The sequence below is a fragment of the Nycticebus coucang genome, chromosome 18 (genome assembly GCF_027406575.1).
Source record: "Nycticebus coucang isolate mNycCou1 chromosome 18, mNycCou1.pri, whole genome shotgun sequence".
Taxonomy (NCBI): domain Eukaryota; kingdom Metazoa; phylum Chordata; class Mammalia; order Primates; family Lorisidae; genus Nycticebus; species Nycticebus coucang.
In genome coordinates this window covers 77,683,340-77,928,411 of record NC_069797.1, presented here as the reverse complement: position 1 = coordinate 77,928,411, position 245,072 = coordinate 77,683,340, and the positions used below count along the sequence as shown (strand labels likewise).

The window sequence follows — 245,072 nt, the reverse complement described above, 5'->3', positions numbered from 1 at the left end:
TTTGATGCCCAGGAGCCAGTAAAAGTGCATAGTGCAACTGCTGAACTCCAGGTCACAGGCAAGGGGCTGTTGGGGAAACAACTTTCTAATTCCCCTTGGCTCCAGAAAGGAGCCAAAGGCAATGATAGAAGTCTTTTGAAAACTGTTCTGGATTCACTCCTTTTCTCTGATTGAGAGCTGAGCAAAGAAGTAGCACCCAGAGGTCCTGGGGTCCCCAGCAATTGTTCTGACCCCAGGACATTGCAGGGCCTTCTGAAAAAACCTGTTCTCCCAGCTCTTTTACTATCTTCTCTTCTTTTCCATGGTCCTAAACTTTTTCTACTTATCTTTATAGATCTCTGCTGCTTTTCTTTCTCTCTCTCCTTGTAGTTTACGTGCTTTGTTTGAATGTTGGTAAAGGATTCCTTTATGTGTTTAATTTTGTACTATTCTGGTATTTTTCAGATGTTCTAAGTGTGCTTCTAATATTGTAGGTGTGTTGTAAGGTCCCTTTTGTTGCTTTTCATTTTATTGCAAAATTAAATTCAATTGGTTTTTTTGTGTTGAAAAAAACCCACTGAACAATGTTAACTAGAAGTCAGCTCAAAAAAAAATGGGGGATAAAATGACTCCCTTACATGGCTTTTCGGGGTAACCAGGAGCCTGTGAAGAGAAGCCCAGGGCAACTTCCCAAGGCAAGAATGGTCCTAAACCCTTGCTACAGTGCCTTCTAAAAATGAAGAAAGGCAATGAAAATGACTCTGAGTATTTGATTTCTTCTGGTTTATGGGTGTAAATGGGAAAGTTTAAAATAATTCCAGGTTTCTCTAAGACTTTGGCTAATTGTAACTAATTGTGATACAAAAGTTTCAAAGTGCCTCTCAGCCCTGATTTGTTAATGAGTTTAATTATTATCGCCTTGCTAACTTTTGGGAAAGAAAAGGGAGGTTGGAAAGCATAGCATTTAAGACCTGCTCATGACAGAAAGCCTATTTTCCTTTGTTACTGGGGATTAAAAAAAAAAAAAAAGCTTGTAGAAATTATAAAAGGTTAAATGTGCAAGCACTGCACAGCCATTTTCTCCAGGGCGGGGGTCTTCCCCACTTTGATTGATACTCAGGGGCAGGCGCAGAAAGGGGCGGAACTTGCATTAGATGGGACGAGGCTCCCTGACACCTCATGTCTCAGGCTGTGCTGCTGGCAAGTAATAAGCACAGGAGAGCCCAGGAATACAAAGCGCTACACTGGTCAGGGGCTAAATCCAGACAAGCGCAGGGGGAGGAGGCCACCCTCCTCAGGGTTTCTTCCCCAAGCATTGGAAGGACCCTTTCTTTTGTTTGGCCGGAAGCCTTCTTGGGTTGGTCAGAGGACACTTTGACAACCCAGGAATACAGAGTGGGATTAAGACCCCAGACGTTTGCTCTTTCCCACAGATGAGTAACGTTCTCTCTTTATGAGAACATCCAGGTAATGGTCTCTTGTCAAGAGAACTGTCATCAGGTGGGACCAGGCTGCCGGATACCTGATTTTTCGGCCTGTGCTGCCAGAACAACCCGCTGGCTATGTTGGGACATGTTTGATCCCCAGATGCTGAAAAAAGAATATATGGTTTTCTTTTTTTTTTGTAGAGACAGTCTCACTGTACCGCCCTCGGGTAGAGTGCCATGGCGTCACACGGCTCACAGCAACCTCTAACTCTTGGGCTTACACGATTCTCTTGCCTCAGCCTAGCAGCTGGGACTACAGGCGCCCGCCACAACGCCCGGCTATTTTTTTTTTTTTTGTTGTTGTTGTTGCAGTTTGGCCGGGGCTGAGTTTGAACCCGCCACCCTTGGCATATGGGGCCGGTGCCCTACTCACTGAGCCACAGGCGCCTCCTGAATATATGGTTTTCTTCTGCACTTGGCCTGGCCTGACTATCGACTCTCCAATGGTGAACGATAACTACCAGAAGGTACTCCAAATTATGGTAAACAAGAAAAGAAACAGTCTGATTTACCTATGTGCGAGCTTTCTTTTTCCTCAGGGACAACCTCCAACTGTGTAAGACCTGTCAGATTTAGCTTTCCTGGCTGTAATAATTTCCCCAAATGACCAGAGATTCCTGAGAGACTGTCACCACCTAGTTCAAACCTGCCATCTACTTCTCCCGCACCTTCCTCTGTGTATTTAGAAACCCCAGGAGGGAGGCTAGTCCAAGAGTTTTTTTCTGGTTCTACTGGGGCCCCCCAGAAGGCAACCATATCCTTCTTTAGGTCCCTTGGTGGAGACTGCTGGTGGTGAGAGGGGAAGTGCGTGACTATTCACTCCGTTTTCTCTGGCAGATTTAAAACAAATGAAGGTTGATTTAGGAAAATTTTCTGATGACCTGATAGGTACACAGATGTTCTCCAAGAGTTAGGACAAAGCTTTGACCTCTCTTGGAGAGATGTAATGCTACTACTAGATCAAACTTTAACTTTTAGCGAGAAAAGTGAAGTCTTAGATGAAGCTAGAAAGTGGGATGATTTGTGGTTCATGTCCAACACTGATGGCAGTATGTCTCCTGAGGACAGGGACAGATACCCCACAGGAAGACAGGCAGTTCCCTTTGAGGATCCCAAATGGGACCCTGAGAAACAAGGTGACTGGTGGCGTAAACATTTTCTCACATGTATCCTGGAAGGTTTACGTCGATACAAGAAAAAGCCTATGAACTATTCTAATTTGTTTACTATTTACCAGGAACAAAATGAGAGTCCCTCAGCCTTTCTTGAGCGGCTTAGGGAAGCGATGAGAAAACACATTCAGTTAACAAACTCGACTCCTAGGGCAGCACCTGTGGCTTAGTGAGCAGGGCGCTGGCCCCATATGCCGAGGGCGGCGGGTTCAAACCCAGCCCCGGCCAAAACTGCAACAACAACAACAACAAAAAATAGCCGGGCGTTATGGCGGGTGCCTGTAGTCCCAGCTACTCGGGAGGCTGAGGCAGGAGAATCGCCTAAGCCCAGGAGTTGGAGGTTGCTGTGAGCTGTGTGATGCCACGGCGCTCTACCGAGGGCCATAAAGTGAAACTCTCTCTACCAAAAAAAAAAAAACAAACTCGACTCCTTAGAGGGTCAAGTTATTTTCAAAGGTAAATTTATCACTCAGGTGGCCCCAGACATTTGAAAAAAATCTCCAGAAATTGGCTCTAGGCCCAGAACATGGCCTAGAGAATCTTCTTAAAATGGCCACTGTGGTCTTTTATAACGAAGATCAGGAGAAAGAAGAGGAAAAAGAGAGAAGGGATAGAAAAAAAATGACAGCTCCATTAATGGCACTCCAACAAACGAGCACCATTTAGGAGCAGAGGGAAGTTGGAGGAGCTAAGGGCAAGTGCTTCCAATGTGGTCAAACTGGCCACTGCAGGAGAGATTGCCTCCAGAAGCACCACTGGCTGGGTAAGCCATTGGGCCCCTGTCCAGAGGGTAAGGATGACCACTGGAGAGTGGCCTGTCCTCAGAGGCGAAGGCCTCCTGGGACAGTGACCCCCACCAGCCCCCAAACCGGAGTAAGGGTGCCTGGGGCAGATTCTCATGGCTCCAGCTTGTGTCATCACCCCTCAAGAACCCTGGGTTTGCCTCATGGTGGAGGGCCAGGAGACAGAATTTCTCCTGGACACTGAAGCAACTTTTTCTATACTCTCTAACCCTGGTCTTCTATCCCCCAAATCTCTAACTATACAGGGGGTGTCTGGAAAGCCAGTTACCAATTTTTTCTCTCAGCCTTTAACCTACAATTGGGGTGACTGGCTGTTCTCTCTCACTTCTTAATCATGCCTGAAAGTCTGTGCCCCTTCTAGGGAGGGACATATTAACTAAAGTGGGAACAACCATTTATATGAATATGGGACAGGAACCTAGTCTATGCCTTCCCTTATTAAAGAAGGGAATTAACCCAGAAGTGAGGGACAGGTGGAAAGAGGAAGACCCAATCCAGACATGTTTTTTTTATACAGATGGAATTTCTTTCATAGAACAATGGACTCACAAAGCAGGCTATGCTGTAGTTACTCAGCATGCTATAATTCCGACTGGGTCTCTCCCTTCAGGAACCAATGCACAATTAGGCTGAGCTAATAGCTTTAACTGGTACTTTAGAAATTGGGAGAAACAAACGAGTCAACATATACGCTGACTCAAAATCTGCCTTCCTCATTTTACATGCCCATGCTGCTATTTGGAAGGAAAGACAATATCTAATCCGATGGCTCGCCCATAAAACACCATCATGAAATCGACAGGTTGGTACAAGCCGTTCATGCTCCACAAGAAGCAGCAGTTATTCATTATAAGGGACACCAAAAGACCTTCAATGAGATTTCTGAAGGTGACCAACTTGCTGATAAAGAGGCTAGAATGGCAGCACAGAAGGGAAAAATTCCCCTTGTGGCACCCCTTACTTGGGAGGGATCACTTGAGAATTATGCACCTCAATATACACAAAAAGAAAAGAAATGGGCTTGATCCAGAGACTATTCACTACTTCCATCAGGCTGGCTACAGAATAGAAGTGGTCTTTTGGTATTATCTGCCACAAGCCAATGGAAAATACTTAAAACTTTACATCAGTGTTTTCATTTTGGCAGTGAAAATACCTATCAAATGGCTAAAACTCTCTTCAACAGGAAAAACTTGCTTAAAACCATAAAACAGATAACAAGGACTTGTGATGGATATCAGAGAAACAATCCTTTAATTTACCATCTAGATCCCCCAGGTATACAGAAACAAGGTAAAATCCATCTGAAGATTGGCAAATGGATTTCACTCACCTCCCTGAAGTACATGGCATACAATATTTCCTGGTATTTGTGGGTACTTTTACTGATTGGGTTGAGGCATTCCCTGTAGGACAGAAAAGGCCCGGGAAGTTGTAAAGACTTTAGTACATGAGGTTATCCCCAGGTTTGGACTCCCTTGGAGTTTGCAAAGTGATAAAGGGCCGGCCTTCAAGACAGCTGTTACACAGGGACTATCTAAAGCCCTGGGCATAACATGTGATCTGCACTGCTCTTGGGGCCCCAATCCTCTGGGAAAAAATGAAGGATAAAATCAAAGGACAGTTACGAAAGCTAACTCAAGAGACTCATCTCCCTTGGACTAAATTGCTTTCCATTGCTCTCCTTAGAGTAAGAAATTTACCTCAGAAACTTGGTTGTAGCTCATTCGTATTATATGGAAGACCCGTTTTAACTAACAATTTATTATTAGATCAAGAAACTACAGAATTAGTAAAACATATTACTTCTTTAGCAAATTTCAACAAATGCTTAAAAACCTCCCAACTACATTTTCACATTCAACACTGAAGGAGCTTTTCTCTCCTGGAGATCTAGTCATGATCAAAACTCTTCCCTCTAATTCACCTTCCCTAGCCCTGACTTGGGAAGGTCTCTTTTTTCTGTTATGTCGTCGTCTTCTACAGCTGTTAAAGTTATGAGAATAGATTCTTGAATACATCATTCACGAGTAAAATCCTGGAACCCTCCACCTTCTACAGAAGCAGACCATGAAGAGAATCAACCACAGTCCACCTACGCTTGTGAGCCTAAAGAAAATTTAAAGTTATTGTTTAGGAAACAGCAAGGAAAATGTTAATATAGTTTTCTTTTAATATCACTGACCTTGTTCTTCCAGTCTGACACTGTAATTCACCCCCTCCTCTCACTGTTCTGCCCTTGCCTTTTAATGTGCTGATCAGATTTGCGTCTTCCAAAAATGTCATCAGGGCACAGACAGTAAAGATGGTTCCAGTACAAGACCTGATTCTATTGCAGACCCCTGGATTGCTCTCCCTCCAAAAAAAACCCTAACTGCCCCTTCTATCATTGCCCAATTCAGCAGGAAGCAGTTAGATGGAGTCTTCCTCCTTTTTCCCTAACAGCAGTTAGAGTCTATACTCAGGGAAGGAGAATTGATACAGGACAGGTGGCTCCTCAGCCAGCTCGGTGGAGCTGAGGGGAAGACCTGCTGCCTCCACCCTGGCAGGGTTGGTGTGGTGGCAGCTGGCAGAGGAACCAGCAGGCTGGAGGGTGGAAGGGGTGGGAAGCCCAGCAGGAGGCTGCAGTAGCCAGAGGGGCCAGACAGCTGCTGGGGAGACACCTGCAGCTTAGTGTCTCCCTCCTCTGGCACTTGCAGCTGAGCAGGTAACCCCCATTTCCCAGGCCTGGTCAATTTCATGCAGGTTTTTTAGGCCTGGGAACCAAAGGGATCATATCCATTCATTTGCTACAGAGTTCACTCTAAATGTAACTACAGAGGACCTATGAAACCATATATATATATACACCCCTGGACAAAGAGCCCGGAGAGAGAGACAGAGAGAGAGCTTTCTTCCCCCCGACTTGGGTTGTTTCTCTCTGCCAGGAGCTCTGGTGTTTTTGTATTCTTTTCTGTAAAACAAATCCTGTCTTACCACTGATCTGTGGTCCCTGGATTCATTCTTCAAATCACTGACGTCAAGAACCTACTGAAGATGAAATTCCTCTATCCGTGGCACCTGCTGGCACGCTCCTACCGGTCCGTCCCACAGCTGTTAAGACTTCCTAAGAGGTGGCACACCGGGTGTGCAGTAGTTGGGTCTTGCAAATCCAACCTGGAGGATGTCTTCGGAAAGGCATACAAAGGTGCTCAGCATGGAGGGGTTAAAAACAGCCAAAATTTGGAAGCCCCTTAAATTTGCTCCATGATTTGCACTTACTTCATAAAGGGATAATCAAAACATCGTGATACGCTGTAAAACCAACGATTGTGAAAACGTGGACACATAGCATGAGAAAATGCTTGCTTTAAGATGGTCACGCTTTTAGGATGAGACACACAAACTGAACAAAGTATCTTGCCAAATGTACGCTCAGAAAAAGTACCGGGGTGTGCGGCAAACAAGGAGTGTGGCTGCCTCTGGGCGGGCACTGAGACCTCCCTGTGCCCCTCGCTGTAGGATGTGTGTTTCTGCAACATTTTAGAAGAAATTCGCCTTACTCCCACATTCAGAAAGATTTTATTCTGCTGAAAGGTTTGAGGGTGAAATTATTTTATGTAACATTCTTCCTTTAAACTGCAAAGAAACCACAGGTGATTAGTACTCTGAAATTTAGGGGATGGGAGAAAGAGTACCTGAGGTTAATAGTGAAAAATGGCGTGCTGGGCGGTCACACCTGTAGTCCCAGCTACTTGGAAGGTGGAGGTGAGAGGATCCCTTGAACCCAGGATTTTAGACCAGTGTGGACAACACAGCCAGACCCCGTCTCAAAAATAAGAGATAGGTCAGCAGACAGGGGTATGGTCTCTTAGTATTTACCTGCCAGTCTGTTCTTATTTTGGTGGTCACCTGCTTCCATAATTGGGCTTTGACTTTCTCCAGCAAGCTGTGAATGTGAATTTAACTCAAACTGGAGGTGAGGGTAGAAGGGACCTGAGTTTTCATGGGGGGAGAGCAGTGATGGCAAAACCGTGGAAAAGTTGGTGGGTTTCAGGTGCTCCTGGTAGAGGGAGACACTTAGGGGTAAAGTGCCTCCTAGGATGGGCTGGCTGGGTGCATGTGGCTTTTGGCTTTTGTACACACCTGCCTGGGTCTGTGTGTGTTGTGGGGAACTGATGTGGATCCCAGGCTTCACAAACTGGAGGGTCACTTGGAAGGCTGAGGCCCAGCAGGAGAGGGTGGGCTGCACCAGCACCGCCTTGGCCACGGGAAGGCTCCCAGGGAGCAGCTGGTGGGAATATCAGCATTTTGCTTGCTTTAAACTGCTGAGTGGCTGGCTGCTCTGCTACTCCATACTGAGGACGCACACAGTTCATAGGAACGAAAAAGATTCTAAGCCCCTCCTAATGAACGAAATTTTGCATCTCCTCCTTGGGGGAGCAGCCTAGGAAGGTGGGGTTCAGGCTGTTCCCTGGGAAGGCCCCGGAGACTGGAGCTTGATGGCCACCTGCTGGTTGACCTTGCACAGGGCCTCCTGGAACTGGGGGTACTCATCCTGCACTTGGCGGAGGATGGTAGCGATGAGGGCCAGCCGGCTGTCCAGGCGCCTGTGCTCCACCTGCAGAGCCTCCTCAGAGCGGAACAGGAACACGTAGCGCCCCTCCCTCACTGCCTGCAGGTGCTTCACGCGGGTCTGCAGGGCCACGATCTCCGCCAGGTTCTGAGCAGGAAAACAGACCCTGTGTCAGGCCATGCAAATCAGAAGGACGACACCTGTCCCCCCTCCCCCACCTCCACATCAGCTCCAACTGGAGATGTAGACAGAGGGGTTGCCTGGGAAGGCATCAAGCCACCTGACACCCAATGGGTGGGTTGGAGCCACCGTCTAGAAGACATTCCTGCCATCTGCCATGCACACAGCTCTGTTATTCTCTCCCCCTGCCTCTGCCAACCAGCCTGGGACCTTGGAATCGTGCTCACCTACTCTCTGGTCACACCACGTCCTGTCCAGCAGGAACCCCCCCCCCCACGGTGGCTTCTAAATTATGTACATGCAGAATCTCAGCGGCTTCTCATCAGCTACCCAGACCCTCCTGGGTCCACCTTTGACCCCTCCTACCACACCCAACCTCAGGGCTAGAGCTGTCCTCCCAGCAAAGCCCTCCCCTCAAAGAAAAGCCCAGAGTCATGACCATATGCCATCACAGTCTGGTGGGACCGCCTGTGCCCCACCCCGGCCTGCCCCCCTGGCCTTGGATTGGCCCTGCCTTTGCTGGGCCGGCCCCTCTGCCTGAAACAACCCCCATCTTGCAGACAGCAAATCTTTTTTTTTTTTGAGACAGAGTGCCACTATGTGGCCCTTGGTAGAGTGCCGTACAGCAACCTCAAAATCTTGGGCTAAGTGATTCTCTTGCCTTAGACTCCTGAGTAGCTGAGACTACAGGCACCAGCCACAAGGCCCAGGTATTTTTTTTTTTTTGTTGTCGTTGTCACTGTTGTTTGGTTGGCCTGGGCTGGGTTCGAACTCACCAGTCCCGGTGTCTGTGGCCTGCGCTCTACCCAGTGAACTACAGGCACCGAGCCATCCTACGAGTCTTGACTGAAATGTTGGTGGCCGTGTGGCTTTCCTGGACCACCCTACTCAAAGCCCCAGTCCCTCCTCCCACGCCGTGCCCTGGATGCTCCTTTCTCTGCTGCATGTTTTTCCAAAGCGTTTATCACTGCAGAACACACCATCTCTTTCTTACTTATTTTATTGCCCGTCCTCCTGCCGCTGGAATGCAGCCTCCAGCTGGACAGGGAGTTCTGTCTGCTTTGCTCTGTTCTGTAATCCGAGCACCCAGGGCAGGTCCTGGCCCAGAGTGGACATGTGGTCAGTGGTGATCCAAGGAGGATGTGAGTTGCTGGCGCTGACCCTGTTGTCCTGGGCCTCACTGGATCCTGAGGCACAGGACTGTGCCATGAGCAGCGCAGCCCCCTTGTGACCTACCAGGACTCACTTACCTGTCGCTTGAGGGCTGTGAGCCGGTCCAGGTCGGCTTCCAGCACGTCCAAGTCTGCCTGCAGGGCTGACAGCTGCTGCTGCTGCTTCAGGAGTGAGCTGCTCACGCTCTTCTGAGTCCCCTCCAGCTCCAGGACGGTCTTGGTGCACTCCTCAGTGGCCTGGGAGGTAACAGCCCACATTGTGCCCTGCACTGTGGCTGCTTGGCATGTGGAGCAGGGGCAGGCTGTGTGGACCTGCCGGCTGCCTTCAATGCCTGCAGTCCAGGCGAACCCCAAGGAGGACCTGGACTTGCTGCCCCTCAGGAATGGGCTACCTTGGGTAGGTGGATACCCACGAGGCCCCAAGGCCTGATGAAGCCCACGTCACAGACTGCTCTCCCAAGGCAGGGGAAGCTCAGAGAGAGGCTGGGGCTTGAGTGGTCCCGGGGTCCTCCCCCTGCAGTGGGTTTGACTGGGGACAGCTCAACAGCTGTATGCTACGAGCAGGGCCAGGGCCACAGGGCAAGGGTGGGAAGGAGGGGCCGGACTTCTCTGCACAGGTCATGGCAGTTTAGGGGCATCTGTGGCAGCCAGTGCGGGTCCCACAGCCAGGGGAAGCAGCACAGTCAGAAGAAAAAGAACCTGGCAGCTGACAGGCCCAGCACGGTGAGGGAGAAGAAATACCTGTGGTGCTCAGGGCGGGTGGGGACACCTCGGGCAGGACTGCAGAGTCCAGAGAAGGGACCCGTCTGCACGTCTGGGCATGGCTGGGGGGCAGGACTCGGCATTGTGTGGAGTGGATGTGGGGTCAGGGCGGGTGTGGAGGACAGAGAGGGCACCCAGGGCAGTGAGGAGAGGACAGGAAGCATGGCGGCAGAGGTGGACATTAGGAATTGCCAGTGTGGCTAATGAAGACTAAGAGGCTGCTCTTCTGTCTCTCTCCAGAAACTTCTGGAAGCTTCCAGTAACTTCCAAATGAGCTGGTCAAGCATGTCTGTCATTTTCCACTGACCTTCCCCCTATATGGGACTTGCCCTACAGGAGCTATTTTACTGCTGTCTGTGGAATTCTCTGGGTAGAACATCAGCATTCTGACAGGTAGATGCTCATTTCTTGGATCTGTAAATCCAGGTCAGTCTGCCCCAGCCTGAGGGGAACAGGGGGTTCTGGGGCCATGCTCTCAGCTGTCTCTGGTGCCACACGGCCAGGCCAAGGGGGCCGTGGGACCCACCCAAGGGATCTGAGCCCTGAGCCCTGGCCTGACGGTGGTGGCAGGGGGTAGGCACGGGGTGGCACTGACTCGGCCCTTCCCAGGGCAGGTCACACACCACCTACCTGGTGGATGCTGCCTGGGGGACATGGACACAGCTCTCAGGGGGGCCACTGCGTTCTCACTAGCATGTCCCCGGCACCCTCTCGGGTCCTGGAGTATGGCTGTCCCTCCACCAACACTTTATCTCTCTGGTGCCACTTAGTTTAGAAAGGGACAGAAATACTGCTGTGTCCGGCCCTGTGTGGTACCTCCGGGGGCGGGCATTCTGCTAATCTCAAGACTGACTCCCAAAGACAGGAGTGGAGACAGCAGCAGGTAGCAGTGCCGGAGCACCTGCTGAGCACACTGCCCCTCCCACAGCCACGCACCTTCACCTCCGACCCAGCACTTGGTCACCGTCAGGGCCCAGAGGGTGTGGCAACTCCATCACGAGCACTGAGTGGGGCTCCCTCCCCCCACTGCACCTGCAGGCACCCCCTCATGGTCACAGCAGCAGCTGGAAGGAGGGAGGACAGCCTGGGGCAAGGTGGGCGGTGCAGGGACACCAGTGGATGCAACACCCCACCTCCAGCAATGGACATAGCTCCTGAGCAGGAATGCCTTTCTGGAATATTCCTTGGGTCACAGAGGGAGAAGCAGGTGGCTTCTGCTTCCTCTCCGGCGTCACAGTGCTCCCCACCTTGTAAATGTCCCTGATTTTCCGTCGCAGCTCTATCTGCTTGTGGTGGAAATCGGTCCGGGTGATTGCCTTCTTGTCCAGCTTGCTCTGGCCTTCAGCCCGAATTACGACGGTCTCTCTGCGGGCAACGGCCTGTTCCATGCTGCGAATCATCTTCTCCTGCTGCTTCAGCAGCTGCTCGTACCTCACCTGGTGCACAGGACGGAGGGGCTGGGGGCACTGCTAGGCAGCAGGGGCCTGGAAGCACCATTAGAAAAAGCACAGGGAACTGGGATGTCTGCCCAGAGCCTGCAGCTTGGTGCAGCCGTGTGCCCAGGCTAATCTCCTAGTTGTGACAGATACTCCCTGGTTTCATGAGCTGGAGCTCAGGTTAGGGGGAGGACTGGCTGGGGGGACCGTGGGGGACTTTCGGAACCACAGAAATATTACATGTCGTGTTTGTGGAGGTGATAACGTAGATGTACGCACCTGTCAGAACCCTTCAAACTTCATCTGAAATAAGCACATTTTTTTATCATTTGTAAGTTATGTTTAAACATAATTTAAACAAATATAGCACTCCCCAAGTTAAGAAAGGTGGAGGAAGATAGAACTTATCCAGGTTTAAAAATTTATCACGAGGCGACAATAATGAAACGCTCTGCCTAACGTTGGTGCAGGCCTTGTCAAAGTGAGTGCGGCCCAGACCAGAGAGGGCGTGAAACAAGGACGGTCTGGAGGGAAGAGGATATACACTCCAGTGTGTACATCCAGTGTGAGAGATGCAGCCATCCAGAGAGACAGCACAGGGGACGCAATGCAGGCTGCTGACCCACTCTGCAGCTGGGAGGAAATAGAGAGGGACCCAGTTTCACACTGTAAATTCCAGGTGGATCTAAACTCCAAGTATGTGTCAATAATCCACAGACCGTGGGCATGAAAGGGCGCATCTGCAGGCTAACCCAGAAGCCACAGAGAGAAAGACCGACACGTTACACAACCTAAACGTTGGAAACCTGTGTAGGGGCTGGGCACGTGGCTTGCCAGCGCCCACCTGGGAGGCCGGGGCAGCAGGACCACTTGAGCCCAGGAGTTTGAGGTTACTATGAGGTGGGCTGACGCCACGGCACTCTATGAGAGAGGGAAACTGTCTCAAAAAAAAAAAAAAAAAAAAAAAAAGAAATAAAGCATCCCACAGGGGGAAAAAAAAAAAAAAGGAAGAAGAAAGCAAGAAAGCACCTCACTAGAAAAATTAGCCAGAGATGTGAAGGACAACCGCAGGTGTGCAGATGCAGACATCAGCACGCACTGGCTGGCCGCGCCCCTGCTCCTGGACCAGCAGTACAGGGGCCTCTCTCCACACTCCGGAGCGGCCAAACATCATGAACATGATGACTGACTAGTGAGTTCAGCAGAGCCACAGAAAAGAGGCAATATACAAAAATTGATTGTATTTCTATACACTAGCAATGAGCACTTGCAAATTGGAATTTCACAAAAGGTATTTAGAATAGCGTCAACACAACGTGTGCAGCTGGATGCCGAAAACCACAAGCATGACAGTGAGCTGAGTGAACAGGGAGCCAAGCCCTGCGCCTGTGTGGAGAGCCGGCACTGCTGAGAGGCCGCCCTTCTCTTCCTTGAGGTCCCACCTTCCCTCCACTCTCTTCCCTCACAGGGCTCCTCAAACTGCGGCCCGCAGGCCACATGAGGCCGTGCGATTGTATTTGTTCCTGTTTTGTTTTTTTACTTCAAAGTAAGGTATGTGCAGTGTGCATAGGAATTTGTTCATAGTTTATTTTTTAAATTACAGTCCGGCCCTCCAACAGTCTGAGGGACAGTGAACTGGCCCCCTGTTTAAAAAGTTTGAGGACCCCTGCAAGATGTCAATTCTTCCTCCACTGATCTCAGCCAGGGCTTTTGTTGAAATTGATAAGCTGATTCTCGAATTTTTATTTTGCCTCAAAAGACAAAATATGGGTGTCCCAAAGGTCGCCATTCAGACATACATAGCGAAAGTGGGAAGTTACAGCTCAATGTACCTTGACTTACAAAACACTCACTGCAAAGTCTTACAAAATACTTATAAACTATTTCTCTGTGTTGATATACAAATATAAAATATATCTTTGTTAATTTTTACTATGTATAGTGACCTTTGGGACACATAATTTTGAAAAAGAAGAATAAAGTTGGAGGGATTTCCTAAGTATAGAGTTGCAGAAACCAAGGCGGGGGTGTTGGTGAAGGACAGACACAGAAGTCAGGGGCCCAGATGGCCCAGAAGCAGAGCCGTGCGGTGGTGTGTCAGCCGATCTCAGCAGCACTGGACACAGTTTGGTGAAGGGCAGTTTTTTCAATCAGTGGGGGTAGAACGCAAAAAATTAACCCAAAGCACAACTTGTACCGTATATAAAAATTAACTCAAAATAGGCCATCGACATAAATGTAAAACCTAAAGGTATGACGCTTCTGGAGAAAATATAAGAGAAGATCTATGTGGCCTTAGGCTAGGCACAGATGTTTTCATAAGCTACAAAAACCATCCAGAAAACAACATGTGGAGCGATTGGACTTTGCCGTGGAGAAATCTCACATGCATGCTGCTGAGCAGGGAGCCAGGCTCAGTAAGCGCCCCCTTTTCTGATCCGTTTATGTTCCAGAAAAGCCAAAATCACAGGCACAGTAACAGGTTGCTGGTTGTGAGTGGCTGGGGTGTGCGTCAGGCTGACTACAGCAAGGAGCAGAAAGGAGGCCAAGTGGGGGTGATGGAAATATTTCATGTCACAGTGTGGTGATGGCTGCACAACTGCATGCCACCGTTGTCAAAACTCATGGTGTGAACAATTACTCAGTTTAAATACCTCAATTAAACCAGACTAATAGATGACACCCACACCGTCTGGGTGGTGGGACCTAGCCACTGGCATGTACCTTTTGGAAAAGTTATCTGTCAGGCCCTATCATGGTTGAGGATTTCCATACTCTTTGACCGAGGAATCCCACTTTTGGGGAATCTAGTCTAGAGGAAGGGGAAAAAAAAAAAAAAAGAACTGGTAAGTGGGCAGCGCCTGTGGCTCAGTGAGTAGGGCACCAACCCCATATACCAAGGGTGGTGGGTTCAAACCCGGCCCCAGCCAAACTGCAACAAAAAATAGCCGGGCGTTGTGGTGGGCGCCTGTGGTCCCAGCTACTGGGGAGGCTGAGGCAAGAGAATTGCGTAAGCCCAAGCGCTGGAGGTTGCTGTGAGCTGTGATGGCACAGCACTCTACCAAGGGCAATAAAGTAAGACTCTGTCTCTACAAAAAAAAAAAAAAAAAGAACTGGTGAGTAAGGATGTTATTATAACATATTATAACATATTGCAACATCATGTGATGGCCTGTTTTCACCTGTCAACTTGACTGGGCTAAGGGATGCCCATGTGGCTGATGCACATTATTTCTGGGGGTCTGGGAGGTGTTTCCAGAGGACATCAGTAGAGACTACGCTTCCTCACTAGGTGGACGGGACCACCCAACCGCGAGGGGGAGAACAGAACAGAAAGGCAGAGGGTGAATTTGCTCTCATCAGGAGCTGGGACATTGGCTCCCCTTCTCAGGTCTGTGGATGTGGACTAAGTCACGGCCCAGCTACCCTGGGCCCGTGGCCTGCAGCTTCTCGGCCCCCACGACTGCCTGAGCCGATCCCCATGGTAGAACTCTGGCTCTTCCTCTGTGTACACACACCCCGCTGGTTCTGTTTTGCCGGAGGATCCTAACTGATTCATGTTTTCATAGTGACAAAACAAAAACAACAAGAACATGGGAACAATCTGACTTATCATCAAACTGGGAATATTTCAATGAATTGTGATATGTGCACAGTATATTCTGCAACTGTTGAAGACAGGGTTGATGCCCACAGAGTTAGAGAGTCACACAGAAGCTGTTCGTACTATGGAAAAGAAAATTGGGAAGCAGGCAGGGAGGCCAGCCTTGTCTGTGCGTGTCTGTGTGAGATCTGGGGAGGGGTGAGGCCCTGACTGAGGAGGGATTGGGGGGCCAGGAGCAGGGGCGGGGGGGTTCAGTGTGGGCAGCTCTCTGGAACCAGTGGGGGTGCCCGCCACGCCCGCCTGTGCCGTCCCCTCCCACCTTCATCCTGTGGATCTCTGCCTTCATGGCTCGGATCTCTGTCTGGCCAACCTCAGAATCCACCGAGGAGCGCATCTCTTTTGCCAGTTGGATTTTCTTTTCCCAAAGCATAATCTGGTGTCTTTGGGGGTAGAACAGGCAGTGTAAGAGCTGGACAAGTGAGGCGTTTTCTTCTGATGATTCACCCCCTAAGGCCTCACCCAGCTCTCAAGCTACAATTACTTGGACTCGCTGTGACAGAGACCAGGGGGCTCATGAAGCCCGGGATGTCTGCAGGGACCATCTGGCTCCTTACAGAAGTGTCTGCCAGCCCGTCCTCCCTCCCTCCCTCTCTTCCTCCTTCCTCCTTCCTTTCCATGGAGTTTCACTCTCTTGCCCTCGGTAGAGTGCCTCAGCATCACAGCTCACAGCAACCTCAGATTCCAGGGCTCAAGAGATCCTCCTGCCTCCTGAGTAGCTGGCAGTACAGGTGCCCACCATCACAACTGGCTAATTTTTCTATTTTTAGTACAGACTGCAGTCTCATCTTGCTAAGCTGGTCTTGAACTCCAGGGCTCAAGCAATCCTCCTGCCTCAGACTGTCACATAGCTGGGACTACAGGCACCTGTCACAACACCCGGTTAATTTTTCTATTTTTAGTAGAGATGGGGTCTCACTCTTGCTCAGGCTGGTCTTGGACTCCTGAGCTCAGGTGATTCACCCGCCTTGGCCTCCCAGAGTGCTGGGATTATAGTCATGAGCCACCTCGCCTGGCCCAACCCTTGGTATTGACAAACCTCTAGTATATGAGGGAGACAGGGAAAGGGAGGGAAGGAGAGAACATGAATATATAACTTCAGAAGCTGAGAAAGTAAACAATTGATAAAAGTTGACTTAAGGAGAAGTAAAAAGCCTGAATAGACCAGTAATCTAAAAACTATCAAAATGTCATCAAAAAGGCTGGGTGCGGCAGCTTAGACCTGTAACTCCAGCAGCCTCGGAGGCTGAGGCAGGAGGATCCCTTGAGCTCAGGAGTTCAAGACCAGCCTAAGCAAGAGCAAGACCCCAGCTCTACTAAAAATAGAAAAAATTAACTGGGTATTGTGGCAAGCACCTGTAGTCCCAGCTACTTGGGAAGCTGAGGCATGAAAATTGCTCGAGCCCAAGAGTTTGAGGTTGCTGTGAGCTGTGAAGATGCCACGGCCCTCCACTTAGGGTGAGAGAGAAAGACTCTGTCTCAAAAGAAGAAGAGTCACCAAAGACTCATGTCCCCCAAAGCTTTGGTCCAAAATGGATTTATCCCTAGATTCTACTAAATCACAAAGGGCAGGTTGTCTCTCTGCTGTCTGCGCCCTTCCTGAGGCCTTGGACAAATCTCTGGGCCTCTGCAGCAGTCGGCTGGGCTGGAGCTGCAGGGCTGAGGGCAGGGCTTGCAGAAACACAGAAGTGCACAGCTGCTCCAAAGGGGAACACACAGGACAAGCCCAATTTCATCAAAAGCAGACCAAAGCAAGCAAGAAATATGCCCTGCACAATGCATTTTTGGTAAAGAAACAGTTGGAATTAAATGTGTTTCCCTCGCTACTGTGCATGTGTTATGGTTTAAAATTCTTAGAGTTGGATGTGTTAGTACTTTCAGACACTATAAAAAATAATACTTTTTTTCTTTTTTTTTCGAGACAGAGTCTCACTTTGTCGCCCTTGGTAGAGTGCTGTGCAATCATAGCTCACAGCAACCTCAAACTTTTGGGCTTAAGCGATTCTCTTGCCTCAGCCTCCCGAGTAGCTGAGACTACAGGCGCCCGCCGCAACGCCCGACTATTTTTTTTCGAGACGGGGTTCTTGCTCTTGCTCAGGCTGGTCTTGAACCTGTGGGCTCAGGCAATCCACCTGCCTTGTCCTCCCAAGTGCTGGGATTACAGGCATGAACCACCTTGCCCTGCCAAAAACAATAAGTATTTTTAAAAAGTTTGTCCCAAAGAAATACACTCAGTTTCCAGGGACATCTGGTTTGCTGGAGAGTGGTGAACCAGCTAGACCAGTGGTTAGTGTCCTCAGTGGTTCTTCTGGGACCTGTCGGGGTAGGGTCCCAGAGCCTCTCCCTGGTGGCTCTAAATGAAGGACAGACATGCCCGAAGACGCCCTGCAGGTGCAGCTACATGCCACAGTTGTGTGGCCAAGATGGAGACTTACTCGGCCTCCACCAGGTTGCTCAGGGTGGCCGCCTTCTCCTCGCCCAGCTGGTCCAGCTTCTCCTGCATCTCAATGGTCTCTCTCTCGGCGTCCTGCATGGTGGGGGACGGGACAGTGGAGGGAGGGCTGGGGCGTCCCTGGCACCAGGGTTGGGGCCCCTATAACCATCGCAGGTGGCAGGGCTGCAGGAAGCTTTGTGAACCCCTGCGAGCATCTCCAAGGAAGATGGGCGCTGCGCCTGGGGCAGACATCGGCATTGAGGACACGTGTGCGCATGTGGGCGCTGGTGCTGGCCACGGGCCTACCTTCAGCGTGCGCACGAACTCGTGCTCCGTCACCAGGTTGCTCTGCCGCAGCTCCTCCGAGCTGCTCCGGCTCTGGCTCATCAGCAGGTTGAGCTTCATCAGGTCTTTGTCCAGCTCCCTCATGTGGCGGTCCGTCTCCTTCTGCTCCTTCTTCTCCTGGTCGATCTTTTCTGTGGCAGAGAACAGAGGCCGCGATACCACGACAAGGGCTGGGTTTGCTTCCCCCTGGAGCTCCCTGTGCCGCCCCACCTGCAACTCATCCCTGGCGCTAAGGACCTGAACAGAACCCTGAGTGGGGACGGCCAGGAGGGCCAGGCCCCCTCAACACCGGCAGCTCCTTGGACAGTGGGGACGTAGCTTATGCTCAGACACTTGAGTCTCCAGGAAAAGGGGGCCTATTGCCTCCGCCCCAGCCGCAGTGTTAAGCTGGGAAGGGGATGTCAGAAGTGCACTGTTTGGTCAACTGGCCGCTTCTCCCCAGGCTGCCCCTGGCTCCTCTTTCTTGGGGCTGCGTCATCTGAGCCCTCCTCCCTGCCCACATCCCAGTTGGCCTCGCCCCACCTCCTGGCCTGTGTTTCAGCCAGATCTTGCTCTAGGATGCTTCTGTCTAACTAGCAGCTCTAGGCCGGTGTTGGTGCTCTCCGCTTTCTGGCAGATGCGACCCGAAGGCAGGCCAAGAAGACAGCAAGGCCTCAGAGGAACTGGCACCCATGTGCCCCACCAACATTGCCCGTGGGGGCCTCGTTGTGGCAGCCCTGACCCACGTGTACCCTGATCCAAACCTAGGTGGGACCAAGATGTCCCAGTAGGTGGCCACATGGGTGGGCTGGGCCCTGGAAGACACCCTCACGCCCCATTCCAGGCACCTGGCACTGTGTCAGACCCTCAGGTATTAGGTACTGCCTGGACCAAGCAGGCAGTGGAGGAGCCCCCACAAGATAGTTGTCTAAGCACAGCTGGAGGTGATGCCTGGATTATACCCTGGTGGATGTGGGCAGGACCCCAGGTGACTCCAGGAGCAGCACCTCCCCGCAAGCTTCCTGGCTCTGGCAGGGAGGTGACCTCCAGGATAGCCTTCAATCTGTGAACACAGACAAATTCAGTAAATCTCAACCCTGTGGCTGCAAGTGGGCAGCCGGGCAGCAATGGTCTGTGTTCACAAACCAACAATGACGTGGTGCTTTTCTTGTTTGCGAGGCGAGATGTGCCCCAGTGGGACCCCTGCCTGTGCTCCCCCCCGAGCCTCAGGCTCCGGAGTGGCTCATACTCTCTATTCGCAGCTTCTTCTGCTCCAGGATGTGCATCTCCTTCTGGACCATGGAGGTGGACTGCAGCTGCTCCTCCCGCTCCTGCGAGGCCTTGACCAGCTCCTGCTGTAGGCGCAGCCAGGTCACCTGGGCCTGCGTCACACTGGTGCTCTGCTCATCCAGCAGCTTGCTCAGCCTTTTGATCTCAAGCTCGAGGGGCCCGACCTCTTCACCCTGGGGGAGATGTTCATCAGGAGGCACAGTGAGACCCTGGGGTTCCTGTGGGGCTCGGGGGTTCCCTGCGGGTTTAGGCCGTGAGCCCTGCTGTGAGAAATGTGGTGTTGTGGGGCTCTGGTTCAGGGCCCTGCCTGGGAGCTCCCCTGCTGGCACTGACCACCTTTCCCATGCCACAGCCTTGGGGGTACACTGATGGTGGGGGCTGTTACCAAAGGGGCTTTGAAAGTTGCCCCTGCACAGCAGGCCGGCAGGGCAGGGGTTTCACCCCCTTAGCATCCATTTGGTCTTGCAGCTTTGAGAGCACAAAGGGGGCTCTGCTGTGTACGGGGCCCACTGAATTTCTTCCCCCAGCTGCCATGCTACTCAGGAACTAGAGGCCTAAGGGGATGTCCTGAGGTTAATCTACCCGGATGTTGTGCAGGGTGTCAAGCCTCAAGTGCATGAGACCACTTCTCTTAGAGCTGTGGCCAGATCCAGCCTATCTTTGGGCACAGGCTGGCAGAGAATCAAAAGACTACTTCATGCCAGGTGAAAACAAGATGGCATATAAATTTCAGTGGCTGCGCATAGCACCTCCTGGGACATAGGCCTCCCTTCCTCTGCGTGCTGCCAGAGGCTCTGTCCTGGCTACAAGGCGGAACCCAGGGCTTGTGAGAGACTCTGATTCACGAAGCTGAAATCTGCACTCTGTGGTCCTCGCAGGAAAAAGCATGTGGCCGTGCCCGGGCCACCCTGCTGGTTATGGGCAGGGGAAGACAGGCATTGCTACCAGTCCTGAGGTGCCGTCTCCGGCCCCAGGCAGCTCTGAGAGGGGACGGGTCCCCTGCCCGGGGTCTCACCCCCAGCTGGGAGACCATCTGCTCCAGCTGCTTGTTGAGGAAGTTGATGAGGCTCTGCTTCCTCTCGATCAGGATGGTGCGCCGGGAGATCTCGTTCTCGCTGTTGGTGATGAGCTCGTTGACTTTCCTCACTTCCTTGTCCAGCTCGGCCAGCGTCTTCTGATGCATGTCCAGTCTGCAGGTGGTGTTGGTCATGTCCAGGGTGGCCTGGGCAATGTCGCCGTCAAGTTTGGAGAGATGTGTCACCTGAATTAGTCAAAGGAGACAAGAGTGAAGATATTTTTTTCCCAGAAAGGCACATGAACTTGTGGCTCTGCCCTTTCCTGACCACCTGGACGTCTGCCAGGAGAATTTCTGAATGTACAACCAGGGGAGGAGGACTCTGGAGCCACCTGCTTGTGGGAACCCTGGTGGTGACCTCTTACAAAAAAGATAGATGACATTATTGGTTTTTCTTTTTCTTTTTTTTTTGAGACAGAGTCTCAAACTTTCACCCTGTGTAGAGTGCTGTAGCGTCACAGCTCACAGCAACCTCAAACTCTTGGGCTCAAGCGATTCTCTTGCCTCAGCCTCTGGAGTAGCTGGGATTACAGGCGCCCACCATGTCAAGCTAGTTTTTCTATTTTGGTAGAGACTGGGTCTCACTTTTGTTCAGGTCTTAAACTCCTCAGCTCAGGGAATCCACCTGCCTCAGACTCCCAGAGGCTGGCATTCCATGTGTGAGCCTTCACGCCCAACCCTCACGTCTCACATTCTTACGTCATGTAGTTCTTAATGGCTGTGCCACACTCTATCATATTTGCAGCACGGTTTATGAAGCAATTCGCACCTGTGAACCCCTCATTCCCTGGTGAGCCCTGAGCGCCTTCCTAGCGTCCTGCAAGCCTGGACACCCCCACTCTCCTCCCTGGTGGGCCCTTTGGGGGACAGAAGACAGATTCTCTAGGACCCCTTCCTGCCACTGAGGGTTTGTTGTGAGTATACTTGTGAGAATTAGAGGGAAATGATGGGAATGGGGTTGTTCTCAGCATGGAATGGGGTCCTCTTCCCCAGACGGGGTGGCCCTACCCGTCTCTGCCCTGACCCCCTGTCCAGCCTCATCAGTGCCATCTCAGCTCTTCTTCCTGGTCACCCACAGCATCCCCAGCTCACTCTGACACATAGGTGACTCCTGAGGGTGCCCACCGGGGTCAGAAGCTTGCAGTGCCTGGAGACCCTTGGCAACGTCACCTAGCTGCCTCCTCCCAGCCTGGCCACCCTGTCTGGACTGCTGTCCCTCTGTCCCTTCCAGCCCCTCCCTCTGTCACTAGCCAGAGCATGCCTGCTCACTCCAGCTCTAGGCCTGGCTGTCCAGGCTCCTTGTGGGCCCACCCTGACTACCCCCCAGGGCATCTGCTCTGTCCCTGCATTAACCATCCAGATCCCTCCGACTCTGCTTGGGATCCTGGCTCCCGAAGGATGGTCTGTCCATCCACACTCTACTCTACCTTCCACCAGGCCAGGGGGCTCTTTGGCAGTTCAAAAACAGTATTACCTTCTCAAGAGTTTGACTGGCATCTGTTGGGAAATTGCCATAATAGAGGAATCTGTTGGTCTGACACTCTTTGCTGTCCTCTGCTGGTCACTTGAGGTAGTACATGCAAGGCCTGTGCAGCTGCCAGGGAGGGGCAGGGACTGGGTGACTGGAGGTTGGGGGCGGGGAACGGGGCCAAGCAGGCCGCTTCACCAGGCCCCTTGCCTTCTCTATCGCACCTCTGCTGCTGCTTTAGCTGCCCGGGGGTCTTGCCTCCACCTCCCAGGGAAAGGAGAGGTGAAACTTCACCATATCACTGGGACATCCAGAGGACAGCCAGCATGTGCACATGACTAGCTGGTGCCAGCCGAGTAGCCCTTCAATTCTCCCAGGGCATCTGGGAGGGGTGGGACTGCCAGCCAGTGGCCCCATGAAATCCGCCATGTGTGTGGATGGTCAGCTTGGCTCAGAGGGGCCCACTCCTGACTGGTAACCCCTATGCCATGAGAACACTGCCTGCCATCTGGCACGCACTGCTCTGGCCCTCCCTAGGGCTCTGTTCAAGTTCTCAGAGCACATGGTCACTTGTAATTTTCCAACAGCTGGACACCTGCCAGGTAAAACAGCTGTGCCCCTGTGGCCCAGGGTCACACGCATGGGGCTCATGTTCTGACCACCCGGGCACCTCGGCCCAAGGCCTGGAGGGGCCCAGCCGCCCTCATCTCCTGCCCCTCGGAGGGGGAGAGCAGAAGAGCTGCAGGGGCTGGGGGGCAACTGAGGGGACTGTGTTCGGAGCTGCAGAAGCAGGGTGTTGTTTGCCGGCCGCAGCAGACAGCACCTCTTCTTCAAGACTAACGTGGGGGCACCTGGCAGGCCTCTGGCTGGGATTTGCACTCAGCCTGGCAGCCCAAGGCAGGGGGTCCCCGGTGGGAGTCACACTGGGAGAACCAGTGGGAAGGAACAGTTTAAATGAGGAATTGTTTTTGAAGGACATGGGCCCCCTAAGCAGAGCTGAGGGTAAAATGAGACCCCTGACAAAGGAAAAATGAGCTCACAGTTGGGGGGTCTTGAAGGCTGGGAAGCCCAAGTCTCACTTCAGGGCCCCTGGGGTGATCACACCCTGTGACCAGGGTGTCCACATCAGCAATTTATCCTCAGAAATGTGGACAGAGATTTAAGAATAAGGATGTTCCGGGCTGAGCTATTTATAATATGGGAGAACACTCCAGGAACAGCCTGGAGTATCTAGCATGAAAGTCGTAAAACAAAATATGTGAATTCTTATGATGGAATGTTATGTAGAAATGAAAATGTAGGGTTTTTTTTTTTTTTTTTTGAGACAGAGTCTCACTATGTCCCCCACAGTAGAGCACTGTGGCGTCACAGCTCACTGCAACCTCACACTCTTGGGCTTAAGTGATTCTCTTGCTTCAGCCTCCCTAGTAGCTGGGACTACAGGCGCCTGCTACAACACCCGGCTATTTTTTTTTTTTGTGGTTTTTTGGCCAGGGCTGGGTTTGAACCTGCCACCTCCGGCATATGGGACCGGCGCCCTACTCCTTGAGCCACAGGCGCCGCCCACCCGGCTATTTTTTGTTGTAGTTGTCATTGTTGGTTGGCGGGCCTGGGCTGGGTTCCAATCCACCAGCCCCAGTGTACATGGCTGGCACCCTAGCTGCTGAGCTATAGGTGCCAAGCCAGTTTTGTTTTTTGTTTTTCTGAGACAGTCTTGCTCTGTCACCCTGGGTAGAGTGCTATGGCGTCACAGCTCACAGCAATCCCAAATTCTTAGGCTCAAGTGATCCTTCTGCCTCAGCCTCCTCAGTAGCTGGGACTACAGGCACCCGCCACAACACTTGGCTAGTTTTTCTATTTTTAATAGAGACAGGGTCTTGCTCTTGCTCAGGCTGATAAAATTTAGGATTTCAAAGAATATTTAAGGCACGGGAAAATGCTATGTTTAATGTGGTCAACAAACTAAATGAAAAACTACACAGATAGTGAAAAATTCATTGAACTCTACTCTTGTATACTTTTCTGTGTCATTGTTCTGTGAGGGTAAATTAAAAGTGGATTGAACATGGAATCCCACACAGGCATAAATGTATTCATTCATTCATCTGGGTATATATGACTTAATAAAAGGAAAAAAAAAGTGGGTTAAAATGGACCTACAAGCTGACATCTTTTTTTTTTGGTAGAGACAGAGTTTCACTTTATCGCGGTTGGTAGAGTGCTGTGGCCTCACACAGCTCACAGCAACCTCCAACTCCTGGGCTTAGGCGATTCTCCTGCCTCAGCCTCCAGAGTAGCTGGGACTACAGGCGCCCGCCACAATGCCCGGCTATTTTTTGGTTGCAGTTCAGCAGGGGCTGGGTTTGAACCCACCACCCTCGGTACATGGGGCCGGCGCCCTACTCACTGAGCCACAGGCGCCGCCCTACAAGCTGACATCTTAATGAATTGTCGTTTGAGGTATATGTGTTTGCAGGAGGGAGGGTGTGTGTGGACGTGTGTGTACTGGATGGTGTGTTCATGGGGACATGTGCATGTGTGTGTGTGCATATGTATATGTGTATGGAAACTTCCAGAAGGAAGTTTACTGAAATTATAAAAAGGCTGTCTCTGGGTGATGGGATTCTCTCTGTTTTACTTTCTTCTTTACACCTTTCTGCGCCTCCTGGCTTCCTACAATCAAAATCTTGCCCCTTGGTCCCAAGGACACCTGTCCCACACACTGTGGCTGAGGGGAGGCGAGGGCTGGCCTACCATGTTGGTCTTCTCCTTCTGAAGCCTCAGGATGAGCTTGTTGAAGAATTTGGTCATCTTGTTGGAGGTCATGTGCTCCTGCAGCTTCTCTCGGATGTCATTGTCCATCTTCCTCTTCAGCTCCAGCTCCTGGAGGATGGCTTGCTGAACGGCCTGCAGCTCGCTGGTCACCATCGCACGCTCCTGGAAAGCCAGAGCCACAGGGCGGGCATTGTTGAAGGGGCCGATGTGGCCCAGGCGGGAATTGTGGGGGAGCGGGGAGCCCCACCTGGTGGCCCTTGTTCAGGGCGGCCTCTGACTCCTGCAGGGACAGGCTGTAGGTGTTGAACTCGCTCTGCAGGGCCTCCTGCTTGGCCAGGCACTGGGTGGTCAGCTTCTTCATCAGGCTGGCCTCCGTCTCGGCCCGGTTCAGGATGCTGGCCAGCTTCTCGTTCTTCTCCTCCTCCTTCGTGATTGATTTCTTATAGGCCTCAATCTCGTTGTCAATGGACTTGACCTGATGCTGGCACTCTCTGCAGAAACGGAGAGGGCACAGCCAGGTGTCTGCTGGGCACCAGAGAGCCAGCACACCGGGCTGCACCCCATGGAGGGGGGCTCGCTAAATGGAATCTAGCATGGAGAGAAACAGATTTTAATAGTAGGCACATCTTTTAAACATAGTTTTTGTTTTTTATTTACGTATTTTTTTTTTTAAGAGACAGAGTCTCACTATGTTGCCCTGGGTAGAGTGCCATGGTGCCACAGCTCACAGCAACCTCCAACTCCTAGGCTTAAGCGATTCTCTTGCCTCAGCCTCCCGAGTAGCTGGACCACAGGCGCCCACCACAACGCCTGGCTATTTTTTTTTTTTTTCGGTTGCAGTTTGGCCAGCGAACCTGCCACCCTTGGTATATGGGGCATTGTCTTTGTGTACACACATGTTTTTTCCTCCACTTAAAAAATTACAAGTGAGGCTAGGCACAGTGGCTCACAGCTATAATCCCAGTACTCTAAGAGGTTGAGGCAGGAGGTTTCCTTGAGCTCAGGAGTTTGAGACCAGCCTTGGCAAGGGCAGCATCCCATCTCTACAAAATATAGAAAAATTAGCTGGGCCTGAGCACCTGTGATCCCAGCTATGTGGGAAACTGAGGCAGGTGGACCCCTTGAGCCCAGAAGTTTGAGGCTGCAGTGAGCTAGGCTGATGCCATGGTACTTTAGCCTGGCCATGGTACTCTAGCCTGTTTTTAAAAACAGAGTGAGACTGTTTTTAAAAACATTATAAGTGGGCTCGATGCCCATAGCATAGTAGTTACAGCACCAGCCACATCCACTGAGTCTGGTGTGTTCGAGCCCAGCCTGGGCCAGCTAAACAGCAATGACAACTAAAACAAAAAAACAGCCAGGCGGGCGCCTGTAGTCTACCCAGAGTGACATAGTGAGACTCTGCCTCAAAACAAACAAACAAAAAAATTACAAGTTGGTTGCCTGTATATTCTATTCTGCATGGTAACTTTTCTCGTGCTATGTCTGAGAGATATTCCATATTAGTATACACAGAAATCGCCTAATTTTTTTCAATCCTCTTCATGTTGTAATCTGAACGATGAATATGTCCCAATTTTAAAATCCTCACTGGTACACAATTAGGCTTTGCTCGCTTCCTGGTCTTTTTCTAATTTCACTATTGTATCAAAAAAGACGCACACACTTAGAAAATGGATACTTAAAAGATATGCCATGGTCACTGGCCAGAAGATTTAACATTAAGGCATCAATTTTTCCCAAACTGATCTACAGACTCAACGTAATTTCTTTATTTTTTATTTATTTTTTTATTTTTTGAGACAGAGTCTCACTTTATGGCCCTCGGTAGAGTGCCGTGGCCTCACACAGCTCACAGCAACCTCCAACTCCTGGGCTTAAGCGATTCTCTTGCCTCAGCCTCCCGAGTAGCTGGGACTACAGGCGCCCGCCACAACGCCCGGCTATTTTTTGGTTGCAGTTTGGCCGGGGCCGGGTTTGAACCCGCCACCCTCGGTATATGGGGCCGGCATCCTACCGACTGAGCCACAGGCGCCGCCCTGACTCAACGTAATTTCAATCACATCCTAGTAGGTGCCATTTCTCCCAGAAATTGACAAGCAAATTCTAAAATTTAAATGGAACTCTGTAGGGCCTTCGAACAACTAAAATAATTTGGTAAAAGAACAACAAAGACTCACGCTATGTGATTTCAAGACTTTCTATAAAGCTGTAGCTGTCAAGACGAGTATTTGTGAAAGAGTAAACAGATCAGTGGCACAGAGAGCGAGTCCAGGAACACACACACACAAGCTGACCGCTGGCAACAGGGCCAGAGGGCCTCAGTGGAGAAAGGACAGTGCCCGGACAACTGCAAACAGACAACAGAACTGAACGTGGACTTGTCACCAAGTTAAGGTGACAAGGCTCACACGCCCAACTGCGGAAGCTAGAAGACTTTGGCAGAAGACATGAGAGAAAGGGCTGGAGGTGGGAAGAGAGTGGCCTTGGGGCTGAAGGAAACGTCCGGCATTCATTTGCTAGAACTCACTGAACTGAGTGCTGAAGAAAGGATGCACCCTGAACATCATAATTTTGTGCATAAATTATCCTCAATAATCCCAACTTCGAATAAATAAGTTACTCATTTTCTTTTTTAGGAAGGAGCAATCTTATAAATGTCTAAATTTGACAATAAGTAAGATGTCTAATTTTAAAAGACACAATTACCAACGGCATGACAGAACTCTTGAGGCCGAAAAGGACGGGTGTGGAAGAGCAGTGGCAGCCAAGTGTTCTGACATGTTGATGAGCTTCGCTGTCACAAAAGGAGAAAGACGAGATTTTTTTTTTTTTTTTTTGTAGAGACAGAGTCTCACTTCATGGCCCTTGGTAGAGTGCCGTGGCCTCACACAGCTCACAGCAACCTCCAACTCCTGGGCTTAAGCGATTCTCTTGCCTCAGCCTCCCGAGTAGCTGGGACTACAGGTGCCCGCCACAACGCCCGGCTATTTTTTTGTTGCAGTTTGGCCGAGGCCGGGTTTGAACCCGCCACCCTCGGTATATGGGGCCGGCGCCCTACCGACTGAGCCACAGGCACCACCCAAGACGAGATATTTTTAAATCCCTTTCTTTGTTTTTTAAATTTTCTGTAATGTGATCACTTATCCTTGATAAGAATTATTTTTCAAAAATCACACTTTAGGGGCGGCGTCTGTGGCTCAAAGGAGTAGGGCACTGGTTCCATATGCTGGAGGTGGCAGGTTCAAACCCAGCTCCGGCCAAAAAAATACCAAAATCATACTTTAGGCTTATGCCTACTTGTAATCTCAGCATTCTGGGAGGCCTGAGCAAGAGTAAGACCCTGTCTCTACAAAAAAACAGAAAAATCAACCAGGCGTGGTGAATACCTGTAGTCCTGGTTACTTGGGAGGCTAAGGCAGAAGGACTGCCTAGGAGTTTGAAGCTGCAGTGAGCATTTTTGCTCCACTGTACACCAGCCTGGGTGAGAGTGAGATCTCATCTCTTTAAAGAAAAAAATTCCTAGGTTAGTGGATACTGAGGGAAGTACAGATGCATCTTGATTAACGATGGGGCCACAGCCCGATAAACCCATCAGAAGTTATCATAAGCAAAAACGCACCTCCTGCACCTACCCTACCCAGCACCTGAGTTCAGCCTCACTGACCTTGAATGTGCACAGAGCACTGGCATTAACCTACAGTTGGACAAGAGCATCTAATACGAAGCCTATTTTAATAAAATGTTGAATATCTCATGTAATTTATTGAATGTGTCCTGAAAGTACGGTTTCTACTGGATGCCTCTCATTTTCATACCATGGTGAAGTCAAAAAATCCCAAACTGAACCATCACGAGGTGGGACCATCTGTAAATGGAACAAAGAGAGCTGGTGGAATCTAGAACATGGTCCACATGCTGGGGCCTGGCACCTTTGAGGATAAGGGAGACACCGGAGGTGTCTGGTGGTCTGTGATCTGGGACTTACCCCTTACAGAGCCCCCAGCTGGCTGTGGTGGCCACACAGAGGGCCTGTGGTCAGGGTGCTGGGCAGTGAGGCTGATCCTGGCATCTGGGGGCAAGACCTGTCTGTTGTGTGTTTCCTGCCAGGAAGCCAGACAAAGGCAGCTACAGGACACGGCGGGTGGGGGTGGGGGCGTTTGCGGCTCTACCCCCAGAAGAGTGAAAATTCAAGTGAAAATACAGTACAGGCTTTGTTCTCTGACAGTGAAAACAACCAGTTCCCTCTAAATGGGTGATTTTAAGGGGCTTATGGTTGTCGAAATCTTGCTCCTTCACTTATCCTTCGGACTTTGTTGATAACTTCATGCAGATTCCTTGGGTGGCTGGGGGCTTTGAAGGTCTGGTCTCAAGGCTCACACTCTGGCCCCCCAGCGTGTCCAGGTCAACAGGAGACATGCCCATAGCTGGGGTCATTCCCCAAGAGGGAAGGGGATGCGGATATAGTGAGCTGGGGCAATGCCCCCATTCAGCCCACCCATGCGGCCTCCCAGTGTCTACTGGGGCAATGACAGTGCTCCCTCCAGGGGTCTGCAGAGCCCACAGCAGACCATGCTGAGCACGGGGCCCATCACACCGGCAATGCTTAGTTCAGTGCTGTGCGGGCTCCTGCTGCTAACGTCCAAGGCTGAGAGCACAGAGTGACTGAGGCCCTCTCATGGGATCCGGGACCCCCATCCTGCACCCCTGCTTGGGTAGGCTCCCATGCTCCATGACAGGGGAACAGCCATCAGAGAGAGGACCTGTCTCTGCCATTTAGGGAATAGGCATGTAGGGGGTCAGGGCCAACCCTTCTGCTTTCTTGGGTCAATTTAGCAGGAAAAGGCATCACTGTATCTTGTGTTCCCTCTGCATTTTTATGACAGTACAGAATCCCTGCAAAGCAGCAAAGATGGCAAGAAAAAGCAGGCAGGAAATGGTACAAACCGCGCTATGTACAGAGGCATGTGGACGTCAGTATAAGGGCAGGAAATCAGAATGATATTGCAGATGCTGGGAAAGGTGCACGCGCACGCAAAGGCATTGGAAACAGTGCACGATTTGGCGGTCGCCTAACAGAGGGAATTAGCTTATCTGAGGGTGTCAGGAGGGAGGGGGCGGGTAGTCGAAGAAAGAGGCCGCTGAGGTCCCCTGTGAGGGCTGGCGGGGGGCCACCACAGCGGGTGAAGCAGCAGGGTCGGCCCCGGGGCCCCCGTGCAGCATCCGGTGGTCTGTTCCTGTCCTCCCGCAGGCTGAGATGAGCTAGTCTGAGGATGCAGCGTTTGGGGCTTTGGCCCTTGTAACTCCTAATGCACAGGGACCGGCGTTTCTCAGCTACGAGTCAGTGGGGTGAGCCCAGCTCATGCACACTACCCCTGGCTCCCTGGGGTGCTGGCCATCAGCCAGATGTCACCATTTCCATCAGGGTCTGGTGTTCAGCCAGGTTGCTGCGCTCCCAGCCGGGGGTCCTGAGCCTGCCGTCACTTGTTGTGTCCTGACTCTGTGAAGCTCATCTCAGATGTCCTTCCTCAAACCCATCTGGCTCCATAACATTCAGCCCCGCAGCCTGTGCTTCGTAAGGATGGACCTCGCGCCCTCCTGATGACTGCTGTGTCCAGCTGCAGGTGGAGCCACGTGCTCCTGTGCTTGTCAGGTGTTGGTGGCATATGCATTTTGCTAAGATAGCCCTTCAGCACATTCGAAAACCAGACATCTCTTTTTTCATAAGTCAGACGGGCACGATCATGCTGAGATGGCAGGGGACTTTGAACCTGGTGGGGGTGTGGCTGTCACAGTCTTGTTTAGCAGTGCGCCAGACCCAGACGTTCCAGGCTTGATGGGTAACATAAGAATGTTCTATGGCACCACATAAAACATAACAATCCTGGACTCGACCATGCACCATAACACTGCAGTAAAAAAGGAGTGTGAACAGCCTCAGTGCGCTGGGCAGGAAGCTTCCATCCAGAAGCATCTCAAAGGAAAGCCTCAGCAGAAAGGAAAGGGCAGAGTTCATGTTTGATTTGGGAAGCACTCCAGGATATGCGGTTAAATGTGAAAAGTGGGGTGTAGAGCAGCATGCCTCCCAGCGTGCTCCCGCGGTGCAGTAAAGGACTGGGGCACACGTAGAAAGCTAGTGGTCACGGCGTGGGGAGGAGGAGACCCGTTTGTATGATTTTGCCGTGTTTGTAGCCAAGCAGAGGCCATGTCTCCAAGGATGTGTAGGGATGGCGAGGGGGACAGATTTGCAGAGAGGGCACTCTGGGTTAGTCCTGGAGGTAGGGTAGAGCTGAATAACACGGGTGTCGAGGCAGTGGCACCTTCCTCTGGGTACCCTTTAGGGGACAGAGGACTTGAGCTTTGGAGAGCTGGGCCAGGCACTGGACCCTGTGGGAGAACTTCAGCCTTGGCTTTCCTCAAGGTTCACGGCCAGCTGACCCATGTAACTAAGCGGTCAAGTATTAAGCGCCACGATCAGGTGGAAGCAGCAGCTGCCCATGCTGGCCGGAGGCCAAGTCCTCTTCTGCCCTGAGCCCACTCTCTCCGGGAGTGTGGAGAGAGCGCCCAGGTCCACCTGAGGCCTTCACTCCTCCACCTCCACGCTTAGAAGGAAAACAAGACTTTCAGCCAAAATTTGCCAGGATGTTAAATACCACAATGCTCTCTTTGACTTCATATTGCTGATTCAAGCAAGTGATGGACCTCAGTGTTTTTAAGCCAGCATTACCTTCTGAAAATGTCTTCGTTTAAAAACATTGAAAAACAAAAGTTTTGTTTTGCTTTGTTTTAATCATACGACCAAGAAGCAGCAGCATCTCATAGACGTGCAACTGCCACCAGCTCTGCTGACGAGCCACGGGACGGGCAGAGGGGGGGCCTCCTCTCATGGCTTCCTCCAGCAAGCCTTCCTTGAGTGCCTGCTGTATGCAGGCTCTGGGTTGGGCACCAGAGGACCACAATGGGTAGGAAAAGTTAAGGCGCAGCATAGGTGGCTGCACCCCCAGGGAGAGCGATTGTTCTCAGGATTCCCTTGGGGCGGTTTGGGGAATTAAGGTAGCACCCACCTCCAAGGACAGAGTGGACTGCAGGAGGGGGCCTCCCCACCCCTTTCATTTGGAGATGGAGACAAAGGGTTCTGTTGGACTCAGCTCTCAGGCAGAGCAATTGGTGTGGGGTTTCCCAGGCAGGTGGTGAAACTGCAATTCAAAGGAACACCTTATCTCCCAAAGGCATTCTGTTTCCTCCTCTCACGGTTTCACCTAATCCCGCCAGGAAATCTGAGCATAAAAGCTTTGGCACTCCTAGGGCCAAAAGAGTTTGAAAGGATTTGAGAAAAACACTGAAATCCTGTCAAACAATAGGGGAGCCTGAGCGCGGGGCTGCAGGTGCGCCCTCTGTCCAGGTCGGGGCAGGGCTGCAGGTGCACCCTCTGTCCAGGTCGGGCAGGCCTGGACAGGGCAGCCTGAGCGGCCCCTCGGCGCCTGCGTACCTGAGCGCATCCAGGATGGCCGTGTGCGCCTCGTTGCGGCTCTTCATGCCCAGCAGGCTGGTGGCCCACTGCTGCAGGATGTGCTTCTTCTCCATGCCGATAGCGTCTATCTCCGTGCAGGCCTGTGGCCAGGAGCAGAGGGGACATGAGCACCTGCCTCACAGCACTGTCATCGAAGCCCCCAAAGAATGCCAGAGACAACCAAGGCACGGCCAAGATAAACGTATCACTGCTGAATGTAGTCCCTCCTCCTTTAAAAAGGAAATCTGCTCATCCTGTCCTCAGAATGGGCAAATAAGCAAAAGGAAAATAAAAATGCCAATGACCCTGCCACTTAGAGATGACCGTTTCTGACCTTCTTCACCCATTATCTTCACGCCTGTGTGCAGGGAATCAGATCCCACATGTTGTCTAGAAAGGCCCTACTAAAAATTAATACGCTGTGAATAGGATTCGCTGTCAGTAAGTCTTTAGTTTCCTGCAGCACAGTGCTCTCTGCACAGGTGTATAAAATTCCTTTCTCCAGTGCCCTCATGCTGGGATCTTCCTTTCCTGCCACACAGGCATAGTGGTGAGCACCAGCTTCCCGCTGAGCCCCTACCCATTCTGCTTAATGTGCTTTTAACGTAGGAAAACGTTACTTGCACGCATCTATGGTAGTTTCCTTGGAACAAAGTCCAGGAAGGGACATGGGGGGGTAAAGGAGGGAGTTCGCTACGTGTCCTGATGCTGCCTTGTGATAACCTCAACCCGGACGGAGCCAGGCCTCGCCCAGCAGCGTGGGGCCCGTCCCCCTGCTCTTCTCCTCTCTGCGCAGCTGCTGCTCCCCGCCTGTGGTTTGCTTGCCTGTCACTTCATTCCAGGAGGGTCAGGGCTGCTCCCAGTGATGGGAATGAAGTGATTGAGTGGGGGCGGCTCTGCCTGGTGCAGGCACCCAAAGACAGGGGTGTTCCAATATCTCTTCACACCCCGAACTTACTAACGGTTGTAAGTCTGTCTCCTCCTGTGGTGTCTTCCCTCTGCGTTTTCTTTGTGGTGCTTTTAACCTACACAAGTCTTGCCACTGGTGTGGTTTGCACCCCCCTCATCTTTTGCCAGCTTTCTGCTTAGAATAGCCTCTCCAACCCAGGATTACATAAATATTTTCATTTGTTTTCTTCTGCTACATTTCCTCCCATTTAAATACTTGATTCTATCTGGAATTTATTTTAGTGTCTGGTATGAGGAAAACATTTAATTTTTCCCCCAAATGATTAACCAAATGTCTGGGCGCCACTGAATGCATAATTCCTTGGTTCTTGGCTAATTATAATCTACTACGTGTTTACATAAACCTTGGCTGTGTTTCGGCTCTCTTGCAGTCCTGGCCTTGTCACCTTAGAGCTTTACGGTACATTTTAGTGCTTGGGGGAGACCCACCATCCTGTTTGGCCAGGACTTCCCAGGTTTAGCACAGAAAGTTTGAAATCCTGGGAAAGCCTTCAGTGCCAAACGCGGATGGATGGTCGCCCTCTGTGAACATCCCCGCTGAAGCATTTCTTGGCTAGCTCTCCCAATTTATTTTCAGATGACCTCAAGAACCACTTTAAGCATTGCTTCCCCTCCGGAATTCTGGCTGACTCACTCCCGTGGTAATCACAGCCCCAGGTGCAGAGGACGGGCATCTGGACAACATCAGGCCCCGTCCCCTCTTTCACCTGGGACCCCGGGGTGTCTGTGCATCCATTCCAGGCCTTTCTCTTTCAGTAAAAGTTTTTTTGTCTCCTTCCTGTGGTTCCTGCACACGTGCAGAGCGTGACTCACAGATTAAAAAAAAGTCATGGTAACTCTGGCTTTTGGTGTTGGCCACTGCAGAGCTCAATCCGGTGCCTGGAGGGAGCAACTAGCACACTTTGGGTCACCTCCATTCACTCCACAAGGAGCAGGGACGTGGCCCCGCCCAGGAACCCTGGCTGTCCATAGGACTGACAATCCTCAGGAAGACTTCAGTGAGCCGGGAAGAGGCCCCTGCTGGCTAAGGACTTGATAAGGGTCCCCCAGCAAGTGGGCACCGGGGTGTAAGAAAAAACTAGAACAACTGAATTTCCGCCAGATGCTACAGTTACCCACTGGCTGGGACAAAGGGATGAAAATGCCCGCCATCAGTCTGTCTGTATCTGCTGTGCTCGCCATGGGAGGGTGGGTGTTCTTTTCTTAAATTATTATTTCGAAAAATCTTATTTCAAAATATTAAGGGAGTACATATGTTTTTGATACGTGGCTTGAGTTCAGGCTATAAAAACGCCCATCCCCTGCATAGTGTTCACTGTATCCGTTAGGTGGGCTTTTGCCTTCCCCTCCTCCCCCAGATGTTTTTTGATGCTTACGGAGACCTGCAGACATGCAAGGCCTGGCTTTTAACCTCAAGGAGCTTGCTGACGAGCTGGGGCATGGTTGCAGTTGTTCATTCAACAGACATCTGCTGGGCGCCGCCCAGGCAAATCACTAGCGCCACGTGGGGTGAGTTGCTAACAGGCGCTTGGGCCAGTGAGAGCCTCAGGGACTGCTCTTACCTCGCTCACTGCTTTCCTTATAGTCCGGGTGTCCTCAGCTTGGGCCATGTACTGTGCTTCAAACAGGGCGATGTTGTCTTCCAGCTGTTTGGCTTGAGTGGTGAGCTGGTCCACAAACAGGTCCTGGGACACAGGAAGGACATGTCTGTGCCTGAAGGGCAAATCCCCACCAGACCCGACCCAGGGCAGTGCCACTGCCCAGGTGGCCACCCCCTCTCCAGGTATCCAGCAAAGCAGCAAGACTGGGCACCTGCAGGCAGATCAAAGGTCCCGTGAGCATTAAGTGGAACTGCGTCTGCAGATACCTGCCGTTTCTTCTCGACTTCTGCCCGCGTCCTCTCCACCTCAGCCTTCTTCACCACCTGCTTCATCACGCGGATGTCATCTCGCACATCCTGGTCGATGTTTTGCATGTAGAAGAGGTTCAGAGCCAAGTTTTCCATCTCCGTCTGCAGAGCTGCCACTGTGGGGGCAAGTGGGAGGCTGGGCCAGCATGGCCTCACTACAACCCAGCTCGGGGCTCCCTCCTGCAGCACCCGGGCGGGATGGGGAAATAGCTTTGAGACTACAAGGACCCAGACTTTGCCATCAAAGAGTTTCCAGCCCCACTGAAGGGACGAGGATATGGTAGAACCTCTGTAAGGTGACCACTCAAGGGACCATCACAAACTGGGCAACACGTGGAGGTGGCCACCATAAGGAATTAGGCCTACGTGTCCAGTCTGTGAGAATGAGGTTAACTTAAGGAGGTGGTCAGTGCAGGGGTGGGAAGCTATGGAGAGTCTCCCATACCTACGTCCGCAGATGCCCAGCAGGTACCAGAGCTCCCCCCAACAGTACAGGACACACAGGAATAGTGTTGGATGGTGAGGCCTCATGTGTACTGTACAGATTTCTTACTACTGAAAGGTCAGTGAGCCAGGCAGAGTCCCAAGTCCCTAGGAGTCCCAAGTCCCCAGGCAGAGCATGGCAAGCAGGCTTGTTCCCCTGAAGTCCCTCTGTGCCAGGTCTGTGCAGCAGCACCAGCTGGAAAGGGCCAGGGGTGTCCTCCCAGCCCAGGGTCCAGGCGTAGCACCTCCCATCCCACTCAGAGTCAGATAACAGCTTTATGTTAGCACCTTTAGAAGAGACCACACCCTGGGGAATTGATTCCTTTAACAACACTCATGTGAGACTGATTTATAGGGCCAATTGATTTAGGGAGCTACACCCCCATCAGTGATGGCTCACTGGTTCCTCTTCCAGTGAACTGGTCCAAGTGGAAAATTGAATTTAGGCTGAAAGGTTGCTGGGTGAACATCAGAGTGGAGCCCAGTGTTCTCAATGAATGTAGCTTAAAAGACAATTGTTTAAAATACAAGATGATTATAACACTTCTAACTCTGGCTCCCGTATGGGTAAGAATTATGGGGTGGCGCAAGCAGGGTCAGCAGAGAAATCAGGTGAGGGGTTTCGCAGAAAGACAGACCACATGGTGCTGGAGAGGAGGGACGCCCCCTGTAAACAATGCAACCTTTGTCCCTGCAGCACCTGTAAGAGTGTCTCTTTATCACTGGTTTTGACCAATTTGATTCCGATGTGCTTGGTGTCCACCTGGTGGCTTGGGGTTTGTGCAGCCTCTTCGATCTGTGGGTTTATAGTTTTCACAAAATTTGGAATTTTTTTTTTTTTTTTTTTGCCTAGGCTGGAGTGCAGTTGCCTGATCATAGTTCACTGCAGCCTCTGCCTCCTGGCTCGGGCCATCATGCACAGCTAATTTTGTTTTTTAAAGTTTCTATAAAGACACAGGGTGTTACTATGCTGTCCAGGCTGGTCTGGAACTCTTGGCCTCAAGTGATCCTCCCACTGTGGCCTCCCAAAGTGCTGGGATTACAGGTGTGAGCCACTGCACTTGGTCCAAATTTGGGGATTTTCATCCATGATTTTTTTTTTTTTAAGTGTGGAACACTTCACGAATTTGCGTGTCATCCTTGTGCAGGGGCATGCTAATCTTCTCTGTATCGTTCCAATTTTAGTGTATGTGCTACCGAAGCGAGCCCCATCCATGACTTCTTTAAATATTTTTCTGCCTTCTTCCTTCTTGTCCCCTAACACACATATATACAAGGCCCCTTGAGGCAGGACTCAGATCACTGACCTTCTGATTTTTTCTCCGCCTTCTTCGCTCTTTGTTCCTCTCTGCGGATCCCTTTGGGTAGTTCCTGACTCTTAGCCACCACTCCCAAGGCGTATCTTCCCGACTTTTAACTGCTATTTTCTTGAGTTAATTCTGTCAAGTGAGAATGTTGTACGAAAGTGTGTGTGCGCTTTATTTGGAAGAAGGCACTGCCCAGCTGCCCTCCAAGGAGACTGTTCCAATTTATCCTTTGTTATGAGCCAAGGGTGCCCCCCAAATCCATTCACTGAAGCCCTGACCCTCAGCACCTCCGATTATGCCTCTATGTGGGGACAGGGTCTTTAAAGAGGTGATTGAAGCAATTAAATGAGGTCACTAGGGTGCACCCTGATCCCACAGGACTGCTGTCTTTATAAGGAGAGATGAGGGCACAGACATGACAGAGGGGCGACCACACGAGGACACAGGACAAAGACGCGGGCCTGCCAGCCAGGGAGAGGGGCGGGGGACAGGGGGAGCCTGCCCCCACCTGCACTTTGGACTCCCAGTCTCCAGAGCTGCGGGTCCCCCTCTGCAGAGCATCCTCTGGCATCCCAGTGGACTCATTGCCTCTACCCAAGCGTGCGTTTCCACGTTCCCTTAAGAGCACAAGCTCAACCCCTCTCCTCTTCGCAGTCTGGGTAACTAAAAGCCAGTATTTCAACTATGCTTTTCAACTTTCCTTCCAGTGGAGGTGAACCTACTAGCCACTTCACTGGCCGGGTGTCTTTTTCCCCTCCCTGAATTGCCTGTCTGTGTCCGGGCCATTCTTCTGCTGGGATAGACAATAAAAGATGGCGGGTGGAACCTTCCAGTAGCTCTCCTGACCTTTGCCCCTGGAGTTACTCCCATGATTCTGTTATGTCAGATGGCAAGGAGGTGATCACCAGTGGGTCTGAAATAAGTGGGGAGCCTTTCCTCCAGCCGGTGGCAAACGGGAAATCAGGCACATTTGAAGGGTGAGAGGGATTGAACCAGGGAGAAATCCTCCACTGGTGGCTTGGAGATGAATGGGGCGGGGGTGGGGACTTCAGCCCTACAGGGACGAGGAACCTGATTCTCTCAAAACCTGAGTGAGCTTGGACGGGAATTGTCCCCAGAACTTGCCCATGAGAACTCAGTCAGCCCACACCTGATGTCAGCCTCGTGATGTCCTGAGCAGAGACCCTGGATATGCCACACTGGACTTCTGACCCACAGAGCTATGAGATAATCTTTAAATGTCAGCTGTTTAAGCCCCTAAGTTTGTGGCAGTTTGCTATGAAGGAATGGAAATCTGGTACAGAAGATAAGGGTATTGTTAAGGATTTAGCAAACATTTTCCCCAATTTGCATTTGTCTTTTAACTTTATTGTGCTTTTTTGGTAAATACATTCTATGCTTTCATATAATCAAACCTGTTGCGGCGCCTGTGGCTCAGTGAGTAGGGCACCGGCCCCATATACCGAGGGTGGCAGATTCAAACCCTGCCTCAGCCAAACTGCAACAAAAATAACCGGGTGTTATGGCGGGCGCCTGTAGTCCCAGCTACTCGGGAGGCTGAGGCAAGAGAATTGACTAAGCCCAAGAGCTGGAGGTTGCTGTGAGCTATGACGCCACAGCACTCTAACGAGGGTGACAAAGCGAAACTCTGTCTCTTAAAAAAAAAAAAGGAAAAAAGAAATCAAACCTGTTAAACTCTGTCCTCCCCATCATGCTTGCAAAGACCTTCACTCCAAGATGATGTGATCTTGCCTGTTGTCCTAATGCCCTGCCATGTTCTTACTGTACCTGATTTTTTTTTTTTGAGATAGAGTCTCACTTTATCACCCTCTGTAGAGTGTTGTGGCAGCACAGCTCACAGCAACCTCCAATTCCTGGGCTCAGGTGATTCTCTTGCCTCAGCCTCCCAAGGAGCTGGGACTACAGGCGCCCGCCACAACACCCGGCTATTTTTTTGTTTTGCGGTTTGGCCGGGGCCAGGTTTGAACCCACCACCCTCGGTATATGGGGCCGGCACCCTACCCACTGAGCCACAGGCTCCGTCCTGAAAAAATTTTTTTATACGGAGTTACATAGAGATCTAGGTACATTTTTTTCAGGTAGCCAAGTGACCAAAAAGAGATTTGGTGATTTAAAAATGCAACTTGCACATTTATGTAGTTTGCAGGAGCCTGGTGGAAGTCAATTTCCTTAAAGCTCTCTGAGAACTTCCATTCTTGGACCTGCTAGTCTGTCTTCCTCCTATTTTTCACTTTGTTTTTATTATAGATTTATACTGTGTTTTGAAACATGACCCCAAAAATTTCTTTCATTATCCTTCCTTTTCAAAATTTTCTTGGATATACCTGCACATTTCATTTTACAAGTGAACTTTAAAATCAATTCATTGAAAGCAGAAAACATTTTATGTACCGATGTGAAACCATCTTCAGCATAAACTGTTAAGTGCCAAAAAGCAAGAAACAGACGGGGTATGATATGCGGCTATTTACATTTTAAAAAGGAGAGAAAATATGTACTATACACACACCCTTGTGACTTTGCTTATATGTAGATGCAAAAATAACTTTAAAGACTACTCAAAAATTGATGACACCCATTGCCTCCGGGTAGCTGGAGGATAGAGACAGGAAGGAGACTTTTCACTGTAGAGATTGTGAATTTTGAATCATTGCTTTTCCAAAATGTTATATAAATTCAAGTTCATCTTATTGTGGATTTTAATTGGAATTTCATTGACTCTACTATTAATTTGGAAAGATCTGACATTTTTATATTATGCGTCTTCCCATCTAAGTAACATGGGTGCTCCATTTATTTAAAATTTATTTTATGCCCTTTAGTAAAATTTTATTATTATCCTTCAGATAGGCTCACTCATCCCTTGCTAGACTTATTTCTGAATATTCTGTAGTTATTACAGCTATAATGAGTGAGATTTTTAAAAAATTATAATTCCTGGGCGGCGCCTGTGGCTCAGTGAGTAGGGCGCCGGCCCCATATGCCGAGGGTGGCGGGTTCAAACCCAGCCCTGGCCAAACTGCAACAAAAAAGTAGCCGGGTGTTGTGGTGGGTGCCTGTAGTCCCAGCTGCTCGGGAGGCTGAGGCAAGAGAATCGTGTAAGCCCAAGAGTTAGAGGTTGCTGTGAGCCGTGTGATGCCACGGCACTCTACCCGAGGATGGTACAGTGAGACTGTCTCTACAAAAAAAAAATTATAATTCCTAACAGGATACTACTCGTAAAGAAGAAAACCAGAACCAGGTACTTTACTGATTTCTTACTGTTTCTATTGGCTTTTTTTTCATTAGTAGAGGATGAAAATTTCAGCATTTCATTTCCAAAATCTTGATCTCGTTTATTTTCCCTGCTTTCTTGCATTGCTGAAACTTCCACAGCGGTGTGGGGCAGTGTGCTGGCAGGCACGCTCAGCTGGCTCCCGGCTGTAACTGTGGCACCCAGGGCTCCCCACTAATACCAATCTTGTTAGCTTCAGATAGAAACTCACAAAGAATTCCCCTTCTATCCTAGTCTGGGATGCATGATGAGTTTTATCAGACTCCCATGTGGCATCCACCCACCAAGTCTTCTTCCTTCTGCTTTGATTGATGAACATAATGCATTGAATTCATCAATTCCCTAATCGCAACTTATTCCTGAATTCCAGAAGTAATCCTACTCGGCTATGGTTTATTTCTCTTTTAATACCTTGCTGAATTTAATTTGCTGATTTATTTTAGGATTTTCACACCTCCTAAGTGGGACAGCGTCCTGGCTCTGCTTCACCTGTTGTCCGCCTTTGCACTAGGCAGCATCACACTAAGCTTTGCAGAACAAGCCTGGCAAGAGCTTCCCAAATTTTCCTCCCAGTCGGGGGTCAATAACACAGGATGGTTTGTTCCTTAAGGGGTTACTAAGAGTCATCTATAAAATCTTCAAATATTCGTTCTTTTAGGGAAAACAGATATTTGACACCATTTTTGATTTCTTCACTGATCAAACCAGTACATGGTTTAGCATTCTTGAAATTAAATTAAAAAAAAAAAAAACCCAAATCACCCTCATTCCCAACATTGCCACTTACATTATCTCCTTTTTGTTCCTTGTCGGATATGCCAGAAGGTTAAGTTTATTGGTAATTCAAAAAATAACTAGTTTTATTTTTCAAATCAGTTTATTTTCCTTTTTTTACTTTACCAGCTTCTGATTTTGAACTTTATTTCTTTTGCCTTATTTGTTCCTTTTTAGCCCATGGGTTTTACCCAGAAGACTTCAAGGGCAGAGGTCTCTTCGTCAGTGAGTCCCATGGCGTCGGACCCTCACACTGAGGACCCAGGAAGCACTAACGCAGTGCCATTTATAATTAAGATCTGTGATTCTCAGTCCTGACTGCACATTAGAATAATCTGGAAGGCTTTAAAAAAGTAAACAAGAAACGGATGCTGTCTGATCCTTCTCAGAACAAATCCATCAGGAACCTGGGCTGGGCTGGGCTGCATGACTTTGAGCTCTCCCTGGGTTCTGCCCAGGGCCAGCCAGTGGAGCCCTCGACTGAAGGGCACCCAGGCTCAGTCCTTGACGGGCCATCCCGGTTAGTCCTGCTTAGACACCTGTAGCATTTTTTCCCCTTTATCTTTAGAATTTGAAAATTCTACTGGCTATGTTCGGGCTTGTTCATTCTTCCCTCCAGCTGCCCGGCCCTCCACACGTTCTGGCCTGAGACTTTGTCTTGCTGTTCTGGGCGATGCTGGCTCTTGCCTCTCATCTCCTCAAGGCTGGATCTTACCGACAGGGTTTCCTCATCTATCTTCAAAGTGTCCACCATCTTGGGTTTTGTTCTGTATTTGGGGAAGATTTCTTGACTCGGCCTTTTGGCTTACAATTCAGTTTTCAAGGCTCTCTGTCTGTCTAGTCAGTGCCTTTTTTGGTGATGGTGATGATGTGTTTTGATTTTGAATATGCGTCTAGCACTTTGTTCTCATCTGCTGATGCAGCGTCCTCTGAAGTCTTATGCAGAAACGGCTGGACGTGCTCCCGCAATCTGTTTCTGGAATCAGGGCTGGGTGAGAGCTGTGTGCCAGCCTGTCTCCTCCCATCTCTGGGGTCGCCCCACACTTTGATGTGAAGGTTTAGGCGTTGATGGGCTTCCCAGAGGAGGCAGGCCTTGTGGGTCTTCTTCAGGACCCATGTTTCCCTTAGGGGACATGGCTGTGGTGGCAGCCCTTAGGTCACCATACTGTCTGATGCAACCCTCACCTGGCCCCCTGCTGCACTCCCCTGACCGCTGGACAGCACACAAGGTCCATGAGTGTGTTTGGGTCTTTCTAGAAGCCCATCCATTCTTCACACCCCCTGGAGGGGAGCCGCCAGGCAATCTGCTCTGCCTCCACTGCCAGCCTCGCGTAGGCGTGAAGGTGGCAGGGCAGGCAGTGTTACTGCCGTGCTCTTCCCTTTTTGGTGTTTTCTGTTAATTTGGTGGTGGTGGAGAGAGGTGTTTTTTTTTTTATTGTTGGGGATTCATTGAGGGTACAAGAAACCAGGTTACACTGGTTGCATTTGTTAGGTAAAGTCCCTCTTACAATCGTGTCTTGCCCCCAAAAGGTGTGGCACACACCAAGGTCCCACCCGCCTCCCTCCTTCCCTCTCTCTGCTCTCCCCTTCCCCCACCCCCATGGTGTCCTTAATTGTCCTTATATCAAAAGAGAGGTTTTTGATGAATGCCCACTTACCCTAACTCTGAAGATTCCAGAAAACCTTCCTGTGTATCCCAGGGTTCAAAATGTTTCTTTGCAGAACAGTTGGGGTATTATTCTGTCTCCTTCCAGGTTCTGTAATCTCACTTCCCCATTATACAAGCCACACGGAGTTGATAGAGAAATTTGGAATGATCCACAGCATAAAAACGGAAACCATCGGTAGCCCCAGGAGGAAGCCGCTGCTCGCGGTCACCTGCACCCAGGGCTGCGTAGTAGCCACGTGGCAGGGAGCATGCCATAACCTCTACCGTCCCATCTTTCTCCTGACGCCTGCCCGATTTCCCCTTAATCTGCTCTCAGACCCTCCGGCTGCCCGACACCAGGCGGGGGCTCTGCCGTCATTTCGGCCGTTGCACCCTTGGGGTTTCACCTGCACGTCCCCACCGCCCAGACCCCAGCCCTCCCCTGCTGGGCTCACCCCATCACTGCGGTTTTTGAGTCTCTGTCCCCAACTGCTGTCTGTTTCCCCAGTTAGGTGTCTTTTAAAATATGTAAGGGTCTCCCCTTCCCAAAAGGGTGGGAACCTCTCAGGGACGCGCACAGGTTTTGCTTTGCTCGATGCCCTGCAATGGCAGGTGGTGACGACCCTCGAGGACTCAAGGGCAGGTGGAGAGCCCTGCGGGCACGCAATGGCGCTCAAGGACTAAATGACGCGTGGGGACGCGGTAACGCAATGACGCACGGGGACGCGGGGCCCCTTACGCTTTCTGCGCTCCTCGTCGGCGGCCTCGCTGGTCTTGGCGTAGAGCCTGCGCGCCCTCTCCAGTTCGTCCTCCACCTGCCGCCTCTCACACGCGGCCGCCGAGTGGTGGTCGTGGCTCCTCTCCAGCTGCATCTGCAGCTGGGCCAGGTGCTGCTGGACCCCGTAGAGGTTCACCCCTAGTTCCTGCCGCTGGGCTCGGCTCTGCTTGGTGGCTACACCCTGGACGGCAGAGAGAGTCAGGGTCACCGGGACGTGGGGGCCCAGCCTCATGGAAGACGGGACAGGTACGCACCAGCTCTTGAAGTTCCAGTTTCACCTTCTCTATCTGTCGGGTGAGGTAGTTCTTCAGGGCGGCCTGGAATCTCACCATCAGGGGCTAAAACCATGGAAAACAACTGCGGTTACCTTCCCTCCTGCCCAAGGCCTAGCGGGGGTCCCCGCAGCCATCCTTCGGTGGGGCAGGGGTGCCTCCTGGCATCTACCTGCAATTCTTACTCTGGAAGCCACAAATTAAAAGTGCTCATCCCAGGCCTGCAGAACTGTGTGCAGATTTTAGCAAAATGATATTAAGATGGATGGTCACCCCAGTTTTGCCAGGGGCCAGTGGGTGGGAACGGCCCGGGATGCCAGTCTCCAGTAAGTGCTCCGAGAATTTTCCCTGCAGACCCTGGCTCTCTCTGGCTTCTGCCCGGACACAGCCTTCCAATGAGCTAAACGAGTCACAGTTTTCCTTTGCTGTTTGCCAGAGGCTGGGTGGGGGAGCTGGCATGAGACAGGTACACTGGGGCGTGGCCCTCAGGTGGGGGAGGGGTGGGTGGAATTTTGCTCTTGTCCCTATCATCCAACATTGGGAGACACTTGTGGTTGTTGCATTAAGGGAGGGGTGTTCCCCGCATTTGGTGGGTGAAGGACAGGGGTGCTCAGCGTCCTACGATGCCCAGGACAAGCCCCACCTCTCCCCAAAGAGAGATCAGGGCGGGAGTGGCCGTGGTGCTGGCGCTTAGTGGCACAGACTTTAGGTAATGAGTCTGCAAGGAGCATGCAGAGCACGGTCCCCAAACAGTGCAGGTAAACGGTGCTGCGAACAGGCGAGGTCTGGCGTGTGATCTGGGAGCTTAGGAGCAGAGGGCGTTGGAGGCCTAAGTTAGCTACATGTGGGGGCAGCACAGCCTTATGATGTCTCCTTACATGGTCTGGGTCTAAAACCACCAGGTGGGATCCTTCATCCTCTGCCTCATCGCTCCCCTCCGACTCCGTCCTGTCTTCCAGGGCCCTGCCCTCAAGGCTTAACTGCTGGATCCGGTCCAGGAACGCAGGCTGGGTGGGTTGGGCATCGGGCTGCTCCAGGGACACTCCTGGGGAGGGACAGTAAACACCACTGGAGAGCTGGCGGAGAGTACTTAGCAGGCCTCTTCTGGGGTAGTCATCACCCTCATGGGGCAGGATAGAAAGAGAAAGAAGCAGCACCCCGATGGCACAGGGCTCAGAAATGTTATTTACGGCTCTTCTGTTCCTTGGTTCTATGTAGTCCCTAGAAAGGTACACTTTAGAGGTAGACAAGAAGGACATTTATTTTGCAGCAACTCCTTTATAGATAAATTAACTAAAAAGGAGGTCACTCACTGATGGACCAAATTTGATTTTTTTAAAAAGTGGGAAACTTGGGTAGGGTGTGAGCCCCATATACTGAGGGTGGCGAGTTCAAACCCGGTCCCAGCCAAACTGCAAAAAAAAAAAGCCGGGAGTTGTGGCACCTGTAGTCCCAGCTACTTAGGAGGCTGAGGCAAGAGAATCTCCTAAGCCCAAGAGCTGGAGGTTGCTGTGAGCTGTGACGCCACAGCACTCTACCGAGGGCAACAAAGTGAGACTCTGTTTCTGAAAAAAAAAAAAAAAAAAAAGTAAATAAATAAAAAATAAAAGTGGGAAACAAGGCTGGGCGTGGTAGCTCATATCTGTAATCCCAGCATTTTGGGAGGCTGAAGAGAGTCAATTGCCTGAGATCAGGGCTTTGTGACCAGCCTGAGCAAGAGCAAGACCCCACTCTATTAAAAATAGAAAAACTAGGGCGGCGCCTGTGACTCAGCGGGTAGGGCGCCGGTCCCATATGCCGGAGGTGGCGGGTTCAAACCCAGCCCCGGCCAAATTAAAAAAAAAAAAAAAAAAAAAAAAAGAAAAATAGAAAAACTAGCTGGGCATTGTGGTGGGCACCTGTAGTCCCAGCGACTTGGGAGGCTGAGGCAGGAGGATTGCTGAAACCCAGAAGTTTGAGGTTGCTGTGAGCTACTATGCCACGGCGCTCTACCAAGGGTGACAGAATGAGACTTTGTCTCAAAAAGAAAGAAAGAAAGAAAGAAAAGGAAAAAAAGAAAAGAGGAACAGCTGATGAGATTGAAAAATAAATTAAATTATAAATAAAACTCTAGTTTCAACTTTTCTTTTTTTTGAGACAGAGTCTCACTTTGTCATCCTCGGTAGAGTGCCATGGTGTCACAGCTTACAGCTTAATCGATTCTCTTGCCTCAGCCTCCCAAGTAACTGGGGCTATAGGCGCCCGCCACAATGCTTGGCTATTTTTTTGTTGCAGTTGCTTAGCTGGCCTGGGCTGGGTTTGAACCCACCACCCTCGGTGTATGTGGCTGGTGCTGTAGTAATTACTGTGCTATGGGTGCCAAGCCTAGTTTCAGCTTTTCTACCCCTCTGACCTGGTCTCTGTTCTTTGTAACTAGTTAGTGCCATTTTCATGTCACTAATGAATAATGCAAGGTTTGGGCCATCCATGTACTGTACCATTGGGGACTAAGTAATCTCCCAATCTGCTCTCATGTGCACACAAAACTGGAGTACCAGAGCCAAGTACAAAGACGGGGTCCCAGGAGAGCCTTTGAAACTCAGCAGACAGATGAGTGCTCAGGGGACTGCTGTCACAGAGCACCTCTTTCTGAGCCCAGAAAGCAGTGAGAAATGGCCATCGGGGGCTGGAGGTGGGCATCAGTGTGTCTCAGGTAAGGCCTTGTGTGACACTTACTCAGCACCTCTCTGTAAAATGGAGAATGGTTCCTGCTTATGGTTAGGTTAGAGGAAGGATTGAATGAAATAAAACAGTGAATGGGCTCAGCACCCATAGCTCAGTGGTTAGGGTGCCAGCCACATACAAGGGGGCTGGCGGGTTTGAACCCCGCCCGAGCCTGCTAAACAACAGTAACAACAAAAATAGCCAGGCATTGTGGTGAGCACGTGTGGTCCCAGCTACTGGGAGGCTGGGAGTTTGAGGTTGCTGTGAGCTGTGACGCCAAGGCACTGTACCTAAGGGTGATGTAGTGAGACTGTCTCAGAAAACAAAACAAAACAGTAAATGCTCAATAAATGATATCTATATCTGTTAATTACACACACACATATTTTTTGAGACAGGATCTTGCTTTCCTGCCCAGGTTGGACTGTAGTGGTGCCATCCTAGCTGATTGCAACCTCAAACCCCTGGGTTCAAACTGCCTCAGCCTCTGAAGTAGCTGGGACTATAGGCGTGCATCACCACACTGGGCTAATTTTTGATAGACAAGAGGTTTTGCTGTGTTATCCAGCTGGTCTCAAATTCCTGGGCTCAAATGATCCTCCTGTCTTGGTCTCCCAAATTCCTGAGATTACGGGTGTGAGCTACTGTGCCCAGCTAAATAATACTTTTATCCTTAGGCTCACAGCCATTTGGGCAACATTTAGGAAACAGGTGGGTGGCATCACTTGCACAGAGGGCATGGCAGGACCACCCGTGGGTCCCCGCACCTGGCTCTTGCTCCTCCCTGCTCAGCAAGAGATCTTCCATCTCCGACAGGTTGCTTCCTTCGCTCAGCCTGAAGCGGTGTCGCAACCCCATGGGAAAGAAGACCTTCTCCACCACCTCTTCTTGGGATTTTGTCTATGGCAAGAACAACCAAAACTAAATCAACGAGGGCTTACTCACTGCTGAGAAGTTGTTTGGTTTTGATTCATCACATTTGTGAAAGTTGTCAGAACCAAAATGGAGTCACTTACATTGAAAAAAACCCAAAACATGAAAAACAGAGCCAGGGAAGGCTCTGTTTTCTTATAACAAAAACTGTCACAGGGGACTCTGCAGAAACCATAACCTCCCCCAGCAGGCCCACACAACCTCACTTCCGCCAGGAACGTCTGCCTAGCAGCTGCCTGTCCAGCCTTGACTGGCGCCACCCTTGTTATTGATCCTTGTAGCCAACGATAGTTATCTCAGAACAATTATGTCATCCTCCTCATTTGTCCTTTAAAAACCTTCATCTTTCTTTAGCTTCCTGGCCGTGAAGATAGTTTACTATGGCAAGGTATTCCCATCGCTATGACCTGTCCCTGAGTAAATATCATTTTCTTTTCTTTCTATTCGTTATTTAAGTCAATACATTGTTCAAAATTCAACATAACTGTTAAAGTAATAGAAAATTGTTTGGATATAAAGACTATTTGGCTTTTGCACACGGTCAAAGCGGAAAACAACTGCACAGGGGTGAGGAACCTGTGGCCATCGGGCCACGTGTAGGCCTCCTGATGTCCACCTGCAGCCCCTGGACTGGATTCAAACTTTATTAAAAGGGATTTGTTCTGTAAAATTTGGATTCAGTCAAAAAGCCACACTCAGGGATCCAGAAGGCCACAAGTCCCCCACCCTTGTAACCCTTCCTCCAGGGAATCCAGGAGTGGTGTCTGCCTGTCTTGATCTGCAGCTAAATGTGCCTACTGAGGCACAGGTGTAAATGGGGTACTTAGTGCTCGACTCCTGAGGATGGGAAACAATGTCTCTGAGCTCCTCTTGCAAAAGCATCCTGGAAAGCCTTAGCTCTGGGCCAGGGTCTCCCGAGAAGACTGTTTCTTCTCTTCTTTTAAACCATCCCCCTTTAAGGAAATTTCAGTGAGAAAATATCTTCCCTTGTAAAGATACCTGACTCCATTTTAGCTTTAAATGAAGCTCTTGCTATTATTATTATTGATTATGATTATTGCCCACTAAGAACTGGTGAGTATTAGTAGCAACAGACGAAGTGCTTCACCATTCACTGAGAAACTCTTGCAACCACCATCTCATGCCGCCCTCCCCCTCACCTTGCCAGTCCGCTATTAGTCAATTCTGTTACCTGTAGGGGGACAGCCTCACAGGGGTGGAAGGGGCAGTCAGCCGGGGTAGGCTTGATGCCAGGCTGCCTTAGTCTCCAGCCTACACTTTTTCTAATTGTCCTTCCTCAGATCATGTGGACTCTAGAAATTACTTCTGAGGCATCCAGAATCATAGTGACATGAGCGGAAGACCCACAGGCATAGCTCCTTCCAAGTATCCAGGGAAGGCTTCTCCCAGCGGGAAGCTGGGAGGTGTCAACACTCTGCTGGAACAACAGTCCCCACGCTCACCGTCCCTCTCTCTGATAAAGACTGAGACCTGGCGGGGAGAAGGGAAGGCAGGATCTCTCTGGGTTTGTCCCTGCCCTCTGGTTGATCATATTTGGAAACTGCTTCCTGGTGAATTTTCCAGAAACTAGACACAAGCTCAAGTGACCTACATTTCACCTAAACCAAAGTGGAGATGCTGTCAGGTCTGGTGGTGGTTTTCCTTGTAATCATCAAGTTTAATTGGGGCTCATCAAATCCCAAGTTATGCTATTCTCCAAATGGATTAACTCTTGTGGGTTCCACAGGGCAGAGGAGGAGGCAGGATCGTTGTTTCGTGTTCAGAACGGTGGCTTCGAAGCAAGAGCTGCCATTTGCCATGATGGCTGCATGGCCCTGCAGTGACCCTTCACCTCTCAGCTTCCTCATCTGTACAGTGAGGATAACAATGGCTCCTACATCTCAGCAAGGTTGTCAGGATTCCCCGGGGCAACACATACCTGGGTTGTAGACAGGGCCCAGCTGGAAGTCAATGCTCAGAAATGCCATTGTCCTCTTTCCTTGTCTCCCTTGCCCTCCCTCCCCTTCCAGAACAGTTCAGACCTAATCTAGGCTGGGGTGGGGAGGATGCAGTGGAGGTGGGAGACTGGCTGCATCCAGGGGTGCTCAGCACATGAGTAAATAGAGAGTGGATACTGGGGCAGGGCTTACCTTTGTTGGAGAGAAGAGCCATATGTTGTGGAGAAGACCAGGAGGAAACCCCAATGGAGGTGGGTGGAATTGGAGGTGCCGCTGAGTACTCTGTGTGTGGGTGCTCCATTAAACACAGACACAGGGCACGTCTGTGCGTGCTGCTCTGCACACAGGGTGGGTGTGGCTGTGTGTACTCTCAGCCCCTCTGTCCTGCTGCTGAGAGGGCCTGGACCCTGACTTCCCAGTGGCAACCAAGACCCTAGCATCCAAGTCTTGACATCTGAATTCTATTTCTCATGAACAGAAATGGAGCTCCTGGGGAAATGTCTGATTTGAGGGCTGGACAGTCTGTGCCAGAAAACAAGCACGTTCAGTACTCTAAGAATAACAGGGGCGTCAAAGGACACCAATGCCAGTTCAGATGGACTCCTACTGACAAATTAGGGACAAACTGAGCATCAAAATATATAATGATACTAACGGATCATAACCCAGTGAATAAAACAGGGACTCATGAGCCTATGCAGATACAAATAAGTAAATGAATAAATAAGTTGAAAGTTTAATGAGGAATAGGACATTTGCATACTTCTAAAGCAGGTGTATCTCAGCATGCAAGTTGTTTTAACATTTGCAAATTAACATACTGAATTAACACAATAAAGAAAAAAATAGGGTAGTCTCAGTAGACAGGAAAAGATATGACAAAATCAGGCGGCGCCTGTGGCTCAGTGAGTAGGGTGCTGGCCCCACATGCCAAGGGTGGTGGGTTCAAACCCAGCCCTGGCCAAAATGCAACAAAAAAATAGCTGGGTGTTGTGGTGGGCAACTGTGATCCCAGCTACTCGAGAGACTGAGGCAGGAGAATCGTCTAAGAGCTGGAGGTTGCTGTGAGCTGTGTTGCCCTACCGAGGGCGACAAAGTGATATTCTGTCTCTCTCTCTCTTTTTTTTTTTTTTGTAGAGACAGAGTCTCACTGTACCACCCTCGGGTAGAGTGCCGTGGCGTCACACGGCTCACAGCAACTGCAACTCTTGGGCTTACGCGATTCTCTTGCCTCAGCCTCCCGAGTAGCTGGGACTACAGGCGCCTGCCACAACGCCCGGCTATTTTTTTGTTGCAGTTTGGCCGGGGATGGGTTTGAACCCACCACCCTCTGCATATGGGGCCGGCGCCCTACTCACTGAGCCACAGGCGCTGCCCGATATTCTGTCTCTTAAAAAAAAAAAAAAATCTGACAAAATCTGACAGCATTTTAGGATTAAAAACACCCCCAATACCCCCCAAACACCAACACTCAACAAACTAAGAGTAGAAAGGAATTTCCTCAGCCTGATAAAGGCCACCCGCAAAAGTCCCAGAGGGAACAATCAAGAGCTTCCTCCTACAATCAGGAGTGGGAGAAGGATGTCTGCTCCCACCAACCACCTCCATTCAGCGTTGTGGTGGAGCTTCCAGTCAATGTAATCAGGCAAGAAAAGAAATAAAAGGCAGCCAAATCAGAAAAGAAGACATTAATTGATTAATGCCAGCTATCATCAGATGACATGATTGTCTTTATGAAACAGCCTATGGATTCTACAAACAAGCTACTCTAATAAGGGTATTTATCAACATTGCAGAGTATGTCTGCAACAGTCAATTGTATTTCTGTATTCTAGCAACAAACAATTGGAAACCATTTACAGTGGTATCCAAAAATGTGAAGTACTGGACACCTGCACACACTGGTGAGGGAAGTAAGTAGTGCTAAATCACTGGTGGTGATCTGTTGTAATTTCTTCTCATTCTCAGTAATATTCACTCTCCTATCTTGAACCAAAAAAAAAGCACCTTTATTAAATACAAAGGCGTGGAAAGGAACTTTGCTGTGAGCAAAAACCAAAACCACGCAGCCACCCGGCTCCATCTCTCCTCTGTGGTAACTTCTGCCAGGAACCACAGCCGGAACCTCACTGTGGGGAGATACCAGGCTTGTCCACACGGAGGGGCATTCTACAAAAAGGCTGGTTACAGCCTTTGCAAGACACAAGGTCCTCAAAGCCAAGGCAAGACCAGGAGACTAAAAACAGGTGAGAGTGAGCCACGACAAGCGGCTGGGAACCAAATGTCCTTGCTGTAAAAGGCATTTCTGGGACACTGGTTTGGGGGGCTGTGAGTGAGGCCCGAGTGTTCCGGGTAAGGCAGCAAGGCCGTGTCTGGGCTTCCATGGCTGTGCTGCAGCCGTGTGTAGGAAACACACGTGGAGGCAATGCACCAGATCTAAACTCTCCAACGTTTAAGAAAATTAACATTCTTTTTTATTGTACTTCATCTTTTCTTTAAGTTTGTGATAGTTAAAACCAATTTTTTTTGGAAACAGATTCTTACCCTGTCTCCTGGACTGAAGTGTGATAGCATCATCACAGCTCACTACAACCTCAGATTCCTGGGCTTAAGCGATCATCTTGTCTCAGGCCCCAGAGTAGCTGGGACTACAGGCACCTGCCAGCACCCCTGGATAGTTTTTCTATTTTAGGTAGAGACAGGGTCTCCCTCTTGCTTAGGTTGGTCTTGAACTCTTGGCCTCGAGAGATCCTCCTACATCAGTCTCCCAAAGTGCCAGGATCATAGGTCTGAGCCACCATGGCCAGCCTCCCCCAATTTTTTAAGATGGGGTCTCACTATATTACCCAGACTGGTCTCAAACTTCTGGGCTCAAGTGATCCTTCTGTTTCTGCGTTCCTACCCTGTTTCCCCAAAAATAAGACATCCTCCGAAAATAAGACCCGCTTACAGGAGAGCTAAGACGTCCCCTGAAAATAAGACCTAGCGCATCTTTGGGAGCACACCTTAAAATAAGACACTGTCTTATTTTCGGGAAAACAGGGTAGTAGCTGGGACGACAGGCATGTGCAGCTAAAAGTATTTTGAAAATAAAAAATATATGTAAGAATGTAACTATTGTCATTGTTATTATCTGGAACTACAGGGTCCAATACAGTAGCCACCAGCAACAGGTGGCCGTCTAAGTATAAATTCATTAGGATCTTAATCAATGGAAAGCACGGCACCTCACTAGCCACCTTTCAAGTGTGCTGTAGCTGCAAGCGACAAATGCACCGTATCGGACCACGCTGCTCTGGAGGACCAGGAACCTGGATGCGGGTACCTGGATGGTGGCTTTGGAATGTCACCAAACTTGGGTTTGAGAACACTGAAGAGGACTGTGGGGTCTCTTGGCATCTGGTGGTGGACCCTGAGACCCAAGGTGAAGACATCTGTGACAGGGATCACAGCTTATATGCATAGTGTGTCCCCAGGTTCCTCACCAGGTGACAAACCACAGGGGCAGTGAGACACTTGCATCAAACAGAACTCAGGGCTACTCACCAGTCTGCTGACTGTGGACTCAGAAGCATCCTGGCCTAAGTGCTCAGATGAGCCCAGGATTTCCTGGGACAGCTCTGTCGTGGGAGGCACTTGTCCTCTTGATTCCGACGTGCTGAGTGTCTCTCTGCGGGAGCCTTCCACGTCTTCTTCCCTGCCGCCTCTTTCAGGCAGGTGTTCGGGGCCACCTTCCCCTGCAGGTAGTTCCCAAGGACCGATTTCTGAATAGGTCAGACCCAGGGAACTGAGTTGCCCTTGAGGGGATGCAGTTTCTAAATCGGATTCAAATTCCTCTTCATACCAAACTTCCTCTTCATATTTGGTATCCTCTTCAGATTTGGGAACATCTTCATATATGGAGTCGGCTTCATGGTGGGAGTCCCCTTCGTATATGGGATAGCCTTCAAACATGGGGTCCCCTTCATATGTGGGGTGGCCTTCAAGTGCAACTTCTTCACCAGCGCCTTCCTTCTCAGGATTTTCCGTAGCACCAGCAGCTTCTTCACTTTCCTGGTCTTCATCCTTTAGTGGTGACACCTGTGACGGTATGACAGAGAAAAAAATCAGGGAACACCGTATAAAGGGCCACAGGAGGTGTTGTCCTTTCTGGTGGGATTATACTGACTGAAAAACCGCATTCACATATGAGATCATGTTTCTTACTTTAGTTTATCTGTTCTGATTTTCATAAAGGTGCATCCTCATTACCAGAAATGAGTTCTGAAAAACTCAGGCCAACCCAAGTTGGATGGATATCTTTGGCGTTTCTGACCATTCACTGACACTTGGAGTGGGGTAGAAGGAAAATGGGCTTCTCTGCAACCGAGTTGTTTCAGTGCAAGGTAAGAGTTCTCATACAATTTACTTGACCAAGTCCTAATTCCTTTTAATTTCTACCAAATGTAACCCCAGAATAACTTCCCACAGGGAGCATTACCGGGCTGCCTTCTTTGTCCTGCTCTTCTGCCTTGGAAGCCGACCCGCCTTCCATCTCGCCTTCGGTCCTGCCTTCAGTCCTGTGTTCTGTCCTGCCTTCCATCTGGTTTTCTGTCCCATCTTCCGTCTGGTCTTCTGTCCTGCCTTCCGTCTGGGCTTCCATCCTGGCTTCCGTCTGGGCTTCCATCCTGGCTTCCGTCCCACCTTCCATTCTGCCTTGTGTCCCACCTTCCTTCTTGTCTTCCGACCCACGTTCCGGGAAAGACCTGATTTCAGAGAAACAAGTGAACAGTTTCAGGACAGTTTTCTTTCTCTTGGCATTGATCAGCCCCTGAATCCTGCCCATCAGTTTATGTCCCTGCTGCTTCTCTGTTCTGTACCTGTTATGTACTTCTCAATTTAGGTGCTTGTCACCCACCCTCCACCCTCCCACCATGTGCCATGACTTCGTCCTGTTTGTCACTCACCATAGGACCATATATCACCTGTGGGGGGCGGGGGCAGGTGCCACAAAAGAGGCACTGCATGAACAAATGAGAAAGTCAATTGGAAAAATGTTACAGGAACAGCAGCATTAGATCATCCCAGAAAAGTCGCCTCAAATATACTGTGTCTGGGACAAAACCAGGGAAATGAAATACTAAGTAGAGAAAGTTGGGCAACTGGGACAAGTGCTCTTGAATCACATTTAAAAATAATTTTAAAAAATTAAAGATGCAAGCTAATTTTTTCTGTCAAACTATTACAAATGTGTGGTCGTGGACGATGACAGCCCGCATGACCTTCGTTTCCTCGCCAGTGGTAGTAGCGAGATTTAGGGCTACCTGTATTCTCTCCACTTTTTCTTATGTATTTAAACACACATGAAGTCTAAATTAGCGATCACACTGTTTTACATTTAGTCTTTGCATTTCATGTGACCTGGATACTTTCTACCTTTTTTGTTTTTTTTTTTTTTTGAGACAGAGAATCTTTTTTTTTTTTTTTTTTTTTGTAGAGACAGAGTCTCACTGTACCGCCCTCGGGTAGAGTGCCGTGGCGTCACACGGCTCACAGCAACCTCTAACTCTTGGGCTTACGCGATTCTCTTGCCTCAGCCTCCAGAGCAGCTGGGACTACAGGCACCCACCACAACACCCGGCTACTTTTTTGTTGCAGTTTGGCCGGGGCTGGGTTTGAACCCACCACTCTCGGCATATGGGGCCGGCGCCCTACTCACTGAGCCACAGGCACTGCCCGAGACAGAGAATCTTTGTGTTGCCCTGGGTAGAGTGCTGTGATGTCACAGCTCACAGCAACCTCAAAGTCTTGGGCTTAAGTGATTCTCTTGCCTCTGCCTCCCAAGTAGCTGGGACTACAGGCACCTGCCACAACGCAGGCTATTTCCTTGTTGTAGTTGTCAATGTTGTTTAGCAGGCCTGGGCTGGAACCCCCCCAGCGTCCGTGCGTGTGGCCGGTGCTCTAACCACTGAGCACCCCCCCTTTTTTTTTTTTGGCCGGGGATGGGTTTGAACCCGCCACCTCCGGCATATGGGACCGGCGCCCTACTCCTTGAGCCACAGGAGCCGACCTCCCCCCCCCTTTTTAATGAAACAATGTCTGAGGTAAATAGGTCAAATTCTTCAAAATCGTTTCTATCCTTTTAAACCAAGCATAAGCAAGCAGAGCTTGCTTACTAACCACCCCCTCTGACCACAGAGGCCCCTGCCCCTGTCCCTGCCAAGCCTTGCAGGAGTGAGGCACAGAGCCGGGCTGGTGTCAGGTCACCGCGAGTGGCCCGACAGGTGGCCCAGTAGGTGGGTCGCACAGACAGAAGCTGCACCCTGCAGCCCGCAGCTCGCAGCTGGGACGCTGGGCCTAGCGGTTGCCATGGTTACTGCAGGGCAGGCAAGACCGGGTTTTAGAGGGAGGGGTGCGCTTGGAGTTGAGGAAGGGAGGTGAACGGAGGACAAAGGGGCAGGAGACGAGAAGAGACGGGGCACGCGGGCTTAGAGGCGAGTGAACTGGGCGGACGAGGAAAGGCCCAGAAAACGGGGAGAAAAAGGACAGAGGCGGGAGGAAGGGGCGCGGAGGCGAGGGTTGTCGAGAGGGGCTACGAATGGGGGCGACGCGGGGGCCATCAGGCGTGGACCGAGGAGCACTGCCCGGCCGCTCGGAGACCCGCGTCCGCTCTTCCCCGCTTACCCGCCTACTGGGTCGCCCGGCTCCGCCATCGCTCGTTGCTAAGCGACACCGTCAACATCCGGCAGGGCCCGGGCGCGCGCAGGGAAAGGGGGCGGCCGGGGCCTGGCGCGGGACTTGTGGCCATTGTGCCATTTAAATACATGGGCATGGAAGCACGGTCATCTAGTATGTAACTGTATTAAAACATACACATGTATTTTCTTTAATCGCTTTATCTGCATCTGGGCTCTGCCCTGCTGACTCCGTCTCTGTGTAGCGACAGGTGTCAACGTGCGCCCAGCCTGGCGACTCAGGTGTCCCCAGGAACTTACGGGGCGCCTACTAACGTGGACACGGACGCTGCAAGGCCGGGGGCGGCAGGCAGGGTGGGGGACCAGGGGCCGGGGCGCCGCGCCTAGTGATGCCTTTCCATCTCCAACCCTGGGTGGCTCGCGCGTCCTCTCCCCTGGGTCCTGCGAAGAACCCGCTTCATGCCTGGTGCCTTCTAGTGGGTGTCGTTTCTTCTTAGCCCCAGATGCGGAAACTGTAGATGCAGAGGGCGACCCGGAGAGGGGGCCGAACGCACGCGGCGAGCGTCCAAGGGCCGCGCCTTCCGCCGGGAGCGCGGAGCTGGGTCAGGGGAAGAGTCCCAGCGGCCAGGGCTCTGGGCTGGGGGCCAGGGACCCGCGCCAGGGCGCCCGGGGGCGGTCCGGGGGCGGTCCCGGGGCCGGGCCTCCCGCGCGTCCCCGCCCCGCCGCGCCTCGCTGGCGGCTGCTGCTGCGACCGCGGCGGCGGCTTCCGGAACCGGCGCGAATGCGGCCCCCGCAGCGGGACCCGGGTAGGTATTCAGGCCCGGCCGGGACCGCGGGCGCGGCCCAGGGGGCCAGCCGCGGACTGAGCAGAACCCCCTCGGCGGAGCCGCGCCGGACGCGTGGGGGCCTGCAGCCGAGGGCCCGAGGAGGGACAGGGGCAGTCCAGCCGTAGCCCCAGGGATGCGGGGCGCGATCGGGAACCCGGCGTTGCGGGAGGATCCGGGGTCACACAGGGGACACCCTGGGCCCCCTTCCGTGGCTAATGAGGGTGCGCTGGGCGAGGAACGGGCCTAATCCGGGGAGACCCGTTTCCAGCCTGTCTGGACCCGTGGACCCGGGAACTAGTGGTCTTTGTCTGGCTGGATCGCCGGAGCACGCGACTGGGACCCTGTAGGGTGCTCGCCGCCGCCCCCAAGTGTGCTTTCATTTCGAGGGAGGGCGCCTGGGCTCTTGGCGTCCGCGGGCCTGTGGGCTTAGGGGTCGGGGGCGGTCGGACCTGCGGTCAGCGAGCTCACTTGCTTTCGGCCTGGGCTCGGCTCCCTCGTTCTTTCCTTAAAAAGAAAAAGGAAAGGAAAAGAGGAAAAGAAAGAAAAAGGAAAAGAAGGGAGAAGAGGAAGAATAAAAGAGGGGGTGGTGGTGGAAAGGCAATTTAAGATTGCTAAAAATAACATACGGAATCCTGCCAGAAGCCGGTGAATCTTGAAATCCTGTGATTCCCACACTCGGAAGTTGGTGTCATATGTTGTCCACAATCCAGTTGAGATTCGATTCAGGAATAGAGACGAATAGAAGAGGACATAATAAAAGTTCGTCACTTTGGGCAAAGTTATTTCACTACCCTGGTGGAGTTCGCAGGAGGAACTGGGCGGGTGGGCAGCCCCGTGACTTGATCTTACGCATTTGCTTTCTTAACTGCGTGAAGACACCTAATTCTTTTATCTGAAAAGAAAAGGGAGTCGTTTCTCGAAGATGCCCATGTGATGGGCTGTAGTATCAGAGGGTGGGTGCAGACAGAGGCGGGGAGTTCCATACCGACCACACTTTATGGTTAATTAAAGTGCTTTAAAAGGTCTGCGGACTAGTTTTAGAAATGGCTCCTTGGAAATGTTGGCATTAAATTAGTGAATATTAAACACTTTAAACAGTCATGAAAGCTTCTGCAAATAAAGGATTATTAAAGTGAGGAATACCTTTTAGTACTAACAGTGGAGTTCATTCATGGCTGGCTGTCCTCAGCTTTGAAAGGTGTGTTGTCTGCTGCGTGTAGCTATTTGTTTTATGTGGTCCTTGTTTTTGTATGTGGAGTGTTTATGATGAGAATATGGCTAAAGAAAGTTTCCATCAGCAGAATTATTTAATCGTCTAGCAATTACTTCAGTTGTATAAATATATTGCTCCTGGTTATCACCCGTGAATTTACTTACCTAACAAAACAACCCCATGAAGTTGGGACTGCAGTCACTCCCATTTTACAGATGGGGACAGTGAGGCTTAGAGAAGTAACTTCCCCAAGTTCATGCACCTAGGAGGGACAGAAGGAGGTCTTGGGCCCAGGATGGCCCAGCTCCAGAAAACCACTGTGCCACACTGCCTCCCCTCTGTTTATAGATCCTCATCATTCTTATAAATACAATCTACCAAGTGACTCCTAAAAATGCAAGGAGGGGGAACTAATTCCAAGTCACCACTGGCTTCTAGCGTCCGTTTGCTCTAGATGGTAAAAAGTCCCCGAGCCTTCAGTGTCAAGGTGTCTGGGAACAGACGTTGACTTTGCAGAACCCACCTATAGTGGCGCTGGTCTCTCTGGCCTGTTTTTGGTAGCTGGTGCCATGGTTAAGAACATGACATGCAGAGATAGCCTGCTGGGTTCAAATACCAATCCTGGCACATAATTTAATTCCTCTGTACCTTAGTTACCGTCTGTAAAATAGGAATAATAATACCACTACCTGCTTCAAAGACCAGGGTTGACTGAAGCAAGGCGCGTGCCTGGCTTATAGTAGTAAGTGCTTGTTACCATTTATTATTATTAGTGATCATCACTAGATTTTTCACCTTTAGCTAGATTGGCAAGAACTTTCTGATTTTCCTGCTATTTTCTGGCTCCTTGTTTATGTGGTCTGTCAGGTGGAAAGCTGATTACAGGCAGACTAAGGATTCACCATTTGTGGCCATTTGTGCTGTCTTCATAGCTGGCAAGGGTTGGTCCCTGCAGGGCGTTGTGGGGAGTGGAGCCAATCGGGTTGCCTGGCAACCCCAATCTCCTAGGAAAATTTTAGTTCCCCTTTTCCCCCAGCTGAGAGACCCTGATTTTTTTCCCAGGCCTAAATCCTTCCTTGTGAGATTAGCTACGTAGTTTCATGGTTAAAGTGCTTTAAAAGGTCTGTGGACTATGTTAAAGATGGGGGAGGGTGGCTCTTGACTGTCCAGAATGGTGGGCAGCAGAGGTGGATCTTGGCCACGACCTCCATGCCAGGATCACCTCTCCCAGAGCTGGGTGGTGTCCATGTGCCTGAGAGGCCAAGACCCAGGAAAGCAGGCCTAAGTCTGAGCTCTCTTCCTCCCCAAACACGGGGTCTCTCTCCATTCACTTGGTGGGGTGGTGGTGGTGGTGGTTTTCATCCCCTGTGTTGTTTGGGCTTTGATCTCGTATCTCAATAAATCTGCTTTTATGAGCTGTCCGGTGGCTTCTGATCTGAAATACATTCTTTACTTTGTCTGCAGAATCCACGTAACCATCCTCAAAGGTTGAGAGAAGCTGGGCCACATGAAGCCTGAGTTCAGTTTATGCTCCAGGTAGCAACCACCACACGGACAATACGTGTGCGAGGAAGGGGACAGACAGTCCGAGGGCATTGTCCAGGCAGGTGGCTTGTGCTTTTGCTGAGCCTTGGGCAGTGATGTGGGCAGGTGTTTAAAACTGATGTATATACAAATGACCCGCAGGGACGGCAGATGCTGGAAGGTAGCAGTGCTGTGAGGTTCTTCTGGCTCAGCCATGGTGGAAGGCAGAGCACTGTCAGGGGACACGGTGTCCAGGCCGGCTCACACACTTTGGTTTATGGCTGGTTTGCCCAGGGTGAGCGATCCTGAATTTTATAGTCTGACACATTTGCTGCTTATACCCTCTAGCATTCTGAAGTGAGGGGAAGGGTATACTTTTCAGTGTCATTTGACACCCTTCACCATCAGTAAGGAAAATGTTTCTTTGAACAAGAGCCAATACCCTCTCCCCTATTTGAATTTTGTTCTGCTACTTTACCTCAGACAGTGAGAACCTTTAGGTATCCGTGTGTCCGGGTGCCCAATCCGGTTCGAGGTCACCGGGTTTCCTGGCTGCCTTCCACCCTTCCTCATCTCGTGGGCTCAGTCTTTCCTCAGTCCTGGATCCCGGCATCTCCCAGGCCTGACTTCCTCAGTCTTTAAGGAGAAAACAGGGTTTTAGACTTACAGTCAAGGGGGCACACACAGCAGAGAGCCTCCAGTGGAGGCAGAGGCTTTGGGTTTTGCAGGGTGTGGGTGATAATTAGAGGGACTGCTGGACAGTTGGAGAAGGAAGGCACAGTGAAGCAGGCCTCCAGTTCCCCTCACCTGCGTTTGCTTAGCTGTCCTGTCCGATTACAGCTGCTCAAAGGTTTTTTCCCTGTGGTTACTGGTCTAAGGTTCCAGCATGTGGGTTAATGCCCTAAAACTTAGTCCCTTCATTTTAAATGCAAGTTGGTTTGTTCTTTTCTCACTTTGAATCCTGGATATGATGTCTGTACAAAGCGAATACATTTCTCTTTTGCATTTTCCTATAATTTGAAGTTAAGTACAACAGGACTGGGGGGACGGGGAGGGTGTCAGCCCCACAGAGGCTCGCCTAGGTGGAGACTGCAGGAGACCCAGCTTCCCTGAGCTGTGCAGCCTGAGGCTGGGTCGTGGTCTGGCTGCCTGCAGGGTTATCGCCCCCTTTGATCCACAAAGCCAGGGGTTCCAGAAAAGATGGTGGTACACCTGCCTGCATCCGGGAGGGGCGGGGAGCTGGGGCCTCACGGAGGCGTGTCAGCAGCAGATGTTGTGCGAGAGGAAAAAGATCCTTGTTTGCCTGAGTCCGGCTCGTGTTTAGTAAGGCGCCACCTTATCCCCTACTCTTTGTTGTTTGGCCTTGGAGGGCAAAGCAAATGAACCGGTTTCTGCCCGGCACATGGCAGGTAACCGGAGCCCAGGGGATTCCACATCTGAGCGGTCTGACAGTGACGAGGCCGGGGGATTATCAGCTGTGGGCTTCACTTCCTGACACGGCCCCTAAGTGTCCAGGGCCCATCCCCCTATGCCCAACCTGCTTCCACCCCTGTTGCAGCCAGCAGCTGTCACCAATGGGCATGGGCTACGTCCCCCAGCTGAGTGGGAACTGTGGCTCTGGGTGGTGCCAGGGCCAAGTCTGTCTCGTGGACTGCTGCGTCCCAGCCCCTGACCCAGGGTGGCCCACGGCAGGCACACGGCACAGAGGAACTAGCAAACTAGCCTCTCTCCTAGTGGCTCCAGGCTGCCCTGTTACTTTGGTCTTCCTAGGAAGGTTCTGGAAGAGACTTTTGCACTTTTGCTCTTATCTGTTTACCTGTGTGGGAAGCCCTTTACGTCAGGACAGGGACAGGACACCGAGGCAGGGTGGAGGCAGGCTCTGGTCTGCAACCTGTAGCTTTCTCAGCCTATTCTTGCTGCTCTGACGGGGACCTCGGGACCCAGGTGCTCTCCTCTCCTGGGTTCTAGGCCTCAGTCCTCATCATATGCTTTAAAGGGGAGTTGCCCTTTGTGAGGATTTGATGGTCAATGGGGAAGCAGATCCGAAGCCTTCCTGGGAGTTAGAAGTCAGCTTCTTACAGTGCCCTTGGCTTAGTGTGGTTGGCAGAATGGCCCCAGAGATGTCCAAACCTAATGCAGAGATTTGTGGACATGATAGGTTATATGGCCAAGGCTGATGGCTGCAGGTGGGGTTCAGGTTGCTAATCAGCTGACCTTGAGATGGAAGATGGTCCTGGATTATGTCGGCGGCCGGGGCTGGTGGTGGTCTCAGTTAATTGCAGGGCCCTTCCAAGTGGAGGAAAGAGGCAGGAGACTCAGGGCCAGAGTGATGTGACATGGTGACATGGGAAGGACTCACCCAGCCATTGCTAACTTTGAGGTGGAAGAAGCAGCTGAAAGCCAAGGGATTTGGTGGTTTCTATAAACTGGAAAAGGCAGGGTGGGGCTTGTCTTCGGAGCCTCCAGAGGGAACCAGTCCTGCTAGTACTTTAACTCAGTGACACGTGTTGGACCCCTGACTCCAGGACGGTGGGATGATACACCCAGGTTGTTTTAAGCTGCTGAATCTGTGGTGATCTGTCACCACCACAGTAGGGAGCCTGTACACATGGAATGGGGGTGCTTTCTGCAGAAGCCAGAGGGCAGACTGGCTGCATCCTTTCTTTTCTTTTTTTTTTTTTTTTTTGCTGCATCCTTTCTTAACCTGTGTTTGCTCATTTCTGTTTTTTTGATGACTTTTCCTTGGTTTACATCTAGGAGGATTGTCTCTTCTCTTCCAAGATTAATCACCTAATCTCGGGCAATGAATTTTGGGTAAAGACATGTTAACTTCATTCTCTATAAATATTTTCAAGGAGGCCCCGCCCCACCACTACCACCCAAGAGCTTCAACTGCTCCAGGCCAACCTTCAATGGCCAGGGGGCTCCTGGAGGGAGGGTGGAGGGGACATGAGGGGACCCCACAGCAGGCCTGCATCTTGTCTCGGCTCTGGCCCAGCAGCAGGGCCAGCTCCCAACAGAGTTGTGAAAGAAGAAATACACCAGCCCCTCTCAGCTGCATCTCAGATACCCTCCGCTCTCTGCCCCTGCCCTCCCCTGTGGCTTCTGTGGGCTCTCACACCTTCCCCCTGAAATCGCTACCCCATCCTCAAACCCTCTCCTCCTGGAAGCAAACTGCAGCCACCCTATCACCAGTGTAATTCGGTTTCACGAGCTGCAGCAGGCTGAGAATCCATAGTTCTCAAAGGTGCTCTAATTTTTAAAGAGTTGCAGCTTAATGGGAAAGAGTGACTCTAGTGGAGGTGTTTCTGCTCAGGTTTTTCTTTTATGCCTATGTGTATTTTTGTTGAGGGGATGCCAAGTTGTTCTTTCCTTTCAAATTACATAATAGCCTATTTTGCAAAAATCAGGCCCTGCCTTGTCACTGGTGGCTTTGAATGGTGGGCAGCATCCAAGTAGTAATTGTGTCCCAGTCAGATGGTAAAAACCAGCACTGGAATTTTTACTTTATACCTTTTAAAATCATGACTTTTTGTTTTTTTTTTGCACACCCAAGCTGACATGCATCGTAGGTCTGGGCTCCCCTCCATCGTGGAGTCTTTGCATCTACTGCCAAGTTGGCATGGCTCCCCTTTCACCAACGAAAACAAAGCGTTTGGAACTTTCATGGGGATGGTGCTAGGCACAGCTTGAAGGGGACTTCCTGGAGGCATCTTGCACTCAGCATCTCTAATCTAAAATCAACAAATTGACGCAGATATAACCATTTTAATGTAAGCATATCAAGTGAGTGCATTCGAGGAGAACAAGGTTCTTTTTGTACTCAAGGATCTGCCTTTGGGTTCTCTGTCCATCGTCAGATTTGGGGGAGAGGATCATAAAAATTGTCACCAAGTGCTGTGAGCACCCGGGTTGTGCATTGATTTCAGTTGACGCCAAGTCTGCCCTAGAGATTGGGAAAGTCCGAGGTACCCGCTGGCTCATTTTGCCTCCAAATTTTGGCAGTTATGAATAAAGCAGCTATAAACCTCTGTGTGAAGGTTTATGTGTGGTGAGCTTTATTTTTTAGAGCAGTTTTAGGTTTGCAGAAAAATGGAGAGAAAGTACAGAGTAATATACAGGTCAGACAATTAAGTTTGTGAACTCGTTCTAGAAGTGCTGCATACCTTATTGCTGATATCACCCCAGTCACCTTCCAGTACTCCCCTGGGGAAGCTCTGCACGGATGCCAGCAGCTGGGCCATCCTCCAAAGCCCTCTTGGAACTGGCTTTACCCTCTGAGGCCTCAGGATTGCTCCATCTCTTTTCACCTGAGCCTAGACCTGACGCGCAGCCACAGTCTCCGTTCTGCTTGGGGCTGCGCACAGAACCTTCCAGCATGGGTGGAGGTGGGGCCTGTGGTGTGTGGAGGGTGTAGGTGCCAGCAGGGGTTTGTCCCTGTACTGTGTCTCGGCAGGTGGGGAGGTGCTGCCTGCCCAGGCCCCTGCCCCCTGCACCTGGCACCTGGTGTGGGAATGGCAGGTCCCAATTAGGACTCCCCTGGGCTGGGATGATGGTGGGGTGGGGTGGGAGGGGTGAGGCATCTCCTTTTGTCCAGGACTCTCCCCCTCAGGGAGGCTGTTGACACTCACATGCCTGGGGGCTGAGACATGTGCGGTGGCCCCTCCCCACCCTGCCCTGGCCTATCCCCTCCTACTCAGACTGCGGTTTGTCCAGGCCATGTGCCAACCATGGAGCTGCAGGAGGCCAAGGAGACAGTGGCATCTGGGCCGCAGCCTCTCCACTGGGCTCAGGTCACACGGACTCCCCATATGAGGACTGACACTATGCTCCATGAAGAAGGGAGAGGTGTGACACCCACAGGTGAACATGCCACGCCACAGGGATATACCTGGGCCACAGGAAGGACCAGGGACCACAGGAAGGACCAGGACCTGGGCAGGCCCTGACCTGGTGCTCCCAGCAGGTAGCTATCTGGGCTCTCTGGGTGTCTCTAGGCCGCTCCTTCAGCTCTTTGGGCCTGGCCAGCGGAGTCGGTCCCTGCAGGCCCCCTTGAGTTTGGGGTACCCACAGTCCTCCTGCTGGGGGGGCACATGAGCCTGGACAGACCAAGGTGCCCTGGGTAGGGTGCCCTGTGCCCTGGGATCCACCACACCCTGTCCATTAACATCCGCTGTGACACTGACCAAGGGAGCAGCCTGGCCACTGTGCGAGACCATGGTCCTCCACTGTCAGTACCCCACCAGCCAGTGGGGACACAGTCAGTGCTGGTGGGAGGGGGCCCCTGGGGGTGTGGGTGTGTGTGGTGTCTGTATGTCCTGTGTGTGTGTGGTGTCTGTATGTCCTGTGTGTGTGTGTGGTGTCTGTATGTCCTGTGTGTGTGCTTCTCTGCATGCACTCCCCCTGGGCTGGGGAGCACCAGGTCCTGGTATCTGTGGGGCTGGGGTCAGCTGAGCCAGCAGGGCCCCTTCCTGCTGCCTGGGCTCAACATGGCAGCGGCCTTGTTCCTTGCAGTCCCTGAGTGGGAACATGGTGGCCGCACTGCCCTTCTTAGCTGGGCCGCCTGAATTGGACCAGCCCTACACTCCGGCCTGGGAGCAGCTGACCTCTGGAACAGCTGATCTCTGGGGTTCTCTTCCTGCTCCCTCTGACTGAGGGGTGGGTAAACTCAAGTTCATTTTAACTGCTGAAAGACTGACTAGAACTGCCAAGTTGGGACATGGCAGACAGACTTGGGCTAGGGACGCTGAGCGAAGTTCACAGCAGCAAGAGAGGCATGCAGTGTGACTGGCCAGCCCAGCAGCTTTTCTTAACAGGTGGAGGCTGTGAGGCCCACAGCACTGTGCTGTGATTGTGAGGCTGTGGGCTGTGGGAGCTACAGTGGGCCCCCAAGGGAGCAGCCACTCCCAGCCCCTGGGCGGACCTGTGCTGAGTAGCAGAATGCCATCTCTGAACAGTGGCAGAGTGAAGAAGGACTGGGACTTGAGGGACTGTGAGGTGGGGGGCAGGTGCCTTTGGACAGCCTGCGGTGGCCCCATCCTGCACCCTCCTGGGGAGACTATGGCTTGAACTGCTGGTCTGTGAGGGCGCCGGCTGACCTTGCACAGTCCCCACCAGCCTCCACAGCGCTGCTGGCCGGGCAAAGTGAGAGAGCTGCTTACTTGATGTCTTGAAAGGCAGTCCTGCGAATTTCTTAAAGTGTTTTTTATTAGTGCTGAAAATGTTTTTCAGCAGGTGGAGGTGACATCCGGGCAGAGGGAGTTAGAATATCCCACCTCCCTACCTGTCACTGAGCTGTGCCTGCAGCAAGAGTTGTTCTCACAGGAGCTGTGTTGGCAGTGTGAAGACCATGATCTTCAACGCACTTACCACCTGTGCAGGGCTGCAGACGCGGAGAGTGTTCGGACCAGAACGTAGGCCAAACCACACAGGTTTCCATGTCACAACTAGGGGCACCCTCTTTTTAAACGTTCTGTTAAATTTTATATCATGAACATCCCAGTTTTATTAAGCTATGATCAATTTCTCTGTTTTTATCAGGAACATAATGGTGTAAACAGTTACAACAGGAGATGGCAGTGATAACACCAATCCTCTTTCAGCAAACCGGTCCATACTTGTTAACATTTGAGGCATTTTCTGGTAAAAGTACACTTTGAATTAAGCTTTTTGAAATATCAGGGGTAGTGCATTAAAAATTGAAACCTTAGGAAAATTAGAAGAAAATATAAACCAATGCTTAACAGAACCTTGGCTTGGGAAGGATTATATGAAGTGTAAGAGTAATAAAAAAATCACTAAGGGAAAAGTTGCCACAATTTGGCATAAGTGTTTTAAAACTTCTGTGCTTCAAAGTAGATAATAACAATCAAAAGGCAAACAACAAATTAGGAAAAACACACGTGCAGTAACTATACCTGGGAATTATGATCCTTGCTGCAGAAAGGATTCTCACACATCAAATAAGAATTGCAATGTTGTAGCCAATTAACAAAGCACACCAACAGATAATTCACGGGGTGAACACGAATGTCTAATAAACAGGCTAGTTTTCTCAAGTGGATTGGTCACCAGAAAGCCATTTTCCTGTTGTGGAGGCTAGGAGTCCAAGATCTCAGGAGGCTGGTTCCTTCAGAGCCCATGGCAGAGGGGTCTCGGTGGCTGTGGCTGCTGTCCTCATTGTCACACGGCATTCTCTTGGTTTATACATATTTTGTCTCCAAAATTCCCGTTGTTATGAGGACACCTGTCGTGCCGGACCAGGGCCCACCCTGATGACTTCATTTTGACTTGACAACCTCTGTAAAGATACTCTCTCCAAATAAGGTCACGTTCTGAGGTGTTGTGGGGTGGGGGTGGGGGGCGGTCAGGACTTCAACACATGAATCTCAGGGGTACATTTCAACCCACACTACCTGGGAAAATGTATTTATGATATAACTGAAAGCAAGAGACGATATTATTCCAGTGGGTGGGTTTTTAAGTTTTTTTTTTTGAGACAGAGTCTCACTTTTTTGCCCCTAGTGGAGTGCTGTCGCATCATAGCTCACAGCAACCTCAAACTCTTGTGCTCAAGAGATTCTCTTGCCTCAGCCTCCCGAGTAGCTGGGACTACAGGCACCCACCACAACGCCCAGCTATTTTTAGAGATGGGGGTCTTGCTCTTGCTCAGGCTGGTCTTGAACCCGTGAGCTCAGATAATCCACCCGCCTTAGCCGCCTAATCCTTAGAGTGTTAGGATTACAGGCATGAGCCACTGTTCCTGGCCTAATTTTTTTATTTGTTTGTTTTTAGACAGGGAATGGAAGATGGTGAAAAACATGCAAATATTTTTGGGTTGTGTGATTTAAGGGTCCTATATACTTTTCTGATGTTTTTCATGATTTTTTTTTAAGTTTTAAAAATAGATCAAGGGATCTTCACTTCTGATTTGAGGGTAAGTGAGGAACCAGGTTTAGCTTGGACGAAACAAGCTCACAGATAAGCAAGAACTTTTTTCTTTTTAATTATAATTATAATTTTTTTTTTTTTTTGGTCTGGAGTGGGTTTGAACCCACCACCTCCAGCATATGGGACCGGCGCCCTACCCCTTTGAGCCACAGGCGCCACCCCAAGAACATTTTAAAAATAAGTAAGAATTGTCTTGAAAGAGTGTATCATCCTGGCTGATGTTGAACAGGCATGTCCTGATTTATCCAAAAGGATCCTGGTCTCTCCAGAGTGATCTGGAGGTAGAGGGCACACTTGTCCTGTGTGCTCAGGCAGCAGGACCAACAGGACAAAGGCCTCCTGTTGCAAACGACTTGGGGCTCTGGGAACCTGTTTGCTCATCTGCGAGGTGCATTCTGGGGCATTCCTCACCAAGCCCAGGTGAGAGTTCTCCTCTGACGGCACATGGGAAAAGCTGTATTTGGCACACTTGTATTTCGGAATCGCCTTCAAAACCTCCATTATATTCTTTTGATTATCCTCAGTGGTAGCAAAACATCCTCACTTAAAGGTGGTTTTGATTTTTGGAAGCAGCTGAGAGTTGTTTGCAGTCACTCTGGCGATTCAGGCAGTTACACTAATGCTATTAGAGGCTCGAAAGAGAGGGGAGGACCCAGCCCTGCGGAGGCCTGGCCCCCTGCAGAGGCCACTAGCACTGAAGATGTGGCTGGTTGGAACTTCAGGTGCTTGTATGTATACCAGGCTTTGAAGACTTTAAGAATATAAAATATATCTTTAATACTTTTTCATATTGATTACATGCTAAAATGATAATATTTTGGATACAATGGGTTAAAAAATTATTAAAGTTAACTCCAGTTGTTTCTTTTTACTTTTAAAAATGTGGCTACCAGGGAAAGAAAAAAGTTTTTTTGAGATTGGGTCTTGCTCTGTTGCCCAGTCTGGAGTGGAGTGGTGAGTAGCTGAGACTACAGGTGTAGTCTCACCCAGCTAATTACACCCAGCTAACTTTCGTAGAGGCAGGGTCTTGCTATGCCACCCAGGCTGGTCTTGAATGCTGGGTCTCAACTGATCCTCAAGTGCTGAGATTATAGGTGTGAGCCACCCTGCCCTGCTGCTCCCGGGAAAGTTAAAATTGTATATGTGGTTCTGTTTTATTTCTGTCTGGCTTGCCGGGTCTAGAGACAGGGATCAGTTTTTTGTAATGCTCATTAACTGACCTTGCAATTCTTGAATTCCAAAAATATTCTGGACAACTTTTTCCAGGTGACTAATGGGAAAGACAACAAATTTTTTGACGTGTAGGTTGCAATGCGATTTTTAAAGTGTCGCAACTTGGCTGACCTATGTCAGAGTGTGAGATGAAGTATTTAGACAAGAGGTGGCGAGAAGGCTTCCTGGCGAGCAGACCCAGCCTCCCACCCATTTTGTGCAGCTAAGCTTGGTTTTGACATTTTTTAAGTGGTTGAAAAAATCCAGAGAAGAATGCTTTTTTGTCATGTGTGAAATTGATGCGAAATCCAAGCTTCTGTGACTCTCCTGGATGTCTCCCCAGTCACACCCATTTGTTGTCTGCAGCTGCCCCCAACGAGGGCAGAATCGAGGGTCACATCAGAGACCATCTATCTCAGAGCACCCCCCGGTTTACTCTTTGGACCTTTGGGGGACAAGTTTGTTGACAAGTCTGCAGCCAGGGTTTGCTCTACTGTGGAGCCCTCTCTATGGTGTCCTATCTGGTCGAATCTCTCCAACCTTCGAGCAGAATGGAGCCCGTGAGAGCTCCCTCTCTGCGTCCTCTCCAACATGTACCAGATCTGGGAAAGCCCCCTCTCTGCCTCCTCTCCAACATGTACCGGGTTCGGTGAGAGCTCCCTCTCTGCGTCCTCCCGACATGTACTGGAGCCTGTGAGAGCTCCCTCTCTGCGTCCTCTCCAACATGTACCAGAGCTGGGAAAGCCCCCTCTGCATCCTCCCAATATGTACTGGAGCCTGTGAGAACTCCCTCTCTGTGTCCTCTCCAACATGTACCGGAGCCCATGAGAGCTCCCTCTCTGCGTCCTCCCAACATGTACCGGAGCCTGTGAGAGCTCCCTCTCTGCGTCCTCCCAACATGTACCGGAGCCCATGAGAGCTCCCTCTCTGCGTCCTCCCAACATGTACCGGAGCCCATGAGAGCTCCCTCTCTGCGTCCTCTCCAACATGTACCGGAGCCCATGAGAGCTCCCTCTCTGCGTCCTCCCAACATGTACCGGAGCCTGTGAGAGCTCCCTCTCTGTGTCCTCCCAACATGTACCAGAGCCCATGAGAGCTCCCTCTCTGCGTCCTCTCAACATGTACCAGAGCTGGGAAAGCCCCCTCTGCATCCTCCCAATATGTACTGGAGCCTGTGAGAACTCCCTCTCTGCATCCTCTCCAACATGTACCAGAGCCCGTGAGAGCTCCCTCTCTGCATCCTCTCCAACATGTACCGGAGCCCGTGAGAGCTCCCTCTCTGCGTCCTCTCCAACATGTACCGGAGCCTGTGAGAGCTCCCTCTCTGCGTCCTCCCAACATGTAACGGAGCCCGTGAGAGCTCCATCTCTGCGTCCTCCCAACATGTACAGGAGCCCATGAGAGCTCCCTCTCTGTGTCCTCCCAACATGTACTGGAGCCTGTGAGAGCTTCCTCTCTGCGTCCTCCCAACATGTACCGGGTTCCGTGAGAGCTCCCTCTCTGCGTCCTCCCAACATGTACCGGAGCCTGTGAGAGCTCCCTCTCTGCGTCCTCCCAATATGTACTGGAGCCTGTGAGAGCTCCCTCTCTGCGTCCTCTCCAACATGTACCGGAGCCCGTGAGAGCTCCCTCTCTGCGTCCTCTCCAACATGTACCGGAGCCCGTGAGAGCTCCCTCTCTGCGTCCTCTCCAACATGTACCGGAGCCCGTGAGAGCTCCCTCTCTGCGTCCTCTCCAACATGTACCGGAGCCGGTGAGAGCTCCCTCTCTGCGTCCTCCCAACATGTACCGGAGCCCGTGAGAGCTCCCTCTCTGCGTCCTCCCAACATGTACCGGAGCCCGTGAGAGCTCCCTCTCTGCGTCCTCCCAACATGTACCGGAGCCCGTGAGAGCTCCCTCTCTGCGTCCTCCCAACATGTACCGGAGCCCGTGAGAGCTCCCTCTCTGCGTCCTCCCAACATGTACCGGAGCCCGTGAGAGCTCCCTCTCTGCGTCCTCCCAACATGTACCGGAGCCCGTGAGAGCTCCCTCTCTGCGTCCTCCCAACATGTACCGGAGCCCGTGAGAGCTCCCTCTCTGCGTCCTCCCAACATGTACCGGAGCCCGTGAGAGCTCCCTCTCTGCGTCCTCTCCAACATGTACCGGAGCCCGTGAGAGCTCCCTCTCTGCGTCCTCTCCAACATGTACCGGAGCCCGTGAGAGCTCCCTCTCTGCGTCCTCTCCAACATGTACCGGAGCCCGTGAGAGCTCCCTCTCTGCGTCCTCTCCAACATGTACCGGAGCCCGTGAGAGCTCCCTCTCTGCGTCCTCTCCAACATGTACCGGAGCCCGTGAGAGCTCCCTCTCTGCGTCCTCCCAACATGTACCGGAGCCCGTGAGAGCTCCCTCTCTGCGTCCTCCCAACATGTACCGGAGCCCGTGAGAGCTCCCTCTCTGCGTCCTCCCAATATGTACCGGAGCCCGTGAGAGCTCCCTCTCTGCGTCCTCTCCAACATGTACCGGAGCCCGTGAGAGCTCCCTCTCTGCGTCCTCTCCAACATGTACCGGAGCCCGTGAGAGCTCCCTCTCTGCGTCCTCTCCAACATGTACCGGAGCCCGTGAGAGCTCCCTCTCTGCGTCCTCTCCAACATGTAACGGAGCCGGTGAGAGCTCCCTCTCTGCGTCCTCCCAACATGTACCGGAGCCCGTGAGAGCTCCCTCTCTGTGTCCTCCCAACATGTACCGGAGCCCGTGAGAGCTCCCTCTCTGCGTCCTCCCAACATGTACCGGAGCCCGTGAGAGCTCCCTCTCTGCGTCCTCCCAACATGTACCGGAGCCCGTGAGAGCTCCCTCTCTGCGTCCTCCCAACATGTACCGGAGCCCGTGAGAGCTCCCTCTCTGCGTCCTCTCCAACATGTACCGGAGCCCGTGAGAGCTCCCTCTCTGCGTCCTCTCCAACATGTACATTTCTAGACCTAAGATTGCTTTTGCCAGTCTGATGGATGTCGAGTTTTTGTTTGAAATTTCTGTACATGTTTACCAGTTCTTTGGTTTTCTTCCTGGGATGAAGAAAAACCGTTCTTTCTACTGGGATGTTGCTCCCTTTTTTAGTGAGTGTATAGGCATTCTTTATATATTCAGGATACTGATCCCTTTGTTTCTAGTTTGTTTGTTTTTTGTGGTTTTTGGCCGGGGCTAGGTTTGAACCCACCACCTCTGGCATATGGGACCGGCACCCTACTCCTTGAGCCACAGGAGCCGCCCTTCTAGTTTATTTTTATAAAAAATGAATTGTATGTAAACTCAGGTTCTTCAAATATTATTTGTGGTATCTTGGGGATCAGGATGCTGGAGACACACAGTGGGGGTGGGTTGGAAAGTTCAGGGAGGAACGATTCACATGTGCTGATGCCTGTGGTTCTCGTTAGGGGTGATGTGAGTGGCATTTTGGGGTCCAGCTCAGGGATTCTGTACCATACAGGCTGCCCCCAAAAGGATGACCTGGCCTAGGTGGAGAACCTGACCTGCCCCCACATTGCTGTGAGCCAGCAGGACCCCTTCCTGTAGCTGACCAGCACCTGCTGAGTGCCCGCTGGTGCGAGGCAGGACACAGCGTTGGGGACAGCGGTATAAGTCCATGACCTTGAGCTCTATGCATCTCCTCTTTCTTCCCTGCCAGGCAGGTCTTGACGAGCCCTGCCTGGGCCTGAGCGTGCAGAGGATGGAAACACTCGCCCCGCAATGTCTCTGGGCCGCCTCCTTCGCCGGGCCTCCTCCAAAGCCTCCGACCTCCTGACCCTCACTGCTGGTGGCAGCGGCAGCGGGTCCCCCTCCCTCCTGGATGGTGAGATTATCTACTCGAAGAACAATGTCTGCGTGCATCCACCTGAGGGGCTGCAGGGGCTGGGGGAGCACCACCCAGGTGAGCCAGAGGAGCCCCCAAAGGCACAGGCCTGGGGAGGGGACCCTGGGGTCACAGGCCTATGGATGGCACTCTGAGGTTATTGGCCCGCAGAGGGCCCAGCCGATCTCTCTGCAGTCAACAGGCCCTGCCTCAAAGTTTCTGTCTTGTTTCTTCATTGGCCCTAATTTCCCCAGCTGTGAGGGGAAACCCTCCCTCTCAGGAACCTGCACCCGGGCATCAGAGCCCCCACCCCTCTGCAGAGGCTGAGTTGAGAACAGACAGAGCATCAGCAGAGCTGGGGGCCAGGGGAATGGCCTGAAAGTCACTGCTCCTGGGCACCCTGTGCCCTGGAATCTCACTGTTTCAAAATTAGGGGGGAAACTCCAGCTGGGTGCTGTAGGTGGAGATGGGTGAGAGGAACCTTTCTGGACCCTAGGTTTTGGAGTCCGTGTCACCCACAGTCTGTCCTGGGACACTTGAAGGCCATGTTCTTGTGGTTTCTGGGGTGGGACACTTCCTCCTGTGGGGACAGTGACTTTCTCATGGGCTGAGCCAGTAAGAAAGAGACCATGTGTTCGTGGGTTTGGTTTGGTTTCTGGCAGGGCCAGGGTCTATGTGAGCCAGGGTACTCAAGGCCCTGGGCCATAGCATGCAAGAAAGATGAGTTTATTTGGTGCTTTGTCTAGAATGTGGAACTAACTGTAGCTGTCCTCCCAGAAGGGGCCCTGGGGTGACAGGTCCTACACCCTACCCTGAAACAGGGCCTGCAATCCCCCAAGTGAGGAACAAAAAGGTGGATTAGTGATACCTGAGCCCTGCTTAGTCCCTTATCATTTGTGTGAGCTACTTGCAATAAACAAATGTATAGCTTTATTGCACAGACCCCGTGGGAATGGCGGGGGCTCCTTGGTGGGTGAGGACCCTGCTGCTCAAGAGGCTACTCAGTGCTGGGCATGGGAACGTGGGCGGGGGGCTTCCCTGGACTGTCCCCCTTACTTCCTGCCCTCCCCCAGGGTGCCCACAAGATTTCTCCAGGTCCCAGGGTTCCGCAGCTTCCTGTGGCCCACAGGGACTCGCCCCCTCTTTGCCGTGCACACCAGGGCAAGAGCACAGGCAGGCCCCAGGCCAGACCTCAAAATATTTAAAGGTTCTAAGTTGCAGTGAGATCTGGGCACTTTATTGTATGCAAATTGTGTCTCAATGTGAGTGCTAAGTAATAAATTATTAAACAAGACGAAATGTTGAGCCAGGTGTGGTGGTGCCTGCCCTGGATCCCAGCTACTCAAAAGCCAAGATAGGAGGATCAACTTTGCCCAGGAGCTCGAGGCCTGCCTGGGCCATGTGGTGACATTCTGTCTCAAAAAACATAAAGGAAAAAAAAAAAAGACAAATTTTAGATCATGCTAATGAAATGTTTAAAGAAAGCCTTGATAAGTGTATCTTTACAGTGATGAGGACAGTTAGATTCAGAGGTCCAATTAGGTTCCCAAGCAGAGTGACCACCAGCCCACACCCTGCATCTTGCAGCCACTCCTGCCCTAGAGGGAGGACATTTGGGGGGTGGGCCTCTAGGCCTTCAGAGGCTTCACTGTGGTGCTGGGAGGCAGAGGGATGGGGTGTGAGGTCTTGGGCTGCACCCAGTCCCAAAGCCATGTGACTCGTGAGTCAAGGCTGTGAGAACACCAGGCCTGGCCCTTGCACCCTTATGCACAGCTGGCTGACATCCCGAGGTTCCCTACTTCTGCTGGGAATGGGGGCAGTACTGAGGAGAGGCCGTGGTGGAGGCCCACAGCCCTGCCCCAGAGCTTTCAGCACAGAGGCAGGGGTGGGGCCTGAGTGTCCCAAAAGGGCTTGGTGCTGTGTTAGGAAATGACGCCCAAACCCAGCGCCCACCCCCTGGCTACTGGCCCTGGTGGAAGCACATCTGTCTATCCCCACCAGCAATCCAGTGTACACCACGGCACACATCAAGCAGCTTCAAAGGCGGCCCCTTGGTCCAAAATGCCACATTAAAAAAAAACAGAAATAAAAAGAGGCCCAGACACCACAAGCTGGGATGTGTTCTTTTCATGAAATAGAGTGAAGTCTCTGCCTGACTGCTGTGCACAGGGGTGGGGTTGTGAGAGGTGGGGGATGGGAGTGTGGGAGACCGGGGGTGGGTGTGTGGGAGACGGGGGTGGGTGGGTGTGTGGGAGATGGGGTGGGTGGGGTTGTGGGAGACGGGGGGGGGTGTGGGGTTGTGGGAGACGGGGGGGGTGTGGGGTTGTGGGAGACGGGGGGTGGGGGTGTGAGAAGTAGGGGGTGGGGGTGTGGGAGACGGGGGTGTGGGGGTGTGGGAGGTGGGGAGTGGGGCTGGGGTGGCATCTAGCAGGAGCTGGCCCCGACTCTGCTAGGGCCTCGTCCACGGCTCCCACTGCCTCTAACAAGCCCGCCCTGCCACTCCCCCAGGTTACCTGTGCTTGTACATGGAAAAGGATGAGACACTGGGTGCCACCCTCATCCTGGCGTGGGTCCCCAACTCTCGGATCCAGAGGCAGGATGAGGAGGCCCTGCGCTACATCACCCCAGAGAGCTCCCCTGTGCGCAAAGCACCCCGCTCCCGGGGCCGGCGCACCTGGAGCTCAGGGGCCCCCCACCAGACCTCGCCCATGGAACCACGCCCCTCGCTGATCCCCAAAGACGAAGACATCCTGGTGGTGGCCCAGAGCATTGGAGACACCGTGCTCCCCAGCCCTTCACTGGAGAACGGGGAGAAGCCGGCCTCACAGCCTTCCCACAGTGACTCCGGAACCTTGTCCACTGTCAGCTCCCAGGATGGCACTGAGGAGGGGCAGGAGCCACGGCCCGAGGTGGGGGAGAAGGAGGGCTCCCTGGAGTTGTCGACCGAGGGTGTAAGCAGGGACAGCTCCTTCGACTCGGACTCGGACACCTTCTCCTCCCCCTTCTGCCTCTCACCCATCAGCACAGCCCTGGCTGAGGGCCGCAGCTCCGTGTTTCTGGAAAGCGACAGCAGGTGAGTCCCTGGTTCTGGGCATGGGTGCTCTGGGGTGGACCCCCAAGGCCACACAGTGTCCAGCTCCTGTGTCTGGTCAAGGGGGTTGTGAGGGGTACGCAGTGGGTTTCCACAGTCTTCTCCTTCCTCCCCTGGGCATCCTCACCTAGGACCAAGCAGTCCCTGCCAGCTGTGTTTCTCTTCCTGCCGCCAAGGGATGGCCACTAGGCAGATGCCGGGAGGTGTCACAAAGCTTATTTACAGGGCTGGCTACTCTGTGCGGTCCCCAGCCCGTGCTGGGCTCCTCAGGAAGGTCAGCCTTTCTCCCCCTTGCATCTGCCAGCCATAGAGGTAGGAGTGGGAGCCCGGTCCTGGGGGATGTTGGTGGCATGCACCCTACTGGCCAGCTGCCATGCACCCCAGGGGAGCTGAAGGGGGGCAGGGGGTGGGGCTCAGTGGCAGCACTTGCCGGGCTGAGGGAGCCGGAGCTCAACCCATGCCCTGCAGAGAGTTCCGTGGGCCTTGGAGCGCACAGGGGTGGGAGTTGATGGCCTTGGGGCCATATATGCTCTTCTGGATCCTTTTAATAAAGGGATTTGTTCTGTGAAGTTTGGATTTGTTTGAGAGTACCCCACCCCTGGAAGGGGTCATGAGGGTCCTGGGGCCTACCCGGTGGGTGCGCACCAGAGGGGTGAGCAGTGCGCGGCACAGCCCGGAGCACCAGCACACCCAGGTGGGCCCCCACTGGCTTCCACAGCCCCTTCCCGTACTCGGCTGTGCTCCTTGCACAGATGAGGCAAATGATGGTGGTGACAGTAGACATTAGCAAGGGCTGGCCTAAGTCCGGGAGTGCGTGACTAATTACAGAGCTAGCTCAGAGCCGGGCTCCTGCTGGGGGCTGGTGGGCGGAGCGCTGCTGCGCCTGCGCACTGCGCGCTGGGGCGCTGGTGTCTTTATGCTTTCCACAGCCCCACGCGGGGCGTGGGCTAGGCCCTAATATTATCTCCTTCACAAGGAAAGGGGAAGGGAGGCTCAGACGGGGTCAGCAAACTGCTGGAGGTCACCCAGCCAGGACTTAAGTCAAGCGGGGGTGGGGGAGGTTTGGACCCAGCTGGCTTTACCCCCCAGCTAGAACACAAAAGGTCACGCCAGGCAGCAGAGGCACAGGGCGGAGGACCCGGAATGCTCTGCCGGCTTCAGCAAGAATGCATTTGAGATGGATTCTTTCCTGATTTTATCCCTTCAATAAGATTCGGTCCATTAAAGCCCAAGGGTGAGCTGATAACATTGGTCTCAAGCACTTGAGGGCGCAGATGAAAGGAGGCAGTCAGCCGCAATGGACGCTGCGTTCGGGCTAGGGAACAAAGGAAGGGCCGAAAGTCCAGCCCTGGCTCAAGTCCTTCTGGCCCTGTCAGAGCGTCCCCTGGCGGTGCCAGGGGGGCAGTGCGGTGGCACCTGCAGTAGCCGAGGCGGGGAGGGCACCTCCTGGCCTCAGGCGCAGGGAAGGGTTGGAGCTGTGTGCCAGAAGTAGGTCTAGGGCCAGGACATAGTGGCAACCACGCCAGAGCCTGACCTGCTCAGCGGTCTGCCTAGCAGCCCCCTCCCGTAAAGTGCTCAGATTTGGGGCTCAAGGAGTTGCGTGCTGGTTGAGTCCTGGCACCATTGGTTGATGTGAACCCTGGAAAGACCTTATCTTCTTGGAGCCTCGGCTTCCCCATTTGTAAGATGAGAACAATAATATGCATCTTCTGAGTTGTCAAGGGAATGCACCCTGGTTCTGCCTTCCCTGGCCTCCCCTGAGTGGTTCACCTTCTTTTGCTTGGGGGGGGGCACGGTCCCAGGAGGGGTGCCATGTTCTTCCAGAGCAGTGATTCTCACTGGGAGCTGATTCTGTACCCAGGGGTCTGTGGCAGTGTCAAGAGACGTTTTTGTCACAATGAGGGTGGGATAAGGAATCTGTAGGTCCCTGCAGGACTCTGGTTTTGGACCTGCCCTCTGCCTGGGACCCTTCAGGGCCACCCACCATTTTCAGAATAAAGCCTCATCTTCTGGCTCAGGTTGGAAGGCCAGGCCCAACTGAGCAATGTGGCTCCCTCCCCACCTCTAGGTCATCTTCTCCTGTGGCCCCCAGCTTCCCTCTTTGCCTGGTGCCTGTGCCCGTAGCTCCCCTCGCCTGGACGTCTTCTCCCATCTCCTGACTCCACTAGCACGTGTGAGGTGCAGCCCTGCTGGTATCTTCGTGTTTGGGTTTGGGGGCAGCCTTCTGTGTCCTCCCCTCTGCCCTGGCCTAGGAGGGTGCTACCCCCTGCTAGGTCTCTGTTCTCTTGCCCAGCCCTGCTGGGACTCCAGGTGGCAGCCCCGTGTGTGCAGATCTGTTTCACATCCTGGTGTCACCCCCCAGTTGAGTGACCTTGAGAGTTACCTCCTGACTCTGAAATTCAGCTGCCTCAGGAGTGTTGTAGGGTGGGTTGGGTGAGGTTGAGTGTCAGCCTGGGCTGTGGTCCTAAGGTTGGCCCAGGCGTCCTCCATGGGAGGCTGGTGTTGGGTGCTCACCCCCTCCCAGCCTGCTCCCCTCAGGCATGTAGAAGATGCTCCTTGGCCAGATGGCTGCTGGCGTGGTGCTGCTCTTCCTTAGGCCTCTTTGCCGTGGACCCCCAGATGATCCCTGAGCAACCCCAGTCTGGGGCTGACGTGGAAAAAGCCTATCTCCAGGGCAGAAGTGGCAGGTGAAGCATGGGAGACACAGTGGCTACAACCACAGGGCCATCAGGCACGACAGACTGCTGGGCGCTTTGAACAACCAGATACGGATTCCAGGAGGGCTGGGTGTGCCCTGGAATCTGTATTTCCCAGCATGCCTGTCCTTCAGTCTTGCTGTCCAGGGTGGGTCTTTGCCTCCCACATCCTAGGCCTGGAAGCAAAGTTGCTGCCCCTTGCCCTTTCCCATTCCCTGAGGCACCTTCACGTGTGGGACTGGAAATTCTAGACTAAAAGCGTTCAGTGGTACTGGACACTGTAGAGCAGGTGTCCCCAGCCAGGCTGCCCGTGAGTACCCCAGGGCAGCTTTGTACTTGAGTCAGCCTCATGGGGTGGCCAGCAGGCACAAATTTTTGAACTCCCCAAGAGGGCTCCAAAGTGCAGCCAGAGTTGAGAACCCCTGAAAGAGGACCAAAGGGACAGGAAGCGACATCAGGGCTGAGGCCCCCAGTGGACTGGCTGACCCGTGTGACTAAAGGAATGGCTTTGGGGAGCCAGGAGTACCTGTAGCCACTCCCCAGCAAAGGTTCCTGTTTGACTGGAAGATTCCCCCAGGAGGGCAGAGACACAGGGTGGCTCACTGGTTCCCTCTAGTGGTATAACTGGAGAACTACACATGCAGACAGCTGTCCAGTTGGGTCAGGCGGGAGGACTAACAGCGCCCTCCATCTGTGAGCACCCCCACAGTTGGTTGTTTGGTAGGTAGTTCACAGAAGGGCAGAGTAGATAAAAGTGGCAGTGTTCCCGGGGTTCTCCATACTTGTGTGCTACCTGTGGGGCGCAGCTGGGCAGGGCCTGCTTCCCACCTGCCTAAGCTCTTGGTCTCCTTCTGGACCCCCAGCCCCCAGCACAGTGCCACTCGGACATCCTTGACTGAATGAGTGTGCAGGGCTGACTTGGGGATGGGCTGATGGGGACAGCTGTTGTCACTGACTCATTGTCATGGGCTTCTCCCTGAGTTCCTGAGCTTCCCTGAGCAGGGCTGGGTTCTGGGCTCTCTTGGCCCAGCGCCCTCCAAAGGTCAGAAATCAGGACTGTGGGCTATGATGGGGAGGATGGCCACCAGGCAGGCCCGAGTGGAATCCTGCTGTTTGTCTAGTCTGCAGAGCCAGTTGGGTGAGGGTGCGACATCACAGGCCCCTGTGTGGCTGGTACCGTGTCAGTGGGCCCTGCCCGGGTGTGCACTAATGATCTGAATAAAGAACCAAAATGATTGTTCTCTCAGTCAGAATGTCCCTTCTGGAACTCATCCAAGGAAATAATCCAAATTATAGAAAAAGGGGGAAAACAGCATGGATTTGTACCCACAATGAATCCCCAACAGTAAGAAAAGAAAAAACATTGGCATGGAGATGTTCATTGTGGTATTCTTTATATGGAAAAAAAAGAAAAGAAAAGAATGTAACTAGCCGTGACAGAGGAGGGACATTGCATGTGCTTCCTCTGTGAGATCTGGGAGCTTCAGCTGAGGCCATGGGCCTCCTGAAATCTCACCCCACCTTGCATGTGAGCTCAGGGGTGCCATGTTTGTGAGGAGGGGTGCACTGACTTCCAGGAGGCTCAACACCTTGAGGGAGCTCTGGGAAAGGCCTGGGCGAGGAAGAGGCAGCTCAGAGTTGGGCTGCCCTGTGGAGCTGCCAGCTTTCCATGGCTCGAGAGCCCTTGCAACGTGGCCAGTGGAACTGAACAACTGAATTTTTAATTTCGTGTATGATTGATTAAATACAAATGCAAATAGCGTGTGTCCAGTGGCCACCAGAGGGCACAGCACAGGCTGAGGGGAAGATGTGCCAGTGTGTCTGTGGGGTGTGATGATGAGCACATTGTCTCCCTTTTTTCAATTTCCAAAAATGTTGTTCTGTGATTATATTGATCTCAGATGAAACCAGCTTTTGCTGGCCGTGAGAAGCCCCGCACCCTTGGGGCAGCCAGCTGCCTGCTGCCCTGTGCTTGCTAGTGAGGGAGCCCAGGGCGACCTAGTTGGTCATTGAGCTCCTTGACTGTCCCTGTGCCTGTTGGCCTTTCTCTGGGGTCATGAATGCCATGCCCTCTTTCCTAGGAGCCTCTTGTCATTCCTGCCTGTGTTCTCTGGATACCTGCCCCTGGGTGAATGATGGTACCCAGGCTTACAGAAGGGGAGGGTTGGCGTCTTCCTGTGGCATAGTGTTCCTGATGGCTGGGCCAGGCAAGCTGGGTGGAACCGCAGGTGGGTGCTGGCCAGTGGACAGTGTGCCCAGGGGCCCTGCTGGGAGCCTTGGCCCTTCCGGCCCTTTCTCTTGCTCTCTTCCCACACACTGGGCATTTTGATTCAAGCCTCCCCTGGGTCCTGGCCTTACTCCCTCTAGCTGGAGCATCCTCCTCTCCTGCTGAAGCCCCAGCTGTCTATAGGGGGACGTGAATGTCTTCCCTGAGCGCTCGTGAAAGCACCTGTCGATTCCTAAGTGTGTCATTCTCAGGACACTTGAGACACTGCCGTTCCTGGTGCTTCCTACACCATCCAGCAGAACATCCTTGCATGCTGGACACCAGCAGTGCCATGGCCCTCGCCACGTATGGTTGTTATACACTGGAAATGTGGCTCGTGCAGCTTTTAAATTTTATTTATCTTCAGTGATTTTACATTAAAAAAAATTTTTTTTTTTTGAGACAGAGTCTCACTATGTCAGTAGAGTGCCGTAGCGCCACAGCTCACAGCAACCTCAAACTATTGGGCTTAAGTGATTCTCTTGCCTCAGCCTCGGTAGCTGGGACTACAGGTGCCCCCGCCCACAGAGCTTAGCTATTTTTTTTTGTTGTTGTTGCAGTTGTTATTGTTGTTTAGCTGGCCTGGGCTGGGTTCGAACCTGACAGCCTCGGTGTATGTGGCTGGTGCCATAACCACTGTGCTACGGGTGCCAAGCCTGATTTTACATTTTAATAGTCACATGTGGCAGGGGCTTCTGGCTTGGCCAGCACAGATTTAGACGAAATGTTCTTGTGAGCAGAGTAAGGGAGACAAGATAAGAAGGGTCCAACAGGTGTTCCCTCCTGCTGGCTTTCTTGAGGCACGATGGCAGCAGAGGGTTCAGGTTGCTGAAGCCACGGGAAGAACCTGGAGCCAGCCAGCGCTGTTGACAGCAGAGGCTGGGTGAGTTACTGCCCCACCTCGAGGGTCACCCAGCAGGTGCCGGCCCACACCGCAGGCCACACGAGGCCAAAATAAATGGTATCATGAGTGCTTTTTGCCTTCAGGAGGAAAAGGCTCTCTGACAACAGGGTATCAGCAGTAATGGCTGAATTATTAATGGAGTTATCAGTCATTGTTGGTGTAACAGCTCATGTTCTCCCACAGGGTACAGAGGACAGAAATGAGGCTCTTGGGGAAGAATCCCAGGCTCCGAGAAAGATCCACTCAGGGAGCCCAGAGGGCCAGGCCCCCGCGTCCTGGCAGAGTCCAGTCACAGAGGCCTTGGGGGTGTCTGGCCAGGTCATCTGAAGCCTGCTCAGAAGTTTAGCCTCTTTGGTGGTTTTCTTAAGACAGTCTTGCTATTCCACCTCTGCCTAGACACCAGGCAAGCAGATGAGCCTGCGGGGTGAGCAGAAACTCCAGGAGATGGGGGAAGAAATCAGTGTCCCATGGACCAAGGGATGCCCTTTGCCTCTTTTGTCCCTGTTCCCAGTCTGGGTAGCACCAGAGGTGGGAGAGGAGGGGACACAAAGGGACAGGCCCCAGGAAGATGAGGAGTGGAGCCTGTGGAGGATGACATGGGTCATGGGAAGGGGCAAGCGTGGTCAGAGCCAGCTGGTGCATCTTAGGGGGCCACCCAGCAGCAGTGAGGACCAAGGATGGGTGCGGTGGGGAGAGCAGGTGTGGGGACTGGTCCAGGGGCTGCCGCCACCCAGGTGAGAGGTGAGGAGTCAAGAGAGACTTCAGAGGCAGAGCAGCTGGAAGCTGGGGGCTGCATCCCCTGATCCTCCCAGATCTCAGGATCAGACCCCTGAACTCAGTTGCAGGCCAGCACTGGCACCCTGGCACACCCCGTGGGCACCCGCTGTCCCCTGGGGATGCTCCAGGAATATCCCCCGCCCCCAGCAGCAGCCTGGCAGCCGGGAAGCCGGCAGCTTCCGAAGATCTGTTGTTTGGGTTTGTTTGCGCTTCTGTAACCGGGAGCTGAGATTTATTTCTTTAAAACATCCCATCACCCGACACCCTGCAATCTGTTCTGTGCTTCGTGAAGACTAATCTTGTCTTGTGTTTCTGTAGCACTTGGCAGGCTCTGTGCGGCGTCTCTCCCTCCCCCGGCTACCCCAGTGAAGGTGGCCGTCACCAGCTGCTCCCCCTGTGCCTGGAGGGTGACCAATACTGGGGGTCTGAAGGAAGCTGCTGCAGGAAGGGCAGCTGGCAGGTCCAGGCGTTGTGGACTGGCCTGCAGCCATGGTCAGTCTGGAAACAGCTGTGGGACAAGTCTCGCCTGGGAGTCTCACTGCCAGGCCAGGGAGCCCGGCGGATGCCCGGGCCTCTTCTCTGGCTGCCCTCAGCTCCGGGAGCTCCAAGGGGTTGCCAGAGAATTTGGGCTTGGTCTCGGCAGTGCCCAGCCCTTTGATGTGTGACTCTGGAGCGGCTGTTTGGCTCACACACGATGTCTAGGGAGGAAAAGGGCTGGCCGGCTTGGTCCAGTGAGGTCCCAGGGCCCTGGCAGGGCCTATAACAGGAGGTCTTTGTGGTCAGACACCAAGCTGTGAATCCAAACACTGCCTGAGATGTCCATAGTGTGGCCTCGGCAAAGTGCTCAACCTCTCAGTTTCCTCATCTGAGAAATAGTCCTTATTGTGAGGACTAAGCAAGGTGGCTGTAGGTAGATAGCAAGCCTTATCATGGGAACAGAACTTCTAAGAACTTTTGTAACACAGCATGCCGGCTGTTTTTACGTGCTTTATTTAGGGTCCTGTGGCTGATGTAACAATGTACTCCAAACCAGGCTGCTTAGAGCAAGAAACATGTCTTCTCTGGAGGCCAGAGGTCCAAAGTCAGGGCATCTGCAGGGCTGAGCTCCCTCCGGAGGCTCCAGGGAAGGGTCCTTCCTGGTCTCTTCTAGATTCCGGTGGCTCCAGACGTTCCTTGGCCCATGGCAGCATCAACCCAGCTTCCCCCTCTGTCTTCACATGGCCTTCTCCTCTGTGTCCAAATCTCCCTCTTCTCAGGAGGACATCTATCATCAGATTAGGGATCCCCCCCACCTCCCCGCCAGGATGACCTCATTTTAATCTGATCACATCTGCAAAGATCCTGTCTGCAATGAGGTTGCCTTTGGAGTTCCAAGTGGGCATTAGTTTAGGAGGACACTAGTCACCCCAACACGGGCTCTGTGGGTACTCACTCTAGTCCCAGACGTGACGCCCACGTTGTCATCACTGCATTTCTGAAAAGGCTGAGGCAGACCACAAGTCACCTGCCCAGAGCCATAGGACACTAAGTTCTTGGCCAAGACAGCTACTCTGAATTTCAAAACAAGCAAAAAAACCAAAACAGAATCGTGCTTTCTTGAAGCCTCTTTTCTGTCATGTGTCAATTTCCTGGCATGGCCTAGCCCCTCCAGCCGCCAGGGCTGAGCAGACCGTGTCTGGTCAGGAGCCCCAGAGAAATCACTGGGGCCCAAGCCATGAAGCTACAGAAATCTGCTTCAGCAGTGACAAACGTGAAACATGCCCATTCTAGAAATTTTGGGGAAAAGACATGAGGAAAATACTTACGGTCTTAGATCCTCCCAACATTGCTGTCACCAACATGTGGTTCACTTTTACCCTGGCCTTTCAGAGTTGGAATCTTAAGTGTTTGGCCAGATTGTATTTTCTGCTTTGGGGGCCAAATGGTCTTTGCCACAGCTTCTTAACTCCACCCTCGTAGCACAAGAGCCACTACACGTGTGCGCACGGGCAAGGCTGTATTCCATGAAAAGTTTATTATGAATCCTGAAATTTGAATTTCATGTAATTTTCATGTATCATGAAATGAAATATTCTTCTTTGGATTTTTAAAATGTTGTAAAACGTTCAAAACTATCTTTCACACCAAAAACCTGCATGCAAATGTTTATAACAGCTTTATTCATAAATGCCCCAAACTGAAAGCAACCACGAAGCCCATGAGGGGGTGAATGCGGAAGTGAACTCTGGGACATCCGTACAAGGGAATATTGTTTATTACTAAAAACAAGTAAGCTTTTGAGCCATGAGAAGACATGGAGGGACCCTGAGGGCACACTGCCGCCCGGAAAGGCTGTGTCCTGTGTGCCGGCGTGCTTCTGGCGGGAGGGCGTTCTGGGAAAGGCAAAACAACTGCCCGGCGTTCAAGGGTAGAGAAGGGGGCATAGGCAGATGTGGAGGGTTTTGGGGTGTGAAGCTGCAGGACACACAGCACCCAGAGGGAACCCGTTGTAAACTGTGGCTTCAGTTCTTACTAAGGCCCCATTGATATGGGCTCATCAGTGATAGCAGATGTGTCAAGCAATAAGGGACATGGTATTTTCTGCTTACTTTTGCTTTGAACCTAAAATTGCTGTAAAAAATAAAGCCTTTAAAAAGAATCCTTAGTTCATAGGCTGTGCAGAGGCAGGTGGCAACCTCAGATTAGCCCTCAGGCCATAGTTTGCTGACCCCTGGTCTGGACTAGCACTGTCCAATAGAAATGTCGTGTGAGCCACCTGTGTGACTTAAAGTTGTCTATTAGTCACCTTTTTAAAAAGTTTTTTTGGGGGTGGTGCCTGTGGCTCAGTGAGTAGGGCACTGGCCCCATACACCAAGGATGTTGGGTTCAAACCCGGCCCCAACTGAACTGCAACAAAAAAATAGCTGGGCATTGTGGCGGGCTCCCTGTAGTCCCAGCTACTCGGGAGACTGAGGCAAGAGAATTGCCTAAGCCCAGGAGTTGGAGGTTGCTGTGAGCTGTGATGCCATAGCACTCTACTAAGGGCAGTAAAGTGAGACTCTGTCTCTACCCCCCCCAAAGTTTTATTTTGAAACAAGTATAGAGTCACAGGAAGTTGCAAAAAAAGTACAAGGTGGTCCTGTGCACCCCCCCCCCCCACCGCCTTCCCTGCCCTCTGTAGTAACACCTACATGAAACCGTAGTCAGCTCTCCAAGCCAAGAAATAGAGGTTGGTACAATCTCCAGGTCACACCTGCAACGGCGTCCCTTGTAGCTTGGGGTAGCCACTGTCATTATCAGAATGCAGCATTGTCCCCCCCCTACACACACACAGGGCTCCCTTCTGCCACCCTGGTATGGTTGCCCCCAATCTTTAACCCTCAGCAGCCCTACCCCCAAAATAATTTTATGGAATCTGACCACAATGTAACCTTTTTTATTCTGTCATCCCCTTCGGGGCCACCTATGTTGCATGCGTCAGGAGTCTGCTCCTCTTTATTGCTGAGTGGTGTCCACGGCGTGGATGCCTTATGGTATGTTTAACCACTCACCGCAGACCGTTTCCACTTTGGGGCTATCACGAGTAAAGCTGCCTTGAACATTCACGTATGGGTTTCTGTCTGAAATAAGCTTTAATTTCTCTGGGATAAATTCCTAGGAATGCAAAGGCTGTGTCTTCTGGTTTAGATTCTTCTGTTTAGTTTTAAAATAAATTACCAACATTTTTCCAAAGTAGCTATACTGTTTCATATTCCTAGCAGCAATTTATGAGTGATGTAATTTTTCTAAATCTTTGCCAGTATTTGGTGCTGTCACTATTTTTTCTTTTTCTTTTGTAGCCAGTTCTGATAGGCCTGCAGTGATAGCTTACCGTGGCTGTAACCCACGTTTCCCTCAGGGCTAGTGACATTCGAGCGTCTTTTCCTGGGTTCATTTGCCATCTCTGTATCATCTTTGGTGAAGTGTGTCTTTAAGCAAAAATGCCCGTATTGTACATAATCTAATCAGGTTTTTTTTTTTCTATTGAGTTTTGAGACCAGTCTTTCATTGGATTTGTAATTTGCCAATATTTCCCCCAATTTGTATTTTTTCATCATCTTAACAGGATCTTTCACAAACCAAAAGATGTTAATTTATAGTAATCCAAGTTATCAAATTTTCTTTTTATGGATCATGCTTTTGAGGTCAAGGTTAAGAATTCCTGGCCTAGTCCTTGATCCTGAAGATTTTCTCCTATTATTTTCCTAAAAGTTTGATATGGGTCACGGTTTTTATTTTGTGTATGGAGGTCCAACACCATTTGTGGAAAGGACCATTCTTTCTCCACTGTGGTGTTTTCCCCCTTTCGTCCAAAATCAGCTGAGCATATTTATGTGAGTCTGAGAGCCACATTTCTTCAAGTTAAAAAAAAAAAAAGGTGAAATTCATTTTAAAAATTACTCAGGATATTCAAAATAGTGTCATTTCAACGTGAAATGAAATCAATATAAACTACCATCGATGAGAGATATTTTACGCTCATTTTCTTGCCAAGTCTTGGTAGCCCCACGTGTGCTTTACGCTAGAACACATCTCAGTTTGGACTTGCCACACTCCAAGTGCTGGTACCACGTGTGGCTCGAGGCCAGCAGCCCGGCCAGCGTGGGTCTGTACAGACTGGTGACCTGCTTTTTTCCCTAATGTTCTCTGGCCAGTCCTTTCTCATAGACTCCCCTTGCTTTGTCTCTGATGGTGGAGAGGCTTCCAGGAGGACATCTGGAGACAGTCCGTCGCCCCTGCTCGAGACTTCCGTGGCCCTGACCCTGGCTCTGGGCTGCGATCCCAGAAGTCACCAGCTAAGTTGTCACCCAAGGGAGCTGGATTTACCGAGCTGCCCAGCAGAGCCGTTGCCTTTGGTGAGCTTGTCTTGAAACCATGCTATTGTTGACAACGTTCCAAAGGGCTGGCGGCTCTTTCAAAAGCTGACCTATTCTATTACAGTTGTCAGGCCAGGGAGGAAGTAAGGGCATCAACTCTCCTGAGCCAGAGAGAAGGAAGTTCAGGCTCTCGGAGAGGCCGCTCCCCAGGGACCGGCATTCCTGGTGTCAGAAGGGCTGTCGAAGGTCAGGGAAATGAGACTTGTCAGCCTTTTCCAGCGTAGCTCTCGAACCATGACAGCCGCTCTGGGAGGCCTGGACGCAACCCGGCCGACTGGTTGCACCAGGGCTCGTGGGTGCTCTCCGGGGGCTGAGCTGCTCTGAGTGCACAGAGCCACCCTTGGGAGGAGGGAGCTAGAGGCCCCAGGTCCCTGGCTCTTGCATCAGCAGCCCTGGCAGGGCCTGCAGGGCTGGGAGGCCCACGTGAGTTTCCAGACCTCTGAGCATGAGGTCGCAGGCACCCAGAAGCAGTGACGTGGCAGCACCTCCCAGAGCAGTGGGGGAGCTAATGCTGGGCCTTCAGAGACCCACGACTGGCTGTTGTAATGTGACCCAGCACTTGATGAAATCCTCTCGAAAAGTTGGGGGGCAAGCAAATGACCTTTTGTCTTGTGGTGGAAGTACTCCTACATCTGCATCTGTTTGCCTTACTGTCCTTCCCAGAAAAGTAAACAGAAAGGGCATGTTTCACGTGGATTTTCCTTTCAGTCCACCCAGGCCAGCCCTGAAGCACCTGCACTGCAGGGGCAGAGGACAAAGGGCGCCTGGTGGCCCCCACCTGCACGTACAGAATGTGCTTCCTTGCCTCGGGGAACCTGCTTCAGGAAAACAGGGTTTTCTGGATGGTCAAGAGCAGCTGGACACCAGCCGTGCTTGTCCACATCTCCCACCTCTTGCAAAGGCCTGGCTAGGAGGAGCAGGTGGCCTAGGCCAAGCCCCTCCTTCAAGTCCCAGGTGGTGACACAGGTGGTGGCTAAGTGGGGGAGCCTGGAGCCGAGTCCCTGGGCCGTGTCCTGGCTCTGCCTGGCTGAATGCGCTGGCAGGTTGTTCCCTTGTTGGCTCAGTTTACCTCTGCTGGTAGGGCGCGTGATGATACCTCCTGGCAGGCCACATGAAGAGTGGCATCTGAGCCTGGGCCATGGGAACAGCGCCAGGCTCCGTGCATGTCTGGGGCAGGCCTTGGTGCTGCCCCACCTGTCTCACCTTGGGTTCCTGGGTGGGGGTTGGTGAGGCTGGCCTGGGGTTAGATGGCCAAATGCCACTTCTGTTAGGTTTTAATTGTTGGTTTCCAAAGTGGAGTGCAGGCCCTCTGGAGAAAGGGGGCTGCTCTGGAGGGGGGTTCGAGGGATGGAGTAATGTGAGAGCAAGAAGATGGAAGTGGGGTGCTCAGGGGGAGGGGAAGGGCCAGTGCCTGTCGGTGGCCCCTGGAGGAGGCAGCAAGGGGGGAGAGGAAAGGGCACCAAGACCTTAAAAACAGGGGCTGGTTAGGGCAGAACCCAGTGGGTTGTGCAGGCATCAGGATCTGTCTTGCTTCTGTAAATATTTAAACACTGGGAGGATTATTTTTGGTAGCTACGGTCTCTCCGCGCCTGGCAGGCTGCCGGGAAGGGTGTCGAGTGACATCAGGAGAGCAGCAGCCCTCCCCCTACCCGGGCTCTGGTGTTTGCCATTCCACTGGCCACCGTTTGATTTGGGTCAGAGTCCCCCCCCCACTTTTGGGAGGCATGGAAAGACGTCTTAGGGGTCCACCTTCAGGGTGATTCCTTGTCCAGAAAGTTTCCCTGGTAGTGGTTGAAAAGGACAGTTCAGTGGGCTTCCAGGCCGACAGCAGGCCAGGAACAGCAGTGGAGAGGAAGGAGCGCCGATTCAGAAGCCCGGCAGGGGACACCCCTGGGAGGTGGCCGAGCTTCACCAGACCCACTCCGGGTGAAAGGGCGCTTTATAGGGAGCCTGCAGAGAGGCGTCTTTGTAGGGCCGACAAGGGGGAGCGGCCTCCAGGGCAGGCAGCCCAGGAGGTCAGGCAGCAACCAGGGCTGGGACCGACGGAGACGCAGGGCCCCGAGGTCCGACGAGGACGGCGGGGCCGCCTGGGCCCCAGGCTTGCTGCAGAGTGTCAGCCCCTTTCCTCCTGCTCCGGCGTTGGCGGCGGCCAGGAGCTGCCCCTGCAGGCCCCTTGGAAACTGCGTCTGTGTGGAGGTGGCACCGCGCAGGGAGCGATCCCCGGGTGCCCAGCAGATGGCGGGCTTCCCCCAGAGCAGCAGGGGCTGCCCGCGCCGCGCCGGCCCCGCCCCGGCCCCGCCCCGGCCCCGCCCCGCCTCCACCTGCCGAGCGTCCCCGCGGTCCTCCCCACCTCCGCCTAGTCTGATCTTGGTAAACCCCAAATAATACGGACATTAACTAGCAAACGCCTGTGAGCAGGGACTGGGTGGGCGTTCCTTACACAGGCAGAGTGCCAGGGCTGCGGCAGCGGGCTAACTCAGCCTCAGGCCAGGTCCCCCAGGCCGAGGGTTTGCCCGACGACCTTCCTGGGTTCCGTCCACTCTTGGCAGCCAGAATTCTGTCAAGGGGGCACTGACTTTCTCCCCTCTCTGGGTGTCTGGGCAGAGGGCTTCCAGCATGACCTCACTCCACCCACCGAGCCTCAGCTGGGTCTCCACAGAGACTGGACGGAAACCAGACATGCCTGGCTGGTGGAGAGAACGGTCAGCCCAACGAGGGTCCACTCAACCTGCTTCTCCTGCCTCCCCCGCCCCTATGTGGGCTCGTGAACCCCAAGATAGCCCAGCGAAGTCTCCAGGGTGACCTTGTCTGGACTTTACTCTGTGACCTCCTGCCTTTAAAAAAAGTACTGTGGCAGCACCTGTGGCTCAAAGGAGTAGGGCGCCGACACCATATGCCAGAGGTGGCCGCGGGTTCAAACCCAGCCTCAGCCAAAAAAAATAATAATAATAAAATAAAGTTACTGTGATTGCATAGAGATTCTTGGTCTGCGTAGAAGGGTTAGAAATAAAGAGAAGGTGCAGAAAGGAATCGGAAGCAGAGACTGACACCGATAGTGTATCCTCACGTGCCCTTGCCCAAGGTGGAAGCCCCCACATGGGCATCCACGAATGAAAGGGGAAGCAAAATGTGGTCCGTCTGTGCAGTGAAATATTATTCAGCCTTAAAAAGGAGGGCGTTGCTGTCATGTGTTACAACATGGATAGCCCCTGAGGTCATCCTGCTGAGTGAAATAAGCCAGTCACAGGAGGTCCCCAGAGTCATCAGATTCCTGGAGATGGAAAATAGAATAGCAGGTGTCAGGGGCTGAGGGAGGGGGAGGAGGAGTGTTTAATGGAGGCAGAACTTCAGTTTGAGAAGATGAAAAAGTCCAGGAGGTAGATGGTGGTGATAGTCACACAACGATGAGAATGTACTTAATGCATCACTCCGTACACTTAAAAATGATAAAAATGGCAAATTTTATGTTGTGGACACTTTGCCACAATGTAAAAAAGACAGAAGAGAAAAGAAGTTAGCACCAGCAGGGTAACTGGGTCCGTGGGAAACAACCTTTGGTTCACATTTTCTGGATTAGGTCCTGTAAGCCTCTGACCCAACAATTGGTCTTGAACTTCAAGACTTGAGAAACACATACCAGGTGCTGCCAAGGATTCACTTTTGCCCCTGCTGGAACAAAAGGTTCCCTCAGGGCAGAGCCATGTGGTGGCCAGAGCACTGACTGTGAGCCTGGCTCCCACTGCCCAGAGCCGGCCCCTGGGAGGCAGGGCGCCTTCACTCTGTCACTGCACGTGCCCTGTGAGAGGGACCTGCTGTGCACACAGCCTGCTCCGGCAGCTGAAAGCAAAATCTAGTTATTAGGTCTGAAAGCTCGTCCTTCCGAGAGACCTGTTGTGAAGGCAGGGAAACCTGGCCAGAAGCTTCCAGAGCTTTGTCAAGAGCAGATCAGGAGGTAACACTTTTCCAGCATTTTCATGAGTTTAGAAAAACAGACTCTCCCCACTGTCTTTGGGAATTTGGAACTATGGGAACACATTTCTGGGCCCGGATGCTGCACAGAAGTCCTGCTGCTGGAGGGGGCAGCCAACCCTTGGCCAGTCCAGGAGGGTGGGGACCCCTGAGCCAATGCCTTGGGAATTCAGAAGGAGGTGTCGGGAGTTGGCATTCATGAGTCCTTTCCCCTCCCCGACATGGTAATCTTTTCCAATGACACCCTCTGGTGAGATTGGTGGTGGCCAGTGTTTATGCTGCTCTGGGGCATGGGGTTGTTCACGTATTTTAGTGAAGGTTGTAGTGTCTCCACTTCTCGGCCTGTAGCAAAGAGCAGTGCTAGACCAAGGGGCTGTTGTGGAAGCTGCTGGGTGTGCAGGAGCTGAGCTGGGGGCAGTGGCCATTGTTGGGTGGGGGTGCCAGTGGGCGCAGAGGTCCCCAGGCCCACGCCAGCTGCCTTTGCTCTTGCCAGCAACCCACCAGACACATGTAGAAGTCTAAAGTCTAGGGGTCCTGAGCCAGTCCATACACAGCCATGACCACCCCAAACCTCCTGGGAAGGCCACCACCTGGGAGGCCTACTCTGATGGCTGGCTAGTTGGGGTGACACAGGAGGAAGCCCGAGACTCTGGCTGGCTGTGCATACTATGGGTGTGACCAGGGCCATCTGCTCATGGAGACTTGCCTGTCTGCAAGTGACCGGCATAGCCGCCCATGTGGGAAGTATTCAGAACGATTCTGAAGGCCCATTTGCTATGCCAGACTGCTGGGAGGACCCAGTGACAACCAGTGTTTATGAAGACTTTCTCCATGGGCAGGGAAAACTCTTGTCTTTTCATCCTGTAAAATAACCCAGCACAGTGCATACAGAGAGCACTAAAAAATGTATACACATATTAAGAAAGGAATAAAACCACTAAAACTGTGATACTCGACATATACCAATAATATTTGTTATCTTGTGTTGTATCTTGTATCTCTTATAATTGCAGAAGTCAAAAGTGAGTTGAGTATTATAATTTCAAAACATTTTTTTCCTCTCTTAAAATGTGTATACATTTTTGGGTCTCCCCCCTTTATTTTGAGGCAGAGTCTCACTCTGTCACCCTGTAGAGTACTTTGGCATCATAGCTCACAGCAACCTCAGTCTCTTGAACTCAAGTGATCCTTTTGCCTCAGCCTCCCGAGTAGCTGGGACTATAGGTGCCTATCACCACACCGGCTAGTTTTTCTATTTTTAGTAGTGACGGGGTCTCACTCTTGCTCAGGCTGGTCTAGAACTCCTAAGCTCAGGTAGTCTGCCTGCCTTGGCCTCTGAGAGTGCTGGGATTACAGGCATGCGTCACCATGCCCAGCCTACCCTCTGTATTTTGGGGCCTATTACTTGAATGAGACACAGAGTGTGGTAAAGTGACCTGGTCAAGGCCACGCTGGTGAAGGTGACAGAGCAGGGCAGGCTGTACTAGATGTGAGCTGTTGGGGAAAGGGCTTGGACGCATCCACGGTACAACCCACAGGGCTGGACATGGGAGCGGTTCTGGCTGTGAGGACTTTGCTTCTGCTATTTTACAAGCAAAATCCTTCCCCCTGCTGACTATAATTTTTAAAATCCCTCTTGGGGTATGTGGTGCGGCATGTGAAGGTCTTGTGTGGTCCCTCATATTGGGGTGTCCCTTGGCCACCTGCAGTCCTGTCTGTGAGTAGGATGAGTGGGAGCGGCAGGAGTTGTATGATGTAAAATGTCCCTCCCCGTGCAGTCTGATTTTTTTTTTTTCAATTTAAGAAACTTCCTTTGGGGAAACTTTTTTCCCTTTTACCAATAGAAAGGCTGTTCCTTGATGGGGAGGCTGAGGGCTCTGGGTGTCAAGGAAGGACAGGAAAGGTGACGGTGTGCAGCCCAGTGCAGCCCAGGAGACAGGACCGTGTGGGGTTTCTGGCAGGGCTGGCTGGGATGTGCGTCCCCACACTTAGCAGAACTACACTGTGAGTTTTCGTGGCTGTAACTGACAAGGCAGGCAGGGCCTGCTGGTGAAAGGACCAACATCTTGTGTATGGAACCTTCTGGAAAGTATTTTTTGCTCCTAACATTCATTTTTCCTCTTTTGTTGGAATTGCATTGTTAAGTCGAGGCGCCCATTGACCGGCCGGTGGGGTACAGGACACAGGAACAGACTCATCTGCCCCTGCCGGCAAGGTGGCCGTGTGCGGCATCTGACGCTGCCTGGCACAGGCTGGGCCGGGGCCCTGGGGACAGGCCCAGCACAGCGACTGTGAAGGCTTTGGCCTGGACTCCAGAAATCCACAGTCCTCAGAGGAAAACGGTTTCAGTTTGGGCAAATTGGCTGTACCTGTCGCTGAAGCGGGACTTCACGATGTGGGTGTCTGCACTTCCCAGGGGGCTGCTTTGCTTTCTGACTTTGGGGAGTACCTGTAAGACCCTGCAGATGCCCACTTGCCCAGGAGCCCTGGGCCCTGGCTGGCTCTGCATGCACCTCCCAGGGAGGTGTCAGGGAAAAAGTTCAAAGTAAATAAATAACAGGATTTCTGGGAGGGCACCATGCCTTCCTCTCCTTTCTTTTCTTTTTTTTTTTTTTTCTTTGAGACAGAGTCTCAAGTTGTCATCCTGTATGTGGTGTCACAGCTCAAACTCCTGGGCTCAAGTGATTCTCTTGCCTCAGCCTCCCAAGTAGCTGGGACTACAGGCGCCCTCTAGAACACCCAGCTATTTTTTTTTGTTGCAGTTGTCATTGTTGTTTAGCTGGCCCAGGCTGGTTCAAACCCGCCAGCCTCAGTGTATGTGGCTGGTGCTGTAACCACTGTGCTATGGGCACTGAGCCCAGTTTTTCTATTTTTAGTAGAAACGGGCTCTCACTTTTTGCTCAGGATGGTCTCGAACTTGTGAGCTCAAGCAATTCACCCACTTCTTGGCCTCTCAGAGTGCTAGGATTACAAGCATGAGCCACTGCGCCCAGCCTTCCTCTCCTTTCTAAACACACACACACACACACACACACACACACACACACACACACATATTTCAGGGAGGAGAACTTGAAAGTACTTGGAGTCAGAAGATGAATGTTCAGTGTCCTCTTATTTTCTTACACCTGTTTTTGGGCTTTTTGTTTCTTTTTTTCAAATTAATATACCACTTTCAGAATTGCTGGGCAACCTTGCTTTTCCATATTTAAGACACTCCCATCCAAATCTCGCATAGGCATAAATCTGAGCACCCAGAGGGTGCATGTTTGCCTGTGTAAAACCGTGTGAAGGACAATTCTGCATCAGCCACCTAAGCCCCACTGAACCCAGACCTCCTAATTCTGAATTACCTCCTTTCCCTGCTTAGAATCAGCTCCTGGCAGCACCCAGGGCTCTGCCCACAGAGTGAGGCCATAGTTGAGAGGGAAAAACACCCAGCTAAGTTCCCCTTCATGGAGACAGTCCTCGCCCCTGCCTCAGTCTGCACTTTCTGGAAGAGTACCAGCTCCTGGTCACTGGGCAAATTCCTGTACTCATTTATTCTATTTTTAAAATAGCCATGCTTAAAGCAATTCTGTTCCCTGCCCCCATCCTGCCCAAGATATTCCAAAACAATTTTCTCCATTAATTGGGTTTGGTACTGACCTTGGCCTGGAAAGAGGATCCTGGAGGCTGATTCTGCTGTGGACGGCAGCACTGGGCACAGCCCCGAGCCCCCTCCTGGTCCCGACCTTCCCTGGTTCTCAGTGGAGGCACCTGGGCCCCACCTCCTGTTCCAGGTTCCCTCCACCCCCACCCAAGGAGGATTCACTTCAAGGCCCCTGCGGAAGAGAGTAATAAACACAGCAGCCCAGATCACAGGGCAAGAGGGTACAGCTGACCGCCAGGCCTGGCTCTTTTCTTCCCATAGGCTACTGCAAAGGCCCTGATGGCTTCAGGCTTCTCATCCAGCCCGGCCTTCCCACTGGCCTAACAGGAGGCATCACCACGGCTCCTAGGGGTCAGGCTTGCCGAGGCTGTCCCAGGGAACAGAAATCCTGACCAGGATATGGGCTTCCAGGACAAAGCCCATGTGCCTGCCTGGGTGGCTCTGCCCTTCAACAAGGAACATGGTCAGGACAGACAAACTTCTGGCTGGGCTTTGGCTCGAGATGGCACATGCGGCCTCTTTTGTCTTTTCTGACGGAGGTCAGGGAGATGTAACATGGTTGCTGCAGGCTCTACTCTGAAAACGTCCCCTGGGCCATGTGACCACCATGGTGCCATTGATGCCGCCCTGAGGGATCTGCTGTCCAGCTCTGATGGGAAAGTCTGCGCTTTTCTGGCCAACTTGGAAGTACCAGCTTGCGTTGGACTCTGTCTTTAAGGATGATAGGAGATCATGTTGCATTTACAAAGTGGATGTAGACGTGTGATGTAGACCTTCCTACAACACGCACACACAAAGTCTGAGAGCAGTGGAAAGATCCAGGTTGGCTTTTGGCCCAAAGTGGGTGGACACAACACACACCTTTCCACCTCCTGCCTCCAGATCACTGGGGCTGTGCAGTAATTGGCACTGCAGTGGTTTATGCAAGTGCTAATCAAAAGCCTTTATTTTCTGATTATCTCTCCCTTTGATGGATGGCAGATGCTAGTGCAGTCAAAATATAAACAGATTCTGGTTAGAACATCTCAAAGCAGAAATTAGCTCTTCCAAAGAGCAGAGGACGGTGGCCCTTCTGCTGCTTGGCCGAGAGTTTCAATAGGAAAAATTATTTTTCATAACCTTTTTGTGTTCTTATTTAAATTCAGGTTCGCCAAGCAAGTTTGGTGGTGGGGGAGGGCTCTTAATTTGGTCCCCCTTGACCTCTGCGGCCTTGATTGGCAGCTTGTTGTCAGGCTTGAAGTCGTGTCTGCGAGGTGGAAACCAATGTCCTAAGTCAGCGTGGTGTCTCCGAGGACCAGGCGGAGGGGGGAGAGCACGCAATTAGAAGGTCTTCGTGCAGAAAGTTAATTAGCTACTAAATAGCATTTAGCACAGTTTACGGTGGGAAATGCATGTCTGAAAAGTAAATGGCGATTGACAAGAAATGGCTGCCACAAGGATGGGGATGAGGCCTGCCTGCGCCGTGCCCCTTGGCGTGAACCCACACCAGGTCTCAAGGTGGAGGCAGCTCCCTAGTGGGGTGAAGGGTGCAGGACCGACCTACGTTACCGGCAGCTGTCTGCCCTGAGAGTGACAGCCAGGCCGTCACCTGCCTGGCTCCAGGGTGGCCATCCTGCCTTATATGTGTGTCGGAGCTTCCTTGTCCAAAAATTCTTCAAATATGTCTTGCTTTTTCTTTTCTTTTCTTTCTTTTTTTTTTTTTTTGAGACAGTCTCACTATGTCACCCTTGGTAGAGTGCTGTGGCATCACAGCTCACAACCTCCCACTCCTGGGCTCAAGCAATTCTCCTGCCTCCGCCTCCCAAGTAGCTGGGACTATAGGCCCCTGCCATAATGCCCGGCTATTTTTTGGCTGTCGTTGTCATTGTTTGGTGGGCCCGGGCTGGATTCAAACCCGCCAGCTCAGGTGTATGTGGCTGGTGCCTTAGCCGCTTGAGCCACAATCACCGAGCCTTCAAATATGCTTTAAGTTACTGGGGACAGTGTCTGGTCTCTAGCAATGAGACGGATCACCCCCGGGAACTCAATGTCCACTCTGAACCCCCAAATGTGACCTTACTTGGAATAGAGTATTTGCAGGGAAGGAGCAAGCTGTAGTTATCCCTGCTTAGGGTGGGCCCTAAATCCTAGGAGTGTTCTTATATTTCTTATTTTTTTTTTTGTAGAGACAGACTCTCACTGTACCGCCCTTGGGTAGAGTGCCGTGGCGTCACACGGCTCACAGCAACCTCTAACTCTTGGGCTTACGCGATTCTCTTGCCTCAGCCTCCTGAGTAGCTTGGACTACAGGCGCGCACCACAACGCCCGGCTATTTTTCTGTTGCAGTTTGGCCGGTGCTGGGTCCAAACCCGCCACCCTCGGCATATGGGGCCGGCGCCCTACTCACTGAGCCACAGGCGCCACCCCCTAGGAGTGTTCTTAAAGAACAAAAGGACTCCTGACAGAGGAAGGAGCTGGTGACAAGGGAGGCAGAGGTGGGAGCAGTGCACCTGCATGCTCAGTAGCACCGAGGGTTCAGGGAGCCGGAGGATGCAGGCAGCCGTCTCCCCTGGAGCCTACAGAGGGAGCTCGGCCCGATGGCACCTTCTCGGGCTTCTGGGCTCCAGGAATGGATAGAAGACATCTCTATTGTTTTTAGTTCGCTGGTCTGTGGTCCTTTATTACAGTGGCCCCAGGAAACAGTGTCACCACTGGAACATAGCCCTGACGGCCATCCACGGGTCCTGAAGGCCTGGCACGGGGGCCAGGTCTGGAGCTAGAGGATGGCTGGGTGGCCAGGAAGCTGGGCCCCCTTCTAGACAAGGGAGGTGTTGGGACTGCTTCTGTTTTCTCGTATGATCTGGGAGCTGACTTTGGTGTGGTCATTTGACCTACTTGTTTTATTTCCCTGTGGGTTGATTGCTTGAGGTGATTTTTGTATTTCATGGAGTGTAGATTTTGCTTTTTTTTTTTTTTTTTTGCTTTTGATGTTTTCCATGTTTTAGAGGAAAAATTATAAAAGTAGGCTGGCCACAGTGGCTCACGCCTATGATCCTAGTACTCTGGGAGGCTGAGGCAGGTGGATCCCTTGAGCTCAGGATTTAGAGACCAGCCCGAACAAGAGTGATACCCCATCTCTACTAAAAATAGAAAAACTAGTTGGGTGTCGTGGCAAGTGTCTGTAGTCTCAGCTACTCGGGAGGCTGAGGAAAGAGGATTGCTTGAGCCCAGGAGTTTGGGGTTGCTGTGAGCTTTGATGCCGTGGCATTCTAGCTGGGGCTGAGTGTGAGAAAAATTGAGTAAATAAATAAATAAATAAATAAACGTAACACTCCCTAAAGAAACTTTGCAAAGTAGGGAAAAGATGAAAGAAGAGGCTGCAGTCCAGCCTGTATCCTACAGCCCAACACACCAACATGTCACTGCCAGTGCTCTGATGCATTTCTTTTGCCTTGTGTTTATTTTTATTTTTTTGTTCCTGATGCCTAAGTTATTTTTCAGAGTTATAGACAGGCTTTGTACAGCATTTGATTTCTTGGCTTAAAAAACAATTTTTATGTTGCTATATTTGATACGTGCAAAAGAATACACGTCATATGTAACCCTTGGGATGTGACAGTGAAATATGCACCGGGGTCTCTGAACCAGAACTCGCCCCAGCCGCAGGCTCTTCCCTCCACCCCATGCTCCTTCCCATGCCCCTGTCCTTGGGAGAAGCCACCTTCTGCAATGTCATGTGCTTCGATTCCTTTAAAGCAGGTTTTCCACACGTGTGAACATTTCTCAACAACGCTTTGTTCAGTTCGGTAGGTTTGGGGCATTATGAAAATGTCATCATCTTTGTAGCCTCTGTGGCCCGGCCTCACACGACTGAGGCTCTGTGGTCGACGGCTGTGGCACCCTCTGTGCCGTGGCTGTTCTGTTGGTCCATACACCTGTCAAGGACTGTTGGGTTTGTTTGTAGGTTTTTCTCTGTCACGGTGCTGCTGTGACAATCCTTGTGCACATCTCTGATGCCGGTGAACAGGAGTCATGGGGGGCACACCTGGACCCCACAATGAGTGTTTAACTTCATAAGCTGCACCAGGGTTTTTCCATGGGGTCAGGGCAGCTGACACTTCCCCCCAGGATCTGTCCTGTGAGTCTCGCTTCATGCTCTACTATACGGGCGGGACACCGCCACGCCTTCCAACGGCCATGCTGGCTCGCTGGGGAGGTCGCTGACATCTGCTGGCTGTACCTCTTCCGTGGCGCTGGTTCCCAGTTTCCCACTCATCCTGGATAAGTGTGCCTGTGCTTGGCTCTTACCACAGTTAGCATTCTTCCTCCAGAGGGTCCCCAGAAACAGAAGCGAACATGGAATGCTTTTAGTCCTCAGGACAAGCTGTCAGATTGCTGCCTGATAGGTTTGAGCCCTGGTTGTGGACAACGTACAGATGTGCCTAATCTCAATGATATAGATACATGTATGTGCACCCACACTCAGAGGCTGTGCCAGTGCATGTGTGCAAAACAAAGGATTGGTGTATAACTTGGAGCCTGTACAGAGCCTGTGTTTATACTCAGACGCGAAGTGCGTGCCTATCTGCACACAGAGGCTTAGGATGTGTGCACGTGCACAGGGACTCAGCGCAAATGTGAACACTTCCAGCGGTTCAGTGCACACATAAAAACGTGAAAATTGATAAAATCCCAGGTCTTTTTTTGTAGGGACTGTTTAAGGAAATGCATAGAGTGTGAAGCAGCCCTTGCAAAGCGACACAGCTGATCCTGATGCACCAAGGGGACAGAGGTCCTGGATGTGACCCAGCTATACCTCCGTGTTAGCAGTGGATCTGATTTTTCTTTCTTGTGTGTATGTGAGTGTGAACACACACGAGCACTCCTGGGGGGGCCACATACCCTACTGTTCCCTGGAGCTCCCCCAGAGGAGCAGGGTTGAGGCTGGTGAAAGGACAGGGTATGTTGCCCTCCACACACTTGGCAGGCTCCTGCTTTTGCGGCAACAATCACATTCCTTTTATGACAGAGGAGAGCCAGCAGAGACCTCCAAGTTAGCGTGTCCCCTGGCGTAAACCTCCCAGCTTTGGTTTCCACCCTGTAGAAAATGTTGTCAACGGGATAGGCTCCAAATCATGTCCGTTTGCATGTCTTTATAACTGACGGGATGGAGCAGGTTTCTCTGTTTGTTCACTGACATCTTCCTTTGTGACATGTGTCAAAGAAGAAAGGAGCTGAGCCCCACTGGGGACTCGTAAGGTCTCCTGTGCTCCCCCCCCCACACACCTGTTAACCAGGATGTCCTGGCACCTCCCTTCTGCAGAAGTGCAGTTGCTGGCAGTTGAGGCCCAGCGTGGAGCTTAGATCAGAGGCCTCTCCCACCAGGGCCTGGTGGGCCGAGGGTGGCTGCACCACCCAGGAAATGGCGGTTCCAACACTGTCTCCCCTTAACCACTGGCTGGAAATTGGCCATTTTATTGTGAGAATCTTATCAGCCAGGGTCCCAATCCTGGTTTGCATTAAATGCTCTGAGCCGAGCCGGCAGTGCCAAGGGATGCTGTTGGTGCACCTGTCACCAAGCCCAGGGGGTGGAGAAATGAAGAGGCCATGAAGGGACATTCAGTTGTTTTATGTCAAGTGTGCAGATGAAGTTTCAGTGGAGGTAAGGGTGTCATCAAGGCCTGCCAAAGGAGTCCCGTGGTCGCCATGGCTGTTATTTGCCACTTGGGGTTGGGACAGATAGAGCAGCCTCAGTTCCCTGGGGGACCCCAGGTTCAGGTTGCAGTCACCAACCCCAGCCTTGGTCCCAGCAGCCCATGGTCAGCTCATGGTCAGCTCCAGCCCCCGTCATAGCCTGCAGGGATGACGGCTGGTGATGGGGATGGGGCACAGATTCCGGCAGGCCCAGGGTGCCCTCTGAGGGACCTAGAAGATGTGTCTGGAGGAGCTGGTCAGGTCCAGCCATTTCTGCTGTTAGAGCACCCAGAGATGGTTCAGGCAAACCCCAACTGGCTGAGAAGAGGGGCAGAGCTTCTAGGGTGTCACAAAGCCCAGCGGCTCCCAATCCAGGAGGCTCTGGCTTCCCCCGTCCCCCCAGCTGTGTCTCTTAGCTGATGCCTTCACGCCCCTGTGCCATAGTGCCCTCATTAGGGAAGTGAATGGACCAGGCCTGGTGATTTTCAGGGTCCTTTAAGGGACTTGGGGGTTCTATGACCACAGGCTCTTTTTCTGGACAAACCCCGGCTACCCTGACCCATGGCCACGCACCCCAAACTCCCACTGCCTATTCCCCTAGGAACCTCTTCCTGTTGCCCTGTCACCCCAGGAAGGTTAGTGCCAGCATATTAGCTGGAATTCGCTGACCCCGTATGATGGTCAAGAAGTCTTCCCGGGAAGCCAGCAGAGAGGGTGAATTCGGGCTGAAAGCCTGAGAAGACATCATGAAATTTAATCAGGTGCCTAAGGGGAACACCTAAATTTAGTCAAATCATTATTAGTATTCATTCCATTTTTAAATTGCCTAGGGGAACGTCATGGAGAAGCTGGGAAGCCACCAGCCTAGATGGTGATTATTCGGTTGCTACAGAGCAGAGGGATACACTGGGAGAGGCAGAGGGCCGGAGAGTCCTCGCGGCGGCCATACCAGGGGCACAGGGAGCTGCTTCCCTGGGACAAGGACAAACTCTGGTTACCCTGAGCCATTACATGGCACCCCAAGGGGCTGGGAAGGGGCAGGTGCCCAGGGTAGCATCCACAAGCCTGAGTCCCCACCTAGATCCAGACAGCGCCTCCAAGGGCCACCAAGGGCCACCACCTGGCTTCCAAGTTATTCTGTGGCTCTGCAGCAGGGCGAGTGTTTGAAGCCAGGATCCCTTCCTGCTCCAGGTGCGAACCATGTGGTTTGGAGCCCAGAAGATCAGGGCTGACGGCAGGTTCCGGAGCATTTCTTCTGAAAACTGGACAGGGTGCATGCACACCTTTTTATGGCACTAATTAACCTGGGCCTGTGAGCGGAGCAGAGAGCTTCTTTCTGTCCCCAAGGAGTGTTTAGATATTAGTTGAAGGCTTGATGCCCCTGAGACGATTTGGGAATGTTCTCACTCCCAGGAGCATTTGCAAGGTCTCTGGCCTTCTGGCCCACTCTGTATTCCCCCAACATAGTGTGGCCTTTGGGCACCAGGTCACAGGTTCATTTATAAAGAGCCACATAGATGGTGACACTAGGGACATCCAAGTTCCTGATGCCTCTGCCGGGCGCCTGGAGTGAGTGTGTGCCCCCCAGGAGGCAAGTTCTCTGCCCAGCTCTGGGTTGTTACGGATCTGTCTCGGGCCGAGCAGCGCCTGTCGGAAGCTGTGGGGCCCCTCATTTTTTCTAGAAATGTCTCGGGTGTGCCTGTGAATAGCTGAGCAGCGGAAGCTGATAAGAATTACCTCTTTTGCTTACCCGCATTAAGTCCCCGTAAAATCTGTGTTTAGCTCCACCTCCCACTCTCTCCCGTTTCTGAGGGTTCTCCCTGCTGGTGTCTTCTGGGCGGCATAGATTTCAAGGAGGAATCGGGAGGAAATGGAGACAGAACAGTTGGTCCTCAGAAGCCTGGTTCAGGAGAGGCTAGGAGTGGTCTCCAGGCTGCTCGAGCTATTAATTATTTTGCTTTATTTATTAGATGTACCCAGCGTCCCTTTGCCTCCAAGCATATTTGCAAATGCCTTAAGGGAAAAAGAAAAACAAATGGCTCCTGCCATCGGAGTCTCCAGCCTGTAATGAGTAACGTGGGTAATGACGTTAAGTGGAAAAGCCCCACACAGACAGCGTCGCACAGCTTCACGGGCACACCCCGTCTTCCTCGGAACAATTACAAATGCAAACCCCACAGGGAAACTCAGAAACTCATGATATCGGTTGGATTTGTTGAGCAAAATTTTTTTTAATTTTCCTAGGAAATCTAGACGAGATCCATCCATTTGACTAAGAAAAAATGAAAATAAAAATAGTACCCAAAAGACAGCACAGCCTCTCCACACCCCTGCCAGGAACTCCCTGAGGCCGGCTCCACCCTCCCCAGCCCCACAGCCTGTCTGTCTCTTACTGAACTGCTGGTAATAAACCTCAGTGCCCCCCCCACTCCCAGATTTACACCTTCCCTAATGATCTGAGATCTTGAGGTGTCCCGGGTCTGCAGCTCCCGGGTCACCTGAGCTCGGCCCTGCCCTCCCGGCTCCTCCAGCAGCTCTGGCCTCCAGGAGCAGGAGCTTGATGCCCTTGTGAGGAGCTCGGGTTTGTCCCTGCTCTGCCTGTCTCTTTCCAGCCTGGTGGCTCCTGATTCCTCTGCCTGGGAAGCCAGGCTGCGTAGGGTGCTGCTGCATGACACTCCCACGCTCAACGTTGCGTGTGGCCGGGTGTGGCTGAGGCTCAGAAGAGAGATTGGTGGCCAGGTGTGGCTGAGGCTCGGAAGAGAGATTGGTGGCCTCTGCTGCCGCTGATTTACGTTTCCACTCACATCAGAAGGGACGTCTTGAGCCTAGTTGAACCAGGTTCCCGAGGGACTCCCCAGCACCAGGGTCCTGGAGAGCATGGAGTCCCAGCCTAGCTTCGGAAGTTGCCGCAGAGGCCAAGGCTTGTTGCTGTGGCCACTGCCCTGGAAGCAACGTCGATGGTCGCCCCGTGCATAGCTGGCTGGGCATACCCCAGAGTGAGGGCCTGCAGGCCTCCTTGGGCAGCCGGAGCTGGCACAGTCCCACCTGAGGGTGGAAGGACCCAGCCCCATGCCTGTGACGCTAATTACACCAGACATGCTTCCGTGCTATGGGGAATGAGTAGCTCGGTGCCTTTCAGACACTGCCAGGGTTTTCAAGCCTGATGGGGTCTTAAGACATCTCGGCATCCAGCCACCTCATCAGCGTTTCACAGATGGGGAAATGAAAGTGCAGAGAGCGGAACTCCTTTGCCACCCCATCCTCCTCCGTGGCAGGAGAGCTGGGGATAGCTAAGATACCACACTTGCCTGGGGGAGGGCAGGATGCCCCAGGGGTCTCAGAGATCCTGGAAAAGGGCTCAGAACCAGTGTCAGGGAAGGTGGTCACCAGGGGCCACTGCTCCCCACAGAGCCCTTCTGGTGCCATCCTGTCCTCAGTGTTGTGACTTGTGTGACTGACATGTCCATCTGTGTGCACTGAGGACTGTCCCCCATGCCAAGGGTGGGGGGACTCCATGTGTCTTCCCGTCTCTTCCCTCAGGAGGAGATGAGACTGCCGGAGGGCTGCGGGTCGTACCTGGGGGAGGGCTGTGGGTGGAACCTGGGCTCTCCTCCTTGAAGAAGGTGTGAGATGCCCCAGGGCAGGGAGGATATTCTCACGATTGGGACATCCAGTGAATTCCTGAGCTGCAAAAATGCTTGGGTTGGACACTGGGTTTTATTCCCAACACAGGGTCCCCGGGCTTTTGTTCCTTGTCACCAGAGCAGCTCCCTGGGCAGGTGGACAGAATCCCAACCCATGTTCCCTGCAGCCTTCCTTGGGGGGCCCTCACTTGGGCTGTGTGAAGCAGGAGAGGTGGGGGTGCACTGGAATGGAGCTCGGCCTCCACCTCCAAGTGTCTCACCCTGCTGAGAAGAGTCTCTCCCAGTTTGTTAAAATCTCGGATCTGTGTGCTTCATGGGGCTCCTGCCTCGGCGACTTAACACCAGGGAGCACAGCCCAGAGAAGACCCCAGGGCCCAGTTTATCACGGCCCCATTGAGTCAGGGCTAGGAGGGGGGTACTGTGCGGGAATGGGTAGCTGGGTTCAGCAGCTGGTCTTCCCACAGAATGTTTCCTTGACCCTTGGGGGACCGTCTCTGTCAGGAAGAACATGAGTGCACCACAGATGTGCCCAGTGTCGTCTTCCCGTTTCAGGCATTTAAACATGCGTGTGCACACCCCGCCAAGAGCCTGCCTCCCCCGGCAGCTTTTCTCTCTAGCTGTCTTCTTCCGGGACTTGCAGCTGGCTCCTCTGTCAGCCAGCGTTCAAAAGCGCTGTGAATATAATGGGATAAAGAGATGCCTTCCCTTGGTTAGTGCAGGGGTCAGGGCACTGTGTGGCCTTGAGCAATGACCAGGCCTGTCTGGAAAGTGGGTGCTGACAGAGCTGCAGGGGGATCTCCCATAAACCTTTAAACCGGAACTGCTCAGGAATAGGGGGTTCTGCTTTCAGTCCATCCTTGCTCTTGGCTTTGCCTGGATAAGGTGTGGTTAGCATGGCCAAGATCACAAGGTAACCTGGTGTGGAGCAGCTGGCCTCCCAGGATGAAGCAGAATTTGGAGACGCCCAGCACCGTCCCACTGCCTAGTGCCCCCACACCCACGCTGGCTCCCTGGGCTGTGAGGGTTAGGGTTATCTGTGCACGTGGCCTAGAGCCACGTGCTGAGGCTGCTGCCATCCCAAACCCGGAGGCTCTGCCAGGCCTTGGCACAGACCCTGTCTACAGCAAAGGGGCCTCAAAACGGGCCCTGGGGTCCATTCCAACGTGGGACTCGTTGGCAGATGCAGGCACTGCCCGGAACTGCATCCTGCTCAGTGCTCCAGAAACAGGGTTGATGGGCTGTCTCGGGGGCGCGAAGCTGTGAGTGGTTGGTGGCAGGCTGGGGCAGAAAGTGGCTCCAGGGAGCACCTATTGTGGCGCTGTGTCTCCCAGTGCCCGACACCTGCCCTTTCCTTCAACCTTTTGTCATTTATTGATCTTGTAAAATCAGGAGCTGGGGCTTCAGAGAACATTCCAGTGGTTCCAGGTCTCATTCTTTTGAGCGAGCTTTTTGTCTAACTGATCAAGGAATCTTTATAAGGGCTTAAAGAACACCTGGCTGGCTGGAGCAACCACACAGGAGGCACAGGGTCCAAGAAAACCTTGTACACGGCCAGCCAGGGCTGTGTGCACGTAGCACCTGGCCTGAGGCAGAAACCCGTTGGTCAGAGCTCAGCTGCACAAACCCAGACCCTTCGTCCAGGTAGGTTAGGGGGGAGCAGGTGTGTCTTCTTCTTCCTTGAATCCTGAAGACTGGCTTTCTTGACATCGAGTTGACCAAATTTGAAGGAAAACAAAACAAAACAGAACTTTGCTGTCCCAAAGCCCTGCCTGAGGGACACAGAATGCTGCTCAGACTGGCCAGACTTTGTGGCCTTGTGAATAGACACCATTGCTGATTTGTCTCAGTGCCCCTCACAGCTGTGATGAAGTGATGGGCTGACGGCTTCTTCCTCGGCCTGCCTTCAATGGAGAGGGCGCATGGGCACAGGGGTGGTACCCTGGGCCTGGTGCCCAAGTCCCTACCCTGGGTCAGAGATGGTAAACCGGACACATTCTCTTTCAACATTTCTGAACTTCATCCACAGACACTTTGTCATCCTCAGAATAAACCAGAGTGGTCTGTGGGGATGACAAGTGTGGACAGAGCTTCCCACCAGCCCCAGGTGTCTATCAGAGAAGTCTTGGGAGCTCCGGGTGCCCCAGGGAGTGTGGAAACATGTAAAACAGGTTTGGAGGAAGAGTCACCAAACTCCTGACGAGAATGACTTTGGGGTGGGGGGCGGACAGGCTGATTCTGCACACTTCAGGGTGTTTTGGTTTTTTAACCACAAAATGAAAGTAATTATTATTTGCAAATGTTAAGCAACCTAAAAGTACTGGGAGTGAATATTAATGTAAAATTATTTACAATATGAGATCACTTCCATCCCTCACCAGGAGGAAAGTTAAATTCAACAATGTTCAGAGCAGACCGGGTTTCTGTTTCCAGAGTAAACATGAGGATCGGTGCTTTTTCTTACGTGCCAGCTCATTTGGTGTCTTCTTCCCCCGGGCTCTTTGCTGGCCCCACTGAGCGCCTGGACCCACCTCTCCAGAGTGGCCACACCCACCCTGTGCTCAGGCCCCTGGAAGACCCCATGACACATTCGCTCGTTTATTTGTGTTTATGCCGCCAGAACAAAGCCCCGTACAGTTGTGTGCAGGTCAGGGGGCACTTGGAACGTTTTGTTGAATGAACAAATATTTTCTGGGGTCCTGCTTTGTGCAAGATGCAAGGCAGGAGAGAATGGGTGCACAACGCCTTCTTTTTATTGAGATAATTCACCTGGCATGAAAGTCCCCTTTTAAAGCATATGATGAAGCAGCATTTAGTACGTTCATGAAATTGTATAACCATCATCACTGTCTAATTCTAGAGCAGCGGTTCTCCACCTGTGGGTCGCGACCCCTTTGGGAGTCCAACGACCCTTTCACAGGGGTCACCTAAATACATCCTGCATATCAGACATTTACATTACCATTCATAACAGTAGCAAAATTACAGTTATGAAGTAGCAACGAAAATAATTTTATGGTTGGGGGTCTGCGGTATTAGGAAGGTTGAGAACCACGTTCTAGAACATTGTCATCACTCCAAAAAGAAACACCAGGCTCGGTGCCTGTAGCTCAGCTGCATATACGGGGGCCGGGCAGGTTTGAACCGGCTCGGGCCTGCTAAACAACAATGACAACTACAACAAAAAAAGTAGCCAGGCGTTATGTTTGTGGTGGGTGCCTGTAGTCCCAGCTACTTGGAGGCTGAGGCAAGAGAATCACTTAAGCCCAAGAGTCTTAGGTTGCTGTGATCTGTGACACCATGGCACTCTACCCAGGGTGACATAGTGAGACTCTGTCTCAAAAAAAAAAAAAAAAAAAAAAGAAACACTGTCCTCACTAGGTCTCACAGCCTCATTCATCCCCCCCTTCCCTGCCCCATCCCTGCTGTTTGTGTGGACCCACCTCTCCCGGGTATTTCCTATAATGGAATCATGCAGTGTGTGGCCTTTTGTGACTGGCTTCTTTCTAACATAAGGTTTTCAGGATTCACCTGTGTTGTAATTTGTTACTTTTCATAGCTGAACAGTGTTCCACTGTAAAGAGATGACCATATTTTGTTTATTCAATTGTCAGTTGATGGAGCATTTGTATTCATTTCCCCTTTTTGGATATTATGAATAACACCCCTGTGAACGTGTGTGTACAAGTTTTTACGTGGATATATTTGTTCTGTTTCCCCGGATATGTATCTAGGCGTGGAGTTGTCTGGTCACGTGTCAACACGATGTTTAATTTTCGAGGAGCTACCAGACTGTTCCCATAGCTGGCTGCTCCTCCTTGTCATATTCCCATCATCAGAGTGTGAGGGTTCCAGTCTCTCTGCACCCTCCCAACGCTCACCACGTTCTGTCTTTTCTCTCCAGCCACCCTCCTGGGCATGGAGTAGTAGCTCTGGTTTTGATTAGCATTTCCCGGATAGCTCCTTTTCACTCATTCATTGCTATTTATTTATCTTTACTGGAGAAATATCTATTTGAATCATTTGCCCATTTTTTAACTGGGTCACTGGCTTTTTATTTTTTCATTTTAAAGGTGTTTAAATATGTGTGTATGTGTATATAGATATATATGTATCTATGTGTGCATAGGGGTATATATATGTGTGTGTGTGTGTGTACAATACACACACACACTCCTAGGGACTAGGCTCTTGTCAGGTACGGGACTTGCAGATATTTTTTCCCGTTCTGCAGGCTATCTTTTCACTTTCTTGATTATGTTTTTTGAAGCACAAGAGTTTTTTTCACTTTTCTGAAGTCAGATTTAACTTATTTTTTCCTTGGTCACTTGTGCTTTTGATGTTGTATCAAAGAAAACGTAGTTGAATTCAAGGTTATAAAGATTAATGCCTGTGTTTTCTTCTGAGAGTTGTATATAATAGTGATAGGCCTTACACTTACGTTGTTGATCGACTCTGAGTTAAATTTTGCAGATGGTGTGAGGTCAAGGTCTCACTTTGATCTTTTGCACCTGGGTGTTTAGTTGTCCCAATACCACTTATTGAAAAGATCATTCTATTCTCTACTTAATTGTGTTGACAGTCTTGTTGGAAACAATTAACCATAAATTGTGAGGGTTTATTTCTGGACTCTTGATTCTATTCCATTGATCAATATATTTATTCTTATGTCAGTAACTCATTATCTTGATTATATTATAGCTTTTCAATAAGTTCTAAAATTAGGAAGTGCGAACCCTCCAACTTTGTTCTTATTTTTTTCTTTTTTTTTGGTTTTTGGCCGGGGCTGGGTTTGAACCCGCCACCTCTGGCATATGGGACCGGCGCCCTACTCCTTGAGCCACAGGCGCCACCCTTGTTCTTATTTTTTTTTTCCAATTATTGTTTTGGCTATTCTGGGTCCCTTGCATTTCCATATGAATTTTAGGATCAATTTGTCTATATATGCAAAAAAGGCAGCTGGGGTTTTGATAGAGATTATGTTGAATCCATGTATAATATTGATTTGAAGAATACTGCTATCTTAACGGTAAGTCCTCCAATCCATGAACATGGGCTATCTTTCCATTTATTTGGGTGTTCAATGTGTTTCAATGTTTGTAAGACTACAAAACATTGTGCATGTGTGGGTATTATAAATGGCATTGTATTTTAAGTTTCATTTTAGATTGTTCGTTGCTATTGTATAAAAATACACTTAATTTTTTTGCATTGCTCATACATCCTGCACCCCTGATGAATTCATTTATTAGTTTCAGTAGGTATTTTGTGCATGGGTGTGGATTCCTAAGGTTATTCTATATGCTAGATCATGTCATCTGCTAACAGAGAGGGTTTCTTCTTTCTTTCCTGTCTAGATGCCTTTTTATTTCTTTATCTTGCCTAACTGCCCTGGGTAGAGCCTCCTGTATGGTGTTGGATAGAAGTGGTAAGAGTAGCTGACCCTGTCTTGTTCCCATGGGGAGGGAAACCTTCCAGTCTTTCACCACTAAATCTGTGAATTGTTCATCCACTATTGGTTTTTCATAGATGACCTTTGTCAAGCCAAGGAAGTTTCTTTCTGTTTTTAGTTTGGTGTTTGTTCCATCATGAAATGATATCAGATCTGTCAGATGTTTCTCTGCATCTGTTGAAATGATTAGTTGTTTTTGTCCTTTATTTGACTTATCTAGTGTGTGACGTTGATCAGTCTTCATATGTTGAGCAATCTTGCATTCCTGGGATAGATCCTACTTGGTTATGGTGTATAATTCTTTCTACATGTTGTTGAATTCAATTTGCTGGTATTTTGTTGAGGATTTTTGTATCTATTTTAAAGGGATTTCGTAAGGGTCTAAAGTTTTATTTTCTTGTGCTGTCTTTGTCTGGTTTTGGCATCAAGTGACTTTTATACAAAGTCAAAAGTGAAACACAAAAAATGAGTCATGAAATTCTAAAGATTTGCCAAGAGATAAAGGAAAGTCAGCATGTTCTGGAGCTGCTGTGTGTCTCAGACACTCTGCTCGCTGTCTTCCCGAGGATTAAAGGCAGCAGCAGCGTGAAGGGTGGTGTGTAAGCAGGGCCTGGGAGAGTGAAAGTGCGACCCAGGGAGCCAATCCTGGAGAGAGGCGGAAGTGAGCTGTCAGGGTTGCCTGTGGTTAGTGGGGCATGCTAGGGGTATGCTGGCTGCTTCAGACAGTGTTCCCCTAAGTCCATGTCCATGTGGAACCTCCAAATTCAACTTATTTGGAAATAAGGTCTTTGCAGATGTAACTAGTGGAGATGAGGTCCTTCTGGATTAGGGTGGGCCCTAACCCAATGATGGTGCTGACCTTGTAAGAAAGCTGAGACGTGGAGGTCCCCAGACAGACGAAGAGGCCACGTGGTAATGGAGGCAGAGACTGGAGGGAGGGGGTTGCAAGTCAAGGCAGGCCACAGATTGCCATAGAAAGGCGTCTCCCCTAGACGTTCAGAGCGAGTGTGGCCCTGCTGACACCTCCATTTGAGATTTCTGGCTCCAGAGCTGAGAAAGAGCAACCCCTTTGTTGGAAGCCCTAGAGCTGTGGTGGTGTCTTCAGGGCCCTGGAACTCATCCGAGTGAAGGCCAGCTGGGGGTACGGTCAGTGCTCGGCTGAGGTAGGAGCTTGACCAGTAGACAAGACCTGACCACGGGAGTTCTGGGGGGTAAAGGGGAGAAGCTGACGTGTCTTCAGGGGTGTGCTTCAAGAGACGTTGTTTTTTTTCTTTTTTTTGGCCGGGGCTGGGTTTGAACCTGCCACCTCTGGCATATGGGGCCGGCGCCCTACTCCGATGAGCAACAGGTGCCGCCCCAAGAGACGTTGTTTTTTAAAGTAGAGTGTTTCCTTTTTTAGTTTCCATTGTCCAGAAAGGAGCCAGGAGTTGGAGGGTTTGATCAGCCACACCGGCTGTCCATCCCGTCCCCATCACTGGCCATTTGTGAAATCTGAGACGTTATTCCTGGCCGCAGTCTCCTCAGCTATAAGACGGGGTTAATATTATCTCACTCACAGGACTGATACTAGACAGTATTAAGGTAATTAGCCGATCTCCTGGCCCACAGGAAGGGACAATGAATGGAAACCACGATGATGAGTATTTATGCCTCGTTTTTCCTTTTCTTTTCTAAATTATTCTTACTGGTTTTATAAGATAAAAAATGAGCAAAGAAGATTAGCTTATTATTTCTGATTATCAAAATGATACATTATTCCTTGTAGAAAATTTGAGAAAATAGAGAACAAGATGAAAATAAACTGCAGTAAACCCTCGCTACACTGACCACCTCCTTTTAAGTTGACCTAATTTTTATAGATCAGACATGCACCCCATGTACGAATAAGTACAGCAACCTTGTTCCTTATGTTCACCCGCTCTGTGTGTTGACCACTGTGTCACCGTCCCTTGGGGGGTCACCTTACAGAGGTTCTGCTATATAATTATGCCATCTAGATAATTATGCCATCTGGAGAAGATCATTATTATAATGTTAATGTCATTTTCTACTTCTGTAATACATTTATGTAACATAAAATACCTATAAATGTATATAATATATATAAAACTATATCCGTGTCATATTTAATATACATTTGTATCTTACTTTCTTATTTAGCATAATGGTGTGAGCATTTTCTTTGGTCATTAAATACTTTGATAAAACATCTTATAATCACTTAGTATTGTATCGTGAATGTGCCACAATATATTGAAATACTCCCCTATGGTTAGACATTTATCCGTAACACTGAGTTGAATATTGCTGAGTTTTGTGTTTTACAACTTTACGGGGTATAATTATTGCACAGTAAACTTCACATGTTTAAAGGATAAAGTTTGATCCGTTCTGACATGTATAAGATTCACCCGTGAAACCATCACCACAATCAAAATAATGGACACAGACGTCACCCCCACATATGTCCCTTTGTGCCCCCCAAATGACTGATGTGTCATTTGGCAGTGATTCTCGGGTATAACACCAATAGCACAGACAGTAAAAGAAAAAAATAAACAGACTGGACCTAATAAAATTTTTAAAAAATGTCGTACATCGGAATACACCATCAACAGAGTATAAACAAAACCCACAAGTGGTGAGAAAATATTTGCAAATCAAATAGCTATTGAAGGCTTGATATTCAGAGGCTGTGAAGAACTCCTAAAACTCGGCAACAAAAGAAAAGCAAATATTCCAAGTCAAAAATGATCAAAGACTTTGAAAAGACCTTTCTCCAAAGAAGATACACAAATGGCAGTAAGCACCTGGAAAGCACTCGCTGTCACCAACGGTGAGGCCGGTGCCACTCAGCTCTGTGACGAGACGCCACCCTCAGGATGGCTGCTAGCCAAACACGGAGAATACGTCTGCGAGGACGTGGTAAAATTGGAGCCCTTGTGCACTGTTGGTGCAAATGTAAAAACAGTATAGCAGTTGCTCAAAAAATTAAAAATAGCATTACCGTAGGGTCCAGCAACCCTACCTCTGGGTGTATACTCAAAAAAACTGCAAGCAGGGTCAGGAACCCACAGCAGCGTGATCTACATCCCGAGCGTCCCTCGACAGATGAATAAACAAAATGTGCTCCGTCCGCACAGTGGAACACTACCCAGCCCTAGAAAGGAAGGGCACTTTGCTGAGGAAATTAGTCGGTCACAAAAAGACACTGTCATGAATCCACGTATATGAGGTACTCAGAGCAGTCAGATTCCTATCAGCAGAAACGAGGTGGGTGGTTGCCTGGGGCTGGAGGGTGGGAGGGGGAATGGGAAGTTGGCGTTGAGTACTATAGAGTCTTAGTTTTTCAGGATGAAAAGTTCTGGAGCTAGAAGGTGATGATAGCTGCACAGTATTCTGAGTGCATTTAATACCACTGAACTGGACACTTAAACACGATCAAGATGGTAAATTTGACATTAGGTATATTTTAACAAAGGAAGAAAATGACTAATCTGCTCTGTCCCTGAACTGTGCCTTTTCCAGAATTTTATATTAATGGAATCACACAGTATGTGCTCATGTTTCCTGCTTCCTTCACACAATGTAGTTTGGTAATAGAGCCACACCGTCATGTGTGTTTAGAGCTCACTGTGTGTGCAGAGCACAGTTTGTTTCTACTCTTAGCTGTTTTCAGGTCTCAGCTAGTCCACATGAAGCTCCCATCAACTTTTGTGTCCACGTCTTTACATGTAGACAGGTGTTTTCATTTCTCTTGGTAAATACCTGGGAGTGGAATAACTGGTGGTATATGTTTGTTTGTTTATTTAGAGACAGAGTCTCACCGTGTCGCCCTTGGTAGAGTGCTGTGGCATCACAGCTCACAGCAACCTCAAACTCTTGGGCATAAGTGATTCTCTTGCTTCAACCTCCCGAGTAGCTGGGACTACAGGCGCCCGCCACAGTGCCCAGCTATTTTTCTTTCTTTCTTTTTTTTTTTTTTTTGGTTGCAATTGTCACTGTTGTTTAACAGGCTCTGGCCAGGCTTGAACCCGCCAGCCTCGGTGTATGTGGCCGATGCCCTAGTCACTGAGCTATGGGCACTGAGCCAGTTACATGTTTATTTTTTTAAGAAATTGCCAAACTATTTTCCAAAGTGATCATACCATATTGCATTCCCAATAGCAGGGTATGAGAGTTCCAGTTCCTCCGTGTCCTCACCAACACCTGGTATGATCAGTCTCTTCAAAGTTGGCCTTTCTTACAGGTGTGTAGGAGCATCTCGTGATTTAATTTGCATATCCTCGATTACTAACGACCTCTCTTCGTGGAGCCTTTGTGTCTGGATTCTTTCGCTTCACATCATACATTCGAGCTTCATCCCCACTATCTGTGTGTCTGCAGTTTCTCCCTTCCGATTGCTGAGCGGTGCGTATTCCGCTGGGCATATGCACCACTGTTGTTTATCTATTCACTGGCTCGAAGGCATTTGTGTTGTTTCTTGTTTTGCTACTGTGAATAAAACTGCCATGAGCATTCACATACAGATTCTTGTGTAGACGTTTTTGATGAATCCTGTGTAAATGCGTAGGAGGGGATTGCTGAGTCACAGGGCAGGACCCTGGGAGACTGTCTTCCCAAGTGGCCCTTTCCTGTGGCACCCCACCAGCAAGGGGTAGCAGTCCGCACTGCTCTGCTCCCTGGCCAGCGCTTGCAGGGCTGGTTTCTTCCCTCTGTTTTCCAGTCATTCTAACATGTGCGTGGTGTGTCACACTGTGTTTCTTGATAGCACATGGTGGTTTCAATTTGCATTTCTCCAACGATGAGTCATGAAGCTTATTTGCCACCCCAATATCTTCCTTGGCAAAGTGTCTTCAGCCTCTTTTTTAATTGTGTTGTATTCTTATCACTGAGTTCTGTGGATACTTTATACAGTCTGTGTATAAATCCTTTACCCAGATACCTGTTTTGCAAATAATCTTTTCCCAGCCTGGCTCTCCAAGAGCAAGCATTTTTCATTTTAATGAAGCCTATTTTATCTTTTGTTTTTCTTTTATGGTCATGACTTGATTTTGTATTGAAGAAAAACTTCATCTGACACTTGCCGATTTTTTTTTTTTTTTTAGAAACAGGGTCTTATGTTGCTCGGGCTGTTTTCACACTCCCGGGCTCAAGCGATCCTCCCACAAACCTGGGATTACAGGTGTGCACCACCTTGCCATGCTAATACTATTGCATTTTAAGAGTTCCTTACATGTGCTCTGGTTACAAGTTCTTTATTAAATGTATGTTTTGTGAATATTTCTCCCAGGCTGAGAATTGCATTTGTTTACTTTAGGATTTGAAGAAAAAAAAGTCTTCAATTTTCCTATTTCTTTTACAGTTTGTGGCTTTTATGTTCTACCTAGAAAATCCGGGCCTATTACAAGGTCACAAAGGTTTCCATTAAGGATTCTTCTAGAAGTTTTATAGCTTTAGGTTTTGTATCTGTTTTAATATACAACTCAAAATTAATCCATTTTGAGTTAATTTTGGGTACAACAAGAAAAAGGCTAATATTAATTTTTGCATGCAGGAACTCAGTTGATCCAGCATGGCTGTGGAAGAGTTGTTCTTTTCTCATTGATGTCCCTTTGCACTTTACTCAGTAATCAGTCAATCATATTTGTCTATTTCTGGACTTTCTATCATGTTCTATAGATTACTTGTCATAATTATTTTTTTACCAGTCAGTACCAAGCGAACTTTGTAAGTCTCAACATCAGCTGAGTCCTCCAGCTTTGCTCCTATCTGGGACTGCTGTGGTTACGCTTGCTGGAAAGTTTAGCATCAACTTGTCCATTTCTAACAACAATGCCTGCTGGAATTTTGGTTGGGATTGTGTTGAATTTACACATCCGTTCGGCAAGGCTGCCGTCTCCGCAGAGCCGACTGTGTGTATCTCTCTGTTCAGGTTGTCCGTGATTTCCTCTCAGCAATCTTTTGTGGTTTTCAGTGTAGAGGCCCTAAATGTCTTTTGTTAGACTTATCCCTAAGTAGTTTTCTTTTTTGCTACTATAAATCAAGTATTGTATCTCATTTTCCAATTACACATTGCTAGTATTTAAGAAGATAATTTTTCTGTATTAATCTTTTATTCTACAATTTTGCTAAATTCATTTATTAGTTCTAAGAGTTGTTTTATAAATTCCATGAGATTTTTGATGGAAACAATTGTATCACTTGCAAATAGGGACAGTTTTATTTCTTCTTTACCTGTCTTGTGGGGTAGCAGAGGATAGTGCTCCAGCACAGTACTGATAAGCAGTGGTGAAAGCAGACATCCTTACCTCATTCCTGATCTGGGGGGAAAAACTGGGCCTCGTACCCTGAAGTATGATGCCCACCATTGGGTATTTGTAGGTATTCGTTTGAGGGGGGTCCTTTCTATTCCTAGTTTGCAGTTTTTATCATAAATGAGAACTGGATTTTTGTCAAATGCGTTTTCTATATATTTATTCATGCATGCATTTTTTGTGGGCACCTCTGGCTGTTTCCTTAGGATTAATTCCTAGAAATGAAAGTAAGGAGTGAAAGTGTAGAAACATCTGTAAACCTATTTCCAAACCGCCAACCAGAGAAATGTGGTCATTTTATATCCTTCTCTGCACCAAGCTGTGCAAGAGTGAGTGTCTGTTTCCTTAAATCCTGGCCTGCATTCGATTTTATAATCTTTTAATTGCTGCCAATTTCATCAATCTCCCCCCCCAGAGGTTACCTTACTTCCATTGGCATTTCTCTTGTCACTCGGGACATGAACATGTTATTGGTTATTTGTATTTATTCCTAATAAATTGTTTTCCTTTCCCTTTTGCCAGTTTTCTGTTGGGTTTTTGCTTTTTTTCTCCATTAATTAATTAATTTTATTTTTAATTAATTAATTAATTTATTGTTTGAGACAGAATCTAACTCTGTTGCCCTGCGTTGAGTGCTGTAGCGTCACAGCAACCTTAAACTCATGGGCTCAAGTGATCCTCGTGCCTCAGTTTTTTGTTTTTTGTTTTTAGTAGAGACGGGGTCTCACGTTTGCTCAGGCTGGGCTCAAGCGATCCACCCACTTCGGCCTCCTGGAAGGAGCCACCAAGCCCAGCCAGGGATGTTTGCTTTTTTTCTTTTAGATTTACATGCTTTTTTGACACATGAAAAATATCGATTTTTGTCATATATGTGTCCTGGTTTGTTCCTTGGCTTTTCGTTTTTTTTTCTTTTTTTAAAAACAGATTTTATTATTTGGAGCAGTTTTAGGTTTGATGCAAATTTAAGTGGAAGATATAGCGTTCCCATGTGCCCCCCCACCCCCCACTCCCACGCATGCATGGCCTCCCCCATCATCAACGTGTCCCCTCCAGGGAGGTGCATTTGGAACCATCTGTGAACCCACAGTGTCACATTGTTGTCACTGGGACTGTAGTTTACATTAGGGCTCCCCCTTGGCTCTGAGCATTCTGTGGGTTTGGTGTAGCGTATAATGACAAGTGCCGACACCGTGGTGTCACACTGGGTAGTGTCACTGTGCTCCACCTGTTCACTCCGCCCTCCCCGACCTCTGCCTCTTCCAGAGTCACAGCTGGAGTCACACAGTGTGTGGCCTGTCAGACTGGCTCCTTTCACTTGGTCAGACACATTTACCTTCCCTCAGTGTCCTTTCGTAGCTAGACAGCTTGCATTTTTTTTTTTTTGTAGAGACAGAGTCTCACTGTACCGCCCTCGGGTAGAGTGCCGTGGCGTCACACAGCTCACAGCAACCTCCAACTCTTGGGCTTACACGATTCTCTTGCCTTAGCCTCCCAAGTAGCTGGGACTACAGGCGCCCGCCACAACACCCGGCTATTTTCCTGTTGCAGTTTGGCCGGGGCTGGGTTTGAACCCGCTACCCTCGGCATATGGGGCCGGCGCCCTGCTCACTGAGCCACAGGCGCCGCCCAGCTTGCTTTTTTTTAACGATGAATAATATTCCATTGTTTGGATATACCACAGTTTATGACAATTTCCTTATCCATTTATTACCAAAGGACGTCTTAACAGCTTCTAAGTTTTGACAATTATGAGGGACACTTAGAGGTGCACTATGTCCAGGCTCCTCCCCATCCTTCTCACCATCACGCCACACACACCCAGCAACACCCCCAACACCTCCCAGCACACCCTGTCCAGTTCACCCTGTGGGGCAAGCTAAGGTTTCCAGGAGCCAGACAGCAGGCAGAGACTCGCTCGGGACAGTCGTAGACAGAAGGGCCCTGCCCGCTGCTGTGACCAGACAAGTCTGGTCCCTGGAGGGGAAAGTCTTTGAAATTTCAAACCAGGAGAGTCTTGGAGAGAGAGCCCAGCACACAGCCTCCCCTAGGCCCTGGCCTCCAGGCAAGAGTCTACTTAAACCCTCTCACAACTCCTGAGGGGCATATTATTTGCATTAATTAATTGATTGATTCATTAATTCAAGACACTGTGCTTGGGACCTACAGCTGGGTTTCCATCTACTTTTTGTTCAGCTGACCCACAAGGCTTGGAGTAGAGAAAAGCAAGAGCAAATTTAGGGGTTTGTAAGGATCTGGCCCCAGTGTCCCTTAGACTTGAGAATCACAACTCAGTATGTCCGATGGGTTCTTCCTCCCTTCTCAAGCCTTTCTGAAAACAGATACTTCCTGCATGTATCAGTTATCTATGGCGTGTAACAAATATCCCCCAGACTTAGCAGCTTAAAACAACCTTTTGTTTGCTCTCAGTTCTTCCTTCAGTTTGGACGAGGCTGGGACAGGCTGTTCTGCTGGGCTCTCTGGGGCTGACTCAGGTGGCCCCACTGGGGTGGAGGGTCTGCCATGGCCCCTTGTCATAGGTGCAGGGGCCTCTGGTGCTGTCACATGCCTCTCTCATGAGCATGTCTCTCTTACCTGCTCTGTTCCAGAGTGCAGAGGCTGCTGCGCAGCTTGAGGCCCAGGCTCCAGACCTCACTTCACACCACTGAGCACATCCTATTGGTCAAAGTGAGCACCACCCAGATTTGGGGTGGGGAGACAGATGCCACTCTTGATCAGACAAGCTGCAAAGAATCTGAGGCCATTTTCAACCTCCAGCTCTGTTTCTGACGCTGCCTGGTTTACTGTGGCATAGAAAGAAGTTAATTTTGTTTTGCTATAATATCACTGACTTTTCTTTTTCATTTCTACTTTTGCATGTTGGTGACCCTCAGAAAATAACAACTGAGGAATGCTACATTTCTTAAAGCCAAACATCTCCTACTTCTATCTATAAGACATTTTTAACTGAATAGCATCTTGGGAGTTACTGCTTGAATAACCCATCCTTTTAATTTTAATGCACCACACACAATAATTTTATGAATAAGTCAAATTATTTGTAGCATATATGACTATTCTTAAAATCAACTTGCTTTATACTTATAGAGAGAGAATGAAAAATTTTAAACTGTATATATTTCCATTTTCCTCAGACTTTGTTTCCTTTAGAATTTTTTTCTATGACTTTAAAATACGGAGACATTTCATATTGTCATTAATGACTGTGCCACACCGGTGCTAGGGCTGGGGATGAAGAATGCACAACCCACATCAGTCAGTCTGGGGGAAACAGACCCACAGACCTGCTGGGCCACATTGGAGGGGGCTGCAAGACGGACTCCAGAGACCCAGAGAGCACCGAGGCCTCCATTGGCCTAGCTCCACCTTGAACCAGTGCAAAGAAACCCAGCTGTACGTCCCAAGCACAGTGTCTTGAATTAATGAATCAATCAATTAATTAATACAAATAATTTTCCCCTCAGGAGTTGTGAGAGGGTTTAAGTAGACTTTTGCCTGGAGGCCAGGGCCTAGGGGAGGCTGTGTGCTGGGCTTTCTCTCCAGGACTCTCCTGGTTTGAAATTTCAAAGACTTTCCCCTCCAGGAGACCAGTCTTGTCTGGCTGCAGCAGTGGGCAGGGCCCTTCTGTCTGTGACTGTCCCAAGTGAGTCTCTGCCTGCTGTCTGGCTCCTGGAAACCTTGGCTTGCCCCACAGGTTGAACTGGACAGGGTGTGCTGGGAGGTATTGGGGGTGTTGCTGGGGGTGTGTGGTGTGATGGTGAGAAGGATGGGGAGGAGCCTGGACATAGTGCCACCCTTTGGTGGGGCTGGCCTGGCAGGAAGGGGGCTGAGTTCAGGTTCTCTTGGGAGTTGTCTCTCTCTCTGAAGGCCCCGTCATGCATGAGCATCTTGTGAAAGGGGCACAGAGTGGTGTGGAAAGGGCCATCCTCTGTCAGGGCCCACTTGGGCAGATGTTGGCCGGAGGCAGCTGTTGGGAGGCCTCACCCTATGATGTGTCTGCCTACCTGCCCGGCCCGCTATTGGCTTTTAGGCCCTGCTTCCTCCGAGAGCCCAGACCCGGCTTGGTGGAATCCTCAGGCCCAGTGTGGTTCCAGAAGCAGCAAAGTGTGCTCAAATGCCAGACTTACCCTTTGAGGTGGTTCCAGGTTGGGGGGTGGTTCTCTGCCACCCAAGTGAGCTTCATTTAGAGACCTGGTGCCCATCTAAGGAAGAGGAGGCTCTGGATTGCTGGCACCTGACTTTTAGGTTCTCAGAGCAAACCTGAAGGCGGGGTAAGGCGCAGCTGTGTCTCTGTAGGGTGCTTGAGTTGGGTCCAGCACTGAGTCTCACTGTTACTCTGATTTTGTTTGCGCAGATGTTGCTAATTGTCTTGATCTCAAGACAGGTATAACCTGTGGTGTGGCTAAATCAATGTCATATAATATTTTGCAATGGAAAATATAACAAATTTATGATTTTTTAAAAAGGCAGAGTAAGTAGGGTTTTGTTGCCGAACTTTAGACTTTGAGGCTTTAAAATTCGCTGGTGAGAATATGGCTTCTATTCTGAGCTCTGCCACCTGCTGGCTGTGTGACCTTGAGCAAGTTGCTTAACCTCTCTGGGCCTCAGCATTTTCTTCAGTACAAAGGAGGTAATACCACTACTCATTTCATAGGATTTTTATGAGGATTATATGCAATAAAACATGTGAGAAGGCCTTAACCTAGGGCCAGGCCCATAGTGTTTTAATAAATATAAATATATATCATTATTAATAATACTAATACTATCCAGATATTTCCTTACTGAACCATAAAATGAGCCAGTATTTTTTCAGGGGCATAATACACCAGTTTAAACCAAAGCAGAAGTCATATGCTATCTAAAATTGTCACAAAACAGCTACCTTAGTGGGCGGCTCCTGTGGCTTAGTGAGTATGGCGCCAGACCCATATACCGAGGGTGGCGGGTTCAAACTCGGCCCCGGCCAAATTGCAACAAAAAAATAGCTGGGCATTGTGGTGAGAACCTGTTGTCCCAGCTACTTGGAAGGCTGAGGCAAGAGAATCGTCTAAGCCCAAGAGCTGGAGATTGCTGTGAGCTGCGACACTACAGCACTCTACTGAGGGTGACAAGGTGAAACTCTGTCTCTAAAAAAATAAAAAACAACTACCTTAGTAAACCCGGAGGACCAACCCTGTGCTGAGCATGGCCTATTAGTCCTTCTACACAAAGCCTTTTCTTGTCCTCAGTTTATTAATGAGGAAACAAAGGCTCAGGGAGGCTTGGTCACTTGCCTGAGGTTCCACAGCAAGGCCCTGCAGCTGGTGCAACCTCTTCTGTCATTATAAGGACCTGCTATTTCTATTGAAGCAGAGTGGAATCTGATAATGACAGGGCTTCCCCATCCAAACTGAAATACATCTGTGCACAGCTAATAGTGGGGTGTGCACACTCCGGCACCCACAGGTAGTCATGGGGAGCCTGCCACAGGAAGGCCTGGTCAGTGTATGTACGTGTCCCTGGCTCCCCCATGCCCCTGTCCTGCCCAGGCCAGAACAGGCCGGGAGGCATGTGGCCCTCACACGACCTGCTCCCCCAGCCCCCCACCCAGCTCGGACGCTGGCCTGCAGCTCCCAGACAGCAACAGCCTCCTGCAGACTCCGCGCTGGGATGAGCCACAGCGGGTGTGCGCCCTGGAGCAGATCTGTGGCGTGTTCCGGGTAGACCTGGGCCACATGCGGTCCCTGCGTCTTTTCTTCAGGTAAGAAGCGTCTCTTGGCGTGGCCTGGAAGCCGGCCTGTGCGCCGAGGCAGGGTCCTGGCTGCTTTGGCCAGTGCCAGCCTTTCTGACGTCCACATCCTGCCATCACTGACTCAGCAGGGTTCTTGCAGTGGCAACCCCACTGAGGGTCAGGGTGAGCTAACTTCAGGAGGACAGTAGCCAGCCCTTGCTGGGACCCCAGAAGGGCGCTCGCTACTCAGCCTCACATGCTCAGGACCGGCCAGGGCTTTCTGGATGGAGGTGCCTTTCACAATGGGTGGCCAGTCCTAGAGTCCTGCCATCAGGGTGGCCCAGCCACAGATCACACCAGCAAGAAGACTGTGGGGGAACACCCAGACCTAGAGCCAGTCCCAGCCTCTCACCTGAGGGTGGTCACGGCCCGGCTGGCAGCACTGACGACAGTCAGTGATTTTCTGGCGGTCCCCCCCTCCCCCACGAAGGCCCAGGGAGCCACCCACTGTGATGGACACACCTGCTCCCAGGAGGTTCTCTGAGCCCCCACCCACGGCGCTCACATTGCTTCTGGACAGGGGGGTGATGTGGCAGGCAGGCAGTGGTGAGGAGAAAGGGGCTCAGGCAGGTCTGTAGAGAGGGACTCCAGGACTTCCCAGCCCCCCAGGAGGGAGCTGTTCTACCTTTCTTCAGGAAAGGGGGTGATGGTTTTTGCTTGGCTGTAATAATTCTGTCCCCTTCACTGGGACTTACTGTGGCCTGCCTCTGGAGGCAGTGGCCTCTGATTATCACTGGAAATAAAAACCCATATTTATATACTCCTCTGGCTTTCCTCTCCCCTCCCACGGCCCCTCAGCGACGAGGCGTGCACCAGTGGGCAGCTGGTGGTCGCCAGCCGGGAGAGCCAGTACAAGGTTCTGTACTTCCACCACGGGGGCCTGGACAAGCTGGCGGACGTGTTTCAGCAGTGGAAGTGCTGTGCAGAGACCCACCTCGGGGACCAGGTAGCCCGATGCCCACCCGCCACACTACACGGGAGCTCAGCACCTCCCAGCTGTCTCCTCCTGGGTCCTGTGGCTCCCAGGGTGTGGCCGGCGACAGCTTTCAGTTGTCTGTGGTCACTGGGGGGCTGCAGAACAGCAACTCTGGGCTCGAAGCAAGTACCCAGGGCTTCCCATGTAGTCAGTGCCCCGTGCTTGAAAAATCCTGTTTTGACAAGACTTCCTGCCATATTTTGCTCAATCTACATACAAATGTAATAAGAGCTCTTTAATTATCTGTTTAAGATACTGTATGTGCTTATTAGAAACGAGCTGACTTTAAAATTCCTTCCTTCCCACAGAGCCTCCTGCCGGCTCCCCTTATTACGGTAGCATGGCTTTTTTTCCCCCTACATTGCACAACCTTTGATTTTTGAATTAAATGTCAGCTGCAGTTTCGCCCTGGATTCGTGACTGCTCGTGGAGACAATCTGACAGGCCGGCTCCCTGCCCGCAGAACAGCGATGCCTTTGTATGTGGCCAATCACATGTAATTTATTGCAGGCTCTCCCGGCAGAGGGAAGTTAGGGCCGTAAGAGGCATTAATTCCGTTTTTTTTTTTTTTTGTGGCCAGGATGGGGCGAGAGTGGGGGTGGCTGTCGCAGTGGGCTGGGGAGAAGGGAGCACCAAAGGGAATCGGATTTTAAGATGAAGGTATTTTCATTTTAATTGCGCCTAATTACGCTTGCCATTTAGGGGTTTTCGTGCCCCCCTCCCCTTCTTTCAGAAGAGAGAGAGGCTTTTAAATCCTGGGAAAGGCACTGCTGGCTCCCAGAGCCGAGAGTGTGAGATACTTACCTCTGCCCAGTTTCCCTCCTGTCCAGCAGGTCGCCCCTGAAAAGACATGCATGCATTTCTCCATCCGGCGCCCCAAACTGCCATCCTCTGAGACACACCCTGAGGAGAGTATGTACAGGAGGCTGGACGTGTCCACTTGGCTTGGCCACCTGAATGAGCTGGGCCAGGTGGAGGAGGAGTACAAGCTTCGTAAGGTGAGGCTCGGCCTTCCAGCTGCCTCTCCGGAGGGTCCCATCCCCTGTGTGCAGCTAACACATCGATAGAGCAATCAAAGCTGCTGCGTTGAAAAAAAACCCTCCCAACCAGGGTCAGGGATCCCGTGTCAGCCTGCATAGAAGGGGCTGCAGCATTTCCAAACCAGGGATTAGCCCACGACGTGAGAACTACACGTTAATCGGAGTGCCACCCCAGGGGGGGCATTGACATTGAAATGAGCCGGGTTTGTGTCCTGTATGGGAATTGAGGGCCGGTGCTTTCCCCTTGTAAACATGTGCAAATTGCAGAGGTTTGAATCCAGGCAGCACCAAAGCCACCAAAACACACATCTTGTGGGGATTTGGGGGTTCTTTGAGCTGCCCCGTTTTATCCCCTCCCCAACTTTTGCCGCTTCCTCCAGGCCATTTTCTTTGGCGGCATTGATGTGTCAATCCGGGGGGAGGTCTGGCCCTTCCTGCTGCGCTATTACAGCCACGAGTCCACCTCGGAGGAGCGGGAGGCACTGCGTGTGCAGAAGCGAAGGGAATATTCTGAGATTCAGCGGAAAAGGTAACGGCCGCCATGGCAGGGCCCAGCGAGCTACAGGGGGAAATGTCATTTGAAAAGGCAATTTGAGGTGCGATTCAGCGCTGATAATACGTTTCGTGACCCATCGTTTCTTTCAAAAATGGGTCTTCCAGGAACGTGAGTGATAGGGTGGGTAAGTGCAATCATTATGCCAAGCACTTGGGTTCACAACTGCTGGGCTCGTTAGCTCACATGCCAAGGTTTGTGAATTCTTATTCAAAAGACTTAACTAGGCACTGACATCCCCCGGCTGAAGGCTGGGCTGGGAGCAGGGCCTCAGAGGAATCAGAGTCGGGATGGCCCGTCCCACTTGGACTTCACAAACCTGGGCTGCCGGCAGCTCTTCTCTCTGGGAGGCCGGGTTGGGTCAAGCCCCCATTACCCACTGGCTGTGCCCACCCCACTCTGGGACCCTGGTATGGGGCCCAGGCTTCATTACCCATGGGTTGCCGCGATTACCTCTCCTCTTTGGGCTGCTGGGGCCTGTGAGGCAGGGTTAATTTGGGGGAAGCCTTGGATAAATACCACCCACCCGCATCAGTGGGGGTCTGCCAGCTGCAGCAGGGCCCAGGGGCTGGGAGGGAAGGCCCCTTCCTGGAGTGGATGACTCACCGCCTCCATGTGCTGCTGGCGGCCCGGGCCGTCGCTGTGCCCTGCAGGCTGTCCATGACTCCCGAGGAGCACAGGGCATTTTGGCGCACCGTGCAGTTCACCGTGGACAAGGACGTGGTCCGGACAGATCGGAGCAACCAGTTCTTCCGAGGGGAAGGCAACCCAAACGTGGAAAGCATGAGGTACTTGGCTCCCAGGGCTGGGCCAGCAGCCCACCCTCCCATTTCTCCCCCTCCTGCAAGTCCACCAGCCTGGCCTGACCCCTCTGGGAAGTGGACTGGCCCTGAGGCAGCTTTCCATGGGGGCTTCCTTCCAGGGCCCTTGAGGCAGCAGCAGGGGAGGAGGATAACCCAGTTACAACTCATGGCTATGGCAACCCAGGGACCAGGCCCCCAGGGTCACCCCCTCCCCAGGGTACCAGCAAAGACCCTCTATCCCCAGGCACCTGCCAAGCCCATCCTTGGCTAGCTCACACCAACTGTGGACGAGCCTCCCTATGGGTGGTCTTCCAGTGATCTAGCCACTCAGAGCCGGAGGCTGGCATCTTTGACATTCTGCTGCAGCCTGGCACATAATTGCCCAAAATTAGCAGCTCGTAAAAAACGTCCCTGCCAGTCCATCTCTTGTCACCGGCAGTTGACCCTTAAGAAAATCAGACTGACATTCTTCCTTACCCCCTGCTCTGGAGGCTCTGGGCCTAGAGAGCCGCTAATTGCAGGCCATTACCTTTGCAAAGCAGGGTCTGTGCTTCTGGATCACAGGGCCTCCAGAAACCTGCTGGCCAATGCTGCCTCTCCACCCCCAGCCCTACCCCCAAGATGTGTGGACCTGAGCAGCACACCGGGTGAGGCCAGCAAGGGCAGGGGGTCATCACCACCCTCTGCTGTCTCCACTGGTCCCCAGGAGGATCCTGCTCAACTATGCTGTGTACAACCCAGCTGTCGGCTACTCCCAGGGGATGTCAGACCTGGTGGCACCCATCCTGGCCGAGGTCCTGGATGAATCGGACACCTTTTGGTGCTTTGTCGGTTTGATGCAGAACACGATCTTTGTTAGCTCTCCCCGGGACGAGGACATGGAGAAACAGCTGGTGAGGCTGGGGGTCAGTGGCGTGTGTCCAAGGGTGCCTTGAGAGCGCACGCTGCCCCTCCTCTTGCTGATGGGGTCTCCCTGGTGATGTGTGGCTTGACTGCCAAGGGTCAGTGGGCAGGGCTGCTAAGGGTGGCTGGCACGGATGACCAGCCCAGGCTCCCTGGCAGGGCAAGGAAGGGAATACTCTAGCACCCTTGGACTGAGTCCTCAGATGGTCTGGGCTGCCCCTGCAGGTGTCCAGTACAGCTGAGGCTCCTGAGGCCCCAGGGCAGTTCTCATACCCACAGCTGGCCTTCCAGGGCAGGTGTGTGTGTGTGTGCCCAATTGGCACCCCTCACCTCAAGGTTGCCCCACAAGGGTCAGCCCTCTGTAGACAGGCAGCAGTGAGTGTTGGAGGGGGTGAGCTGGAGGTAAAGGGGTCCAGTGTGGCCCAGGGACCAAGTCAGGGCATCCCGCATCCTGTGTGTGTACCAGACATGTGGGTCGTGGTCTCCCTCTCTGACCTGGGAGCTGGCAGTGTGAGTAGAAGATGCCAGGTGCCTGAGAGTGATGCAGAACGTGCCATGATAGATGGCAGGGCCCCTGGGCTAGGGCTGGTCCACGGTGTGTGGTATCTGGCTCTGCCTCGCGGAGGCTAAGCTGAGCGCTCTGGGAGCCGACACTGAGTGATCCGGTCTTGCTGAACCAGATGCATTGTGCAGGCAGCACGGAAGGCTAGGAAGGCCCAGGGCCCTTAGGGGCCTCTGAGGGCTGAGCAGGGTTGCTGACCACAGCAGAGAAGATTTGAGGGCCAGGAGCCATGAGGTGCAGGCCAGAAGCTAGGGGCACCTTGGCTTTGAGTGGGGAATCTATGAAGGGGGCTAGCTGCATGTGTGGGCTTGGCCATGCTGGGGGCCACAGCGGGGAGAACTGGCCAGTCAGGAGGAAGCCTCACAACCCATTCCTACAAGGGGCCTGGGTCTCTAGCAGCTGTCTCGAGTAGAAAGAGGCCACTTGTGTGACCACTGAGCTGTGCCCTGAGATTCCCCAGGGTACCCCCAGCTACAATCTGACCCCACCTGGCCATGGGCTGACTGCAGCCTGCTCAGTCTGTCATCCTGGGTCTGTGTGATGGCAGGTTTCCATTGTATCTGGTGAGGCAATCACAGGGTCTGACGCCATTCACCCCAATAGGCTCACGGCAGCACATGGCCAGGTGACTCGTTAACTGCTGGAGACTGATTTTCTAGCGGCTTTGGTGAAATCGGCACCCTGAGCCTGGGTACTGCCAGAAATAGCCCCAATCTTGTCCCATGTCATTGGGAAGTGACCTTAATCACAGGAATCAATAATGGTGGGGCTCAGACACAGCCCCTTCTCCCCTAAATCAGATCTGGAAGCGGATGTGTCTTCATGGTCAGATCAAAAGGGGCCGGACCAGGGACCACTGGATTATCTGCTCATCTGCCTAGGAGGAGTGGACACTAGAAACAGGCCCCATGTGTCCACCCATAGACAGCAGGGGCCCTGCCCACGCTGTGTGGGCCCTGGGCTGGCCCTGCCTCGCCAAGGCTGGACTGAGCAGAGCTTCCAGTTCCGGAGTCTTCTTGGTGTGGAATGGTCGCTTAGCCTCCTGGCCACACTAGGGGCCATGCTCTGCCTTGCCCAGGGCCATGACACAGGCTCCAAAACAGTCTGAAATCTGGGACAATGTGGCAAGGATAGGGGCAAGCCATATTTCAAGGGCAGAACGAAATAAGTAGGTGGGGCTGCCTACGTGCACTTTTTGGGTTGGAAGGGGAGGGGGAGGGGGAAGCAGGCCTGTGAGGCGGGGCTGACACGGCCGGCCTCGCCCCCAGCTGTACCTGCGGGAGCTGCTGCGGCTGACACACCTGCGCTTCTATCAGCACCTGGTCTCGCTGGGCGAGGATGGCCTGCAGATGCTCTTCTGCCACCGCTGGCTCCTGCTGTGCTTCAAGCGGGAGTTCCCAGAAGCCGAGGCACTACGGATTTGGGAGGCCTGCTGGGCCCACTACCAGGTGAGCATGGGCAGCATGGCTGGGACTTCAGTCTCTGAGCAGCCCTCCCCTGCCTGTGCCCACCCCTTGGGAAGGGCCTTGACCACCATCCTGGCCTAGGGTCAGCCCTTTACAGCATCTGCTTCCAGCCCCACGTGGCTGGCTTCAAACCATGAAGCTTGCCTCCCAGGCAACTGAAATCAATGCAGATTGCCCACCGACTGTGCTCATTACACCTTTTGGGGCTGAGCTCCCTCATGTCACAACCAATCAGTGTGAGCAGTACTATCGGGGGGCTGGAGCAAGGCTATGGCAGCCCAGCTGGGGTCACAGCTGCCTGTCCCTCCGCTGCAAGACTGCCCTGTCATGGAGGTCCTGTTCACTATCACCCTCCTGCACGGGGAAAGGGCCTGAAATCCTGCTTCCCTGACACCTTCCCCTCACCGTCTAGTATCATCGTGACTGCTGAACAAATCCCCCTACAGCACAGGCCTGGCTCCGTCACATGGCTTTAATGCCCAAATTAGGGAGAAGCTGGTGGTGTTCAAGGATAGGCAAGTCTCTTGGAATCCATCAACCTTTTAAAGAAGTAGTATTAATGCATCCAGGGGGTGAGACCCTTTCTGCAAGAGTGGATCCTGCAGACAAACCTCACAGAGAGATGTGGACACCCACCAGCCCAAAGAAACTGGCATCAGCACGCCTTGTCCTTACTGACGTCTCAGGGGATTGTCTGATAAGAGTGCATCAGAAGAAATGTGATGCTGGGGACACAAGCTGTCCGGCATTTACTCGCCCTGGCCTGGGTTAGGGGCAGAATGGAGTGATGCATTTCCCACCTGGATTAAGTGCTCCACATGGATGTTCAGGACAAAATGCTGGCATGGATCAGAATGCTGGATCACCAAAGAAAAGAAAAGAAAACTCGTACCTCACCCCGTGTTCTTCCAGCAGCAGATTCGCCACCCTCACCCCTTTATTTTAGGCTGTTACAAGTGAACTCCAAGCACCACCCAACTGACAGCACTGTTTCTCATGGTGACGAGCATCACTATCTACAGCCAAAGTTTAATGAAATCGAGTAAAAATTATAGGAGGAGGCCCATGTGCTCATCTCTGATGGCTACCGCTTTCATTAAAGCAAGTTGTTTTCAGATTGTGGGCTAAATGCAGCTACATTTGGTCCCATGATCAATTACTCTTGGGCGGGGGGCGGGGGGTGCTAGGATGCTGCTGGGAGTGAGCTGGGTGGAAGGATTAGTCACTGCCAGGCAATGCCTTGAACTTTGCAGCAACCCTGAGTGAGAAAAGGTCCAGTTCTACCTGTCACCACCAGGGAGCTGCACACCCTGCTCTGTCAGTGACAAACCGCAAAGTGGGATCTGGAGTGTGTTCAACCTGGAGGTGGGAGGGCAGGCTGACCGGTGGGTGGCAGCCAGAGGCTCTTCCTTGGGGACATATTCCATGACCCAACCCTTCTGCATACACCATCTCTCAAGATCTTCACAAATGACTTCCACGTGAGAGCAGACCAGTCCAGAAGGGCAGTCTTTGTCCCCACCACACAGACTACCCAAATCGCTGCCTGGAAGAGTCCCAGCAGCCCCCAGGTGCTCAGCTTAGCCATTATCCCCTCTGAATGTTGCAGCAGCCTAGGCATGTAGGTACCCAGCCTGGTCCTATTCACAAGTGGGGAAACTGAGGCCCAAAGAGGATGGCAGCAGCAAGCTGGGCTCTGAACCCAGACACTTGGCCTAGGGACCCTCATCCAGTACCTCTGCACTCAGTCTCCCTCACGAGGCAGGGCCTGGGGTTTGGTCAGAGCCCTTATCTGAACTCACTCCCCCCACCCCAGACGGACTACTTCCATCTTTTCATCTGTGTGGCCATCGTGGCTATCTATGGGGATGATGTCATCGAGCAGCAGCTGGCCACTGACCAGATGCTCCTGCACTTCGGAAACCTGGCCATGCACATGAATGGGGAGCTGGTTCTCAGGAAGGTGAGCCCCGACCTCACGTGTAAGGCCCCGCCCCCACTCACAGATCCACTCCACCTGCAGAGGCCATGCCTCCTCACAGGTGGTCCTGCTCCCACGTGGCCAGCTCCGTGCCTCAGCCCTGCCCCCACTGGCAGCCCTGCCTGGAAGCTCCTCAGCTAGGCCCAGCGTCTACACCCCTTGCAGCTCTTCTGGCTTGGTGATGTCAACACAGCTGCCTGTGTGCCTTTCAGGGGCACCATCACTGCTGATCAGACCCCCCCAACACAGGAGCCTCCCACTCCAGCTGTGGAATGAATGAATTCCTGGGGCTGGTGGACAAGTTCCCTACCTTGAGGGGCAGCTTCTCACCCAAGGCCAGCTGATCCAGGGGACCTAGGGCTCTTGCCACCTCAGACTTCTCCCAGAGATGCTGCTTGTCAGAGTTCTCTGCTGGCCCTCAGGGGCAGTGAGCAGGGGTCCCGGCGACAATGGGACCACTTGCACAGGATGCCTGAAACAGCCTGCAGGGCCTGAGAATGGGGACGCTAGGGCAGAGCTCCAGGGGCCAAGTCAGAGAAGGGTTTTGCCAAGGGGGCCAGGTGGGGCCCTGCTGCCCCTTCAGGTGAGGGCTTGGGGTGTCTTTTTCACCCTGGGTCCTCTTGCTGTGGCCACAGGATACTGAGAATCCTGCATGCTGGCGTTTATGGGGGACGTAGGGCAAAGCCCTGGGGCCTGAGCCTGGGACACAGTGAACCTGCAGGTGTTAGTGGTGGCAGCTGTTGCACTGGGCCACTCCTGTGGGGCCCCCTGGTCACCAGGCTGTCCCTCTGCCCCTTCTGACAAGCTTGCTTCTCTCTTTGCAGGCGAGGAGTTTGCTCTACCAGTTTCGCCTTCTGCCCCGGATCCCCTGCAGCCTGCATGACCTGTGTAAGCTGTGTGGGACGGGCATGTGGGACAGCGGGTACATGCCTGCCGTGGAGTGCACTGGCCAACACGCTGGCTCGGACAGCTGTCCCTACGGGGGAACAGTGGAGGTGCCTTCACCCAAGCCCCTGAGAGAGTGCATGAGGAGCCCAAAGGCACCCAGGGAAGGCTTCAGCTTCCGCAGATAGGGTGGGTGCCCCGCTGTGCAGGGGTGGAGGGGCCCTGCCAAAGGTCCTGGGCACGGGAGGGGGTGGGGCTGGGCGTGGAGGGGACAGGGGACAGTGGAAATGAGAGGAAATGCCTTTGGGCAATGTGAAGGGAACCTTTTCATATTAATGACAAAGTCAGAGTTTGGAAGTGACAGCAGCAAGGTCTACCCCACCCTAGAAAGGCCAGCCCCTGGGACACTGGGTCCAGGACGCACAGTCCAGGACACACAGCCACTCACCTGGGGTGCAGGCTGCCTTTGGAGGATTTCAACGTGTCCCAGGAGTTCTTCCCACTTCGTTGGCAAACACACGGCACTGCCAGGCACCAGGAAGGGCAGAGACAGGAGAAGAAGGCCTCGTTCACCCACCAGCACTGAGGGCTGCAGAATGGAGGGGTCCGTTCTGGGCCCAGAGGCATCTTCGCAAACCAAATGAACTCACTTCCTCGTCAGACCCCATCCACTCTAAGCCAGCCAGACAAGCTTCCCATAGCGGTGACATCAGCATGAAGCAAAGGAAAAGCCCAATTGATTTCCGGATAGAGGAACATGGGGCTTTTAACACTGCCCCTTTAAACATTCCCTGCTGGTGGCATGTGAAGGGCCCACCTGCTGCGAGGCTGGCCCCAGGTTGCAGGGGAAGAGCAGAATTCTCCCTTAGCCAAGGGTCCTCCATATGTGGTTTTCCAGCATTGTTTAAGGTCATCCCCACCAGATACAGCAACCAACCGACTAGGGGCTAAATGGGTCAAGGTGTGTGTGTGTGTGAGTGTGTACGTGTGCAAGATGCCCTGAAGAGAAACTGCTTTGTCCCGAGACATGGTAGTGAATTAACTGACCAGGCAAGATGAAGGCACCTGCAAACAGACAGGCTCTTCCACTTCCCCGCAGGGCCTGCATGCTCTGTCATGAGCAGGAGTGTTTTGGAAGTCAGCTTCTCAGGGGGTCAGACACAAGAGCCACCACAGTGAAGGAGCCAGCACTCAGGGCTTTTGGCTTTCGGCTTTCTGTGTGGGAAGAAACCACCTCTACGAGGTCCTCCCTCATATCACACTCCCGCATCCAAAACACTATATATCCTGTTTCCCCGAAAATAAGACAGTGTCTTATTTTAAGGTGTGCTCCCAAAGATGAGCTAGGTCTTATTTTCAGGGGACGTCTTATCTTTCCTGTAAGTAGGTCTTATTTTTGGAGGATGTCTTATTTTCAGGGAAACAGGGTATCAGTTGCTCCTTCTGGGACGTAGAGATGGATAGACGAAGGCATGTGAAGATTGTGAGAGTTCCCAGCTAACTAAAAAGTGTCAAAGCCATTTGCACAGAAAGTCATAAACTGAGTCCCTCCCTGTACCCTCCAGCACGTCTTTCTGGGAGAGAAAAGTTCTTGCCGTGCTGAGGGTCATCCTGGGACGGAGTGAGGGTTTCCACCTGTTCTCGGCCTCTCCCTCTGAAGGGTGGCGCTGCCGGACAGTGCCGCTTTGGAAAGATGTCTGTCACCCAGAAGGGGAGTGGACCATGTGCCAGCCCCCTCCTCCCCAGCTTCTCTTTTCTCCATGAACCTACGCTTTCCAGGAGGCACTTCCAAGTCTCAGGATCCTTCTGTCCAAGAGCCTTTTGGGGAGGTCATTCTGGATCCCCTCAGTGACCAGCTCTTGGGGTTCTGGCCATTACAGTCCAACACTGGGGGACCTGAGGGTGGCTGTGGGAATGGACTTCTGGGGAAGGAGGGCTGCCCTTCCGTGTTGCTGCTGACCCTCCCCAGAACCACAGCCCGTGAACAGGCTATCAGTTGTCCACGGTCACACACCCCAGAACTGAGCGGCCTACATCTGCCCTTGAGCTTGCACGTCAGCGTCTGGGCTGGGCTTGCTCTCCCTCATCTGCAGCCACCAGGCAGCTTGGTCCCCGGGTGCTGTGGATCAGAGGTGGAAGTCCAGCTGGTCTGCACGCTCCAGCATCCCTCTTACAGGCTGGCCCTGAGGACACAGAAGCAGAAACAGAAAAGTGCCACGTCCAAGCCTTGGTGGATATCGCACCTGCGCCGTCCCATTGGCAAAAGCAAGCCAGGAGGTCAGACTCAGCATTAAGGAGTGGAGAGATGAACCCTCCCCTTTAGTATCCCCTCTGCACAATCTTGTGGCAAAAGCTGAGGATTTGGAGGGGCAAAGGAGTAGGATCATCGTTACAGTCAGTCTGCTACCACCGCAAGCCTCAGTCCAGGTGACACTGTTCCAGAACTCTCCTTCCCTGGTGAGGGAGAGCACGCCCCTCACCCTATCCAGCAGGACGACATTCTTCTTTTTATTTTGTTCTCATTTGTTTCTTTGTGGGGGTTTTCTTTTCTATTCTTTTTTTTTTCTTTTGGAGATAGGGTCTTGCTCTGTCGCCCAAGCTGGACCGCAATGACATCATCACAGCTCACGGAAGCCTTGGCTCAAGCCACCCTCCTGGCTCAGCCTTCTGAGTAGCTGGGGCTACAGGTGATTCACCACCATGTCTGGCCAATTTTTATTTTATTTTATTTTTAGTGGAGACAAGTTTTCACTACATTGCTCAGGCTGGTTTCAAACTCCTGGGTTCAAGTGATCCTCCCACCTTGGCTTTCCAAAGTGCTGGGATCCCAGGTGGGTGCCCCATGCACAACCCATCTCTGTGTGTTACTAGGATCCCAGGTGGGTGCCCCGCGCATAGCCCATCCCTGTGTGTTATTAGGATCCCAGGTAGGTGCCCCGCGCACAGCCCATCCCTGTGTGTTATTAGGATCCCAGGTGGGTGCCCCACGCACAGCCCATCCCTGTGTGTTATTAGGATCCCAGGTGGGTGCCCCGCACACAGCCCATCTCTGTGTGTTACTAGGATCCCAGGTGGGTGCCCTGCGCACAGCCCATCCCTGTGTGTTACCAGGTGCCTTGTGCCTTTGGGCTGCTGTGTCTTCGGAATGGGGGGTGATGCAAAACCACTCGCTCTGGAGGGCTGTGGGTGGGAGGCATTTGTTCTGGACTCCCTGCTGCCACGTTCCTCGCCCCCACCCGCCCCTAAGACCTGACCCCAACCCATCAGCCGCATCTTGTGTACCAAACGCATCCCGGTGTCACCACACCTGCCTCACACTTTGCCCCCTACCCCAGGCTGGTGAGATCTGCACCTCTTAGACTGGCTGAGACCTCGGGCGCCCAGACCCAGGAATGCAGGGAGAGTCCCAGGACATGTTACCCAGAGGGATGGGAAACCGCCACTCACACCACTCCCTTATCTGGATGCAATTAGAGGAAACCAGCCAAAAACCCTGCGGCAGCTGTTGCCCCGGGATTATTCCCAGCCAGCAAAAGGCATTAGGGTGATAATTCAGTCATTAGACTTCCAGCCTTCCCACCACCAGGACGTGCAAATAGAGGGTAATCAGCCCTGCACTGCCGTCCTCAGCAACGCGGCTTATTTAACCCATTTTTTAAAATGACACTTAATGTTATTGGCTGTTGTACGTGTGTGCGCATACTTAAAAGTGGACACGAGGTCCGGCACCACTGCTGAGATCCACGCTGACAGTGGTGCAGTGTGACTGGGGCCCTGGGGAGAGAGGGTGCCTTGATGTGGGTGTGCTGGCTCTGAGGGCAGCATGGCCAGGCTCCTGGTGGGGCTCAGTGCTTGCTCTCCAGGACACCCACGAGGGAGAGACGGTGGTGCTGGGGTCAGGTGAGCACTCAGTGCTCTGAGCTGGAAATGGGGAGCCTGGAATCCTCACCAGGGTGCAGAGGGCAGTAGCTGCTATTCTGGTCCCAGCCAGGAAGGCTCGGAACTCACAAGAGTCACAGGCCAACTAGAGGGGGAGGGCCACAGCCCACCTTTGTGGTGGGGAGGGTCTGGAGTGGGGGGCAGATAGCTCTATCGGCAGCCTTGGGCGTGGAAGCCATCGGTAGACAGTGCCCTGTTGTTCCTGAACAACCAAGGTGTCAGGCAAGGGGCAGGTTTATAAATCCAGGAGGGAGAAGAGGTCAGCCCCTTGTCCTGTGTTTTCCACAACAGCCAGTCTGAAGCCCTGCTGTGGCCGAGGGCAGCTGGACAGGATGAGGGTGCTGGTTCTGTCCCTCGGGCAAAGGGGTGGGGGCTGGCCAAGGGTGCCTGGTTCTGGCCTGTCATGGGTGGCCACTGGGAGTGGAGGTGGTGGCAGGAAATAGGGTGGGGAGCTCAGCTCCTGAAAGGCCCGTCTGAGCTCCCCTGTCTGCTTCCTGTTTGGCAGACAGAACTCAGAGGGGGAGCCTCCCCTTATCCCTGCAGGGAGTCTGGGGGTGTCAGGGCCCCAGCCCTGGATTCAGTGGGCAGAAGGAAGCGCCTACCCATGTGTCTGTCCTGTCCAACAGAGGCCCCCTGGGCTGCTGTGCCTCAGAGGGGGTCTTCTGGGAAATATGCTATGTGCAAGGGTGCCAATGGGACCAGAGGGGCCTGGCCCATCCCTAGCGTCCTTGGGGACAGCCTCAGGATCTGGTTAATCCCCTGTCTCTAAGCCAGGCTGTGAGGCTGTCCTTGAAGTGAAAGCCTCTGCCTCAGGGTCTCCAGCCATGCCTCTGCCCTCCTCCCCAGGTGTGTGGCCTTCCGCCTCTCCCAGCCTCAGTTCCTCATCTCTAAAGTGAGAATAATGATGCTCTCCAGGCTGCCTCCTGGGACTGCTGTGGGGACTGTGTGTGTGAAAGCTACCATGAGGTTTTTACTAAGTCCCGGGGACCTAACCTGCCACTCAGGGAAGAGACCACTGGCCTTAGCCTTCTGCAGCATGGGCCACGGGAGGTGGCACGCCTGGATCAAAGAGCTCTCCCCTGGTTTGAGTCAGCAAGCCCACGTGCTCCCTGCCACCCACCCACCCAGGGTAAGCCTCTCTGTGCCTCTACTGTAAAATTCACTCCATACCACTCGCTCCTGCCATGAAGAAAAAGTGACCATGAAACCCCTCCTCAGCGACCCTAAGTGACCATGAAACCCATCCTCAGTGACCCTGTGGACTCAGTGTGCCTGTGTGTGCCCAAGCAAAGCTCTATAGGTCCCACCCCTGGGCCTTAAGAATCCCTGAGGCCAGGTGCTCTGAACAGAGCTGTGGATTGCAAGTAGCCTGCAGGCCCCTGGCCTTTTACCTGTGTTGCATTGAATTTCCAGGTAGGAAGGTGGTAACATTTCAAGTTCAAAGAGAAATCCAGCACTTTGGGGGGTAAGGAAGTTGATGTTTAAGAGAAAATGTCATGGAATTCCCAGCATTACCAAGAGATGACTGATGTCTGTGGTGTGGGATTTGTTCTCTGTATTGTTTTGTTTTTTAAATGTAGTTGCCTACCGGTCAGGCCCAGGACTGGTCACTGTGACCCTTGCTTGCTGTGGCCCCAACAATGCTTCTGGCTCTCAGACTTCCGCTGCAGAGTAAATAAAACAGTACAGATAACAGTGCATGCAGTATAGTACCTCCTGAAGGTCCGACGGGATCTTCTGAGTCGGAATGTGGCAGGCACTCGTGCTGGGCAGAGAGGGCCCCATGGAGGAGCAAAGATGGCCCTGCAGACATGTCCTGCCTGCCTGAGATAGGGGAGGGCAGGTAGCCAAAAGGGAGATGGTGTGGAGGCCTCGGGGATAGCAGAAGCCCACCCTGGGAGGCCTTGCCAGGCTGGGCCCAGCCATGGAAGATGCTGCTTGACCTGCAGGGGGACAGAGGAAGGGGCCTGGGAGTGGTGCCTGGGGGAATTAATGAAACGGGAAAGGGGCTGTTAACCCCTGAGCAACTGGGAGCCCCCTGGCTGGCCCCAGTGCCTGGAAACAAAAACAATATTTCATTGGGCCTTAGCCACTTGGGCTCCAGTTTCGGAAAAAGCCTGAGTCTTGCATTTGTGGCCTTTTTAAAGGAGAAAAACAAGGTGACTTTGACCTTGTTAGGGGTAGGAGTTAGAGGGAAAATTCAGGCCTCACCTCTAGTGTCCAGGGCAGGCAGGTCATTCCCGGGTTTCCTGGAACACTGCAGCAGAATGGCAAGCTCCAGCCCTTAACCCAAGCGCCTTTGGGGATTTCGAGCTGTTTTTACCCTTGTGTTGTGTGTTTCCCTCCCTTTTTCTGTGCGGAGTGGAGGGAGAGTGTTTTAACTCTTGTCTATACCACTGGGGTCTTATGTCTGCGGTGTCTGTCACCTCCCGCCCACCTGGCCTTAGCTTAGACATCTGAGAGCCTCATCACCCCCTCTCTGAATGCCAGGAGCGTCTGCCCTAGGCTGGCTGGGCAGGTGCCACAGGGCCAGGCCCCAGAATGCCCAACAGGCTTCTCCCAGGAAAGATGCCTGAGCTGGCACCACGTGCACAGGGAAGGCATCTGCTCCCTCCCAGGGTGGGGGGGCCTCTGTTTACAGACGTCTCCGTCCGTTTGGAAGTGCAAGGTGCTGCTTCCCCATCATGCCTGGGAATCAAGCCCTGGCTCTAACCACGGAGCCTGAAATGCCACAATGACTGGAGGGAGACGAGGGGCCTGGGTGCTCAGCAGCTGTGTCCTGTGATCCCTAAGGCACAGGGGTGGCAGCAACAGGAAGGGTGTGGCTGGCCTAAAGGGTGGGGGGCAACTGGTCCCCAGGAAGGGATTACCCCCCAGGTCTGCCCTGCAGAAGCATGAGGCCCATCATGACCCCTGCCTTGGGGCACCAACCACACCTGTTCCCCCCGACTCCCTGGATGTGGCCCGGACAGTGTGCAGCATCGCATCCAAATGTCTGTCTTTGCTCTGCTCTGGTTCCCCTTAACATCATCAGCAATGCCCAGCCGTGGCAGGGAAAGCTTGCCTTCTGCGGTACAGCTAGCTGGGCAGTGTGTGTGACACAGCATTTACACAACCAGCGGCAGAAAGTCCATCCAGGGTCCTGTTCACATCAGAGGGAACATCCTGCCCACAGCCCTTTCTGGCTGGGGTGCTTCTACATCATTCACGCATGCATGCATTCCCCTGGTACCGTCACATGGACGGCTTGCTCCGGGAAGCAAGGCAGGAGCACAGTGGGGTCACTTGGTTTCCAAGCAGACATCCATGGACACTGCAAAGCCCCCCTGCTGGCCCCCGGGTGAGGTAATGGGGGCCTCTGTGCCTTTGGGGCCAGCTGGGCTCCAGCTTCCACATGACCCTGGGAGCCTTCCTTTCTCCACAGGTGTGACTCTTCCTCCAAAGACTTGGACGAGGAAGAAATGTCACTTACCTTATTTTATTTCAGCCAAGTAGCATCCCAGTATGACTGCCTCAGTCGGGTCCCAATTGTTACTGGTGTCTCTCCTCCACCCACCTGGACACACAGAGGGCTCTCTAGCCTGTCCCTCCTTCATCACTGAGGTCCCTTTTTTCAAATCCAAAGAATTCAGGTGAGGGCTGGCCCTGCTGCTCTTTTGGTTGGGGCTCTGGCGCCCGGACACACCTGCATCTCATCCTCATGAGGGGTCTTTGGCATCCTCACCCCACACACGTGCATGATAGGAAGGCCCCAGCCCCTCCCCCAGCACCTGCAGCCACGTTCATATCCTCAGCTGACCGGAAGCCACTTGCCATGACCTCTGGGAAGCGTGCAGATTTTGGCATTCTGCCAGTTCAGAAATGATGGCTCCTCCTTAATCCACCTCCCTGCCTGTGGTCCTCCTCTCTGCATCTCAGGAGAGCAACTGGATCTCTAGGCCCCTGGGGTGTGTACCATGTAATTTAGACAAAGTGGTTTGAAAATATGCCATTCAGTTTTTGAATAGGAAAATAAGTCTGCCTCGACAGGTCAGACGCCATCAAGTCCTCAACACGGAACAAAAGGCGCTTGATGTTTTGAGTGGTTAGCGAGGATTGATATTTCAGTGCTAAAATGAAGATGCTGGGGTCCATTGCCATGGGCTGGGTGCAGCAGCCAGCTCCTCAGGAAGCAGAAGCATCTTCAAAACCCCATCAGCAAGGAGGGGCATGTGTTGGTCAACAAAACAGGAAGCCTTCTCCAAGGCCCAGGCCCAAAGTTTACTGATAAAATTCATCGATTCCTGGCCAAAAATAGAAACAGACAGTGAGGGTCCTAGTGGCTACAAGCCAATGGTGAATTTATTTTTTTATGTATTTATTTTTCTGAGGCAGAGTCTACTTTGTTGCCCTGGGTAGAGTGCTGTGGCATCATGCATAGCTCACAGCAACCTCAAACTCCTGGGCACACGAGACCCTCCTGCCTCAGCCTCCCGAGTGGCTGGGACTACAGGTGTGTGCCACCATACTCGGCTAGTTTTTGTTTTAGTACAGATGGGGTCTTGCTCTTGCTCAGGCTGTTCTCCAACTCCTGAGCTCAAGTAATCCACCTACCTTGGCCTCCCAGAGTGAAATGGTGAATTTTTAAAATATAATAGTAGCACATGGCAATGGGCGAGGACCAGGAAGTCCTTGTAGGCTGGCAGATCAGAGCTTTGATCAGGCTCACTGGAGAGCTGTGGTCAGTGTCTGGACACCAGCTATAGGCTAACAGAAGATTCGGAGAGGCACCAGCGTGACCAAAAAAAATATTGAAAGCCTGAAGGATGGGGACTTATTTAAAATAAAGATTGAAGCATAATAAATCTCATCAGGGTTAATAATATTTCCAGTGGGGACAACTGGGCAAAGGCGCTAATGGTCAGTTTGAGGTGCTGCCAGTGGGCATCAGGAGAGCCACTCCAGGTCACTGACCTCCTGGTATCCTGTCCTTTCAGCTTTCTGGAGCCCTGGGGTTCTGAGTGTAGGGTTAGGGTATGAACTTACCCTTTGTACCCTGCTGGTGACTCTGTCCCAGGGTATGGAGGGTGCACAAGCACGGGGTGGGGGAGCCTGCTGGGGGCGGGAAGCTCAGCCCCTTATCCAGTTCAGCGGCAAGCCTACTTCTGTTTAAGGAAATCCAGGTCCACTTGCCAAACAACTAGCTGAGACACAAAGCCAACCAGGACTCGTATTTTAGCCAACCAGGGTGGGTGGGTAGCAGATGGGACCACCCTGAGCGGTTTCCAGGTGTCCAGCCTCCACCCTCTGTTCTGCTCACCTCCTGCCAGTATTGGAAACTTCTCAAACTAAAGTGCCAGTGACCCTCGTACCCAGACGGCAGGGCTGGTCCTAGGTCCTGCCAGTGACCCTCGTGTCCAGACAGCAGGGCTGGTCCTAGGTCCCGCCAGTGACCCTCGTACCCAGACGGCAGGGCTGGTCCTAGGTCCTGCCAGTGACCCTCGTGTCCAGATGGCAGGGCTGGTCCTAGGTCCCGCCAGTGACCCTCGTGTCCAGACGGCAGGGCTGGTCCTAGGTCCTGCAAAAGCACACAACTCTGGTGACTGCTGCTTTCTTTGAAGCCCAGGCTTCCTCTTGGTTTTCAGATAAATCCCCAGTTTCTGCCAAATTACTCATTTGGGTGCGAGTTTCCCTTGGGTCTTGGTCTTTCTGCCTGAGTGGGCCACATTACCACCTGAACCAAGCAGACAGAAGTGAACTCCTGGGCACAGAGGCAGCCCAAGGTGGGGGTAGAGGCTGCACAGGGACACAGGCAGGCAGGTGGGTGAGGACATTCCCAGGTCAGGTGAGCTGTTTGTTTCCTGAAGAACCAAACTTTTCTGAATTGTGCCCGAAATGCACCCCAAGAGCTATGAGGGGGTGAGGTTTCTCAGGGTGAATCCCGCACCTGGATTCAGATTAACGTATTGGGTGAGGTGCTGCCCCACAGGTGTTTCTTCAGTGCCTGCTGTGTGTGCAGAAGGGACAGCACAAGGAGGCTGGGAGTTGTCACTACCTCTCACCTGCAGGACCTCCCTCCCTCTCCCCTTCAACTCTCTGCATCCCCTCCTCCACACAGTGGACACCAGATAGGCAGCTACCCCTCCCAGGACCACTGCCTTTCCCTCACCCTCTGAGCCAGGGCAGCCCTGACGGGTCCCTGGGAGGGTGAGGGGCCCCAGAGCCTACAGTTCAGCTACTGGTTCACCAGTCTGGTCCTCTGGGTCTCTACACAGAACTGCCACCTCCCATCATGTACCTGAAACTGACCCAGGACACACAGGGCTGTTTGCGGGTGGGCTGCCAGCTCCCCCAAATCTGGATGAGGATGGTTCTGATTAGAGGGGACACCCACCCGCAGGCATCTCAGAGATAGTGAGAGACCCTCTGTGGCTTCCCTGAAGTGACACCCTCCCCAGCCATGAACTGGTATCTGAGAGACTGCCATGCCCAGACAGCACTGGGACGGTGCTAGGGGTTGGTCCTTCTAGAGAGCAAATTCCAAAGCTGGGGTTGGGGCCTGCTTGGCAGAGGGAGCCTTAGGCAGAACAGGGGCGCCCTCTGCCCTGCAGTGGGTCCTGAGCAGGGACTGTCCTTGTCCCTGCTGCTGTCCGGCTACCCACGGCCTTTCCATTCTCAGTCACAGACCTGCCATGGGCTTTGGGAAAGCTTGGGAGGAAGGGAGGTGTGAGGGCCTGCAGAGTCCCGGGCCTCACAAGGTCGTTGGAGCTAGGGTAGAAGGAGGCGCGTGCGGGCACAGTGGGACCCCTCATCCTCAAAAATAATCCTCCGTGCTGATTCCCATTTCAACAGGAAGCGGCCACGCTGCCGCTCTGCCCAGATCCGTCCCATTTCTGCGGAAGGGGCTTTGTTGCAGTTTCTTTTGATTTCACACCCAGCGGGAAAACCTGGCTCGTGCAGAGCTGCCAGGCACACTCCTCTCAGAGCCACCGGGCAGGAGGTTCTGCCGGAGTGGGGGTGGGGCGCCAGTGGCCCAGAGAGGCTCAGCGTTTGGGCTGGAACAGGAGAGGGGCAGGTGTGGGGAGGGCACCTGCATCCCTCCCAGGCCCTCTCATCTAATCACATCCAGTATGCTCCAGATAAATATTAATAACCGGGTGACAGACGGAATTTGGGAGAATCTAATTAAAAGGACAGGCACAAGCTGGCGGCATTGCCAAGGGACACTGTGGTGAAATACTTCCCGACCCACACGGCCACCCACTTGGAGAGAGCCCTGCATGCTGACCTCCTCCCCACCCACCTCTGCCGCCTAGGCCTCTGGCCTGGGGAGCCAGCCTGCAGCAAAGGCACTTTGCCACAGGCCCCGCCCCCCCGGGGGCCGTATCCCTCCCCAGCTCAGCCTCCCCTCTGTCTGTCCCTGTCTTCCTGTCCAACTGATCCTCTCTTTATAAAACCTGAGCATGCCTCAGACCCTACCGTCCTGTGGGCCTGGGAGGAGCACAGGGCACCTGGATTCCCCAGCGCAGGCACCAAGGCCTTCGGTAATAAGGTCCCCCAGCTGGGACCTCCTCCCAGCAGGCTGACAGCTGGGTGCTGGTCTTGGGCAAAGTCCTCACCAATGGTGTGCCCAAGACCAGAGTGGGACCTGAGGCTGACCCTGGGGCCCAGGCAGAGTCTGTCTGCCCGCGGGACCTCTCATCATGGACACAGGCTTGCTGGGCTTGTGAAGTTCATGGTGTTCTTTGGCCCTCGTGGGCTTAGCTCAGCCCGGCTGGATCCAGAGGAGGTGCAGGGATGGGCAGCCTTGGACAAGGACGCACACGGCCTCAGACCTGGGCTCTGAGCTCCAGCAGCTGGCCCTGGCCCGGCGCTGGCCGTGGGCAGACAGATGGCCTGTCAGGGTGGGCTGCTCAGCTTCTGCACAGCAATAGCGTCATCATCAGCTCTTTCTTCTTGTTTGGGGGTAAACAGAGCCCTCAGTCCAGGGCCACTTCCCTCCCAGACTGTCTGCAGAACACCCTGAGCCTGGGGCATGGCTTACCTCTGCCTGGCAGTGAGGATGCTTCCTTGGGGGGCCCAGAAGAGTTATTAAGTATCTCAAGATGAGAGGGGGATGTCAAGGTCATTAAGGCCCACGCCAGGCTGCGTTGGGTCCTGTCCTGTAGGCTGCCCTTTCTCACTGGACTCTCCCTCCTCCTGCCTGGAAGGGAGGGGAGCCGTGTGGGTTCTCCTCAGCACTCTGCTCCACCACCCCCATTCATCTGCCTCACTTCTCCCCATCTTGCTCCACTCCCCCACTGGGGTCCCCAACTGCACTCTAGGACACCTTTAGGACATGAGTGGGGCCCAGAAGGACCCTCCTCACAACAACCTCAAGAAGTATGTGGGAAGCTAGACAGGTCCCAGTGAGCAGGAAAGCATAGAGCTGAGGGCAGGCCGTGGTGGACAACGACATCCTGTTGCCCATGGGCCCAGCTGCTGGGGATCCCAGGTCCAGGAGGCTGGTTCAGGGTTGAAGCACAAAAAGGTCAGTGGCCATGAGCTTTTTGTGCTTTTTGTGCTCACCAGCACTGGACTATAGAACCACCAGGATAAACACTTGGGTGTTTGGGCCCCTGTGCCCAAAGGGACTGCCCTCCAGTGACACCTCCCTGCTGCTCCCCAGACTTCAGCTACTGCAGAGGTCCCCAAGGGGAGTTCCCAACACCTTAGGATGCTCAGGGTATCTGAGGGAGGTGCCCCGCCACGTATAAACACCCAAGGCCTGGGTGGAGGGGCCGGGCAGGAGCCTTAGGTACTTGTGTCCCCCCAACTCGGGGCCCTTGTACCTTCTCCCACCCCTGCTTTGATGCTCTTGGAGCCACAGAAATAGGATCTTTTTGTATCTATGAACTTAGGACTTGGCTGAATTTCCAAAGTGCTGAGCCACAAGGTGAGCCACTACAGCACCCCCAGATTGCAGCACTCCCCCCGGGCATGAATGTGCCTGGGAGCGAGGCTGCTCTGCCCAGCTGTCACTGTGTGCTCCAGCCAGGGAGCCCTTTTGCTCATCCTCGTGGTGGATGTGAAGAACAGCGCAAGGAGAGTCCCTGGGGCCTAGCTCTGGTTGCACGTGGTTCCACAGCCGCTGCAGCAAGCCCTAGTGGGGACTTGGGCTCCAGGTCTCCCCAGGCCCCAGAGAGGGGCATCCAGCTCAGGGCTCCACCCCTGAGCGCTCTATTTCAGCTGTGGGATTGTGCACCTGGAATGGTGCAACTGGAATGCTGGTTCTCCCCCCCAGAAATGTCGAGGGCGCCAAGGAAGTGAACTCGGCCCCTCTCCCAGATTAACACCCACAGCCTCAGCTTCAGTGCCACTTGCTGAGGGAAACCCCCTTTCCTGGCTTCTCTGCCCAGGCCCCTACCCCAGCCCCCTGAGGAAGACCTGGTGACCCCCACCTCCGCTCTGGAAGCTTCACAGGTGTAGTGAGAGTGGCCAGACCACCCTGCCTGGCCACATGTCTCCCACACCTCACTTGGTCCCTGGTCTGCCGCAGCCTCTTAGTGTTTGCTGGATAATAAATTAATAAACGAGAGCCCCTCCTGGATGCTGGGCAAATATTGTCTGAATGAAGGAACGTTGCCACCAATATGGACACATGTCAGGGTACACAGACCATAAAAGAGGCCCTGGCAAGAACTGATGGGCTGATAAGATTAGATCCCTGAGCACTGAGGCCCTCAGCAGGTCCTGGGGGATAAGGCAGCAGCTTTCTTGAGCCGAGCTCAGGAATGTTCTCATGGCTGCACAGCATCCTGTGCACGGCAGGGGCTTTTTGTTCTGATCAAGCTTCAGTCGCACTGTGTGACCTGGGGCAAGTCTCCCAGCCTCTCTGAGCCTCAATCTGCTCACCTGTGAAATGTAGACAGCTACCTCTAGCTCTTGTTTCAGGAATCAGATGCAGAGCACGGCTGCATGCCTGGCCCGTTAGAGCCCTCCTGCTGTAGCCCTGTGACAGGGTTGGGCACAGGAAGCCCCATGACAGAAAGCTGGCTCAGCTCACACTGCTTCCCCTGCCCTGCACAGCGCCCAGTCTTGCATGGTGGTATCTCTGGGCCTTACCCAGCAAAGGTTCAGGTAATGGCTGCCCAGCAGGTATAAGAAGTGAAGACCAGGGGACAGGGGTGGCAGTGTTGGCCCAGCTGTCTCTGTCATGTCCACTCTTTGTCCGGCCCTGACAGCACCTTTCAGGCCAGCAGCTATAGGACCATTTCACAGATGAGCAAATGGAAGCACAGAGTTTGGGGACATGCTGAAGTCACTTGGCCTGAGTTCGGCCAGTTACAGAGAGAATCTCTCCAGCTCAGAGTCAAACTGGGTAGGGGCCTGAGGGGGCAGTGGGCCTTGTCCTGGCTGGGGGCTGTGAACTCAGAGAGGCAGACGGATGGGCATCCTGGGCTGGGAACTCTGTAGACTTGTGCCCAGCCCCTGATGGGTGGGGGAGGGAGTCCCAAGCCTGGCTGCCCACCGTGGCTGCTGTGACACTCAGGTCTCGGGCCCCAGGGCGTACCAGTGCCTAGGCCACCATATACCCAGCCTGGGCCAGGGGTGAGGGCCCTGAATGCAGACGCAGCATTGGCAGCATCTGCTGAGTGTGACCGAGGGCTGGGCAGCGAGCAAGGGCCTCCTGTATATCTCCAAGGTGTGTCTCTTTCATAGGTTTGACTTCCACCGAGGGATGGACATCAGGGCAGAGTTGGCCGGTTGAGGGAGGCGGGAATGGGGGGAGGGGGGCTCCTATAGCCCTGTGGAGGGCTGAGGAGGGATTCTGCCCTGAGAAAGTCTTATGTCCCTGGCCAGGAACCACCATGTGAGAGGAGGGGCACTGGGGCCCCAAGCTGAGGAGGCTGAGAACTCTGTGGCTTGCTTGGAATTGTCCTCCTGGCCCCACTGCCACCCTCATCCCAGTGACTGATTGGGGAACTCCTAGGTCCAGGGGTCCCCATGCCTGTGGTGGTGGCATACCATGCCTTCAGCCCTGGAGACCCGGCTGCCACCTGCTCCCAGCAAGTGAGGGGTGCCACCTGGGAAGAGCCGGGAACCTGGCACAGGGTTTGCTGGCTGCTGGCCGGCAGGCAGAGGGGCACGCTGCTCCAGCTGGTTTTGAAAAGTGACTCAAGAGAGGCCAAGAGCACCGAGTCCAGAGAAAGTGGGGGATTGAGCTTCTGGACCACAGTGGTCAGTCTGGAGTGAGTGAGTGAGACACTTGAGCTGGAGCCAACTCAGAGGTGCAGGGACTTTCTGGTACCCACCATGTGACAAGGACCCAGCTGAGTACCCTGAACATTACTCACAATGGCCCACATGGAGTAGGGCTGTTAGTACCCCAGCTTTCTACATAAGAAACTGAGGCACAGAGAAGTTAAGCAACCTGCCCGAGGCCACACAGCTGCTTAGTGACCAGCTGGATTCAAATCAGGACAGTCTGGCCTAGAGCTCACACTCAATACCAGTACGAGTCTCGGCAGCCCCCTGACTTGCCTTTTGCCTCTGAGTTGCTAATGCCAAGGAAAGATGACAGGTCAGGACAGATGTCCCTGGGAAAGACTAGCCAAACTTGGGCCTAGAACAGAGGCTGGGGTGGGGTGGGAGGGTGGCTGTAAGAACGGCACTGAGTGTTGGGGGAGGAGTAATGTTGCCCTCACTGGAACCTGGCCCGTGTCCCACTGATGCCGTCAGAGAGAAAGGTTGGATCAGCCACCGGAAATGACGCAGGAAGATCAAGGCCAGTGGTAGTCCTTCCTACACACAGACACCCCCAGGAGAGTCTTCTGGATAGATGGGGAGAAGCATAACACAAAGAAACACCTGAGCCCACGGCTGAGTTCAGAGCCCAGCAATTGGTCCCCAGAGCCTTGCCTCAGTTTCCCTGCCAGTACAAGGGGGAGGTGGGTGTGCATAGGCCAGGAGGCCTCCCAGGTAAACGAAGCGGCAAGTACGGTCGTCAGAGAGGAAGCGACAGGAAGCCATGCTTAGGCTGGAGGAGGCGAGAGGCAAAGTGGGGGACATGGCCTGTGCCCCCTTCCTGGGAGCCCTGTGAAGATGGACACAGGGACCCGCCATGCCCACCCGCAAGGGGCTGTTCAGCTGGCTGCTGGCCGCAGCCTGTCCGCTCTATAGGGACCGCCTTCTTGGCTATCTCACAGCCTTGAACTTTCTATGCTGTTTTGTAGTCAGTTCAGAAAGCGGCATTTCCAGGCTCCCTTCTTATCACCAGGAAACTTCTAACAACAAGGGCTAATTGTGCAGCTCTCCTGGGTGCGGCCAGATTCCTGGACACCCCCCACACCTTTTTTTTTTTTCCATATCTTTGGCACTATAATGGATCCCATTGTGATTGACTTGTTCAGGGGACAGCGTGGCCCTTGAGTTTAGAAGCATGAAGTGGGGGCAGGTGGGGGGTGTCCTAGAGGCAAACAGGGAGACCATGGAAGGAAATCTTAGAGCAACTCAATGGCACACAAATCACCTGGAGATGGCCTTGCCTTGACTGGCTGGATTTGAAAATACTGTATGTAGTTATTTATCAAACCACAAATGTTTATTTTTACACAATTATTAAGAAAAAAAGTTAACCATCTTCATCCCCCTTCCCCCAGGTGCCAGGCCAGTAGACCAAAGCAGCTGAGCAGAGTTGATTCAGGTTCATCTGATCAGCTGCTGTACAGAGCCAGTGTCCAGGACCTGGGGTCCAGGGACCTGGGCAGCACAGTCTGTGACCTGAGCATGCTGGCTCCCCAGGGTGAGGCCTGTCAGCAGGTAGGGGCCTGCGTGCACCCTCTGTCCAGCACGCAGGTGCCAGCCACCAGCAGGAGCCCCTACACTGACTCTCCCCAGCCTGGCCTTTGGAAGAGCACCCTGCCTGGAGTTCTGGGTGCTGCTTGCCACCACTGTCCCCTCAGCCTCAAGGCACTTCCTCCCTCACCCAGGTTCTAAGAAAACCCCCAGAGGGATTTCTTAGAATGTTCAGCAGTTGTGGCCCAGCCTAGAACTTGGCAGGGCCCCCAAAGGAAGCTAATTGAGTTTGAGAAGCCCGGAAGCCAGGCACACTGGCAGGAGACCAGAGGGGTTGGTGCTGCTGGGTGTGGACATTGGGACCTGCCACTTTGTGGGGTCCTGTCTACAAGGCAGTACCTCTCAGGCCCTTTCCTTTCTTCACTAGCTGGTCAGAATCAAATGAGTGTGTCCACACCTAGGACAGAGAGATGGCTCACGAAAGGTCACCGCTGTTGCTAAAGAAACAAATGTGCTTAAGGAACCTGCTTTTACTCTCCTTGGTCATTTTTACTGACGCTCGGGGAGGGGAAGGGACTTGCTCCCGCTGCCCTGGGTCAGTTATCTGGCCAGTTTCCGGGCAGGGGCTGAATCCAGCCTGCAGCTGACCCATCTCAGTTTCCTCATCTGGAAAATGGACGTAAGAGTGACTGTGATAGGCTCGCTGTGGAGAAGAGGGTCACCTATGCAGAATGCAGAGCCTCAGCTCATTTTAGCTGATATTGTCTCAGACACAGGTGTCAGGATGGCACAGAATGGGAACAGCTGGGGCTTGAAGGAGCAGGTGTGGGGAACCTCAGCAGGTCACAGAACCGTTCCAACTCAGGGTCTACTCCTTCCTGCCTGTGACACCAGGCTGCGACTTCCCCATCTGTGGAATGGCCATACAGACCTCATGGTGTTGGAGGGACTGAGTCTGGCACGGAGTAGACGGCGGAAGGGGAGATGCTCCGGAAGGCGTATTCTGCCCCCCAGTGGGACGGCAGCAGGGACCAGAGTGCCCTTTGGGGGAAGTTTCCTGGAAGGGGTGACAGCACAATGACAGCTGGCCACTGCAGGGCCATGCAGATGGAGCAGAGGGGTGGAGTGATGAGCCTGGAGCTGGCAGCCAGGGCCCGGCTCCTCTGGGGTGTCCCTTTAAACAAGTGGCTGGACGTTTCCTGTCCTGGCTCCCCTTCCAGGCCATCCATCAGCTCAGCTGTTCCTGTCCGCAGCCAGTGAGTGGCCATAAAGGAGCCCAGCCCCTCCTCTGCCAGCGCCCAGGTTTTATGTTGTCGGAACACCGTGGGGCAGCTCCAACGCATCGCTAATGACAGGCATCATGAAGCAATAAAAGCGATGGGGCTGGCGGGAGGTGGGTGGCGGGAAGGGCGGGGCGCGGTCCAGGCTCCCCTGACGGCGGCAAGAGCTCTCTGAGAATTGATTAGTCTTGGACATGCTGACCTTTTTGTTCTTGAAAAATTGCTTTTGAGCAGCTGAGGCAATAAAAGTGAATTGATTCAGAGAGAACGAGGATGAAATTTGCGTTAGGCAAGAGGCAGTGGATAAACGCCCGTGATGTCAGCACAGCCGCCCCCAGCCCCAGCCCCTGGGCTAAGGGAGGGCAAGGCCTGGGGCAGGCAGCAGGGCGGTCGGGGCCTGGTGCACTCACATGCGGAGGAGAAGCCATACACAGCGCAAAGGGGAGGCAGGTGGAAGAAATAATATGAGGTGGGGTTGAGGAGGGAAAGACACCCAGAGAAAAACAGAGGGGGAAGGCAGCAGGGAGGATTTAGGCCAGACTCAGGGAAGGGAGTGAGAGCCTAACAGGGACCTGGGAAGGCAGAGACCCACACAAGCACTCACAGCAGGACAGCTACATGCGACCCCACAAAGCCTGCTGTTTGTTTCCATTTTATAGGAAAGTGGGAAACTGAGGCCCAGAGAAGTCAAGAGACCTGCTGAAGGTCACACAGCCAGAAGTGGCAGAGCTCACTGAGACCCTCTGAAGCTATACTGGGTCACGGTGGCCACTGGGAAGGCACAGGGGTGTGGGGGTGTCCCTCAGTCTCCAGATAAGAAGGCATAGAGGAAACAGGATTCACGGCAAAGGCTGCCAGGCACAGAATGGTGGCACTTAGGCCTCAGCTGTCCTGGCCAAGTTTAAGCCCAGCCACCCATCCCCCTGGCACCTCAGCCCGGTTCCTTACCAGGGTCTTCAGTGGGGAAACATCAGAAGTCCAGGTCTGTGTAAGCTCAGCCAGTTTACAGGTGCCTAAGGTGCAGGGTTGAACTGGAGCCCACCCTGCCCCGCCCAGGAGAGAGGTTATGTGGAGTTTCACCCCTGCAGCAGCCAGACCTCCTTCTACTGCAGACCTGGCACAGGCCACTTCTCCGAGTTCCTAAGCCATACTCCTGTTCTGGCCCTTGTGGGGTGGGCTGGGATGCATGGCCTCCAGTGGGCATGAAATATCAAATCAGGCCAGTCCTTGAAGTGGTTGATGTCACCCTAAAAATATCCATGGGGAAAGCCCCTACTCAGAGCAACCGCTCAGGCAGAGCAACTGCCCCAGGGCCATTCCAGCACAGGCCTGGTGGGGGATCAACCCCCAGGGGCTAGAACAAGGCAGGTAGGGGCTGCTGCTCTTTGCCCCCAGCAGCCCCTAGAGCGACCAGGGTGGAGTTAGACCTCCAGATCCCACACCCCGGGGGCCACTCAGTCCCACCTGTGGCCCCCACACTTCCCCAGCCGCAGAGCCTCTGTCTTCTGAGAAGGGAAGGGGCTTGCCAGGGGTCCAGTGAGCAGCTGAGGTTTTCTGCCTATTTTGGTGGCAGCACGTGTGGGCCCAGGTGCCTCAGGGCCTGCCAGCAGCTCCAGCGAGGAGCTTGGCACTGGCTCTGGAGCAGGCGGTACCTTGCTCTTTGCCAACTCCACCCTCCACCCCCTGCAGGAGGGGCTGAGGGGCTGAGGAGTGGCAGGTACCAGCCCCACCCCTGGGGCGGCAAGTTGCTGGGCGACCAAGCCGTTGCCAGTGGAGACGTTCACACGCACACCCCCAGGGGCACCACAAGCACTGCTCTAGGGCCCTCCCCTAACCGTCCGCCCTCACCGCAGCCAGCGCCACTGGAGCCCTGGAGGGCCCTCACAGGCCTATTGCCCAGCCCGGGCTGAGAGGGTGGCAAGACACTCACCCCTCGAGGACCCCTCCCCATGGCCACTGACATTTGAGCAAGATCCTTCAGGGCCAGGGCAGCAGTGCAGGCAGTGAGGACCCTGAGTGCCCTGCCCTGCTCCTGCCTTCCTGGCTATTTGCCTGTGGGGGTCCTGGGAAGATGGAAGGAGGCATCTTTCAAGGGAGACCAGATTTTTCTTACCAGGAAACTGAGGCCCAGAGTGGGTCCATAACTTACCTCAGGTTTTGTTGTGAGACACAGGCAGAGCTGGGGCTGGAACCCAGGCTGATTCACCCCAGTCTCCGCGGCTCTTCCCAGTGCCCACTGGCAACTAGCCGCCAAGGGACACCAGGTGGGGGCCCTCCTTTCCCGGCTGCACACTCCCAGCCATGAGAAGAGGCGGGTCCTGGATCACGGAGCAGCGCCTGGCTGGGGTGCAGGCCTAGGTTGGGCACAGGGCCGAGGAGCCGCTGCCCTGCTGGCCGAGAGAGGCCCTGGCACCAGCAGGATATGAGAGGGCTTGGCACAGTGCAGTGGGAGGGTGTGCAGAGGTCAATGGGGAGGGCTTCGTGGCAGCCAGACCTGTTCTGCCCTAGCTGGGCTGTCTCCTTTCTCCTGAGCCCAGAGGCATCTGAGGAGGACGGGGAGGTGGGGTCAGGGGAGGTGGGGCCAGGGCGGGGGCGGGGTGTGGTGCCTGGACTCCAGGATAGTGAACACCTGCAACAGGGGACACAGCCAGCAGTGACCAGGAGCCCGGTAGCCACATGCCAGAGCTGAGAACAGGCATGTCACCAGACTGGGTTTGAACCCCCCAGCCCATTCCCCTGTAGGCCTGGCCTGGGGGGCTGGCAGAGGCGGCCAGGTATCTTCCTCCTGTCTAAACATGTGGTCCCATTTGAACATGTGGTCCCAGCATGAGGCCTCCACTCCTAGGGGCCACAGCAGGTTTCTTTCTTTGGTGACTGCAAGACTCCAGGAATCCTGTAGCCAGCAATACAGGACGAAGGTCAGCAAGTAGCTGGTCTGGGATTCTCATTCGTCGGAGATTTGTTCCGCGGTCTTTCCAGTCTTCTTGTGGTAAACTGCGAGTTCCACTGAGAGCGCTATGGGACTCACAGTAAGTCTGTGAATCCTTATCACATACCCCCAAATGCAACTGCCATCTCACACAAGCCTGTTACTTTCTATAAGGACCCTCCCCAGAAAAAGTGGGCCCCTCTGTCTGGCTGACGCACCCACCACCACCCACACTGCTTCTCTCCCCAGCACCTGGGGTTGGTGGGAAAGGAAAGCCCTCTCTGTGGGGGCAGCCCTGCTTGTCCAGCTTGTGGCCCATGTGTCATCTACTCACTGACTGGGCTGGCCCTGGACACAGGGCACAGGAGGGGTGGGGCCGGTCCACTGCCGCAGAAGGACGGACGGGGAAGAATGTGCACGCCACAGACCAGCCTGGTACAACCTGAATAGGCGCAGCTGAAAGGCAATCATGGAATGATCCCCAGATCTCAGGTGAGGGTTTGCCCACGTGTCTGTGTGGGGCAAGTGTTTGCATGTGTACCGTCCATGGGCAAGGCTGTGTGTAGTACACACACACACACACACACACACACACACACACACGACAACACCCAGGTCAACGCCTTTCCAAGGCCTGCTGGTGGCACACTAAGCACTCCACCTGCAAGAGAAAGGGCTTTCCAGGGAACCTGGGCAGTGTCCAGCCAAAGAGGCTCTAATCCCTGCCTTGTGACCAGAACTGGCACCTCCTGCCCTGGTACTCAGGTGGGAAATGGACCTGGCTGCCCTGGCCCCAGCTTCACTTCCCACAGATACCCCCTCTTCCAGCAGGGTCCCTGGGGAGCTGGCATTTGAGGGCAATCTGCATATAGCTTCAGTGGTTGACCACAGCTGAGAATATTTCAGGAACTGCCTTTTAGAATCAGTTGACACAGGCAACCCTCCTGTTACTCTGCACCCTGATTTGGGTTTTGTCTTGGTTTTGCTTTCTTCTTTAAATTTTTAATATTTTTTATTTTGAGCCAGGGTCTCACTCTGTTGCCTGAGCTAGAGTGCAGAGCAGTAATCTCCTCCTAGCTCACTGCAACCTCAAACTCCTCACAGGCAAGCTGGTGACTTTCTACCAGGACTTCCCAGGAAAAGTGCGCACCCTCTCACATCTTTTATATTTACCTGGAAAGATTTAGAGAACATCCTTCTAAGGAAAGTATCACAGGAATGGAACAAGCATCTAATGTATTTAATAATGACATGAAACCAGTAGATGAACGACTACACGCCCACACAAGAAAAGAAAAAACACAATTAAGGGCAGCGCCTGTGGCTCAGCGGGTAGGGCGCCGGTCCCATATGCCGGAGGTGGCGGGTTCAAACCCAGCCCCGGCCAAATTAAAAAAAAAAAAAAAAGAAAAGAAAAAACACAATTAAATTCAAGTGGTGGGGGAAGGGAGAGAGGGAAAAGGGACGGGGTTTGGTAAGCTCTTACTAACAGGTGCACTGTAGGGGTATATGGCACACCTCCTGGGTGAAGGGCTCAACTACAACTTGGACTTTACCTAACAAAGGCAAACAATGTAATCTAATCCTTCGTACTCATATGTTTCTTTTTTGTTTTTGTTTGTTTTGTAGAGACAGAGTCTCACTGTACCGCCCTCGGGCAGAGTGCCGTGGCGTCACAAGTGGCGTCACACGGCTCACAGCAACCTCCAACTCTTGGGCTTACGCGATTCTCTTGCCTCAGCCTCCCGAGCAGCTGGGACTACAGGCGCCCGCCACAACGCCCGGCTATTTTTCTGTTGCAGTTTGGCCGGGGCTGGGCTTGAACCCGCCACCCTCGGCATATGGGGCCGGCGCCCTACTCACTGAGCCACAGGCGCCGCCCTTTGTATCCATATGTTAATCTGAAAAAATCTGATCTAGCTAAGGCATCCACCACCACCACCCTCATCTGCTTCTCTCCCCAGCACCTGAGGTTGGTGGGAATGAAGAGCCTTCTCTGTGGGGACAGCCCCAGGAGGAGCAGCAGGGGCCACAGGTGTTGCACCATCACACCCAGCTACTTTTCCTTTCTTTCTTTCTTTCTTTTTTTTTTTTTGTAGAGCTGGAGTCTTGCTATGTTGCTCAGGCTGGTCTCAAACTCCTGGCCCCAAGCAATCCTCAGCCCTCAGCCTCCCAAAGTGCTGGGATTTCAAGCCCAAGCCACCATGCCCAGCACTGGTTTTGCTTTCATTTGTAGAGTAAATTCTCCTTCCAAGCTGAGCTGCTAACCTTCTTGACCACACTTGGGTGGGTTTTTGTAGTCATCACCTTCATTGTCAGGGAATGATGGTTTCCCCTAGAAAGGACACCCAAGAAAAGGAGTTTCAGACATGTCCCCCAGCTCCAGCAAGGCCACGGCTCTGGCAGGACAGCCAAGTCTGCAGGAGGGCAGGGCGGAAATGGTCCTGCTCTGTGTGTCACCCCCAATGTTTGTTCAAACCCTCTGAATATCTGTGAGCAAAGGGGGTGGCCTGCGTAATGTGCTGTGTGCAAAGGCTGGAGGCACTGTGATTCTAGCTCATCCTTTACAATCCCACCCCCACCTCTCACAGCGGAGACCCATCCCAAGCACAGCAGTGCCCTAAACACCTGAAATAGCCAACAAGGGAACACGGTGTGTCCACAGATCATGGACACCATTTAATATGGGATTCCAAAAACCATTAAGGTCCCCAAAGGCTTTTGTGTGATTCTATTGGCATGAATCCTCTGGAGCAGGCCGACTAGTAAGAGATAGAAAGCAGATTAGTGGTTTGCCTGGGGGTTAGGGGGTGGTGGGCAGTGACTACTAATGCGGACAGAGTTTCTCTAAGTGGGAGGACAATGTTCTGGAATTAGATTATGGTGATGGTTGACAATTGGAAATTTACTGAAAACCATTGTGTTTTATACTTTTAACAGGAAAATTTATAGTATATTAATTGTATCTCATTGTTAAGTATTTTAAGACTTACAGGGAAATGTTCTGGAAGTTATGAATCAGTATGTATATTTTGATTTCACCATTAAAGAAAATATAGTAAAAAGATTAGAAGGGGATACGCCAACCGTTAGCAGTGGCTTTGTGTGGGTAAAGGATCCAAGAAGACGTCTAATTCTTCACATGCGGGCAGCCAGGCCAGGATCCGGCTGAAGTGACCAGCTGGGGGTGATGCTGACTCCCCAGCTGGCCCCGGACCAGCTCCTCCCTGTACCTGTGACTCACCCGCAGAGGCATCAGCCAGCCAGGGGTCAGCTCCTCCCTGGGGGGGAGTGCTGCAGGGCCGGCAGGGTGGGTGGGAAGCCACTCGGCAGGCATGGTGGACAGGCTGGCCCTGGGCAGGAGACCAAGTAGTGATGACCCCATGGGCAGGTGGGTGGGCTTGGTGCCCCTCCTTCATTTCTGAGGAGAAAGGTCACCCCTGGGGCCCTATCCTGCCTGGTAGCAGTGCCCAGCAGCAGAGTTGGCAGGGTTTTAGGTGACTCTCCAGGACAGGATAGGCAGTGGGGCTAGCCCGGGGGTTGGAGGGTGGCAGGGGGAAACTGGCAGGGCATCTTGCTCTGGGCCCCTGTAAATCCTCAGCTCTCCCCAGGCACAGTATTGACCTCCACTCTGTCTACCAGTCTGTCTGATCTAGCTTTCCCACCCAGCGCCAAGGTCCCCAGAGTCCTCCAAGGATTCCGGGCCCTCCTCCACCTGCCCTTAGCTCCCCCGCCCTGGCCCCTCGCCTCACATCCTCTCCAGCTGCCCCACATACCCCCAATTCCAGCTTCTACTTTCTGCTCCCTGCTGTCTCCCTATCCCTGAAACTCAGTTCCTCCAGACTGGCTTGTGCCTGGTCCCTCTGTCCCCTCCCAGCTGTCTTCCAAGGTCACTTAGCAGATTGGCACACATGCACAGGTGCATACGCAGGCCCTCACACCCAGGCACTCAGCGGTGTCCATGTGCCTCACTGGTCATCTGCTGGGTGCTCACCTCCCCTGTGGGGACCGAGCAGCAGGGCACCCTGTTCCAGGTCACACCCCAGAGCTCTGCACAGGAGCTGGCCCAGCTCATACATGGTGCACAGATGAACGAGGGATGAGTGAAGTGGGCAGAAGTTCTGCGTGTCATCTCTGCACTGGCAGGAGGCACACAGCCCTGCGCGGAGGGAGTGGGGTCATTGCCATATTCCCTTCTGGAGTCACTTGGTTGTTCCCAACCACAAAGGACATCTGAGGCAGGACTGCGGCTGAACGAGGTGGGCCTCAGGGTGGCTGCCTGACAACCCAAGGGTTTTCGGGGCTTGGCACGGTCACTGTGGGAGAGTTCAGTCCTGGAGGGAACAGAGAAGGGGTGTCTGGGGCCCGGTTGAGAGGTCTTCCAAAGGGCAGGTGGGGGGTGTGTGTGTGCTAGAGGTCAAGGGAGACAGACCTCTTGGGCACAGTAGTTGTGGTCAGGAGGCTGAGGTCAGGCTGGCTGCTTTGGGAGCTCACTAGCCCTCAATAAAGGGGTCAGTCTCCAGATTGGGAGCTGAATCCTGCTGCTGGGGACACCAGGGCAAACGTGCTGCTCAGCACCACTGGCTGGTTGGGGAACGCTTCCCTAGGCCCCAATTGCACAGGCAACAGGGATGTGACCATGAATAAGGAGCCGCAATTAGCCCTCCCCCTCCACCACTCTGCTTCAGGCCAGGCTGGTGGAAGGGGAGGAAGGGCAGCCTGGGGCCCCCTACTGCCTCCAGAGCCCAGGGGAGCCCAGAAGATCACAGGGGCAGCCATTGGCAGGCACTGGCCAGGAAAGGTCAGCTTGACAGAAAGTTCACAGTGTGGACTGGCCAAGGGGCTCACCTCAGCACAGAGGCCACTGGAGGTGGTGATAGACTCCAGAAACTGGGTTTAAGTCCCAGCTCTGCTTCTTTCTGGCTGTGTGACCTCAGGCGAGTTACCTCACCTCTCTGAGCCTCAATTGCCTCCACTGTAAGATGAGGTAGAAACACTGATGTCCCAGTGTGAGTGCAGAGTTTAGCGCAAGATGTGAAGCCTGGGGCATGGAGTCTGCAGCTAGCACAGCTAGGGTTGCTATTCTCCTAACCATTAGTATTACAGACTGAATTAATATTAACATCATCATTATTACTATCCAGTCTTAATATCTCTGACCCCAAGGCCAGATCTTCCCTGAGGGCCCCCGAGGCTCCTCCCCATCTATACATGCTTCTCTGCCGATGTGGGATAGTTTAAGCTATTTCTCATGGATCTGCAGTGATTTGCCCCAAACTTTTGTCCACTTTGCAAAGCCACCCACTGCCTTTCCCACCTCATCTCCAAACTTGCCCACTTGCTCTGTGGCCATGACTGCCCCCTGCCTCAGCCTGGATAGCCTCCAGAGTGGTTCCCTAGTGCCATAGGCTGGCACCATCCCTGGTCATCAGGGGCCTAGAGCAGGACTGGCCAGGGCTGGGGACTCTGGGCTCTGTCCCTGGGCCTCTCACATCCTGGCACAGCCTGGCTTGACAGGAGGGGTTAGAGAGGAGGTTTCAGGGGGAGGCTGAGGAAAGAGGCAATGCGGATGGCCCTCTAAGGTTAGCCCCATGGCCCACCACTCAGTGGAACTGCAACCACCAGAGAACTGCTGTCTTTGGGAAATTGGACATCAGTCCCAGAGGTGTTCCCCAAGCTGGTTCCCCCAAGCCCCTTGCAGGAAGGTCCTCAGCCTCTGGACTAGTGAGACCAGCCCGAACCAGCCTGCGGGGGCTGAGACACAGGCAGGGGTCTCTGTTTCCCCTTCTGTAAAATGGGGTGACAGCTCTGGCCGGTTGAGAGTGTGGAGGGAGCCCAGTCCCAGGGGGCTGCTGCCTAGGGTCCAGGAAGGTCAGTGGTGAACCAGCCAGATGAGACTGGCTCTGGGAAAAGAGGCCAGTGTTGACAGGCTCCAGGCAGGAGCCCCGGCTCTGCCCTTCCAGGGAGGGGTGATCTGACATTTGGGGCCACGGCAGTGGGGGGGCACCAATACCCCCACCCTCGGGGACTTCTCCAACACCGCGAGGGAAGGGGACCACTGAACATGGCCAGCCTTGGCTCTGGCCCTGGAAGGCTGGGGTGCCAGGAGGTCTGGGAGATGCCCCTGTGGTGTGAGAGACCTTCGAGAAGGCCCTAGGTGCCCTCAGGGAGCCTGCGAGGCTTGCCCTGCAGTCGCTTCCTCCTGCCACAGGCCCTATGGAGAATCTCATGGAGGGGCTGACTCTGCTGGGGCCTTCTGCTGGGTCCTGGGTTGGGTTCAGGGCCCAAAGAGGGCACAGTTGACGGGTATGGCTGCCCATCCTAGTGGGAGTGGACACAGGTCAGTGGGTGTTGTGACTGTGAGTTGGGAGTAGTGTGATTGTGGTTGGAATGGGCGTGGCCTTGATGGGGTGGGCATGGGCCAGGTCAGGTGGGCATGGCTGTGAGTTAGGGTGGATATGGCCACCAGTTGGGGCCTGTCCAGTTGGGGTGGGGTGTCAGCATACTGATGGTCAGAGAGCTTCAGGACTGAAAGGGCCCATCCAGAACCCCGTGGTGGTAAACACCCAATCCTCCTCTGGAATAAAGGGCTGACTTCCCAAATCAAGCCACCTATATTGTTGGCCCCCTTGGAGAGTTACTCCGGTTGAGGAGAGGCCTCAGCCAAAGGGACCCACCCCTCCAGGGGCAGTGACCACTGAGGCTCCAGCCCTCTTCCTCCAATTCAGGCCAACGTGGAGGGGTACCCCCCTCTGCAGAGTGCCCCAGGGTCTGCGGAGCCTTCCTCAGCTCCTCCCTCTGCCCACCCTGCCTCCTTGTCCTTCCACAGATGTGATCCCAAGAGCTGCAGAGCCTCTTGCCTATGCCTGCTGCTGCCCGCCAACACGCCACTGGCCCTTCGAAGCCATCCACGCACCCTGTGTCCTGACAACTGATGCAGGCCTGCCTGCCTCAGTCTCCCTGACAGCACCATCAGCCTCCAGAATACCTGTGCTGAGTTTCACAGCATCCCCCACAGTCATGTCCACCCACAACCTCAAGAAAGGAGGAAAAACATTCTTTGCAGGTGTAATCAGTTTACCCCTGAGGTGAGGTCCTTCAGGACTTAGGGTGGATCCTAAATCTAATCACTGGTGTCCTTGTAAGAGAAGCAGAGGACACGGAGACAGGCACACAGGGAGAAGGCCACGCGGAGGCCTCGTCAGGGCCAAGGATTGCTCATAGCTCAGGAGGCTGGAAAGGCACAGAGCAGACTCTCCCTGGAGCCTCAGAGGAAGCCAGCCCTGCTGACTTGTGGCCAGGGGGCTCCTGGTGCCCTGTAGCTGGAAGCCACCCAGTGTGTGACAGTTTGTCACAGCAGCCCCAGGAGACTAATGCAACTTCAGAGGAAAAATGGTCTAAAAGCAGAAGGGTGTGGCCTTCCTCACACACCTTCCCCAGAACGTGCTGTGGGGCAAATTCATCCTGGCAGTGTCTGGAGTCTTACGCAGAAGAGCAATGGAATTGGATTCAAGTGATGTGCAGATTTGCCTCGCGGCTGTGATGAAGCATTTGTTGTAGGAAAAGGTGGGGAGAACACAGAGACACGAGTTGTAGGGTGACCAGCCCTCGGTTTTAACACTGATGTCCTGTTCCCTCAGTCCTGGGCAAGCCTGGGTGGTTGGTCAGCCTGACGGGGCCGGAGGCCTTTCTGGTACATTGAGTAGAGATTGTGAAGTCAGCAAAGGAGGGAGCAGGTTCTGGAAATGTCTGGAGACCATGGGGGGGCCTGGGGTCAGTCAAGGATGGACAAGGGTTGTTCCTGGCGAAGACTGGTTTCACTGTGGACACACAGAGATTGAAGTTCTGGTGGGTCACTTGGATTTGAGGACAGGCTGGGGAACAGGTGTCAGAGCACAGGGCACCAGGGGCCTCTCTCTGACCTCCTGGGAGATGTTCCCAGGCTGTGGGCTACAGGTGGTGCTGGAAGGGGTAGTGCAAGCCCGGCCCCCGGGGCGAAACACCCAACACCATAGCACAGTCGGAAGATGCAGCGAGGGGAGGTTGCACCCCGCCAGCACTAAAGGGCTTGTTTTCCCATGTGAGAGTCAGAGAAGTGGAAAGGCAGTGGGGAAATGGGGAAAGAAAGCGAAAGCCTAACTTTACCCTGGAGAAGCCCAACACCTCCACCTCAGCCAGGTGGTCAGGATCAAGGCCAAGAGGATGGACCTGGGATGTGATACAGTGAGAAAGGCCGGTAACCTCTGTGATCTCCTTCCCAAACATGTAACCCCTGTGTCATCATGGGACAGATGTCAAAGCCCAGAAGAGGGCACTATCCAGATGCCTGCTGCACGCCTGGGAACGGCCAGTGTCACCACCAACAAGAAAAGTCCGAGAAGGAGATGTGAAGATCCTGGGACAGAAGGAACAGCAGATAACATGTGAGACAATGTGGATAAAGCAGGGCCTTCACCCGAGCAGCATTGGTGTGTTGATGGTGGCGAGTATCTGATGCTCATGAAAGGTGTTGGTGACAGGGAAACTGGGCAGAGGGTGTGGGAACTCTGGGCGGTCTTCAAAACTTCTCTGCACATCTAAAAACCAACTCTTCTCAAGTTCATTGTTTTTTTTTTTTTTTCTAAGGAATGGTACATCACTCAAAATATGCAGATACTTTACAAAAAAAGAAATACAAATCAATCAACAAACATGACAAAACCCTCAATCTTAGTGATAATGAAATAAACTAAAACAACGAGATGTGTTTACCCATCCTATTGGCAAAGAATTTAAAACTCTGATAATGCCTAATGATGCTGGAGGTGTGTGGAGATGCATGCACAGTGCGGGGAGGGGATAAATTTGAAATTTGTTGGTGTCTCTCATAACAGCTGATCTTTTTTTTGCTGTGAGCCAGAAATTCCACTTGCAGAAGCTTACCCTGCAGGGACGGCAGGACAGAACGTCTCTGCAAGTGCCCAGAGCTGATCCAAGGATTGTTGGTCAGAGTGAACAGAGTCTGTGAATTAAAAACTGGTTAAACAGATTTTGATACATTAATAGATTTTATGCATCCAGGCAAAAGAATTAAGTATATTTTTTATAGAATATGTGAAATATATTCCTAGATGTAGTGTTAATAGTATTTCCAGGGTTGCCAGGATATAATGTTAATGTTATTGAGTAAAAACAAGCAAGTTGTAAAACATTTAAATCACACACACACACACGTGTACTTGTGCAGAAATGGGGCTGGTTTAGCAGGAGTACAACTTCTGAGGCCACTCAGGCCTAGGACCCTGTGCTTCTTTCAATGCTCTGCTACTGCTGACTCGAAATTCCTAATAACTCTGTCTTTGAGCTTGTGCCCTGGCAGGTGCAATACATAGTCCGCTGGCATAAGGCGCTGGCAAAGCCCCGAGAGCACACAGAGGTTGGGGAACCCTCACTCTGCAGGTGTCACTGAGACTCAAAGTGAGTACGAGGAAGCAAGTTACATCCCCAGCCGAGGAAGAAGGGACCCTGATGGTTCTAGAACCTACGCTTTCCGTTCCATCCAGAACTTGCTCCAAACGTAGAAAGAATACAGTGCGATTCTAGAAATATGAAAGACCAAGGCACCCTGTTGTTTTCTTTCGGATACCTCCTGCGCGAGCTAACCGCTGATGCTGACACGGTGACAGAGGCGAGGGACGGCGAGGCCGCGGCTCCTTTCCCCGCGGTGCTTCCCTACTCATAGAAAGCTGGAGAGAGAGGGTGTTGGTAGGGTGTGAAATAGACATAGGTGAGCAAGTTCTATTCATCTCACTCCCTGGAACAAAGTACGTGCCTGTGATTCTGTGTATGAGTTAAAAGCTCTCACATTTATGATTAAAACTGCCATCACACCCTATAGAGACAAATGGTGCAGTGACACTAATAATTTAAGGTTTTGATTTTTCTTTACTTAGTGATATTACATAACAAATAAAAACTCCAAAAGCCAAGAGAGAACCTGCAGAAGGAGGGGAGGAGAGAGCCTTACGTTCACCTTTGATGGTCCTTTTTTCCTGCTTGAGTGAGGGGTTGTCTGCACTATAAAGTAAAAATGCTATACCAACCTTGGCAGGTGGCAGAGGAAAGGGCCCAAGTCTGGGTGATGTGACGCTGCTGCAGTGGCACCTTACATGAGGCTGATGACCCCCCTGTCTGTGTTCCCCGGGAGACCCTGGAAGATTGACCCACTAGTCTAGGCAGTAAGGGACAGGCAAAGATGTGGGTAGGAGATGCCAGCTCAGCATCAGGTTACCCAGCAGCAATGGGGACGATGGAACTCAAGGGACAACCTGGCTTCCCTGACAAGCAAAGTGGACACAGTTCTCAGCATCAGCCTCCAGGGCAGACTGGCAGTGCAGGAGGGTGCTAACCCCAGAGAGCTGTGAGGGGTTAGCAAGCACTTGGGATGGTAGGTGGGAGACCAGCAGGAACTGAGGATGAATGACCAGGAACCAAGGGCAGCTGCCCAATCAAAGTCCTGCCCCCTGTCCTGTTTGTAGACCTGTGGCTCTTCTCAGACCCCAAGCCCATTGACTAAGGAGAGGCACTGGGGCAAAGGGACTATTTGCACAGTGTCCAAGTCGACCCTTCTGGAACAAAAGTGTAACTGCAACCCCCCACCTCCCCACCTTCGTCAGTGTGTGAGAGCCAAGTGACAAATAACATCCGGTGGCTCCCCAGGCCCTCAGGGACCATTTCCTGGTCCCTGAATGCAAGTTGGCGGATGTAACCCCAACCCTGATCCATTCTTTTGTTGGCGAAGTGAGAGCTGTGACGATGGGGAAGCAAGTGGCAGCCGGCAGAATTGCACCCCCTGTGCAGTGGCCAGGAGTGGCTCTCTGGTCAGGCCGCTGGAACAAAGTGCCATAAACTGGGCTTGCTTGTAAGCAACCGACATCTGTTACTCACAGCTCTGGAGGCTGGAAGTCCAATTCAAGGCACCCGCAGATTCAGCGCTGGTGAGGAGACGGCCCCTTCTCATCATGTCCTCACTTGGGGAAGGGCCTATGAGCACCCTCGGCCTATTGCAGGAGGGCTCATGACCTAATCGCCTTCCAAAGCCCCACCTCCTAATGCCGTCACTTTGGGAGTTAGAATACCAACATACGACTCTGGAGAGGACTCAAACTCCAGACCACAGCAACAGGACAGGAGCCCTCCACCGATGTCCACACTCTAATCCCCGGACACTGACTGTGCTACCTTTCGTGGCAAAGAGAAATTGAGTTTGCAACTGGAATAAACTTGTCAATCAATCAGCTGAGTGTGAGATAGGGGATTGTTCTGGGCGATCTAGGTGGGTCCAATGTAATCACGAGGGTCTTTCCAGGTGGAAGAGGGAGGCAGGGGGTGGGTGTGGGGGGGAGGGATGACGCAAGAAGGAAGAATGTAGACACCTAAGAAGGTCAAGGCCTAATACTCCCGGCTCTGAGGACGGAGGACGGCCTCAAGCTGAGGAGCGCAGGTGGCCTCTGGAAGGTGGAAAAGACAGGGACAAATTGTCCTCTGGAGTCTCCAGTGAGGAGCGTGGCCCTGCTGACCTTGAATTTAGCCCAGTAAAACTCATTTTGGACTTCTGACCTCCAGAACTATGAGATAATGAATTTGTGTAGCTTTAACCCACCACATTTGTGATACTTGTTACAGTAGCAGCAGGGATCCATCACACAGCTGCACCCAGCAGAGGTAGAGTCCTAAAAGGGTTTTCATCCTGGGTGTGATGGCAGAGAGTGGCCCCACCCTCAAAGTCCTAATGGACACAGGGCGGTGGTCACCTCTCTTATGCCCCTTCCATTGTCTGGTCTCACTCTTAAAAGCACAGATAAATCCTGGAGCATGACGGAGGCGGGAGCAAACGCAACTAAGTGGTGCCCCAACCGCCGCTGTTCTTCCAGATGTGCTGTCTCTGTTAACGCAGAGTGATGTGGCCTCAGGTCCGTGATATGTGGCCATTGATCCGGCGAATGTGTTCCATTCCGTCCCAATCACAAAGGAAGTCGGATGGAGTCGGCGTGCACGTGGGGTGGACAACAGGGTGCATTTATTGTCCTGCCCCAAGGCCACGTTAACTCTCCTTCCATCTGTCACAGCAGGCCCTACGGGACCTGGACTTTGCTGAGAACACCACACACATCCGCTATGTTGATGTTATCGTGTTAATCAGACCAGATGGGCAAGAAGCGGCTCTTACATTGGAAACCGTAATAAGACGCGTGCCCTCCTGGGGGCGAGAGATGAAGGCTGCCAGAGCTGTGTGGGTCTGGATGTCTGAGACACGCTGAGACACTAAAAGCAGACAAACGATCGCGTCTCGTGCCCGCTCCCACTGTGAAGGGATGTCGGTAGACCACTTCAATCCTGGGGGCAGCATGTTCCCCACTCGAATATCTAGGAAAGGCCATCAGCTTTGAGAGGACCTGGAGCAGGGACAGCACTGCCATCCTGACCACATGACCTGGAGACCTGATAGTTTTAGAGGCGTTGTGCAAGGAAAAAAAGATGCCACACACTGCTGATGGCAAGCGCCAGTAGGAGAATCAGTGTTGACCTCCTCGGTGTCTGGAAAAAAGCCATGCCACTTGAAGCAGAGAATCACATGCTATTTGAAAAACAGCCCTGCGTGTGCTCTCGGGCCCCAGCAGAGGCGGGGTGCCTGCCATGGAAGCCTGTGGCTGTGCTGTCAGAACTGCCCAACACAAGCTGGGGCAGTCAGACCCGCCAAGCCAGAAGTTCAGGCAGGCCCTGGAGGACCTGCCATGGGGTGGAAACGGTCCACCCAGATCAGGCTTGAGTATGACCAGAGGCACAAGCAGGCTGCCCTCAGAGCCTAGATGTGGGGGATGGGAAGTAAAACCACCACATTGGACCAAGGGACCCATTTATGGCCAAGAGGATGGGGGGATGTGCCCATGACTGGGATCCACTGGCTCTGGCACACACTGTGCCCCCCAGAAGCTCGTGGCTTCGTAGCGTCATGCAGCAGCCTTTTGAAGGTGTGGCTGTGATGACATAACGAGTGAGTGACATCATCCTGTGGGGTGCAGAATACTCCGGAAATCAGCACATGACAGGCGCTGTGCCCCCGGGAGCAAGAGTGCATAGCTTCAGGAACTAGGAGGTCCTCACATGCTGCCACCCCAGTGGCTCACTTGGGGGGAGTGTTCTGCTTTCCAACCTCACCACTCCAGGTCTGGTGAGTCTGCAAGACCAGAGTCCTAGAGGGGGAGTCTCCACCAGGTTCATCCCATCAAGGCTGCCACTGAATGGGAAGCCACCTCTGCCAGTTGGGCACTTGGGGCTCCTCGTGCCGAGAATCCAGTGAGCAAGAGAAGGAGTCGCCCTCCTGGGATCAGCGGGGACAGGCGGGCCTGGGGAGGCATGTGAGTGGCACCAGGTGAGGCCAGTGAGGTACCCCCACCCCAGGAAAGCCACCTAGGTCAGCAGAGGAGCTAGCTGCGGGTGAGAGGGGTCTAAGGGTGGAGAGCAGTGGAGAGAGACGATATCACCTCCGACCTCGAGACCAGCTGCAGGAGGGGAGCGAGAGTTTGAGCCTTCCCTGCGTGAATTTCCCCAGTAGAGACTACAGTGGGTTGAATGGTGGCCCCCAAAAGATAAGTCTGAATCCTGACCCCCGGAACCTATGAATGTGACTTTGTCTGGAAAAAGGGTTTTTGCAGGTGTAACTAAATGAAGGGTCTGCAGATGAGATTGTCCTGGATTACCCAAGTGGGTCCTAAATCCAATGACAAGTGTCTTTATAAGAGACAGAGGAGATGACACACTCTCAGAGGTGGAAACTGTGATGGCAGAGGCAGCCACAGGCTGGGGAACGCCGGGAGCCACAGGAACTGAAGGAGGTGGGGAGAGCGGCCCTGGGACACCTGTATTCTGACGTCCGGGCTCCTCCAGAGCAGTGGAGAGTAGGTTTCTATTGTTTTAAACCCTCCGAGTTCATGGTCATTCACCGCAGCAGCCCAGGAAGCTGCTCCAGGGAACTGACTGGACTGCTGGAGGCCTTGCTCCTGGCTGGGGTGAACTCGCTATGCAAAAAAAGAGGATGAGGACGGCACAGGGGTAGACGGAATGGATGCTATGCAGCTGCCCGGAGTCCCCCTTCAGGACCTGGGCACTGTCCCAGCTGCAGAGAGCATCACCCATAGCGGAGTCCCTCCCGGGCAGCCACACCAAGGGACTGGCTAAAGTGATGGCACAATGGCTGGGACTAGAACCGCAGGCCTCAATTCAGGGCCCCCTGCCAGCTGTCCCAGCTCCAGAGCTCCCTGCGGACCAGCTGGGGCTTCTCTTCCCGCTGGGTGCCACTCACCCCTGCCCTCTGCCCAATCTCACGTCCCTCCGTTCCCACAGGTGATGCTCCCGAGAGTGTGCGCACCGTTCTCATAGTGTCTGAGTCTGACAGCCAGGAATGCACCTGCAGGGGCATCGCAGCCCAGAGGAGAAGGATGGACTGATTACTCAGTGAACAGTGTTGGGAAGACCCAGGCACCACCCACAATGAAGTTGAATCAGAACCTCACACTTAACACCAAATTAATTCCATATGGCTCTAGACGTAGAAACTCAAAGAGCTCTGTAGAAACCATGGAGGGATTCTTAAGTGATCTTTCTAAATTTTATCCCTAAACCAGGTGCCATAAAAAATAAAACATTTCGGGCGGCGCCTGTGGCTCAGTTGGTAAGGCGCCGGCCCCATATACCGAGGGTGGCGGGTTCAAGCCCGGCCCCGGCTGAACTGCAACAACAACAACAAAAAAAATAGCCGGGCGTTGTGGCGGGCGCCTGTAGTCCCAGCTACTCGGGAGGCTGAGGCAAGAGAATCGCTTAAGCCCAGGAGTTGGAGGTTGCTGTGAGCTGTGTGATGCCACGGCACTCTACTGAGGGCCATAAAGTGAGACTCTGTCTCTACAAAAAAAAAAATAAATAAATAAAACATTTCATTATAATTACTGTATTATTTTTTAGATCATCAGAGTAGAAACCCCCATAACCAAATTCAGAAAAAAAAATAAAATGAAGAAAAGATTCGCAGTTTATCACAAAAGATCATTTACTTTAAAAGCACAGCATTACACATTAATTTTTAAAAATCAATAACTCAGTAGAAAAATGGTCAAAATGTTATCATCAGGTCACAGACAAGGAAATACACATTGCTCTTAAACACGTTAAAATATGCTAAACTCTACCTTTTTTACTGAAGTAAAATTCACTTCACAAAATGAATCATTTTTAAGTGAAAAATTCAGCGACATTTAGTAAGTACCTCTCAGGGGCTGTGAATACACCGCCTTTATCTAGTTCCAAGTTCATGTTCATCATCGGAACAGGGAACGCTGCTCCCACTAGCAGTCAGGGCCCCCACCCCAGAGGCTGGAGGCCCCAATGTCTCTCTATGGATTTGCTTATCCCGTATAAACAGAATCATATAAAATGTGGGCTTTGGTGTCTGATTTCTTTCACAGAGTAGGTTTCCAGCGTTTCATCCATATTACAGCATGTATCAGAATCTCAGCTGAATGATAAATATCCCCCACCCAACCCCCACACAGGTGGATCACAGTGCATCCATTACCCATCGGTGACCTTGGCCTCACTGCTTAGCCATTGTGACAATGCTGCTGTGACGTGTGTATATACACAGCTGTCAGAGTTCCTGTTTTTGGTGCTTTGGGGAATATACCTGGGAGTGGAATTGCTGGGTCATATGGTAATTCTGCGTTTAACTTTTTGAGAAAACGCCAGACTGTTGTCTGCAGTAGCTGCACCATTTTGCAATCCCACCAGCAATGTATGCGGGTTCCGACTTTTCACGTCTTCCCAGCCACTGTTATTACACCTTCCCTCTTTTCACAGCCGGAGTGCTAGTGGGGTGACGTCATGGTGTGGATTTGCACTTCCCTAAGGATTAGCGACGTTGAACATCTTTTCATGTGTGTCCGCCCTTTGTGCATCTTCTATGGAGAGGTGTCTATTCAAGTCCTTTGCCCATTTTTTAATGGGTTATTTATCTTCTTGTCAATTGTGAGAGCTCCTTATACATTCTGGCTACTAGACCCTTATACAAGATATTGTTCACAGATATTTTCTCCCATTCTGTGGGGTCCTTTCACGTTCTTGATACTGTCCTTTGAGGCATGGAAGTTTGCATTTTGATGAAGTCCAATTTATCTATTTTTTTCCATTTGTTGCTCTCACTTCTGGTGTCATCTACTCCACGTTTATATTATTTATTTATTTATTTATTTTTGCAGTTTTTGGCCAGGGCTGGGTTTGAACCCGCTGCCTCCGGTATATGGGGCTGGTGCCCTACTCCTTTGAACCACAGGCGCCACCCTATTTATTTATTTTTTGAGACAGAGTCTCAAGCTGTCGCCCTGGGTAGTGTTGTGGCGTCACAGCTCACGCAACCTCCAAATCTTGGGTGTGAGTGATTCTCTTGCCTCAGCCTCTGAAGTAGCTGGGACTACAGGTGCCCGCCACAGCGCCTGGCTATTTTTTTTGTTGCAGTTGTCATTGTTGTTTTTTGCAGGCCTGGGCTGGGTTTGAACCCACCAGCCTTGGTGTATGTGGCCAGTGCCCTAGCCACTGAGCTACAGGTGCTGCCACCTACTCCACTTTTAATAAGACAAATACAGATTAAACTATTCTGAAATACACTTTTTCACTTACTAGCAAGGATCAGAAACTTTGCACATTGTATTCATAGGTAAACACATTTCTCACACATTTAAATTAATATAACTTCTTTAAAGAGCATTTTTCAGCATCCAACCAAGTTACAAAAGTTTGGTTTGACTCTGACTCAGAAATTCCAGGTCGAGCAATTTTTCCTGGATGCCCCAGCACGCTGAGGAATCCCGTGGAGACAAGCAGGACGCGCCCACGAACACTGCGGCATCATTTGTATTCTCATAAGGCGGAAACCACCTAAACATTCATTGGGGGCCGTGCAGTTAAATAAATTGTGACATGCCTCTGCACTGGGCCACTTGGCAGCTGTCAGGAAGGCCTTTCTGCTCTGAGACAGAACGGTGTTTACGGACACAAGGTGAAGACAGCCAGGTACCGGGGTTGGCTGTGCCCTGGCTTGTGTAAACAGAACTGGGGAAAGTGCACACACGTCCACACCGCCGACATGAGTTCATAGAACGTCTAGGAACAGGTGCAGGCGAGATGACAGCTCCTGGAGAAGCCCCGGGGTGGTGAGGGACAGACAGGGCCAGCTTCATGAGTGAGCCACCTGTAAAGCAACCCGCCTGGCTCAGAGGGGCCCTCCTGTCACCGTCTTGAAATTCTTAATAATTTTTTCCTGATGTTCTTATTGTGGTAAAATATGCATGACAGAAATTACTATGTCGACCATTTTTTGAAGCACGCAGCTTGGCAGTGTTCAGTATGTTCATGTTGTGGTGCTGCCGTCACCACCATCCATCTCCAGGGCACCTTTCATCCTTCCAGAACCGAAACTCTGTTCCCATTAAGACAACGGTTCTCAACCTATGGGTCGCACGCAACCCACAGGAACTGTATTAAAGGGCCGCGGCATTAGGAAGGTTGAGAACCACTGGCTTAAGCACTCCCCTCCCCTCCCTGCCCTTGCCGCAGCCCCCAGTAGCCCCTTCCATGTTCTGTCTCTGTGGCTTTGACTACTCCGGAAACCCCGTGAATCCTGTAGCGTTTGTCCCTGGTGTCTGGCTTATCACTCAGCGTGTGAACGTCCCCCATGCCCATCTGTGTTGTAGTGCCTGTCAGGACCTCCTTCTCTGTCTTAGCTGCTGTTAACAATTAGACTGGGATGGGCGGCACCTGTGGCTCAAGGAGTGGGGCGCCGGTCCCATATGCCAGAGGTGGCGGGTTCAAACCCAGCCCCCGCCAAAAAAATCACAAAAAAACAATTAGGCTGGGTTGTTTCTAAAGAGCAGACATGTATTTCTTGTGGTTCTGGAGGTTGGAGAGCCTGAGCTCAGGGCACTGGTGTAGGACTCTGGCGCCTTCCCTCTACTTCCAAATGGTACCTCCTGGCTGTGACCTTGCATGGCAGAAGGTGGAAGGGTGGCGGGAGGGGACTCCCTTCAATCTGAGAACTTATAGGGCCCCTAGTCCCGTTCATGACGACAAGGTCCTCGTGACTTGCTCACCTCCCCAGGGCCTTGCCTCTTCACGCTGCTGCATTGGGGATTAGGTTGCAACGTAAGTTTTGGAGGGGATACCAGCGGGACCCAGGAGTGGAGCTCCTGGATCAATGGCAGCTGTAGTTTTAATTCTTTGAGGGCTGCCAGCATTGCATGTCCTCCCTGCCTGCCCCGGCTGTTCTGGCTTTTTGTTTGTTTCTCAGGCGGCAGCCGCCCTCCAGGGCTGAGGGTATCTAACTGCGGGCTGAGCATGCGTGTCCCTGATGGTACTCAGTGGCTTTACCGCAGGGCCCTGGTCCTCGTTGGTGCGTAACCCCAGCAGCCCTGGGACAGGGACCCCAGATTCCAATCCTCGGCATCTTTTTTTTTTTGTAGAGACAGAGTTTCGCTTTATTGCCCTCGGTAGAGTGCTGTGGCATCACACGGCTCACAGCAACCTCCAACTCCTTGGCTTAGGCGATTCTCCTGCCTCAGCCTCCAGAGTAGCTGGGACTATAGGCGCCAGCCACAACGCCCGGCTATTTTTTTTGTTGTTGTTGCAGTTTGGCCGGGGCTGGGTTTGAACCTGCCACCCTTGGCATATGGGGCCGGCGCCCAGCTCACTGAGCCACAGGCGCCGCCCCTCGGCATCTTTTTTATGGTGCACTGAGCAATGCGTGACCTGCCCTAAACAATTTAAATTCCAGTGGAATTTTAAAAACCACAGCAGCAAAGCCAGGCCCAGGTGGCGCTCCCACTGGAGGCGTACACCCCCTCTCTGGACTCACACCCCACCCCCAGGCGCTGCCTGTGGGTCTCCGGAGCCTCAGCACTGCAGAGGACTATGCCTTTCACCAGGTCAACCAATGACCAGCCTGGGGAGCTCAGTCGCAGCATCGGGCTGAGGACATGAAGAGCTCCTCCTCCCCAGCCAGCAGGCTGATGTGCTCAAGCTTCCCCCTCTGGGTGGCCTGTCACCCACTACAGTGTTTGGGCTCAGGGCTCTGGGCTCATGCACAGTCTGTGTGTGGGATCAGGCTGAGGAAAGCTGTGGGAACCAGGGCGGCCCCAGACAGCTCCAGGTAGCCACGGGCAGGCAAGACGTCACTTCCAATCCCAGGTGAGATGACCGTGGTGATGGCGACAGTGACAAGGATGCGGCCCAGGTGGTGGTGAGAAGAGGAGAGCAGCTAGACAGTGACAAGAGGGAAGGTGGCAGTGGTGACGACAACGATGAAGGAGGGCAGCTGTCTGACCCCTCCGGTGCTGCCTGCACACCCACACTGTGCACGTCCCCGTGGCTTCGGTCTAGCCCCTCAAAGGCCCAGAGGCCCTCCTTGCAGAGAGCACAAATGCCCTCATGCTCAGCCACCTCCAGCCAGGACAGACATATTAGGCGCGTGGGGCACAGGAGGAAGGAGACGCTTAGGTGCTGGCCTGCTTTTGTCCATGGGGCCATTTCATGAGGGGGACTGGGATGAAGTCTGCAAATGTGAGAGTGCCTGCGACTGGCCCAGAGGCAAATGGACCTTGGGTCTTGGGCTTTGGATTCTATCAAGCTCTTGCAGATGCTGGGACAGGCTGAACACCCTCTGAGCTCATATCACCCCCCCCCACTGGACACCCCGATTCTGTTCTCCCCTTTTCACTGCTGCAGAGGTGTCAGAGCTTCATCACACACATCCCACCCCCCCCCACCCCCCATCCCCCCTCTGGAAGCAGCTACCGGCAGCAGCTGCAGGCACTCGCCTGCACTGGGTCTCCAGGGAGCCAGCCCAGGGAGCCTAAAAATAACTGGGGTGAGAGGAAATGGAGGCTCCCCCCAAGGGAGGCCAGAAGCTAGAAAAGGGGGCCTCTGCCCCACTCTATCCAGGCTGCTTCCAATTCAGCCTCAGTGGTCTGGAGAAAGTGCTGGGGGCATGGGGGGGTCTGAGTGGGCTTGGGGCACCCCAAACACTCTCACATGGGTGCACACGCCCTCTCAGGCCTCTGTGCACGCCCACCCTGAACCACCAGACCGCCCCAAGTTTGCTGCTGAGCAGGAGCCCAAACTTCTATCCTTCCCCACACAGGCACTGCTCTGCTGCGTGGTCTGGACAGATGTACCCACTGTTTCCGCTTCTCACCTGCCCTGAGTCACAGGGCCCAGGCCAGGGCAAAGGGGGATTCTGTCCTGTGGTCCAGTCTCCTTGTTCACAGATGGAGAAGATGATTGAGAAGGGCCAGAGATGCACTCAGGGTCACACCAGCAGCGTGGGGTGAGGGGAGAGTCCATTCTCCCAGAGCCTGCGCCAGCCAGTGGGCACCTTCTGATTTCAGCCCTCTTCCGTCAGCAGGGCTCTCTGACGGGCTGGGGGCTCCAAAGGGCACAAAGGCCAGGAACCTCAGGAGAGTCTCTTATTCTCCTGGTCTGAATGCTTCTAGAACGTGCAGCCTCCATTCTGAGGTCTCCAGAGCTGAGGCAGTCTGTCCAGTCCTGTCTGGTGTCATGGCCACAAGAAAGGGCTCCCCTTCCACTCCCACTGGGCCCCTCTGTGTGTCCCTGCCTGGAGGTGGTGGCAGTGGTACTAATAGTAATAGAGGCAACAGTGGTGCTAATAATAATAGGGGTGGCAGTGGTTCTTATAGTAATAGGACGGCAGTGGTACTGGTAGTAATGGGGGGCAGTGGTAACACTGATGAGCGTAGTAACCCTTGGCTCTACCCAGGTGAGGCACAGGGACCCAGCCGAGCAGCAATACTCTCCAGCAACCCTTCAGGCTCAGCAGGGGCCAGGCTGTTCCAGTCAGTTTTCCAGGGAGTCAAACCCACAGGGCATATGTGTCTGCAGGTGGAGGGGCCCAGGGAGGCCAGTAGTGCTGCTCTGTGCAAGTCCAAAGGGCTCAGAACCAGAGAAGGGATGCAGGAACTCTCAGGGCAAGGCCAGAGGCCTGAGAACCCAGGAGCGGCCAGTGTAAGCCTGGAGTCCAGAAGCAAGAGAACCTGGACGTTTGAAGCCCAAGGGCTTCACAAGAGCCTAGAACAATGCCTGGCACACAGGAGGCCCTCGGGAAATAGTTGTCACAAACTTTTGCATTGTTTTTTTTTTTTTTTTTTTTGTAGAGACAGAGTCTCACTGTACCGCCCTCGGGTAGAGTGCCATGGCGTCACACGGATCACAGCAACCTCTTAACTCTTGGGCTTATGCGATTCTCTTGCCTCAGCCTCCCGAGCAGCTGGGACTACAGGCGCCCGCCACAACGCCCGGCTATTTTTTTTGGTTGCAGTTTGGCCGGGGCTGGGTTTGAACCTGCCACCCTCGGCATATGGGGCTGGCGCCCTGCTCACTGAGCCACAGGCACCGCCCACTTTTGCATTGTTTTAAAAAATCTGTGTGCAGGTATTACTTTGACTTTAAAGTTTATTTAAAAAAACAAGTAAATCAGCTCATCTGGCCCTGTGGATTTCTGCTTCAAGGAAGGCATCTGTCTGGGTTGTTAAAACAGCATGGAGAAACTTCCCACAGAGAAAGCCCCAGGCCCAGAGGGCTTCATGAGTGAATGCTACCAAATGCTGAAAGAAGAAGAATGTACTATCAATTGTACATACACTTTTAAAGACTAAAGCACAGAAAACAGTTGCCGAATCATTCCATGAGGCTTGCACTACCCTGATTCACAACTCAAAGACAGTACAAGAAAAGGAAACATCAGGCCCACATCTCTCCTCAGTGTAAAAAACTCTAAATGAAGTTCTGGTAAATCAAACCCAATGATATATTAAAAGGGTAATAACACATCATGACTGAGTGGGGTGTACCCCAGGAATGAAGGTTAGTTTAACATCTGAAAGTCAATCAGTGTAGTTCACCATTCACCATGTTAATGAAGTGAAAAAGAAAACCATGGGATCATCTCCAAATACATGCAGATGAAATCCAACATCTATTCCTGATAAAAACAAACTCTTGGCTTGGCTCCTGTAGCTCAGTGGCTAGGGCACCAGCCACATATACCAGAACTGGTGGGTTCGAACCCAGCTCAGGCCTGCCAAACAACGATGACAACTACAGCAACAAAATAGCTAGGCGTTGTGGTGGGCACCTGTAGTCCCAGCTACTTGGGAGGCTGAGGCAAGAGAATCACTTAAGCCCAAGAGTTTGAGGTTGCTGTGAGCTGTGATGCCACAGCACTCTACCCAGGGTGACAGCTTGAGATTCTGTCTCAAAAAAAAAAGAAAACTCGGGCAGCACCTGTGGCTGAGTGAGTAGGGCGCTGGCCCCATATACTGAGGATTGCGGGTTCAAATCTGGCCCTGGCCGAAATGCAACAAAAAATAGCCGGGTGTTGTGGCGGGCACCTGTAGTCCCATCCACTTGGGAGGCTGAGGCAAGAGAATCACCTAAGCCCAGGAACTGGAGGTTGCTGCGAGCTGTGTGATGCCACGGCACTCTACCAAGGGTGATAAAGTGAGACTTTGTCTCTACAAAAAACAAACTCTTCCTTTTTTTTTTTTTTTGTAGAGACAGAGTCTCACTTTATGGCCCTCGGTAGAGTGCCGTGGCCTCACACAGCTCACAGCAACCTCCAAACTCCTGGGCTTAAGCAATTCTCTTGCCTCAGCCTCCCGAGTAGCTGGGACTACAGGCGCCCGCCACAACGCCCGGCTATTTTTTGGTTGCAGTTTGGCCGGGGCCGGGTTTGAACCCACCACCCTCGGTATATGGGGCCGGCGCCCTACCCGCTGAGCCACAGGCGCCGCCCACTCTTAGCAAACTAGAAATAGGAGGGAACTTCCTTGACTTGCAAAGGATATCCATGAAAAAGGCACAGTGAACATCAAAGTAAATGGTGAAAAGCTAAATGCTTTCCTCCAAAGATCAGGAGCCAGGCCAGGACGTCTGCTCCTGAACATTATACTGGAGGTTCTAGCCTGTAAAATAGGGAAGAAAAAAAAGCATCCAGATTGGAGAGGAAACAGTAAAGCTGTTTTATGGACAGTATTGTCATCTATGTAGAAAATGGAATGGGATCTCCAAAAAGTCTGCTAGAATAAGTGAGTTCAACAAGTTTTCAGGGTAAATGTGAATATGTAAAAGTTAATTATATTCTATATGCTATAATAAAATGGTAAATTTCTGATTATTGCTATATGCATATAGCAATAATCAGAAATTTAAATTTTTTAAAAATATCATTTACAGTAGCAATGAAAGCATGGAACAGGCAAGGATAAACATGGCAGAAGAGGGCTGAGAGAGATTACAGAAGACCCACCTAAATGGAGAGAGGGATTCTGTTCACAGCTTAGAAGATCCAGTATTGTTAGGACATCACTTCCCCCAAAATTTATTTATAGAGTCAGTGAAATCCTAATCAAAATCCCAGCAGGCTTTTTTGGGTAGAATTTGAAAAGCTGATTCTAAAATTCATATGGAAATATAAAAAGATCTAAACCAGCCAAAATCACTTAGAAAAAGAAGCACAGAGTTGGAGAACTAACATTACCCGATATCAAGACGTTTTAGGAGGCTATAGTAATTAAGACTGTGTGGTACTAGTGTAAAGGTAGACAGATTTCATGGAACAGAATAGATTTGCGCATACATGAAAAACTGGTTTGTTTGTTTTTAATGAGGGCAAAAAGCCATTCAGTAGAGAAAGAGTTAGTCTTTTTTCAACAAATGGACCATTTGAATATCTATGTACAAAAGAGAATTTCAATCCATACCATGAATCATCTATAAAAGTTAATTCAAAAGGGTATATTGATCTGTAAGTAATCCTAAAACTGTAGAACTTCTGAGAAAAAATATAAGAAATTTTTTCTGATCTTGAGTAGGTCCACAAAAGAAAAACTTGATAAATTGAAGTTATCAGAATTAAAAACATTCATGAGTTATAGCCTAGGGCTGGGGGATAGGGAGGATACGGATGTAGCTGCTAATAGGTTTGGGGTTTATTTGGGGGATGAGGAAATGTTCTAAAATTGACTGTTTACAGATATTTGTCAATACAAGTTGATCTTTGACCAATGCAAGCATTGGGGCTGCCAACCTCCCACACAGTCAGAAATCCAAGTGTAACTCTGGACTTTGGCCTACCGTTGTCCAGAAGCCCCAGCAGTAACAGAAACAGTCGATTAACACTTAACGCATATTTTGCATGTTTTATATATGTAGTGTTCTTCCAATAAAGTAATCTGGAGAAAAGAATCTGTTACTAAGAAAATCATAAAGAAGAGGAAACATATTTACTTTTCCTTAAGTGGAAGAGGATCATCAGAGGTCTCCATCCTTGTCCTCTTCACCTTGAATCACCAAGGAAGGGGAGGAAGGGAAAGGGCAGGGCTTGTCTTGCTGTCCCAGGGCCGGAGAGGCAGAACACAGCACCTGAGAGGGCTCGTGCAGCTCAGCCCGGAGGGTGACAATCTCTGAGTCACAGCTCTAGGTGGGGGGAGTCTGTAGTGTGTGCAGTGTATCTCAAAAGAGCTGTTACGGGTCGGGTGCGGTGGCTCACGGCTGCAATCCCAGCACTCGGGGAGGCCGAGGCAGCAGGATTCCTTGAGTTTAGGAGTTTGAGACCAGCCTGAGCAAGAGCGAGACCCCATCTCTACTAAAAATAGAAAAAATAGTCAGATGTGGTATCACCTGTAGCCCAGGTGTTTGAGGTTGCTGTGAACAAGGCTGAGGCCATGGCACTCTAGCCTGGGTGACAGAGTGAGACAGTCTCAAAAAAAAAAAGCTATTCTAACTTAAAAGCAAAATTAAAGCTTCACCTCTTTAAAAGACACCATTAAGGGAATGGAAAGATACATACCAGGAGAAAATACTTGTAAATTATATATCCAATGAAAGATGTGGAAGCAGAATATAAAAAGAATACTCAAAGCTCAATAATAAGATAACAAACAACTCCCCAGCCGCCCCAAATAAACAAACAAACAAGAATCCAAACAACTGGGCGTAAGATCTGAATAGACAGTTCATCAGAGAAAATATATGTATCGCAAATAAGAACATGAAAGACGCTGGACATCATTAGTCATTCGGGGAATTCAAATTAAAGCCACGGCTGTATAGCACCACCCACCTATTAGGACGCCCAAAATAAAAAGATTAAAAATATCAAATGTTTGAAGAGGATGTGGAGGAACTAGAATTCTCATCTATTGTTGGGGGTGGGAGATGCAGAACCGTGAATTGGTCTGGAAAAGCTTGTCAGTTTCTCAAAAAGTCAAAGATACACCTTTCCTGGACGGCGCCTGTGGCTCAGTGAGCAGGGCGCTGGCCCCATATGCCGAAGGTGGCGGGTTCAAACCCAGCCCCGGCCAAACTGCAACCAAAAAATAGCCGGGCGTTGTGGTGGGCGCCTGTAGTCCCAGCTACTCGGGAGGCTGAGGCAAGAGAATCGCCTAAGCCCAGGAGTTGAAGGTTGCCGTGAGCTGTGTGAGGCCACGGCACTCTACCGAGGGCCATAGAGTGAGACTCTGTCTCTACAAAAAAAAAAAAAAAAAAGATACACCTTTCCTATGGCCCAGCCATTCCATTCCTATGTGTTTAAATGAAAGTACGAGTTCACCCAGAGACTGGTACACAAATGTTCACAGCAACTTTATTTGTTTTTTGTTTTTTTTTTTTGTAGAGACAGAGTTTCACTTTGTTGCCCTTGGTAGAGTGCTGTGGCGTCACACAGCTCACAGCAACCTCCAACTCCTGGGCTTAGATGATTCTCCTGCCTCAGCCTCCCGAGTAGCTGGGACTACAGGCGCCTGCCACAACACCTGGCTATTTTTTTGTTGTTGTTGCAGTTTGGCCGGGGCCGGGTTTGAACCTGCCACCCTCGGTATATGGGGCCGGTGCCCTGCTCACTGAGCCACAGGCGCCGCCCCACAGCAACTTTATTTGTAATAGCCAAAAACTGGAAACAACGCATCAGCAGGTGAAAGAATAAACAATGTTATTTCCATACAGTCGAATATCATGCAGTAAAAATAAATGCAATACTCCTAGGGCAACAGTCCGAATGAATCTCCGCAGGATTATGCTGAGGGCAAGAGGCCAGACCACAAAGAGTTGGTATTCTGTGATTCCAATTATCCATCTATATGGGTCTCTGGTGACAGAACGCGTTCAGTGTTGGCCGGCATCAGGAACGGGGGTGGAAAAGCAGGGGGGGATACAGGGAGAAGAAATTGGGGGTGACAGATGTGTTCGCTATCTGGTGGGGGTGATAGTTTGGTGAGTGTGTACATGTGTCAAAACTTACAAGTTATGCCTTTTAACCGTGCGAGTTTTTGTATGTCAGATATGTATTCATAAAACTGTTTTTTTGTTTTTTTTTTTGTAGAGACAGAGTCTCACTGTACCGCCCTCAGTAGAGTGCCGTGGCGTCACACGGCTCACAGCAACCTCTAACTCTTGGGCTTACGCGATTCTCTTGCCTCAGCCTCCCGAGCAGCTGGGACTACAGGCGCCCGCCACAACGCCCTGCTATTTTTTTTTTTTTTGTTGAAGTTTGGCAGGGGCTGGGTTTGAACCTGCCACCCTCGGCATATGGGGCCGGCGTCCCACTCACTGAGCCACAGGCGCCCCCCCCCATAAAACTGTTTTTAAAAAGCAACACATCCTTTTAAGAAATAAAGCCATGGACAGACAAATGAAGAAAAAGTTCATCATTTCCCCACCCTCTCTCTGCACTCACCTCCCATAGGTGCCCAGGGCCAGCAGTCAGTTTGGGATTTTGCCACAGATTTCTTTTTTTTTTTTTTTTGTAGAGACAGAGTCTCACTGTACCGCCCTCGGTGGAGTGCCGTGGCGTCACACAGCTCACAGCAACCTCTAACTCTTGGGCTTACATGATTCTCTTGCCTCAGCCTCCCGAGCAGCTGGGACTACAGGCGCCCGCCACAACGCCCGGCTATTTTTTTGTTGCAGTTTGGCTGGGGCTGGGTTTGAACCCACCCATATGGGGCTGGCGCCCTACTCACTAAGCCATAGGCACCACCCCTGCCACAGATTTCTTAAATTCACATCTCAATACACCTGTGTGGGGTGGTCACCATATAAATAAACGGGGATCCTATCGCACAGCTCCTCTTTGTTTTTATGGCCCCTCTTTACCAAGTGGGTGGAGGATTTAACTTGTCCCTTCCAAGGCGGCAGCGGTGTGAATACCCTACAATGAAGGTAATTCCCTAAAGGCGTGCATCAGACATTGCTGCTGATTTCTTTGTTTTTGTTTTGCTTTCGTTTTATCCACCATAAACAATGCTGGCAAAGCAGTCTTTTATATCTATTTTCATAAATTGTTTTTATTTCTAAAGAAGAGGGTCCCAAGAGCGGAAACCCTGGACCAAAGCTTATGTCCTATTCTCCTCCTAGAAAATATGGCTAGATTACTTTCCCAGAAAGTTGTTGCAATTCACTTTCCCACCAGGGATGTGCACAATGTCTGCTTTCCCCAGGTGGTTTTTTTTTGTTTTCGTCTTTTTGCCTTGGTGGATCTGAGTGCTTATGTTAAATGTTGGCCGCATAGAAGATGGACAGTGTATCACTCCACTGTCTTAATTTGTACTTTTCCATCAGTGAGGCTAAGGGTTGTTTCATGCTGGCCCACTGGAACTGGTATGGTCATTGTATCCACACCTTTAAGTGACTTTTCTTTTCTCTTGGGGTTTCTATATGTTTTGAATGCAATGACCATTTGCATCTCCTTTTCTATGAGTTACTTGTTTATATCCTTTGCCTATTTTTCTGCCAAGTTGTTTATCTATTTCTTATCAAATTTATGAGGTTTTTGAACATCAAGGAAATTAAACATGATACAGACACGTATACATAGACGCACGTACACAGCATCACACGTGTGTGTACACAAACGCATGCATCTCTCTCATCCCGCATATGGGGGAAGGGCATTTCTAGAACATCTTCCAGCAGGAAGACCCAGAGCCTGCAGAGGCCAGGTATGGAGCAGAGGGCCGGGGGTGCAGAAGGCCACCAATCCAGACCTTGGAAAGGGTGTGGGGGACCGCTTGGCCATGCAGGTACCGTTCTTCTCCACTCCTGACACCCATATCAGGGGGCACGGCCCCCTGCAGCTATGTCCCAGCGCAGCCCACTGAGCTGTTGCGTCACCAGGCGAGCCCATGGTCTGGGCCCCGCCCCCGCCATGCTAGCCCTGCTTCCAGATTTTCTCCCGGCCACAAATCTCTATGGGGTGTTTGGATGAGCAGCTTTTGACAGTCTGAGTGGGGAATTGCCTTTTCCCTCCTGCTTATGAGTCTCTACTCTTAGAGCTTTAATTGCAGAAAGCTCGGGGGTTTGTCTCAGCTTGGCTGGTGCAGAGGATTGCAGCTCAGGGGCCCCCGGTAGGACCGAGCCACAGGAAGGTCTTTGAGGGGTGATATGGGGGTGGCCTGGTTACACTCTGTCCTTAAACTCTCACTGTATTCTCAGACCTCCTACCCCACCCAGTGCCCCTCACCTGTGCACCAGCACCAGGGCGTGAGAGGAGACTGCCATCTCCTATCCTCCTCCATCACCATCTGAACCTGCTGTCCTCCCTCCCTCCTCCCAAGCTCAGGGTCAGTTCCATTCCAGAACCACATACCAAGCTCCTGGTATGACACTATAGCAGATGACAGGGTAGCAAATGACCACCCAGCCCTGAGGGAGAGCCATGTCCTCAATTTCCCCTCTCTGACTGCAACTTCAGCCATCCTTCCCAGATTCTTCCTCTGGTTTGCAAATCTACTCTCATATGACCAGCCTTAAAAAGTCAGACAGAACTTGGCATTCCAGACAAGATGGCGGAGGCTCATTTCCCCCTGTTCCTCCCTGCAAAGCACAACTATAAACCCTGGAAGTAGTACAAGACACCACCACAGAGAACTCTGTGCAGCGGAAGGAAGACAGCAGATAGGTTAGGACCCCCAAGACCCAAGCAACATCAGTCCAGGGGGAGTGTCTTGTCCCTCTGTGCAGCAGAGGAAGAGGACCCAGGCCCAGGGCTTCCTGGTCCTTAACCTAGAACAGAAGACAAGCCAAACAAGTTCGTCCCTCCTGTTTTAAGTGGGAGCCCCACCCGCCACACCTGGCCAGCCAGCAGCACCAGCAAAGAAACCAAGCAGGGCCCATTTGGCCGGAAGAAGCCTCCCACTCCCCCACCCAGCCTGGGTCTCCCCTCCCCAGGGAGAGATGCTGGGAGGGAGGGGCAGCAGGGGCCTCTACAAGGAGAGCCCTTGTCCTCTTTGTCCTGTAGGCCAGAGACTCCCTTCACTCACTCAGAGGCACCATTTGGCCACACCCAGGGACACTCCCTCTGCCACAGTACCAGAGCCTTCGGGACTAGTAGCAGCCCAGATGGCACAGGATTAACCAAGTAGCCCAAACTAGCACCAAAAAGGCTCTGCAAATCAGATGGTTACAGGAGCCACAGCCAGACGGGATGAATGGTGCTCAGACAGAAGATTTGAAGAGAGCCCAGAGTGCCCTAACGTGACAGGTTAAATGTCCAGGATACAATACAAAAATCACCCATCATACCAGGACTGGAAAAGCCACAACCTGAACAAGGAAAGACAGTCAACTACACCACACCCAACAGGTTCCCAGCTCCCAGCACCCAGCACCCAGTGCCCTGGCAGAGGTACACCCCACCTGGGACCTGGTCTTGAAGCCCCTAGCTGCCACGGCTCACCCCAGATGCATGGCCCCAGACGACAGACAGGGTCCAGCCCAGGGAATCCACAGGCTGACACCTGGCTGGAGCTGGACTGTTGGCTACTTTGTTTCCCAGACTGTTGAAGTCCTTCCCGCCCTGCACGGCCAAGGCTGAGACTCTCGGGGTGGGCTGGTGGCGGGGGGTGGGATGGTGAGGGGCAGACAGAGTTGTCCCCTCTGCCTCCTCTTGTGTAGTTCTGGGGAAGGAAGAGGAGACCCCCCTTGGGGGTGCCCACCCAGCCAACCCTCACCCCAGACTCCCAACTCCAGCAAAGGGAGGGGCATCTCCCAGAGGGGAGGGGAAGGGAGGGAGGAGGGTCTGGGGATGTGGGCGGTAGCACAGAGGTCACCCCTTTTCCCTTTCCCAGGACTGATCCATGGGTGGTGTCTAGGGGACCAGCACTTAAAGGGAGAGTCCGGAGTGGGCTCCCTGCCTTGCAGTCCCCTAGTGTGTGTTTGGATGCAAAGACCCAGGCCTTTCTGACCCATGCCGTACTCTCCTCCCTGCTGAGATCTGTGGGTACGTCTGTGTCTGGGAACCTTGAAGCCCAGGGGTCTGCAGGAGGCAGGCAAGCTGGGGGACACCGTGGCCAGTTCTAGAGCCTGGCCATCCCCAGGCCAGCATTTAATCCTCATCTAGGCCATTTAACCTCCCTCTGGGACTGGGGTACATTAATTCCTCTTAAACAAGCCCTGAGGGTGCAGAAGAAATTGTCTCCAGAAATTCAAAAGCCCAGAACCCTAATGGCTTTTTGTCCCAGGCTGTGGCAGGAGACCTCTCTCCTCAGCAAAGGACCAGTCTTGCTATGGGGAGCAATCCACCAGGGAGAAAGGTTCCAGGGCCTGGGCTCTCTGGGGAGGGCACTTTTGGCTGCCTGGCTTAGTTCCCAGGATCCCATTTGTGGCCTCCTGGTTTGGATTCCTCTTGATTGCTCTTCAGCCCAAGCAAGGGGAACTCAGTCAGGCAGAGAAATCCCAGGCGATTATTCAGCTGGAGGAGCCCTGCCTTTTCTGGAAAATAGGCTTCATGGCTCTTGGAAGGGTTAAATGAACAATAACCACAAAACACCCAGCCTGGTACCTGGCAAGTAGCAGGGAGGCCAGGCTGAAGCGAAGAATAACCTGCTGTCTATCTCCCCACCCCCGCAGGTGTGCGGGAGCCCAGAGGGAACCCCTTCCCTGCCCCCGTCTAAGGCTGCGCGGCACCCAGAAGCTGGGGCCGTCGGACAAAATGCAGCCCTGGTTATCTGTGACATCAGAGACACAATGCATCATCTTTCAGTGTGAGTGTGTCCCAAATCAGCACGGGGGACATTGTTTGGCTGAAATTCAAATTTAAGTGGATGTTTTATATTTTTATTTGCAAAATCCGGCAACTTCACTGAACGAGATCAAATTACTGGGGTTTGGGGTTTTGGTTTGGTTTTTTAAATCCTCTGCTGGGAGGAAGCAAAAAAAAAATGGCAAAACAGGATGCAGATCGGAAAAAAGACCCTGTTATCATTACCTGAGATTGGATCTCCCTGTATCCCCCAGGCTGGAATGCAGTGGCATCATCATAGTTCACTGCAGCCTTGAAGTTCCTGGGCTCAAGCAATCTTCTTGCCTCAGTTTCCCCAGTAGCTGGGACTAGAAGCAAGCGCCACCACACCTGGCTAATTTTTTAATTTTTTGGTAAAGATAGGGATATGGTTTCACTATGTTGCCTAGGCTGGTCTTAAACTTCTGGCCTCAAGCAGTCCTCCCATATCGTTCTCCAAAAGTTCTGGGATTACAGGTGTGAGCCACTGCACCCAGCCTGTATATTCACAGAGGGAGAGAGAGAGAGAGCAACCCAGATTCAGCCACCAACCAAGCCTGAGCTGGAAACAGAGGAGCTGGGCAGACATGAAAAGAGACCAGAAGGAAACCCCCAAAGGTAACAGAGACCATTTCTGTGGCACAAGGTTACAGGCTTGCTTTCTTCCTTCCTGTCTTGATTTTCCAACATTTTTCGGTAAACATGTATTACTTTATGATAAAAAAATATACACAGTATATTTTAAAACAGTCACTTCTGTGGAGAATCTTTTCAGGGCTGTTGCACTGTTACGGAGAGACTGAATATCAAACAAAGGGAAAAGTTCAGTCTTCATCCTCCTGCCCTGGATCCTCCGGAAGGTCCCCAGAGGGCATGTGGGGGACGTGCTTCCCCCCAGCAAGGCCCAGCACAGTCTGCTCTTCCCCTGGCACATCCGAGGTGTGGGGCCTAACAGTGTGTCAGCACTGAGCCCAGGTCAGTGCTGGGACAGTCTCAGGGCCCTCGGTTGGGGGCCACACTGCACTTCTGGTCCCAGGCTCCCCCTCCAAATGGCTATGGTTTTTGAGTTCTCTCACTTTGTTTTGTCTTTATGGTTGTCCGTTTCCTCCTCACTGCCAGCTGTCCTTACTCATAGCTGTCCACCTAGCCCAACAGGCATTCTCACTTCTTCTTTCTACCCACCCGCCGCCAGGTTGGTGAGATTGTGTGTCAAGTTAGAGGCGTGGGCTCTGCAGAAGGGCACAGTGGGTGCACCTGGGACACAGGCTTGCAACATGCTCCTTGGCTTCCACAGTCACACTGCACATGGCTCTGGCCCTCACCAGAGTTTGCAGGTAAGTGGAGCCTTTCAGAAGATTGCTAGGTCCCAGTTCAGAATCAGCCTTCCCTCTCTTCCTTCCTTCCTTCCTTCCTTCCTTCCTTCCTTCCTTCCTTCCTTCCTTCCTTCCTTCCTTCCTTCCTTCTTCCTTCCTTTTTTTGCCTCACTCTGTTGCCCCAGTAGAGTGCTATGGCATCCTAGCTCACAGCAACCTCAACTCCTGGTCTCAAGCAATCTTCTTGCCTCAGCCTCTTGAGTAGTTGGAACTATAGGCACCTGCCACAACACCTGGCTAATTTTTCCATTTTTAGTAGAGACAAGGTCTTGCTCTTGCTTAGGCTGGTCTTGAATTCCTGATCTCAGGTGATCCATCCACCTCAGCCTCCTGGAGTGTTGGGATTACAGTCATAAGCCACTGTGCCCAGCTGCATTTCTTAATATATACAAACAAATTCCATTAGGATGAAAGAATACAATGTACTCCATGGAGCTGGAGGCCCCGGACTTGAATGAAGTCATGAGGATTTGAGGTGACCAAGGTCAGAGTTCAGATGGAGAAAATTGAAGCCATTGCAGCCACCTGTGGCCAGCCAGGAACCTAGGAGCTCACACAGGCTGAGAGGGTTGTGGGGAAGATGGCATCCTGGGCCTCCTGATTCCTGAGATGCCACCAAATGGTCACCACGAAGCCTCCACCACACCAAAAGGGTGGGAGGTGGGGACACCTGTCCAGAGCACCTGGCCACACTTGCTGGATTCACATGGCAACAACATGGACACCCCTCAACTGCCTCCCAGCACTCACAGAGCCAGGTGCCCGAACAAATGCCCTTCTCTGCTCTTTCTCTGCAGGGAGAGGAAGTGCCAGCCTAACCATCCACAGGACGCAGCCACCAAGTGCCAGCCTAACCATCCACAGGACGCAGACAGAATCAAACCCCCCACAGCCCAGGACATGCCCCTCAGGCGGTGCAGGCACCAGGGACTGACACTTGGGCTGTGTGCTCTTGGCCACACCACTCGGAGCCTTCAATGACATAACTGCAGAGCTTTGTGGAACTGTGAAGTGGGGGCCCACACCTACCCTTGACAGCCACTCAGTGACTCCTTGTCCTTCCCTCTGGTGTAGGTGTCAGGGCTGATTTTCATCCTTGGCATAAGCAGGTCCCAGAGGGGCAGGTAAGCCTGCTCAGAGAGGAGAGCCAGGCCCCAGGGAGACAGCACCTGCAGGTGGGACAGTGTGGCCGTTGCCTTCTCAGGGTTGTGCCAGCCAGTAACTTCACATTGGGAGCTTGAAACTGGCCATGGTGGCAGCATTTATACATGGGAATTGGCTGATGATACGCAAATGGCCTTTTGTCCCCATCCTCCAGAGATGATCATTAAACATTTACCAGCATGCCATTGGTTAAGGCAACAGGGATGGGTGAAGTTTCTGGAAGCCTGTGAACACCCCACTCCATTTGAGGATGGTCTGGGGGGCTCTGATCACAGCAGGTGCCCAGACCCACCCTCGGAAAATGGAATGAGACACTGAAGGGAGCAAAGAGGCCATGGGTGGCAGGAGACCAGCTAGTGTGCTTACATGTGACCAGAAGGAACTGGCCATGCAGAGAGAGAGGAGAAAAAGGGGGCCAACTTTGTCCTCGGAGATAAGGTTGGGAGAGGGTAGATGGGGGAGGTGCTGACTGTTTGTAAGGAGGGGGCATTTTCATCTGGGAGGGGCTGGAGGAGCTGTTATGTCCAGCGTGGTGCTGACTGGCCCTCTTCTGAGTTCACGTGTGCCCAAGGACTGGGAGGTCTCAAACAAGGATCCCTTTTAATACCTCTGTGACAGCCTGCACAAGGAAGCAAAGCCCACCCTCCAGCTCCATCCTAGCCGTGGGGACGCTGGGGAGGAGGCTTGCCATGATTTTATTGTTTTTGGAAAAAACAGCGTGCATGGTGATTGTGAACTAAATGTAAAACCACAAACAAGCAGAGGGGAAATAAAAGTAACCAGACACTCTGCTGTGAGGTGATGACAATGGACATACCGTCCCTCTGGGCACCTCTGTGTAGAACCATGCCGTGGAGAGCTCACTGGACCTCAGGCCCTGACACAGACCTCTCTGCTGGCAGCCTGGGACTCCAAAAAGGCACAGAAGAGAACAGAGAGCTGGGCCACTTCCAGCCTGTCCGAATGACCACTCAGCCCCCGGACACCAGCCAGCCCTAAGCCACTGCTGTGTCCTCCCTGGCAGGTGGCAGACCCTTACTGGGGTGCATGGGCTCGCAGGGTGGTCTTGTGCAGCTTCCACCCCTGCAGGTTCTTCTGAGCTCCCTACCAAGTGGCCACTCTTCCCTCATCTCCAACTGAGCCCAAGTGCAGCCCCCAGCTCCCCAACACAACAACCTTGTCTTTGGCCTTTCTGAAAAGACCATGGCCAGGGAGAATGCCTCCTCACATCCCATCCAGACTCCAGGACCTGAGGCCGGCCTCTGTACTGCCCACCAGTCCCTGGACTAGGCCCTCCACCTTTTCAAGGTGGGCCCTGTCTGTGCTCTCTGCACACCCCTTCCCTGCATCTTCTACCTTCCCACTCCAGCTCCTCTCCCACACCTGTCTCTGCTGTCAGGGAACATGGTCACCATCACTGGAGCCCAGTGCCCTGGTCCTTCACTCACCTCCTTGATGAGAATCTGCTCTGGTGTGATCAGCAGGCTTGCTCCCTATATGAGTGTGTGTACATGTGTATGTAAGCATGTGTGCGCGTGAGTGCGTGTGTGCCCGTGTGTGTGCCTGTGCACACATGTATGTACACATCCAGCCCCGTCTCTCCAGAACCCCACATCTGTCCTCCTGGGTCTCCCTGGCCCCCTTTCTCCATAAACCTTTACTCACAATGGCCTTGGGGCCTGTCTTCCTGACCTGCACTGTCTCCTCCTGGGCTGCCCTCCCTCACTGGCAGAGAGCGACCCAATCTACAGCTCCCCCGTGCCCTCACTTCTTCCAGCAGCTCAGGCAACAGGGCAGCTCAGGCCTGCCCTCCACCCAAGCCTCACTCTCCTGGGGCCCTGCCACACAGGCCCTTTCACAGATGAGGAGCCTAAGGTCCAGGATCCCACCTGAGTGCTGGCCATGGCAGCTCCACTTGGTGACCCCGCATGACCCCACACTGCAGGGCACACTTCCCAGTATGGTTCCCAGGGTCTGACACCTCTAACCACCTATCACCTGGCTCAGGTGTTGAAAGCTTTAGCAGGTCCTGCTGTCACAACCTGCTCTCAGCTGCCTGTTCTTGTCCACTCCACCCCCACCGCCGGATTCATCTCTCGAAAGCTCTGTCAGGAGTTGCCCCTCAATTGCATCACTTGTCAAGTGTGGGTTAAGCGTGGCTGTGATCAGCATCTGGTGAGCTCAAATAAATCCTTTGGAATTCCAAAGACCATTATCCCCGAAGACTTGTGCAAGCTCAGGGATTCTGCACACAGAGCTGGTTTCAGGGACAGGCTGCTGCGGCTCAGAGGCGCCCCCGAGAGCACGGTGGCTAGGGGATTCTCCTGCTCCTGGGGCTGAGCCCAGGTGAGGGGGCCACATGTGTGTCCAAAGGTTGCTATGACTAATGATCACAAGCTGGGTGGCTTGAGCAACAGAACTTTATTCTCTCAGGCTCTGCAGGCCGGAAGTCCACAATCCAAGTGCACAGGACAGTGCTTACTCAGACGGCCCTTCCTGCTTCAGCTTCTGGGGACTCCCACAGTCCTTGTGCTCCTTGGCTGGCAGGTGCATCACTCTGACCTCTGCCTGAAGCTTCCCACAGCCTTCCTTCCTGTGTGTCTGTGTCCCTGTATCCAAGTTTGTCTCTGCTTATAAGGACACTAGCCATATTGAATTAAGGGTCCACCCTAATCCACTTTGACCTAACGTAAAAATTTGATTACATCTACAAAGACTCTATTTCTAAACAAGGTCACATTCTGAGGTTCTGGGGTCATGAATTCAGGAGCAAGTGGGGGACACTTCAACCAGCACTGGGGCCATCCCAACAATAAGCACGCAGGAACAGCTGTAATTACCCTCAGCTGCAGGCAAACTCTAAAATGATAAGCAGACTCCTCCAGGGCGGCCACAGACACCTGGAGGTGCGCCATGGCCCACTGACATCAGCAGCTTCACTGCTGTAACCAAAGCCCTGGATATGGATGGGGCGGAAGAAACCCTCCCCCAGAGGAAACCCAAGCTCCCGTCATGCTGCCTGCCAACAGCCAGCCTCAGGGGCCCTTGCAAAACGGCTGTCTCACAGGGTGGAAGCGTCTGCAGTGAGCCCCAGTGAGCAGATGACACATTATTGATGTGACCTTCTGGATCCAGGGACCCAGATCCACACCCCCCACAGGGGCCTGTGAAGGTGGCCTCCCATTCTCGGGCCTCTGATTTCATTCTTTCTCTTTTTTTTTTGAGACAGAGTATCATTTTTGTCCCCCTTGGTAGAGTGCCATGGTGTCACAGCTCACAGCAACCTCAAACACTTGAGCTCAGGTGATCCTCTTGCCTCAGCCTCCTGAGTAGACAAAACTACAGGCACCCACCACAATGCCTGGGTAGTTTTTTTAGAGACAAGGTCTTGCTCTTGCTCAGGCTGATCTCAAACTCCTGAGCTCAGGTGATCCACCCACCACAGCCTCCCAGTGTGCTAGGATTATAGGTGTGAGCCACCTCACCCAGATGATCTATTTTCTAAGTCCACCTGGGTGGGCCTCCTGGGGAGGGCTGCAGGCTGCACTCTTGACTGCACTTGTTTGGGCCCAGAGGAAATCCCCTCCCCCACACTTGCTCAGCCTGATGCCAGGCTGGCCACCCGGATGCATATATGACCATAGGACCACCAATGCTGAGTCTCGCTGGTGGGGCTGCCATGAGTCTAACGTAAGGCTCTAAAGGGCCAGAGTCCAGAAGAATTTGCTCACCCTGCAACTTGGAAATCATCACATCCTAGCCCAGATCCATACTGTTGAGTACAGAGGCCAAGCCAGCACTGGGTTTTAGGGGCCCAGTGGAGAGGTGCCGATAAGTACAAATGCCACACTGATTCCCCAGACTTAGAACAACAATAACAAAAAAAAACATATCTGATTAATAATTTGTATACCAATCACATGTTGAAATTAAAGTATTTTGGATATACTAGACCAAAATATTAAAATTAACTTTGCCTGTTTTCAACTTTTTTAATGGGACTACAAGGAATTTCTAAATCCCTCATGTGCCTCATGTGATATTTCTGTCAGTTAGCCCTGCCCTAGACCATTGCTAAGATCAGAAAAGCAACCATTCTGCTTACTTTCACCAGGGGTCAGCTGCCTACTGGCTGAGTGATGTCACGAGAGTCACCTGCGTGACCCAGAGCACCCTGCAATCCTCCTTGACCTCATACAGCACTCTGCCCAAGTACCCAGCAGTAGTACTCAGCACCAGTGCCCAGCACCACGGAACGAGGATCAGAAAGCAGTTGGTACCACCACCGCCCTGTGAAGCCAGTGAGCCCCATGCAAATGCAGCCTCTGTGGTCAGCAGCCCTGCCTACTGCACACCTTATACATTCCCTCAAAAACAATTGCCACATGGGCCCGAGCCCCTGCTGGGAACTCGGGAGATAACAGGAGGCGCAGCATGTCCCACCAGCCCAGAATTTATAGTCCGGCAGAGGAGATAAGGCACACATGTACACACAGACGCCAAATGGCTGCGTCACCGTCCCACACAGTGTAAGAAGTATCAACATGAGAGGTACAGATATGAGTGCTGATGGGGAGGCGAGCTCGTGGAGCAGGGGGACCAGGTGGCCAGCAGCTGGACACGGGGTGCCTGGCCCATGGCAGGAGCTAAGAGCACAGACCAGTGTTTGCAACCCCAGCTCTGACACTGAACAGCTGTGTGAGGTCATTCAGTCAGTGTGTGAGCCTCAGTTTTCTCACCTGTAAAGTGGAAATAAAAAATACCAGGGCTCTTATGAGGAGCCAGGGTCTGAGTAAAGGGCCTTATGCCATGCCTGGGATGCAAGAGGCTCTGGAGGTGACTGTCCCCTGACTCCTCCCTGGAAAGGGAAGGGACACCACCTGAGTGAGCTGGAGCCTGAATGGGTTGGGGCGGGGGCTGCAGGGAGGCTGCTCAGCTGGGACAGGTTCTCTCCCGGGAGTGGAGAACAAACATGCGTTTAAGAGGCAGTCCCGGGCAGGAGGTGGGTGCCAGGAGAAGATCTTCAGTGCTCAGACAAGGGATGTGGGCAGCTTGGGAGGGAAGAAGTATTGAGAGGCTTATTTGAGGCAGATTAGCAGAGGGAAGGCAGGAAGCAGAGAGGCCAGAGCCATGGCACGTGCCTTGACCTGGGTGCCTGGTGGTGATGAGGCATGGAAGGGAAGGATGGAGAACAGCCCCAGCCCTGTCACATGTGTTCAGGGAGAACTATAGGTTCATTTTGTTTTAGAGACAGGGTTTCACTTGCTGCCCAGGCTGGTCTTTAGCTCCTGTGCGCAACTGATCCTCCCACTTCAGCCTCGCTGCGGGTAGCTGGGGCTGCCCTGCACCTGGATGACTATAGGGTTTTCAGGGTTATCATGCTTCGTCCATTTGGTGAACTGCTTCTTTTTCTTTCTTTCTTTTTTTTAGAGACAGAGTCTCACTTTGTCACCCTCGGTAGAGTGCTGTGGCATCACAGCTCACAGCAACCTCCAGCTCTTGGCCTTAGGCGATTCTCCTGCCTCAGCCTCCTGAGTAGCTAGGACTACAGGTGCCCACCACAACGCCCGGCTAGGTGAACTGCTTCTTTCACGCATTGCATCTTCACACTCAAAGGCAGTTTGGTAATAAGACTATTTCATTTAATCATATATATATGATTAAATATATATTAAATATATATGATATATATGTACATATATATGTAATTAAATGAAATATTATATATATATATATAAATGGGCTGGGGCTAAGGGATGCCTGGATCACTGGTAAAATGTTGTTTCTGGGCATGTCTGCCAGGGTGTTCCCAAAGAGGTCCAGTTTGATGCCCTTGATCAGTAGGTGGAGGAAAGAAGATCTGTACGGACTACTATGGACCAGCATTGTGCGTCTGCGGACCAGATAGAGTGGGAAGGAAGAAAAAGACTCATGCCTGTAATCCCAGCACTCAGGGAGGCTAAGGTGGGACGATAGCCTGAGCTCAGGAATTCAAAAGCCTAAGCAAAAGTGAGACGACCCCGCATCTACTAAAATAGATAACGTTAGCCAGGTGTTGTGGTGGGTGCCTGTAGTCCCAGCTACTTGGAAGTCTGAGGCAGGAGGATCACTTGAACTCAGGAGTTTGAGGTTGCCATGAGCTAGGCTGAGGCTATGGCACTCTAGGCTGGGTGACAGAGTGAGACTCTGTCCCCCCCAGAAGGAAAGGGGTGACCTGCCCAAGCTGTGACATCTATCTTGTGCCACCCTCAGACACAGGAGCTCTTGGTTCTCAGGCCTATGGACCCATCCTGAGTTATATGCTGGTTTTTCTGGCCCTCTAACTTGCAGACAGTGGGTCACCCCTGAGCGGACCTCTCAGTCCCCATAACTGTGTGCATCAGTTCCCATAATAAGCCCTTCTTAAGTATCTGTAGCTCTATGCGATTGGGTCTACCTTCCTGGAGAGCTCTGAGTAGTCCACGGCGAAGTGCAAGCACCAGCTCCAGGGTTAGTGACCCCTCTCTGTGTCCTCCCTGCATCCTTATAGCCATTCAGGGCCTCATCAGATGTGTTCCCTTCTCTGTCACAGGGATAATACCAAAGAGTCCACAGGTTCAGGATGGAAAGTAAATGAGCAGCCTTATCCCGGCTCCTGGCCGGGGGCAGGCTCTCAGTGTATTTGTGGTCCTTCTCAAGGACACAGGACTTGGACACCAGGATCCAGCCTCCTTGGCAGGTGGCACAGGCTTGTGAAGAAATGAAGCTTGTGGCAGACACCCCCAGGGTTAAGTCCTGGCTCTGCCCCAAACTGGGGGGCTTAAAACAAGAAAAATTGAGTCTCACACAGTCTAAGGGCCAGAAGTCCTAAATTAAGGTGTGAGCAGGCCCTCGTCCCATGTGCAGTGGCCCCAGGCCTTCCCGGGCCTTCCTGGGCTGCGGCCACATGGCTTTAGCCTCTGCCTCCATCTTGACATGTCTTCTGCTGCAGATGGAGAACGTCCCCTGCGTCTTCTCCTCTGTTCATCTCCTATACCACTGGGTTTAGGGCCCACCCTAATCTGGGATGATCTCATCTCTAGATCCTAACCTTAAGAGCATCTATAAAGACCTTTGTTCCAAATGAGGTCACTTGCTGAGGTTCCATGAACCCATTGCAGTCCGTGCCCTGCCCACCCCTCAAATTCACATCTGTCCCAATAGCCACAGAATGTTCCCCCTCATGCCCTCTTTGATGTTGTTCAACTCTCTGAGCCGCAGTTTCCCCCATAGAGCTAAGGAGAGCAAGAGTGACCATATGTTGTGTTTTTTTTTTATTATTAAATCATAGCTGTGTACATTAATGCGATTAAGCTGGTTTTATAGACCATTTGACATATTTTCATCACACTGGTTAACACAGCCTTCCTGGCATTTTCTTAGTTATTGTGTTAAGACATTTACATTCTACATTTACTAAGTTTCACATGTACCCTTGTAAGATGCACCGCAGGTGTAATCCCACCAATCACCCTCCCTCTGCCCCCTCCCTCCCCTCCCTTTCCCCCTTCCCCCTATTCTTAGGTTATAACTGGGTTATAGCTTTCATGTGAAAGCCATAAATTAGTTTCATAGTAGGGCTGAGTACATTGGATACTTTTTCTTCCATTCTTGAGATACTTTACGAAGAAGAATATGTTCCAGCTCCATCCATGTAAACATGAAAGAGGTAAAGTCTCCATCTTTTTTAAGGCTGCAGAATATTCCACGGTGTACATATACCACAATTTATTAATCCATTCGTGGATCGATGGGCACTTGGGCTTTTCCCATGACTTAGCAATTATGAATTGGACTGCAATAAACATTCTGGTACAAATATCTTTGTTAGGATGTGATTTTTGGTCTTCTGGGTATATACCTAGTAGAGGAATTATAGGATTGAATGGCAGATCTATTTTTAGATCTCTAAGTGCTCTCCAAACATTTTTCCAAAAGGAATGTATTAATTTGCATTCCCACCAGCAGTGTAGAAGTGTTCCCTTTTCTCCACATCCACGCCAACATCTCTGGTCTTGGGATTTTGTGATATGCGCTAATCTTACTGGAGTTAGATGATATCTCAAAGTAGTTTTGATTTGCATTTCTCTGATGATTAAAGATGATGAGCATTTTTTCATATGTCTGTAGGCCATGTGCCTGTCTTCTTCAGAGAGGTTTCTCTTCAAATCCCTTGCCCAGCCTGTGATGGGATCACTTGTTCTTTTCTTGCTTATACGTTTGAGTTCTCTGTGGATTCTGGTTATTAAACCTTTGTCGGAGACATAACCTGCAAATATCTTCTCCCATTCTGATGGCTGTTTCTTGCTTTACTTACTGTGTTCTTGGCTGTGCAGAAGCTTTTTAGTTTAATCAGGCCCCAGTAGTGTATTTTTGAAGCTGCTTCAATTGCCCGGGGGTCCTCCTCATAAAATACTCGCCCAGACCTATTTCTTCAAGGGTTTTCCCTGCACTCTCTTCTAGTATTTTTATAGTTTCATGTCTTAAGTTTAAATCTTTAATCCAGTGAGAGTCTATCTTAGTTAATGGTGAAAGGTGTGGGTCCAGTTTCAGTCTTCTACAGGTTGCCAGCCAGTTCACCCAGCACTATTTGTTAAATAGGGAATCTTTTCCCCACTGAATGTTTTTAATTGGCTTGTCAAATGGTAAGTAGCTGGATTAATCTCTTGGTTCTCTATTCTGTTCCAGACATCTATTTCTCTGTTTTTGTGCCAGTACCATGCTGTTTTGATCACTATCGATTTATAGTATAGTCTGAGTTCTGGTAGCATGATTCCTCCTGCTTTGTTTTTATTTCTGAATAATGTCTTGGCTATTCGAGGTTTTTTCTGATTCCATATAAAACGAAGTATTATTTTTTCAAGATCTTTAAAGTATGACAGTGGAGCTTTAATAGGGATTGCATTAAAATTGTATATTGCTTTGGGTAGTCTGGACATTTTAACAATGTCGATTCTTCCCAGCCATGAGCATAATATGTTCTTCCATTTGTTAACATTTTCAGCTATTTCTTTTCTTAGAGTTTCATAGTTCTCTTTATAGAGATCTTTCACGTCCTTTGTTAGATGAACTCCCAAATATTTCATCTTCTTTGGCACTACTGTGAATGGAATAGCGTCCTTAACTGTTTTTTCAGCTTGACTATTGTTGGTATATATAAAGGCTACCGATTTATGAATGTTGATTTTGTAACCTGAGATGCTGCTGTATTCCTTGATCACTTCTAAGAGTTTTGTAGTAGAATCCCTGGTGTTTTCCAGATATACAATCATATCATCTGTGAAGAGGGAAAGTTTGATCTCTTCTGACCCTATATGGATACCCTTGATCGCCTTTTCTTCCCTAATTGCCGTGGCTAAAACTTCCATTACAATGTTAAAGAGCAGTGGAGACAATGGGCAGCCTTGTCTGGTTCCTGATCTGAGTGGAAATGATTTCAATTTAACTACATTCAATACGATATTGGCTGTGGGTTTGCTATAGATGGCCTCTATCAGTTTAAGAAATGTCCCTTCTATACCAATTTTCTTAAGTGTTCTGATCATGAAGGGATGCTGTATATTATCAAAAGCTTTTCTGCATCAATTGAGAGAATCATATGGTCTTTGTTTCTTAATTTGTTTATGTGCTGAATTATACTTATAGATTTATGTATATTGAACCAGCACCATGTGTTGTGTTAATAAGACAGGGCATTCACCTGGGGCTCAGCTCAGTGTTGGGGGGCCCGAGCCCAGTGAGAGCCCTCAGCCCTCTACCCCCTCCCCAGCTCCACCTCCTGAAACCATGAATTTGGAGACAACAGGGACTTGTGTCTGTTTAATTTGCTCCAAGCTGCCCCTCGGGCCACACCTTCCTGAAATCTTGTCCCAGGCGTGAAGCCCCTGTGGTTGGTCTGGGTCAGGGGATAGGGAGAAGGCCTGGGGTACCTTCCTGGCATCAGGGCCTGAGCCTGAGTCCCAGCTTTACACCATCAGTTTCCCCCCGTAAGTGGAGAGATCAGATGCACCTCTCAAAATGAGGCACGAGCTTTGTGATCACGATTCAACACCCTGCCATCACAGCACCCAACCCTCTCCTAGCCAGCGGGCAGTTCCTGGGAGTGGGGTGGTTCCCTGTCCCCTCTCTCATGGTCCCCACAGCTCCTCACCTTGTCTCTCCTACTGGGGTTGGGGTTGTGCCTAGAAGAGCCCCCAGAGCTGTCCTCTGAGTGTCGGAGCCCAGCATTGGGTTAGGGGTTAAAATATCCTCTGCACACACGGGAGCTGAAGCCTCAAAATGGGACGTAGACACCCCAAATCTCTTGACTCTCCTCTCAGAGACAGTCTTGCCCACACAGTGGTCCAAGACCAGCCTGCCTCCCCACACCAGGCACTGAGGATTCCTGAGATAAACAGAATCCAGAGAGGCTGTTCTCCGAGCAAAGGACAACAGCCTTCCCTCCACCTGTAGCTAGGGAGTACCACTGAGGCTGGCAGGGGCTGCAGGGACAGGATAACAGGACAGCCTTTAGACCTTAAGTCCTGAGGACCCAGGGCCTCTAGAGGCTGAAGGCCCAGAACCTTCTCCAGGACTACCTGTAACATCTGCCACCCAGGAACACCAGGAGCTGTGCAGTAGGGTCGGCCAGGAGGAGCAGAGCCAGTCTCCAGACAGTGTTTATCCCACTGGGCACGGCCCAGGAGGCCTTGGCCATAGACTCCTGGCCTGCTCAGCCAATAGGGAGGTGGGATCAACTTTCTGGGCAGGACTCTGGCGGGGCTTGGCTGCCCTGGGCACCTCCTCGTCTTAATAGTGATAATAAAACAATCATGAGCCTTCATGACTACCCACCACTTTATCATGAGCCTTGGTTTCAGAAAGCACAAACCAAGGTATGAGGAGATGACATCAGTTGTTCAAAGTCACAGGGTGAGTAAATGGCCCAGTTGGGACATGAGCCTATGTGACCTGTCTGCTGGAGTCCATCCTAAGTCCTTACCTTACCATCTTTGGCATTTGGGTCTTCTACACTCCTTAGAGGGGAGGAGTGGCTCTTCTGGGAGCTCTGACTAGTGACTAGTTTGTGGAGAAAGCCCAGGGAAAGGGCCCTGTCCTGGTTGCTCTCCCCTCCAACACATGCTGACCCTACAGGCTCCTCCTCCTGTCCTGGGACTTGCATTGTGGCCCCAGGGTCTGGGCCGGCCCCTGTTATCTGGCCCTCCCCTCCCCATCTGAAAACCTCCAAAGGTTTCCCAAAGCCACAGGAATCAAATCCAATGTTCTCAATGACACTCAAGCAGCCTGCCTTCCTCCCTCTCCAACCTGCCCCAGTCAACTCCCCCAGCTCATGTAGGCCCCTCCTCCTCCCTTTCTTCTGGTCTTCAGCTGGTGTGGCCTCAGGGCCTTGGCACCCACTGCCCCAGTGCCCTGGAACGCCCCTCCCCAGCATAGAGGCTATAATTCACACGTGCCTTCCTCAGGGACACCTTCCCTGGTCACCCAACCCCAAGCATACTTTATTCAAACATGTTTAAAAAAACAAACTGAGAAAAGGATAATTCTTTCCCAACAGCAAGAGGAGGGTCAGAGCTAGGCCTATTCCAGCCCCTTCTTGGATGGTAGCAGATACAGAGGTTGGGAAAGTCAATGTGGTCAGTCTGAGGACATGAGGTTCTCTAACAGCCAAGAGGACAGAGGGAAAGCAGTGGTGGCAGCAGCCCCAAGGATACAGGTGCATTTGTCCAAAGGCCTGGCGCCCTGTGCCTTCAGGACAGAAGGGGCTGGGCGTGGCCAGGGAGGGTTGTGAGGCCGACATGAAGAGCATCTCATCCTGGGAGTAGCAGCAGACAGGCACCGCTCACAGGCCTGGGCTGGACGTCATCGCGGCCCTGTCTAATAAGCCATGGCTCCTGCCCACCAGATAGTTCCAGCCCCCTCTGATACCCGCTCTTACTACCCCTGCCCTTGTCTTGGTCTCTGCCCTGTCCCTTTGCCTTTTGGGGGGTAGTGGGACTGCTCACCTATGGAGCTGAAAAAACTATTCCCTTGGCCCCACTGTATTTTTCATTTCATTTCTGTATGATAATCTAAATGCCACCTCCTCACTGGTCCCTGTATAAGGTGCTACTAAATGTTTAGCATTAGCGATTGGTTTTCTGGAATAAAAATGTATGCATGTACATATATTTAACTTTTGATCATAAATATTACTGTATGAAGGATGTGTAGCACGTGATTTACAAATAACAACAAAACACAGAATCTCTTCATTGTCAACTCCACACATTCACAGAATGTGCCATTGCTTTCTGCCAATCTCTCGCATCAGTACTGGGCCTAGGCTTCCCTTGGTAAAGGAGTGCCATTCTCACCCAAATGTCTGTTGATAACTTTGTTTTGGTTAATCAGGAAAGGGAAAGGGAACCAAGGAAGGACCGAGTCAAACACCACTTCTTTGTATGCTGTCAGTGACTTCTTTGATGACTCAGATAATAATTTTCTAATACTGGAAGAGTATTTACTCAATTTTTTGGTGCTATTCACAATGTAATGACTATGGACACAGCACATGTTTAAGTTTAATTTGCCTCATTACCATTTTATAAATCTCTAGCTGAAGTCTAAACAATCAGCAGAATAATAAATGAACCCAGGATTTGCAGCGTCTGCCAGTTGCTATCATGTTAATACCCCCACCATGGCTGATCTCAAGCAACCAGTGTGACACCACGGAACACAGAATCAGAACAAGATACTCAGTAGCCACAGAGTTTCCCACACACAGACGCAGTGGATGTCAGCAACCTCCAGGAACAGGTAATAGTAAAACGTTACATCATAGTTAGGAAAGCGTGAGTTCAGAGCATTTATTAACTTTGTCCTTCATATATTTCATTACAAGCTTAATTCATTTCATTTTTATAAGGGCTGTGTTTAACAATGGGTTCACAGAATTTCCAGAAATGTAGCCAACGGCTCTAGCACACCGCTAACTGCATACACTCATCTGGACATTGAAAAAAATCCCATTTGTTGAACATTTGTTTCACAGATATTTTCTGGACATTTATGATGTGCCAAGCGCTGGGGACATGTCAGAGAATGGTGTGGAGAAAGCCCCGTAGGGCTCTTAAGTTCCAGTGGGGGACTCAGGGAATGTCACCAACACACACAAGGTGCTGCACAAGTAGGAAAAGGGATTGGAAATGTGGGCAGGGGCAGGGGTGGGACCATAGACATGAGGTGGTTGGGGTTAGCTTCTTGATAACACTTGAGTAAAGACCTGAATGAAAGGAGAGAATCACATAGATATCTGAGGACGCAGCCGGTGCAAAGGCCCTGGGGCAGCACCATGCTTTGTGTGAGTGAGGACCAGGGAAGGAGCCCTATACCTGGAGGGGAGTAGGCAAGGTAGAGAGTGGTGGGAAAGGAAGCCAGTGGGCAGCAGGGACACTTGAGGCAGGACCTTAGAGGACTCTGTAGAGTGTTGAGCTGAGAAAAACTCATCTCCTTTTTGCAGATGAGTAAACTGCGGCCTGGAGTCACACAGGTCTTAGGTGGGAAAGGCAGGGTCAGAGAAGCCTGCCTGAGAAGCCTGGGTCAGTCTGGGTCTAACCACTCAAGGCTCTTGTTTCCATATGGCAGAGGGACTGCCAGTGGGTATCCCACACATCCTAGTTCTCACTGTCTCAATGTCCCTTACTGGCCATGTCTGAGAGTTCTAGGAGGCCAGCACCCCTGGAATCTGGACCTCTGACCAGGGGCTCATGGGGCAAGCTGGGAGGAGTAGAGAAGCTCCGTGGGGTGTTAAGACTCAGGGCCCAGGGAGGCTCCCACAACAGAGCTGAAGACAAAAGCTGTCTGGAAGGGGTGGACGAGTCAGGCAGGGTCTGACACACAGGTAGTCAGACCCCACGTTCAGGGCGTCCCCACCGCATGAGTGGGCTGCTCAGCTGCTGGCCTGCTACAACCTCAGTGGGGAGGAGTGGAGAAGGAAGGGGTGTGTGTAGCTGGGAGGCAGGTGACTGAGTATGTAAACACCACAACCAGGGGGATGCCAGCAGGCTTATAGACCGACCAGCCCCCATGTCAAGATGCCCGCTCTGTCCTGACACTCCTGACTGCCACGCCACTGGTCATATTGGCCAGAGCTGGACCCCTGACCCTGGGGACCAGCACTAGAGTTTCCCCCAACAGGGATGACAAGGATCAATGGGAAAGCTCTCCTCCTTTGAGGACTCTCATTGCTAGATTGAGCTGGTCTTTTGGGGAGGGAGGAGGTGGAGAGACCCAGAGGGAAGCATAGCCCAGGTAAGAGCAGAATCTCATCCACAGAGAGCTGGTGCAGTGAGCCCTGTGGGAGGGCACGGGGCTGGTGTCCTGGGTACAGAACCTGTGCAGCCTCGCATGGCCAAGACGAGAAGGGCCCTGGGCCAGTTTAATGCTCCACCATCTTGAAATGACTAATAATTGAACAAGGAGCCCTACATTTTCATTTTGCCCTGCAAAGCAGAGGGACAGCCCCGCTGGACTTGTCTGGGGCTGGCAAGGAGTCAGGAAAGTCAGGTGAGGGGCTCCCTTGAGAACCAGGTCCTCTAGATAAAGGATGGACAAGTTCCAGCAAGCTGGGATGCTCTTTGTGTCACTTCAAGTTATAAGCCTGGGGAGGAGTGACAGAGGAAAAAAGCCTTTCTTCGGTTTCTTAGGTTTCAGACTAATGGCGTCCTCAGAAGGGAGGGGAGGGGACTCTGGTAGGTTCTGTTCTGGAAGCTGCTGCTCATTTTCCCAGGTACTGCTGCCCAGCTAGGATCCTGCCTGTGGTCCTCTGGGCCATGTGAGGGGACCAGAGCCTGGCTGTTTTGAAACAGACAATTGTGACTGGTCCAACCGGCCTGTTCAATACTCTATTGACAAGTTCACCTTGGCAACCTGGAGCCCAGCGGGTGTCCCTACCTTCTGGCATTGCTTTGGTCCTAAAGGCACATTGCCACATCTCACCATGGTGCAAGGCCCCCCGTGCAAGGCACAGGGCGCACACGCACAAGCAGAAGGTAGGAGACTGCTCCATCTTGCCCAACCCGCAGCCCCACATCCAATATGTGGTGGGGGCCTCCTTCCTGCTGCCCCAGTCCCAGGAACTCACAAGAAAGCACTTGTTTACCTGGGGCTGGGATTACCAGGTAGACGCTCTCCTTCAACCCTAGTCTGCCCCAGGCTAGGACATACAAGCCCTCAGGTGGCAGGTCCAGTGACGCCTATGCGAGACTGGAGGATGTGCATTAAGGGGGGGAATCACCAGTGTGCATTGCAGCTAATCAGGCTTCCAGTGAGCTGCACGAAAACACAATGGCGGCATAGTCAATGCTTCCTGGAAGCAGAGCGCACCAGCTCCACAGGCTGCAGCTATCAACACCAGCCTTGCCTTTCTAGATAACCAGAGCTGGCCCAGAGCGGAAATGCATCCCCTTAGGAAACACACAGGTGCCACACTGTTTCTTCATAATTCTTGTCACGTGTAAGGTCAGGCAGAGAAGCAAGGGGAAAATTATCAGGGGCCAAATAACCCTTGGGTTCCATCACTTAACACCGATAGCATTGCATCCATGCCATCTGTCCATCTGTCTGTCTGTCAGGGCCCATTTAGGGAAAGGAGGCAGAAGTGAGACTTGGTACAAATGGGAATGTATCTTTGCCACTGAGTAACCAAGAAGGGGATAAAAAGTCATCTTGGCAGGTGCCCGGGAGGGAGCTAGCCTCTGACAGCCTGGTGCATGTACAGCTGTGGCTGGTTTTAAAATTCTGAGAAAGACTTGTCTCCCACATGGGCTTCTGTGACAATATTTCTGTTTCTGTGTAATATTTCTTGCCTTTTGTGGTACTAGTTCTTGGTATCCAGGCTGAACAAATAAAACTCAGTAATCACCAATAGTTTCAAAAAGGAAAGGACCCTTTCTCCATAAAGCTCGTCTTCCACGAGATTCTGTCATTTCTTTAGAATCAAAGAAAACATCTTAAGCAAGGGGGTGGGGGTTAGGGAACATGGGTCCATTTCTGAACCTTCCTATCTGAATGAGTCAAAGAATACAAAATCACCCCATTATAATCATTACTGTCAAATCACAGGGCAATCAGCTCCCTGACACAGGCCAGATGGACATCCGGGAGAATCCGCAGCGCCCGGGTGGGTTCAGAGCCCCTCGGAATCGAACTCTTTCAATAAAACCAGGAAAGAAAGGCAGGCCTTGTGGTTTTATTTCCTGCTCTTTCTTGTTACACTGACATGCTTTTCATTTTAGCAGTGTCAAACAGAAGCCAACATTCTGAAGTGAGAAGAACTAAGCTGAGGATGCCCACAGGTACCTGTGCACACATTCAGGTAGGCTCTGAGCCCCCAGGGCCACCAGTCAGGAGCCAACAGCTGATTTGCCGAAAGCCATCCACAGGATAGGATGAACTGATGGGCCCCCTTCACCTCATCTCCCCAAAGGGGAGTTCTCAAAACTTCCCCCTGAATAGGACTACATTTGGACTTCGGCCTCTTCCTCCATAAAAACATATTAAAAAATTATATTTTGGGCGGCGCTTGTGGCTCAGTGAGTAGGGCGCTGGCTCCATATACCGAGGGTGGCAGGTTCGAACCCAGCCCCGGCCAAACTGCAACAACAAAAAACAAAGTTGTTCAACAACAACAGCAACAACAAATTACATTTTAGAACCGCATTGGTATAAAATTGAACACATTAATATTATATATTAAAACATTCTTTTTGACCTAAGGGTTTTTTTCCTTCTGATTTTAAAAGACATTATATATACATACAACGGAATACTATTCAGTCTTATAAAGGAATTCTGACATACGCTAGAACATGAATGAACTTTGGGGACATACACTAAGGGATATAAGCCAGTCACAGAAAGGCACATATTATGTGAGGCCTCTCATAAAAGGTCCACAGAGTAGTCAAATTTGTTAAGACCAAGGTACATAAGTGGTTGCCAGGGGCTGGGGTGAAGGGGGAGGAGGAGCTGTGGAACAGAGACAGAGGCTCAGTTGGGAAGATGGCAAAGTTCTGGAGATCAATGTTGGTAACGATTGTACAACAACGTGAATGTACTTAATGCCACTGACCTATACCCTTAAAAGTTGTTAAAATGATACATTTTATGTTACACATGTTCTGCCACAATTTTAAAAGCAAACAAAAATTTTTTTTAAATTAACATTTTCTTGAGCCCTTTAAAGTGCCATGAGCCTCTTGGTCAGGATGGAGAAGCAGCCGTGCCCAGAAGCATGCAGGACCTGCCATGTGCACCCACTCGTGCTCGGCATCAACCGATCACACAGCTACACTCAACAATGTTTCGTCTGAGCCCAGAAAAAAAAAGAAATACTGAATTTTATCCAGAACTTCATCTAGAGGTTATAAACAATGTCAAGAATGTTCCAACCCAGTGCCTGCCCTCTTTCAAGGTCGCTGTCTCTGCCAGGGGTCTAGATCCTGGGGCCCTTTCCCCCTACCTGGAGTATCTCGTGGGGCTTTAGTTTCTTCACTTAGCAACCCAGGAAAAACATCCCTTACAGAGGGCCTCTGGGCACTTTTAAGAGGCAGTGTTTATCAGCCAAGCACACTTTTATTTATTTATTATTTTAGTGACCCTCAGTTTAGAGAAAACAGTTCCTAGAGGGGACTTTGGCTGTGGGGACATTAATTCATACAGTAAGCAGGCTGGGCTTGCTGGGGAAACTTGCCCTGTAAAATCACTTTGCTTCTTATTGGCCGTTTGACAGCAGAACAAGGGGCTCTGTGATGCCCTGGATCTGCGATTTCCTTTTAAAACCTCAAATAAAAAGATGCATGTATGCTCCTCGGGTAGACTTTCCCCCGGAAGTGGAAGGACACTGAGCAAAGACCGGTTTAGGGGGACTACAGGCCCTCGCCTTTGAGATACATTTAGCGTGGGGTGGGGGTAGGGGGGTTCCTAAGGTTCAAAGTCCCTGTGGATGGTCCTTCTCGGCTGGAAAAGCAGCAGGCCGTTGCAGGAGCGAGGGGGAGGGACGAATGTGCAAGAGGCGAGGAGCTCGGGCCTCCCCGCACAGCCCCTGCAGCCAGCCCCCCACCTTGCCTGCGTGCAGACCTCCTTCCCAGGCGGGAGAGGACGCCCGGGCAGGCCCCGAGCCGCCCGCCAGCCCAGGGGGAGCCCGCCCCCTAGGGGAGGGCTCAGCTAGTGCAGGCTCCTGTGTGCCCCGCCGCGGCCCGGCTCCGGCAACCGGAGCTGGCAGGTGAGGGGCCAAAAGGCACCCCTGGGGTACGGGGAGGTCCTCAGGGATGATCTCAGGAAACGGCTTTCACGAAGAAGCTGAGGAGGTGGACTTCTTGGGCAAGCCTGGGGTATCTTTCTGGAGGTGGGGGTCGAGGGGACACCCACATATTTCTATCAGAATTCAGGCGGAAAGATGGACTGGGTGCCTCAGTCCCTCCACCTCGTCCTGGGGGATGGGGAGGGGAAAGGACGAGGATAGGGTCATGATTGGAGGGGTAATGGGGAAGGTGGAAGTTTGGGGGCTGGAAAAGGAGGGATGAAGTTGCACTGCCGCCAGACTCAGTTCCAGAAGTGTCCAAAGCACCAGGCCCGATGTACAGAATATGAAATATGAAGGGTGTCCGCGGTATTACCACCCGCCCCCCGCCCCCTACTGTGCAGGCCAAGCCGCGGTCTGTCTGGGCCCTCCCGGCCGCCATCCACGGCCACAAGATTCCTTTACACCCCTTCGGTTCGCCCCTGAGTCCTGCAGAGACTTCCCCCAGGTGTCCGGCGGAGTTCACCGCGCTCCCGCCCCTGGGGGATCGATAGGCCGGCCAGCGACGCTCCGCAGCTGCTTCCCAGCCTCCACCCCCTCCCCCGCTCGGGCTACGCAGGACGCGGCCTCCAAGCAGCGTCCTCGCGGTTCCGGGCCGCGGCCAGACCCGGCTCCAGGCCAGCGGGGGAAGCCGGAGACGCACCCGGCCCTCGCGATCGGGCCACTCCTCTACTCCCGGGTGGGAGGGGGGAAGGAGCGTGGGCCCAGGTTCCCCGCCCGCGGCGTTCAGCGCCCCCTCCGCTAGTTTCGCCCCACCCCCGCCTAATACCCCTGGCGGGAGCGCGCTTAACCCTCGGCGCTCCGCGCGGCCGGGAGACAGGAGGATAGTGGTGGGGGGGGGGTGGAGCAGCGCGGGTGGCAGTTGGGCTTCGGCTGACGCCCACTTCGGGGTCCGCCTAGATATTTTTATTTCATTCCCGGGTTTGCTGCAGCAGCTCTTGGTTGGAAAAGGGAAGAAAGAATTCTGCCCTGTGTGTGGGCCCCGCTGGGTCTGGGGGGCGCGACGGGGACACCCAGAGCAAAACGCAGGGGCTGGCGTGGAGTGGGGAACCTCAGGGACAGGGGAGAGCCGCGGGAAGACCTTGAACAAACGAAACCCAAATAAAAAACACAGGACTCCGAGGCCGTTGTCAGCGCGAGGCAGCGGGCGGTGGAAGCGGTTCCAAAGATCATATTTGAAATATGGATCCCGGGGGCGCGTATCTCCAGACCGGTGGAGCCTCGCGACTGAACGCGGGCCAGAGCCGGGTGGGCTTCTCTGGGCGGGCCAGGGAGGCTACCCTGACGTATGGAGGGGGTGGATCAGTCGACGTCTTAGAAAATGCACCTTCTTCTTCGTTGCCCGCGACGCCAGCCTGCCGCAATGCGGATGCACGGCCCTGCGCGTGCCGGTGTGGCCCCAGGGGTGCCCGGGCCCTGCCTAAGGGCCATGGCCAAGAAGTGCTCTGGGCCCATGTCCCCGCCTCGCACGCCCGGCCGGTCCAGCTCCTTGGACCCCGGGCTGCAGCCCCGCCGGGCCCGCTGGGGTGGGACTCAGGGGCGTCGGGGGCTTCGCAGCCCAAATGTCGCCCGTGGTGTGACAAAGAGCAGAAACCTGGGAGTGGAGACACAGAGGCTGGAGGGGCACCCGTAAAAAGAAAGCCATCCCTCCGCGAGGTTGGGGGCGAAGTGTAAGACTCCTACACAGCCCTCCCCATGCGGGTTTCCACCAGCTCAGCTCCCCCTAAGCCGGCACTACAAACACAGTATTGCAAACACCAGCGCTAAAGTCAAAGGCAAAATTCCCTACCGAGGACAAGGGGCAGAAGTGAGTTTTGTCAAAGCTTGGCAGATTTTTGTCGCGGTTACGAGTAAATCCCCCCTCAGCTATCTGAAATCTACCTCTGGGGGACCTGAAAAACCACACCAACTCCAGAGCTTTCCAAGTCAGGGGACTGGCCCGGGAGGTCACAGGCGTGCTCTTCCCGGCAGAGCCCGGACCTAGGCTTCCTGGCCCCAGGGTGGCAATCTCCATGCCAAAACTGCGCATTCAGGGAGAGGGTTCCTTTAAGAAGTCGTTTATTTCCTGGGGTTGGCAGAGGTCATGCCTCTTCCCTCCAGTCCGCAGCCTTTAAAAGGTTCTGGATTTGTCCAGGGTCCACTCTTCAGCCCTTTCCCCTTCTGGCGAGCCTAGGGCTGGGCGCGGCAGCCTGATTTCTCCTATGGGGCCCCTGAGGGCCCCTGGGGGCCCAGATCGAGGTGGCATCTGGAGGGCTTCTGTTCGGCAGTGGAGCTGGGAGCACGACCTGACCCCCTGTGGAAGGGAGCAGCGTAAAATGAACGGGACAGTCACCCTTCTTGGGTTCCTCATGGGGCTCAGGGTGTCCTGAGTTCCAGACAGGGGCCCAAGCCAAATCCCAGGTTTAGAGATGGTCTCGCCTGCGGCTCCCTCTGAGGGGCCAAGAAAGGGCGCGGGTCAGTAAAAGCAATCCCCCTGGGAGCTTTCTCAGGAAGGGCTTGCGGACAGGGAGGGGAGCTTCCAAGGGCTCCCATCGTCCTCTCCCAGGATTCTGTCCCCACCTGCTCCCTCCATTCGCTCTCCTGCGGACCTAAGCTAACAGCTGTTAGTAGTTGAAGGGAGTTCTAGGGCTGGCCCACCAGGCTAGGATAGGGGCCCGGGAAGGGGCCCCTCTACCAATCTGCCCACCCTCCAGGAAGACAGAATATACAAGGGAACTGAACTGCTGCGTTCAGCGGTGCTCGTGTGTTTAAGTCACTTTCGGAGTCGTCAGCAAAAAAGCCAGGAGAGGAGGTGGCCGGGGACTCCTCCGGCTTCTTAAGTACTTAGGGCAGGCCCTTCCGCAGTCTTGGGGAGCATGAAGTCTCCTTGCGCCGCCGCCGCACAGGCAACTCAGGAAAAGATCCGCTGTACGGGCGAGCTGGAGTCCCCCTTTCCTCCCCAGCTCGGCAGAAGGCTCAGCCCGGCTCCTGCGCACACTCGCCGTCGGGGCACTGGGTCCCCCCATGAGCCGCAGAGGTCCCGGGCGTGGGCCCCCCAAGATGCCTGAGCTGAGCAAGCAGAGCGGAGTCCGACGCCCCTGGTGGCTGGGAGGCTGCTCGTCCTCCCCCGGAGCCCCGACCTGGATGCCGCGGAATCACCCACTGCAAACAGATTTTCCAGGGGAATTTTCAAGTAAGGGGGCGGGCAGAGTGTCGGGAAGCTCAGCCGCTTCCCGGACCAGGGGACTGGCCAGACAAGGTCGCTGCAGACCTCCCGATCGAATGACAGCGCAGATGGCTTGGGCTGCTGGCTCAGCGTGGACCGGTGACTGTCCCCGCCAGCCTTCGGACCTCTCTCCTTTGACGACAGAGCTGTCCCACACAACAGTTCGTCGCCATCAGCAAGAATGCCAGGAGAAAGCCAAACAATAGAAGCATATAAACCTTCTCCTGTGCACCCACCCCAACCAACCCTGCCCCCTAGCTTCTATAAACCCTGAGAGCCCCTGGTCAGGGAGAGGAGGAGGTACCTGCTGGCAGGCATCGTCACACCATGCTCATCCCCACTCTCCCAACACTAGGAGAATTCCAGGTTTTCTCTTTAACCTCCTGCACAACCAATCGCCTTTTGTCAGACGCCAACCCTCACCCATAGCACCCTTTGGAGTCGGAACCCCTGGGCCTCCGTTGGCAGCGGCCTCTGGACAGCAGAATCTTACGCGGCTGCGGAAGCTGCGAAGTGGTGAAATGGTGGAGTCATCGTGTGCATTCTGCAACACCAGGCAGCCTTCGGGCTTTTCCTGGACTTTTAGAACACCAGCCCTGCGCGGGCTTTAAGGACACTGCTCACCTCGCCCCTCCCATGCTCGCCAAAGCCTAGAGTCTCGGCACTGTCCCCGCCTGGCTTTCCAGGACTTGTGTCAGGGCTGCAGCGGAGACCCGGATGGTTCTTTTCCCGCCCCGTTCCATCGCTCCACTCTCGCTAAGCTTTTGCTCTTTTGCTTTCTCCGTGGACACTCAGCCAAGAGATTGCACAAGCTTCCTGCTCTCGCACGGTCTTTCAAGAGCTGAGAGCCAGGCTGGGGCATAACAGGCGCGCCCCGCCCCCCAGAGCCCCCACCCGGACCCCTTGGAACACGCGGCCCCGCCCGCGGCGCCCTCAGGAGGCCGCTTGGGGAGCAGCAGCTCCCCCAGCCGGACGCGGAGCCGCATGCTGGAACGCGCCGTCTCGCCGCCGGAGGTGCTAAACTTCACACTCTGCAGCTTCTCCGCCTGTCAGGAGGGCCTCCGCTGGGCTGCCTGTCGAGAAATAGGGCCCGTGAGCTCATGACGAATGCGTGGCTCCTTGTCTATTCCACTCGCCTCCCTTTCCCGCCACCTAGCTCTTCCCTGGCTCAGCCTCAATTTCTTGCCCCCTCTCCAATCTTTCGAGGCCCTTCCCAGGCCCTAGAAGTCCCCTCTGGACCCCAAGCAGACCCAGGCACCTCCCACTCCCCCTCTCTGTCTTCCGCGCCTCTCGCCCTGCTTGGCTCTTGGGGCTCCTAGAAAGCAGACGTCTCGCCCTGCCAGTGAGAGAGCCAAGCTGTTGAGTATCGAGGTGGGATCGGATTCTGACCTCCCTCGGGGCGAGGCCCTTGAGCGCCAGAGCCCCGGGGGCTGGCTGCTCCTCCATCCCCTTCCTCGTCTTCGCGCTCTCCTCCGCACCCAGTCCCGGGTCATTTCCACGCACTTTCTCTTTCCTTCCTTGTCTTCCTAAATGCGCGAAGCCTCGGGGGCGGGGCACGCAGAGCTGGGACGCTAGATGCCCGTGCCCCGATTCCGCCCCCTGCCGGCGGTGCCCCGCCTCCCCCGAACCGCACGAGAAGAAATTGGGTGCAACCGTAACTTCAGCGGAGGCCTTGGTGGCCCCCAGCAGGGGTCCCGGGACCGTGCACACTGAGGACAAGAGGCCAGGAAGGGAGGCCCAGGCGCCGAGCCATGGGCAGTGAGTCGCTGCCGAAACCCTCCCAGCCTGGTCAAGCTCTCCGCCCCCAGCCGACACACCTCTTCTCCCCGGTCCCGCTCCCTCCCTCAAGCCTCACTCTCCCAGGCTCCCAGATCCCTCCCTCTGCACCTCCCCGGCACCCTCCCCATCGGCGGCCCCCTCCCGCGTCCTCCCCCTTCCCCGCTGCCGGGGCCCCGGGCCTCCGGTAGGCCGGACTGCGCCAATCCGCGCCGCGGCCCGCCCCCTGACGCTAAGCTGGGCCCGCGAGGCCCCGCCCGCTGACGTCCGGGATTTGCATGAGTTCTTGTGCAGCCGCGGCCCGGGCTCAGTTGTCTGAGCGAGCGCGAGCCGGGAGCCGGAGCGGGCGCGGGCGGCGGCGGGCCAGACCGGCTGTGCGGGACGAGCGGCGGCGGCGGCAGCGCGGGCGGTGGGGGCGCCTTGGCCGGGCGGCAGCTGGGCGCCGGCGGGAGCCAGTAGCGTCTGCAGCCGCGCCGGCCACCCGCTCCCCGGCGCGCTCCGGCTCGGCCATGGAGCTGCCAGCTGTTGGCGAGCACGTCTTCGCGGTGGAGAGCATCGAGAAGAAGCGGATCCGCAAGGTAGGGCGGTGCGGGGGCGGCGGCGAGGCGGCAAGCGAGCTGCGACCGGAGCAGCCGGCGAGGAGGCGGGGAGGGGGTGGGGAGGCTGCGGGCCGGAGCCGGGGATCCCGCGGAAGCTGATGGAGTGCTGTCTCTTCCCCCTCAGGGCAGAGTGGAGTATCTGGTGAAATGGAGAGGCTGGTCCCCCAAGTAAGTACGGCGGGGGGTGCGGTGGCGGGGAGCCCGGGCGCGGTGCTCCGGGGCTGCCGGACCCGCCGAGCTGGTGGGGTGGTGGGGAGAGCGGACGGGAGGCGGGGTGGAGGTGGGGTGGAGGGAGGAGGGGGTGGGGAAGTCGGTGGCAGGCACTGGGGAAGCCGAGCAGCCGAGCCCGAGCCCGGCGCCCTGTGTTGTGCTCCGCTCTCCGGGAAATGCCATCACTAATTTATGCACTAAAAGGAGCCAGAGGAGCTGGAGGGACGCGGGGCCGAGCCGGGGAGGCCGGCGGAGGGAGGGAGGGCGCAGGCACTGACTGATGTGCAGCAGAAAATGGCTCCTTTCCCCTTTCCCTCCACCGAACGGCTCCATATTGCAAAACCAAAAAAAAAAAAATTAAAAAGCGACGAAATCGCGATTGTGTGCCTCCTCCCTCCTAGTGGTGCAGGGAGAGGAAGAAAAAAGGCAGAAAATGTTGGGAACTGTCACTGCAGCGCTTTTGGTGGGGAATTTTTTCCTTTAATTTGAAATGCGAAGGCACCGGATGGAGATAGACGCGCAGGCACGCACACACACACGCACACACAGAGGCATATTTTTGTGTTGCTGAGTATTTGGGGTTTGCTTGTCCGTGGCAGCAGGCTCCTGAGCCACAAGGGGGTGCGGGGGGCACTCGGCTGTTGGTTATCGGATTAGGGGTCAGATGGAGAAGGGCTGAAGCCCTCTCGGAGACTTAGGGTTGGGGAGAGGAGGAGGAGGAGACTGCGACTTTGCATTTGGGCTGCTTTGCACGCAGGGTTCCTGGTGAGCAAAGTGGCTTTGGAACATGTTGCAGTAACATGCTTAAAATTCTTGACAACTGCAAAATAAACTGCTAGTTTCATTTTCCTTACCCTTGCCCTTTCTTCCTGCCCTTGTGTGTTTATTTTGATAGGGGGTGGGGGAGTTGTGTCAGGGACAGTATCAGGCTTGCTGAAATCTACCCTCCACCCCTCCACATACATACACAGCTGAATTGCTTTCGGTTCATGAAGACAGAGTAGGGCCTTCTGTCACTCCCCACCTGGAGGCCGCAAAGCTAGCTCTTTTTTCCTTTTTTACACGGTGTCCCCCTCCCTTTTCCCTTGCAAGATATAACACGTGGGAGCCTGAAGAGAACATCCTGGACCCCAGGCTGCTGATCGCCTTCCAGAACAGGTGAGCGTCTCCCAAGCTGCCTCCGCCCTCAGCCGTAACCGTATATGGGAATGGGAAAGTGGGCAACCCAGCAGTAGGAACAGCAAAAGGGCTCCCCACCCCCAATTGGCCAGGATGGGCAGCAGCCAGGGCCGCGGCTTCTCTAACCAGTGTCCTTGGCGGTTGCTGCAGCTTGGGGATGGGGGTGGGGCAGGGCTAGGGAAGATGAGGCTTGTGTTTGGAGGAGAACTTTGGGAAGGGTGTGTGTGGTGGGCTGTGCCAGCTCCTGTTGGCCCCCTCCTGTTGCAGCCTTGGAGCCCCACCCCCGAGCCTAGGTGTTGCTTTCCTGCAGCCACTGGCCGCTTGGCACGGGCACCTCATCGTGCAGCTCCGAGGAGCTGGCGTTGTGAAACTGCCCGGACGTCACGGAACTGAACTTAACTTGTTGGCGGCTGGAGAAAAGTTGACAAGGCCTTAAGCCCACATTCTCGCCCTCCAGTGAGCTTGGGCTAGGCAGGGAATAGATTATGTTTGGGTTCAGGTGCCCTTCCCAGCCCCCCTCACTGGGCTTTTTGGTGGGGCATGGTGCCCCATCCTCAGGGCAGGGGAAGATTGGCCCAAGGGTGTGGGGGGTGGCTTCTTCTGAGGGGCTCATCCTCCCGCGCTCAGATGCCTGTCACACTGCAGCTGCCGCAGCTGGATTCGCTGCTGGTGGCTGCGGTTCTCTGTTTCGGGGAGGATAGAAGGGGGAAGGGCAAGGAGGGGAGGAGCCGTAGGAGCCCTCAGAGCTCGGCCACCCGCTGCCTTACATCCCTCCTCCCCCTTTTATTTTGCATTATTTCCTGTGGCTCCTTTGGCGCTAAAACTGTAAACTGTAGACCCTCTGAATGAGCCACAGGCGGAGAAGTTGCTCTCCCACAACGCAGGGTGGCGCCCAGCAGGGATCCTGCCTGACTCCACCTGGGAGTTTGCCACCCTGTAACCATGTCAGCGGCTGATGCCATGTTGCATAATGGGTCCCTGAAGAATTAAAGCGCTGGCTGTTGCAATGCCATGCAACTTTGGAGTCAGGCTTGGCCCTGCCCCAGGACACGCAGAACTCCTGTGGGTTAGCCCGCTGGCAATTGGAGGGTATGGATGTGGTGGCTAGGGTCCTTGGAGAGCCGGTGTCTGGCCCAGGAGTGGGCTAAAACTTGACCAAACGCTGGAGATGGACCGGAGCCCTGAACTGTACCTGAGACAGTCCAGCCCCCAGCTGCAGGTCACCCTGAAGCTGGCTTACAAACTGAGGCCTGGTGGCTATAATGACCAGTGACTCTGGCTGTGGGCTTTATTAATAATTTGGAAATTGTGATGGCCAAGAACTGGGCTCCACCTAGGAGGCGGAGCGTCTCCTTGTGCTCCCGCCCACCAGCTCTGCTGGCGGAGCCCGGCCAGTTCACCAGGTGGCTACAAACCTGGCCAGACCCTGGCCTTGGTGGCCTGCCCCCACCCCCAGCCCCTAATTGGCTCATTTGGCACTGTGTAAACAAGGGCATAGCCCCTCCCCCTGTTTAGTGCTGGGCCTTAAAGAAAAGGAGTCCTCCCTTCTGCCTGCGGCACTCGTTATCTGAATCTTAATGAGGTCATTAGCATCCTGCGCTTCTGAAGGGGAGGGACGAGGTCCGTGCACACCTCTTTTGGACTTGTCGTATTCCCTGGACCCCTGCACCCACTTCACTTTTAGAAGAGCCGCAGGCCCAAGGTTGTGGGTGCCAGTGCCACTGAGCTGCCACCTCCCCAGCACAGAGGCAAGGCTTCTGGACGCCAGTTCAGGTGCAGGCATAGAGGTGGGGAAATTTTTTGCCAAGAACCTCTTGGGTAGATGGAGTTAGTGTGAGCATAAAGTGGTTACAGTGTCAGCTGGTGACAGAGGAGACCTGCCTGGAGCTCTTTATCCCTCTGTGTCCTGTTGGCCAGCAACCGGAAGCTCTCCAAAGGTTGGGGGAGTAGTGAGGAGGGGAGGTGACCTGAAGTTAACAGCACTGCCCTCTGTTCCCTCCTCCCAGGGAACGGCAGGAGCAGCTGATGGGATATCGGAAGAGAGGGCCGAAGCCCAAGCCGCTGGTGGTGCAGGTGAATACATGCAGCGCCCCACCCCTACCCCCCTGCCACCCAAGCCCCTCCTTGACATTGTTACCAGAACTGCCTCCAGGCCCAAAGGCATTTCCTCCCGAATACCCCAATTCCTCTTCCTTTCTACTAGGCATCCCCTACCCTGCCCCCCCTATAACGCAGCTGTGAACCCAATGGGGGCTAGGACAGTCCCGATGCTCCCAGCATGCTGTGGGGCCAACCTTCTCCCTCTGCTCACCTCCCCCACCTGGTTCCCTCAGGTACCTACCTTTGCTCGTCGCTCCAATGTACTGACCGGACTCCAGGACTCCTCCACTGACAACCGTGCCAAGCTGGACCTGGGCTCGCAGGGCAAGGGCCAGGGCCACCAGTATGAGCTCAACAGCAAGAAGCACCACCAGTACCAGCCACACAGCAAAGAGCGGGCGGGCAAGCCCCCACCGCCTGGCAAGGGTGGCAAGTACTACTACCAACTGAACAGCAAGAAGCACCACCCCTACCAGCCGGACCCCAAAATGTACGACCTGCAGTACCAGGGTGGCCACAAGGAGGCGCCCAGCCCCACCTGCCCGGACCTGGGGGCCAAGAGCCACCCGCCGGACAAGTGGGCCCATGGCACAGGGGCCAAGGGCTACCTGGGAGCGGTGAAGCCCCTGGCCGGTGCAGCTGGCGCTCCAAGCAAAGGCCCCGAGAAGGGCCCCCCCAATGGAATGACTCCGGCCCCCAAGGAGGCCGTGACAGGCAACGGCATTGGGGGAAAGATGAAGATTGTCAAAAACAAGAACAAAAACGGACGCATAGTGATCGTGATGAGCAAGTACATGGAGAACGGCATGCAGGCGGTGAAGATCAAGTCCGGGGAGGCAGCCGAGGGTGAAACGCGCTCCCCCAGCCATAAGAAGCGGGCTGCCGAGGAACGCCACCCCCCAGCCGACAGGACTTTTAAAAAGGCAGCAGGCACAGAGGAGAAGAAGGTGGAAGCTCCCTCCAAGAGGAGGGAGGAAGAGGCGCCCGGGGCCGGTGACCCGCAGCCCCAGGATGCCGCCTCCCGAAAGCTCTCCCCGACCAAGGAGGCCTTTGGCGAGCAGCCCCTGCAACTCACCACCAAGCCCGACCCGCTAGCCTGGGACCCGGCCCGGAGCACCCACCCGCCTTCCCACCACCACCACCACCACCATCACCACCACCACCACCACGCTGTCGGCCTGAACCTCTCCCACGCGCGCAAGCGCTGCCTCTCCGAGACCCACGGCGAGCGCGAGCCCTGCAAGAAACGCCTGACTGCGCGCAGCATCAGCACCCCTACCTGCCTGGGAGGCAGCCCTGCAGCTGAGCGTCCCGCCGACGTGCCACCAGCCCCCGCCCTGCCGCAGCCGGAGGTGATCCTGCTGGACTCGGACCTGGACGAGCCCATAGACTTACGCTGCGTCAAGACGCGCAGTGAGGCGGGAGAACCGCCCAGCTCCCTCCACGTGAAGCCTGAGGTCTCCATGGCGGCGGCGGCGGCGGTGGTGGCACCGGTGCCCACGACAGTGGTTGAGAAACCTCCAGCCGAGGCCCAGGACGAGCCCGCGGAACCGCTGAGCGAGTTCAAGCCCTTCTTTGGGAATATAATTATCACCGACGTCACTGCGAACTGCCTCACCGTTACGTTCAAGGAGTACGTGACGGTGTAGCTGGAGGGCATCGTTAGGGGAAGCCCCGCCCCCGCGGGGGGCTTAGCACCTGGGGCCTCGGGGCGGGCTTTCCTCTGGCCAACCGCGGGAGATCTGGGCTGGCCCCCGGGGTGAAGACGCCCAGAGCCCGGGAGACAACTCTCTCCGAGGGCCGCTGTCGGATCCTGGCGGAGGCTCCCTCCACTCGGTGCCTGCGGGTCTCACGCTCACCGGTCCCTCCTCTCCCCTGTGGAACCCAGACTGACAAGGCAGCCCCGCGCGGCAGCCTCAGAGTTCTATAGTGTTATATTTTAACCGTGCTAACTTGTCAAGTGCTGACTCGACCCCCTTTGTATGTGGTGTTATTATTGAAATGTATTGTTTGAGCTCAAAAGGCCCGATCACCTCCCCTCGGGCTGCTATATATATATTTATTTGTAGGTATTTATATATTGAAATATAAAAACCTAGATTTATGGAGTTTCCTCTAGATCATGTTATATTCTATACCAGACAAACTATTTTCTGTTGACTCCCCCTCCCTCTACAGCATTTCGGTTGATTTCATTTCCTCTCCTCCCAGGAACTGCAATACCAGTAACCTTGGTATATATTTTTTGATACTGTACACATGGATGTGTTGTTTCTATGTGAAAAAAAAAAAAGTTTGTTAAAAGGCTAAACGAGCTCTCTAGAAACTGCTGCTACTAGAAATGTCTAAACTATAAGCTTCCAATTATTACCTGCTTGAATGTAAATATTAAATGAAGATGTTGAAGGTGCATTTTTGTTTGAGGTAAGCGCGCAGGGGACATAGGGGACGCGGGTAGGTAGGTGGCTGCCCCTTGTCCCCACCCACTTCCGCCTTAGGTCGGGAGCAAACCTCCACGTCCTGCGCTAACCCTTCGCGCAGGCAGAGTGGACTGGTTTCTCGAGCAGCGGCGCCGGCGCTGGACTGGTGACCCGGCTCCCCGGGAAGTCGGGAGGCGCTGGGCTGGAAAGGGGAATTCCTGCGGGGGGGCGGGGGCAGAGCCGTCCCAGCTCCCAGGGCTTTCGGGCAGGCGCAGCCCCAGGCGCTGGCGAACCCTGGGAACCGGGGAGTGGAGGAGCCGGTGCAGGGGTGGGCGGCGCGGACACTCGCACTCCAGTGGCTGACCTTTGTTCCTCGCCACCCCGCGGGGCGCAACACGCCTAGTCCTGGCTGGATAGGGGCGTTCCTTCCTAATAATCCGCGCCGGGTAGGGCAGGTTCCGTGGGGCGGGGACCCCCATACACACCCTCTCCAGCGTCGCTGGCCGGCCCCGCCCGGCCGAGGAAGCCGCTGAGGCTCTGTCAGGCGCTCTCCCCGGAAGCCACCAGGCCTAGGTTCCGATGGAGGCGCAGCGGGCGGACGGGGTGGGGGGCGGCAGGGGGGCTTCCTGCGAAGTGGATGTGGAGGGGAGGCGGCTGGCCAGGCAAGCACGGCCTGCCACTCCCATGTCCTCAGTGAGCCAGGAGAGTGGGCTCCTCACCCATGCCCCTTGGGGCGGCGAGGCCGAGGACCTTGGTGACGCTAGGGAAGAAGGGGTTAAAGGCCCCGAGGGGGCGAGGGGAGTGGACCATACTCCGGGGTGTGGCTGAACCGGCGGGAAGCTGTGACCCGAGCATGTGGCAGCCGTGTCCAGCCTTCTGCAGACGCAGCGATCTTCCTCCTGGCCGAGGTAGCCGAGCAGGGCCAGGGGACGAGCTCCTCTCAATCCCTTGGACTACCGGTCTGGGCCCCAGGGCCCGAGCCTGTGCGGGGCGCCAGGGCGGAAGAGGTCCACTCGGTGCAGAGGGGGTGGCGAGAGTGCGGTGGTGGGCAGGCCAGGGGAAGAGATACAGGGCCAGGAGGGCGGGGAGGCCTGAATGCGGACACTGTGGCCAGTGTTGGCTGCAGGCCACCAGCGGCTGGAGGTGGGGGAGGGGAGCCCAGCCAGGAGGGGGGAAGGGAGGTTCTTAGAAAAAAAGTCGTTGGGAGTTTCTAGCCCTGGCCTTTGTGAATTGTCCCTCCCACCACCCCCATCCCTCCAAGCCCCCCTTTGGAGTAAGTTAAACACTCCCCCCATGTAATGAACACCCTTTGCCACCCTGGGAGCAGAGGGCGGGTGATCCTGCTTCTGGCAAAGAGCCGGCTGGGCTCAGCCCTAGAATTGGCCCATCCTTCGCTGGCGGGTGCACAGAGGCCGTGCCAGGCGTGGGCTTCGTCTCCCTGTTTCTCTAGTTGAGGAAAACTGAGAACTCAGGAATGGGAAGGGGAGCCCTTGCTCAGGCCTGCCCAGCTGCACAGTTGGTGACTTGGGAGTGAACTTAAGCCCCTGAGGTGGCCCCTCCACTCCCTTGCAGGCTGGACCTAGGGGTGGGGGAGGGGAGGTGTGGGTGGCACTCCAGGAGGGCAAAGTAAGGTGTCTCTACAACATTCCTGGGAAGACGTCGCCTGCAGGTGGCCTAAGGCCTTGAAAACCAGGCCTGGTAGCAGGGCCCTTTGGGGTGGGGCTCAGAGGAGGGTGGTCTTGGGAAGAGCCTGGAGCCTGAGGTCAGAAGGCAGACACTGGGCAGTGACATAGGCTAGGTCAGGAAGAGCTGCTGGGACATCCGGCTTGGTGCCAGATCCAACAGTGTCCAAGACTTCCCTGTCCCCAGAGGATAGAGGGCCCTGTCATCTGCCGAACTTGTCAGATAATGACAGGTGCCACCTGAGCATCTTGTCCTATTAAGTCCTCAAAGAGACTGAGCCTCTCTGGAATGAGAGTCTGAGGTTCTGATGGGCAGACAGCTTGTCCAAGTTCTACGATGATTCCAGAACTAAGCTGGCTGTTTAGAGACACTTCATGGTGATCTGTCCCCAGAGCTTCTTGGACACAGACCTTCCAAGACATCCAAGGTTCTGAAACGCTCTGAAGGGCTCAGGACCTTGGCATTGGGACAGGAGAGTTTCTCCTCAAAGGGATTACTGGCAGAATCCAGTAACCCCACTTGTCCTTGGTATATAGACAGCTTCTGCCTATGAGAAGCCCAGATGTCTGTCCGTGACCACCAGTTGACAAGCAAAGGGCTATTCATAAACCCTCCCTCCAAAACACAAGTTCAAGAATGAGAAGGAGATCAGGGAGCTGGGGTCCTAACCCTGCACACTAGGAAATCCAAATATCTTTATTTTTGTCAAGATGAACCTTTCTAATGGTGGTCAGCATCTGGTCACAAGGGAGTGAAGAAGTTTTAGTCCACAGGAGAGAGAAGGCACAAAAACCTGAAAGCCACCTGTCTGATAAATGTAGTTATGACAGTGACATTGAGCATGCTGGCATGGCATAGAATGGCTTCTGGGTGCCACAGGGCCCTGATCTCAGCCAGCCCAATGCAGAGGAGGCACTGAGTATCCATGTCTCGAAAGCCAGCCCTTCCTGCACCAGGCCTGTCCCAGTCTCTGGCTCTGGCCTCACTGTAGCTTGTCCCCTCCACAACTCATGTTTAGAAGAGCCCAGGTCATCCCTTCAGAGTTTGCTCCATCTTTACATCCCACCAGGGCTGGGGGGCAGGAGATCCACAGATTCAGGGTGCTTGAGGTCCAGGGTTGTCAGATTAAGCAAAGAAAATTCTAGGGCATCCAATTAAATTTGAATTCAGATGCACAAAGCATAATTTTTTAGTAGAAGTGTGTTCTGTGGGGGGAAAAAGGAGGCATTATTTATGTACAACTGAAATTTGGTTGAGCATCCTGGATTGTCTCTGGAAGTTCTATTTTGGTCCGGAATAATCAGCATGGTCATCTCTGCCCATAGGGACATTTTAGTCCATAGGACAGGGAAGGCATGGAAAGTTGAGAGCCACCATCCTGTCATTGTGGTTATGATAATGACCCAGGGTGTGCTGGTGTGGCATAGAATGGTTGCTGGGTGAGCAGGTGCCATGGGGCTCTCACCTGTGATTAGGGTGGAGGTGGGATGGGAGTTCTCTGTGCATGTGACTAACTAAGACAAAGATGTGGGAGAGAACTGATTGGTCCCTGTGCCATTTGGCCCACTCTGGGCCCCTGAATTGAGGCTCCTCCCCAATCCCACCAATATCGGACAATAAGCTTCTGGAACAGACAAGGAGAACTGAAGGGGTCTGCTTGGTATACCCATGCCCCTTACCAAAGACCCTTTGCTTCCTACGCCACCATTTCCTCGTCACCTTAAAAGAAGAGCCGTGGTGGTGAAGATTGGGACAAGAGAAAGCCTTAAGCACATCTGGAAAAGCCCCTGAAAGAACATGGGTTACTGTTCGCCAGAGAATATTAAACAATCCACGTCAGACCCAAATGTCTTCTAATGACTTCCCGCCTGGAGCCCTAAGCTGGACAGAGGGGCAGTCCCACAGTCACAGCTACCTCTGAATGACTGTCTGACCTGCTCCCTCTCTCTAGAACTGTGTCCTGCCCAGCCTCATGCTGGCTCATGGAAAATGGCATGGGGACAGGACAAAAGGGACAAGCCAGAGATTAGCAGGCCTGGACACAGATTTGGGCAAACCAAATCTACATGCTTTTCCAAAGAAACATATTTTGTGGTTCTGAGTTTAGAACCCGTCTGAGAAGGTGAGGACTCAGGAGGAAACACCACCGACAGCTGTTAGTCTTGGGTACAAATGTCTACTTCCTGCTGCTACTAGTTGGGAAGCCACCCCCCACTCTCCCTCCTGCACCTCTTCCCTTTGCATTTAGTGATAACAATTAACATTGATTGAGAGCTTACTGCAAACCAGGTTCTTCGGGGGTTTATCTCATTTAATTCCCACAATACCTCTGTGAGGTGGGCCTCGTCACCATCCCTGTCTTTCTCGCAGGCGGTGATAGGAAGGCTTGGTTGCATGAGTAACCTGCCCAAGGTCAAGCAGCCTGTCCACGGAGAGAGAGAGAGGGATTCTGAGCTAGCATCATCTGTCTCCTGGGGTCTTGGCTCCAGTTTCTGAGGTTCTGTGAGTCCTTCAGAAGCAGCTCAGGCCCCATCCCCTCGCTGAGGCTACTCTAGATTATTCAAGCCTTTACCAGGGCCTGCGCTGTGGAACTACTAAGGTAGTCACCATTCACTGCCCTCCCAACTCCTGCCCACTCCTCATTGTCAACCAGCTGCACAATGCCACATCTGTGCAAGCATGGACCTCCCTGCTCCAACTACCCTGTTTTCCCGAAAATAAGACAGTGTCTTATTTTAAGGTGTGCTCCCAAAGATGCACTAGGTCTTATTTTCAGGGGACGTCTTAGCTTTCCTGTAAGTAGGTCTTATTTTCGGAGGATGTCTTATTTTCGGGGAAACGGGGTACATAGAGCCTGGCGTTCCCAAAAGGCGAGGGGCACATCCTGGGCATCTTCTTGGGCCCAGCTCACTCCTGGTTCTTAGGTACCTTGGACTCTGACCCCTCCTGCCTGTGTCTGCAGGAGTCCTAGAGCAGAGGGAACTGCAGCCTACAGGCAGGGAAGCTGGTCCCTCCCCTGTAAGCCAGTAACATCTTTCAGCACGAGGCTGTTCCTGACCCCCGCATGGGCAGAGAGCAGATGGGCTCTCTTTCAGCTCCTCTAGGGTCCTGCTGCCCTCTGACTCCTCACCTGATCCATTTATGAGGATTTCAGGAGACTCCAGGTAATTATGCAGTAATTGCATTTGGGGAAACAGACCCTGAGGATGATCCTGGAGTGAGTTCCAGGCAGACTCATGGATTCATTTCTGTGTTTAGCCTAATGGTTCTGCATTTCCTGACAGCACCCTCATCGTTATATACTCAGCTTTAATGTGCAGCTCAGGAGGGCGAGCACGTGACCCCACAGGGCACGCGCGCGCGCGTGCGCACACACACACACACACACACACACACTGTTAGCAACACACAGAGGATAAAGCACACACTGGTTTATGTCCAGATTTTCCCACGTGCGATGTGGGGATGAGCCTGGCACACGGCAAACACACCTGGGTGTTGCTGTGGGCAGCGTATCCAGGACCATTTGAACCTGTGCTCCCAAGTTGCAGTCCTCAAACTTGGCCCACATAAAGTCTCTTACATTAAATAAGTAAGCCAATAAAGGTTGGTGGTGATAGTTATTTCTCTTAACCAGTTATCTGCAAGTTTTCAAATCTATTTTGAACAACAGGAATCCAGGATGTATATGTATGCATGTGTGTGTACGCACATGTGCACAGAGCTGGAGAGTTTGCAGGGACATGGCCTGTACTGACAGGAGCACCTCTCATTTGCTGCCCGCGTGAGGGACCCTTTCAAACGTGCCCTGGAGTTTAATATTGCCAACAACAGGCCCCGAATCCTTTCAACCTGCGCCAGGTGTAATGCAAACCTCCCTGGATTTCCTCCCTTTCCTGTTTCATCTGAGAAATTCTTCGCTAATTCCATGGTATCTGGTTTCTCATTGTTTCTCTCTGCTGTAGACAGCCTCTTGGGGTGGGCTTTGAAAAGGTGTGTGGAACACTTTGAGCCCTCCAAAATGATGCCAGCTCTACAGTCATTCCCACAGCCGTCCTCTAAAACCTCCTAAGAGGCTATATGGCTCCTGGGGCAGTAGGAGCCAAACCTCTGGGGAAATGAACAAATACTCATCACACAGTCAGAGGATGGCCTTGAGTGGTCACCACCCTCCCTCTCATTTTGGTCAGTGTCCAAAATGAGAATGGCATGATCTCATTTGGAGATGGTAAGCTCCTTTGGACTATGACACCGAGATGATATTAATGTAAGAGAATATTGGTGCACCGTCCACTCCCTCTCAGGATACTTGCTGTTTAAGATTGAAGACAGGGAAACACACAGGCTGGGTGGAGGAAGCCCAGGCTGCTCCAAATGCAGGCAGGGACCATCTCTTTCCCTCTGACCCTTAGAGAATGTTGGGGGGCGGGGAGAGAAGAGACCAGAAGGCAGAGTCCTCCTATGAGCGACGGAAATGAGCATCAAGCCAGCCATTTCCTGCTCTGTGGACAGGATCCTCGGACTCTCCCTCCAGCACTGAGGAGGGGAGAGGCAGTGCCCAGTGGCTGGGAGACTCATGGCCAGCTGTCCTCTTCTCAGCCCTTCCGTGCGTCTTCCCACCGGCTCCTCTCCTGGCACAGAGAATTATTTATGTTTGCAAATTGCTTTTGACTCACATGAGTTATTCCTCCTGCCTGCCAACAAGTCTGGGGACGCGAGAGAGTTACTGAGCCTGTGAGCTGAGAAACACGCTGTGAGCCTCAGGCTTTGGTCCCCACTCTGCCACCACTGTGCACATGGCTTCCCCCTTTTGGGCCTTGGGTTTCTCATGTGCAAAAGGGGAGGGTTGGATGGTACGTAATCTCACTGGGCCTCTGTGGCTCTCAAGTCCCCTGGGCCTGTGTCACTCAAAGAGGCTTGGAAGAGATTGGTGCCAGCCTGTCAGCTACTTGCTCCCAAACCTGAGCCTGGCCCGCCCCCAGCTGCCTAGCACTACGGTGCCATCCAGCACCCCTGCCAGTGGGAAGGACTGGACAGAGTGGCCAGGAATGTTTCTTCCCTTTGTCTTTTGCTTCACTCTGGTCCTCAGTGATGTCTCCTTCCATAGACTAGGATGAAAACAAATGTCTGCCGAGGAACCGGAAGGGGCCAGTCCAGGAGAGAAACACACACAAATACACCAAATACTCCCCATAGTCACAACCAGGGCCAGAGCAGGATCAGCCCCACGGGGGTGGATGGCATCTCCTGCCTTTCCGAGATGAAAAGGTTGGCCCACTGATAATGGAGTCTCTGGCTCCTGGAAGCTCAGGGCACAGGGGGCCATAGAGTTCCTGTTCCAAGCCCCTTGTTCTATAGAGGAGGAAATGGAGACCCCAGAAGACTAGAGCCAGCAGCATCATGGTGAATTGTCAATTTCACCCAAGAGAGATCATTCTGTACCCACAAGTAGATATCTGAGTTCCAATGAGGGGCAGTGTCCATCAGTTTGTCCACCATGCAATCAGAGATATTAATAGGAATGAGCGAAACATAATTCAAGGTTCAATGCCATGGTAGTGAGCGAGTAGCCCGGTACGGCTGTCAGAGTGCCCTAGTCTGGCTTCTACTATCTGGGCGGTGGTTTGGGCCTAACTCAGAGAGACGTGAGGGCCTTGTCACCCTCCAATCCAGTGACCACCAAATGGAATGAAGGCTGCTGTGGGCCTGGTTCTTCAAGGTAGTGACAAACCTGCTAACCCCAGAGCTTCAGGTTGGCTCTGCCTTGGCAGAAAGACAGTATTTACTCATCCCTGGCCAAACCACAGTGAGGGAGTTTGGGGTTTGTGCACCCTTCTGAACGAGAAGACCCATGGATGGGCTGAAGACAGGGGGCTGCTGTGCAGAGGGACAGTCCCGCCAAGTGCCCTCCCCTGAGCCTGACCTTTCTCCAGGCCTGGGATGAGTTCCAGGTGCGTGAGGGCCAACTAGCTCCTAAGAGTGAACTCTCCTTATGTTCATTTGATTCCTCTTAGAAAAGAAGCCAAACCAGAGGGTGTACCTAATGAAGTCTTCAGCTGTAGGCTAGCTGGTGGCTGGTCTGTGCGGCACTGGCACTTGTGGGCATTTCAGCATTTTTGGAGAGAGAATGGGGAAGGAGGGTGACAGGACCAAAACCAAGGGAGGAAGCAGCAGCAAGAGACAGGAGACCAAGAGGAGACCAGAGGCAGGGTCGAAGGCAGGGAGGCCAAAGGGCAAGGACTAAACCAAGGAGAAGGGTCCTAATAGAAACAGAGAGACAGAGGTGGACGGAGAGAGACCCAAGCACACAAAGCCCCAAACAAGGCCAGGAAAAACCGTGCGGTTCAAAAACACTGAGTGGAAGGGATGAAGCCAGCACTGCTGGGCAGAGTGGCTCACCCCTGTAACCCCAACACTCTGGGAGACCGAGGCAGGTGGATTGCTCTGAGCAAGAGCCAGAGCCTGTCTCTACTAAAAATGGAAAAACTAGATGGATGTGGTGGGCACCTGTAGTCCCACCTACTTGGGAGGCTGAGGCAAGTGGATCGCTTTAGCCCGAGAGTTTGAGGCTCCTGTGAGATATGATGCCATGGCACTCTACGAAGGGGGACAAAGTAAGACTCTGTCTCAAAAAAAAAAAAAGCCAGCGTCATCAAGGTTGGGGCAAACGCACATTGTGTGCCTCCTGCACTGAGAAGGGTGTAACAGCTTTCTGGTGGCATCGTAGCCAAAGAGACAGAGCCTGTCTCACCAGGGAGGAAAGTCAGGCATGTACCCCTCCAAAAGCCAAGGTTAAGGAACACAGCAAGAGGCCAAGGCCTGCCCTGGGACACAGGAGACAACAGAGACGGCTAAATGCAGTCCGTGGTCCTGGTTGAGCTCTTGAAATAGAAAAAAAAAAACAAAAAACTAGCTATAGAGAGCTCTATTGAGGAAATTGACAAAATTAAATATGGACTGTGGGGAGACAATGGTACCGGTTCAATGTTAAAACATCCTGATTCCCATATCATTGCACAATAGTAGTATCAGATAAAGTCTTTGTTCTTAAGGAAAACACACTAGTTAGCAGTAAAGGGGCACAAGGTCTCCAATTCACTCTCAAGTGGTTCAGGAAAAAAATGGGGAAAAATATCTGTCCATACATACATCTGCAGGGTGGGGGCGGGAATGATAAAGTGAGTGGGGCAGATATCAGTAACTGCTGAATCTAGATAGAAGTCCCTTTGCTCAGGATGGACTACAAAGCTGGAAGCCTGGAGCTCCTGCCGGTGCAAACAGTCAGCATGAGTTGTCTCTCATTGCCCACCTGAAGGCCTGTGTGCTCCCACCTTCACCCCACATCCTTCACAAACATGAATGGGGGCCTGGGAGGGCGAGGCTACAGCTGCCTGAGCTCTGTGCCAGGGCATTCCCAGCCACCTCCAGCTCAGTCTGGCCCCTTAAGACTCACGGCTGAGCCCAGCCTTGAGGCAGGATGTGGCAGAAAAGGCGAGGATTAGGGGGTCAGGTGGGCTGGGCATTCCGGAGGTCGCTCATCTTACCAGTTAGTCTCCTAAATGCCACGTCTTGAGAGAAGCCATCCCTGACCACTGGTGTAAGGTAGACGCCATCGTATTACGCAGTTTTTCTTCTTTAGAGCAGGTGTCCTTGCCCCAAATCATTGATTTGGTTTTTTTTCATCTCACTCCTCTGGGAGAAGGTGGGTCTTGCTTATTGCTTTGTTCTTAGCGTCTAGAATTTAACAGGTGCTGCAGAGCTGTTTTTTGAGAGAAGGGAGGAAGGGAAGAAGAAAAGGAGGAAAGGAAACAAGAATGGGAGGGAAAAGGAGAAGGAAGGGAACTCCCGGACCCCCACCAGGAGGACGGAGGTGACAATCCCTGTGGCAGAGAGTAGGTGGATACTTAGACTAAAGAAGGCTGCAGTGTAGTGTAGCCCAGATGGGGCAGTAAGAAGCAGCACATGTTAACGAGACCGCCAGGCCAACCTCCACCCCGTCGCAGGGCTGGTCTCAGCTGACAGTTCCCGCTTGGTCATTTGGTCATTAATTTGGCCACCTGGTCATTTTACTTTACATTTTACCCTACCCAGGGAATGGCAAAAGAGGTGAATTAATTTGTCACGATGGGGCCAGGTGCAGGGCTAGCTCTGGAGACGATGTGGGCCCCAGGAACATTCCGTCTTGCCTCTGGTGAAGAGACTAACACTACCACACACTCGGCCCCCCGGTCACCCTCCTCATGCTGACTTTGGTGTTCCCTGCCATTCTCTCCATTATAACTGAGAGAGCATCCTGTGGTTTTGGTCAGTGTAGCTCACAGTTTGGTGAGTCCCCTGGCACATAGGACACTCTGGGAACAGCAGACCCTACCTAAGCCTGACCTTCGTCTCCAGGGAAGCTGGTGTACACAGAACCACAACAGCATGCCAAGCTCACCAGGGGAACCTCGCCACATGGAACTGGTCTCTTCCCCAACTCAATTAGGGTCCAAGAGCAGAACCTAATGGAGATGCAAGCCCTGAACAAGTGGGAAATAGCAGAAGGTGGAGGAGGCCTTTAGAACCATGTCCTGATGTTTGCACACCACCTCTGTCCACAGCTGTCTTGCTTCCCCTGAGACATTGTTGAAAGGTCTAAATTCACACCATGCATTGCAGGGAACACACTGCATGGGACAATTTAGCTGGTCACATCTTGGCAAGCCAACAGGTAGAGACCTTGCTGATGCTGAGAACATTAGGGTGGGTCTCCTGGCCTGCTCCAGCTACCTCCCGAGCTGGGCAAGGCAATGAAACATGCCTCCGACTCTGGGCCAGCGGGGTCTCCTGCAGACAAACCATGTCTTCATGTCGTCCATGCAGTGGGTATGAGAACTGCCATGTTGAACGGATTGCTGATGAAGGAAGAGACCAACCTGTGACCTGGTGTCCCAAATTCCTGTCCTCAAGTGGGCAGTCAGATCTATAAATAATGTTTACCAGAAAGGCCCCTTCTGAGCACCTCACAGACTCAGCAGGCGGGGGCTGCTTGCTTCTCTCGGACCTCGGCAGCCCCGAAAGAAGAGCCCTCCCTGCCTTCTCTGCCTGGCACCAAGCAAGGAGCACTGAGCCTTTCTGTAGCCATGAGACAGTTCTCCCCCTCAGAGTCCCCTGCAGCCACACAGTTGCCCAGAAGTTAACTTGGGGAGGAAAGAGCCCCCACTCTTGGGGCTTTTAAATCCCCAATTCACTCTTGGTTAAAATGAAGCGCCTCTACCAAGCTGACTGGGAATGTGGCCAGAATTCCAGATGGAGGCTGGGCAACACCCTGCAGGGATCCCTCTCCTGTTTCCCTCACGGGCTGGTCCGAATGCCCCTGGCTGGTAGGGACCTTTATTCCCCAGCCAGCCCAGCACGGTGTCCGGAAGGCCTGGATGGACACTGACTGAACGAAATGAGTGAGCTGTATTTACAAGGCCTCAGCCTCCACTGCTGCCTCAGAAAACAGCAGAAATTCCAGGGCATCATGACACCCCTTGCTCTGTGGCCATGTAGCATCCTTGGGGACTGCCCAAGGGTCTCAGGGTTGGGGTTATTTCTCACCTGCTCAAGGTAGTGAGAGATGGGGAGAGCCCTCTCCCTCTCTCTGTCTAAACACTAGTTATTGGTCTTTGTTCTTTATTCTTCTTTGATTAACAAGGAGAGCTTCCTCTTGCCATAGATTGTGGCGTATTTTATTTTCTCTCTCTCTCATGATTTTTATCATCAGCTTGAGTTTAGGAGAGATGCCAGAAGTGACACCAGCCCCTGGATACACATTGATGACCTGGTAACAGTCATAACTCACAATCAGAGATTGCTCACTGAGCCAGACTGGATGGAAGAGTCCTCACATGCTTTCTTTGAATCCTTGCCATAATCTGCAAACACATGTACTATTACCCCCAGCCCATGAGGAAGTGCAAGGCTTAAAGGGCAGGTACCCGTCTCAGGGTCACATAGCTAGTGAGTGGCAGAGAGCCAGGCTCGGATCCAGCTCGCCTGTGGCCCTACCCATGGTGCTATGCCACAAAGGAGTCTTCCAAGTGAGGAGCATACTGGCAGGGATGCTTCTCCTCCAGAGTTGCACCACAGCCACCACCACACATGCACCAGAAGTATCAGCTGTGGACTGAGATGAACCCTAAAAAGTGCATGGCTTCCTAGGGTCATAGAGCCACCACAAGAATAGAGCTGGAGGGAGGCATGAAGGGGCTCCAGGACACCACCCTCTTCCTTTGGAGGTGAGTACAATGACACTGAGCCCCACACTTCAGCTTATGAGACACTAAGACACTAAGGAATAGCACTCCCACCCCCCACCCCCCCCGTGGGCTCCACTTGCTGACCTACTGTCCATGCAGACCAGGTGAGAGTTCGCATGGAATCTGCTCAAGTCCCAGTTCAGACCCAAGTCTCAGTTCAGTCCTAGTTCAGACCCTGAACATGACTTCAGGGCAGCCTCCAAGACTGAGCGGTCAAAGGTCAGCCCACCTGCTCTCTGTCCTCCATCCTTACATTTGAGTTTCTTGGCAGCCTCTTCTCTCCCTAAAATGAGAGCTGACAAGAGGTTCTTCTTTCCTAACCTTCTATATTTCCATGCCTACTCCACTGATACTCAAGTTCAGGTCCCATCCTCAAGGGCTGAGTTGCCAGCCCTACAAGTCCTGGGTCAGAAATCCAGGTTGGTCAGAAAACTTCCACCTGACCTCCTCTACCACCCCAGTGACAGCTATTAATGCTCCCAATGGCACCCCTGGCTTCCCCCTTATGGGGCTCACCAAGATTATAAATTACACAATGATTTCTCTCCTATCATCCAAACCTATAAGCTCCATGAGGGCAGAAGCCGGGTCTGTTTTATTCATAAAAACACCCCTGACTCTGAGCACTGGGCCTGCCCAGCCCAGAGGAGTAAGCAAGGGAGTGGATGGATAGATGGAGAGTAAGAAAATAATGGAAAATTTTCTAGGATGCAGATGGCCAGAATGGCATGGGTCTCTAAAGATGAGACCGTCTCCTTGTGCAGAACAGTGAGGCAAAGAGGGGCCCAGGGTCAGTGCTCTCCTCCTTCCCTACATTCTCGTCCCACCTGTGGACTCTCCAGGCCACCACCCTGGAGTCCTTCTGCTAAAATTGCCCCCAGGAGGCTGTTGCTACCCCTTAATACCAGCCTGAAGGTGACTGAAGCTAAGTTCTCTTTTTTCTGGTCATGAGATTCTGCTCCTTCTTCCCTTGGCCACTGCTTCTAGGCCACTGTGTGGAGTTCCCCAGTGACTGTAGGGGACAGGTGTATGAGCAGGCTGGAGACCACTCTTACTCACTTCCGAGAAGAAGCTGAATCGGGTCCTTGTTTCATCCTGTCATCCCCAGGAAGGGAGAAAGAGGTAGACAGGCAGTGGTCTTTCCTGGAGGCACTGGTTCCCCGCTGCTGCTCCACACTGGTAGACAGCAGGTCATGAAGGGACCTTTGTCAAATCCTGTGTGCAGAGCCTGGAGCACGGGGTGATGCCTTCCCCTGATCACAGTGGTAACCAGGACTGTGAGAACACAGGCGCTGACATGAAAATAGAAGTCCCTCCTTCCTGCCACTTTTCTAACAGGGCACTCACTAAGAGTTAGGCCATTGGTGGTATTTCACTGAGTCCTCACCATGGCCCCACTGTGCAGACAAGGAAAGTGAGGCCTGGAGAAATGCAGCTCCTGCAGAACGGGGGTTCAAATCCAGGTGTGGGGCACACTTCCATTTGGCTTATTCCCTGGGAATTTAGAATCTTGGAAGTTGGGGCTCTGGATGTCATCAGGCCAACCTCTGACCCAGGCAGAAATTCCCTCCTGGATTTCCCAAGACCTAGTGAGACTAGGAGTCCTGTGTTCAGCCCCACCCAGCCCAGGACCCCTAATTGTTGACTGCTTCTCTGTAACTACCTTTGAATCCAGCTTCCTTGCCACTTCTTTCCTCCGCATTAAGCACAGCCCGCTAGGGCAGGACTCTAAGCACTGGGTGGCTGTAGGGGATACGGCCTTGACAGAGGGCTCCCCAGCTCATAGGGGAACCCCTAGCCCTCCTTCTGCCGTGGCCTGTCCAACGGGGCCTGTACCCTCACTCTGGGCTCCCACTCAATTCCCCCTAGACTTGCAGGAGGGAGATCCACCTCTCCCTGATCACCTGGTGAGGACTCAAAGAGCAGTGACTTTTCCTTGTTTTTCCCACTAACAATCCCTCCCTTTTAAAAAAACTTTCAAGCTAGCCTAGAAGGAATAGGAAAACTATTTGGGAGGTGAAGGGTGGGGGGATGCAATACTTGCCACAGCAGACAGCTCTCCTTCCCCCCACCTGCTCAGGTTAACTCCATCAGAGGAACCCCAAAGGAGCAGGGGTGGATCAGAAGCCCAGGAGAGGGAGCAGTGGGGTGGCTCAGGGTCCCCGCACCACCCCAATACTACCTGTGGGTGTTACTGCTGTCTTATTTCCCCCAAAAAAGGAAGGAGCTCCCCAGCTGCACCTTGGCCTTCCTAGTTCTGCAAAGCCAAGAAGGGGGACCAGCAGGGCACTGGAAGCCCAGACCACCAGCCTGCTCTCCCAAAGCCCACCCAGCCTGTCTTGCTGGTAACCAGCCATTTTCTCTCTTCACCCAGGTGGCCATCAGATAGGAGATCCACACAAGGGCCACCAGCTCCCTACTTGCCCAAGACCAAAGCCCAGGTCCACCAACCATCCAGTCCCATCCTGGGACAGGGCTAGGGGTGGCAGGGGCTGGGGAGAGCAGCTAGAGCCACATGCCCTCACCACCTGACAGGTGAGCCTGGGGCAGCTTGGCCCTGCCCTTTAGGGGTTTCTCATGGACAGGGATCACAGGCTGCACTTGTCAGAGCAGGTGCATTCTTGCAGGTACCTGGTAAATTGCTATTTATCGTGGCCTTTGAAACACATGTGTGGCAGGCTGGGGGACCGTATATTATCCTCCCACCACCACCCAACTGCCAGGCCCATATGGACCAATTTTTTGGTCCCAGTCTCTCCTGCCTGCTGTCCTCTCGAGGGTGGCCTTGGTCTCATCCTTCAGGGTTCTGTGACCCTACGACGCAGGGCCCCAGCAAGCCTCACTGCCTCCTAATGGTCGGCTGCTACCATTCAACTCTGGGCTGGACTCCATGTTCCACACGGCCCTTAAGCGCCCCGAGGGCAGCCAGCGAACTTGTCCCCGGCACGGAAAGGGGGGAGGAGGCGGCTCTGCACAGGGTCGCCGGGTGAGAGGCGATCCCGCCGGAGTGGAACTTCCATTTGTCGGCTCTGGGGATGGGGGAGCCCGGAGGCCCCCAGTGCGCGGGGGTGTTGGAGGGGACTGTCAATTTGACGCCGGCCTTCTGGGCAAATCCATTCATCGCAGGGCAGCTGAGCCTGGCTCACCCCACCCTGGAAGCCGGCCGCCCGCTGCCAGGGGAGGCTTGGGAAATGGGCAAAGTGGTCAGACTGGTTTCCGGAGCCGGGCTCGGAATCCACGCGGGCTGGCAAGGCTTGGTGGAGGAGGACCGAACCGCGAGGATGGCAGCAGGGAGAGGCCACCCCGGAACGCTTTGTTTTCCCTCCCCAGCAGAAGACCGACCGTGCAGGAGATCGTGGGGTGGGTGGGCGTCCGCAGGCATTGGTTGGGGGGAAATGCGGTTTTCAGGTGTGGACCAGCAGAATGGCCGCTCCTCACTCCCATCCCCTGGTGCCCAGCCCCCACCCCACCGCTCCGCAACTAAGCCCAGAGTACAAGAGTACTTGGAGCAGTGAGCCCCGATCCACCAGCGAGCCCAGGCTTTGATCTTGGTATTTGAAGGAAATGGGGGTGGGGTATAGAAGAGCGGGCTCTCTGCCACTAACCTGCTGAATGACCTTACACCAGCCGCGCCCCCCGCCCAGCCTGTTTCCTCATCGACCACAGTCCCTTCCAGTCAGACCCTCCCTGGAGTCCCCATGGGCAGGGATGGGACTCCTGGTATTCGTGGAGGGAGCGGGGCGCCAGAGCAGGTGGCCATGTGTTCCCCCCAGCATTGAGCAGTCTCGAGGAAATCCAAAGGGTTGCTGGGGACGGTGGGTACTCCCACCCCACTGCCAGGCCTGGGAACTTGGGGACAGGAAAATGGAGTCTTGGGGAACAAACTCCATACCGAGTCGTGGCAAGACACTAACAGCGGAAGCTGCCAGCGCCAGGTTCCCAGGCGGTCTGGGCTAAGGAAGGGGAGCCTAGCTGTGAGTCCAGTGCGGGTCGTCTCGGGGCGGAGCAGGCTGGGGCGTTGAGGCGACAGCACTACCATCCCCGAGACTGGAGCTCCGAATTTCTTGGGGTTGCAGCAGCTGCTGGGCAGGGCCAGGTCTCGAGACCCGCCCACAACGCGGTCTTCTCTGCAGTTCCTCAATGGGAAAACGGGGATGGGGGGTGGGGTGGGGAGGGGGTGGGGGGTGGGGTGGGGAGGGCGTGGGGGACCCAGGGCCAGTGACCCTCCAACCTTATCAGAAAAAGGTTCCTAGAGCTCGAAAAGTGCCCACCCTCTCTCTACCACACCAGTAGGGCCCCCTCCCTTTCCACAACCAGGGTGGGCTGGACCTGGGGCGCCGGAGTGGAAGGGGGGGTGTGCCTGCTGGCCTCTGGGGTTGGACCAGTGGCAGTAGCTCGCGGAGCCCCCTTTGGGGTGGAGGGGTGCGCAGCCCCCCGGGAGGGGCGGGGCGAGGGTGCCGGCCCCCGGACCCCCAGGCCGCCCGGCCCGGGTGGGCTGCAGGGGCCCCCGCCGGCCCGGGGCGGGCTTTGTTTGAGGCAGCTCCGCTTTGGGAAGGCGCCAGCCGGGGTACAAGATGGCGGGGAAAGGGTGGGATCGCAGGCGCTCGCCACGCGGAGCGGCCCGGCGCCGCCCGCTCTGCAGCAGGGGAAGGGGCGGGGGCCAGTGACACCGCCCCCCTGAGTCCCCGCCGGCCCCCGATCGCCCCCTCGCCGGTGACCCCGCGCCCGTTGCCCTAGTCGCCTCTGTCTGGCGGCTGCAGCCTCCGCCTCGCTCCGCGGAGCCCGGGCCGCGGCAGCTGCAGAAAATGGCTGCCAAAGCGGCGCCAGCGCCTTGCTGCCATGGCGGGGGCCGGGCGCCGCACCCCCGCGGCCCCGCTCCCTTCCTCCGCTCCGACTCTCAGTCCGCGCGCCGGGACCCTCCGGGGCACCGGGGGAGCGGGGCAACTACGTGGCGAGCGGGGGAAGGGTGGTTACCTGCCCCGGAGGGGGCACAGGGTGGGAGCGGCCGAGGACAGTGCACTAAGGGCGCTCTCAGTCTGTCACCCCCAACCCACGCCAGGTCGTGGTGCCGGGTGGGGAAACGTTGTGGGTTGTTGACCTCCGCGACCGCGTGCCGCCCCCACCCATCTAGGTGTCAGTCCCCCTCCTTCCGCGTTGAAGCTGGGCTGGCCAGCCCTGAAGCTCCCCGCAGAAAAATAAAAAATAACAAATAAAAGAGCTGTGCGCGTGCCGACTACAGAACGGCACAAGCCCGGAACTCTGCCGCCAAGATCCGGGTGGATCCTCGGGCGCCATGAACGGCAGCCTCCCTGGTAGCTTGGCAGGTGCGGAGCGCCCACCTCCTCTCGGCGGGAGCCGCTCCCCGACCCCCGCCTTGGCCCCAGAGAGAGCCGTCCGCGTCGCGGAGGCGCCGGTTGCCGCCGGCCGCCCGCCAGCACCCGGCCCAAGCAACATTCTCGGGCGCCAAAGAGAGCCCAGAGCTCGGGAGAGGGGCGCAAGGCGCAAGCTGGACACTCAGCTCCAGGCTCGGGTTCAGGGCAGGGCCCAGGGTTGCACCAGTGGCGGGTCTAATTAAATTGCCCCCAGGAGCTCCTGGGCTGAGGGTGCTGTGAATAAACGAAAAGTGCAGTGGGAACGGAGGACCCGTGGGTGGAGTTGAGCTCCGGAGTGGGACCACTTGGCATAGCGGCTCGGGTCTGTAGCCCCCTCTTTCCCCAACCCTAAGAAACCCCGGCTCTGAGCTGGCCAGGTCGGGTAGGGAGAGGTGTGTCAGTAGATTTGGTGCGCAATTTTTCCCCATCTGCAAGTTTCTCACTTTTCCCGCCCACCGCATTCTCGACTCTCCTGGTGATTTCACCACCACTGACTGGAAAATCCAAATTCAATGAATAAGAGTGCAGGGACCAGGAGCCAACAGGTCAGGAAAAGGGGGTCCAGATTCGGGAGCGGCTTCCGCTCTTGAGGGTCTAAGGGTAGAGAAAAAGAGGCGCCCTTAATGAAATACATCCTTGTTTGGGGAGAAGTTGGAGGACATGTGGGGGTCCGTTTCCCTCTTCCGCCACCTGGGCGGAGGTATCTGTGTACCTAAGTACACAGAAACTTGAGGGTGCGGATTCATTATCAACGACCTCGCTAAATGCTGGGCAGAGATGGGGGCATAAGAGACAGCATCCGGGCATCAGTGTGTTTTCAGGATCCAGAGAGGTCTCCGTGGCAGAGGTCCGGCGCTGGGCATAGACCTAGGCATACATACCCTTTGCCCCTAGAGCACCCCCAGTCCCTGCTTTGGAAGGAAACGCTTTCTGCTAAGGAAAACACCGAGGCAGCAAATTTCAGCCAAGGTCAGGGAGGGATATGTGCTGGCACCAAGGGCTGCTGCGGCCACAGCGCTTCCTTCCGCAGAAACAGCGAGGAGGCGGAGGCGGCCAAAGCTAACTCGATCCAGCAGGCAGCGCCCTCCTCAATCTTGCACCGGGTTTTCTGGCAGTGCCCGCTCCCGTCACCTTCCTTCGAGGGGCCAGGTTGGGGAATTTGAGAGTTTGAAGGGAAGAAGGGTGATGGCAGGGAAGGATGCCGCAGACAGAGAGGAGGTCACACGGGTCATCGCGCCCTGTCCCCATCCCCCATACTAGCCGGCGCTCCCACGCGACCCCCACCTGCGCCGAGCTCCAGACGCAGGCTGCCCAGTAGGGGGCATCGCAGGGCGCCTCTGGGAGGCGGCAGCCTTAGAGGCGAGCTCGGTCACAGGCAAAGTTCCCAGGGCGCTAGGGTGCCCATTGTCTTAGAACCCTTTGGGTGCCCTTGGAACAGGATAAGGTCCCTGAAGGAGTGGCTCTGGCCGCCACGGCATCTGTAGGTGAACACGCGCGTGGGAACTGGGCCCTGGGAGGGGTCAGCTAGACACCTGTGCCGGCGTGCGCCTGCGCGCGCCTCTGCGCGTTGGGGAGAAGGTGAGGGGCGCCCCGGGATCCGCAATGTCTTTGCTGCCCGAGTATGAGATGATCAGGAGGCTTATTCCCCAGAGCAATAGTCACGCTTTCCCACTCTGACTGCTCCCACTTCTCAAGTCAGCCCAGCGCTGGGCACCTGACCTGCAACCCGCAACCTGCACCCATCACCCCACTGTATTCTGCCGGGAAACCCGAGAGTGGCTCTTCTAGTGCATTTTCTTGCAGCACGCAGGTTTTTTTTTGCCCTCAACAATTGGCAGGTTTTTTAAGTAACCTTTAAAGAAGGCATCGATTTACCATTATTATGGTTGTATTCAGAAATCCAGCCCTGGAGGACACTCTGGGAGATGCTAATTTGGTGGTACCTAGGGCTGTTTGCGGTTCAGTACATCCCTAGCCCCCGAAAGCACATTTCTTCCGCAGCTAATTGCTCTGATTATCTGGGGGGGGAGGTGAATGTGGGGGGCGGGGAGAGAGACCCGGAATGTTCCCAGAGCCCCGTGCGTGCACGCAGTGAACCTGATGCTGCAGCGGCTACTGCGGCAGCGACACACACACACACACACACAAGCACACACCCGCGCGCGCGCGCGTACACACACACCAGCGCCTCTCCCGCATCCGGGCCTTCCCGCTCTACCATTGCTGGCTCGGCTTGGGGAGGAGATGCATGGGGGGGAGTGAGCGCGGAGAGGGCTAAGGACTGGCCGGGCGGCCACGGAAGAAGAATGACAACCAAGCAGAGGGGGCGGAGGACGACCGCGGGAATAAAAATTGGGAAGAGGGTGCAGGCAAAAAGCGGGGGCTAAGCAAGGAGGGGGTACCGAGGCGAGAGGCGGAGACACCGGGGGAGAAAGAAAGGGAGCGGGCGGGGGCGGCTGGCTCGTTTCCACTCGTGAGAGCCGGTTGCCGAGAGACGCGCGGGCCAATGAGCGTGCACCAGCTCAGCCCGGCGCCCGCCGCGTGCCCTTATATGGTGCGGCCGCTCGGCGGGCGCTCGCGCACATCGCCATATAAGGGCAGGAACCTAAATACAGGCTATACCTTGTTCTCCGCTCCCCAGCCGCGGCCCCGGCGATCGATGAGCGCGCCGCCGAGCGGGCTGCGGCGCGCGGGCCCCGGGAGCCGGCGGGGAGGAGACCGAGGCGGTCGCGCGGCCCTGGCAGATGTGGTCGGCGTCATGGCAGCCTGGCCAGCTGTGGCGCGTGAGATGCCACCCGCCGCCGCCAAGCTCTCCTCTTGCCTCCAGCATTTCCTCTCCTCCTCCCCCGTTTCCGAGGTGCAAATGCAAATGAACTGGGATAGAAATCTAATTGCTTTTGTTTAAAAAAAAAATGTGAGCGAATCTGTGTTGTTTGAGCCAAAGCCAAGGATCCCGGAAAACCCAGACGAACCTGAGGCAGAGAAGGGGAAAAGAAGAGTCCTAAACTCCAATTTGGGGGTTGGTGTCCCTCCAACGGTCTCCCAAGGCCTGGCTGGTCAGGCCATGTCTGAGACCGTGTACCCCATTTCGCCAACCGGTAGCGTCAGGCCTGGCCGAGGTCCCAACGCGGGGCACCGGGAGCGTGGGGCAGCGGCTGCGTGTAGCCAAATCGTGAGAAGAACGGGAGAGTAGCCCTGGGGACCTACAGGGAAGGTGCCTGGGAAGCCCAGAGCTAGGCAGGCGGCAGGAGGAAGAGGGGAGAGTCGTCACACCTCTCTTCCCTGTGGCTCTGCAGACTTGCTGTATGCTGTTCGTGGTGACAGACCCCTCCAGACGGGTGCCCAACTCAGAAATTGGACTCTCCTGGGTGCGATGGGCACCTGTGGTTGGACAGATAAGAAGAGTTGCAGGGGGTCTCCGGCAGAGGGGCAGTTAGGCTAGAGTGAGCCTGGTGAGAACGTAGTCAGCCTTGGGCATAGCGGTCCCTGCCCGTAAAGGTGATTTCAATGCCTGGGTCTCCAATGGGATGCTCCCCTTGCTTTCTTCTTCCCCACTCCTGGCTGATCCCCTTACCCAGTGGACAAGGAGTGTGGCCCCCCCCTCCCCCAGAGGTCTGGATAGTGAGAGTGGTCCCTAGGCAGGATGTCCCAGCACTGTGCTTGGGCAGAGGGGCCTCTGGCTGAGACCCAGGGTGTGCTGACTCAGTTCTCCCAGCCAGCCTGGTGGCACAGTCACATGATGTGGGTATATGCTGTTGTCTACCCTGAGGTAGCCCACCCAGCGCCCCCAACCTGGTGCAGACTGAGGCCTTTCCCTCCCTACACTGGCAATAGGCAAGAGACACTCCCAACACCTCTCACTCCCTGGGCTCTGCTGATGGGTGGCACAGAAACCTATGCACCTGGCCTAGTGGCCCGGAGATGCAGAGAACTGTCCCCCAGGACACAGCTCTTTGCCCCTCAGGTGTCCCTCCCTCAGGTGCAGTTTGGGCTATGGCCATGTGGACCTCACCTCAGCTGGGGAAGCACCTGGAGATGCTACCAAGAAAGGCTCTCCCCTCCAAGGAGGCGATTTCCAGTAGCATGATGCCACCTATAGAATGTACCTGGAATTAGTCCGACCGCAGCTCTGCTGCCAGCAGTGTGAACTGCAGGGAGGATCACGCCTTTGATTCTTCCTTGCCGGGGATGGGCCTGGAGAGGAAGTGTGCTCACCAAGGCTTCCTCCTAGGCTCTTCTTCCTGCCATCCTGGGTCCCTTAGGTAGGTGTTTGGTAGCTCTGGATCCTGCAGCCTTTGAGAAAATGTAGCCAGTACCTGGTGTAGCTGGGACGGGAGTCTGTTGCTCCCACCAGCTGGGCAGGTAGAAACTTCGGAGTTTTGTATACCATCCTGGGCAGTCTGCCAATGGTGGGCAGCCAAAAGTCAACAAGTAATTGCCAGAGGTCCTGGAATTCCAAATGACCCCCTGATGTACTGAATATGGAGACCAGTGGCTGCTCCAAGGTTGCTAGCTCCAAATGCTCATTTTACAAGAAGGAACAGGTCAGGAGAAAGTGGCTGACTTGTCCACAGTAACTCAGTTGGCCCGGGGTGGAGCAAGCCTGGGTCTGGAACCCGGTCATTCATTCTCAACCCACTCTCCTTACAATATGCAGGTGCATCTTGGCAGCAGCCCAGGCACAGGCTTTTGTGCCAGGGTGGCTTGCCAGTCCAGAAAACCCAAAGGACTAACCTGAGGTCTGGTGGTGGCTGTTTCATTGCTTGAAACCAGCCACCATTGATCTCGGATAGTTACTCTCCCTGGCCATCTGGGAACAGTGGGGACAGAGGCAGGAAAACCCAGTTGGGCTCTGGCCCTGGGCTGCCGAGCTCCTGTTCCCACCAGAGACTGGGATCACCAAGAGCCTGTGCCCCTTCCTAGCTGCTCTCTCATCCCAAACCCCAAGGTCTGGGGCTGTTCTGCCATGTTCTCCCCCACACTCAGGCACCTGGTTCCAGACCAGCGAGAGCTATCCTCAAACCTCTCCTTAGGTTCCTTGACTCTTCGGTAACAAATGTAGGTGGAGCTTGTCTTGCAGCTTAACTTGGTCATCAGCCAGTTACTCAACACCTCTTCATCTTTCAGTGTGGTCAACAAGCCCCCGTCTTGGGGGGCTCTGAGAAACAAAAGCAGACTAGGAGGCACAGAGCTTGACGAAGTGCAGACTTCCCCCAAGACAGTAGCTATATCCATCCACTTCCACTGCTCTGGACATCCCCTGTGCCAGGCTGGATGCCAGGATTTTTACAAACCACTCTCAGACATCCATCTATCTGAGCCGCTGTAGAAACAGGCACTCCCAGCACTCCTTAGCAAGTTCCCCCGGCAAGTGGTTGGTGGTTGTCTGCTCCAGTCCCCTTCCTGCCCTAGCCTAGTTTCCTCCAGTCCTGCCTGGTTCCACCTGTCTACCTTGCCTTACCCACTATGACAGTCCAGGGTCCTGCAGCCCTTGACATACCGGCTTTCCAGAGCACCCTCTGAGCAGCAGTGTGGACAGCCCCCAGAGCTCTCCCTTCAGGAAAAGGGATTCCTGAACCCACAGAAGCTAGGTAAGAAGCGCTGCCTTGCTGTAGGACCTTGAGCCTGGGACCCTTTTCCTTAGCTTGGAAAAACAGCAAAGAGGTATGTTTCCTGTGTTCTTGAGACCCAAAGAACTCAGACATGGGTCCATTACCTATGACTGTCATCACAACAAAGTACGCCCATTCTCTAGGAGGGACCACTGATTTTCTGGAAAGAGACCTGATTTTGCAGTGCAAGTACCTGAGACACTTCCCCAGGTTCTACTGAACCCTAATCTCACAAGTTAGAGGGGCTGGCAGCTTCAGGAATAGCAGCTGGAAGGGCACCCATGTTAGCCCATTGGCTCTGAGGGACTCAACTGGCTCTGTCTTGCCTCTCCACATCATCTCCCCCCAGCCACCTCTGTGTCCCTCTCTCCTCCTCTCACGAGCAGTTGATGCCCCTCCCCCGGACTTGCATCCTTGGGTCTCCACCAGTTCATCCCTTGGCTGTGTAAGGCAACATCTGCATTGGCTGCCGAGTGGTCCTCCTTCCCACTGTTAGAGCCTCTGGGACTACCCTCCCTGTGCCCACCTGTGCTCACCCTTTCCGTTTCAACCGGGCACTACCCTAGACCCGACTTGTGCAAAGTGGGGCACAAACTTTTCTCCTCCCCAGACTTGGGAATTTGTTCTTAGATGTTCTGACTCATGAGTGGGCAGCGTGCCCATCCTGCCGCCCCTCACTGGGAAGTTGTACCAGCCACTCCAGAGGTTCAAGCTCTGCACACATGACACCCTCCACCATTCCTGAGGGGCTAACAGCCCCCTCTGTGCACACCGGCTGCTCTTGTGCTCCATCCGGAGCGCCATGTGGCTTTGGCTCTGAAGCCATTGCTCCAGCCCTTCCAGGCTGGATGGTGCCCTGTTCAGGAGATGTAACAGGGGTCCCCACAGCTCCGGGTGGGGGTGGGTGGTACGGGGGTGAGGAGGACAATTTTCTGACTTATGGGCCCAGGAGCACATCCAGAGGCGGCGGGAGAATGAGGTCGCTGGAGATCCTCTCCTGCAGACCTAAGAAGTTTGGGGAGAGGAGAATTGGCAACACTCTGAAGGCTTCCCTGTTGGCCACTTTCTCTTCTCTTCATGCCGGGTCTTCCCTACTTTCCAAAAGGAAGAAACAGAGGCAGAAACTTGGAACCAATCGGGAGGCTGAATTTTCTGTCTGAGAAAAGTCTTGGAGGTAGCCAGAGTCTTTGCTTGGGTGTGCCAGGAGGGCCCTTCCCCAAGGATACCCCCTCTCCTCGGGAAGCTGGGAGCTCAGTCTTTCTGCAGCATCCTGGGAGATGTAAAGAAGTCACGTTAGAGACTGCCACGAAAGGCACCAAGTCACTGGGAATGAACATGGAGGAAGGAGCAGGGAATGGAATAAGTCCTGCCTGTCCCAACCTGCTCCCCAGAGACACTCCTTCCCAGTCCCCTAACACCCTCCTCCCTTCTCACAAAGCAGCTACCCAATCCTTCCACAGTGGGGGGGGTGAGACCTTCCTCCCCAAACCCTCCCCCATCTCACCCTGCAGGTCACTCTTCCCCACAGCAATTCTTTCCTCAGCTTCCTCCTGCAACTTTGATTTTAAAAGGAACTTAGCAATTATATAAGCCTTCTTGCTCGAAAGCCTGAACGGCCTCCACCTCCATAAAATTGAAACTTGCATCTTTGGGGGAGAGATAGGGAGCTCTTGTCCACAGAGGAGGGGCCGCAGACCTTCAGCACCTTTTGTGCCTCTCCCCCTCTCTGCAGTCTTTAGGAGGGGGATAGTGCCCTTGGAGGGGACAAGTTGTGCAGAAATCCTCAGGAGCACAGAATAGCCCCTAAAGTGGCCATGAGTTACAATTCTGGTTAAATTCACTTACCATATTTATTTGTGGATTCTTCCCTTCCCACTCTTCTTCATATTAAAAAAGATCAAGAAGTTTTTTTAATGTATAAAAGATGTTTTCTCTCTTAATGCTCTCACCACCACCCACACATTCTTTTATTCTGTTTTGAATCCAGAGACTTCTGCTGCCCGGGTGGCCAAGGGGACCATTCCAGAGAAGTAAGTGCTCTGTCTTGATCTGTCCAAAGTGTGGGGAACTGAGTCTTCAGAGGGTCTAGACCCAGATGCAGAGCACAGGTTTTGGGGACACCTTAGTCCTCATCTGACTGCTGGTCCACCTCTCCCTACCTGGCCACATTCACCATCTGCCCCCAATTTCCCCAACCACAGCTCATGTCTTATGGGCTGCCCAACCTCCCACAATGGATGGAGTGAGGGCTGAGACGTCTTCTAGGACTCCTAGATGGCTCGACCCTTTATCCGTTAGGCAAAAACGAAGCTCAGCCCAAAACTTGGAAAACACAGAAACTCAGGGTGACCATCCCATTTCCACTGCTTTCAACTTTTCTCACTCTGCTCCTGGTCAAGAACCCCACACCCTCTGCAAAATACCCTTTTCTTGCCGTAGCCTTTGTTTTCAGGATCTCAAGGACTAGCTGAAGAAAAAAAATTAATTTCGCCTCTGATTGCTGTGTTATTCTAGATAAGCCATTATTATGCAAATGAAGGAGTGCGGTTCTCAGAATGAATAAGAACGGCGCCGGTAGCTGCACAGGACAGCCCCAGATGTTTGCATAATTACTTCTGCCCCAACTTCGGGAGTGCAAAATGTCAAGGGAGGAAGTTGTGCGGGTAAATACGGTAGCACATTCCCTGAATTTGATTTCCTAGAGAAGGGTGGAGAAGCCGATCCGAGGCTTTGGATGCAGAGAGAAAAGACGACCCCGCTCCCTAGCGCGGCTGTCGCGGCCGAGTGGCTGTCTCTGCCCCCCCCCCGGGGGGGTTAGCCACCCGCGGCCAAGGGCGCGGGGAGAGAAAAGGGTCTCGCCCGGGTCGTGAGGCGCTTGCGCGGGCACAGAGCCACCGCTGGCCCCGCGCTTTCCGGCAGCCCCGGAACCGGCAACGCAGCTTCTGGGCGTGCGCGGAGCTGCCACGCTTCGGCCGCTCAGCCTCGACGCCGGCCCGACCTAGCCCGGTCCGTTCCAGCTCTCTCCGTACCACAGGGCAATAGCTGGGGGCGTGCGGAGGAAACCCCATCCCTGCGGTGCAAGGCGAGACGCCGACCAGAGAGTCTGACGTCGAGGTTTCGCCACAGTCCATCCATCAGAAGAAGCAGCCCAGATCCTAGTGGCACCGTGGCATTTTCCCGGTTGACTCTCAAACGTCAGCCCTAGAGTTTGCCGCCCGCCCGCTGTAGTCCCCACTTGGTTCCTGCCCACGGAGTTTGACGGACGGATGACGCCTCTGCTCCCGGCTGGAGGCCCCCGCCTCGCCTCCTCCGATGACCCGGCAGCCTTTTGCACAGAATTTTTTCTGACCTCTAAAAGGGGAGACTGGACTTTGGCTCTTAGTGTGAACAACCTCGCTAGAGAATAGTACTAGCCGAGGGACTTCCAGTTTGGACTTAACTTGAGGACCCCGCATCCCAGCAAAAAGCCACTTCAATTCCTTCCGCTTGGGGGCGAGGTAGGAAACGAGAACGCAAAGCGCGGCAGTCGCGACAGTCCGAGGCATCCCTGGAGCTTCCCTGGGACAGGGTGAGAGCCTGCCTGCGGTCCAGACCAGGAGGAGGGCTGTGGCATCCCGTATAGCTGACAGCCGAAGTGCCAGCCCTAGTGGACCTCGGGTTCACGGTAGCCAACGGACTTGGGCGACTTTGTGCCCCGCAGGCTCTGGTGCCACCATTTCTCGCCTAGACCAGCCTCTCCTTGAGTTTTCCCGTGAGAGGGTTGGTGCTCCCATCCTTCCCAGTGGGAGCTGGGTCACGACCGGAGGAGGGCGTGCATAGGCCGCGCCCAGGTAACTGGTAGGCCAAAGCTCTCTCGGTGTGGACAGAATGGGGTTTCACCTAGGGCATTTGGAACCACAGGCTGCCAGCAACGGGTTGAGCCGTCCTAGCTAGCAGCGACGCAGCGGAGTCCGCGCGCCCCGGGGTGGGGGTTCTGTTAACGCCCTGGTCTCTCAGATGGGGGTCCAAGGCCTTGACCCCTAGATAACCCGCTTGTCCCAGGGCAAGGCTGCTCTGCCGCTCCCTCCCACTTCAGTCCTGCCCCTGTTTGTGCCTAGTGACTGTCGTGTCTGAGCCCCTTCTCCGCAGACGGCAAGAACGGAGTGCCCAGACCCAGCGACTCCGGACCCTTTGCAGGCCGCAGCTTTCCAGGCTGCCTCCCTCTGTTCCCCAAGGGCCCCGCGGGGCTCCCGGAGCCAGCTTTTCTCAAGCAACACCAGGTGGTATTGCCGGAAAGGGGCGCACGCGCGCGCTGTGTGTTGCGGGGGAAGCGGCCCCGCGGGGCGCATGCGTGCTGGCTCAGGCGCTGTGCGCGTGCTCCTACAGACGCCGCACAGCACCGCGCGGGTCTTCGCACTCCGAGGGATGGCTGGAGCGCTTTCGGCGCTAGCCCACTGGCCCAACCCGTCCAGGGCAGACGCCCCAAGGGACGAACCTAAACTGAGTCTAGGCGGCTCACAGTCGGTTTCCCAGGAAGGGTAGCTGTGTGCCACGACCCCTTTTCCATGGCTGCCCCTCATTGGGAAGTAGGGACGGCTTGAGCTGACACTACGTCACCCTCTGGAAAAGTCACACAAACCTGGATCCTATTAGCCTGTCCTGGTCCCAGAACACCAATAATAGCAAAACAGTAACAGTAATAATTAACGTTTATTGAGGATTTGGCTGTGCCCGACAGTGTGATAGTGCTCACATGATATCTCATTTAACTGCTGGGAAGGCATACTAATATTCCTTTATGATAGTTATGGCCTGAAGCACAGGGAGGTTAGGTAACTTGCAGAAGCACACACAGCTATTTGATTTGAACCCAGGCAGACTGGTCCCAGAGCCCACACTTTTAGTCTCCATGCTCTTTCATAAAGGAAAAACAAAGACTTCCACTAACACGAGCCTCCAGGTGGGTGGGAGGGCTCCTAGAAGCCCCTCCTATCTCTTTCCTTCTAGCCTCAAGGTGAAGGGTCTGAGAAGTTTCCCTGCGAGGGGCATCATTGTGCCTGGGTCCAAGATATTCCACCAGCCCTTACCCTGATTTCTTTCCTCAAGCTGGAGGAATTAAAATGTCAGAAACATCCAGAAACCCCTGCTGTGGGATATGAGAGAATTGAGCCTGGGACTTTCCAGGCAGAACCCCTGCTGTGTGCCCTAGACAAGCTCCTGGGCCTCTCTGTCCCTCCCTTTCTTCGCCTACACGATAGGGTAGCGGGACTACCAGCCAGATGACACACTGGTTGTGTGACTGTTATGTGAGATAATGCAGGTGCTAGGCATAAAGCAACTGCTCAGCAGATGATGCTTAACTTGAAGGAGATATTTTCCTCCCACAGAGAGGAAGGGATGTTTGATTTCAGCTCCTGTAGTTTAAGCCAGAAGTCAGAGGTTACACAGCCTCTACAGAGAGTGTGTGCCACCCTATTGGAGGTGATTGCAAAGTGGTCAGCCGCTTTTTAAACTTTGCGGCCCATCCTTTTGCTTTTTTAACAAGGAGCATCTGAATGCCCACTCGGGAGGAGAAGGTGGGGCAGGAAAGGCAGGAGCTTCTAGCTCAAGCGGACAACTAGGTTTCTACCAAGGCTAGAAACCTGTGCAGCCTCATTTCTAGTTTCTGACCAGGCTAAACCTTCGAACCTTTTCTCATAGTGCTGGGCCACCCTTGCGGCATTCCCGTATCAGACAGCACTCAGCACTGGCTCAAGCTTTGGGGAGGAAGCAGAGCTGGCAGGTGCCTGCCTGGCTCAGGGGCCACCACCCACACTGCCATACCTGGGAGCTGTCCCTGCTCACTTCACTGCCTGGCTGCCCCGGGAGGCCAGAGCCAAGCTGTTGGTTTCCAAACAGGCCACATTTGTGTCCGAGAGTGACCTGGCAAGTCGGATGCCCACCGCGCTGCCCAGATGAAATGCTCCCAAAGGGTGAGCCGAGGCCTGGCCTCAGCCTCCAGCCAGGTGACACACTTGGGCTTGCTGGTCTGTCCCGACACCCCAGAGCCCAGCGCCAGGCCTGGCTAAAGCCCTGCCCTTCCTCTTACAGCGCCAGCCTCGGACCTCCCTTCCTGGAGGACAAGTCCGTGGAGAGTGCACCCAGGGCCTGAGAGGGCCCCAGACCTCTGGGGGGCCTCAGGGCTTGCAGCAGGCATGAAGTTCAGAGTCCTGCACCTTCTAAAAGCTGGGGCCAAGGGTTCCCGTGGGCTCCCAGGAGGTCCCCAAGGGCAGTCTCCCGCCCTACGCCCAGGTCACCAGGAGAGCAGAGTAGGGCAGGAGACCCAGGATTTAGGGTAAGCAGGTGTCCCCAGGCGGTCGGGCGCCTGCATTTCCGTAAACAAAAAAACAAGCCAGCTCAGGGGGTGGGGGCTGGCCTTTCAGAAAATTGCAAACAATTTCCTTCATAAAAATGCGATCTGAGAGCATTTTATTTCCACTTTCACTCCCCCCACAACACACGCACAGTCTCCAAAGACACTCAAATTGCAGCCATATGGGGCTAAAGTAATAGGAAGCAGTTACCTTATTTACTGCAGAGGCGGCGCAGTAGAACCTGGCAGCCACAGACTGCAGAGCGGTGGGATTAAGAACAGGGTGTTCTTGTCCTTTGAAACTTCGTTTTGTTTACTCCTGGGAGGTTTACGTGGGAAAAACAATTACCTGACTTTGAAGGAGGAAGGCAAGAATTGAGTTGGTCTTGGAAGGGGGGGCTCATTAAGAGAGGTGGGGAGTGAGGATCCTCGTTCGGTTAGTTCCTAAGACAGTGCCACTAGATGAGGGGTCCTAAAGGACTGGTCCAGACTCTTGACTAACGACCCGAAGGCTAGCGCCCTCTCCAGGTACACAAAGCATCCTACAATGCCCACCAAGCCAGAGTCCAGCTCCAGGCTGGGTTGTGCCAGACTATAATCCCTTTGCTCACCGCTGCTTCTTTGTCTCTAAGCTGTGGAGGACTGAGGTTGCCCAGTGACTTGTTTTCACACTCTCTATAACCCTGCTGTCTGCCGGGCAGCTGACTCAGGATGCACCTTC

At 52.9% G+C, this 245,072-nt stretch overlaps 3 protein-coding genes, 1 long non-coding RNA gene and 1 other non-coding gene across 20 annotated transcripts; 3 read left to right on the top strand and 2 right to left on the bottom strand.

The window, feature by feature from the left end:
- Positions 1-6,650: 6,650 nt before the first annotated feature.
- On the bottom strand, positions 6,651-56,115 carry CCDC40 (coiled-coil domain containing 40). 5 transcript variants are annotated; one of them, XM_053568328.1, is made up of 21 exons: positions 55,776-55,896; positions 53,716-53,857; positions 53,593-53,667; positions 52,659-53,192; positions 46,989-47,121; positions 44,397-44,563; positions 43,501-43,584; positions 43,208-43,427; positions 34,920-35,077; positions 34,615-34,737; positions 32,063-32,184; positions 24,821-25,064; positions 24,553-24,735; positions 20,271-20,516; positions 19,215-19,428; positions 17,948-18,117; positions 17,643-17,734; positions 15,470-15,590; positions 11,358-11,546; positions 9,427-9,585; positions 6,651-8,143 (listed from the first exon to the last, which is right to left on the bottom strand). In XM_053568328.1, the coding sequence occupies exons 1-21, from the start codon at positions 55,802-55,804 to the stop codon at positions 7,883-7,885; spliced, it is 3,666 nt and encodes a 1,221-aa protein (XP_053424303.1). In that variant the 5' UTR covers positions 55,805-55,896; the 3' UTR covers positions 6,651-7,882. The 5 variants fall into 5 exon arrangements, with proteins under 5 accessions (XP_053424303.1, XP_053424304.1, XP_053424305.1 ...); XM_053568329.1 differs by having other exon boundaries at positions 53,593-53,747; positions 53,796-53,857; XM_053568330.1 differs by lacking the exon at positions 55,776-55,896 and adding an exon at positions 56,087-56,115 and having other exon boundaries at positions 53,593-53,857.
- LOC128571349 (U6 spliceosomal RNA) lies at positions 36,548-36,653 on the bottom strand. Its single transcript, XR_008375779.1, has one exon. It is a non-coding gene; the product is annotated as a U6 spliceosomal RNA (small nuclear RNA).
- A 352-nt stretch (positions 56,116-56,467) lies between the features above and the next one.
- Positions 56,468-136,286, top strand: TBC1D16 (TBC1 domain family member 16). 12 transcript variants are annotated; one of them, XM_053568339.1, is made up of 14 exons: positions 56,468-56,592; positions 72,171-72,413; positions 74,844-75,408; positions 121,269-121,430; positions 122,259-122,406; positions 123,270-123,434; positions 123,857-124,005; positions 124,683-124,817; positions 125,539-125,725; positions 127,566-127,745; positions 129,580-129,726; positions 130,569-130,818; positions 131,089-133,460; positions 133,701-134,351. In XM_053568339.1, exons 2-12 carry the CDS (start codon positions 72,233-72,235, stop codon positions 130,815-130,817), a joined length of 2,268 nt encoding a protein of 755 aa, XP_053424314.1. In that variant the 5' UTR covers positions 56,468-56,592; positions 72,171-72,232; the 3' UTR covers position 130,818; positions 131,089-133,460; positions 133,701-134,351. The 12 variants fall into 12 exon arrangements, with proteins under 12 accessions (XP_053424314.1, XP_053424315.1, XP_053424312.1 ...); XM_053568340.1 differs by having other exon boundaries at positions 123,267-123,434; positions 127,614-127,745; XM_053568337.1 differs by having other exon boundaries at positions 123,267-123,434; positions 132,806-133,460.
- A 15,285-nt stretch (positions 136,287-151,571) lies between these two features.
- LOC128569807 (uncharacterized) lies at positions 151,572-154,591 on the top strand. Its single transcript, XR_008375467.1, has 3 exons — positions 151,572-151,633; positions 151,892-152,025; positions 153,163-154,591. It is a non-coding gene; the product is annotated as an uncharacterized LOC128569807 (long non-coding RNA).
- Positions 154,592-207,749: 53,158 nt separating this feature from the next.
- Positions 207,750-215,062, top strand: CBX4 (chromobox 4). Its single transcript, XM_053570082.1, has 5 exons — positions 207,750-209,140; positions 209,286-209,329; positions 210,464-210,529; positions 212,557-212,623; positions 212,884-215,062. Exons 1-5 carry the CDS (start codon positions 208,841-208,843, stop codon positions 214,297-214,299), a joined length of 1,893 nt encoding a protein of 630 aa, XP_053426057.1. The 5' UTR covers positions 207,750-208,840; the 3' UTR covers positions 214,300-215,062.
- Positions 215,063-245,072: the final 30,010 nt, after the last annotated feature.

What these genes read in the sequence shown, in the direction of transcription:
- CBX4 (XM_053570082.1), top strand. Translation starts at nt 208,841, where the DNA reads ATGAGTTCTTGTGCAGCCGCGGCCCGGGCTCAGTTGTCTGAGCGAGCG. An exon ending in AGAAGAAGCGGATCCGCAAG is followed by an intron (nt 209,141 to 209,285) that starts GTAGGGCGGTGC and finishes CTTCCCCCTCAG; the next exon opens with GGCAGAGTGGAGTATCTGGT. An exon ending in TGGAGAGGCTGGTCCCCCAA is followed by an intron (nt 209,330 to 210,463) that starts GTAAGTACGGCG and finishes TTCCCTTGCAAG; the next exon opens with ATATAACACGTGGGAGCCTG.
- TBC1D16 (XM_053568338.1), top strand. Translation starts at nt 72,233, where the DNA reads ATGTCTCTGGGCCGCCTCCTTCGCCGGGCCTCCTCCAAAGCCTCCGAC. An exon ending in AGACCCACCTCGGGGACCAG is followed by an intron (nt 122,407 to 123,266) that starts GTAGCCCGATGC and finishes CCTCCTGTCCAG; the next exon opens with CAGGTCGCCCCTGAAAAGAC. An exon ending in CCAAACGTGGAAAGCATGAG is followed by an intron (nt 124,818 to 125,538) that starts GTACTTGGCTCC and finishes ACTGGTCCCCAG; the next exon opens with GAGGATCCTGCTCAACTATG.
- CCDC40 (XM_053568327.1), bottom strand. Translation starts at nt 55,804, where the DNA reads ATGGCGGAGCCGGGCGACCCAGTAGGCGG. An exon ending in CCCTGAACAAGGGCCACCAG is followed by an intron (nt 24,736 to 24,820) that starts GTGGGGCTCCCC and finishes CTGGCTTTCCAG; the next exon opens with GAGCGTGCGATGGTGACCAG. An exon ending in AGATGGTCTCCCAGCTGGGG is followed by an intron (nt 19,429 to 20,270) that starts GTGAGACCCCGG and finishes CATCTCCCCCAG; the next exon opens with GGTGAAGAGGTCGGGCCCCT.